Here is a 288,358-nt window from a genome sequence, read left to right on the forward strand (position 1 = left end):
ATATGTGGAACTGTTCGGGAAGGAATCCAGTCCAGGACCGCCTCATTTTTCCTCCCCAGAGGTTGGTGCCGCCCCCTCTGACTGAACTGTGACTTTTTCATGAACTTCTCTGTAATTTAAATAAAGTTGGGGGAGCAAGCTGAAATATGCTGGACATTATCTCAGCTTTGTTCACCACACCCACCCATCAGCACAACCAGTTTCCCTGAGTTACTGGACACGTGAAAGTAACCTGATCCCACCTGACGACAGGTGCACTGTGTGGTGGGGGAGGGGCGGCTGGGGAATGTGGTGGAGGTAGGAAGCTCGAACTAATGATCTGTGTGTGTGTCAGCTGTTGATTCAGCTGGTTTTCAGGTTTAATTTGGAGCCAGAGTCTCTGGAGTGGGAACATACTGCAGCATCGCCTCCAGGGGGCGCTGTGTGTGGGAGGTGTTATAGATACAACACCAAAAGTAAAACAATAAGGTTTACTTAGATCATTATCATTATTATTTCTTATTATATATATATATATATATATATATATATATATATATATATATATATATATATATATATGTACACACACACACATAAAACACACAGACCAACAGTGACCAAACCTTTTCTCATCTCATCGTTCTCTCAAGTTTTGGCTTTCAGGAGAAAAAATATTGTTATTGAAACAAACACACAACAGAAACTATTTCCATGTTTCCACTTTTTCCTCATTTCCAGTTATTCCTGCTACTATTTACCTGCTATCCTCACTAAACCAACTCCAGCTCAGCTGCTTTGTGGCGCCACCGTGCATCAGAAACGTCTTCTTGGCTTTATTCCAGCCATAGAGGAGCATTATTTTTCTTCTTTTCACACACACATAGAACTTTCTGCTCACTGGTTGATCTTTGGCTGTGAGGAAAAACACGTCCTGCTGCTGGAAAGCTGCTCATCACGTTTTATTTCTTTTTATCTAGTTTATAAAAACATTTTAATATTTAATCTGGAATAAGTGTTCTGGTGGTTTTAATCTGCAGCAGCCTGCTGGTGTTAAACAGGAAATACGTTTCTTTTTTCTTCCTTTTTCTTTTATGTTCAAAACTTAGTGAAGAGAAAACTAAACAAACTAAAAACACCAGAACAGCCTGAAGCTTGTAAACTTGAAATGAAGATTTGTTTTTAAACCTAAAATTCAGAAGCTTGATCTAAAATCTGTAAATTAAAGCTGGTGCTTGATATGAGTTCAGGTTCACAGATGTCCCTGAACGCAGCAGGGACGTGGTTTTGACTGGACCACTGGTCTCTGTCCCTGCCGGATCCATGAATAACCGGTTGATTAAAAGATGGGAAGTTTAATGACTGAAAATGGACATTGTTGTTTTTTTTATTTCACTTTTACTGAAATCCTTCTGTAAATATATTCTAATAAATCTTTTACAGTCTGGTGTTCATCCACATTTCTATCTTCTACAATAAAAACAAGAGCTTGGTGAGAACTGAAGCACGTGAAGAGGCTCCGCATGTCTGCAGGGTTACAGCTGATGATCACGGCTCTGATCAGACCGGCTTGCTGGATCAGGTGGACTCAGCTGGACTTGCTGCTTCGTGTTTGGACGTTTTTCTGTTTGTATGTTTTAGGAACAGCTGGAGCTTCTTCTGTAAACATCTGGTTCAGACTGAGTCACGTTGATAAATCTGGTCAAATTATTATCAGAAGAATTTTCATTTATTTAAAAAGAGAGGAGACTGATACCCGGACCAGTTCCAGAGAGGAGTCTGATACCCGGACCAGTTCCAGAGAGGAGTCTGATACCCGGACCAGTTCCAGAGAGGAGTCTGATACCTGGAGGTTGTACCTCTGTTCTACTTTTAGAACCTGGTTTTGGTCTGTTGGGAAAACTGGGAACTGCGGGATCTTTAGGATCTTTGGGATCTTTGGGATCTTTGGGATCTTTGGGATCTTGAGCTTCTTGGTCAGACTGTGAAATTTGTGCGCGCACGTCAAAGATCTCCTTAAAAATACTGGAAGCAGAACCTGGAACGATCTGCTGGATTTTTTTTTTTTTATCAGAGCCCTACGCGCACGGGAGTGTGGGCATGCGCGTGCGCCGCTCCCCCTTTCTTGTCGTGTGTCTTTAAATGGCGTGTGCTGGCGCCGAGTGGAGGGCGGACCCAGGTTACACGCGCGTGCGCGTAGTGTGTATGTATAAATACATTTGTGCGTGTGTGAGAGTGAGAGCGTGCGCGCGCCTCCTGCCCGCAGCCGCCGTAAGTCGCACCGAGCAAACAGCGGCTCTTTTTGTGCTGGACGCACCTGGAGGAGCGAGACCACCCGAACCCGGTACCGAGCCCGGTACCGCCTGGCGCTCACCGCCCCCCGCCGCCGCTCCTGCCGCTCCTGCCGCTCCGGAAACGCACCGCTTCCAACAGGATTTTACACAAACTGCGGCTCCGCTCAGAGTTGGAAGCTGATTTTAGCAGGTGGAACTTGTGGAGGTCTGAAGATCTGAGGTCAGTATCTGTAAGAAAAACCTTTGGACCTGAATGTTGATGGGGGGGGGGGGGGGGGGTCTTTCCGTGAGGGGGGGCAGAGAAGGCTCGAGTTTCCGCTCCTGACGGACAGGTATCACTGGACTTTGGGGGGAGTTTTTCTTCCTATTTTCCTTTTTTTTTCTCCCATTTTGAGGCTCAGAAACGTGAATGTTTCCATCCGGATGAGGCGCGAGCCTCCCCGAAGGCGCAGCAGCGGTTTTAGGATTCAGACCCAGCGTTTGTGCCATGTTGGCCTCAGACTGGCGCGTGTAGGATTACACCTCCACGCGCTCCGCAGGTTCACGATGAACGATGAGTTTCGTTTGTATTTCTTTATGTTGTAGGTTCGCGAACCTGCGACCAGCGTCTCAAACATTTAATAAAATAAAACATCAGATTTCTGATTAAATGTGAAGAGGATGAAGCCTGGAACGGGCGCGCGCTGCAGGATTTCCTTCACCTTGTTTTTTAGGATGCTAAATAATAGATGAGATGAGCGGCAGGTGTCCGGTTTACGCGCATTGTTCTCGGCCGCAGGCTCGCGCGTTAAAATGTCAAATAAATGCGCCGTGAAGCCGCGCGCGCGCCTCTCTGCCCTGCAAACGTGCCTGATGAACTCTTTAAATATAGATGCATATTTTCGTGTAACAGGAGCTCCGTTTGGTCCGTGACCTTGTGTGTGTGCGCGCGCGTGTGTGAGATGGACATCACCTCTACCCGGTGTAGCGCCACATTCCTCCATCATCATCATCATCATCATCACCCTCTTCTTCCTCCAGGTCTCAGCTCAGAAACAAAGATCATTTCCTCCACATCAGAGTTTCTGCTACTAAATTAATTTTGGTGGAAACGAGACGAAATTTTTTTTAATTTAGTTTCCAGATAAAAAACAAAAAAACAAAACAAACAAACAAAAAAAAACAAAAAAAAAAAAAACGAATTCGACCCGCAAACATTCCGCTGCGGCAGGACGACGTTTCTGTTTTCATGCTCCAGGTTTTTCTGCCTGCTTCTGGCTCTGGTCTCGGTTTGAGGCCTGTTTTTTTCTGCCAGCATTTTCCTCGTTTAGAGGAATTCTGTCGGTTTTCTCTGCGACATTTGCAGCCAGTTTGGCGCTTTTCATTTTGGACAATTTGCGGGCCTTTTTTTTTACAGGCGTTGCGCCACATGAAGCGGACCTGCCGCAAACCAAGAAAATAATAAAACCCGAGCCTCCATCTCCAGCCTGCCTGATCCCAGTTTCTCCTCCTGTAATCTGCGCAGCGCAGACGCCGCGTGTCGGACCTGAAGACTTAATGGGATTAAAGCTTTTCCGTCTGCATGCGGAGGGAATTCCTAATCAGGACTTTTTATTTCAAATCGGACTTGAGGATGGGCGTGACCCGTGCAGGAAATGCGTCTGTTTCCCTGCACGAGGCCCAAAAAAGATGCTGCACGAAACAAACGTTTAAGTTTTAAATGAAGAGAAAAATAAATCTTTTTAATTATAATTAATTTTTAAATATTAAACATACAGATGTTATTAAAATGAATCTAAACCACGGTTTAATTAGGAAAATGATATGAAATAAATAAAGATGGAGGCTGCAGAGTAACGTTGCTGGGTTCGGGTTGGGTGGGGGCAGGATGGAGGCTGTTTGGGGTAAATTATCTGCCCCCATTTTTTTTTCTTTCTTTTTTTCCCCGGTTGGCCGTCGATTACCCGCGCTGACAAATCAGGCGCGTGCAGCCAAGGGCTCTCAAGGTAACACCGGCTCCTCTGGGTGGGGACACGCGCAGCTTCTGCAGGATTTTGGAGAATTTTCTTTTTTCTTTTATTCCACGTTTTCCTCAGAGATGCAGGCGCGTGCTGCGGCAAATTTCACATTTCTCTCATTTCTCTGCAGCTTTTAAAATATTCACTAAAGCGGAAATTTAATAGAATTTAAGTGAAACACAAATTAAACCCAAAATGAAAAAAATGGAAAAATGAAGCGCGTGACGTTACATAAATACTGGTGGAAGGAGGTGGTTGGTAGTGTATTAAAATGTGTGTGTGTGTGAGAGAGAGAGAGATGGAGAGGTGTGTGGTTCGTGCATGTGCGCTTACAGTGGTGTGTGAAAGTGTCCAATCATCAGTGCGGTGCGAACAATTATCCCTTTTAACTGTCGGTGTGCGCGCACACGTAGAAACGCCCGTGTGATGGTGTGCATGCAGATGATGATGCGCGTGTGTGCGGTGTTTGTGGGTGCTCTCTAACTGATGATGTAATGCTGTGAAGGGTGCTGCAGCAGAACCAGCGAGCCCGGAGAAGGCGTGTCCTGCCCGCTCAGGAGCGCGAGAACACGGTGCCCACGCTGCACGCGCGCGCGCGCGCAACCTCTCACTTTCACGCTTCTTCCCGTTTTGGATTTCCAGGCCTATTATTATTATTATTATTATTATTATTATTATTATTATTATTATTTTATTATTATTATTATTATTATTATTTATTATTTTTATTATTATTATTATTGTTATTATTACGTCATATTTAATCTTAATTTTCCATGAAGTAAAATAAATTTTCCTGTTTTTAATTGTTAGAAATTAAACCTGAATTTGTTCAAATTTTACTTCAGATTGAAACAAATTTCCTTTTTTTTAAAATCAGTTCCACATTAAAACGTAGAGATTATTTTTAAAAACGTTTTAACTGATAAAACTGATAAAAAACGTAAAACCAGAACAGAATCCTGGTTTTTGGACCTTTTTATTCCTGCTTTTCTACAAGCTCCTGCAGGCCTGAGAAGCTCCACGTGTCTGGAGCCAGTTTTTATTTCTCTGTAAATTTCCTGAAAAACGTAAATTATTTAACTGATTTATTAAAACGTGCAAAAACATAAATATAAAAATGAGTCAGAACCAGAACCAGTTCTAAGCAGCTTCAAGTCAATATTTTTTATTCTTCGTCCCAGTCTGGATCCAGTCTCCAGGATCCAGGACTTTCCAAAGCTCTTCTTTGGATGTTTCTGCCTTTGGTTCGGGTCTCGGTCCAGATGACGCCACACTGCTTCAGTAATGTTGAGGTCCGGGTTCTGGGGAGGATCCAGTTCTTGTGTGATGTGACCTACCTCAGCCTTTACTGGCTTCCTGACAGCCACGTTTCCATGGAGACCATTTCTGATGAGGCTTCAGCCAACAGCAGATGGGTCAGCTGAAGGTCCAGATGCATATCTCAGGTCTTGGTTCAGGTCTTTGCTGATTTTACACGTGAAACTACAGAAACGGGAACAAATGATGCGACTTTGTGACAAAGATCCAGTTCAAACCGGTTCGTTGCTGAGTTTTCTGTTATGTGCCGGACTGGACTTCAGAAATCTGGAGAACTATTGATAAAAGGTTCAGGAGCTGAGGACCGAAAAGGCCATTTAGGGTCCAGATCTTGAACCGGTCCGTAAACACGTCTTTGGGTCTGTGAAGTCGCTCAGCTTCCAGAACTCCAGCCTGGATCTTCTCCTTCATCCGAACCTGAAATGGAGGCGGGACGCTGCGTCCTGCAGGGAGCGTCCAGCCGCGGAGGAGAAACGGCGAGCTGCGGAGGACATTTTATCGTTGCGTCTGGACGTTGCTGTGTGTGTGTGTGTGTGTGTGTGTGTGTGTGTGTGTGTGTGTGTGTGTGTGTGTGTGTGTGTGTGTGTGTGATCAGGGCACCTGCTGTAAAATTACCGGGAAGTGGCACCCATATAAACACAAGGGCTACTTTTCTTTGCATGTACACACACACACTCACACACACTCTCCGCGCTGGTCCGCGCGGCTGTTAATAGGACCCACAGAGCTGCTGGCTTTTGTCAGGCGGGGTGTGTGGATTCGTCCCTGTGGGGTTTGTCAAAGAAGCCTTTCACGAGAACAATGATCTATACCGTTTAGCCTTTTAACCCCTGATGCTGCCCGCACTGCTACACACACACACACACACACACACACACACACACACACACACACACACACACACACACACGCAAACACACGGTGTGGAAACCGTGTCTGCGGTGGTAAACAGTGTTTATGATCTTGTGTGTGAATGTTCAGATGTGTCTGATAATCTGAGATTTTAAAGGCCTCAGCTGGTTTTTCTCTGCTGGTTTTAAGAAAAACAGAATTTGTAAAAATAACATTTTAACACATTTTTAATAAATACACAAAGCTGTTAATTCCTATTTCAAGATGAGAGAAAACATTTCTTTTCTAATATTAAAGAAATCTTTATATTTTATGCGAAGATAAAAGACTTGATGAGCTGCTGTTTTCCATTTAAAGGGTTTGATAAGCAGCTGAGAAGATGTGACCCTGCAGCACAGAAAAGGCGCTGCTGAGACCAGATAACCACTCAGAATAAGGAAAAAATCTCAGGATCTCAACGTGGAGACAACCTCTCATTAAAACACACGGAGCATAAAAAGGTGCTGAAATGCTTCGTTCTGGATGAAAAGCGGCGTCACGCTTCCTTCTGGCCTTTTCAACAGGAAACTGAGAATAATTGACTCGAGCAGAAAGAAATTTACATCATATAAAAATACAGATCAAATGTTTAAAACTTAGACTTTTCAGTTTTAATTAAAAAAAAGCATTTTTCTTTATTTTTCAGAATTTAGACAGTTTTTAATGAAGAAGATGATCAAGATGATGCATAAAAACTAAGTGTTTTATTTCCTCCTGCTTTTGATACAGATGAATTCATTTAAGTTTTTTTTCTGGGGAAATAAACATTAAAATTTTTATTTTAAATATTAAAGACACATGATGCTCAGAAAATCCTCATCATGGTGAAAATGTGGATGTTTAATTTACTGACTATGACTAATTAATAATCATCATGAAAATGTTCAAAGACAAATAAAAAAATCATAGAAAATGCAAGTAATTTATTTCCATGTAAAACCTGACGTCAGCTGGGAGATCTGTCCAGTCTGGAAGCTCCAGGTTTGGATAGGGAATCTGATGTACAACATGCCTGGAAAAAGTAGTTCCAGGGTGATGTTCAACATGGTGTAAAAAGTAGTTCCAGGGTGGTGTTCAACATGGTGTAAAAAGTAGTTCCAGGGTGATGTTCAGCACGGTGTAAAAAGTAGTTCCAGGGTGATGTTCAGCATGGTGTGAAAAGTAGTTCCAGGGTGATGTTCAGCATGGTGTGAAAATTAGTTCCAGGGTGGTGTTCAGCACGGTGTAAAAAGTAGTTCCAGGGTGGTGTTCAGCATGGTGTAAAAAGTAGTTCCAGGGTGGTGTTCAGCATGGTGTAAAAAGTAGTTCCAGGGTGATGTTCAGCACGGTGTAAAAAGTAGTTCCAGGGTGATGTTCAGCATGGTGTGAAAAGTAGTTCCAGGGTGATGTTCAGCCTGGTGTGAAAAGTAGTTCCAGGGTGATGTTCAGCATGGTGTAAAAAGTAGTTCCAGGGTGGTGTTCAGCATGGTGTAAAAAGTAGTTCCAGGGTGGTGTTCAGCATGGTGTGAAAAGTAGTTCCAGGGTGATGTTCAGCATGGTGTAAAAAGTAGTTCCAGGGTGGTGTTCGGCATGGTGTAAAAAGTAGTTCCAGGGTGGTGTTCGGCATGGTGTAAAAAGTAGTTCCAGGGTGATGTTCGGCATGGTGTAAAAAGTAGTTCCAGGGTGATGTTCGGCATGGTGTAAAAAGTAGTTCCAGGGTGGTGTTCGGCATGGTGTAAAAAGTAGTTCCAGGGTGGTGTTCAGCATGGTGTAAAAAGTAGTTCCAGGGTGGTGTTCGGCATGGTGTAAAAAGTAGTTCCAGGGTGGTGTTCAGCATGGTGTAAAAAGTAGTTCCAGGGTGGTGTTCGGCATGGTGTAAAAAGTAGTTCCAGGGTGGTGTTCAGCATGGTGTAAAAAGTAGTTCCAGGGTGGTGTTCGGCATGGTGTAAAAAGTAGTTCCAGGGTGGTGTTCAGCATGGTGTAAAAAGTAGTTCCAGGGTGATGTTCGGCATGGTGTAAAAAGTAGTTCCAGGGTGATGTTCGGCACGGTGTAAAAAGTAGTTCCAGGGTGATGTTCAGCCTGGTATAAAAAGTAGTTCCAGGGTGATGTTCAGCCTGGTGTAAAAAGTAGTTCCAGGGTGATGTTCAGCATGGTGTTAAAAGTAGTTCCAGGGTGATGTTCAGCACTGTGGAAAAAGTAGTTCCAGGGTGATGTTCAGCATGGTGTAAAAAGTAGTTCCAGGGTGATGTTCAGCATGGTGTTAAAAGTAGTTCCAGGGTGATGTTCAGCACTGTGGAAAAAGTAGTTCCAGGGTGATGTTCGTCATGGTGTAAAAAGTAGTTCCAGGGTGATGTTCAGCATGGTGTAAAAAGTTGTTCCAGGGTGATGTTCAGCTCAGTGTAAAAATTAGTTCCAGGGTGATGTTCGGCACGGTGTAAAAAGTAGTTCCAGGGTGATGTTCAGCCTGGTATAAAAAGGAGTTCCAGGGTGATGTTCAGCACGGTGTAAAAAGTAGTTCCAGGGTGATGTTCAGCACGGTGTAAAAAGTAGTTCCAGGGTGATGTTCAGCACGGTGTAAACAGTAGTTCCAGGGTGATGTTCAGCACGGTATAAAAAGTAGTTCCAGGGTGATGTTCAGCCTGGTGTAAAAAGTAGTTCCAGGGTGGTGTTTAGCACGGTGTAAAAAGTAGTTCCAGGGTGGTGTTCAGGATGGTATAAAAAGTAGTTCCAGGGTGATGTTCAGCACGGTGTAAAAAGTAGTTCCAGGGTGATGTTCAGCCTGGTGTAAAAAGTAGTTCCAGGGTGATGTTCAGCACGGTGTAAAAAGTAGTTCCAGGGTGATGTTCAGCACGGTGTAAAAAGTAGTTCCAGGGTGATGTTCAGCATGGTATAAAAAGTTGTTCCAGGGTGATGTTCAGCTCAGTGTAAAAATTAGTTCCAGGGTGATGTTCGGCACGGTGTAAAAAGTAGTTCCAGGGTGATGTTCAGCCTGGTGTAAAAAGTAGTTCCAGGGTGATGTTCAGCCTGGTGTAAAAAGTAGTTCCAGGGTGATGTTCAGCACGGTGTAAAAAGTAGTTCCAGGGTGATGTTCAGCACGGTGTAAAAAGTAGTTCCAGGGTGATGTTCAGCACGGTATAAAAAGTAGTTCCAGGGTGATGTTCAGCCTGGTGTAAAAAGTAGTTCCAGGGTGGTGTTCAGCACGGTTTAAAAAGTAGTTCCAGGGTGGTGTTCAGGATGGTATAAAAAGTAGTTCCAGGGTGATGTTCAGCACGGTGTAAAAAGTAGTTCCAGGGTGATGTTCAGCCTGGTGTAAAAAGTAGTTCCAGGGTGATGTTCAGCACGGTGTAAAAAGTAGTTCCAGGGTGATGTTCAGCATGGTGTAAAAAGTAGTTCCAGGGTGATGTTCAGCATGGTGTAAAAAGTAGTTCCAGGGTGATGTTCAGCATGGTGTAAAAAGTAGTTCCAGGGTGATGTTCAGCATGGTGTAAAAAGTAGTTCCAGGGTGGTGTTCAGCACGGTGTAAAAAGTAGTTCCAGGGTGATGTTCAGCACGGTGTAAAAAGTAGTTCCAGGGTGATGTTCAGCATGGTGTAAAAAGTAGTTCCAGGGTGATGTTCAGCATGGTGTAAAAAGTAGTTCCAGGGTGATGTTCAGCATGGTGTAAAAAGTAGTTCCAGGGTGATGTTCAGCATGGTGTAAAAAGTAGTTCCAGGGTGATGTTCAGCATGGTGTAAAAAGTAGTTCCAGGGTGGTGTTCAGCACGGTGTAAAAAGTAGTTCCAGGGTGATGTTCAGCACGGTGTAAAAAGTAGTTCCAGGGTGATGTTCAGCATGGTGTAAAAAGTAGTTCCAGGGTGATGTTCAGCATGGTGTAAAAAGTAGTTCCAGGATGATGTTCAGCATGGTGTAAAAAGTAGTTCCAGGGTGGTGTTCAGGATGGTGTAAAAAGTAGTTCCAGGGCGATGTTCAGCATGGTGTAAAAAGTAGTTCCAGGGTGGTGTTCAGCATGGTGTAAAAAGTTTTTCCAGGGTGGTGTTCGGCATGATGTAAAAAGTAGTTCCAGGGTGATGTTCGGCATGGTGTAAAAAGTAGTTCCAGGGTGATGTTCGGCACGGTGTAAAAAGTAGTTCCAGGGTGGTGTTCAGCATGGTGTAAAAAGTAGTTCCAGGGTGATGTTCAGCACGGTGTAAAAAGTAGTTCCAGGGTGATGTTCAGCATGGTGTGAAAAGTAGTTCCAGGGTGATGTTCAGCCTGGTGTGAAAAGTAGTTCCAGGGTGATGTTCAGCATGGTGTAAAAAGTAGTTCCAGGGTGGTGTTCAGCATGGTGTGAAAAGTAGTTCCAGGGTGATGTTCAGCATGGTGTAAAAAGTAGTTCCAGGGTGATGTTCAGCATGGTGTAAAAAGTAGTTCCAGGGTGATGTTCAGCATGGTGTAAAAAGTAGTTCCAGGGTGGTGTTCAGCACGGTGTAAAAAGTAGTTCCAGGGTGATGTTCAGCACGGTGTAAAAAGTAGTTCCAGGGTGATGTTCAGCATGGTGTAAAAAGTAGTTCCAGGGTGATGTTCAGCATGGTGTAAAAAGTAGTTCCAGGGTGATGTTCAGCATGGTGTAAAAAGTAGTTCCAGGGTGATGTTCAGCATGGTGTAAAAAGTAGTTCCAGGGTGATGTTCAGCATGGTGTAAAAAGTAGTTCCAGGGTGGTGTTCAGCACGGTGTAAAAAGTAGTTCCAGGGTGATGTTCAGCACGGTGTAAAAAGTAGTTCCAGGGTGATGTTCAGCATGGTGTAAAAAGTAGTTCCAGGGTGATGTTCAGCATGGTGTAAAAAGTAGTTCCAGGATGATGTTCAGCATGGTGTAAAAAGTAGTTCCAGGGTGGTGTTCAGCATGGTGTAGCATCTCTTCTATTAACATGTCTGGAAACGTCTGGGAAGTGAGGAGAGCAGTTGCTGGAGTTCTAGGAGAGGGATGTTGTCCCATTCTGGTCTGATGCAGGATTTTAGCTGCTCTACAGTCCTGGACCTTGGTTGCTGGATTTCTGCTTCCAGGAAGCTCCAGATGTTGTGTATTGCTGAAAGGTCTAGACTGCAGGCAGGCCAGTCCAGCAGCCGGACTCTTCACAGACAGTGGTTTCTGATTCTCGTAATGATATTCTACACTGTAGATGGAGGATCTTCAAAGTCTGTGGAACATTTTTCTGAAACTGTTCCAACTTTTTCCAGACGAGTTGCTGTATCAGATTCACCATCAGCTCATATTTTCATCACATGGTGAAACGTCTCAGTTTCATCCTCTGATGTGTTGTTGATCTGCTACTGGGAATAAAATTTGACCTGATGGGATTCTGGTTTTATTTACAGTTTACACACAGTCCAAGCGTCATGTCAAACATATAAACACATTTCTTCTTTCCTAGCTGGTTTCCCAAACTGGAGATTTAAATGTGTTTATAGTTTGTGTCTTTGTGGCATCTGTAAACAGTCCAAGTAGTTTGTTTTAGGCTGCAAACTGAAATTGTGGCAGGTGAAAGTAATGGCTCTGGTGTCATTTACAACCCCACCAATCACCTTCTACCTCTTTGTTGATGGTGGATAAAGGCAACATCATGCATGTGCCACAAAAGCAAAACAGATAGAAATTAAAAGGAACATAAAATACATGAGTGCTGTAGTCTCTGTGCACATACATGCCAACGTTCCTAGGATCACTTTAAAATGACGTCCTGCTGCAGGATACCTGTCTGGCCAAGGTTCTGATCCACACAGAGACGTCAGAGTGAGCTGATAATAAGCTGCTCACCAGGTCAGAACCGGCTGGGTGGACGTTCCTCATCGTTTATTTATAGAGAAGTAATGACATGTGTGATCACCAGATCCTGTTTCTCTCGGCATAGACATTTCCTGCTCAGCAGAGAACGTGGAGCAACCTCTCAGAATGTAAACAAAACTCCACCGTCAGGCCTCAAATGGTCACCGAGCAGTGATAGCACCAGTCAAGCACGGTGGTGGCAGCATCATCCTGTGGCCATGAGTTTCCGGAAGTTTCTGAAAACATAGTGGGTTTAAATGTCAGGTGTTACTGAAGGAGCCTTTTTGTTCAACGAGAACTTCTGCACGAGCAGAACAATAACGTCATTTCTACGCCCAGAAATCCACAAGAAATGTAGAAAGTTTTCCACTTTGACACGTAAGTAGTTTAATCGTCTGTATATAAAAGAGGTTTTTTTTTCTTATCTTCATATAAATCTGAAATTTCTCTTTGGAATTATTTAGACTTTACACTTTTCCATTAAAAAAAGTAAGTAAAAACAAATAAACTTACATATTTAAATACTGAATATTTCTGATTGACAACAGAAATGAAATTAAATGAATTCCTACATTTCTTCATTTGTGCAGCTCAGGTGTTTGCAAAGACGCAAAAGAAAACCGATAAAAATTTATTTCAATCTAAAAATCTGTTGTCCTGATGATAAAAAAAAAAAAAAAAAAACATACAGGAGTAATATCTGGAAAACCTTACAGATCCGACCTGAAAACTTCCAACCTTCCAAAGGAAAGCTGGGTCAGTCCTATAGGATCATGTTTGGGAAGGGCGGCGCTTCCAAAGCTGCTTCAGCCAATTGCTGAAGGATCTGGACACTTCCTGTTATGACTGTCTGTCAGAGGGATGTTTACATTTTCATTCCTGTGTTTGCATCTTTATGGAAAGCTGAGATTTTATTTACATAAAACATCTTAAAGTGAACTAAAGATAGGAAATATTTCCATTCCTCTGAAGCCGAAAGTTCTGTCTTCATTAGCGATATTCCTTCAGTTTCAGAATAAATACGACTATTATTAGACACTGACTGGACAGTCCAGCTCCACCCGTAATCGATCGTTTTACAGCCCTGTTTCAAAAAAGTTGGGACGCTGTGTAAAATTTACATAAAAGCAGAATCTCATCAACATTTTTATCCCCAGTAGCAGATCAACAACAGTCAGAGGATGAAACTGAGACGTTTCACCACGTGATGAAAATATGAGCTGATAGTGAATCTGATGCAGCAACATGTCTGGAAAAAGTTGGACCAGTTTCAGAAAAATGTTCCTCAGACTTTGAAGATCCACCATCTACAGTGTAGAATATCATCAGAAGATTCAAAGAATCAGGAGGAATCTCTGTGTGCATGGGACAAGGCTGGTTCCTGGTGATCTTCAGCATTAAAAGCAGACATGATTCTCTACTGGAAACCACTGCATGGACTCAGGAAGACTTCCAGAAACCACTGTCTGTGAACACAGTTCACCCTGAAACCCACTAATGCAGGTTAAAGCTCCATCATGCAGAGAAGAAGCCAGATGTGAACAGGATCCAGAACCAGCTTCTTCCATCTTCTCTGGACCAAAGCTCATTTAAAATGTTCTGAGGCAAAGTGGAAACCTGGATGAAGATGTGAACTAGTTTGTGGAAAGCATGGATGGCGTGTCCTGCAGACTAAAGAGGAGAGGGAGCATCCAGCTTGTTATCAGTGGACAGGTGAAAAGCTGCATCTCTGATGGGATGGGGCTGCATTAGTGCCTATGGCGTGGGCAGCTTCCACATCTGTGAAGCTCCATCAATGCTGAAAAGTACATGGAGGTTTTAGAGCAACATCTGCTCCCATCCAGACAACGTCTCTTTCAGGGAAGGCCTTGCAGATTTCAGCAAGACGATGCTGAACCACATCCTGCATCCATCACAGCAGCATGGCTTCACAGGAGAAGAGTCCGGCTGCTGAACTGGCCTGCCTGCAGTCCAGACCTTTCACCAAACATCTCTGTCAGGGAAGGCCTTGCAGATTTCAAGAAGACAATGCTTTATGGATTGTATGTTTGGAACCATTAAACAAATAATTTTAGTTTCTCAAAATCATAAAATAGCAGCATTTTTTAAACTACTTTTAACAGATGATAGAGGTTTTGATTTGTTGGATATATTTAAATATATTTAAAGTCAGATTTGACTGCTCTGTGTTACATCAGCTCCTTGGTTGTTTGTCTCTGTTCCTTAATATTCAACCGGACTCAGCAGAAAGCTGTCTCTCTCTCTCTCTCTCTCTCTCTCTGGTCATCAGATAAAGGCAGTCCGCCTGGCTGACTGATAGTCACGCTCTGCCATGAGAATAATGAGGCTAATTTCTCCAGCAGATGACCGATAACTCCAACAACCTTTGTGGAGGAGGGAAAAATGCAGTTATTCCACTCCTGCACAGCACTCCTGTATATTAGCTCAGAGCAGGTGGAAATATGGTCGACCTCTTCTTCTAAAGACAAATATGCTCCATAAATCATGGCGTTATTACTCCTGATGCATTTTTTCTTATGTTTTAAGTGTTTTATCGCTTTTTATTTCAGTACAATAAATACATTTAGCCTGTCCTTAATGAAAATGAATAATCTGGCCTGAACATGCCTCAGTGGGAACACTTTTAATCATTGGTATAAGTAAAAATGTCATGTAGAATTACTCTGACATGAGTTAAAGAGCTCATTTACAGGTCCATGATGGTTAGTTGAAGAAATGGAGTTTTTCTCCTTCTGCAGCTCTCTGGCCGACATCATCTTCCTCAAACATTGATTGTGGCTTCCTGTGTCTTCTAGCTGCTTGGTTAAACTGGCCACTTGTGTGAGGAGTCGGTGAGCAAAGCTGGACAAGCTTAGTCCCTGTTTACATAACTTCTCCATGCAAAACCCAGAGTCCTTCCCTTTGCGTGTAGTCGAAAGTGGAATTGCATTTACTCAACGGTGGAATGATGTGTCCTCCTGTTGTCCTCGGTGAGGATTTTTGCTGTAAATGATGAAGTGATCTTTTTTTCCAAACTCAGAACTCGTGAGTTTCAGAGGACCCTGAGATTCCAGTTTAAAAGATGACTGCCTCCAGTACCACCTGTAGTACACTGCTGTCTAAATTTCTTTTTAATGTGTTTTGTACTCACTATGTTTCTGGTGAACTCGTGAACTTGTGTCGGGTCGTAGAGGCAGGAGCCTAAGGAGGGAAGCCCAGACTTTCCTTTCCCACTTCTTCCAGCTCATCTAGGGGGATGTTTAAGGTGTTCTGGCAGTGGGTAGAGTGGTCGTCCTGTAACCCAAGGGTTGCTGGTTCGATCCCTGTCTATCTCCCGCTCCATCCTTCCCTCACTTGTGAACAAGACCCGAGATACGTGAACTCCTCCACCTGGGGCAGAACCTCATTGCCCACCTGGAGAAAGCACTCCACCCTTTTCCAGCTGAGGACCATGGTCTCAATTTTGAGGTGCTGATTGTCATTCAGTCACACTCGGCTGTGAATCGCTCCAGAGAGACCTGAAGATCATGTCCCGATGAAGGCAACAGAACTACATCATCTGCAAAGAGCAGAGACCCAATCCTGAGGCCACCAAACCAGATCCCCTCAACACCTCGGCTGCATCTAGAAATTCTGTCCATAAAAGATTTGAATCAATGACAAAGGAAGTCTTGCAGGAGTCCACCCCTCCCTGGAACCTAGAATTTCCAATTTATACAGCATAATTCTAGATGCTCACAAATGAGCTATTTTGGGCGGCTATCATTGACTGGCATGTATTTATTCCAGCTGGTGCAGCGGGAATGCCGATTACCTGGTAACAGCATTGACCACTCTTGTCCCCTTGGAATTACCTGGGAGGCATCATAAAAACTATCTCCATGCAGACTGAAACACAATTAGGGCTGGAGACGATGCAGTGTGCACTCCAGGCCTGTAGAGGGCAATGAAACTTTCCAACCACACACCAAATGTGTGCACAACCTGCACAGACCTGAAGACAGGAAAAACGCTTGTGAAGAGGTGTGTTGGTTATCTAGCACATGGAATCTATTTGTTTTCACTGGATGTTGCACAAAATGCTGGTTTTACTTTAAGAGACCAAAATAACTTAAAGACTCAGCAGCACAAGGAGAAGATGGAGGTCTGACATTGTTGGACAAACAAGGTCCGAGTGCACAGACGCACGGTCACGTGACCGACGGCATCGTGTTAACAGTGACAAGATTCGCCTTGTGAATGTTTAGGTGAATGTTACTCTGGAGTTAGTTCTTAAATGTTTAAGGTTTTGTCTTCCCAAAACTCTGTTACCGTGGAAATGAGAGGCCAAAACTTCGTGATACTTTTGCGTTTTACTGTCTCAGCATCATTGTGTAAGCGGGGCCGTAGATCAGAGGTCTGTAACCTCCCGGGGTTGGTTGATTTAAACATTTTTTTTTTAATATAAAATATTTTTTTTGAACAAATGTTAATTTATTTATTTATTTTTAGATTTTGGTTTCGTGTGTACTGAGTATACCATATACAGCAATCTGCAAATTTCCCCAAGAAAGAAACAGATCTGTCTAATTTTAATCATTAACATGAATCCAACATAAATGGAGGCAGAAGATGCACATTCAGAGACCCTCTGAAACTGGGAACCAGTTTACTCACAGCAACAGACCAGTCTAGACCAGTCCCTTTAAACCCCCCTGCAAACACAAACAAGGACACACGTTTCTTTTTATAGAATAGACTTTATATCTGTATTTTTTCTTTTTCATGTGAAAGGAAATGATTTAATGTTCTTTAAAATGTAAATTTTTCCTCTTCTCTCATGGTTTCATGGTGTCATGATGTCATGGTCTCATGGTGTCATTGTCTCATGGTCTCATGTGTCATGGTGTCATTGTCTCATGGTATCATTGTCTCATGGTCTCATGTGTCATGGTCTCATGGTATCATTGTCTCATGGTCTCATGTGTCATGGTCTCATGGTATCATTGTCTCATGTGTCATAGTGTCATTGTCTCATGGTATCATTGTCTCATGGTCTCATGTGTCATGGTCTCATGGTGTCATTGTCTCATGGTCTCATTGTCTCATGTGTCATGGTATCATTGTCTCATGGTCTCATGTGTCATAGTCTCATGGTGTCATTGTCTCATGGTCTCATTGTCTCATGGTCTCATGTGTCATGGTCTCATGGTATCATTGTCACATGGTATCATTGTCTCATGTGTCATGGTATCATTGTCTCATGGTCTCATGTGTCATGGTCTCATGGTGTCATTGTCTCATGGTCTCATTGTCTCATGTTCTCATGGTGTCATGGTCTCATGTTCTCATGGTGTCATGGTCTCATGTTCTTATGGTGTCATGGTCTCATGGTGTCATGGTCTCATGGTCTCATGTTCTCATGGTGTCATGATCTCATGGTCTCATGGTGTCATGGTCTCATGGTCTCATGTTCTCATGGTGTCATGGTCTCATGGTGTCATGGTCTCATGGTCTCATGTTCTCATGGTGTCATGGTCTCATGGTCTCATGTTCTCATGGTGTCATGGTCTCATGTTCTTATGGTGTCATGGTCTCATGGTGTCATGGTCTCATGGTCTCATGTTCTCATGGTGTCATGGTCTCATGGTCTCATGGTGTCATGGTCTCATGGTGTCATGGTCTCATGGTCTCATGTTCTCATGGTGTCATGGTCTCATGGTCTCATGGTCTCATGTTCTCATGGTGTCATGGTCTCATGGTCTCATGGTGTCATGGTCTCATGGTCTCATGGTGTCATGGTAGACGCAGGAGAACATCCATGGATGAGTTGTACCAGTAAAATCTTTGCTTGTTTTTTACCTTCTGTCTTTTTTTTTCTTTTTTCTTGACAGTGATGAAACTGAGAGAAACCACTGGATCTGCTGTCAGCTCCAGTTCCCAGCCGACAAAATGAAGGAGGAAACCCCACTTGTCCCGATAAGCAGAGAAGTTCTTTGCACCAAAAGTCCAGACTTCATCTGTTTGGAAGAATAAATATTAAGAGGAATAAGACTCCTCCTTACATCACTGCCTTGCAGCATCTGGACAATTTATTATTTACCTGAAGACTGTTAACCACAACGACTGTTATCCCTCTAGAGCCCTTTCCCTTTAAAATCATATTTTTATAGGTAATATTTAATAGAATATATCTTGACACATATTGTGGATAAAACTGTGGATTCCTGAGATTTAACCTAAGATTTCCAACTGATTGAATTCCCATCCGACACTTTTTGGATTAGCCCTTATTTGCAGCGATGGATCTTCTAGCTTTTTCTATCTGGCTGCAAGTGTTCCTCAGCACATGTCTGGGACTGGAGTTTTTAGGCACACCAGGTCAGTGGGCACGCTACCTCCGCTGGGATGCCAGCACTCGCGGTGACCTCAGCTTCCAGTTTAAGACAGAGGCCTCAGAAGCGCTGCTGCTGTACTTTGATGATGGAGGCTACTGTGACTTTCTGCAGCTGTCGGTGGTGGAGGGCCGGCTGCAGCTGCGCTTCAGCATTGACTGTGCTGAGACCGGCGTTGTGTCCGACAGGCGGGTAGACGATGGCAGCTGGCACACGGCCACGCTGAGCAGGTATAACCTGCGCACTGTACTGGTCCTGGATGGCCAGGCTAAGGCGGATGAGGTGCAGCCTCAGCGTCAGTTCATGAAAATAGTCAGCGACCTGTTCCTGGGTGGAGTGCCTCAGGACATCCGCAACGGTGCGCTTACACTGCCAACGGTGCGAAACATGCAGCCCTTCAAGGGAAGAATTACAGACCTCAAATATGGCGTCTCACAGCCTCTGTTCCTGGGAAGCCTTAAGGTGCCCCTGGAGTCAGAGGGGTGGTGCACCGTGAACCCGTGTGAGAATGGTGGTACATGCACGGTGGTGGATGGAGAGCCGGTCTGCGACTGCTCCAAAACGGAATACAAGGGCCGCTTCTGCAGTGAAGGTAAGATGGCTGCTTCCATCGTTCGTTCTGGTAACCTCAGCAGAGCTCCAAGGAGACGCTGCTCTGCTTTGTTTTACCTGGTTTAACCTTTTAAAAGCATTTAAACCTGACGAGAGGAAACAGGGAAGACTAAAAATTAATGAGAGAAAAGTTTCTGGTTCTGCAGGTTTTAGATGTTTCCTGACTGAGATGTTTGTTCAGAAGTTAACAAGCTGTGGGGCTGATCTAACGAATCAGGGGAACATATAAAACCTGCAGGACTCCTGGACCAGGACTGGACATCCCTGGCGAGATGTTTCTGGTTTGAGTTTCTGGACAATAAAGATATGATTTAATATCCCAGATGCTCCCAGAGATAAAAGGAATTGCCAAAGAAGAGTTCTCTCCATTTGTCCTTTGTTAGATGTTGTTTTTCTCTTTTCCAGGATAGTTTACTGTTAGAACAACATAGTCCAGAGAGGAGGAGAAGATGCTCCCTAATTCCTCAACATCTCATATTCAGGGGCGGATCTAGAAAAGGACGGATGGGAGGGCCAGCCAGGGGAACAAACTGTTAAAATAGAGGCACAAGTAAACAACCTTTTAGAAAGTGTTCAGATTTTAGTAAACAATAAACTGATTATTAAACAACCAGCCATAAAAAGCTGTTTACAGAGGACGATCCGATGTTTGTGTTTAACCTTGACTGAACAAACACTTCCAGTAAACTGATCACCAGAAAAATAACCAGTTTCTTCATCATGATTGTCTGTTGAACTGCAGTCGTCATGTCTGCTGGTTTTCTGACTTTTACATCCTCCTCATCCAATGTAAACAGATAAATATTATCACCATGGATACAGCTGGTGAGATGATGCGGGACTAGCGCTGCATCATGATGCAGAACGTCAGCGTAGATGTGGGCCAGTGCTTCTCAAATGGGGATGCAGGAACCTCCAGGAAGAACATGAAAAAATAAAGCTTGTTCCATTTTTCTGACTTTAGTCTGTATGATGAGGTGAGTCAGTTCAGCTGGTCAGGATTACTACACACATGTGGAAACATACACGTATGTACGTTTAAAATAACGTTTAAAAGTTCCTCTGATCATCATGTAAAATAACATTATTCAGTTCCACATACCTGCAATTAAAAGTTTTGTGGTTTTGTGATCTGAAAGTTGTAATGAAGGAATAAATGTGTAAAATATGTAATAAAATAAAAACATCTATATAAAAAAATATAAAACATAAACAATATAAATACAAAATACATTTAATTTAAAATTTATTTTTAAAATAATTGAAATTGATACATTTTATTAATACATTCCAAATTAAAAACAAGATATACATGCTTATCAAAATATAAATGATAAAAAAATGTTATAAAATACATTTAAATAAAATAAAATGATGTAAGTGTGTAATGGAGGTAAAATTTAGTAGAAACTTATTTTTCTCCAGAATTTGAGGTTGTTCATAATCTTTCTAATATGATGGTTTATTTCATGTAAGCGTCAGGATAATGTACTGAAACATTATTCATAGGTTATTGTTCTGTTATTGTACTGGTCCGACCCACCGGAGACCAGCTTGTTCTGGATCTGGAACCTGGACTAAGATGTAAAACCACACCCCTGGTTTAGGTGGTGGACTGAAATATTTTCCTACTCACGTATCATGTCAGAGAGTTTGAGAACCACTGAGGTAGAGCATCCTGTGGAGGCACATTTCATGCTGCATTCACTGACACTTGGACGTCTGAGGTTTACCAAGGTTACGTCCTGCTCATATTCAGAAGCAGAAACATGAAATGAAAAAACAAACCTTTTACAGAAATCTTCCAGATAATTTGCTGCATTTTTAAAAAAATGATCATAAAAAAGAATAAAATCTCTAGTGTCAGATGCTTCATCAGTCTCCGATATATCTGGGAATCTCTGGGATATTGGAGCATATGCGGGAATCTCTGGGATATTGGAGCATATGTGGGAATCTCTGGGATATTGGAGCATATCTGGGAATCTCTGGGATATTGGAGCATATCTGGGAAGATGGCTGACAGCTTGTCAGTTCAGACCAGAAACAGCTTCTGAGTCTTGACCAGGTTGTTTCCAGTCCTCCTGATTTGCGTGAAGACCTCAAGTGAGCATAGACGTTTTGCTTTGCACATCATTTTAAAATTTCTCTCTTTTATTTGCCTTTTCCTCTTAAATTGCTCTAAATCTGATTAAAACTGAGTAGCTGGGCTGAAACATTTTATTGGTTTCTTATTCTACTCGCCACTTTCATACGTTCAGTTTAAACTTGTCGTGTTACCTTCCAGGAAGGTTAAAAATCATCTAAAACTTTGGTGGTTTTCACATAACTTTGCTCTTTTTTATTCTATGTCAGGTTGTTTCTGACCAGCTGGTATCTGCTGTATCTGATGTGTGTGGATGCTCGTGTGCCGGAGCTGTAAAATCAGAAAGCTAATCTAAGCACAGTTAACTACTGAGGCACGGGTTAACGGCATTGGTCCTGCAGGCAGTGATAAGGGCGCCTCTGGAGAGAATGGGGCCTCCTGAGCCCCTTTTCTTCAGCCAATCACATGATGGCAGGTGTTTTTTTTATATCACAGCCCTTTGTGCTGAGAATTTTCCTGTAGCTGTGGGTTTGAATTGCTCCACAGCTGGTGGACTAAAATTGATTTCTATTAAAAGAACCCCCCCACCTGCCACCACTGTTTCGTATCTGAGGGATTTCCATCGGGTTTATAGAGAAAGTTCCTGTCCTTTGATGGATCCTGACCTCAGAACATTTGTAATAATGGTAAAAATGGCCATAATGGAGAAACTCCAACTATCTTCTTAATTATTAACAATCAATACACTTTCTCTCGGCTTTCCAAACCAGCAGCTTCCAGCTGCTGAGGAGACGCAATAATCTGACCCTTTATAAAATAATCAATACCACTTAGATGAGAGAGTTTCTCTTTAATTAATCCAGATCAGAGGTAATTAGTTTGAATGTATTTGTTCTCTTGTTTTTCTCCATCGCTTACTTCTCTTATTTTACATCCCGTCTGGGCTGATGCCGAGTCCCAGCGTGCAGACAAAAAGCCCACAAATCTGGAATTTAAAGATTAGCTTCTTTTTTTTACCCATCTCGGGTGGGGGAGGTGTTGGGGCTTTTCCTTTCCGCTGGTTCTCGGCTGAGCCGCTTTGCCGCTCAGCTGATTGAATATGCAGCGTTTCACCGACATGATGAGCTCAGAGCGTAAAAACCTTCATGTGTTCTGGAATATTTCACCGCTGTGCCGGAAAAACAGCTGAAATATGTGTGAGAGCTCCGTCTTCACTGATTTACATTCGTTTATGATCCTTGACTGTATAACGGCTCTTATTTCTTCTTTCTTTGTGTGAACAAAACTTCTCTCAACCTGATGTGAGGATTATTTGGGATCAGCAACTTTGGACCTGGTCCACTGTCCTGCAGGTTTAAGATGTTGTTGCTAAACACCTGATTCAAATGTTTGATCTTAACGTGTGCACAAGCCTCTTAATGATGCATTCATTTGATTGATGTGTGTTGCAGCAGGGAAACATCTAAAACCTACGGGACAGTGGACCCAGCAGTCCAGAGTCGGGGGCGGGTCCCTGGTTTGGGAACCCTGCTTTACTGGCTTCGTTAGCTCCTCGCCTGATCTACAGACATGTGGAGCTAAAGGCAAAGCTCTTCATGTCTGTTTGTGACACAATCAGGAGTAGCTGGTGTTTATTTACCATAAAGTTTTTAGGAATATAAAAGATGAGGTCATGATGCGTGAAAACGCTGAAACATCAGAGACACTTGCAGCATCTCTTTAATCTCAGTTGAAGGAGTCCAGTCCCACCAGAACATTTTCCATCTGAGGCAGAACGATAAAAGAAGTTTGGAAATTGTCCTGGAATCCAGCCTGAGGGTCCTGAGGGTGGCACTAAACACAACGGTGGTCAATGAAATCCAGACACGTTTGTTTTCTCTGTGCTTTATCTTCTGAGGAGCATAAACAGATTTAAAGTCTTAAGTCTTGTAAAGTGGATAACGGCAGACATGGTTTTCCAGGACCAGCTGGATCCCTGTTTATTAGAAGGTTCCAGAATATCTGGACTGTTTGGTAACAGAAGGAGAAAAGTAGTTCGGTCAGAACACAGAGAGCTGCTTTCTAGAAGCTTTAGTAGAGTTAACAGACCCTGTGAGCTGCAGCCCCCCCAGACACAGGCTAAACTATTCTACACCCATCCAGTAGCTTTATTAAAGGTTCGGTCATTAGCAGGAAACATTTTAATTAATGATTTTATAACTGAACACAACCTTGATTTTATGTTTTTAACTGAAACCTGGTTAAACCAAATAACAGAGCAGCCGCTCTTATTAAATCAACCCTCCCAACTTTAGTTTTATCAGTGAGGTCAGACTGAACAGGAAAGGAGGAGGAATTTTATTTAATGAATCATTCCAGTGGAAGCAGTTTTCTCCTGGAAGTTTTCCTTCTTATGAATCTGTGGCTCTTCAGCTGAAGGCCTCTTCCACAGTCATGTTTCTAAATATTTTCCAGCCACCAGGACACTGCGCAGCATCTTCTGATGGTTTTATTGAGCTGCTGCTACAATCTGAGTAGTTATCGTTGGTGATTTTAACGTCCATGTAGACAACCCTCAGGACAGAGGGACTAAAGACCTGAGTCACAGTCTGGACAATGTTGGGCTGACTCAGCATATAACAGAGCCCACACACACTAAAGGACACACTCTAGACTTACTGGTGTGAAAGGGTGTGGACGTTTCCATGGTTATTGTGTGTGATGTGGGCCTGTCTGATCATTACTGTGTTTTCTTTGAGTGTACAGTTCCTGTTCACACTAATGTCTCAATGGAGGTGATCACAAAACATGTATAATTGAAAACAGGAGTGGGATGTTTAACCAGGTCTTCTCTTCAACACCTGCCCTGTCAGGGCTTCAGCCAATGAACTTGCTGCTAGTTTTAATGCTAACATGTGAAATTTTATGGATGCTGTTGCTCCTGTTAAGGTGAAGGTCGTCTCTGGAAGGAAAAAGTCTCCGTGGAGAAATTCCACACTGATGAAAAATGGAAAAAGTGAGTCGGAAAGCCGAGCGCAGATGGAGAAAAATACATCTACAGGTTCATTATGACATAAAGAGAAACTTCACTCTTATATTTTACAGCTGAGGAATGCAAGAAAGTCCTATTTCTCCTATATTATAGGCAGAAACTGTCAAATAGCTCGGGTTTTATTCGCTGCTGTTGACAGAATAACAAACCTTCCTGTGTCAGTAGGTAACTTTACATCTGAGCAGACAAGAATTACATGTGGAGTTCCCCAAGGTTCCATCCTGGGGCCTCTTCTGTTTAACATCTACATGCTCCCACTGGTACAGGTCATTAAGAACAACATTAGTTACCATAGCTATGCAGATGACACACAGGTATATATTACAATGTCACCAGGAGACCGAGGCCCCGTACAGGCTCTTGGTAAATGTATTCAGGAGATTAATGACTGGATGTGTCTGAACTTTCTTCAGTTAAACAAAAACAAAACTGAGGTGATGGTTTTTGGAGCCAAAGAGAAACGATTAAAGGTCACCACAGAGCTATTCTATTCTATTCTATTCTATTCTATTCTATTCTATTCTATTCTATTCTACAGTCATTTAGCAGACGCTAAAAGCAAAAGCGACTTACATTTGAGAGGAAGAACAACATAAGCAAGAATTGAAATGAGATGGACGCCATCATTAAGTGGTAGTCAGACTGCTGGAGTCCAGTTGGACCAGGTGCTGTCATGTGGGGCTAGAGGGAGTGCATATCTTTTTATTTTATTTTTTTATTTTTTTTCTGTAGTTTTTTTGCAGTTTTTGTAAGTCACTTTGTTTAAATGCCAACTTCACGATTTCATCAAACAATATCATCTTGGGCATAAGTGCTTCAGTCTTAGCTTAACTCTTCTACTCAACAGAATGAGTTAGAAAGATTTATCCAGCTCAGCCAAGTACTAAATAAGCTGTGTGCACTTACACACAAGATGATGTTGTGTGATGAAATCATGATCTTGTATTTAAACAAAATGACTTACAAAAAAAAAAAAAAGGAAAAAGAGAAAAAAAAATGCACTGCCTCTAGCGCTACATGACAGCACCTGGGTCTTACTCTCAAGTGTAAGTTGCTTTGGATAAAAGCGTCTGCTAAATGACTGTAGAATAGAATAGAATAGAATAGAATAGAATAGCTTCAGTCTATACACCTAAAAACCACCAACCAGACCAGAAATCTGGGTGTAGTGATGGACTCAGACCTAAACTTTGAGAAACACCTGGAGGGAACCACAAAATCAGCCTACTATCACCTTAAGAACACATCAAGGGTAAAAGATCTGATGTCTCAGCAGGACCTGGAAAAACTAGTCCAGCTTCCACCTTTAGTCGGCTTGATTATTGTAACAGTGTTTTTACAGGTTCTACCTAAAACATCAGTCAGACACCTGCAGCTGATCCAGAACTCTGCTGCTCCAGTCCTCACTAAGACCAAGAAAGTGGACCACATCAGTCCAGCTCTGAGGTCTTTACACTGGCTGCCGGTCCGTCAGAGGATAGACTTTAAAGTTCTGCTGCTGGTCTAGAAAGCTCTGAATGGTTTAGGACCAACATACATCAGAGACCTCTTGACCCACCTCTTGAACCTACCAGAACCCTCAGGTCATCTGGATCCAGGTTCTTATCAGTTCTAGAGTCAGAACCAGACATGGAGAAGCTGCATTCAGCTTCTATGCTCCACATGTCTGGAACAAACTCCCAGAAAGCCTCAGATCAGCTGAAACACTCAGTTTATTTAGATCCAGGTTAAAGACCCACCTGTTCTCTGCTGCATGGACTAGTTTTCATTTAGAGTCCAGATCTGGATCTGGTTCTTTAAGCTGGAATCTTTGAACTTGATCAGGTTTTAATGCTTTTTTGTCCAGTGTTCTTTCTTTCTCTTGTTAAATTATGCTTATTTTCTGTAACGCTCTGAATCACCCTGTCGTGCTACAGATAAACTCACCTTAACCATTTGAACAATAGAATTTGTTTAGAATTTATTAACAGTAAAACAGCTCACCATCCTCTTCATCAGGACCGTCTTCTAGTACTGGGTTGGACCTCCATTTCAACATGGTTCTTCCAAACATTTTTCTCTCAGCCAGATAAATAAAAGCTGTTTGGAGACGCAAATGTTACCAGACCTTTGGAAAAAAGACAACTTATCATTTTTGATAAATATCTACAATAGAACAACATATTTCTTTTCACTTTTAGGTTTTAAAATAAAAACATAAAACTTTTGCAAAAAGAGGATAAACAGACTTTCTTCTACGGGATGTAAATATGTAGAAAATTATGTGAAACAAAAAGCCCTTAGTTAAAAAAACCTGCATGTGTTATTATATCTGTATTTAAAACCACGAGGCAGTTCTTTAGTGTGTTTAGCTGCGTCTTAAGAGCCGTTGTGGAAGAGCCGGAGCGGCTTGGACGTCTCTGTACTGCTGACCCTTGTATGATGATCGACTGCTTTTCCAAAGCTTGATCTATAGCCTCCATGCTGGGACCCGTTCCCACTGCCGATTTATGTCTGGCTCGCCTGGCTGCCTCCTGCGAGGCAGTGATAGGTGATGGGAAGCAGAGAACCTAAGCAGCCCTGAAAGAATTTAGATTAGTTATTGTTAAGGGATAAATAATGCCTTTAATGAGGGTGCCGGTGCTGGATTGGTGGATTGTCTGCTTTAGGAATGCATCACAGAGAGTCTGGAAAGGCTGAGTCAACGGAACATGGTTTTAAACATGAATTCAATAGAATTTCTCCTAAATCAAACATGAAAATGTCCAGACACTATTAATAATGTGGATGAAAAGCCAGACATCTATTTATTGAAGGCAGTAGGCGATAACAGTTTGAATGAAATCCACCTGCAGTCATCCCGATCCAAGAATCCTGCCGGTGAAATGTAAACAGCCCAGTTTGTTTCTCTTATAACCATCAGCATGACCCGGTTAACCAGCCGATGCAGTGAAAGTAGCCTAGCCAGTGACTGCTGCAGCTACAGAAGACATCACGTTTGTGTTTTATCAGGTTTAATCCTCACGTCTCTGGTCAGATTCCTTAGTCACTATAAATCACAGCAAGGGCTGAATATTTAGTGGTTTTAGTTGGATAATCAGAATTATTAGTAAAATGATCATGTTAGGGTTCCCGAGGAAAATTTATGACTTAGTGAAATGTAAAGTCAGTGTGTTCAGTGTCAGGAAGATGGCTCCCTTTTTACCTGCTGCATCCTGTTACCATGGTAACGTATTATCATTGTCAAACTGTTTGGTGATTTTCGATTTAGATCCAGTGTTTTAATGGTCAGATTTAAACACAAAGCAATAAAATCTCTTTATAATTTGATCATGTAGACCAACCTGAACTAAAACTCAACAGTTTTGACCAGAGCTCAGCATCGAAGCAAAGTCTTTAGCGATTTATTTTTTCTCTTTAACCAGGAAATCAGACTTAAAATTGAATCTCTTTTCCAACAACGTGCTGGCTGAGATTGGCAGCAATTCAGATCAGCTGGAATAACAACAATACGCTAAAACTCAAATCAGACCAGCATGTAGACAAAAGGAACTAACAACGTGCATTAAAATAAGACAAGTTTAAGACAACAAGACCTCTGTCAATTTAACACCACAGTCAGATTAACTAGAATTGGTCTAAAGCAACGATTACAATCCAACTTTTCTGCTTCTAATAGATTTAAAACATGTTTGCATTATTTTTCTAGGACTTCAAGACAGATTATGCATAGATAATTTGGGAGCAGACCAAGGATAGATTTGTAAATCAGAATATTCCAGAGTTTGAGTCTATGGACCATTCTCAGTGACGCTTCCGCTGTTTGTTCCGCCGGCATGTTGGGAGGCTAAAAGCTAGCTGGGACCCGCTCCGCTATAGTGGCTATTAACTGTTCCTCATCAGGGATGGTGCTAGCGGACCAAACACTTTCCAAACCAGTTCAGCGCTGATGTGGTCAGACAGCGAATTTTCGATGTGCATTATCGTAGATGGTATTTAGAGCATGCAAACATCACAAATATACATGCACATGACATCACTATAATGGACTAAAGATATAAAAGTGGCAGCAACAAGTCTTTATTTCAGCATTGTAAGAAAGAAAAGATTTAATCTAAATTTAAACTTTTTTTTTTTTATTAACCATCCGTTGGATGTGAGGTTTAAAGAAGAGAGAGCATCATCCAGCGGGATTCAGATTCAGTGTCATGGCCCTGAATGATGAGAAAAGGAGGGAAGTTCAGAGCTTTGATCTTTAATTTGAGAAGGACATTATTTAGTGTGGATTTAAAACTTTTTTTTAAAGCAAACAAACTTTCTGGACAAGAGAATAAACATTTTATGATTCTTTACTGAGATCTTCTGAGAACTTAGCAGCTTCTCCTGTTAGCAGCTATTCATGTTAGCAGCTTCTCTTGTTAGCAACTATTCCTGTTAGCAGCTTCTCTTGTTAGCAACTATTCCTGTTAGCAGCTTCTCTTGTTAGCAGCTTCTCTTGTTAGCAACTATTCCTGTTAGCAGCTTCTCTTGTTAGCAACTATTCCTGTTAGCAGCTTCTCTTGTTAGCAGCTATTCCTGTTAGCAGCTTCTCTTGTTAGCAACTATTCCTGTTAGCAGCTTCTCTTGTTAGCAACTATTCCTGTTAGCAGCTTCTCTTGTTAGCAACTATTCCTGTTAGCAGCTTCTCTTGTTAGCAACTATTCCTGTTAGCAGCTTCTCTTGTTAGCAACTATTCCTGTTAGCAGCTTCTCCTGTTAGCAGCTTCTCTTGTTAGCAGCTATTCCTGTTAGCAGCTTCTCCTGTTAGCAGCTTCTCTTGTTAGCAGCTTCTCCTGTTAGCAGCTTCTCCTGTTAGCAGCTTCTCTTGTTAGCAGCTTCTCCTGTTAGCAGCTATTCCTGTTAGCAGCTTCTCTTGTTAGCAGCTTCTCTTGTTAGCAGCTTCTCTTGTTAGCAGCTATTCCTGTTAGCAGCTTCTCCTGTTTGCAGCTTCTCTTGTTAGCAGCTATTCCTGTTAGCAGCTTCTCCTGTTTGCAGCTTATCTTGCTAGCAGCTTCTCTTGTTAGCAGCTATTCCTGTTAGCAGCTTCTCCTGTTAGCAGCTTCTCTTGTTAGCAGCTTCTCTTGTTAACAGCTATTCCTGTTAGCAGCTTCTCCTGTTTGCAGCTTCTCTTGTTAGCAGCTATTCCTGTTAGCAGCTTCTCCTGTTTGCAGCTTATCTTGCTAGCAGCTTCTCTTGTTAGCAGCTATTCCTGTTAGCAGCTTCTCCTGTTAGCAGCTTCTCTTGTTAGCAGCTATTCCTGTTAGCAGCTTCTCTTGTTAGCAGCTATTCCTGTTAGCAGCTTCTCCTGTTTGCAGCTTCTCTTGTTAGCAGCTATTCCTGTTAGCAGCTTCTCTTGTTAGCAGCTTCTCCTGTTTGCAGCTTCTTTTGTTAGCAGCTTCTCTTGTTAGCAGCTATTCCTGTTAGCAGCTTCTCCTGTTTGCAGCTTCTCTTGTTAGCAGCTATTCCTGTTAGCAGCTTCTCCTGTTTGCAGCTTCTCTTGTTAGCAGCTATTCCTGTTAGCAGCTTCTCTTGTTAGCAGCTTCTCTTGTTAGCAGCTTCTCCTGTTAGCAGCTTCTCCTGTTAGCAGCTTCTCTTGTTAGCAGCTTCTCTTGTTAGCAGCTATTCCTGTTAGCAGCTTCTCTTGTTAGCAGCTTCTCTTGCTAGCAGCTTCTCCTGTTAGCAGCTTATCTTGTTAGCAGCGTTTCCTGTTAGCAGCAACTTTCGGAGCATGTTTGTTGAGGGGGTAGACTGAATCTACTTCACCTAGATAAAGTTGATAGAAATGCTGGATGTGGTTTTTGGAACATCGATACTGAACACAGTTAGTTAGCAGCAGTCTGTGGAACATCAGCACTGTGGGAGGAAGCAGCAGACCAAGACAAACCAAGCCACAGACAATCTGACGGTAAACTGAGATGACATAAACGGCTGGAGGGTTGTCTTTAGTAAGGACAACCATCTCCAACGCTGTCCACCCACCATCCAAGAACAAATTGCTTCAGTATTATCAGGCCAAATTAGCTGTGGGGGAGAAAATGAGTAACTTCAGTCATGCTAAAGACTTTTCCATCTGGGAATCCCACCAGTCCTTCCTCCTGAGTACATCTTTGACCAGATCCATTCATGAGCTGCTGTTTGTTTTTCAAACCTTCCCTCAGTCTTCTAACGAAACAGCATCAACAACCAAACGCACCGACTCTATTGTGGTGGGAACGTGGCTATTCTAAGACTTTCTACATTAATAGTTATCAATGGTTAAGATCTTAAAAACACAGCAGTTCACTTAGCAAAAAAACTTTACATAGATCGCTATTGTTTAGTCATTTTAATCATCGGTGAACATATCGGAGAAAATAGATTAAAAAACCCAACCTCTCCAGCTTTATTAAAGGTGGTGGAAAATAAGAGTTTTCGCGTGTGATTTTTCTGAACTCAGATTTGGATCAGGCAGACCAAGCACACTATTTTTTTTGTCTACCTGTTTATTTTCTTAATTTCTTTTAATAATTATCTTTATTTAAAACTACACATAGCCGCTGTAGCTTTTAACCCCAGTCAGCATCAGACATGATGTTTCTCAGCTGTGAGATTGTGAGGCTAAAATGATGCAAAATGAATGTATGAATAGAAATAGCAGCATAGTGCCGACCAGAAGAAGAAAGCAAAATTTATTACTAGTTTTAAGTTTCTGTGCACATCCATTTATCACTAGTAAAGAAACAAAAACAACACGGTTATAAACTAAAAAGACAATAAATATAAATCTAATGAGCTGCTGTACAGACTGACGATATGTATAAGAAGCTTGTTAAAGGGAGGAAATGATGGTGTTTCCAGCAGAAGGTCGGACGCTGGCCAGGGGTCGAGTTCCCAGCTCGTCCAGCCTGAGGGAAGAAGCTCCTCCTGAGTCTCTCTGAGTTCGCCTTCATGAGCCTCAGACGGCGGCCCGAGCGCCGCCTCTCCACCACACCGTTGTTAGGATGATGAGGGTCTCCATGATCCTGTTCCTCTGGCTGCTGGTCTCCTCATGAAGATGTCCTGGAGGGGGGAGGGTGGTACCAGGGTATGCTATGCTGACCTCAGCACCCTCTGCAGGGCCCTCCGGTCCCGACCAGTCCTGGTCCTGTACCACTGGGTGGTGTTACCAGAACTCTCTCCACCACTCCAGTGTAGAAGATCCTCATGATCCTCAGAGAGACTCTGAACTTCCTCAGGTGTCGCTGCCTCGCCTTATTTACCTGGCTGTCTATGTGCAGAGTCCAGGATAGATCCTTGGTGATGTTCACACCCAGGTACTGGAACCTGGACCCCCTCTCCACCAGAGTCCCATTAATCCTCAGAGGGATGTAGTTCCTCTCCTGGCTCCTCCCATAGTCAGTAATCATCTCCTTAGTTGTGTCTACATTTAGCAGAAGGGTGTTAGCATGGCACCACTCTGCCAGGTTCTCCACCTCCCGTCTCCGCCCGCTCATCATCGTTGTTGATGCAAGCAGCCGCCACAGTGTCGTCCATGGATCTGTTTGGCCGGTAAGCGAACTGAAGTGGGTCCAGAGACTCAGGGAGGGAGGCACAGATGTGGCTCTTTTAAAGCAGGCAGGGACCAGACCGGCTCAGAGGAAGGCTGAACACCGTGATGAAGACAGGAGCTAGCAGGTCAGCACAGGACCGTAGTGAGCTGTGTTTTGGTCAGGCAGAAAACGTTGCAGTTCCTCAGGCAACCCCTGAGATCATCCAACTTGTTTTCCTGGCACTGGACGTTAGCAAGTTGGATGCTGGGCAGAGGTGGGCGATGGGCTGGCATCTCAGTCTGATCCGAAAACCACCGAAAAACGACCTCGACGCTTTTTCTTTCTTTGTTTGGGCGAAAACTTGTTTGTAGCAAGTTTTCCAAAGTCCAATGGTGCTGCTGTCAGAAGTTATCCTGCCTGAGATAACTGGGATAACAAAAGTTAGGAAAACATTCAAATTAAAAGCAGTAGCCCCCCTGCACCCAACCCTCCACAGCCACACACATTAAAGATTTGAACCTACACACACACACACAACACACACACACACACACACACACGCACGCACGCACGCACGCACGCACACACACACACACACACACACATGCACACACATACATACACACACACACCTCCATCCTTGCACTAGGATGCACTGTGTCCACCCTGTAAATATTACTGTCTGCTGGGAATTCTCTCATTTTCTGTAAATATAGAGGTGTTCTTTTATCTCTTTTTATTTTTTACTTTATTTTCATTTATGTGTGCTTGTTATCTTTCTATTTCCTATTTCAGTGTTTCAAGCTGAGAGACTCCTCAAAATGTTCTTTTAGGTGCATAATGACATTAAAGATCTTGAATCTACTATTTACCTGCTATCCTCACTAAACCAACTCCAGCTCAGCTGCTTTGTGGCGCCACCGTGCATCAGAAACATCTTCTTGGCTTTATTCCAGCCATAGAGGAGCATTATTTTTCTTCTTTTCACACACACATAGAACTTTCTGCTCACTGGTTGATCTTTGGCTGCTCCTGATTGGACGTTACCGTCAATCTAAGCTCTCTGATTGGTGGAAAGTCTGACAGGAAGTGGCTTCATCATCATGTCCAGGTCTAAATAGAGGTCTCTTAGCAACATAGTAGTGATGGTGATGTTTTTATGGTGAAATGTGATAAATAATGCTGTTATCATGGATCATTGTGGATTTACCAGATAGAGTCTCTGAATAAAACTACATTTAGTGGCTGGATTTTAAACCTCCTGGACAGGATAGAAATGTCTGGAAAACTTCTGTAGAACCTAAATAGAGTAAGCTATCCATCACAGTTTATCCCACATAGTTACACACCACCATTCCTGAGACACTGATGATAATATAAGTGACGGCGCTTGGGGAGATCTGGTGGAGTTTTAAAAGTTAACATTAAAATTTAGCTTAGAGTCCAAAATGACAACAAGGTTTCTGGATTGAACTGTTGATTATTGACATTGCTGCCTGAAGCTGGACAATTATTTCAGATTTATTTTTATTTAGCTGAAGATACTTCTGGAACATCCACATATTGATTTCACAGAGACACAAATTGGAGCTTTGTCTGAAACCAGAGTCCGTCAGCAGAAGAAGTCCGTCGTCAGCATAATCATGATCAGGTTTTAGGTTTGTTTCCATGATCTGAGCTGGTGGGAGCATGTAGATACTGAACAACAGGGGTCCCAACATGGAGCCTTGGGGAACCCCACCCAGCAAGAGGAAATGAGGAAGTCAAATTAAATGAATAGGATGATCATGTGGTGTCAGCTTCTCTTTGATCCATCAGTTTTACTCCACCAACATAAAGACTGCTTCAGCAGGTCTCTCTGGCTGCTTGTCCAGATTCTCACATGGACATATAAACAGGAAATTAGCCGGGTGACTGATGAAAATAAGCAGTGATGACTTAGTCTATAAGTCTATTCTCTGAACTTACCTTTCATGTGATGCGCTAAATGTTTACTACTTGCTGAACACAATCAGTTGAGGCAGCCTAAAGGGGAGCAGAGTAGATTTTAAAATACCTCATTAATCACTGTGCTTTTTCACTTTATCCAGCACATACATCATGAATCATCCCTTTAAGTAATCCACTTTGAGCTCTAATCCCCGCTATCCTCACCTCACCTTTGGGGTATTGAATTAAATGAAAGTCATCCTCCTCTTGGATTTTATGTCCACTGATGAATAAATAAGTTCACCCGAAGTGTTGGTGAATTGATCGGAAGGAGATTCTGAGTGGGGGTGATGGGGAGGTCTCCGATATGACACCCTGGTCTAAACGTTTACTCGTCTCCTCCTGAAAAATGCAACCTGTGTGTGTTCCACTGCTTTGTTGTCTCACCTTTAATAAATATTTATGGCTTTGTTATCTTCATCTTGCTCTCAGCGTAAAGCCTGATGCTGGAAACGGACACAATACAGAGGAGGAAATTGTCAAAGGAAGTAGGTCAAGATAGAGAAAAACATGACAGAGCCCCAGAGAGGACGAGCGAAGCCAGCTGATCTGAGAGACGAAGGGGCTCAGCAGACAGAAAACTGAAAGATGAAAAGCTGCTTCATAAAGAAATCGTTCAGCTTCGTCCATCTTCAAACCTTAAAAACCTTTAAATCATTTTCTTGTGATCATTGTAAAGAGAGATTTGACCTGAAGAGACTGTTTTTACATCAGGAAGCTTCATTTCTCATGAAAGAAATGGGCCAAAAGCAAAATGTATTTATTTTTAGTGAAATGTCTTTCATAGAAGAAACTTTCCTTTTTTTCCTTCATTTTTTAAAATGTAAAATATGTAAATGACGGAAAATATTCAAGGAGAATATAATGAAGTGAGAAGTGAATGTATAAATTCTGATGATGGTGGAGTTTTAATGTTAATTTAACGCAGTTTAAAGTTAATGCAGGCGAACTTGTGCAGCATTTCACACGTTTGCAGCAGCACCGTCTCGTCTTCAAACTGAACTTGAAATTGTTGCTAATCGGCTCCATGAAGATGTTCTGGCCAGACTGAAAATGAAGTCCTCGTCAGCAGAAACCTCTGAGCCGACGCTGCAGACCCGTCTGCTACGCTCAGACTAGCTCCTGTTTCCAGATTATTCATCCATCCGGCTTTCCTTCCAATACATTCTCCTTGATCTAAAATAGTTTATAAATGACCGTAAAAAAAGCTTTTTATTTGGACTATGAAGCAGCTACAGACATTGTTGCTGATTTACTTTAGAAGTTTTTTTTCTTATAAATTTTTTAGGAAAACATTTAAACTAGATTTAGTGTACGAGATGCTCTCTTATTAAGAAGTGAGGTGTGGTTTACTACAGTTTGAACAGCAATCAACCAGATTAACACGGAGAAGCTTTCCGACTTTCTCTTTCATTCCCTGGAGTTATCCTGGTGGAGGACTCCAGAGCCTTAACGTCCAGTCCTTGGATGCCAGACAGCTTCCTTTATTCCCCACAGAGAAGAGGTATAATCTGAGATTTCAGAAGAAGTCACCATCCCCAGTTTGTTCCATGAAAACAGAAGTCATCTTGGCTTTTATGTTTTCATTTCATGTTATTGACCTGAAACTGACACCAGTCTTAATCTGCTCTAATCTCCTTCTGCCAGGAGTCTTTATCCTCTGTGTTCATCACCATGGAAACCACAAACAAAACAAGTGTTTCCTAAAGGAGCAGGATAATCCCGACACGCCTCCTCCCCTCGATGACCACCGGCTTGTTTCATGTTGGATCGCAGCCGACAGTCCTCAGTTTAAACTGAATTAATATCTAATGAATATCAGATTGACCTCCATCTGCTTGTGTTCACATTAACACACCCGATTAGTCCACGCTCAGAACATTTAATGCATCTCAAGTCAATTACTTTTAACTTAATTTTCCAGCTACTTCATCTATGATTAACTCCACGCAGACTCTTCAGGAATCCACCACGGCTTTGCTCTTCTGTTCACTGAGATGTTTGAGGCGTGTAGAAGTGAACATGTTTAAAAAAAAATCCCGTTAACAGCTGCTGGATGTGTCGATCATCCAGGCTCCACACATGCACCACAGTTTTACGGGTTTCTACAGAGTTAGAAAACAACTGTGATTTGGGTTTAAATACATTCTTTTTGTAATGCCACAGTGAGACTGTAGGCCACTTAGTGTGTAGTTCCTTATTTGACCAGCAGAGGTCACCTTTCCTGTGGACTCACCACCCGTGGGAGGGGCCGTAGGGGTCAGGTGTGGTGTGAGCTGGGTGGTTATTAAAAGTAGTTTTTCATATTTTTTTTAACAACAACTTTGGACCAAAGATTAAATGGAGAGAAACAAACCACAAGTAACTTGGGTGAAAGCATGAGATCCAAAAACCAGGAATGATAAACGTCAGCAGGTGTTGTCTTTACTTGCACCTCCACAGGTGTGAACATTTCCATCATTCAGACAAATGAAACTGCTGCTTTGCTGTTGCTGTGGAAACAGGGTAAAACTAATCACTGATGGAGGCAGCCATGTTGGATTTTTCACCACTGGACTGTTTAGATCAGGTCCGAATCTCAGGGGCCTCTCACCCAACAACTTGTTTTACACAATAAATCAGGTGTGTTGAAGCAGGGAAACATCTAAAACTTAGAGGCCTCTGACGCTCGAGGAGCGGAGTTTGAGATCCTTCCACTGTGTTGAATTACTGGGACGGTGGTAAAAATGTCTTTTATTAGGAAACGTTGCAGAAAAGCGGTCTAGATGGAACAAGGCTGGTTAAAACGACATCGCTCCTGGAAGCAGCTTCAGAAATTAAAAGCATTTGCAGACGTCGGGTTGCCACCCTCAGGTTAAAATCTTCCTTCACAGCGATGTTCACCAGGTAAAAACGAGGAATTCTGAGTTAAAGACCTTGAGCTTCTGCAGCCGTAACAACGTCAATAATATTTAATCTGACATGTTGTCAGATGGAAACTCATCTTTATCTTCAAGTTTCTTTTTTCTAATGAACAGCAACAGTCTAGTTCGGGAAGAACGAGGGAAAGTGTCTGAATATTTCTCATGTAAAAGGTTTACTGATGTTCCCTGTTGTAACTCTTCACTGCTAAATCCTTCTGCTTTGTGAAGGACATGCAAATGGCCGATGCCGTCTGCATGGACTCTGAAGTGTATCATCAGTTGCATGACAGTCAACATGCAAGTAATAAGTGTGTCTCTAATGCTGCTTTTGTCTGCTTGTTTTCTGTCTCCTTCCACTGCAGAGGTCAGCTACAATTTACCAGGTGAGTTGGAATGAAACATTCTCAAATATACATGTGATTCCACAAAGCTTCAGTTTTCCGGTGCCTGAGTCAGAACAGATAGAATCAGGGAAAATGCTGATGTCAGATTTATTAGATGAAGCCAAAGGAAAGAGGCAGCAGGTAGACCCTGATGGTAAAATGAGGAAAATCGTTTTCCTGTTTCCCGGATTAAACGCTGGCGTTCATACCTGACCCCAGAATCGTGCACATGCCCACTTATCTGAGATCAGGTTTCCCAGGTAACCAGGACTCCTGGTTACCTCCTCCCCTGCAACGCTCATCAGCTTCTACAGGAAGCACTCAGACCAGAGGCAGTTTCTAACCCCTCCTACGGGTCCTGGGTCTTCTTCCTAACCCGACGTCCATACCACCCTCAGGAGGAAGCTCGAGGAAGCCGCTTGTATCCACGATCTCAGCCGTTACTCAACCTCAGGAGCGGAGGGGGTTGGAACAGAGATGGAGCGCCATCTCCAAGACCGATGAAGCCCAGATCCGCCTGTCAGTCACTCATGAACCAGACCCTGGGATACTTAAACTCCTCCGCTTGAGGCAGGAAGTCATTCCAACCTGGAGGGAGCACCAGGAAAACCACGGATGTGGTGGAGCTGATTTTCACCCTGATCCTTTCACGCTCAGCTGTGAACTGATCCAGTACGAAGTGGAGGTCTGAAGAGTCCATCGTCCCCATAAAGCAGAGGGGACACTCCTGTCCCAGATGTTCCTCAAGATCCTGTCCATGAAGACCCCAACCAGGGTCTGGGATAATGGGAAGCCTGGTGGTTTTTCATTTCCAGACATTCTGGAAGAAAAACCTCCTAAAATGATTCATTAACTGCTCTGCGAGTGTTAGACTCCGTAAGGGCTGGTTCTGGTTGACAGGAGGAGGAGACGTCTGAAGATCAGCCTCCTGGACCAGTGATGCTCCTCCAGTCTGTGCCTCCTCTTCATGTTGAGGAAACATGGAACAAGTTCACTCTCGTTAGTTTTCTATCCAACTAATGATCTCATTTCAAATGTAAACGTTCATGTCATCATCCTCGCGAGAAGCAGAGCTCAGACAGAAACGCTCAGTGAAGACGTGACCCAGCAGGTGGTTTGAGACGGACCCGGGTTCAGTCCTGATGAGAGGTGGTTGTTAGAGGGAAGTGTTACCATCAGGAAGCAGCTAACATGAATGTCCTGGTCCTCTCCAGCTGAGCAGTAGTTCCAGGTAGAAGGTCAGTGTGAGTTCTCCTGAAGCTTCATGTGTGTCTTTGTTTGGTGAGGAAGCCTCCTGGTCCGACGCAGGAAGCTTTGGCTTGTGTGTGTGTTGGATGTCATGTTTCTCCTCTCAGGAGAAGCATGTTTCACCGCAATACCAGAGAGTATTGACACTGTGTTCTCCTTCCTTCTCCTCCTTTCTGACCTCCTGAAGGCTTCGCACATATGATGGCAGAACAAGGTATGCATCTCTCCTGCTGCTACGCTCGCTCTTCCAGCCGTGCTGCATGCCGTGGTGTGGACTGTGTGCATGGACGTGCACGTTTCTATGCAGTGTGATTCTTCAGCTTTCTGAAGACACAACGGGTCATTCTGCCACTTCTTCAAACAAGTTTCCACTTTTTGGTTTTTATTATGAACATATAAGAGACAGAAATCCTGAAGTTTAGATGGACGGTGGAAACATTTCTGACGTCAGCAGCTTTACAGGTGGAGCTTTACAGGTGGAGCGTCTCAGGTTTCAGTCTGCAGGTCAGTTTCATCCATCTTTACATTTCAGTAAAACCACAACAAAATCAATGAAATATTTAATTAAGTTTCCTGCTTTAGGGTTCAAATTAATATAGAATTAAATATATAAAATTAAAATATTAAAATGAATAAATGAACTGATATGTGTTCTCTGTCTCAGTAACTTTATTATTTTATTTTATTTGAGCTCTTTTTAAACCTGGAAACCACTGAAAGTTTAACTGGAGAAAAACTGGGAATGAAAACGTCCCATTTGCATGTTATCGAAAACAAAACAGAATACATGTAATTATTAAAGTTAAACCAGTTAGAATAAATCACTGATTTCAGAATGGAAGATTTTCAGTCCAAATAAATTAAAATACTTTTATCGACCTTTAATAAAAATAAAAGAACATTAAACATTTAAACATTAAAAACATATAAATACACTCAGGGAGTCACATTGTGATTATTAAAGCTGTTTATGGCATTTTTTTCGGTCCAACATTGTGATAAATTGATTCTGAATTTCCATGATCAGTGGTTCCCAACCTGGGGTCCGTGACCTCCAAGGGGTTCGCCCAAAGAACAGAAGGGGTCCACGAGGCTTTGACTGTTCAGAACCAGTGTGAATAGATTTAAGTCTCTCAAGAAACTTTCCCTCAAAGAAACTAGGTTGGGAACCTCTGACTTGGAGAGCAGGACAGTAAGACTCATTCAGTCTGCAAAATACAAATGTCTAAAAATAAATAAGTAATAATAATATTGATTTAATACAGATTATCTGATGATACAAATACGAACTGTTTCTCTGTACGTGCTCTGAAACGTGTTGAAATATGCAGATGAAGCTTTAATACGTTAAATATGAAGCGATTTAAAGAAAAACTGAAAGATAATTGTGAATATTTAGATTTTCTTTCTTGTGAGAAACACAAAGTTCCAAAATGTTAAAAGTGAGGAGTTTTTAAGGGTAAAAATGTTGTTTCCAGTCAGAGAAAGATGAGAAGAACACAACAAAGATGGTGCAGAATGGCCCGGTTTCATTTTATTTTATGAGTGGTGGATAAACATGTATGTAAGGTGAGCAGTAACTACAGAACCGGCTTCAGGTTAAACTGGAATCATCAAACATCCAGTTTAACTTCCAGCATTTTACTGAAGAAGAAAGAAATATTCCAGGACTTCTGTCGTTACTGCTGATCGGGTTTTATGTGCTTCCACGTGTTCACTTGCTCCATGACATGCTGTATACGGTGGATGCTGGAACTGAAACTCACTCTTCCTCCTCTTCTTCCTCCCTGTCTGGCCGTGGACTCTCCGCCTCCTCCTGCTCTTCTAGCTAAAAGCAAAGGTACAGCTTTTTCCCAATCTTTCCTTTTCCGCCGGTATGAAATGCGACGCTTGCTCTGTGAGTGTCTGAGTGTGGTGTTTAATGTGTTTCCTCTTCTGGATGCTTTTAGTCAGGGTGCTCGTGTTAAGCCAACAGCAAAAGAAAGAAAGCTTTGTGTGTTTTCTGTGTGTGTGTTCTGTGATGGGTTCAAAGACCTTCAGTGTACGCTGTAAAACAAACCGTCACTGGATCAGTTTTCACAGCAGGACTCATAATTTACTGTAGCAGGACGGAAACCTGACACTCACCCTCCTCTTCATCGGGACCACCTTCTAGTACCGGGTCGTCCTCTTCATCGGGTCCGCCTTCTAGTACCGGGTCGTCCTCTTCATCGGGTCCGCCTTCTAGTATCGGGTCGTCCTCTTCATCGGGTCCACCTTCTAGTACCGGGTCGTCCTCTTCATCGGGACCACCTTCTAGTACCGGGTCGTCCTCTTCATCGGGACCACCTTCTAGTACCGGGTCGTCCTCTTCATCGGGACCATCTTCTAGTACCGGGTCGTCCAGAAACCAGCATGAAACCACTCAGAATTGCAAGTCCTTGAATGTGACTCATTTTCCTGGATTAAAACTAATTTTTATCAACGGTCCAGCTCGTTACTGATGAGATCTGAGAAGGCTGATTGGTCCATGGCGTTCAGCTGTAATGGCTTCCCCCGTTCACTGAGGAGGAGGTTTGCGTTCCTGGAGATCCCCCCTCACCACCTGTCTAATCCCTCGGCGAGATGGCCGACATTATTAGGCCTCGCTCACACAGACTCCCGCTGCATTCTGGCTCAGTGGTGGCGCAGCAGGACGGACAGGATCGAACTCAACTGTCATGAGCTGAAGCCAAACGCTTCTTCCTCATTTTAGACATCTGATTCTCTTTTCTGTGCCTCTCTTATCTGTTGGTGCTTTCTCTGTTTTTCGTTCGGCCGTCTCCGCCTCCAGCAGCTCCTCCTGGAACCGCCAGCAGGTTGAAATCTGTTCTGATAAACATTTATTTGTTTTTTTCTGGAAAAACAGGTTTTAACCTTTATGCTGTTTTTAAACTGATATGAGCTCATTAGAGATTTAATCCTTAAAGTTCAGCTGAAACTGGATGAAAAGCTCTGCAGACCCAGGTGTCAATCCCAACGTCCCTCTGCAGGTCTGATTTCTGAAATCTTCCCTTAACGTGTGATCCTGACCGGATCCTGATGGGATGGGGTGGGAGGGGCTGAGGATAGTGGACAGTTGGATTTTCTGTGCTTGAGTGGCTGCTGGTAAGCAAGCCAGACTGAGGTTGGGGATAACCCAGCACCAGTGATGGAGGGAAGATGGGCTTCTTTTTCCCTTCTCCACCTTTAAGATCATCTTTCATGAGTTTTCCAGCCTGCAGCAACATGACGGTGCCTCAGTGACACACGATGACTGTGGTTATGTGTAAGTTTAATGGAGGTTTTCTCTCTAGGATGATATTAATATTCCATGTCTTGCTGCTTGTAAGAGGGAGGAGGGATGGAGGATGCCGTCTGTTGACTCTAATGCCAAAAGCCATGAGTCTGAAATCCATCTGACATATTTTCCACAGTCCCTTCACTTCACGAAAAATTACTGCCTGGTAAAATAAAAAAAAGTCAACCTGGATTTAACTAAGCTAACACGTTGGAGCCTCCCATTGGATAATTCCTGCAGGGTGATCATCTTTCAGCTGCATCAAGTTATTTAACCCAACTGATGCGATGAGCAGCTTCTCGTTTCCTAAACAACCATGAGGAAAGACACATCGGGGTCATGGAGAAGATGTTAGTCTGTTCCAGAAGGGTCAGATCATCAAGCAGAGAAAACATCTCAGGAGAAGCAGAAACTACTGGAACTGGGTTAAAACTGTCCAACCATCATTAAAACTGGAAGGATGGTGGGAACCATCGTCTTCCAGGAAGAAATGTGGTCAGAAACACATCCTGAATGATGGTGATTCAGCGTTTGGTGGAACCAGATGGAAGAAAAACAGCAGTAGAACTCAGGACCATGTTTAATAGTGAAAGTTAGAACTTTTCCACATGAACAATGTGAAGGAACTCAAGGGACTGAACAGCTGTGGAGCCAGAAGAAAACCACTAACCAGTGAGGCTAACTGGAGAAAAAGGCTTCAGGTTGCTAGGGAGCATAAAGACTGGACTCTGGAGCCATGGAAGAAGGTCATGTGGTCTGATGAGTCCAGATCTACCCTGGTCCAGAGGGATGGAGCATCAGGGTAAGTAGAGAGGAGGATGAAGGGATGCAGCATCATGCCTAGTGCTACTGTACAAGCCTGTGGGGGCAGTCTATGACCTGGGGTTGCTGTAGTTGGTTAGGTCTAGGTTCAGGTCTGGGGTCAGATCTAAGTTCAGGTCTAGGATCAGGTGTAGGTTCAGGTCTAGGTCCAGGTCTGGGTTCAGGTCTAGGGTCAAGTCTAGGCTCAGGTCTAGGTACAGCTCTAGGTTCAGCTGGTACCTGAATATCCTGCATGAGCAGGTTATTCCATCTTCCCTGATGGCTCAGTGCAGGATTATTGGGACTCAGACTGTGAAAGAGTGGTTCAGGGAACAGGAGACATCATGTTCACACATGGATCGGCCACCACAGAGTCCAGACCTGAACCCCAAGGAGCATCTCTGGGATGTGCTGGAGAAGGCTTTGCTCAGTGGTCGGACTCTCCATCATCAATACCAGAACTTGTAGGGAAATTAATGCAACTCTGGAGGAAATAAATCAGGTCACGTTGTGGAAGCTTCTAGAGACGATGCCACAGAGAAGCTGCTGGGATCAGAGACGAAGGAGGTCCAACCAGATAGTAGTGTGCGGGAACTTTTTATTGATTGTATGTACATGTTTGCGAGCTGATGTCATAACGTGAAACGTCAGGTCTGAGACGCTGCTTCTCTCATTCAGTTTGTTAATCTGCTGGGTGGGAAAATGCAGACTGATCATTCTAACGTCTTTAGTTAGCTTTAGATCATTGTGAAGTTTTTGGAATGAATCAAAACTCCAATAAAAATACACCATAACTCTGATTTTTAAAATTCAACCTCAGACCTGCCGTCCTCTCAGTATTCAGCCAGACCAGAAACCAGCTTTCAGCTCATCGGTGTGAATCCTGAGGCCTGTGCATGACGTGGTGATGTGGTCCAAGGCATGAGCGTGTCTGCTTATAGATGCCTGAGGATGGCTGAATGGATCAGCTGATATTCACATTTGCTGATAAACACCATCTGTACACAGCATTGCTGGACAGTATGAAAACAAATGCCTGTAGAAACTGGAACCCAGCCACACCTGGTCATGTGATTCAGACCACGGCCACGCTTGGCGAGCGTGTGCGGTTCCACGCTGTGCCGTGATTTTCTGGAAGACTCCGTTTGCCAATGAACAGCAGTGGCAACACCAACACACTCCCGACCCATCCCAGTATCCCCTCACCCACCCAGGCTTCTGCTTTTCAAGCTTCACACATAATTTCAGAAATTAGATTTTAAGTTCTGACCACTAATGATCTTTATGATGGCCGGCGAGCTGCAGAGAAATCAGCTGGTGTGGTCGCGCACGAGTCAAACATGGTTTGTGAACTGTGTAAACCAAGTCGTGTCTAACTTCAGACTCCTGCAGATATGTGTTCAGTAACACAAGGAAATATCTGGAAATTACAAATTTACACACAAAATGCACAAACATTAATATTTCACACACAAGTGTTTAACCTTCAGCCTCTCATGATAACGTTTGAGTTAAACATCCCGACTCATGGAAACGTCTACGGCCAGACGCTACAGGTGAACAGGCTGCAGGTGAACAGGCTGCACTTCATAACGAACACGTGTCACCATGAAACTCCTGGTTTAATCTGAGGTTTTGTCTTCAAATATACAAATTGGGTCTTATATTGCCAAAATGTACAAATTTGCTTGAATAATCTGAACACTGGACTAATCCAGGCTCAGAGTTCTTTCATTTGGTTCATGTTAGAGTCAATCGTTTTCAGGGGATTCAGGATATCTCTTTAACACGTCACAGATAAAAAGAAAGTACTTGCCATGTTTTGAGGGTGAAATAAAAATCTTTCAGTAAATGAAATGAAACCTGTAACAAACTGAGAGCACAGGCAGAGTTAGAGGGAAAACTCAGCATTTTTTCTTCTTTTTACAAACAGCAGATCCAACCGGATTCATAGAAACCAAGCAGAACATCTATAACACACGACAGCTGACAGATGTAAACTCAACGTGTGCAGGAGCAGCCACGCACACACATGTAGACGCACACCACAAGTACACTGTAAAATCTGACCAGTTGGTTTTACTTAACAAACTTGTTGCCTCAAAAAAGAGTTTTAGTTAATTTGGTGGTTGAGTAGAATTCAGTAAAAAGGTTTTAGATGGTCAAACTTTACGAACGTGATCGATTTAACTTTGCTGTGAGTTCATGAGATTGTGGAAGAAACTTGATAAATTTCACATGAATTAGAAGCAACGTTTGACAAAATGTTTTTATTTCAACACACGAGTCCATCTTAGTTAAAGTAACTGGCTTGTTGTGGGCGGGGTTTCTACTCTAAGGTCAGACCAGGTGCAGCAGCTACCTGGATTACTGCTTTCACACAGCGACGACCAGCAGCAGTCACACGACCCTGCATCAAGTAAAAATCCTTTATTTTAATCATCAATCATCTTTCTAATAGCTAAACTGTGTTTTTACTTCTAGAACATGTCTGTAAAGGAAACTATGGTGAAAGCTGAATTATCGCTCAGTAGAAACCTTTTTGTGTCATTCGATTTATTGATAAAAAAAAACAAAAGTACTTTCAAAAAGTATTGTCATTCAAATAGTACTAATCTGCTAGAGTAAAAGTAAAAGTGCAAAGTTTCTTTAATAGAGGTGAACAGCATTGTGGGAAACCCTGCTTCCCCACCGTCACCATTCCTCTTTACTTAATTACAATGACTCAGTATTTTGCCCTCCAAAGTCCATATAACCTATTTAAGATTAATATTACTAACAACTAGATTAAAATGAAGTGATATCCACTAGATATATTCTATTAAAACCAATGTTACATTTCACAGTAAAGGCCTCTGCCATTGCTGAGGTAGCATTTCTGTGCATGTCAGAGCAGAACCGATGAGTCAGATTATTTCATAACGTCGGGGGAGTCTGGACGGTCTGCCACGTCTCTTGGCTGTTCGAACAGATAAAAACTTTAACGGTGGTAAGACGGGAGTGTGAAGATCACAGAGCTTTACTTATGAAGATTACCACCGTCTGTGTGACACAGAGCGGGAAGTGGTTGATAATTCGCTGCTGATGCCAGTGTGTTCGCTAACGAAACACTGGCCAATCAGAGAGCGGAGGACGAATTACATGCTGTCATGGCCGAACAAACGCTGAACTTTAATCCCAACAACAAAAACAGGGTAGATTTAGGTCTGACACTAAATTCTATGCTTCCACATTCCACATTCTTCACAGACAATTCCAGAATATCAGACCAGCAGTTGGTTCATCATCAGCAAGTTCAGGAGACATACTGGTCCATGGAAACCAGTTTTAACACCATGACACAGTTTAATCCCATTAACTGCAAAGATCTGGGCAACATCTTATGTTAGCTGAACTTCTCCTCTTGCTGCTTGGACATCCTGTCCACAGGTTTCTTCAAAAAGGTCTCAAGACTCTGGAGCCAGATCTGGTCCAGATTGTTAACTTGTCTTTAACTTTGGGCATCTTCCCAGAACTTCTAAAAACAGCTGTAATCAAACCTCTGCTAAAAAGGGACAACCTAGACACAAATGAGGAACTACAGGCTGATCTCAAATCTTCTGTTTCTCAGTAAGATCATCTAAAAGCCATTTTTAATCAACTAAATGATTTTTTAACACAAAACAACTGCTACGATGTCTTCCAGTCAGGTTTTAGACAGCACCACAGCACCGAGATGCTCTGACCAAAGTCATTAATGATGACATATGTTTGAACACAGACGATGGAAAAATGTCAGTCTTAGTCTTACTGGACCTCAGTGCTGCATTTGATACAGTCGACCACAATATATTACTTAAACGACTGGAGAACTGGGTGGGCCTCTCTGGCACTGCACTGGTTTAAATCTTATTTAGAGAACAGGAAGTATTTTGTGTCAATAGGTAACTTTACATCTGAGCAGACAAGAATTACATGTGGAGTTCCCCAAGGTACCATCCTGGGGCCTCTTCTGATTAACATCTACATGCTCCCACTGGCACAGGTCATAAAGAACAACATTAGTTACCATAGCTACACAGATGACACACAGGTATATATTACAATGTCACCAGGACACCGAGGCCCCGTACAGGCTAAATGTATTGTATACTGTTGAGTCAGACACCCTAAACCCGGCTAAGATGGCGTCACCCAGCTCAGATGTGTCACTTGGTCTCAACACATCATGCAAAGTAAATGCTACAATTAACAGTACCAATGATACAGAACTTCTTAAAAAAGCTGCTGGTATTATTACTGACCTTGAGGAGGACAATCGGCGTCTCAAAGCTGAGCTGAAGAAAAAAGAAGTACTCCTCCACAAACTTATGGACGTGGCTTGTGGACAATCCAAGCGTCTTGCTTCACTCAGCGTTGCTCTTCAGGACACTGCTCCATGGGATCCATCCACCTGCCCACGGCCCTCTTTCTGTTCAACTCCCAGGCCAGGGTTGATATCAGACGAAGAGGTATTTGTCCGCAGACCAACGAGGATATCAGAAAATTTGTCCCGATCGCCGCCCCTGAGCCTGTCGAACAGATACGCGGCTCTGGCTATCGACTCCCCGGCGCCCCTTCGTACTAGCAGAGCGGCACAGGTCCCTCCAGACCTGGAGTCCTCTCTTGACTTCCCTGCGCTCCGGAGGAGTACCCAGGATTGTGCTGCTTTGCTGTGTGATGGTCCGGCTGATGCTGCTCCTGTTCTGGTGGAGCCCGAGACTCGTCCATCTTCTGGCCCAGTGTCCGAACACACCCGACACCACCGGATCCCTCAGCGTTCCACAGCCCGGCCTATGACTTCAGCCTCCCGCCGCCATAGACTCCTCAAAGAGGCTGTGCTCCGGCGCTCCGGGGGTGTTTTTCCTTCTTCCACACCACCTCTGGCAACGCAATGCGCGGGACTCGAGTCTGTTGTCCCACAGCCTGTCTCCGACATGAGAAACTACGATCCAGTTGAAATCTCTTCACAGCCCCAGGACATCCTACATTCATCCCCACCAAGGCCACTCTTTTCTCCTACTACGGTGATAGTTGGAGATTCAATCATAAAACACATCCGATTTTTCAATGCAGTTACGCACTGTTTTCCTGGTGCTTCAGTCTCCGATGTTTTAAGTAAACTCCCGGTCATCCTGCAGTCAGCTCCTGTCACAGTCCACAGGCTCATAATTCATGTGGGGACTAATGATACAGCACACGAGCATTCGGAAATCACTAAAAAACACTTCATTGAGCTTCTCACATTCCTCAACTCTGTAAGACTGAGTGTCTTCATTTCAGGCCTCATTCCCACGTTGTCCCGCGGCGCAGGCCGGTTTAGCAGAATACTTGGACTTAATACTTGGCTCCACTCAATCTTCAGTTCCCATAATGTTAGTTTTATTGACAATTTTAATTTATTTTGGAACCGTGCCTCACTGTTTTGTGGAGATGGCCTTCATCCGAACAGGTCGGGTTGCCGCATACTTGCGGCTAATATGCAACACGCGGTGCAAACTTGCACACGTGCATGACTGTTTACATTTACATCAAACACCCCCACTGTGAGCTCTGCCTCTTCTTCTCCGATGACTGCACATTCCACCACAGCTGAGGTCGCCTCCTGCTGGCCACTGCAGGTATTTCCCATTGGAACAGTTGTACGGGAGAGAATCCATGGTGCCATGGGGTCCAAATTAAAATCATTTGTTCCTTTTTGCCTTAGAAAAAACTTAATTCAGGTTAAAATTACTACTCCTTTTCTTACCCCACGCACAACTAATTTTTGTCTTCTCAATGTGAGGTCCCTAACAAACAAGTCCTTTCTCTGCCAAGAGTTCATCAAGTCAAATAATATTGATTTTTTATTTATTACTGAGTCATGGCTCACACCTGGCTGTACTATCCCCTTAACTGAAGCCTGTCCACCTGAGTACTCTAGCCTTAATCACCCAAGATTGTCTGGTCGTGGAGGTGGAATTGCGGTGATCTATAGATCTGATTACAAATGCTCCGCCCTCCCTAATGATATGTTTTCTTCATTTGAATCCCTGGTCTTTCTTCTCTGTGGCCCACAACCTACATTCTGTGCTGTTATCTATAGGCCACCTAAAGCCACCACTGAATTCATTGAAGAATTCTCAGATTTTCTTGTGTGCACTGTTGCCAAATATGATAGGGTGATAATTGCTGGTGATTTTAACATACATGTGTGTTGTCCCAGTTCTTCTAGTTTTACCACTGATTTTATTAGTCTTATAGATTCTTTTAACTTAGTCCAACATGTAAAAAATCCAACCCATAACAGAGGACATACTCTTGACCTTGTCCTCTCCCTCGGAGTTGACATTGATAATGTAAACCTCTTGGATTTCTGTGTTTCTGACCATAAGGGTGTCTCATTCAAAACTAACTTGCATTCCGCCATACAAAAGCTTACATCAAGCAGCCGTACTCGCAGTTTCAAACCCAACTCAACAAACAGTTTTAGCACCATGTTTCTGGCTGCATCGATTAGCAATGTGCAAACAAATGTGTCATCAGTAAATGAACTCCTGGACAATTTCAATAATACATGCCAGGAAATTCTAGATACTATTGCCCCATATAAAACAAAACCTATCAAAAGGAATTTCCTACCCTGGCTTAATCATCATATGAGGCAGTTAAAACAACAATGCAGAAAAGCAGAACGCAAATGGAAAAAAGATAAACTTGTGGTATCTTTAGAAAACCTTAGACACCATATGCTTGCCTACCAATTGGCAGTGGATGAAGCACGCAAATTGTATTTCTCAGAGTTAATCTCAAACAGCAACAACTCTAGAATATTGTTTAAAACAATAAACTTAGTTACTTGCTCTCCTACCCCTCCTATCGATGCTTCTGCTGCAAAATGTGAGCAGTTTCTCACTCATTTTGTTACTAAGATTGCCAACATTAGGAATAACATTCCACCTGCCCCTGGCAACTTTGATGTCCCGAACCAAACTGGGTCCTCACTGACACATTTTAAACAAATTTCTTTATCCAACTTAAAGGATCTTATTCAGCATGCAAATCCTACTACCTGCAAATTAGACATTCTGCCCACTAGATTTTTGATGGACATCTTCGACACCGTGGGTCCCCACATCCTCTCTATTATTAACAGTTCATTGTCGTCTGGTTGTGTCCCTCCTGGTCTAAAGAGTGCTGTAGTTCGACCCATTCTAAAAAAGCCCTCACTTAATCCTCTGGACCTGAACAATTTCAGACCTATATCAAATCTGCCTTTTTTAGCCAAACTTTTAGAAAAGACTGTTGCCATCCAGCTGACTGAGCACATGAATGATAACAACATGTTTGAAAAGTTTCAATCCGGCTTTCGCTCACACCACAGTACCGAAACTGCCCTTTTAAAAGTCACCAATGACCTGCTCTTAGCCGCTGATACTGGTCTATGTTCAATTTTAATTTTACTTGATTTAAGTTCAGCATTCGATACAGTTGACCACGCCACGTTGTTAAAGCGTCTCAGAAATTTTATTGGCATTACTGACTCTGCATTATCTTGGTTTTCCTCTTACCTTTCATCCCGGTCATTCTCTGTAGTACTTGGAGAGTTTTCATCTTCCTCGGCCCCCCTATCATACGGTGCTCCACAAGGTTCCATCCTTGGGCCTATTTTATTTTCCATTTACATGCTTCCCATAGGTCAAATCATTCAAAACCACAATATAAATTTCCATCTATATGCAGACGACACACAACTATACGTCCCGCTGGCTATGAACGACCCTGAATCATTCGCTCGCATTTTTAACTGTCTTTCCAACATAAAGGTCCGGATGTCCCAAAATCTTTTAGAACTCAATGAATCAAAAACAGAAATAATTCTATTCTGTCCATCTCAAGTCACTCAAAATCTCTCTTCTCTTGATAGTTTATCCAATCTGGTAAAACCATCTGCCCGTAACCTGGGGGTTATTTTAGATTCACAATTTGATTTTAGCCCTCAGATTACAAAGGTTGTCCAATCTTGTTTTTATCAGATTCGCAATATAGCCAAGATCAAACATTTTATTTCCCAGTCTGACCTGGAAAAGGTGATACACACACTAGTTTCCTCCCGGTTGGACTATTGTAATGCGCTATACTCAGGTTTAGGTCTGAAGTTGCTCAGTCGTCTCCAGCTGGTCCAAAACTCTGCAGCAAGACTTTTAACAGGCACTAAAAAACATGAACACATCACCCCTATCTTAGCTTCCCTACCCTGGTTACCGGTCAACTTTAGAATTGATTTTAAAATCTTATTAATTACTTTTAAAGCCCTCCATGGTGTAGCCCCCACCTATATTTGTGACATGCTCTCCCCCTATGTCCCGGGTCGGTGCCTGCGCTCCTCAGGTCAGAGCCTCCCGACTGTGCCCCCCTCCCGTCTCCTCACTAGAGGAGACCGGGCCTTCTCAGTCAGAGCTCCTAAACTGTGGAACTCTCTGCCTGAGGAGCTCAGGGTAGCCAACACTGTTAGCACTTTTAAAACTAAATTAAAAACTTACTTTTATAGAATGGCTTTCTTATTGTGAATTTGTTTTTATTAATTAATTTTATTGTCTCTTTTGAATTCATGTTTTATTGTTTTACCTTTGTGTATGTGTTCTTAAATGCTGTGAAGCACTTTGTAACTTTGTTTCGAAAAGTGCTATACAAATAAAGTTATTATTATTATTATTATTATTGAGGAGACTAATGACTGGATGTGTCTGAACTTTCTCCAGTTAAACAAAAACAAAACTGAGGTGATGGTTTTTGGAGCCAAAGAGAAACGATTAAAGGTCACCACAGAGCTTCAGTCTATACAACTAAAAACCACCAACCAGACCAGAAATCTGGGTGTAGTGATGGACTCAGACCTTAACTTTTAGAAACACCTGGAGGGAACCACAAAATCAGCCTACTATCAGCTTAAGAACACATCAAGGGTAAAAGATCTGATGTCTCAGCAGAACCTGGAAAAACTAGTCCAGCTTCCATCTTTAGTCGGCTTGATTATTGTAACAGTACTTTTACAGGTTCTACCTAAAACATCAGTCAGACACCTGCAGCTGATCCAGAACTCTGCTGCTCCAGTCCTCACTAAGACCAAGAAAGTGGACCACATCAGTCCAGCTCTGAGGTCTTTACACTGGCTGCCGGTCCGTCAGAGGATAGACTTTAAAGTTCTGCTGCTGGTCTAGAAAGCTCTGAATGGTTTAGGACCAACATACATCAGAGACCTCTTGACCCAGTATGAACCTACCAGAACCCTCAGGTCATCTGGATCCAGGTTCTTATCAGTTCCAGAGTCAGAACCAGACATGGAGAAGCTGCATTCAGCTTCTATGCTCCACATGTCTGGAACAAACTCCCAGAAAGCCTCAGATCAGCTGAAACACTCAGTTTATTTAGATCCAGGTTAAAGACCCACCTGTTCTCTGCTGCATGGACTAGTTTTTATTTACAGTCCAGATCTGGATCTGGTTCTTTAAACTGGATCATGTTTTAATGCAGTTTTTATCCAGTGTTCTTTCTTTCTCCAGTTTCTTTTGTTTTAATGTTAAATTACGCTTCTTTTATCCTGTAAAACTGAATCACCACGTTGCTGAACTGTGTGACAGATAAACTCACCTAAACTAGTTACTAAACTCTACCAAATATCTGACAAAATAGAAAATAAACAGCCTTTGCAAGAGTTTGAAACAACTTATTTACCAGTCAGTGTTTTACATTCCATGGTCAGTTATGAAAATCAGTTTTTCTATCAGATGAATCAGAGTTTACTTTGATACACTGAAGTCATACTGATATAAAAAAACAGCTGTGAGATCTCCAGATGAGGTACCCATATCACTAACCGTGGACCTCGTCTAACGTCAGTTCAGATATCCATGAAGCATGTCTGCTGATATGAGCTCGTTAGGACTCGCCACCTCGGCAATGGCGGCACTGCAAGATGGTGCAACACACACAACAGCTGCTGGGTTAATCTATCCTGAGAAAATGACATGCAGACGTTACACCAAAGCTTTTCCCATGTTTTGGGGTCTGTAGACTCCAGTCCCAGTTCATGGCAGTGTGAACCGTGTGCATGTGTGTGCATTTGCGCATGTGTTTGCAAATACCCAAAGTTACAGATAAATTATAACAAACGCACAATGATGTTGAGGCGATTTTCTCTATAAAGACCTCTGAACATCATCGTGTGCAGGTAAAATGTTAAAATGTTTTGTGTAGCCGTGTGTGTGATGCACAGCGAGCGCGTGGGAGTGTGAGTGTTTCCTGGGGAGCAGCGATGAACACACTCAATGGGTAATGAAATGTGACGACATTATGCAAGTAGTATGCTAATCAGCTAATCAGGTCTGATTGCACTATGGAGGTGTGTGCTCCTGCTAACCTTGAGGAGGCTGATAATCAGGAGATGATGAGCACTGGGAATTCTCTGCTCCAGACCACCAACACAACACACTCTCAAACACACACACGGACGTCGGCAGGACCGACGGCGCAGGTGTGTCTGTGTGGAATCTAAAACCCTGCAGTGGAGATACTTCATTTAATACAGATTTCACCCCTGATTGGCTTTGTCATTCATCTTGTGGTTTCACATTGAAAATCTGTGTGCTTTGAATCGGCCAATCAGGACGAGCTTGATTGTCGGTCGAGTCGATTTCAGTGAAAGTCGCAGCAGATTTTATTTCCATTTATTAAAAAAAACACGTCGTCCCTGCTATCGCAGTCCTTATATCAGCTTTGTTTGTCACTGTTACTCATTTATTCAACGTGATAGACTGTAGTAAATGTTTTTGTAGGACTCTGGAGGAAGCTGTTATGTTTCAGGTGAAAGAAGAATTGTACGTTTTCTCTCAGTTGATTGATCAGTTAATAAAAAGAAAAATATAGTAGTATTAGTATGTGGGATATAATAAACAGCAGGAGGACATTTAGTCCTGAAATCTGATGTCAGAGGCAGGAAAACGAGCAAGAAAAAAATCACATAACACACATACATACAGATATATGCATATATATATATATATATATATATATATATGTATATATATATATATATATACAGTATATATATATATATATATGACAGCACGTCGGTGGAAATATTTAGGATGAATGTGTGAATTTTTGTGTTTTTATGGAAGCCAGTTTGGGATTTTACTTGACATCACGGTTTCCCATGAGGCCTCGGGTCAGCGTGGGAGCAGAGTGTCTTCATTCATATGGACTTGGTTTAAGGTTTAAGAGTGAAGGTTAAGTGAGGTTCAGGTTGAGGTGAAGGTGTGTGTGTGTGTGTGTGTGTGCGTGTGTGTGTTGGGGTTCAGGATGAAACGCAGTGTTTGACACTAAGAGGCAGAAGGTGGTTGGATGTGAGCTGTTAGCAGCTTTTCTACCTGCAGACACCAGAACCAACGTTTCTAACTCCAGATTATCAGTAAGCTTTTAGTCTCAATCTTTTCAACGATGCTCATTAAAGCTCATAAAGACGCCCTCACCTTCTTTAAGATGCTGTAATCGGTGAGGTGGAGCCCAACCTGGTCAAGCTGTATGAAACACCTGGCAGGTGCTGCTAAACTTTTACTGTCAACAAAACATAAAACCATGTCTTACTTAGAAGACTCGGCCACCTCCCTGCAGCCCTTCTCCACCTTCTCCTGGCCAAACTCACCTTTTCTATTTAAAAGCTCCGTCCGGGAGGATGGTGACGATGAAGAACTTGTTTTAGATTCTGCAGTTTCGGGAAGAAGAACAACTTCCTGTTGCCATCCATCACCTCTAACCAGTCTGTCCAGTCTCCTCTGACCTCTGACATCAGCAGCTGGATATTTCGTCTTCAGACTGGAAACCCCAGAGATGCTTGTGTGGAAACGTTCTCGTGTTCTCAGTGTTCAGTACTTTGCTCAGTACTCGCTGTATTTTAAAGTGCTGTATAAACGAATTTGGCTTGAACGTCTGATGTTCTGGACGATGCCGCCAGGCGTCCAGCAGGTTGGGTGATGGATGTTCCACAGCTGCTTCTGCTGATGATTCCTAACTCGCTCGTACCGTTTCTGGCTGTGTTGCTTCTGTTTGTTGATGTTGGATGAGGCAGCAGCCGTCCAGCCAGTTTCACGGCTGGTGTACATGTTTGTTAGTATGGTTGAAGCCCAGAACCAGGGTGTGGTCACCAGTTTCTCACCAGAACCTTTGGCTCCGACCCATACCTGTTACTGACTGTACAGAACCACACACTCAGGCCTGTTTGTTATAAAGACAGCAGAACCAGTCAGACCCAGTGGGACAGAACCAGTCAGACCCAGTCGGACAGAACCAGTCAGACCCAGTCAGACAGAACCAGTCAGACCCAGTCAGACAGAACCAGTCTCTGCTCGCCAAAGCGCCCTGAAGCAAACACGCTCGGGCTGCAGAAAACTCCCCAGATGACATTTCGGAGAGGTTGTGGGGGAGAACTCGCTTCAGGGGAAGAAAAACATGGCGTCGATCTGGGAAACGATTAAATCCAGATTCCTAGCGACAACATTTCTCACCCCCCAGAGGGGATTGACACGGGTAGCGGCGCAGGAGGGAAGATGGAGGAGAGACAGATTATGAGGAGAGTGCGCTGGTTATCTTAATTAAATGGAAGTGCATTTTATCCTCCTCCTATTGATTTCTGCCAGGGGCTGTGTGTGTGTGTGTGTGTGCGCGCTCTGTAATTCAGGTTCGGCGGCTCTATTTTTTCCTTGCGGCTGATGTGACTATTGCAGTCAACAAACTGCAGCCTGTCATTAGACGCGGCCGCGGCGTGGAGCTGCACAGCCACGCACAAGCAAACATGAAATATGCTCTGCATGAACAGAAGGGAGAGTGGAGCTTGTTGGGAAAGGTGTGGTTGTGAGGTGGTGTGGTTCCCTCCATTTATTCTGACTGTGGAAAGTTAATGTTAACAGTTCGCTCTAGGCTGCGCTGCTTAAGTACATCTTTGGCAATTTTAGTGACCTGCTTTCTGGCACGGGTCTTTTCCCATTACTGGGAATGACATTTCATTTAGACCACATCATTCATCTTTTCACTCCACGTTCTGGCCATGTTTTATTTTCCTTCCTCTGTTTGGTTTCACGCTGCTTCTTTTCCCTCTGGATTTTTGAAGGTGGCCGTTAATGCAAACAATAAAACATAAACGGTCTACTTGATGCTCAGATTTTAGTAAACACGGTTTTAGAGAAATCAGCAGATATATTAAAATATGTCCATGGTAATAAATAAAAACTTGTTCTTTAATGGTAGAAGCGCGCAGAGCGCCGCCAAGCCAGGGTCTGTTTTTAAAACGATGATTGTGGGCTTTAGTTTTGAGTTGGGTACAATTACAGTTTCTGTCTCCCCAGAGCAAACAATCCTATAAAAGGTTCTAGGTCCAGGCTGTGATCCGGATCAGCCCCAAAATCTAATCATTGTTCCACAGCGGATCCTGGAAAAGCTGCTACGTTGCTCCACAGATCCTGCAGCTTCATGAGTGGGGCTCGAAAACTGAACATCACCCCTGACCCGGTCCAGGGCCACATGTCTCCATGTCCAGTTTAGGCGACAAACCAGTTGAAAAGAGCGCCTTGAGTTAAATTCCAGCCTTGCTCAGCCTGCAGGAGACCGAGGGAACAATAACAGCAGAGGTTCATTGTACATTTCACATCGGAAGAACCTTGGATATCATGTTGTAGTTTTGAGTTTTCCAACCTCTGAGCACCAATGTTGAGTAACTAATTGTATTGATATTTGGCTCTTTAATATGACAGGGCTGTAATTTTTCTAATTCTTTCTGCTCATGTGAGGGACAGCTCTGCTTATCTGACTGTGTGTCTATGTAAAGCTAATGTCTTTTTTAGAGGGAAATGGTGTTTTAATGTGCTTTTAATGGCTTTCAGTCAGCGAGGAGCACATTGCTCTAAATCCTGGTCAAGCAGGCCAATAAAGGAAATTAGCTTTGATGGCTTTTTTGGAGAACAGCACAAAGAAAAAGCCGACTCTGCAGCAGATGAAGTCACCTTCTCTCTGTTTTTTTTCTTTAATTTTTGTCTGGGCCGTAAAGGTGAGGTCTGTGTGGAAAACCTGGTTGTGTGAACATGTAGTCGGACAGTTAAATATGTTAATATCCCCATTTTCTTTGGGGCTTATTAAAGATGTGATTGTTTTAACAAATGTCTACATATCTTAACAATTCCCCAATCTCCATCTTCATCCTAAAAATGACGCCATGGTTAGTTGTTCGTTTTTAATGTGTCTGAAGGAAAAGTGACCTCTAGTGGTCAAGAGAAAAACTGCATGTGAAATGTCAAAATGATAAAAATAATGCACTATTGCTGTAACCAGGATCTTTTCCTACCTGCAACCAGGTAACTTACAATTTAAGTTGAATTATTTGTTATCTGGAACTTGTTGTTTCCTGGTCTTAAACTTCAGGTCCAAGACCAGGTTGAAATGATTCCTCCTTCTACCCAATAAGCTTCCACAACGTGACCTGATTTATTTCCTCCAGAGTTGCATTAATTTCCCTCCAAGTTCTGGTATTGATGGTGGAGAGTCCGACCACTGAGCAAAGCCTTCTCCAGCACATCCCAGAGATCCTCCTTGGGGTTCAGGTCTGGACTCTGTGGTGGCCGATCCATGTGTGAACATGATGTCTCCTGTTCCCTGAACCACTCTTTCACAGTCTGAGCTCCATGAATCCTGCACTGAGCCATCAGGGAAGATGGAATAACCTAGACCAGAACCTAGACCTGACCCTAGACGTGAACCCAGACCTGAACCTACACCTGAACCTAGAACTGAACCCAGACCTGAACCGAGACCTGAACCTAAACCTGAACCTAGACCTGACCCTAGACCTGTACCTAGAGCTTTACCTAGACCTGAACCCAGACCTGACCCTAGATCTGAGCCTACACCTGACCCTAGACCTGAACCTACACCTGAATCTAGACCTGACCCTAGACCTGATCCTAGATCTGACCCCAGACCTGAACCTAGACCTGACCCTAGACCTGACCCCAGACCTGAACCTAGACCTAACCAACTGCAGCAACCCCAGGTCATAGACTGCCCCCACAGGCTTGTACAGTAGCACTAGGCATGATGCTGCATCCCTTCATCCTCCTCTCTTCTTACCCTGATGCTCCATCACTCTGGACCAGGGTAGATCTGGACTCATCAGACCACATGACCTTCTTCCATGGCTCCAGAGTCTTTATGCTCCCTAGCAACCTGAAGCCTTTTCCTCTGGTTAGCCTCACTGGTTGGTGGTTTTCTTCTGGCTCCACAGCTGTTCAGTCCCTTGAGTTCCTTCACATTGTTCATGTGGAAATGTTCTAACTTTCACTATTAAACATGGTCCTGAGTTCTACTGCTGTTTTTCTTCCATCTGGCTCCACCAAACGTTGAACCACCGATCACCATCATTCAGGATGTGTTTCTGACCACATTTCTTCCTGGAAGACGATGGTTCCCACCATCCTTCCAGTTTTAATGATGGTTGGACAGTTTTAACCCAGTTCCAGTAGTTTCTGCTTCTCCTGAGATGTTTTCTCTGCTTGATGATCTGATCCTTCTGGAACAGACTAACATCTTCTCCACGACCCCGATGTGTCATTCCTCATGGTTGCTTCAGACATGAGAAGCTGCTCATCGCATCAGTTGGGGTTAAATAACTTGCAGGTGGATAAAAATGTACGAGTGTTTCAGTTTGGGACGTGTAATCTTCTCTGTGGCCTGTAGGGGGCCTCATTCATAGGACATTTGTTCTAAAGGTAAACTTGTCAGTGTTTGATGTGCAGTAGGCCATGATGAGTGTGTCTCAGAACCCTAAAGATTCATGAAAACAAGGGGGACTGGGCCTCGGAGAGCCTCTACAGGACACCTTTGATGTTAAGAAGCACCAGATTATTCCTCATAACTTTTTAAACAAAACTTTCTTGGCCTCCTTTCCAGCCACAGACCCGTTGGCATCTGCCAGATCTGCACTTTGTTTGCTGTCACAGCTTCTCCTGGAAAGACTGAGAAACAGATTCATTATTGTCCCGTTGCTGATCCTGGTTTTTTCTCTGCATCTATTCTGTATCTGCCGGGCTGGATGGCTAAGCAGAATTATGTAACAAGAGTTTAAGAGCTGGTTCAAACTGAAATTCTCTGTTTGTCTTCATTGCTTTATTCCCCAGGATGGAGCTCTATAAATATGTTATCCAGGTGATGCTGTTATATCAGTGCTGTGATGAAGGAATGAATTCACTGAATTGTCTCGGGGTTAGAGATCATTTCCGCTGAAGGGGGTGCAGAGAGAGGCTGTTTGAGTCATTGGCCCTGCACCAAGCTTCGGTTTGCATACATTTTCTTTTTCTTCTTCAGTTCTTTGTGCTTTCATCATCTTCTTCGGCTTCTGCATTGTTCCGCATAGCTGAGCTCCCAACGACTTCCTGTGATCGTACGACTGCTTTTACCCAACCAAAACCACAGCAGTCGTACAGCTATGACGAACTTCTGGAGGAGAGAACGGCTCTAGTGCATCCTCCTCTTTGATATGCAGTAACTCTGACTATCAAATCATTCGACCCCTGAGCGAAATGATCTCTTTATAGGTTGTAAGGTGCAGAAAAAGCCTGGAGAAGTCGTGTTTCAGGGCTGAAGGTGACCTCAGCTTGGCAAATTAAAGGGTTGGTGCTATCAGATCAGGAGGAAGGCTAAGAGGATATACACACCACATCAGGCAGAGGTGAATCCTATCGCCAGCTGATCTTGCTCCCAGATTACTCCATCTTATGTAATTCCCATCAGCATAATTGAGCCTACTAAACATTTCCTTCAGCTTTAAGAATTAATGCAAAGTCCCCCAGGGAAAGAAGAGGGGGAAGCGTTTGTGCTGTGTACTGTTAAAATATGATTGCTTTTATTTTGGGACACACCTCAGGGCTGTGCACTGGGCCCTCTAAGCTTCTGAGCATTTATTTGCCCAGATAAGAGAAGTCCATTATATCTCATGCAGAGTACTCATCGTCCTGAGCAGCGGGCTTTGATGCTACAAAAGCTGTGAAGATTTATTTTTCCAAAGGCGATTTCAGAGTTGGTTTAGATCAAAATATCTGCTTCTTCTATCTTGCAGGGATTTTAAGGCCTTTTGCTGGAAAGTGACGAGAATTTTCTGCTTAGATGCACAAAGATTAAATTATTTACTTACTAAATTATTTACTTAAACTTAAAGATTGTAGAGTGAAGTGTCCTTTCCCTTCCCTTCCCTTCCCTTCCTTTCCTTTCCTGTCCTTTCCTTCCCTTCCCTTCCCTGTCCTTTCCTTTCCTTTCCTTTCCAGTCCTTTCCTTTATTTCCTTTCCTTTCCTTTCCTTTTCTTTCCAGTCCTTTCCTTTCCTTTCCAGTCCTTTCCTTTCCTTTCCTTTCCTTTCCTTTCCTTTCCTTTCCTTTCCTTTCCTTTCCTTTCCTTTCCTTTCCTTTCCTTTCCAGTCCTTTCCTTTCATTTCCTTTCCTTTCCTTTCCTTTCCTTTCCTTTCCTTTTCTTTCCAGTCCTTTCCTTTCCTTTCCTTTCCTTTCCTGTCCTTTCCTTTCCAGTCCTTTCCTTTCCTTTCCTTTCCAGTCCTTTCCTTTCCTTTCCTTTCCTTTCCTTTTCTTTCCTTTCCTTTCCTTTCCTTTCCAGTCCTTTCCTTTCCTTTCCTTTCCTTTCCTTTTCTTTCCAGTCCTTTCCTTTCCTTTCCTCTCCTTTCCTTTCCTTTCCTTTCCTTTTCTTTCCAGTCCTTTCCTTTTCTTTCCTTTCCTTTCCTTTCCTTTCCTTTCCTGTCCTTTCCTTTCCAGTCCTTTCCTTTCCTTTCCTTTCCTTTCCTTTCCTTTCCTTTCCTTTCCTGTCCTTTCCTTTCCAGTCCTTTCCTTTCCTTTTCTTTCCTTTTCTTTCCTTTCCTTTCCTTTCCTTTCCTTTCCTTTTCTTTCCTTTCCTTTCCTTTCCTTTCCTTTCCAGTCCTTTCCTTTCCTTTCATTTCCTTTCCTTTCCTTTCCTTTTCTTTCCAGTCCTTTCCTTTCCTTTCCTGTCCTTTCCTTTCCAGTCCTTTCCTTTCATTTCCTTTCCTTTCCTTTCCTTTCCTTTCCTTTTCTTTCCAGTCCTTTCCTTTCCTTTCCTTTCCTTTCCTGTCCTTTCCTTTCCAGTCCTTTCCTTTCCTTTCCTTTCCTTTCCTTTCCTTTCCTTTCCTGTCCTTTCCTTTCCAGTCCTTTCCTTTCCTTTTCTTTCCTTTTCTTTCCTTTCCTTTCCTTTCCTTTCCTTTCCTTTCCTTTTCTTTCCTTTCCTTTCCTTTCCTTTCCTTTCCTTTCCTTTCCAGTCCTTTCCTTTCCTTTCATTTCCTTTCCTTTCCTTTCCTTTTCTTTCCAGTCCTTTCCTTTCCTTTCCTTTCCTTTCCTTTCCTTTCCTTTCCTTTCCTTTCCTTTCCTTTCCTGTCCTTTCCTTTCCAGTCCTTTCCTTTCCTTTCCTTTCCTCTCCTTTCCTGTCCTTTCCTTTCCAGTCCTTTCCTTTCCTTTCCTTTCGGGGTCTTTAGCTGCTAACTGATCCATTTCCTTCCTTCCCCCCCGTGTCCCTCTGGTAATAGATGCTGGGCTGCAGGTTCTGGCTTTAACAGCGTTTTAAGTGAAGAAGGTTGTCATTGCTGCAGCCAACCATGTTGATGAGAATGAAGATTTTAGTGTGTAAATGAAAAACGTCTGTCTTTGTAGAGCTGAAGGAGCTGCTGTTGTGATTGATTTAGTGCTGTGAGATTACATCCCTCCCCAGTCAGGTTACTGTATGTTAGTGAGGCAGTGTCATGAGATTATGGTGTTTACATGAATGCATCTAGTTCTTCATGTACCTGTGTACATGATGACAGAATTCCAGTTACGTGCTTTTTATGCTGCTGCTTGTCATTTTGCAAACATTGACATCACTCCTTCAATCTCTTAACTTTAAACTGATTTGACTGCAGCTGTTGGAAATGAGGCCACTAGTACATTAAAAAGCCAGCATCTCATGTTGGTGACGTTTATGTACTTTGTCAGTTGTTGTTAGAGGGATCACTGTCACTGAACATGTCCTCCTCCTGTCTGCTGCTGCACTGAGGGAAACCAGAATAACGTACCAGCATGGCCTGGTTAACCAGCACAGCCTGCCTGACCACAGTGGAGCATCCAGCCTGGTACCAGAAGATGGACCTGGTAATGTGGACCAGAACATATGTTTGAACAAAACAACGTGTCGCGGCACAACACTGACGGCATTTCAAACGCTGTCCATCTACTGCAAACATCTGATTTACTTCTTGATAAAATCTAAACAAGAAAACAAGTAAATTATCGAGTAAAACACATTTCCTGTTACTTCAAACACGTGTAGAAACAAGCCTTCGTTTCTGACATTTACCCTAAATTCTCATCTTCTTTTTAAGTTTTCTGTTTGTTCTTATATTTTCTTCTGTGCTTTTTTGGGGTAAATATGAGGTGATTTTATTTTTAACATATAAGCGTGTGTCTTTTGCACCAACTTGACCAAAATCTAAAGAAAATTGTGAAAACACGTTGAAGTTAATAAGCTGAGGTAATTATGTACTGAAGTGCTGCAGTTGTGAGCATTTGAGTCTTTCCACAGATTTACTGATAAGAAAGTAATTTCATAGTATATTAGTGTTTCACACAGATGGGCGCCCTCTGCTTTGTTGTAGCGTTGGCTGCTCGGTGTGTGCGTGGATGGTGGAAAGCTGTGCTGTGTCGGCCTCGGCTCTGCTGTGGGGGTTTGTCACGGTTGGTGAGGTAATACGGCGTGAATAGAAGAACTGGAACCAGCCAAGCCTGGGACCTTTTCCAGAACTGCACACAGTCCCTGTGTCTCTGCTGGAAGCTCACCAAGCTGAAGGCGTTCCCCTCCTGACTCTATCTGCAGTTTAATTGTAAATAAAGAAGCTAACCTCTGCTGCTTGTAGTAAAGCTCTGCCACCAGTTTACAGTGATGGATGACACAAGATGAGCTAAAACAGTTAGAAACAAAAGTATTGTTTAATTTTGGTCAAACTTTTTAAAACACACACCTCTAAATCCCCTTTTGATGTGCATCAGATTCGACCCGCCCTCCTCCTCCTCCGACTAAGTTGGATGGGTTTTGTCACTCAGCTGTTTTGTTCATAGTAAAGCTAACAAACAGGCCGAGACGCATCATGGCCTTAACAGTCCTGCAGCCCTTTCATGTAAATATGCACATTCCTTAAAATTTCTTTGCTCTTATGAAACTGAATTTTCTGATCCTAATGAGGTGGTGCTTTTACTTTATGTATAACATGATTTGGACATTAATTTATTTTGTTTTGTTTAAAGTTAGACTTGTGAGTGTTTTTTTTTTCTTTTTAAGAATTCATTTTCATCACATAATTTCTCCTACCTGATCCTGGGACTCCTCCCCATCCTGGGTCTCCTTTCCCGTCCTGGGACTCCTCCCCATCCTGGGTCTCCTTTCCCGTCCTGGGACTCCTCCCCGTCCTGGGACTCCTTTCCCGTCCTGGGACTCCTCCCCGTCCCGGGTCTCCTTTCCCGTCCTGGGACTCCTCCATGTCCTGGGACTCCTCCCCGTCCTGGGACTCCTTTCCCGTCCTGGGACTCCTTCCTGACCAGCGGCCTTTTCTGCCGACCTTTTTAAACAGCAGATAAAAACATGTGAGCCTGATGCTGCATTTTAATAAAATGTTTTGCTGCTTTTATTTGTTATTTATCTTGTATATTAATTGCATGATGTCTGATGTATTTTTGTATTTTTATGTTTTTATCTCGTGAAGCTTTTTTCTCTGAGAAGCTATATAAATAAAATTCACTCAGTCATTTACTTCTGTCCTGAGGCCAATGTTCATGAACTAGTTCCAAGTTCAGTTCATTCCATTTAAAATGAATAGTTCATGTTCATAGTTCAGCATTTCAGCTTTTATAACCCTTTAAGCACCGAAGTCACAAAAATTGCAACAAGCACCATGTCTCCAACCTGGAGGAAACATATACATACACAACACTGCCGGGGACTCATTCCCTTTCCTGGAATTCATTCCCTTTCCTGGAATTCATTCCCTTTCCTGGAATTCATTCCCTGACCTGGAATTCATTCCCTGACCTGGAACTCCTCCGTGTCTGTCCTCAGACACGTACATAGAGGAGATGGGAAGCAAAGAGCTCAGAGAATTCCCACACTCAGACACTCAAGTGGCTCACATTTTGTGGTTTTACGTCACCATCTGAGCCTCTGTTCACTGTCAAGTGTTTGTGTTGCTTTCGTGGGTGAACGGGGCTTCAGTGTGTTTGCACTGACACGTGTCATATTGAAAATTCAGACACGGCCTCAGGCTGGATGAGGCAGCTGCACTCGCACCAGCTCGCTCTTTGTTTGCAGTAAAAACACAGATTTACAGAGAAACAAAGCACCAATTTCAATGTGCATGAGGTCAGATAATGGTGATGCTTTACTGATGATGGTGATATCTTATTGATGCATTCACTAGTAAAGAAATACAGATTAGACTCAAAGAATGGTCCATTGTCGAACATTTGAAAAGTATAAAACATGTTGATGATTTCTGGATCTTTTTTTTTCTCATGCTCTGATTGGCTGACTCTAGAAGTGAGAGTCTGATGATGTCACTTCATCATATTTTATGTTTTTTCTGTCATTACTGCAACTGTTGATCAGGCAACTTTGGAGGAAATGTGAAGGTGCAGTTCCTCGAATGTCCACTTGGTGGCAGCTCCAAAATCAAGTCTGTCCAAACAGAAAAAACGATTCCCCTGAACTAAGTTACAGAAAAAGACAGAACATGTAACTTTTATTCCTAATTTTTACCTGCAGAAGATTTTCACACAAGCCGTTTTCATTGTGAAGTCACAGAAAATATTAAAGATGAACATTCACGTCCACACATTGTTTTTGCATTTGTTAGTTTTCTGTTGCGTTCTAAGAAAAGTCCACAAAAATGAGGCCAAATGTAGAATATTCTGTTTTCAGGTTAACAGACATGTCCATGAATGCAACAGCGCGTCTGCAGCGGGAGTACAGAATCTTCCATCTTTTGCTTAATGAAAGTTTCCGTAAAGTTTCGGTAAAATGTCCTGGTGATTTTCTGCCTGGACATTTTTCTTAGCATGTAATAAATTTACTCTCGCTAGTCACAGCAAGATGAAAGTAGGCTCTGACTGATTCCTTACGAGATATTTCTACCAAAACTAACTTGCATCTGCAGCTGTGAGATCAGATCAGGTGGGCTGGGTGAGTGTCAACCAATCAGAGTGAACGTTTGGAGGCCAACGTGCCAGACACGCTGTGTTGTTGGCCCTCGATCGCCATGGCACACAAAGCTGGGGTAATCTACTTCAAAAAACAACATTTAACACATTCGTTATGTGTGAGAAGTAAACAAACACCAACAAGACCTTTGGGGTTGCAACGTTCAGCTGGTCGAGTTTGCTTTCACTCTGCACTCAGTTGAACTAAACGTTTTAAATAACATTCTCCTGTCCTCACCAGAGGGGGCGCTGTACCAAGCGTTTCTGAAGGAGAAGAAGAAGAAAACGGTCTGCAGGGGAAGATTCGACATGGGGGCGTCATTTTTCCCACTCCTTTGTTTTTCCTTACAGGAGAAAATTTAGACAGTTTCAGGTTTTTGTTGCACAAATTCTCACATTAAATCTACAAACTTGTATATCTTACCTTCATATAAAATAAATAAAATCCAGAGCCACAGCAGAGAAATACAGCAGCACACACTTCTACAAGCGTATCGGAGTGAGATGGTTTTAACCCTTCGGGATTATTTAGCATCAGTGTCGTGCGTTATTCCGGGCAGAGTCACTTTGAATGACCCTTGGTGAGGACAGCTGAAAGCTGAACTCAAGGCATCAAAGCAGCTGTCTGAAAACCAACGGATGTCGTCACCATGGTGACAACTGAAGCGATGCTGGGTCTCTCGTTCCTGAGGCAGCCTCTTCCTCCACCTGCAAGTTAGCAGACTGAGAGCTAGCAGGCTGGTTTTCTGTGAATCATGATTGGTAAAACATTCAGCTGGAAGGTCTGTAGCGGTTAGATGGTGTAACATCTACTTTATGGTGTATTCATGTGTTTCTGATGTTGAATGAGAATCTTTTAAAACTGTCTGAAGATGCAGAGGTTGGAGGTGTGCTCTGAAGAGACATTTTCTGTCGTCGTCCACTTCGCTGTTCTCTCGTTATGCTGTCCTCGGTGAGTCCTCTGTGGCTCGTATCAGAGACGTCATCTCCAGCCTGCAGTCAGGGAGCAGCGACAGGGCCGACGCCCTGTAGACGTTATCTCCATGTCACCATGCTGCAGGGCCAACTTTACCTTTTCTGTGGTTCCAGTCAGTGCTTGTCTACAAACAGGGACATGGTGCAGGGTAGCTTGGGTTGCAAAGGTTGACTGATGCAGGTCGTTAGCTGCTAACGTGGGAGCTAAAAAGCTGCTAAACTTTGTTTATACTCTGACTGCATCACTTTGCCTTTCTAAAGATGCCATTATATGCACACGGCTAAGACTAAATAAATATGGATCTACACATGCGAGAACATCAGTGTACTGGAGAGATGGCTAGGTGTATTAGTCTGATTTCTCATAGTCAGATTACTGACATTATCTGAAAAATCTTTATCAGATTATGCTGTTTTCATGATCACTTGAATTATCTGATGATTTTTGGTGTGCATGTAAACAGGCTTAATGGCAGTAATTTGATTGTAAAAATATAATTAACACAGATTTCTCCCTAATACTCTGATTTCTTTGTGCATGTAGACCTGTACATCTGATTTAGTTAAAAATACAGGATGTTTTGAAAAAACTAACTTTGAGTCTTACATCTCTACGTGCGTAGTACTCCAATAACAGACTAGAAATAGACCAGAGTTTTCTGAAAATAGCATTTCAGAAGTGCACACAGATCTGATTATTGCAATAATCTGATTGTTCTTAGTTTTGGGATTTATTGTCATGGAAACTCCAAAACGTTGCTGTGAGAAAAAAGTGAAAATCCGTTTTTTGTTCTTGGGTCTGTTGACGTGTCGGCAGTTATTAGGTTAATTTAGAAAAGCCTCCATCATCCCGCAGGCACCTCCGTCTTCAGCCATGATAAATTCTGTCCGTCAGCTGCTGTGTTGACAGAAATAAATCCGTCCTCAGCTGCATGACTTCCTGCTCTGGTTCTGCTGAGGATTTGGGTGAAATGGACTGAGGAGTGAGGCGAACCTGGAGCTTAACAATCCTCATCTAAAGACACCTTTAAAGACACTCCTAAGTGACTTTTTCAGCTCAAAGCTTTACACTGAAGGAGGAAACCTGACCCCTGAACGCACCATTCCTCATGATGGCTGCCATCTTACATGGCGTATCCACTGGCAACCTCTGTCCTGACACCGTGTATACCCTCAGTCAGACAGCTCATTTTCTCTGATGTGTTGTGTTGAAGTAATGCTGAGGGTTTACCAGCTGAACGGGGTTTTCATGAACACCAACCTGACTAAATCAGATCACTGATAAGGTGTGTTTTCATGGATTTATTCGTGTGTGTGTGTGTGTGTGTGTGTGTGTGTGTGTGTGTGCAGAGGAGATTACTGTGGTGGCCCCTACTATCTTTATCGGCCAGATGCTCGCTGCGACACGCCACTCACATGACAACTAAGAGAGGGGGGGCTGTTATCTCATTGCCTCCAGATCCTGCACCCTCATTTCCCCACCCCCTCTCCAGCCCCCTCACATTTCATCCATTATTCTGCCTTTTTTCACTCTTAGCCATGGATCCATGATCCTTTTTTTATTGATCTGCTGTTTTCCCATCATTATGTAAGCAGTCAGAAGGCCTTTTCTTTTTTCTGAACAGTTATTTAAACAGTGGATGTGGGGAAGTTTCAGAGGTGGCTAAAGGCAGCAAACTGGGAAACATGTCAGATGGATCTCATGGTGAATTAGACTCAAAATAAAGGTTATTGTTTATAGCTTGGTGGGCACAAAGCAAGCATATTTTAAGAAAATTGGGGGTTTCTTTCATATCTGCATGAGATTTTTGTGCATACCAGCAGGTTGAGTGTTGGCGGACTAAACGTTAGCAGACTGAAAGTTAGCAGATTGAATGTTAAGCACGCCGAACAACAGCGTACGAAACGATAGCAAACCGAATGCTAGCAGGCTGTGTGCTAGCAGGCTGTGTGCTAACAGGCGTGATGCTAGCAGGTTGTATGCAAACAGGCTGAGTGCTAGCTGGCTAAGTGCTAGCAGGTTGTGTGCTAGCAGGCCGAGTGCCAGCAGGCTGGGTGGTAACAGGTTAAGTTCTAACAGGTTGAGTGCTAGCAGGCTGCATGCTAACAGGCTTGATGCTAGCAGGTTGAATGCTAGAAGGCTGAGTGCAAGCAGGCTGAGTGCTAGCAGGCTTAGTGCTAGCAGGCTGGGGGTAACGGGCTGAGTGCTAGCAGGCTGGGGGTAACGGGCTGAATGCTAGCAGGCTGCATGCTAACAGGCTTAATGCTAGCAGGTTGAATGCCAGAAGGCTGAGTGCTAGCAGGCTGAGTGCTAGCTGGCTGAGTGCCAGCAGGTTGAGTGCTAGCAGGCTGGGTGCTAACTGGCTGAGTGCTAGTAGACTAAGTGCTAGCAGGTTGCATGCTAACAGTTTGGGACCTAGCAGGCTGCATGCTAACAGGCTTGATGCTAGCAGGTTGAATGCTAGAAGGCTGAGTGCAAGCAGGCTGAGTGCTAGCAGGCTGAGTGCCAGCAGGCTTGGGTTGTGAATAGAGCGGACTGAATCTTCTCTCTTGTTGACATTTTCAATCCCAAATGCAGCCACACCTGAAATTCCATGAACCAGGACCTCAATGAAATGTTCCTTCTTTCCTCTTCATGCTAGGACAGACACAAAAGAGTGAAGTGAAAGCATTGTTTCAAGAGGAAAATGGGGAATAGTGGTGGAAAGAAGTTGCTGGTGGGTGAAAATGAGCCAATCAAGGTGGAGCATGTGTGCTGTTACACACCAGTAACTCCCACTATAGATTCACCCCAACCCCCAGCTGTTCAACACCCGTTCACATGCACATATGTGCACACACACTCGTAGTAAAGGATAATACACACAATAGGGTTCATTTGTCATCCATTTTGTTTTTTATACGCACCACCACCTATCTGCTATGAGTTTCACCCACACAATCTCAGACTCAGTCCGGGTGGTAAACACTGGATGGTCGGCACACTTTAGCTTAACGTTTATGAATCTTGGACATGTTACTATTAGGAATTTTGTACAGGAGAATCTTAACTAAATAACAAAAAACAGTAGCTCTGATGGTCTGGTGAACTGATGAATGATCTGTTAAACCTCTTCTTCTGCAGTCACATGAAGATTAGTCATGAAGTGTTGGAGGCTTACAGAGGACAGCAGGTGGATAAAAATTTTATAATCTGGAGTCGCTTCTTATCCAAATAGTCTGTCATATGAATTTGGCTGCCTGCTATATTTAATACAGGTCAGCATCTTTAGATGCTCATTCATGTGATTATAAGAAAAGTTGACATAATATATGGAAACGGAAGATTTGCAGACAACTGGAAGCAGCAATGTTAACATAGCAACATGGCTGGTTAGGGTCTAGAATAAAGCCAAGAAGACGTTTCTGATGCACGGTGGCGCCACAAAGCAGCTGAGCTGGAGTTGGTTTAGTGAGGATAGCAGGTAAATAGTAGCAGGAATAACTGGAAATGAGGAAAAAGTGGAAACATGGAAATAGTTTCTGTTGTTCTGGTCGGCTTTTATGCTGCTATATTTATTGATATGTTCATTTTGCATCATTTTAGCCTCACAATCTGACAGCTGAGAAACATCATGTCTGATGCTGACTGGTTTATACTGGGATTAAAAGCTGTTACAGACTGGTTTATACTGGGATTAAAAGCTGTTACAGACTGGTTTATACTGGGATTAAAAGCTGCTACACACTGGTTTATACTGGGATTAAAAGCTGTTACAGACTGGTTTATACTGGGATTAAAATCTGCTACAGACTGGTTTATACTGGGATTAAAAGCTGCTACAGACTGGTTTATACTGGGATTAAAATCTGCTACAGACTGGTTTATACTGGGATTAAAAGCTGCTACAGACTGGTTTATACTGGGATTAAAAGCTGTTACAGGCTGGTTTATAATGGGATTAAAAGATGCTACAGACTGGTTTATACTGGGATTAAAAGATGCTACAGACTGGTTTATACTGGGATTAAAAGCTGCTACAGACTGGTTTATACTGGGATTAAAAGCTGCTACAGACTGGTTTATACTGGGATTAAAAGATGCTACAGACTGGTTTATACTGGGATTAAAAGCTGTTACACACTGGTTTATACTGGGATTAAAAGCTGTTACAGACTGGTTTATATTGGGATTAAAAGATGCTACAGACTGGTTTATACTGGGATTAAAAGCTGCTACAGACTGGTTTATACTGGGATTAAAAGCTGCTACACACTGGTTTATACTGGGATTAAAAGCTGTTACAGACTGGTTTATACTGGGATTAAAAGCTGCTACAGACTGGTTTATACAGGGATTAAAAGCTGCTACAGACTGGTTTATACTGGGATTAAAAGCTGCTACAGACTGGTTTATACTGGGATTAAAAGCTGCTACAGACTGGTTTATACTGGGATTAAAAGATGCTACAGACTGGTTTATACTGGGATTAAAAGCTGTTACACACTGGTTTATACTGGGATTAAAAGCTGTTACAGACTGGTTTATATTGGGATTAAAAGATGCTACAGACTGGTTTATACTGGGATTAAAAGCTGCTACAGACTGGTTTATACTGGGATTAAAAGCTGCTACACACTGGTTTATACTGGGATTAAAAGCTGTTACAGACTGGTTTATACTGGGATTAAAAGCTGCTACAGACTGGTTTATACAGGGATTAAAAGCTGCTACAGACTGGTTTATACTGGGATTAAAAGCTGCTACAGGCTGGTTTTTACTGGGATTAAAAGCTGCTACAGGCTGGTTTATACTGGGATTAAAAGCTGCTACACACTGGTTTATACTGGGATTAAAAGCTGCTACAGACTGGTTTATACTGGGATTAAAAGCTGCTACAGGCTGGTTTTTACTGGGATTAAAAGCTGCTACAGGCTGGTTTATACTGGGATTAAAAGCTGCTACACACTGGTTTATACTGGGATTAAAAGCTGTTACAGACTGGTTTATACTGGGATTAAAAGCTGCTACAGGCTGGTTTTTACTGGGATTAAAAGCTGCTACAGGCTGGTTTATACTGGGATTCAAAGCTGCTACAGACTGGTTTATACTGGGATTAAAAGCCGCTAAAGACTGGTTTATACTGGGATTAAAAGCCGCTAAAGACTGGTTTATACTGGGATTAAAAGCTGCTACAGACTGGTTTATACTGGGATTAAAAGCTGCTAAAGACTGGTTTATAATGGGATTAAAAGCTGCTACAGACTGGTTTATACTGGGATTAAAAGCTGTTACAGACTGGTTTATACTGGGATTAAAAGCTGCTACAGACTGGTTTATACTGGGATTAAAAGATGATACAGACTGGTTTATACTGGGATTAAAAGCTACTACAGACTGGTTTATACTGGGATTAAAAGCTGTGACAGACTGGTTTCTACTGGGATTAAAAGCTGTGACAGACTGGTTTATACTGGGATTAAAAGCTGCTACAGACTGGTTTATACTGGGATTAAAAGCTGTGACAGACTGGTTTCTACTGGGATTAAAAGCTGTTACAGATTGGTTTATACTGGGATTAAAAGCTGCTACAGACTGGTTTATACTGGGATTAAAAGCTACTACAGACTGGTTTATACTGGGATTAAAAGCTGTGACAGACTGGTTTCTACTGGGATTAAAAGCTGCTACAGACTGGTTTATACTGGGATTAAAAGCTACTACAGACTGGTTTATACTGGGATTAAAAGCTGTGACAGACTGGTTTATACTGGGATTAAAAGCTACTACAGACTGGTTTCTACTGGGATTAAAAGCTGTGACAGACTGGTTTATACTGGGATTAAAAGCTGCTACAGACTGGTTTATACTGGGATTAAAAGCTACTACAGACTGGTTTATACTGGGATTAAAAGCTGTGACAGACTGGTTTCTACTGGGATTAAAAGCTGCTACAGACTGGTTTATGCTGGGATTTAAAGCTCCAGCTGCTATAGACTGGTTTAGGTATAAAAGAAAACAGGCAGACCAAAACCAGGAAGACATGGGTTAAAGTTGTTATGGTTAATTATTACGATCATAAAAAACTCTGATTGTTAAATAAATTCTTAGTTAACTTAATTCCAAACACAAGTTCATTCCAGTTTAACCTGGTAAAGCCTCGTTCTGTTTCTTCTTTTCTGTTTCTTATTCAAATATTTGGAGCATGTTCAGTGTTGATATTTGCTTGTGATTCTGCGCCTGGAGTGCGTGGCGAGGGTGGGGGAGGGTCGATGGCGATGTGTTTATTAGCGCTCCTTGGGGGCTTTTGTCTGGTCCTCATGAGAGACGGAGGTTAATGCCACTTAGCCTCAGGAAAGTCTTTCGAGGCCCGTTGTGTGTGTGTTATCGCTCCCCCGCTGATCCAAAATCACTTACTGCTTCTGTCAGTCCATCACGCACCGCCACCCCCCGTCATCTGAGTCCAGACACAAAGCCTGATGAAGACCCTGTTCTGTCCTGGTTCTAATCTCAAATAAAGAAAAAAATCAGCATTTTCTCTGTAAACCTGAAGATCACCACATTCCCACCAAGTTAAACGGGTCATCTTCACTCAATGAAACTTTAATAAAGATTGTAGAGACGGGACATGGAAACGTCTGGACAGAGCAGAAATTTGCGGGATATTTCAGTGCAGGTCAAGCCAGGTGGGAGGTGGACGTCAGAAAGCACAGTGTGGCCTTGCAGAGGGAGATTTTCACCTTTCACTGCCTGTTATTTCTTTTCTTGTCAATTGGAGCTGAATAAAAAGCTGCATCTGTGTAATAATATAACTCAGACGCGTCTCTGCAGGTTTTACACCATAAGCATGGCTGATAATTTACTTCCCTACGCATACTCCAGCTGCAGTATGACAGCAGCCAGTAGGGGGCAGTGCAGGGATCAGCTTGACCAGATGGAAGGTCACAGGGTCGACAGCAGTAAAAAAGATGGAAAGACACGAGGTGCTGGTTTAGGCTCCTTACAGACTATCTGATACGCTGCTGACGTGTTAAACCCGGAGTCCCTGATAAACGAGCCGTTTTTACCAAATAAACATCAACAATAAAACCTTTTCCACTCTTAAAAATAAAACAGAATAAACAAAACTGTTAACATTTTACTGCTTTTTATGTGCCATGAAATGAAGTGAAACCTGTGCTGAGTTATCTTTCATCTGACCAGCATCGTCATCATCGCTCGACTCAGCACAAATGATCCCATCAGTTTGCTGAGTCGTGGTGTTTCTTGTCATTTTAATGGTCTTTTCCAGAAAGAAACATGTCTCTAATTGTTTTTGTAAGTCCAACAACAGATGCTCCAGTACTGTAATGAGTGATTCTACGTTTGTGAAGAGACTTTTCTTCTGAGTTGTCACCAGACCTGCAGGAGTATCTGAGTTTGTACTGTTCACAGAAGTTCTACAATCCCTTTTCTGGCTCTTCAGTTTGCTACTGTCCAGCGAAGGCAGCAGGCCTTTCCTGCAAATGTCTTTCAGCGTGACGTTTTTTGTTGTTGGCTAATTTCTCGGCATAAATCGGCATAAGTCAGCGTCGTTTGCAGTGAGCAGAAATGAGTCGGTCTATGTGGAGTTAGTCTCCGAGTTACAGACAAATCCGCCGTAAAGCTGTGGATTTACAAACGTTCAAGTTTTAACACATCCAGGAGGTTTTCTGTTGTCATCTGTAGATATTTAACAGCCGTACTTTGACACATTGGAGCCACCGTAGTTCTCCACAGACAAGCCGGGCAGCAGAATGTGGCTGATTAAAGGAGAAAAGTTCACCAACGTAAAGCTGAGCGTTGATGTGATGATGAAATCTGATTATAGGAGAGCAGGTCTGAGAACGTTTCAACACGTCTGTAATTCTGTTTAATCTGAATAATCTTAATTATAACATATTGCTTTGCTGAAAGGCTGCTTCATCCATCAGGACGCTGAAGGCAGCCCGGCTGCCGCAGCCTGGTGCTGCCCTCCGTCAGCCCACCCTGGGCATGCTGCATTAGCCCTGCCACATCTGATTGTAGCAGACGTCCAGTCCTGCCTGGACGCGCTGCCTGGAAACACCACCTTACAACTGTCCTTCAGAAATGAGTTTAGCCCTGTGATTAACGCGGCCCTCGTGTCGTCTGTACCCCTCAAAACGCAATTACGTGTCTGCGTGAAAGGACAAACTGTCCATCAGCTGAGCATGATTACAAATCAGAGAGAGAGATGGTGACTGGCAGAGAGGAAGAGCTGCACCAGGACTTGCCAACAAATGAATTCACTGCATCGGAGAGGCCGAGAAACAGAAGGAAAACAACTCATTCTGCCTCCTACCCCGTCTGCACAGCTGTGTTCAGTCACAGATCAATAACTATAATAAGAAAAGAAATGGAAAGTTCTACATGTTTCTAAAACAAACAGATCACAAGTCAGTTCTTTCTTCTTCGCTGGTCCTAATAGTAAAGATTTGCTCATAATGAGGAAAAAATAAATAAATAAATTCTAAAGTAGGTGGGACTCGTCGTGAAGTTTGTAGAATATTTACAACCAGTTTGCTCTTTATTCCCATTTTTATTATTGTACTGTTGAAGTTTGTTGCTGCCAAAGGACAACAGATGTAAACTAGCAGTAATGCTAACTCATCACACGTTTACATTTAGTTTTTGTACTCATGTGCAATATGTACCTTATTAAATAAATAAACACAAGTCATCAACTCGCATTTTATTCCCTGTAGAAGATAAAAACACATCAGAGAAAAAGTTGGAACAGGAGCAAAAAGGCTGGAAAAGTACCTGGTACAAACCAGAAACACCTGGAGGAGCATTGGACAACTAACCAGGTTACCTGGCAACAGGTCAGTAACATGACTGGTATAAAAGGAGCATTTCAGAGAGGCAGAGTCTCTTAGATGGAAAGATGGACAGAGGTTCACCAATCTGAGACAAACTGGATCTAAAACTGTGGAAAAAACATGTTCCTCATGAAGAGTCAAAAGATTTAGAGAATCAGAAGGAATCTCTGTATGCCTTAGACAAGGCTGAATGTCAAAAGTGGATGGTGGTGATCTTCGGGTTATCTGTATCAGACCAGAATGGGACAAAATTCCTCTCCTAAAACTCCAGCAACTGGTCTCCTCATTTCCAAGATGTTTCCAGACATGTTAGAAGAAGAAGAGATGCTACACCATGCTGAACATCACCCTGGAACTACTTTTTACACCGTGCCGAACACCACCCTGGAACTACTTTTTACACCGTGCTGAACATCACCCTGGAACTACTTTTTACACCGTGCTGAACATCACCCTGGAACTACTTTTTACACCGTGCCGAACACCACCCTGGAACTACTTTTTACACCGTGCCGAACATCACCCTGGAACTACTTTTTACACCGTGCCGAACATCACCCTGGAACTACTTTTTACACCGTGCTGAACATCACCCTGGAACTACTTTTTACACCGTGCCGAACACCACCCTGGAACTACTTTTTACACCGTGCCAAACATCACCCTGGAACTACTTTTTACACCATGCTGAACATCACCCTGGAACTACTTTTTACACTGTGCCGAACACCACCCTGGAACTACTTTTTACACCGTGCCGAACACCACCCTGGAACTACTTTTTACACCGTGCTGAACATCACCCTGGAACTACTTTTTACACCGTGCTGAACATCACCCTGGAACTACTTTTTACACCGTGCCGAACACCACCCTGGAACTACTTTTTACACCGTGCCGAACATCACCCTGGAACTACTTTTTACACCGTGCCGAACATCACCCTGGAACTACTTTTTACACCGTGCTGAACATCACCCTGGAACTACTTTTTACACCGTGCCGAACACCACCCTGGAACTACTTTTTACACCGTGCCAAACATCACCCTGGAACTACTTTTTACACCATGCTGAACATCACCCTGGAACTACTTTTTACACTGTGCCGAACACCACCCTGGAACTACTTTTTACACCGTGCCAAACATCACCCTGGAACTACTTTTTACACCGTGCCGAACATCACCCTGGAACTACTTTTTACACCGTGCTGAACGTCACCCTGGAACTACTTTTTACACCCTACCGAACGTCACCCTGGAACTACTTTTTACACCCTACCGAACGTCACCCTGGAACTACTTTTTACACCCTACCGAACGTCACCCTGGAACTACTTTTTACACCGTGCTGAACATCACCCTGGAACTACTTTTTACACCATGCTGAACATCACCCTGGAACTACTTTTTACACCATGCCGAACGTCACCCTGGAACTACTTTTTACACCGTGCCGAACATCAGATTCACTATAGGCTCATATTTTCCATCACATGGTGAAATGTCTCCGTTTCATCCTCTGATGTGTTGTTTTTCTGCTACTGAGAGTAAAAGATGGCTGGATGATGAACACCACCTTTTTGGGAACCACGGTTGAATATTCAGTAATAATAATTGGATATTTCTCTTCTTCCTGTTTCCATTTTACAGATTAAAGTTAATGACAAGCATCATGTTAACTCCGGCTCAGGCTCATGTAGTATTTTAGGATAAAGACATGGCTGCTAGACGCCCTCTGTTCTGGTATCAGCTCTCAGTCGGCGGTGCTGCTGCTGTTCGGTGATCAGGATGATGATTTGACATATACGAGCAGGAAGGAAGGTCAAGATAACAGAAGTCCAAAATAAACCTTCCTGGGATGATTTACAGATGCACACAGGAATAAAGAGATCCAGTTGGCTTGTCCCAGAACAGAATGCAGCAACTCCATATTCCAGCCTGGACAGAACCAGATGGAACCGGATAGAACCAGACAGAACTGGACATAGCCACATGGAACCAGATAGAACTGGATAGAACCAGACAGAAACAGACGGAACTGGATGGAACCGGACAGAACTGGACTCCTGGATCGGGTTCAAACACTTTGTTTTGTTCATCAAGGAAAATACAAACAAGAAAATCTAATGATTTCTCATCCGACCACCTCACACCTCTTTTATTCTGAGACACCACACCCCTTTCTCTTGTAACCATGGTTACCGTCAGCTGAGAAATGGCAACGGTGGCCCTTCATTAGGTATCAACACAGGCTCTGACAGCCCAGATAATAGCCAATAAGGAGGAGTGTGTGTGAGTGTGTGTGTTTGGGGATGTGGCATTATGTCGGGCAGTAAATGAAAAGCCTGCAGCGATGAAGCCAACCTCCCCTTCATGCCTCACAGACTTCTGCTCGGTGTGTGTCTGCGATGGTGGGGGGATCATCCCTCGCTTGTGTTTATGTGGGAGAATATGCACATGTGACCGTCCACACATGTGCACATCAATGCATCATGCACACACGCCAAGTGTTATTGGAGGTCACGGTTGAGGCCAAAATATTCTCCCGATATTTCTCAGTTCTTTTTTCTGTCACGTGATGATGTAACATTAAAGCTGAAGTCTGACAGATTTGAATGTTTTATTCAACATTTAAAGAAAATCCAACTTTTTTATTTTTATTGGATAACCATCAGCATGATGACTGGAGGCCGCCATTTTTAAAAAGACTGCTGTGTTTATCTGCAGACGTGGAGAAGAAAATGGGTTAAATAGTAAAAGATTTTAAGAAGTTGCAGAGACTTAAAAGGAACAAAGGCGCAGCTGTGATGTAAAGACACATTACGCAACTTTCAGTCAAGCTCAGACCGACTTTTACTTGCTGGAGAGATCTGAGAGTTCAGGTAGGATGAAGATGATGCTGGATTAGCCATTGATGGGGGGCATCACTGAGAAAACCGGCTAAAATTCTGTAGTGTGTGTTTAATGGCCGTACAGACCACCACCATCTACTGCGCTGTCTCTTTCTGAACATCATCATGATCTCCTCCATTGCCACCATGTTTGTTATCGACTGAAACCGATATCAGAACTTGGAGGTGAACTCTGAACTCTGCACTGCCCTCTAGTGGATGTGTTGGCTAACAACCGTGACAACGTGAAGGACATTTGAGTGACATTTCACAATGTTTGACACAAACAGAGCGATTTACGTCTGTAAAGGGAACAGAAGAATCAGATAAGGAGTTCACACTACGGGATGACTTGTTCTGATGTCGAGAGCTTTGAATTTGTACCACTAACATGTTTACGTAACTTGTTAACATACCTTTTATAATCCTGATCACTCCTCATTAGGACTGAAAAAAATGACAGAAAAAATCAGCAACAACAAAAACAGTTGAAGGTGATCAATGAATCATTGTTAGCATGGTGCTAGTATGATGTTAACATGGTGCTAGCATGCTGTTAACATGATGCTAGCATGCTGTTAACATGGTGCTAGCATGCCATTAACATGGTGCTAGTATGATGTTAACATGGTGCTAGCATGCTGTTAACATGGTGCTAGCATGCCGTTAACATGGTGCTAGTATGATGTTAACATGGTGCTAGCATGCTGTTAACATGGTGCTAGAATGATGTTAACATGGTGCTAGCATGCTGTTAACATGGTGCTAGAATGATGTTAACATGGTGCTAGCATGCTGTTAACATGGTGCTAGTATGATGTTAACATGGTGCTAGCATGCTGTTAACATGGTGCTAGCATGCTGTTAACATGGTGCTAGCATGCCGTTAACATGGTGCTAACATGCCGTTAACATGATGCTAGCATGCTGTTAACATGGTGCTAGCATGCCGTTAACATGGTGCTAGTATGATGTTAACATGGTGCTAGCATGCTGTTAACATGGTGCTAGAATGATGTTAACATGGTGCTAGCATGCTGTTAACATGATGCTAGAATGACGTTAACATGGTGCTAGTATGATGTTAACATGGTGCTAGCATGCTGTTAACATGGTGCTAGAATGATGTTAATATTGTGCTAGCATGCTGTTAACATGGTGCTAGTATGATGTTAACATGGTGCTAGCATGCCGTTAACATGGTGCTAGTATGATGTTAACATGGTGCTAGCATGCTGTTAACATGGTGCTAGTATGATGTTAACATGGTGCTAGCATGCTGTTAACATGGTGCTAGCATGCTGTTAACATGGTGCTAGCATGCCGTTAACATGATGCTAGCATGCTGTTAACATGGTGCTAGCATGCCGTTAACATGGTGCTAATATGATATTAACATGGTGCTAGCATGCTGTTAACATGGTGCTAGAATGATGTTAATATGGTGCTAGCATGCTGTTAACATGGTGCTAGAATGATGTTAATATGGTGCTAGCATGCTGTTAACATGGTGCTAGTATGATGTTAACATGGTGCTAGAATGCCGTTAACATGGTGCTAGTATGATGTTAACATGGTGCTAGCATGCTGTTAACATGGTGCTAGAATGATGTTAATATGGTGCTAGCATGCTGTTAACATGGTGCTAGCATGCTGTTAACATGGTGCTAGCATGCTGTTAACATGGTGCTAGTATGATGTTAACATGGTGCTAGCATGCTGTTAACATGGTGCTAGTATGATGTTAACATGGTGCTAGCATGCTGTTAACATGGTGCTAGAATGATGTTAACATGGTGCTAGCATGCTGTTAACATGGTGCTAGCATGCTGTTAACATGGTGCTAGTATGATGTTAACATGGTGCTAGCATGCTGTTAACATGGTGCTAGTATGATGTTAACATGGTGCTAGCATGCTGTTAACATGGTGCTAGCATGCTGTTAACATGGTGCTAGCATGCTGTTAACATGGTGCTAGTATGATGTTAACATGGTGCTAGCATGCTGTTAACATGGTGCTAGCTAGTGGGGGACATTTCTCCTTACATTATAATTCAGTCAGTAACAGACACTTCTGACACTGGCTGAAGAGGAGCCTGATGATTGTGGAGAAATTCTTTTTGCTCTGACTAATTTGCTCAAAAGTTTCCACTTGTCGGCTTTTCAGGGTTTTTTAGGTTGGAGTTTTGTTGAAGCTAAAACTAATTTATATGGATGTTCTCTGACTTTATACATCCATGTATGAACACCGTGTAAATGACAGCAGCCCTTCCTCCTCCTCCTCCTCTTCAGAGCTGATGCCTCAGTGCTTCCATCCCCCCTCCAGCCGCTGTGTGTTTCAGTTTGGTGCAGACATCCCAACGCACCATTGGTCAAGCCACTGAACAAATGGAAATCCACCAGCAAGCTGAAATTACTGATGGTTATCTTCACCCCTTCCCCCGCTGCCATCTTCGCTCCTCTTCATCCCATTCTCCTCCTCTTCCTCCTCCACTCTGCCATCTACCGGCCCTCCATCACATCAGTCAATGCTGTATTCGGGTACAAGGGCTGCTCTTAAAAACCTCTTTATTTTCACATCCTACTCTGTGTTTGTCTGACTTACTGAAGTTGATGAGAGCAGGTAATAAAACGATGTTTGAGGATTCCACAGAATACAGCTGCAGCGTTTAGTCTGGAGCCACACTGAGTGCAGAAATGCAACGGTCTAATAACAAGTAACCCGAGACTGAATCTGATGGCTGACAGAACCACACATGACCAGCAGGGTCTGCTGACGAACCACCGTTCCTTTCAGTACTGGATTTATAAATTAACCCTAAAAAGGCCAGCAGGTATCCCTGAGGTCCATCTCTTCCACCACCCGGAGCGGTGGTGTGTAGCTCTGTGGGGTAAATATGATGGATAGGTACCTTTTAGCTGATCTATGGAGGTTTTCCAGCATTTCTATCCCGTCCAGGAGGTTTACAATCCAGCCACTAAATATAGTTTTATTCAGAGACTCTATCTGGTAAATCCACAGTGATCCATGATAACAGCATTATTTATCACATTTCACCATAAAAACATCACCATCACTACTATGTTGCTAAGAGACCTCCATTTAGACCTGGACATGATGATGAAGCCACTTCCTGTCAGACTTTACACCAATCAGAGAGCTTAGATTGATGGTAACATCCAATCAGGAGACAGATCCCAGACCTAGTATCAGCAGCCCCCAGCTAGCCACATCAGGATCCACATTCTGCGTCTGCACCCCAAAACAATGTGACCACAGTTACCGCAGCATTGTTAGAGAGGAACACAACCACGTAACTTATGCAATGAAGACATGAGACATACTACTGTTATCCATGAGAAGCTCAGTTGCAATGCAGCTTCCCACCACTTGGAGGCGGTAATAACTCCAATAAGGCAATTTAACTTTACAAACAAAAGAGGAAGTTGAAAGAACACTGGATAAAAACCACATTAAAACATGATCCAGCTTAAAGAACCAGATCCAGATCTGGACTGTAAATAAAAACTAGTCCATGCAGCAGAGAACAGGTGGGTCTTTAACCTGGATCTAAATAAACTGAGTGTTTCAGCTGATTTGAGGCTTTCTGGGAGTTTGTTCCAGACATGTGGAGCATAGAAGCTGAATGCAGCTTCTCCATGTCTGGTTCTGACTCTGGAACTGATAAGAACCTGGATCCAGATGACCTGAGGGTTCTGGTAGGTTCATACTGGGTCAAGAGGTCTCTGATGTATGTTGGTCCTAAACCATTCAGAGCTTTCTAGACCAGCAGCAGAACTTCAAAGTCTATCCTCTGACGGACAGGCAGCCAGTGTAAAGACCTCAGAGCTGGACTGATGTGGTCCACTTTCTTGGTCTCAGTAAGGACTGGAGCAGCAGAGTTCTGGATCAGCTGCAGGTGTCTGACTGATGTTTTAGGTAGAACCTGTAAAAACACTGTTACAATAATCAAGCCAACTAAAGATGGAAGCTGGACTAGTTTTTCCAGGTCCTGCTGAGACATCACATCTTTTACCCTTGATATGTTCTTAAGGTGACAGTAGGCTGATTTTGTGGTTCCCTTCATGTGGTTCTCAAAGTTAAGGTCTGAGTCCATCACTACACCTAGATTTCTGGTCTGGTTGGTGGTTTTTAGGTGTATAGACTGAAGCTCTGTGGTGACCTTTAATCGTTTCTCTTTGGCTCCAAAAACCATCACCTCAGTTTTGTTTTTGTTTAACTGGAGAAAGTTCAGACACATCCAGTCTTAATAAGCAGAAGACACTCTGCTAGCTGCTAGCATGTAGTGAAAGTTATGAAGTATTTAAAATGAAAAATGAAGACAAAAATAGTCCCAAACCCCCTAAAAGGCAAAAGCATGGCGTAAGAACAATCTGATTTATTAGGCAGGGTTTAGAAACAGAGCATACAGACACGTCTGTATGGAGCGTTAGCTAGCATTAGCTAACGCTGTCCATCACTGAAGCGCTGAAGCTGAACAACGTTAGCTAGCATTAACTAACGCTGTCCATCACTGAAGCGCTGAAGCTGAACAACGTTAGCTAGCATTAGCTAACGCTGTCCATCACTGAAGCGCTGAAGCTGAACAACGTTAGCTAGCATTAACTAACGCTGTCCATCACTGAAGCGCTGAAGCTGAACAACGTTAGCTAGCATTAGCTAACGCTGTCCATCACTGAAGCGCTGAAGCTGAACAACGTTAGCTAGCATTAACTAACGCTGTCCATCACTGAAGCGCTGAAGCTGAACAACGTTAGCTAGCATTAGCTAACGCTGTCCATCACTGAAGCGCTGAAGCTGAACAACGTTAGCTAGCATTAACTAACGCTGTCCATCACTGAAGCGCTGAAGCTGAACAACGTTAGCTAGCATTAGCTAACGCTGTCCATCACTGAAGCGCTGAAGCTGAACAACGTTAGCTAGCATTAACTAACGCTGTCCATCACTGAAGCGCTGAAGCTGAACAACGTTAGCTAGCATTAGCTAACGCTGTCCATCACTGAAGCGCTGAAGCTGAACAACGTTAGCTAGCATTAGCTAACGCTGTCCATCACTGAAGCGCTGAAGCTGAACAACGTTAGCTAGCATTAGCTAACGCTGTCCATCACTGAAGAGCTGAAGCTGAACAACGTTAGCTAGCATTAGCTAACGCTGTCCATCACTGAAGCGCTGAAGCTGAACATGCTAAAGCAGCATCTAGAAAGCAAACATCCAGCATTCGACGGAAACACGCTGGAATTTTTAACCATCAGAAAATGAGCTGCAGATGCAGAAAACATCTGTCATGTTTGGCAACTCTTAAAAATGATAAAAGTTTATTTAATTAATACATTCTTAATGAATTATTTTGCATTTAAATGTGTAAATAATTACACTGTATATGTATTCAGTTTATTTCACTTGAACATTTTATTTTGAATGTATTTTAGCACAGCTTCATTTTATTGACCAAATTTCCATCTTTTCCATCAGTTTTATTCCAAGTCCTTTTTCCAAGTGTTGTAGAAAAATAGTGATTAATAGGTGTGATTATAATATAATATATAGAGCATAAGAACTAAAATTTCTTCCACACGAGACCTTTTCTCTAATATTATCTAATATTTAGTAAATTTTGTGTCTCTAAGCCTGACTTGAGCTTTTAAAGGTGGTCTTGTATTAGCCTGATTTTATTCTATGTTGTGCGTCTTGTATGTGCAGGTTTACCAATATGTGATAAATGTCTCTGTGATGGTCTCATTGGATCATGTCATATTTTTTTAGATATTTATTTATCATATATTATGGGGTTTTGCTGTAACTGGATTTGGCTTAGTTATTGAATAGAAATTAAACCAAGAGTGGGATCAATGAAACCAATACTGTGACCTGGAACGGGCCCTGGGGTCGGCCCCAGCTAAAAAAGGTCAAGAACCCCTGGTCGGAAGAAGGGTTGAGTTGGTTGCTAATAAAGGATCCATTCCACATAAATGACCAAAACCATGACCAGCAGCCTAATGTGAGGTAGATTCCTGTTAGCTGCCAGTCTTAGAACTTAAAGGCTAAATGTTTCGAAAAGGAAACACAAATGCATAAAACAGATGCATAAAACTGTCACATGTGGAACATTTAACATGTTACTGAAATGTTCTGCAGCACGAGATGGAATATCATGGAAAATCAGCCCAACCTGTCTGCGCTGTGGGAAGAATATTCCTCAGTCCTGCTACAGTCCTGCTCAGCAGCAGATGAAGACCTGCAGAAATGTGTCTTAATCAAGGATTTAATGCTGACTGCGTGGAAAGAATCTGTTGTCACGGCTGATAAATAACATCTTTTAGGTTTTTGTGTTTTTTGGTTTAAACCTACAACGTGAGTCTGTGTGAGTGTGTCTGAAATCCCGGGTTAATCTTCCAGCTCTCCTGCTTTGCTGCTTACTTTCTGTCCTCTTCTTTGGTGTCGGTATGAGATCATCACGCGCTCACTGAGGCGCAGAATTATTTCTGCAGTTATTCGCACCTGTATTGATGTTTTTGTGACTTCGGGCGTCTGAATCTGAGATCAAAACAATTCTACGAGGCAGAAGTCGAAGCCGGCTTTAGCTTTTATTCCAGCCTATTTATATGCAAATACGGTATAAAAACATATATAGAGCTGAAAACGTGAGGCCATGAAAATGAAACTGGCCTCATTTTATAAAAGAAAGTTTCATCCCAAAATGTGTTTTTTCTCTCTTCATGAGTCCTTCATGGTCCTCCTCCAGTGTAGTTCAGTTTTATTCTTTTAATTTTAATTTAATTATATTTAATTAGTTTAATTCCAGGAATAATTTAAATGAACTCAGTTCATCAGCAGGTTTTTTAAAGAAAAGAAAACAATTTCTTACAGGTGACGTTATTTCTCTGCCTCATTTATCAGTCGAGCTTTAATAAAAAAAACAAAACATATTTGACCCTTTTTTCAGCAATAATTTGGTTAAAATTCAAATTCAACCAAGTCTTTTTATTTTAATAAATGTTAAAAACGAGAATATCTACAAGCTGGTGAATTACAGTTGGAATTAAGTTTTTAAAAACTGTTTAAATTTGCTACAAACCCCGTTGGTCTTTTTTAAATCAAATTATTAATTTTAATTACTATCATTAATGTATTTGTTTTTATTAAATATTTATTTGTATTTTATATCATCCAAGCCCTTTTTCTCCTTATTTTAATGTATTTATTTGGTTTTTACATAATAGTGAATAAGTGTAGGTGTTAGGGCGACTGTTTTCAGTAGCATGTAGAAAAAGAAAATAGCCTCAAGAAAATACAAAAACCCCCCAAAACAAACATAAATAAATAAACATTCTTTTTAATTTTTGTTTTATTTAACAAAATATCATTTAATACATTTTATGAAAATAAAAATAGAAACTAAAATGTACATTTTAATAATTTTTTATGTTTTATTTTAATGATTGTAATAATCAGTGTCTGCTTTTTAACCACAGATTGAGTGAAACAGGTTTTAGTTTCTGTCTGCAGCTCAAACTTTCTGTCAGGAGTCTCTTTTTCACTTTGAAGTTAACCTAAAGTCAGCTTATCTGCCGGCTCTGCAGCGATCAGAGCCTTTTTCTCTCACACTGAAGAGAAAGATGCATTTCAGATCTGCATGGAAAGAAATGAGCTAAGTTTCTTTAAGAGAAGAAGCCTCAGATTGGACCGAGGAGGACGATGGTGACACAGCTCTGCTTCCGCCATCTTCACCGTTTCACGTCAGACTCTAGTTTTTACCTGCTAACAGATGCAGCTGTTCAATATCATAGAAACTCTTCTTATGTTTCTAGATTTCATCCAGAAATCCCCTAAAACCCAAATCTGAACAAACAAATCTCTGAAGGGAAATTAGCCTTTAAGATGGGTTATTATAATCCATCCATCCATGGAAGTATCAGGTCCAGGAGGGAGATCCAGACCTCCTTCTCAGCATCATTCTCCAGCTCCTCCTGGGGATTGTGAGGCGTTCCCAGACCAGAGAGGATCTATAATCCTGCCAGCAGGTCCTGGGACAGGTCAGGAGTTTCCTTCAAACAAGAACTACTAAAAATATCTCCAAGAAGAGGTGACAAGGAAGCATCCTATCACATGCCTGAACCACCTCTGCTCCCTGAGCAGCGGCTCCTCTCCCATGTCCCAGGAGCTCCTGATCCTCCAACCACTTTCTGAAGGAAGCTCATGGACCGTAGATAGGGCGTAAATGGTCCGTTGATGGCCCATTGATGGACCGTAGATGGGCCGTAGATGGGCCGTAGATGGACCGTAGATGGGCCGTAGATGGACCGTAGATGGACCGTTGATGGGCCGTATGGGCCGTAGATGGACCGTAGATGGGCCGTAGATGGACCGTAGATGGGCCGTAGATGGGCCGTAGATGGACCGTAGATGGGCCGTAGATGGACCGTAGATGGGCCGTAGATGGACCGTTAATGGGCCGTAGATGGACCGTATGGGCTGTAGATGGACCATAGATGGACCGTTGATGGGCTGTAGATGGACCGTTAATGGGCCGTAGATGGACCGTATGGGTTGTAGATGGACCATAGATGGACCGTTGATGGGCCGTAGATGGACCGTTAATGGGTCGTAGGTGGACTGTAGATGGGCCGTAGATGGGCCGTAGATGGGCTGTAGATGAACCGTTGATGGGCCGTATGGGCTGTAGATGGACCATAGATGGACCGTTGATGGGCTGTAGATGAACCGTTGATGGGCCGTAGATGGGCTGTAGAAGGGCTGTAGATGGACCATAGATGGACCGTTAATGGGCCGTTAATGGACCGTAGATGGACCGTAGATGGGCTGTAGATAGACCGCTGATGGACTGTAGATGGACCTTCTGGTGCATAACCTCCACTTGATTGTCCTCCTTCAACCATAATTTCAGCAGTTTAGATCACAAACCTGAAAAATAATCATTTTAAAAGAGATTAATTCAGGTCAGATCATTTGAGGAGACAATATTTCCACCGGTTTGGATCTACTTTAAGCCATAAACTTAATCTGTGGATTAATAACACAACGCTCTTTGATTTGCTTTATGTTTGATGTGTGGGTGAACAGCTCCACAGTTTGTAGGGAAATCAGATTAGCTGGAGCATTTCTCCAGAGCGGAGCGGTTATCTAAGGAGCTGTGGAGGCTGTAATGAAGCAGCCATTTTCAGTCGCACTGGTTTTGTCCACTCCTCATGTTCTAGTTTAGCCCGAGTCCTCTTCTTTGAAGTTGTAGTTGAACAGCTGCATTTGACATGCCGCTGGTGTGCCGTGTCTCACTCCATTTTAATTTACAGTCTTACCCCGAGAGGAAGGAAGGATCCAGCACTCATATTCAGCACAAGCAGAGATAATTCTTCTCTCATTCTGCAGCTTCTTTCCTCCACAAATCCCCATTCTCCGTCTTTTTATGACGCTTTCCTCAACTTGTCCTTGCTGTCAGGTGGACCAGATTCTCATCCACTCAGGAGTTTCTCCACCTCAGCTGTTTCCAGATCATGCTATACAATCATAAAACTCAAAGTTTTTCATTTTGTCTTCTTATCTCAGTGATAAGTGTTTTTTTTCTTTTATTCAGACAATTACAGCAGGATGCTGTACATGTCAGGTATGTTACAACATCCTACTATTATTGCCTGAATAGATTATGTTTCTGTGGAAAGACGTGTCTGTCTATTCAGAGTTTATGAGGAAACCGTGTTAGAAGGCACCGTGTGGAGCTGATGAAGCGATGCAGAGTGGATCACAGAGCAAGCGGCAACATATTAATGACAAACTTTCTCAGCTATCAGCATCTTTGAATCTGGAGGGAATATTTGCTTCCTGAGGTTGATGATGGTCAGTGAAAGTGATGCTCCTGTTAGAAATCACGGTGCATAATAATAAAAATACCTGAAGAGGCAACGGCCCTGAGGCTTTACTTAACTGAGGTCAGGGAGGCAGAAGTCCAGATTTATGAGGGTTTCTGGACATGGTTGAGGCAGCAGGGGTAGAAAACAGCTCTGAAACATCTGAGGGAGCAGCAGAAGTCCAGATAGAGCTAGAAATTTCCATGATGCTGCAGGTGCTTTGTCACAACTGTGAACATAATCCACCATCAACCAAATTTTCCTCCTTATTTGTAAAGATTCTGACAGTTTTACACGTTACATCTGTTATGGTTGTTTCTGTTGAATAGATACTACTACTAGATCTACAGCTATTCTTCTTCTTTTTATATAATTATTACTGTATAGTCCCATTATAAGCATGAATTAGTATTTATGGAGATGCTGGTGTAATATTATTATTACTATTACTGTTTCATTATAATAAAATTGCATGTCCGGAGGTGATCATTAATAATAGATGTGACTATAGTATTTATAATGACTGGAAACTGATAAATAACTTATTGGATCGTACATAACTGAGGGACATTGTGATTTATGGATTTTCTTGCAGATTTCTTTGATGTATCAGGTGTGCGGCGGCCATTTTGTGCCAGTTATTTCCCACTGTGGTGATGTTTACATCGGGCTCAATGTGTGCGACGCTTCTGTGACTAATTTGCATTCATGTGAGCTGGAGGTGAATCTGGGATACGAAACAGCTGATCTGTGCTGACCAAACAACCATCCCTGCACCGCTTCCTCTAAACTAAACGCCTCCATCCACCACCTCTCATCTGTCTCCATCTCTTTTTATTTACTCGCGCTCCTGCCCCACTTTGGAGAGCTTCTCCAGGAAACCAGCAGCACGGGCCATTTATTTAGCTAACGATCTTTGCTTCCCTTTTCTTGGCCTTTACGTCTCTGTTCATGTTTTGCTCAGCCTTCCTCAGCTTCGCCGCCTCCCACCTTCCACATCCTTTGAAGAAAACTGAGAAAAACCTGAAGGAGTTACAATATGGCCGCCTCGTTTTGATTTCACATTAAAAACCACAGAAATGATGTAACCTTAACTATTTTTCTGCCTAAACAAATCTGGTCAATAACAAAGTTAGTAGTTCATTTAGAGCTTTTTATTAACCAGCTGGTTAAACCCTTTTCCTCTGCTGCTTGTTTTAGGCTCGAGCCCACACAGCAGGCCACAGAGAACCGCCCGCCGTCCTACAGGCCGTAAAATCAGTCGCTTTTTGCCATCTGCTTCAGAGAGTCCCTGTGAGGCATTACAGTGGATTAATGTCTGATTTCCTCTCAGGTCCTGACATCAGGGCTGGACCAGCTCAAGCGGTCCTTCCAGGACCAGAATGTGGATCTGATGTGTTTCCATCATTTAGCCTGTTTACATGCACAAAAAAAATCAGATTCTAGTGGCCATGTAAACGGCAAAATCAGATTATACTTCATCAGATATAACTGCCATGATCGGATTATGAGAAATCAGATTAGTATTTTTCCGTCCCATTACCCCCGATGTCTCCCGTGCATGTGGATCCATTTATCTGATTTATTTAGTCTTTTTACATCTGCACATGTGCACAAGACACGACGCTGCCGTCCCTAAATTAATGACAGATTCTGATTGTTCTCCTAACAACTTACTTTCTGGACACCAGATGATAAAAAATCAGTAGAAGGCTGCATGTAGCTGCTGCTCCACACTGAACCTACAGAGTTCTGATCTTCGGATCTGGACGAGCAGCAGTGATTGTTACCGTGGATCACCACCAGGAATGTGGTAATATTCCTGATATTGAGCAGAATGTTACAGAATAAGCCTGGAACCATCGGGACCCACCACATGAGCAACAACTAAGAGAAAGACGGTGAAAACAGCCCAGATCAGTTGCTTGGCTCCGAGTGTTCGGGGCATCCTCCAACCAGAGGAGATATTTACTGTGGTCGCAGTGTTTTCTTCTGCCACCTCTCCCTCTGACATTTTTATGGATGACCCCTCGCACAACTCCTCCACACTCATCCATCACACAAAGGCCCCAAATAGACCAGCTTATGGATGCCGTTAAAACCATTACGGGGTGATAACAATCTCCTCTCCTCTTCCTCATCTCAGCCATAAAGACGTTATATTCATTCTCACTTCATTACTATTCCATACTTCAGCTAAATGGCCGCGGCTACCTCTCTAGTCGACTGTAATCTGGCTTTGAATTTCTCTTTCAACGGATCACCACATCCATAAATCAGATATTTTCAGCATGTATATGTGGATCTGTAGGTTTATAGAGCTTCTTCATACAGTATACTGTTGTTTTTCTTTCAGAGAAGCATTAGCGTTGTTATTGTCGCCCTGCAGGAACACTTGCTGCTGGATGTAGTGGCGTGGTTCCTCTTGCACACTGATGAAGCTGCATTCTTCCTCACAGTGGGCTGTAGATGGAGAGGGAAGCAGGGATGCTCCCCACCTCGGGGGAACCATGTTGGAGACCAGATGCTGTTTGAATGCTCAAAAGATGGAAGATAAGAAGCAGAAAATCCAAACTTTAAGAGTTACTTGATGTTGTTTCTGTAACCAGGTTTCGGGAGGATGTTGTCCGGTCAGTCTGGGAGCTGGGTCATTCCAGGGTCCATTTTCATTGTTTTAATTTTACCTGTAAAGCACTTTGCTTTGTCTTTTTCAAGACATTACATAACTTTTCAGGACGCCGCGTGACACTACAGCTGAGTTTCTCTTAATGCACCGCATAACGCGCTAGCAACACGCTAGCAAGCGGATATCAACACACTGGGCATTCTAAATGTTGCTGTGGCTGATTCAGCAAACACAACAAGACTTTATCGGACGAAGAGAGGAAAAGAACGAGAGAAAGAGACAAAACAAGAGAGAAGACAAGAGTCAAGATAAGACTGACTTTTACTGGCTGGAGAGACCTCAGAGACCAGGTGGGATGAAGATGATGCTGGGTTAGCCGTCGTTAGGGGAGACCTCAGAGACCAGGTGGGATGAAGATGATGCTGGGTTAGCCGTCGTTAGGGGAGACCTCAGAGTTGAAAACGAAAGCTACGCCAACGATGCTGAACATTGCTGATGTGTTTTCATTAAGATACTTTGGTCTTGTGGTTTCTAGGGAGACCTGGGCTCTGTCCTGACTGGCAGACTCTCTAAGTGCTGTACAGAGCAGGCAAGCCTGGTTATTTATTTCAAGACAGTTCACATATAGACAAACAAACAGGTTTACATTAATGTTGCTGAAATATGAGCTCTAGTGGTCATGTGAATTATTGCAGGTAAACTCTGACGTTAGCATCGTGATGGGGTGTGTTCTAGCCACCACACTCCCACCATATAACACGAATGCAGATTCTATGAGGTGCTGCAGGATCTTCCTCCAGTTAAAGAACCTTTCAGTGCTTTGGAGTCCTCAGATGTTTAATAGGAGCTACCAGCATCATCAGTCTGGATCCTGACTTTTCCTGCAGACCTCCCGTCATTGTTCTCCACTCTGTCTCAGTTTTCTGCTTCAGGACATGAAGGCACCCAGTTGTAGTAAAAACAGAGGAGCTGATGAGACTGGTTGTTCTGGGTTCTATGTTGCATCTTTAATGTTCTGGTCATTTACTCAGAATCACCGCTGACTAAGTTTAATTTATTACATCATTCTTTATTCATATGAAAGCAGTAGGGAATGCTTTCACATGCATGCAGACTCAGTCACTCAGAACCCCCTAAACTTAACTCGAGATGTGACCCGGTCAGAGGAGAGCCTGCAGCTAAATGGAAGTTTTACATTTGAAGTCTTTTTCTGTCTTTTGGTCCTTAAATCCAACTTGTCACATACGGACAGCTGGTCACAATAAGTCCGACGTTCAAATCTCAGAACATCCCAACTGGAGCATCATCAAATCAGCTGGAAAAACACAGAGAAAAAAAAGGATTGGGAATATGTGGAAGCAGTGTCTAAGAGACCCAGTAAGATCGACTCCAAACACCTCATCCCGGTACATTTCAAACCAAACATCACCCTCAGAGAGAGGCTACTTCACCTAGACAGGCCCAAACAAAAGCTGGGTGGCCTTGTGTTGCAGAGACCAACAACCACTTCATAACACAAGAGTGGAGGTCTACAGGTCCAGATTCGGAGCTCCACTGGCATCTCAGATGAAAAGGACACTTTTGAAGACACATGTCTGAGGGAGGAAGGATGGAAGCAGGAATCTATGAACAGAGGAGGTGGTCTCAGGTACCAGGTAAACAAGGTATTCTGCTAGAGCAAAGGAGGTGAAACTCCAGACGCATGTTTGGGAGTCCAGTGTCTATCCTCATCCTCCAGGCCTGACCTTGGCTGATATATCTTCCTGTTAGCATTTACTGGTCTGCATCCCTGACCAGTGCAGGACTGAAGCATCAGTCTGTGATGAGTTGATTCTGTCCTCTGCTTAACCACAGTTCTGCATCTTTTCTCTAAAGTCTGCCTGTGATATAAAGAGTCCATGTTGGTGGAAGGTTCAGATGGTTGTGGCTGATGTGGTCATTTTAGGGGGTTAAATAAAGGATGTGAGCTCATCTCTAATTGCAGATAAAGATGAAGGAGCTGAGTGTGGTCTGTGTGGGACAGGAAAGCGGTGGCCATTTTAGTTTTACCCCAGACAACAGAGCAAAGTGCTGTCACGCAGACCCTGCAGGGGTTTACTGACCAGCAGATCTGCAGCAGACTCCAGTGTTTTTGCTTAAGAGACGGCGAGTTAATTGAAGATGATGTCACAGATAACAACTCCTGACTGGAGCATTTTTCTGCGTTATCCCTCGGCTCCCCATGCTCTCTCTTCACCTCCTTTTCCGTACCAAGGTCATACATACAGTCCATCTCTGCAGCTTTGCTTCTTTCTGTCTGATCACAATTACCGCCGCGGTGTCGCAGTGTGGCTCTGACAGCCAATTTCACTGGAAGATTAGGCCTTTGATGTTATGTGATATCTCTCCAGTTCTCGCTGCACATGCAGAAGATCTCAGAAGGCTTTATCTTTATATTAGACACATTTTAGTATAATCATCGCTTGATTTCCTCCAGGTTTTGGTCTCCTAAACACGTCCTCCGTTTAATAATCATGAAGGAACATTTGTTTTCTTTTAATGTGGCCTGCATGTCTCACCGCTGTGTGTAGAGGAGGAAATGAACAGAGAAGAACTCCTTTCAGGAATGACAAATGATCAGTTGTTTTTATTTACAACCCCAATCCCCAAAAAGCTGGAGTTCTTCATCTCATGTATTACTGCCAGTAGAAGATAAACAACACATCAGATGGTGAAGCTCAGACATTTTACCATGTGATTTTACTTTTGACTTTTAAATGTGTGAATGGTCTGGCTCCTCCCTTTCTGTCTGAGCTACTGCACCATCACGTCCTCGTAGAGCGCTGAGGTCTAAAAGTGTAAAAAGTAGTTCCAGGGTGATGTTCAGCATGGTGTAAAAAGTAGTTCCAGGGTGATGTTCAGCATGGTGTAAAAAGTAGTTCCAGGGTGATGTTCAGCACGGTGTAAAAAGTAGTTCCAGGGTGATGTTCAGCATGGTGTAAAAAGTAGTTCCAGGGTGATGTTCAGCATGGTGGAAAAAGTAGTTCCAGGGTGGTGTTCAGCATGGTGTAAAAAGTAGTTCCAGGGTGATGTTCAGCACGGTGTAAAAAGTAGTTCCAGGGTGGTGTTCAGCATGGTGTAAAAAGTAGTTCCGGGGTGATGTTCAGCACGGTGTAAAAAGTAGTTCCGGGGTGATGTTCAGCACGATGTAAAAAGTAGTTCCAGGGTGATGTTCAGCATGGTGTAAAAAGTAGTTCCAGGGTGATGTTCAGCATGGTGTAAAAAGTAGTTCCAGGGTGACGTTCGGTAGGGTGTAAAAAGTAGTTCCAGGGTGACGTTCGGTAGGGTGTAAAAAGTAGTTCCAGGGTGACGTTCAGCACGGTGTAAAAAGTAGTTCCGGGGTGATGTTCAGCACGGTGTAAAAAGTAGTTCCGGGGTGATGTTCAGCACGGTGTAAAAAGTAGTTCCAGGGTGATGTTCAGCATGGTGTAAAAAGTAGTTCCAGGGTGATGTTCAGCATGGTGTAAAAAGTAGTTCCAGGGTGATGTTCAGCACGGTGTAAAAAGTAGTTCCAGGGTGGTGTTCAGCATGGTGTAAAAAGTAGTTCCGGGGTGATGTTCAGCACGGTGTAAAAAGTAGTTCCGGGGTGATGTTCAGCACGGTGTAAAAAGTAGTTCCGGGGTGATGTTCAGCACGGTGTAAAAAGTAGTTCCGTTGTGATGTTCAGCATGGTGTAAAAAGTAGTTCCAGGGTGATGTTCAGCATGGTGTAAAAAGTAGTTCCAGGGTGATGTTCAGCACGGTGTAAAAAGTAGTTCCAGGGTGATGTTCAGCATGGTGTAAAAAGTAGTTCCAGGGTGATGTTCAGCATGGTGTAAAAAGTAGTTCCAGGGTGATGTTCAGCATGGTGTAAAAAGTAGTTCCGGGGTGATGTTCAGCACGGTGTAAAAAGTAGTTCCGGGGTGATGTTCAGCACGGTGTAAAAAGTAGTTCCGGGGTGATGTTCAGCACGGTGTAAAAAGTAGTTCCAGGGTGATGTTCGGCACGGTGTAAAAAGTAGTTCCAGGGTGATGTTCAGCATGGTGTAAAAAGTAGTTCCAGGGTGATGTGCAGCACGGTGTAAAAAGTAGTTCCAGGGTGGTGTTCAGCACGGTGTAGCATCTCTTCTTCTAACATGTCTGGAAACATCTGGGAAGTGAGGAGACCAGTTGCTGGAGTTTTAGGAGAGGAATGTTGTCCCATTCTGGTCTGATGCAGGATTCTAGCTGCTCTACAGTCCTGGACCTTGGTTGCTGGATTCCTGCTTCCATGATGCTCCAGATGTTGTGTACTGGTGAAAGGTCTGGACTGCAGGCAGGCCAGTTCAGCAGCCGGACTCTTCTCCTGTGAAGCCATGCTGCTGTGATGGATGCAGGATGTGGTTCAGCATCGTCTTGCTGAAATCTGCAAGGCCTTCCCTGAAAGAGATGTTGTCTGGATGGGAGCAGATGTTGCTCTATAACCTCCATGTACTTTTCAGCATTGATGGAGCTTCACAGATGTGGAAGCTGCCCACGCCATAGGTACTAATGCAGCCCCATCCCATCAGAGATGCAGCTTTTCACCTGTCCACTGATAACAAGCTGGATGCTCCCTCTCCTCTTTAGTCTGCAGGACACGCCGTCCATGCTTTCCACAAACTAGTTCACATCTTCATCCAGGTTTCCACTTTGCCTCAGACCATTTTAAATGAGCTTTGGTCCAGAGAAGATGGAAGAAGCTGGTTCTGGATCCTGTTCACATCTGGCTTCTTCTCTGCATGATGGAGCTTTAACCTGCATTTGTGGGTTTCAGGGTGAACTGTGTACACAGACAGTGGTTTCTGGAAGACTTCCTGAGTCCATGCAGTGGTTTCCAGTAGAGAATCATGTCTGCTTTTAATGCTGAAGATCACCAGCATCCAGCCCTGTCCCATGCACACAGAGATTCCTCCTTATTCTTTGAATCTTCTGATGATATTCTACATTGTAGATGGAGGATCTTCAAAGTCTGAGGAACATTTTTCTGAAATTGTTCCACAGTTTTAGATCCAGTTTGTCTCAGATTGGTGAAGCTCTGTCCATCTTTCCATCTGGGAGACTCTGCCTCTCTGAAACGCATCTGACATGTTGTTTATCTTCTACTGGGAATAAAATATGGCTTCATGAGATTCTGCTTTTATTTACAGTTTAAACAGAGACTCAACTTTTATGGAATTGAGGTTATGAATCCTTGTTTTGGAAAGACAGCACCCTGTTTGAATTATGAGCAAAAACTGATTTTTAACTTTAAAATGAGTTACAGAAACAAAGCTGTGTCACTCTGAACTTTCCCTGCTTATGCTTTTATTAGAAGCACTACCCTGTAAAACGTGTTAACACTGGTGTAACTGGTGGTTTCCCAGTTGGAGACATGTTCCATGAAACGTCTCACTGGCAGTGAATGTATGAGCACAATAAAAACTCAAATAAAATGTTTTACTTTCAACATCAGACAACAGTTTGAACTAAATGTGGAATTTAGATCCAAGCTTTTGGTTTTATAATAAAGTTCAGACTGACAATAATAGATCCGTTTCTCACCTCCTCCTTTTCCTTCCCTCCACAGCCAGAGAAGAGAACGTGGCCACCTTCCGCGGATCCGAGTACTTCTGCTACGATCTCTCCCAGAACCCCATCCAGAGCAGCAGCGACGAGATCACGCTCTCCTTCAAGACGTGGCAGCGTAACGGCCTCATCCTGCACACCGGAAAGTCAGCTGACTACGTCAACCTGGCGCTGAAGGACGGAGCCGTCTCCCTCGTCATCAACCTGGGCTCCGGAGCTTTCGAAGCCATCGTGGAGCCCGTCAACGGCAAGTTCAACGACAACTCCTGGCACGACGTGAAAGTGACCCGCAACCTCCGGCAGGTAAGTCAGAGAGGTGTCACGTGACTGATGTCAGGTGGGCCTCTACCTGCTGCTGACAGGACGGTCCTGTTCATTAACAGGTCAGAGCTGAACCTGATATTTTGCTCTTGTTGCTTTTACTGGTCTAAAAGTATGGAAGACCGAAACGGCCAAAATTAGAAATAAATACAGAAATAGACAAATGGCTCAATAAATAACTTGATGTTCAAATGACTCATAAAAAATGTAAAACTTTCCATTAAGCTCCATTAAATCTATAAACTGTGCCAGACTGATATATTTTATATATCATCTGTTTAATTTAACACAGCCTGTTTGGAGCATCATCTCTTCAGTGTTGTCCAGTTTTTTTACCCCATCATCACCCGTCCATCTATCACTTAAACTTGATTTATACAGTACAATTAGGGGATTAAAAATGACTCCTTTCTTACAGAAAACAATAAGCAAAGCTCCAGCAAGCAAACATTAAAACGTAAAATGACAAAGGAAATGTGGTAAACAACAAACAAATAAACAATGCTGCTGTCCACATTCACGAGAGACACCTGCATCGTAGGACTGTCACCATTAACGTGTTAATGCAGAGATTAATCTGTGGAATCGTTGCGTTTTTACCTCTCAAAGGTTTATTGAAAACGTCTGAATTGGACATAATTTCTGCGAGAGAAGCGGATTTTGGACGCGCCTTGTCACAGCGGTGAACCGCATCCAAAGAAAAACACGTTTTTATGAAGATTCTGAAAGTTCTTACATTTACAGCAGGGATGATCCGCGCTCTCAGACTGATCCCTGAGGGATCCCCAACTCCGGTCCTCAAGACCCCCTGGAGGAGAGATCCATCTAATGTGAATCAGGTGTGTTGCAGCAGGGAAACATGTAAAACCTGCAGGATGGTGGGCTTTCAGGGCCGGGACTGGGGATCACAGATTTAGAGCACGGCTGCAGGATGACCCATCTGATGTATCACGCCGTTAACCACCTGGTCGTCCAGCCAACGCTCTGGTCCTACCTCCTTACCAGTGACCTCTGATGGGATTTATTAGTACTCATACTGGTACTCAGTATTGGCAAGTACTACTTGTACTAAAAATGGTGCGTCCCTGCTTTCAGGAACAACAGGAACCATATGGAAAGATTAACTGTGACTTGAAAGTGGACTGTTGTTGTAGAACCAGCTGAATGTCTCTGGGGAGCCGAGCTCCAGCCGGACGGCTCCCCTCCAGCCGTGCTCGTCCTGCAGGGCCATGCGTTTCTGTTTCAGGCATTTACTTTGTCCCCGTTGATGCGTTGCTATTCTCCGACAGAAATGCTGAGTCATGCTGTTAGAAAAAAGGCTCGCTGAAAGATTTTGACTTTTATTTTTCTGATTTTGAGTAAATGTTTCTTTTTGTAGGAAACCAAATCATTTTCAGCTTTGTCTCCATCAATCGCAGCGTTTCATGATTTATTTCTCTCCCTCCCTCCTTGTCTGTGTACAGATGTTTCTTTCCACATGTTGTTGTTTTATGTTTGAACAAACCTACTGTTCAGTCATGTAGATTCACGTCTAACCCACCCCATCCCACCTTTCTTTAAAGCAAACAGGCATCGGACCTGACTTGGTAAACAAACTCCACTGTATGGTAGATATCATTCTTATTATTCCTCAGTTTGCCGTTAACTCCTCCTCCTCCTGCTTTCTGACTTCTCCCTGACGAGACTTTCCAGCTTTCAGTTTGCTTCACTTTTCCAGCCACTCTGTCCTTCATCATCCACTCATGTTTAATTTTACTGGTGTGATATGAACACACAGAATAGCCTCCACCTCCACCACCTCCTCCCCAACGTGCACACACGTGGCCCAGCACACTTCCTGCTTCAGTCTTAAAGCAGCTGGATAAGTTTGCGTTGTAGCAGGACTGAGTTCATCGTATTTTAACTGAACCCTGTCCACGGACTGTTTAGTCTGTTGCTCAGTCTCTGTTTTTAGAGTCTGTCAGATTTATTGTTAAATCAGCTTCATGTTAGTTGTATCCTGCTTAATATTTATTGTTTGTAATATTGTGGAAAATCCCAGAAGTCCCACAACAAACGCAAAAATGTTTGTGTGCAAGATCTAACACGGATCTAATCAGACCCTCACCCTCATTCCTGCCTCTCTTTATATGAACCAGCCCACATTGACCATCAAAAACCCTAAAACAGTACAAGTTTATTGGTGTTGCCACGGTTACAGAGAGTCATCATAAACATCTAGAATGTACTTAACACGTTTTTTTCCCCTACATGGCTGCCCCTGTGGAATCCGAACTTCCATCTCCTGCATGGCAGACGGATGCTCTCAGGGCTGAATTACACTGGGGCTTTCGGGGGAGCCTTATTTTCACATGTGCGCCGCGACTTCACACGTCACATGCGCACGCATTTATATTAGTGCACGTAGCGCGGTCAAAAATGTGGTTACTATTAAAAAGAACCACTGTATGCAGCTTGTTTAAACAGAAACAGCGTTGGAGAGCTCTTCAACCACAAAAAGAAGCACATCAGGTGGTTGTGTGGACGCTCACAGCACACAACAAACAACGCTGCTGTCCACGGCGCTGAAGGAAACACAACGGATCATCCGCGTCATTTGGAAGATTTTTAGGGCTCCCCCTAAAGTATCAGCTGAATCTCTTCAGGGGAGCTCCTCTGCCTTTCAGGGGAGCCAAGCTCCCCTTAGCTCCCCTGTACGTTCCGACTCTGGCGTGTCTTCCCTTCTGACACTGTGATGACAGCATCTCCACCTGCCGTCCACGCCGTGTCCACCAGTTAAACATTTTTACATTTCCAACGTGCTCCATCAGGATCTCTGTCTCAAACCCGGAAAATTCCACTTCTTCCCTCTTTTTCCCTCCTGAGCCACCATGGAAATGATGTGATAAATATGTATTACAGGCGTCCAGCTGACCATTTATAGCCACCTTGTGGGCGGGGCAATGTGTTCCCTCACCTGCGCCGCTTTAGAGTTGATTCTGGTTTATAAATAGAAACAGGTGGAGGATGTGCGTGTGCGCGCTTTAAATCTTAAAGTTTTTGTGCGCCGTATTTCCTTTCCCCCTGTGGACGCCGCCTGTAGTTTGCTTTGCTACGTACAGTTTTGTGCATGAGGCACCTGGAGCGAGAAACACTGGTTTAGGGATTAGAGCATCTTTTTTAATGGAAGTTATGTGATCTTTAACCCTGACCACATCATTTTTGAGATGATTAAACAGATGTTGAGGCAACTTTCTTCTGTTGTGTCCATGTTTTTTTGGTTTCCTGTCCTGCAGTGTGGGTTTGTTATTCTGTTTTCTGCATGTTTGCATCTGTTGTGTTTTCTGTTGCCTCCTGCATGCTCTGTTATGTTCATTAGTTTATTTTCTTCCACTATTAAAAAAACACCCAGTTTGTTTATTACTTTACATCCTTCATTCCTTTGATTTTACAACGCAGTTCTAAACATGTTGGGACGGTGTGTAAGCTGTAAATAAAACCAGAATCTGCTCATATTTTATTCCCAGTAGAAGATTAACAACACGTCAGAAGATGAAACTGAGTTGTTTCACCATGTGATGAAAATATGAGCTGATAGTGAATCTGATGCAGCGACACGTCTGGAAAAAGTTGGAACAATTTCAGAAAAATGTTCCTCAGACTTTGAAGATTTACAGTGTAAAAACATCATCAGAAGATTCAGAGAATCAGGAGGAATCTCTGTGTGCATGGGACAAGGCTGCATGCTGGTGATCTTCTGTATTAAAAGCAGACATGATTCTCTACTTAAAACCACTGCATGGACTCAGGAAGACTTCCAGAAACCACTGTCTGTGAACACAGTTCACCCTGAAACCCACAAATGCAGGTTAAAGCTCCATCATGCAGAGAAGAATCTGACATGTTGTTTATCTTCTACAGGGAATAAAAGATGTTGATGAGATTCTGCTTTTATTTATGCTTTACTCAGATTTTGGGAATATGGGTTGTAGATCCACTGACGGTGGGTCTTATGTTACATTTTCTTAGTGTGATTGATGACAGACTAAAACCTCATCAGATGTTTTGAACTTCCCAAGCCTCCACTAAGCTCTGATCAGCACTTTCATCCAGCGTCCACCTGTGGAATCTAAAAATCTTCCCTTTTCTCGGTCTTCATCAGGTTACAATATCAGTGGATGGGATCCTGACCACCACCGGCTACACCCAGGAGGACTACACCATGCTGGGCTCAGACGACTTCTTCTACGTGGGCGGAAGCCCCAGCACAGCCGACCTGCCCGGATCTCCAGTCAGCAACAACTTCATGGGCTGTCTGAAAGAGGTGAGGAAGAGGAGCCAGAGGAAACTGGCTTTATTAAAGAACGCGGCAGCGAGGTAGACGAAGGACATCCTTCCAACATTTTCACCATCGTGTGGACCAGTCTGACACGAAGCTGCTGCGACCAGCAACTTTTCCTGTCGCAGAGCAGCAGTGAAGCATGCGCACAGGTCATAAATAAAGCCTGGCTGTGTGTGTGTGTGTGTGTGTGTGTGTGTGTGTGTGTGGTAAGAAATAAGCAGCTCTGATGGCAGCATCAAGCTTTTAGTTTGAGATTTTAATTCTGAAGCAAACAGAATGAAGACAAGCTGCAGGTGGTTTTCTTAGAACAGAGACCCGTCTCACCTGTCTGGTAGCCTGTACCTGTCTCACCTGTCTGGTAGCCTGTACCCGTCTCACCTGTCTGTCTGGTAGCCAGTACCCGTCTCACCTGTCTGGTAGCCTGTACCTGTCTCACCTGTCTGGTATCACCTGTCTGGTAGCCAGTACCCGTCTCACCTGTCTGGTAGCCAGTACCTGTCTCACCTGTCTGGTAGCCTGTACCTGTCTCACCTGTCTGGTAGCCAGTACCCGTCTCACCTATCTGGTAGCCAGTACCCGTCTCACCTGTCTGGTAGCCTGTACCTGTCTCACCTGTCTGGTAGCCAGTACCCGTCTCACCTGTCTGGTAGCCTGTACCCGTCTCACCTGTCTGGTAGCCTGTACCCGTCTCACCTGTCTGGTATCACCTGTCTGGTAGCCTGTACCTGCCAGTACCCGTCTCACCTGTCTGGCAGCCTGTACCTGTCTCACCTGTCCGGTAGTCTCAGAAGGTTCCTGAACCGAGGAGAGCACAAGGACAGTTTCGACTGGTGTTAACGGTGCCGTGTGGAGGATGAAGGTTTGGGAATCGAACTCGGTTCCAACAGTTCATCGTTCAGTTTACCCTCAGACCCAAGAAACCCTCACAGACTGGGTGTGATCTCAGTCCTGGTCCTCCAGTCCACGGCCCTGCAGGTTTTAGATGTTTCCTACTCCAGCACACCTGATCCAGATTGATGGACCCCTTTCATTTCAGGCTCTGTGTTGGAGTCTGGACCCACAGAAAGCCTGCAGGACCAGCCGAGACATCCTGGGCTTAGACTGGTTACGTAAAAATAATTCAAATAAATAAAGAATAAAGTCTTTTATCAAACCTCCTTTTAATGAACAAAAATCAGGTCAACTTTCATCTGAAGATTTCAGTCAGTTGGTTTCGTGTGGAAAACGAGTGGAAGTGCTTTACGTAAAACATTAAAGCCTCATGCGGCCTGCAGGAGCACCAGGAAGGACAAAATGTAAAATATGAAATCATGTAAATAATTATTAAAATGACTGAAAGCAAGCAGCAGTCTAGACAATAAAAGGTAATCTTTTAACACACACACAATTTTTTTTTAGCTTTTTAAAGCAACTAAAAGACTCTTCAGTGTTTATATGATAAAAATCTATTTATTTCACGCAGAATTTATTGTAAATGAATTTCAACATGTATCATAAACTTTAAAGATTTATTTGTTCCAGAAGGAATTCAAGATAAATACATTTTAAAATGAGAAATTATATATAATTATATATATATATATTTATTTGTTTCAAATAGAATCAAATGTGAGTAAATTAATACGTTTATTATACATTTTAAAATTTGTTTGTAAACTAAATGAATTTATTCCACATGGAATTAAATTTAATATATTTAAATGTAGATTATAATTAAAATGTTTTTAAACTATTTATTAATTCCAGGTGGAATCAAATGTAAATTTTTTTTATTCAAACAAAGTGTATTTTATTTTGTAAGAAATAAAATGTAAGTACGTTTATTAGAAATTAATACATAAAAAAAATAAATTAAATGTAAAAGAATTTATTTATATTTATCGTTTATCCCAGAAGGAAATTGAAATGTTTTAGCAGTTAATACACACACACACGCACACATATTTATATACATATATTTATATATACATACATATATGTATGTTTATGAATTTAATTTAATGAATTTAATAAAATTTTATAAATTTAATCTTTTAGAAACAAAGTTATTTTATTCCAGCTGGAACTAAACGTAAATAAAATATATTTAAACATTAATTATAACTAATAATGTATTTATTGGGGCTGGAAATAACTAATTTATGTCATTAAATGCATTGAAATTTTTAGCGCATGCGCAGCATCCGTCATTATGACAGCGACAGATGGAGGTGTCTACAGGTGGTTTGGGGGCGTCACACCTGTAGGGGATGAAGATGTTTGCAGAAACGCAGCCATTCCGGTCGTCTCTGTGTCTGCCCAGCACAGCCTCCTCCTCCTCCTCCTTGTGATTCATGACGGCTGTCGGTGATCAGCTGATCGACTTTTCTCTCTTGTTGTGTTTGTTTATGGATCAGCTGAGACGGAGGAAACCAGCGGTTCTTGGTTCACACGTCACATATTTACCCCAGTACTGTTTTTGGACACGCTAGCAACAGCAAGCTACATTTATCGGTCTCATGTCTGTTAGATCCACGTTACCGTCACGTGGAGCTGAAGAATGAAACATGCTGATGACAGTTAGATGTTATTAGATAGAACTTCTCAGTATTAATGAGGGTTGCTGTAGAAACAGCTGTAAAATCTACCAGCCATCAAGCAGCCATGAAGATGATCAGGTTCAGTTAAACAGCTGGAGGAAGCAGGAGACGTCTTCTCCAGATCGTTGCTGCTGTGCAGATGTTGGAGACTCAGGTCTGATCATGTAGGGACCTGAACGTGGAGAGATGACCAGGGTCTGAGATAAAACCAGAGCAGGACCTTCTCTAACACAGAAGCTGACAGGTGGTAGACAGGGTTTATATTTTAGCTGTGCAGGGGCGGGTCTAGAAAAGTTCTGATGGGGGGCCAGGTAGGCACCCTGACCAGGAAAAGGGTCACCGATGAGATATTTTTATAAGGTCTTGATTTCATGTAATATTGAACTAATTATTACAACTAAAGTGATCAACTGATGTAAGAAAGCAAAGAAAAACCAAAGTATTGGCTCTTTCTGTTGATAAAATACAGTAAAAAAATTTTTAAGGATAGTCATGATTAAGCATTAATCCTGATTAATAATTAATCATGATTAATCAGTAATCAGGATTAATAGTGATTAATTGTGCTTAATTAATTTGTAAGCTGGGATTAATCTGATAAAAATTGTAATCACTTGACAGCTTTAATATTATTTTTTTCCAGACAGAATCAAATGTAATAAATTTTTGTTTTTCATTGATGTTTAAATGAGTTAAAATAGTAAAATATTTATTAAATATGGAATTAAATGAAAATAAATGTAAAATATTAAATTTAAATTTAAACTATGGAAAATGGTTTATTCTGGATGGAATTAAATATAAATAGATTAAAAATAGTTTAATATATTAATATTTGTTTTATGTCCAGGTTAATGAGCATACCAGTTCAATTTAATAAGCTGATACAAACATTTGGATGTAAAAATTTTCTGTTAATAGAAAAACTTTTGAAGTTTGAATGATTTGAAGACTTTTTATATGCATTTTGAATGTGAGGAATGAAGATCAGAGGTGATCCTGAAATGATTCCCAGTCGACGTTTGTTGTGGTGAGAGTAATTGAAGCGACTGACCCCGCCCACCTGCCCTCTGATTGGCTCGCTGAGCGACTCGACGACTGAGTTCCAGTCGGCTGTCACAAGCCATCATTCAGCAGATGGATGTGCTCATTACTCTGCTTTTTACATTTAAATCTGGTATGAAACAGAATTTTTATTTTCCTACCACAACATTTAGAGATGAGGTGTGTGTTTTCTTTGTGTTTTCTTTCTTCTTCTGATCCAGTTTGAGGATAATTTACTGTAAAAGTTTGCAGAACAGAAACCTGGACGACAAAAACTCTTTATTAACTGCTCCCTCAGCAGCTTGTAAACAGAACTTTTATAGCATGTTGTGTCCTCACATATCGAGGATGTAAGAGTTACCTCACTGATGCAACACACACACACACACACACACACACACACACACACACACACACACACACACACACACACACACACACACACACACAAATAAATACATTGTTCCCTCAAGCTGATGATGTCATATCATAGCATTTAACTGGAGCCAGTCAAGTGCACGGTGACCACAGGGGCTCGGCTTTCAGTACAACACACACACACCCACACACACACTCCATCATATGGCTGCAGGGAGATGAAGGAAGTGGCGCAGCAGCCATTTAATCCCCCTCTGGCCTACTTCCTGCTCTGTGCCATGCTGGGCCTGTTTCTCTGCACCACCCACTCCTGTCAAGTGTATGCACGGACTTACACATCCACCTCACTAGAGACGTGCACACTCAAGCGTCCACGTTAGGTTTCCGTCCTTGTTTTGCAAGAGGCGGTCAGAAGTAAACAGTGATGTCATACACAGATGAGAGAGTAAGACATTTTCATGCGCCCCGGCTCATTAACATGGACCTGGAGACGTGTATTTCCCGCCGGTCTCCAGGAGGCCAACACACACACACACACGGTTATGAAGGAGAAGGTTGACCAGGACAACCTGTTTGTTTCCAGATCTGTGAAAACCGAGCTCTAACATGTCCAGTGGAGGTGGCACTACGCAGCCACGTCATGATGCCATTACATTACGATTCAGAGGCTGCCATCATGAAACCTTTACCCATGCATCTTCATGACCACGTTTGTCACAACTAACGAAGAAGAAAACTGGTTCCTCTCCTGGTTAATGCAGGATTTTCTGAGCTGTATTCATGAGCCTGTGGAGAAGCTGAAGTTCTTCAGATTTAATGCAGAGGGTTGGAGTTCAGGCTCAGCCATGTTGTCATGTGTACCCACAGACGGTCTGGGTGCTGCTCTTTTACATGTTGGCCTGGAAATATCCAGTTAGTAGCCGACTACTGAAGAACGAAGGCGTCGCAAGCAGAAATCTGTTTTCTGGTTTGGCAGAAATGGTCATAACCTTCAGACTTCTCATTGGCCAACTTGTCTTTAGAGGCGGAGCCTGATCATCACCTTTAGGATTTGGTTCCTGACACCTTGTTCGTTCTTCTTCTCGTCGACCTTTATGCTGCTACATCTATTCATACATTCATTTTACATCATTTTACCTCCCAATCTGCTACAGACTGGTTTATACTGGGATTAAAAGATGTTACAGACTGGTTTATACTGGGATTAAAAGCTGCTACAGACTGGTTTATACTGGGATTAAAAGCTGCTACAGACTGGTTTATACTGGGATTAAAAGCTTCTACAGACTGGTTTATACTGGGATTAAATGCTGCTACAGACTGGTTTATACTGGGATTAAAAGCTGTTACAGACTGGTTTATACTGGGATTAAAAGCTGCTACAGACTGGTTTATACTGGGATTAAAAGCTTCTACAGACTGGTTCATACTGGAATTAAATGCTGCTACAGACTGGTTTATTCTGGGATTAAAAGCTGCTACAGACTGGTTTATACTGGGATTAAAAGCTTCTACAGACTGCTTTATACTGGGATTAAAAGATGATACAGACTGGTTTATACTGGGATTAAGAGATGATACAGACTGGTTTATACTGGGATTAAAAGCTGCTACAGACTGGTTTATACTGGGATTAAATGCTGCTACAGACTGGTTTATACTGGGATTAAAAGATGCTACAGACTGGTTTATACTGGGATTAAAAGATGATACAGACTGGTTTATACTGGGATTAAAAGATGATACAGACTGGTTTATGCTGGGATTAAGAGATGTTACAGACTGGTTTATACTGGGATTAAAAGCTGCTACAGACTGGTTTATACTGGGATTAAAAGCTGCTACAGACTGGTTTATACTGGGATTAAAAGCTTCTACAGACTGGTTTATACTGGGATTAAATGCTGCTACAGACTGGTTTATACTGGGATTAAAAGCTGTTAAAGACTGGTTTATACTGGGATTAAAAGCTGCTACAGACTGGTTTATACTGGGATTAAAAGCTTCTACAGACTGGTTTATACTGGGATTAAATGCTGCTACAGACTGGTTTATACTGGGATTAAAAGCTGTTACAGACTGGTTTATACTGGGATTAAAAGCTGCTACAGACTGGTTTATACTGGGATTAAAAGCTGCTACAGACTGGTTTATACTGGGATTAAAAGCTTCTACAGACTGGTTTATACTGGGATTAAATGCTGCTACAGACTGGTTTATACTGGGATTAAAAGCTGTTAAAGACTGGTTTATACTGGGATTAAAAGCTGCTACAGACTGGTTTATACTGGGATTAAAAGCTTCTACAGACTGGTTTATACTGGGATTAAAAGATGATACAGACTGGTTTATACTGGGATTAAAAGATGATACAGACTGGTTTATTCTGGGATTAAAAGATGATACAGACTGGTTTATGCTGGGATTAAGAGATGATACAGACTGGTTTATACTGGGATTAAAAGCTGCTACAGACTGGTTTATACTGGGATTAAACGCTGCTACAGACTGGTTTATACTGGGATTAAATGCTGCTACAGACTGGTTTATACTGGGATTAAAAGATGATACAGACTGGTTTATACTGGGATTAAATGATGATACAGACTGGTTTATTCTGGGATTAAAAGATGATACAGACTGGTTTATACTGGGATTAAACGCTGCTACAGACTGGTTTATTCTGGGATTAAAAGCTGCTACAGACTGGTTTATACTGGGATTAAGAGCTGCTACAGACTGGTTTATACTGGGATTAAAAGCTGCTACAGACTGGTTTATACTGGGATTAAAAGCTGCTACAGACTGGTTTATACTGGGATTAAACGCTGCTACAGACTGGTTTATTCTGGGATTAAAAGCTGCTACAGACTGGTTCATACTGGGATTAAAAGATGATACAGACTGGTTTATACTGGGATTAAAAGCTGCTACAGACTGGTTTATACTGTAATTAAAAGCTGTTACAGACTGGTTTATACTGGGATTAAAAGCTGCTACAGACTGGTTTATTCTGGGATTAAAAGCTGCTACAGACTGGTTTTTACTGGGATTAAAAGCTGCTACAGACTGGTTTATACTGGGATTAAAAGTTGCTACACACTGGTTTATACTGGGATTAAAAGCTACTACAGACTGGTTTATACTGGGATTAAAAGCTGTTACACACTGGTTTATACTGGGATTAAACACTGCTACAGACTGGTTTATACTGGGATTAAAAGCTTCTACAGACTGGTTTATACTGGGATTAAATGCTGCTACAGACTGGTTTATACTGGGATTAAAAGCTGTTACAGACTGGTTTATACTGGGATTAAAAGCTGCTACAGACTGGTTTATACTGGGATTAAAAGCTGCTACAGACTGGTTTATACTGGGATTAAAAGCTTCTACAGACTGGTTTATACTGGGATTAAATGCTGCTACAGACTGGTTTACACTGGGATTAAAAGCTGTTAAAGACTGGTTTATACTGGGATTAAAAGCTGCTACAGACTGGTTTATACTGGGATTAAAAGCTTCTACAGACTGGTTTATACTGGGATTAAAAGATGATACAGACTGGTTTATACTGGGATTAAAAGATGATACAGACTGGTTTATTCTGGGATTAAAAGATGATACAGACTGGTTTATGCTGGGATTAAGAGATGATACAGACTGGTTTATACTGGGATTAAAAGCTGCTACAGACTGGTTTATACTGGGATTAAACGCTGCTACAGACTGGTTTATACTGGGATTAAATGCTGCTACAGACTGGTTTATACTGGGATTAAAAGATGATACAGACTGGTTTATACTGGGATTAAATGATGATACAGACTGGTTTATTCTGGGATTAAGAGATGATACAGACTGGTTTATACTGGGATTAAACGCTGCTACAGACTGGTTTATTCTGGGATTAAAAGCTGCTACAGACTGGTTTATACTGGGATTAAGAGCTGCTACAGACTGGTTTATACTGGGATTAAAAGCTGCTACAGACTGGTTTATACTGGGATTAAACGCTGCTACAGACTGGTTTATTCTGGGATTAAAAGCTGCTACAGACTGGTTCATACTGGGATTAAAAGATGATACAGACTGGTTTATACTGGGATTAAAAGCTGCTACAGACTGGTTTATACTGTAATTAAAAGCTGTTACAGACTGGTTTATACTGGGATTAAAAGCTGCTACAGACTGGTTTATTCTGGGATTAAAAGCTGCTACAGACTGGTTTTTACTGGGATTAAAAGCTGCTACAGACTGGTTTATACTGGGATTAAAAGCTACTACAGACTGGTTTATACTGGGATTAAAAGCTGTTACAGACTGGTTTATACTGGGATTAAACACTGCTACAGACTGGTTTATACTGGGATTAAAAGCTGTTACAGACTGGTTTATGCTGGGATTAAACGCTGCTACAGACTGGTTTATACTGGGATTAAACGCTGCTACAGACTGGTTTATACTGGGATCAAAAGATGATACAGACTGGTTTATATTGGGATTAAAAGCTACTACAGACTGGATTAAAAGCTACTACAGACTGGTTTATACTGGGATTAAAAGATGATACAGACTGGTTTATATTGGGATTAAAAGCTGCTACAGACTGGTTTATACTGGGATTAAAAGCTACTACAGACTGGTTTATACTGGGATTAAATGCTGTTACAGACTGGTTTATACTGGGATTAAAAGCTGTTACAGACTGGTTTATACTGGGATTAAAAGCTGCTACAGACTGGTTTATACTGGGATTAAAAGCTACTACAGACTGGTTTATACTGGGATTAAAAGCTGTTACAGACTGGTTTATACTGGGATTAAAAGCTGCTACACACTGGTTTATACTGGGATTAAAAGCTGCTACAGATTGGTTTATACTGGGATTAAAAGCTACTACAGACTGGTTTATACTGGGATTAAAAGATGATACAGACTGGTTTATACTGGGATTAAAAGATGATACAGACTGGTTTATACTGGGATTAAGAGATGATACAGACTGGTTTATACTGGGATTAAAAGCTGCTACAGACTGGTTTATACTGGGATTAAATGCTGCTACAGACTGGTTTATACTGGGATTAAAAGATGATACAGACTGGTTTATACTGGGATTAAAAGATGATACAGACTGGTTTATTCTGGGATTAAAAGATGATACAGACTGGTTTATGCTGGGATTAAGAGATGATACAGACTGGTTTATACTGGGATTAAAAGCTGTTACAGACTGGTTTATACTGGAATTAAAAGCTGCCACAGAGTGGTTTAGATTAATTTGAACCAGGAATACTGGCCTGCAGGCTTCAGAGTTAAATTATGGGATGGTGGTTTGGTGGCCATCCTCGTCACACCTTGGCTGATGTTTACTTCCAGAAATCTGAGTCTCTTTCTCACCACTGATAAGCCGCAGGTCGGCACTATTTTCCTCTTTATGCATCATGTATTTTGCACACACATGTGTTCATGCAGACAGACTGTGCCCTCCTCCCAGTCCCACCCACCCACCCACACATCTGCAGCACCCACCAGCTCCCCCCCAGTCTGCTGCCGAGCACCTTCCCGTCCTCCACTCCCCACCATTAGGCCTAATTTGCCTGCTGCCAATGCTCTTGTCCTCGCCATCCAGTGAGCAGCATTATGGATAAATGTTTTGTTACCATGGCACCAGGCACCGGTTGCCCTTGGTAGCTCCTTCGGCTGGCTGGCCCGTGATTATTCTGCCTTTCATAACCAGCAATTACAAAGGAAGCCTACTCTGAAAAACCTACAAAATACATAATGGCCTACAATAACACATAATTGCTGTAATTGTCGTTGTCATTACACCTCCATCCAGCGCTCACACCGAGGCTCCTGACTGCGCCACCGACTGCAGCCAAAAAGAAACACAAAGGCTGTTTTACTCCATCTGCAGCATCTCCTCGTTGTTCCCTCACCACGTTTAAATTCGCTGTCGGGGAGATGCTTCGATCCAGCAGCGTGCTGGGGCACCATGGAGGAGCATCAGGGACGAGTCTGGAAACCACCAGGACTAAATTCATGCAGCAGATTCTGGTCATTTTGTCTTAATTTATCATGTATGAATTTATTTTACATGGATAAACCCGGCTTGCTGTGTGTTTTAGTGAGGAGGCCTCAGCAGCCCTTTGCAGCGGATCAATAACTGTATTGACTGAACTGAACCTTGGGAACGAGGTACAGTAATTACCTTACACCTTCAGGGGCTACTTGTGTTGCTTTTTGTTCCCTGATCAGCGTTGTGTAGCGCTCCGGGCGTCACTGAAAGCAGCAGAACTGCTCCCTGAAGATTCATCCACGTTCAGACTTCTGGATGAATCAACTTCCTCCTGAAAGGAAAAGAAACAAGTTCATCTCTGTTTTCTGGCTTCAGCAAAATGTTTTAATGCTGCAGATAAACGAGAAAACACCTTTAAGTTCACTTTAAGTTGGGTAGAAACTGAAGACCAGCCGTGAAATCCCTCTTCACTCGTTATATAAAGCAGGTCCGATAAACACTCAGAACCAAGACCGTTAAGAACCTTGAGGACCAGTAAAAGAGTCTCAAGCTTTATTCTGACAGGAAGGTTTTATAACTGCTGTTAAATCTGCAGCTGGTTCTGGAGGAACTGCAGGAGTTTTCTCAGTGCGGAGGTAAAACCCAGAACCAGAACCAGAACCTGCCTCACTGTCGGAGCAGTTCTGTGGTTCATGTAAGAGAAATTTAGCTCAACTTAGATTAAATCAGAGCACCGGCTTACAGCCTGTGTCAATTAAATCTCAGTAATCTACACCCTCGTCCTCTTCATCAGGACCACCTTCTAGTACCGGGTCGTCCTCTTCATCAGGTCCACCTTCTAGTACCGGGTCGTCCTCTTCATCAGGTCCACCTTCTAGTACCGGGTCGTCCTCTTCATCAGGTCCTCCTTCTAGTACCGGGGCGTCCTCTTCATCAGGACCACCTTCTAGTACCGGGTCGTCCTCTTCATCAGGTCCACCTTCTAGTACCGGGTCGTCCTCTTCATCAGGTCCACCTTCTAGTACCGGGTCGTCCTCTTCATCAGGTCCACCTTCTAGTACCGGGTTCGTCCTCTTCATCAGGACCACCTTCTAGTACCGGGTCGTCCTCTTCATCAGGTCCACCTTCTAGTACCGGGTCGTCCTCTTCATCAGGTCCACCTTCTAGTACCGGGTCGTCCTCTTCATCAGGTCCACCTTCTAGTACCGGGTCGTCCTCTTCATCAGGACCACCTTCTAGTACCGGGTCGTCCTCTTCATCAGGTCCACCTTCTAGTACCGGGTCGTCCTCTTCATCAGCACTACCTTCTAGTACCAGGTCGTCCTCTTCATCAGGACCACCTTCTAGTACCGGGTCGTCCTCTTCATCAGGTCCACCTTCTAGTACCAGGTCGTCCTCTTCATCAGGACCACCTTCTAGTACCAGGTCGTCCTCTTCATCAGGTCCACCTTCTAGTACCGGGTCGGACCTTTTTAATCCTGGTGTGATAGATGAAGCAGGTGGTGGAAACCTTCCTCAGAGGTTTTCTCCATATTAACATGACAGCATCACACAGTTGCTGCAGGTTTGTCGGCTGCATCCATGATGAGAATCTCCCGTTCCACCACATCCCAAAGCTGCTCTACTGGACTGAGATCTGGTGGCTGTGGAGGCCGTTGGAGTCCAGTGAACTCATCGTCATGTTCTAGAAAGCAGGTGGAGATGATCTGAGCTTTGTGACATGGTGCATTATCCTGCTGGAAGTAGCATCAGAAGATGCTCCACTGTGGTCATAAAGGGATGGACATGGTCAGCAACAATACTCAGGTAGGCTGTGCTGGTTAAACCAGGACACGTTGGTACTAAGGGGCCCAAAGTGGACCAAGAAAATCTCCCCCCACCATTACACCAGCAGCAGCCTGAAGCGTTGATCCAAGGCAGGATGGATCCATGTTTTCATGATGTTTCCAGCAGATTCTGAGCCGAGCATCTGAATGTGGATGAAATGGAGACTCATCAGACCAGCAACGTTTCTCCATCTTCTATTGTCCAGTGTTGGTGAGTGTGTGTGAATTGTAGCCTCAGTTTCCTGTTCTTAGCTGGCAGGAGGCACCCGGTGTGTCTTCTGCTGCATCCTGGTCCAGACAACTGCTGCTCTGGATGTTTTCTCTTCTTCAGACCATCTCTGGAAACCCTGGAGATGGTTGTGGGTGGAAATCCCAGTAAATACTCAGACAAACAACCATGCCACGTTCAAAGTCTCGTAAATCCTCTTTCTTCCTCATTCTGATGCTCAGCTTGATCTTCAGCAGGTCGTCTTCACCACGTCTACATGCTGCCGTGTGATTGGCTGGTTAGATATTTCTGTTAAGTGGAAGCTGAACAGGCGATAAGTAGACTGAGTGTATAAAAGCACCATCATTTGTTCAGCTGGTGTCTTTTGCTCTGTAAAGGAAATCCTGCCACCTTGTGGACAAGAGCGAGCACTGCAGAGCTCTGAGCGTCGCGTGTCAGAACCATGTGACCACTAATACTACGAGAGGAGCATCAACACTGAGGTGCTGAGTGTGTCGACATGAGGATTACATGGATTCCTTCACACACACCTGATTGAAATGATACACAGATGATGCAGATTTTATGTAGTGAAACAGAATTTTCTGAGGTGATGGAGGCTCCCAGCAGGCCGACGTGCAGCTCGTCCCTGAGGAGGAACGTGTGTGGAGGGTTTTCTGACTGAGTGATAACACCAGAATCTCTGCTGGCTGGGAGTCTTCGTTTATTTCAAGCCTCCGTCATATTGTGTTACAGTGCTCGTTCACACACACCGATAATGCTGTGTGTGTGTGTGTGTGTGTGTGTGTGTGTGTGTATGTGTGTGTGTGTGTGTGAAATGATGCGTCGTAGGAGCCTGGTGAAGGAGATAATGCAGTGATGGATTTCTTTCATCCGACCATTGTCAAACATTTTGGCTTTCACTCAACCATCTGTCCTACCACTATGGGTGTGTGTGTGTGTGTCTGTGTGTGTGTGTGTGTGTGTGTTTGTGTGTGTGTGTGTGCATGCACGTGTGTGTGTTGATGTTTGGTTTCCTGCTTCATTCTCATGTTAACCTGCATCTGCATCGCACTGATAAACCAAACCTGCACACGTTCAGAGGCCGTTCTGCTCTTATTGTTCAGAGGTGGCAGCAGCCTGAAAGTGACTTATCAACCTGTCAGCTACACCCCCACCCCAACACACACACACACACACCCACCCACACACACACACACACGCACACACCACCACTCCCCTGCGACTCCACTCCAAACACCTTTCTGTTTAAAAATAGTTTTACTGTCCTTTATCAGCAGGTGTGTGTACAATAAACGTATGGACAGGTGTGTGTGTGTGTGTGTGTGTGTGTGTGTGTGTGTGTGTGTGTGGGTGGGTGTGTGTGTGTGTGTGTCTCAGCATTTCGTTGTTTTGGTTTGGTGAAACTACAGCAGTTTAAGGAAAAGAGACAAAGCTAATATATCAAAGTTAATCATTTTTGTCATTTTATTGGTTTTCTTTTCTTTTTTTTTCTTTTCTTTTCTTAATAAAATGAGGGAACTAATGTTGATGATAAAAATGTTTAATAAGCTAAAAATATATAAAAATATATTGGACTTTTTATTTACCAGAACCTCACAATACGAACTGAGCTGAACTAGAAGGCGGTCCTGATGAAGAGGACGACCCGGTACTAGAAGATGGTCCTGATGAAGAGGACGACCCGGTACTAGAAGATGGTCCTGATGAAGAGGACGACCCGGTACTAGAAGATGGTCCTGATGAAGAGGACGACCCTGTACTAGAAGCTGGTCCTGATGAAGAGGACGACCCTGTACTAGAAGCTGGTCCTGATGAAGAGGACGACCCGGTACTAGAAGCTGGTCCTGATGAAGAGGACGACCCGGTACTAGAAGCTGGTCCCGATGAAGAGGACGAGGGTGTAGATTGCTGTGATTTAACTGACACAGGCTGTAAGCCGGTGCTCTGATTTAATCTAAGTTGAGCTAAATTTCTCTGACATGAACCACAGAACTGCTCCGACAGTGGGCTGATGAAGATGATCATGATGACGTCGGCTGCTGCTGGTTTTGGGGCCATTGGGCTGCATCACATCTGTGGATGCGGCCTTTTCCAGCTCAGAGGATGTGGTTTATTAGCTGATGGAGGAGGCTGATGCATCAGCTCTGCATGGCCACTTTTTCCCAGACTCGTTGTGTCTAATCTCAGGTGATATTTTAGCCGCGAAGAAACAGCTGGAGAAATTCAATATTTGGGTTGATGGAGCGAGAGGAGAATAGGAAGAGTTCAGGCTGGAGGAGACGGGCCGTTTGTGTCCTGAGCGCCTCGGGATGAGCTGATTAACTGTCAGCTCTCTGGTGGATTATGGATAATCTGAGTCCGGCCGTCTTGCTGCAGAGCCAGGACCAGGTCCACGGCAGACCTTCATATCAACACAGAAACAAATGGAGGAGAGGTTGTGTTTGTTTTTCTGCCCAGAGAATTGGAGAAAAAAGGCCTTCAATTTTCCACTCGAGTAGATTTCAATTTCCACACACATCCCCCTGCAAGCCTCCGTCCTCCCATCGTTACTACAGCGTTCAGGCTGCTGTGGTGAAAGATGGCTCCCTCCATCATCTGCTTCCCATCGATGGACGGACGCTGGCTCAGATAAGAAGCTGTGTCTTTCTCAGAGTGAAGATGGAGGCTGATACTCTGCTCCACCCTCAGGGTTTCAGCAGATCTTCCCCTGACAGACGGTGATGATGAAGAACTCCGGTTATTATTTCCTAGTTTTGGTTAAATTATAGATTATTCACAGTCAGGAAGAACAAAAACTAATTTTGTATTAATCATTGAAAATGGTGGAATATAGTTTTTAAGTATCAGCATTTTTTTATTCCAGTATTTGATATTTAAATGTGCAAAGAAAACAAATATTTATTGTGCATTTATTTAAAGCAGGAGGATTATTTTCTGTCCTGTGTGAAAGATTTTTCTACTATATTCATTTAGAACTAATAATCTTTCTAATCACAGGAAATAAATATACATCATTACAAACATGAATCATTTTAAATCATTTTCAGTAACTTCCTCGCTGTGCTGAACATGGATCATTAAAAAAATTAAAAACAAAGGAAAGAAAAGAAAAAGACAAATGGAACAAATGGTAAAAGAAAAAAAAAAAAAAGTAAATGAACACCAAACATGAAAAGTTCAAAATCAAAATTAATTACACAAAAAGATCTAAATTTCTATTTTTTATTTAAAATATTACTAAATTAGATATTAAAGTATATTTAAAAGACCAAACCCAAAAATAAATAAATAAATAATAATATTAATAATAATAATATGATTAAAACTGATTAAATAAACATGTCAATCTCACTAAATTAATTGATTTATTATTAAATATATTATCATACATTTAACATAATATCCTAAAATGTACACGTTGGAAATATATTAATTAAAATAGTAAATACAACGAAATGCAGACACATTTAAATAAATTAATAATTAATAATTAATTTATCTGAATAAGAAAAGAAACATTAATATTTTTCCTATTCTGTTGACTAAATAACCTCATTAAAAAGATCTACTTTGCAAAATGAATATTTAACTAAGACAAATAAAGCAAATTTAAAATTATTTTCACCATCATCATTGTCTCACATGGATGGTTTTTATTGATCTTTATCTATTGATCGCCCCGGTGGCCGATGCAGCATACAAGCCCCGCCCCCTCTGACGGATGCTGCAGAAAGCAGCTGGGAAAATGCAACTGATGGTGGAATCTTCTGGAATCTTAAAAAAAGCCAGCTGGTAGGAAGTAGAAACATTCGGCTCCAGGTTCTGCTCTGCGCTCGTCGAAACCAGAATCCAGAGGACTGAGCTTTGTGTGGGGTAAAGTTCAGGAGCCTTCCAGGGATGTGCGCTGCATGAAGAAGCAAGAAAAGCGTTTAAACTCCTGAGCTCCATTTTCAGAGGCGGGTAATGAGCGGCGTCTTCCACAGCTGCATCAAAGGCTTCAGAAATAAAACCTGCATTACAGAAGTCTACACCAGAAGACATAAAAGCTTTTTAATTCAGCCTTTGACTGCAGTGTTTTAAATTACCCATCAGTTTAAGTCTAAAGATTGGATTTCTGAGGATCAAACGGGAGATTTGCGTTAACTTGGGGGGTCAGTAAAGACAGGTCACATGCTGGTAAATATGAAGGAATGTCTCCTGGAGCAGCTGCATCATCGTTTAAATGAGATGAGCCGTTGCTCTTCATTAAGTCGCGAAGCCTGCTGAGATACTAAAACAGCTGAAGGTCCACAGGAAACAAAACCAGGACCACTTGGCTTTCACGGCTTCATACTGCGATGTCTCCAAGAGCAGAAAAAACTGCCAAACATACCAATGAGTTCAGCGTTTGTATGTTCTCATCATCATGTCAGAGACAAGGGAGGCACGGACCTCAGGTGTCTAAGTGAAATCACGGATAGAAGACCTCATCATGTCCACGTTCGCAGACACACCTCATTTTAAGCAGTGAGTAGACGAGCACTTCCACCATCCAGCCCTTTATTCATAAAAAACAACTCCCAAATCTCCAGGACGTCAATGTTCCCAAAGGAAAAAAGAAGTTTAGGGAAATGTTCCTTCATTCAGAGCCTGAAATCCTGGATTAAACTTCTAGTTATTATTTGTTTTCAAACACACGACAACGCCCCACCACGTGGAACACCAAACTTGTTGCTTCCCGGCATGCTGGGATTATTCTGGGAATTGTTGTGTTATGACTGGAGATTCTTACACACATTCTTAACTAGATGCATTTCTAATCTGCAACTATTTCATTTAAATGTGTTAAGTTACATGTTGTCCATGTTTTATGTGTTTTAGTCCATCTTTCTGCCTATAAGATGGAAATTACTGGTATTTAAATGAAAATGTACACTAATATGTTTGATCACTAGTCCTAATTACATTTATAAATACATAGTAGATGTGTTCTCCGACCTTCCGCCAGGGCTGTCGGGAGTCTTACATCTGAGCATGCACACGCATACAGATTACTGCACGTGGTGCAAATAAAAATATGGTTACTGCAAAAAAAACAAAAAAAAACCAAGAAAAAAACCCCTCACTATTTCATGCAGCTTAATTAGACACATGGACATCCATGGAGGACCTCTACACCCAGTGGTGTAGGAGCATTCAAGCCTGTCCCACCAGCTCAGGGACAGCTTCATACAGCAGGCCATCAGACTTCTAATGCTGTCAGCAGCAACGCCGCCTTTAAATAATAACATAACATAGTAGTAGTAGTAGTATTTCTTTATTGCGCACTCGTGGTCCATAGTAAAAATATAATATCATCTTATTGCCTATTATATATTTTACTGTATAACTTATTTGTAGTATTCTTGCTTTTTGTGTTTGACTATTTCCATGTGGTTTATATTCTTTTAGCTTTGTTAGGAGAACCTGGGATCTAAGAATTTCACTGCCAATGGTTATTGATGTAATTGTTGTGCAATAACAATAAAAATTAATTAATTCATTCATAAAGGTTCTTTAAGAACCCGAGAAGGAAGCGGATCAGGTCGTAGTTTGGAGGCAGCCGTGCTGCTGTCCATGGTGCTGAAGCACAGAACGCATCAGTGTTTGGAAGATTTAATTAACAAAGTAAATAAATGACAAAGTAATGCTATTCTGTTCAAGAAACACCATGGACCTTATTGAAAACTGAAATATAACTGAAAAGTGAACTATTTTTAGGGCTCCCCCTCAGCTGAATGTCTTTAGGGGAGCTCCTTTACCTTTCAGGGGAGCCAAGCTCCCCATAGCTCCCCTTAAATTCAGCCCTGCCATCCGCTGCACAACTTGACCACATTCCAGCTCGTCCAGTAACGAGACATTTCAGGACAACATTCAGACAGAAGCAGACAGAGGAGGAGCTGAAGAGAGAATCAGAGTCTGACTTCCGTTTCAGACGCCTGGTTTGGTCTGAGGCAGAGAGGAAGATTTGTAGGATGATCATACAGGAACTGTCTTTCTTTATTTCACTGGGCTTCATTCTTCTTCAGTGTTTGTCTCAGACTAAGAAAATCTGCTGCTCTGATAGAAATCCGGTGGTTTTGTTGGAAATGTTCAGATGTCTGCAGGTAATGTTTCTGACGGCGTCTTTCAGCTCACTGAGCCTGAATGTCTGGATTTAGTTCAGTGTTTGGAGTGAGGACCTGGGCCTGATGTGTCCGTGAACTATGATGGAGCAGATATGAGAACCAGATTTCCAGATGTAACATAAGTCTTGGTGAAACAGATCATTTGTGATGATGATAATTTATATTAATCTTTTAAAAACCATTTATTTATTTAATAAACTTAAATTAGAAGTTATTTAAGGGCCACCAGACAGATTTTTTTCTGCATCTGTGTCTCCTTATTATTTATTTATTATTGTTTTTGTAACACTGGACAGCATCGGCTAACAATGGACAGTGTTGGCTATTACTGGACAGCATTCGCTAACAATGGACCTTGTTGGCTAACAATGGACAGCGTTGGCTAACAGTGGACAGCTTTGGCTAATACTGGACAGTGTTAGCTAACAATGAGCAGCGTTGGATAATACTAATACTGGACAGCGTTGGAAAACAGCGGACAGTGTTAACTAACAGTGGACAGCGTTAGCTAACACTGTACAATGTTGGCTAATACTGGACAGCGTTGGCAAACAGTGGACAGTGTTAGCTAACACTGGATAGCGTTAGCTAACACTGGACAATGTTGGCTAATACTGGACAGCGTTGGCTAACAATGGACAGCATTGGCAAAAAGTGGACAGCTTTGGCTAATACTGGAAAGTGTTAGCTAACAATGGACAGCGTTGGCAAACAATGGACAGCTTTGGCTAATACTGGACAGTGTTAGCTAACAATGGACAGCATTGGCTGATACAGGACAGCGTTGGCAAACAGTGGACAGCGTTGGCAAACAGTGGACACTGTTGGCTAACACTGGACAGCGTTAGCTAACACTGGATAACGTTGGCTAATACTGGACAGCGTTGGCAAACAGTGGACATTGTTGGCTAACACTAGACAGCGTTAGCTAACACTGGACAACGTTGGCTAATACTGGACAGTGTTGGCAAACAGTGGACAGTGTTAACTAACACTGGATAGCGTTGGCTAACACTGGATAGCATTAGCTAAGATCTGTAAATTTTAATATTTCATAAGAAAGGTGGATTTTCCTCCTTGAGTTGCCACCTTACCGTGATAGAGGAGTTTGTGTTTCCTGAAGAGCCTAGGAGCTATGTTGTCGGGGGCTTTATGCCCCTGGTGGGGTCACCCATGGCAACAGGTCTCTAGGGGAGGGACCAGACAATGTGCGGCTCAACAGATCATTATGAGTATCTTCTCAAAGCTGTCTGGCAATCAGTCTCCATGGCCTCTCCAAACTCCTCCACAGCAGAATGAGGGAGTCCCTGAGGTTGAGCCTGACCGGGCCCCATGGGCAAAGGCCTGACCACGAGGTGCACCAGAGGGGGCCTCTGTGACCCATGTCGGGGCAAGGGAAACCTGCCTCTATTGTTTTTCATATCATGGGGCCCACCATCCGGCGGCTCAGCAGGGGGAAGCAGTGTTCCGTCAAAACATTGTACAGTGGGGATGGGGGGTCTGGTCTTGGGCTCTCCTATCTCTGGGGCTGAGGTCACTGAGGTGGTTAAAAAGCTCCTTAGTGGTTCAAAAGCTCCTTGGTGGCAGGGCCCCAGGAATGGATGAGGTCTACCTGGAGTTCCTTAAGGCTCTAGATTCTGTAAGGCTGTCTTGGCTGACACGCCTCTGCAGCATTGCGTGGACATCGGGGACAGTTCCCCTGGACTGGCAGACTGGGGCGGTGGTCCCCCAGTTCAAAAAGGGGGACCGGAGGGTGTGCTTCAATTACAGGAGGGTCACACTCCTCAGCCTCCCTGGTAAGGTCTATTCAGGGGTGCTGGAGAGGAGGGTCAGTTGGATAGTCAAACCTCGGATTGAGGAGGAGCAGTGTGGTTTTCGTCCTGGTCATGGAACAATGGACCAGCTTTATCTTCAGGGTCTTGGAGGGGGCACAGGAGTTTGATCAACCAATCTACATGTGGACATGGAGAAGGTGTTCAACCCTGTCTCCCCGGGGACTTCTGTGGGGGGTGCTCCGGGAGTTCAGGGACCGGACAGCTTGTACCCCCTTGTATGAGCTGTCCGATGGACATCGACAGGCGGATCGGTGTGGCGTCTGCAGTGATGTGGACTCTGCATCGGTCTGTCGTGGTGAAGAAGGAGCTGAGCCAAAAGACAAAGCTCTCAATTTACCGGTCGATCTACGTTCCTACCCTCACCTTTGGTCACCAGCTGTGGGTAGTGACCGAAACAACAAGCACATCGCAAATAAAAGCAGCCAAAATAAATTTTCTCTGCAGGGTGGCGGGGCTCTCACTTAAAGATAGGGTGATAAGCTTGATGATCCAGGAGAGGCTCAGAGTAGATTCACTGCTCCTCCACACACAGAGGAACCAGATGAGGTGGCTCGGGCATCTGGTTAGGATGCCTCCTTGGTGAGGTATTCCAGGCACGTCCTGGAGGGACCCCAGGGAAGACCCAGGACGTGCCTGGGAATGCCTCGGGATCCCCCCGGAGGAGGTGGCGAATGTGGCCGGGGAGAGGGAAATCTGGGTTTCACTGTTTAGGCAGCTACCCCCGCAACCCGACTCCAGATAAGCGGCAGACGATGGATGGAGGGATGGATGGATGAATGGATGGATGGATGGATGGATGGATGGAGAAAAGATTATTTGTATAAACTTTGTAACCAGTGTTATGGAAAGTTCTTATTGCTCTTTTTTGCAGTGTAGATAATGATGTATTATCCAGACTTTGCACAATTAATAACAAAAATAAAAAGCTCCATTAAATCTTTATTTCTTTGTGACCAGTAACCAAACCATCCCTGTCTCCTTCCAGGTGGTATATAAAAACAACGACATCCGGCTTGAGTTGTCCAGAATGGCTCGGATCCTGGACTCAAAGATGAAGATCCAGGGTGAGGTGTCCTACAAGTGTGAGAATGTGGCCACCCTGGACCCCATTTCTTTTGAGACCCCTGAGGCCTACATCAGCCTCCCCAAGTGGAACACCAAACGGATGGGATCAATCTCCTTTGATTTCCGCACCATCGAACCCAACGGCCTCATCCTCTTCACGCACGGCAAACTGCAGGAGCGTAAAGATGCCGCCCGCAGCCAGAAGAACACCAAGGTTGGTTCAGAACTTCAAAATTTCTGATTTGTTGTCTGGGATCATTCCGATGGAGGTCTGTAGGGCAGATTCTGCAGACCTCTTATGGAATACTGAGAACACTAACCTAACCTCTGCTTCTCCTACTCAGGTGGATTTCTTTGCAGTGGAGCTGTTGGATGGAAACTTGTACTTGCTGTTGGACATGGGCTCAGGAACCATCAAGGTGAAGGCCACCCAGAATAAAGTTAACGATGGAAACTGGTATCATGTGGACATCCAGAGGGACGGACGCTCAGGTCAGTCAACGTTACCTCAGTAAATGTTAGAAAATAATTTAATTTCTCTTCAGCTTTATTCATACAGGACCAATAAACAAAAAGGTCATCTGAAGACACTTTACCAGACTTTGACCAGTTCACTCCAGTTCACTGTAGTCCAATTAAAACAAATCTGTTATACGAACAACATTAGTCCAGTTTATATAACTGTGTTCATATAAATCAGTTAATAAAATAATTAGCTAGCTAAGGAAACCAGAACTAGGGAGAAAACCTCCACCTGAAGCAGGATGAGGAAGGAAAACCTCCATCAGAAGCAGAAACAAGAGGGAAAACCTCCACCAGGTCCAAAACTGGGAAGGATTGCCATCTTCCTGGACTGGTTGAGGGTGTAGAGGACAGGAAATAAGGGTCAACCAGCAGCAGAACTCTAATCCATGGTTTCCTGATAAGAAAGAAGAAGAGAAACACAAATGTATGAACAACAACGTCAGATGTTTCTACATGGAGAGTAAAGAGAGCAGAGAGGAGCCCAGTGCATCATGGGACGTCCTCCAGCAGAGAGGAGCCCAGTGCATCATGGGACGTCCTCCAGCAGAGAGGAGCCCGGTGCATCATGGGATGTCGCCCAGCAGAGAAGAGCCCAGTGCATCATGGGACGTCCTCCAGCAGAGAGGAGCCCAGTGCATCATGGGATGTCCTGCAGCAACCTCCGCCTATAGCAGCAGGAGTAAAGGATGGATTAGGGTCACCAAGCCAGACCTGCTAGAAGATTTATCAGGAAGGAAAGTTTGAAGCATTTTGCAGCTTTATGGAGCCTCTGAACACGATCTACTTTCTAAAACTGGTTTTCCAGTTCAGATTCTCACATGTTGACATGTGGACGAGTCTTAGAGCCAACCCCCCAGTTTGTAGAAAAAAATGAATCAGCTGATTGAGTGGCCACATGTCTGCCATTTTTCTTTAAGTTTAATCTCCACTGGCAGTTTGTTCCACTTGTTTGCAGCATAACAGCTAAATGCTGCTTCTCCATGTTTAGTCTGGACTCTGGTCTGGACTCTGGTTTGGTCTCTGGTTTGGACTAGTTGACCAGAGTCTTTGGATCTAAGGGCTCTACTAGGTTTATATTCTCTGAACATATCACAGATGTATTCTGGGCCTAAACCATTCTGGGATGTTAACCATCAGAAGGGTTTTAAAATCTATTCTGTAACTGACTGGAAACCAGTATAAACTGGAAACCAGTATGAACTGGAAACCAGTGTAAAGATTTTAAACTGGTGTGATGTGTTCAGATCTTTTAGTCCTGGTTAAAACTCTAGCAGCAGCGTTCTGGATGAGCTGCAGATGTTTAATGCTCTTTTTAGGAAGTCCTGTTAAAAGACCATTACAGTAATCCAGTCTACTGGAGATGAATGCATGGATGAGTTTCTCTTGATCTTTCTGGGAGACTAAACTTTTAATTCTGTTGATGTTTCTGAGCTGGTAAAAAGCTTCTTAGTGAAGCTTTGATGTGGCTGCTGAAAGTCAGGTCTGAGTCTATCAACACTCCCAGGTTAAGAACTTGGTTGGTGATTTTAAAAGCCCGAGTCTCCAGGTGTTTACCAATGCTGACCCTCTTCTCTTTGCTACCAAATAGAATAATCTCAGTTTTATCTTCATTTAATTGTAGAAAATTCTCCTTCATCCAGATGTTTATTTGCTCCAGACACTGACACAGTACGTCTATTGGACTGCAGTCATCTGGTGGCAGAGACACATAAAGTTGGGTATCATCAGCATAACTTTGATAACTAATGTTATAGTTCTGTAATATTTTACCCAAAGGGAGCATATACAAGTTGAACAGAAGAGGTCCAAGGACTGACCCCTGGGGGACTCCACAAGTCATGGCCACTCGCTCGGATTCATAGCTGCCGATCGTAACAAAATAACTCCGACCTTCTAAATAGGACCTGAACCTAGGCACTCATTTCTCATCTGTCCATCTCAGGAACCATCTCTGTGAACAGCAGAAGGACCCCGTTCACGGCCAGCGGTGAAAGTGAGATCCTGGACCTGGAGGGGGACATGTACCTCGGTGGGCTTCCAGCCGACCGCGCCAACCTCATCCTGCCCACCGAGCTGTGGACAGCGATGCTCAACTATGGCTATGTGGGCTGCGTCCGGGACCTTTTCATCGACGGTCGGAGCAAGGACATCCGTCAGATTGCCGAGGCGCAGAATGGTGCTGGCATCAAACCCTCGTGCAACAAGCAGCCAGGCAAGCAGTGTGAGAGCTACCCGTGCAAGAACCGAGGCGTCTGCAAAGAGGGCTGGAACCGCTTCATCTGCGACTGCACTGGCACCGGATACTGGTCACGTACCTGTGAGAGAGGTAAATGTGTGTTTGCATGTGCGCCTAGATTAAGGTTGTGATACCACCTCCAAGGCTGAGATGAATGGGGAAAACTGTCACGGTGACAAAGGAGCTGCTGACTGCAGGCTGTGCAGACTGATTATGGTTCTCAGACAGTTTCAGGAGAGAAATCTCTTCCTTTGTTCAGCAGCCTGAACAAAGGCTCCATGTTGAATATTGTGTGTCTGTTTGAGTTTAAATGGAGTCCAGCTGATCAGGATCACATGACATGTACAATGTCACCGTTTTTATGCTGCGTTCACACAAAATACGTCTTGAAAGTCACATCGCCTCAAACATTAGCTGCTTTGTACTCATTCATTCTTTCTTTCATTCATTCATTCTCTGTACCACTTTGTCCATTATGGTTGCAGGTAAGCTGCAGCCTATCCCAGCATTTTAACAGGTGAGGGGGTACACCTGGACAGGTCACCAGTGCATCGCAGGGCCAACACAGTAGCAGACAAACAACCACTCAACTTCACGCTCAGTCCTACGGAGAATTTAGTCACCAATTAACCTAACGTGCATGTGTTTGGATGGTGGGAGGAAGCCGGAGAACCCAGAGAGAACCCACGCTTACATGAACAGAGTATATGGAGAACATACAAACTCCACACAGAAAGGCCACCACCCCCCAGGTTCGAACCTCCCCCCAGCCGAGGATCGAACCATTGACCTTCTTGCTGTGAGGCTACTGGGCTAACCACCACACCACCGTGCAGCCAAAATGAGTGCAAAGCCGTGCGTTAAATATTTTTAAGTAAGGATATCTGAAAACTTTAAATACGTGTTAGATTTATTAAGCCTGAGGAAATCTGCTGTGATGTTTTTGGAGAGTCTTGTTCCCACCAGCAGGTCAGCAGACAGCATACTCACACATCATTATAACCAATAAAACTCTAGTTTTATCCCAGTTTAATTCCAGTATGAACCAGTCTGTAGCAGCTTTTAATCCCAGTATAAACCAGTCTGTAGCAGCTTTTAATCCCAGTATAAACCAGTCTGTAGCAGCTTTTAATCCCAGTATAAACCAATCTGTAACAGCTTTTAATCCCAGTATAAACCAGTGTGTAGCAGCTTTTAATCCCAGTATAAACCAGTCTGTAACAGTTTTTAATCCCAGTATAAACGAGTCTGTAACAGCTTTTAATCCCAGTATAAACCAGTCTGTAGCAGCTTTTAATCCCAGTATAAACCAGTGTGTAGCAGCTTTTAATCCCAGTATAAACCAGTGTGTAGCAGCTTTTAATCCCAGTATAAACCAGTGTGTAACAGCTTTTAATCCCAGTATAAACCAGTGTGTAGCAGCTTTTAATCCCAGTATAAACCAGTCTGTAGCAGCTAATAATCCCAGTATAAACCAGTCTGTAGCAGCTTTTAATCCCAGTATAAACCAGTGTGTAACAGCTTTTAATCCCAGTATAAACCAGTCTGTAGCAGCTTTTAATCCCAGTATAAACCAGTCTGTAGCAGCTAATAATCCCAGTATAAACCAGTCTGTAGCAGCTTTTAATCCCAGTATAAACCAGTCTGTAGCAGCTTTTAATCCCAGTATAAACCAGTCTGTAGCATCTTTTAATCCCAGTATAAACCAGTCTGCAGCAGCTAATAATCCCAGTATAAACCAGTCTGTAGCAGCTTTTAATCCCAGTATAAACCAGTCTGTAGCATCTTTTAATCCCAGTATAAACCAGTCTGTAGCAGCTTTTAATCCCAGTATAAACCAGTCTGTAGCAGCTAATAATCCCAGTATAAACCAGTCTGTAGCAGCTTTTAATCCCAGTATAAACCAGTCTGTAGCAGCTAATAATCCCAGTATAAACCAGTCTGTAGCAGCTTTTAATCCCAGTATAAACCAGTCTGTAGCAGCTTTTAATCCCAGTATAAACCAGTGTGTAGCAGCTTTTAATCCCAGTATAAACCAATCTGTAGCAGCTTTTAATCCCAGTATAAACCAGTGTGTAGCAGCTTTTAATCCCAGTATAAACCAGTCTGTAGCAGCTTTTAAGCCCAGTATAAACCAGCCTGTAGCAGCTTTTAATCCCAGTATAAACCAGCCTGTAGCAGCTTTTAATCCCAGTATAAACCAGTCTGTAGCAGTTTTTAATCCCAGTATAAACCAGTCTGTAGCAGTTTTTAATCCCAGTATAAACCAGTGTGTAGCAGCTTTTAATCCCAGTATAAACCAGTCTGCAGAAGCTTTTAATCCCAGTATAAACCAGTCTGTAGCAGCTTTTAATCCCAGTATAAACCAGTGTGTAGCAGCTTTTAATCCCAGTATAAACCAGTGTGTAGCAGCTTTTAATCCCAGTATAAACCAGTCTGCTCACTGGTTGATCTTTGGCTGCTCCTGATTGGACGTTACTGTCAATCTAAGCTCTCTGATTGGTGGAAAGTCTGACAGGAAGTGGCTTCATCATCATGTCCAGGTCTAAATAGAGGTCTCTTAGCAACATAGTAGTGATGGTGATGTTTTTATGGTGAAATGTGATAAATAATGCTGTTATCATGGATCATTGTGGATTTACCAGATAGAGTCTCTGAATAAAACTACATTTAGTGGCTGGATTGTAAACCTCCTGGACGGGATAGAAACCTGGAAAACTTCTGTAGATCAGCTAACGGATAGCTATCCATCACAGTTTCAATTTAGTTGTCTAATTTATTTCATCCACCAATATTTTAACCCACATGCTCCAGTTTATTCAGGTGAAATATCTAGTCAGTGGGTTCCAGATTGGCAGCAGTTTTCTCCCATGATTCATCTCTCTCCTTAGCTGCAGCAGCATTTTCTTATTTTTAACAGTTTTTCTTATTTCCTGTAAAGGTAAAATTTGCATTCTTTCTGTCAGCAGTTACCATGGTGGCTGCAGGTACCTCCAGTGATGATGGATTTACATTGTGGTTCTTAACTCTGAGCATCTTCACTGGGAGCTGATGAAACCAGCTGGAAGCAGCTGATCTGGAACCAGAAACTTTTGTTTTCTGGAGCGGATCCATGAGGTGTTTGTGTCATGCAGATCTCCGAACGAACTGTTCTGATCAGCAGCCAACGTTTCTGCTCGAGTGCTAAAGTCAGCAGTGAAAATTTGAACCCAGATTATTCGTGCGACTGAGTGCATGTAAACATCTGTTTCTCATCATTAGTTTCAGTTGACTGTTTTTATAAAGATTCCAACAACAACTTTCCTTTTCCAGCTAGAAATAAATACACCTTTATTCTGAACACATTTGAAATGATGAACTTTAAAGATGCACTGCAGAACTTTAGCAGGTTTCCTCCTACCGACGGCTAACCCAACATCATCTCCATCCTACCTGCTCTCTTGCTCTGTCTTTCTCTCTTTTTATTTTCTCCCTTCCTCTGATAATGTCTTGAGTTTCTTTGCTGAATCAGCTACGGTGTGCGTTCAGAACAGCCAGTGTGTTTATATCTGTTTGCTAGCGTGTTGCTAGCTGGATGAAGAAGTAGTGAAGTTGTTTCTCAGCCTCGAGATGCTGCTGAACAGCTGCAGAAATGTAGATAGGCAAGGCAAATTTATTTGTATAGCACATTTCATGTACAAGACAATTCAAAGTGCTTTACATAAAACATAAAAACATTACAGCAAGGTGCAGGGAAAGAAAAAAAATACAAGAGCATTAGAAAACAAAGATTAAAAAAGATAAAATTGATTACATAAAAACAGCAAGAAAAAGCTCAGATAAAGAAATAAAGTTAAGATTCCAGCTTAAAGAATCAGATCCAGATCTGGGTGCTCATTTATAAAACTCTGCGTAGGATTCCTACTAAAAGTGGACGTCCGCCAAGAATCCAGAGTTTGCGTAAGCAACAAAATATTCTGATTTATAAAACCGTGCGTGCGCACAGGTGCAAGCAATTTTCCCTTTATAAATCACACTCTGCCTGAAAGCTTGCGCAAGTGAATTCTGCTGCTAGCCCGCCCCCTACACGCCCACATTCTACTATAAATGGTCAATGCAAAGCACCTCATGGACATTTCTGCATATAAATGAACCAGCTGATCTCTGCTATTTAAACCTAAATCATGGCAACCGAAAAGACGAGGAAGCGTAATTTTACGGAGACGGAGGTGGAGGTACTTGTTGGTGAGGTGGAGGCTCGCAAAAACATATTATTTGGCGGCCTCGGTAGTGGCATCAGCAACAAACGGAAAACAGAAGAGTGGCAACACGTTGTTGCAGCTGTCAATAGTGTGGGGGTGACGGAGAGGTCCGTGCCAGACATTAAAAAAAAGTGGTCGGATCTCAAGGTGGAGGCAAAGAGGAGGATGGCACGCCACCGCCAGGGAATGTGTGCCACAGGCGGGGGTCCTGCCACACCAAACCCCACGCCGCTGGAGCTGAAAATAGCCTCCATTCTTGGGCCCGCAAGCATCTACGGCATAGTGCCAGAGAATGAGGGGGACACAGACCAGGCGGACGCCACAGCAGAGACCGGTAAATTATTGTTTATTTAATTTAACAGCCATGTAAAAAGCAGCGAATAACATTTTTTATTTATCTCCAGTCACTCTACAGACGGAGGCAGTGGGTGAGGAGATCCCCGGTACATCCACAGAGGAGATGGTCAGACCCACCACGAGTGCGCCCCGGGCGCACGGCACAGCTGGAGGTGGCCGCGTGCTGACAGATGCGGTCCTCCAAACACAAAGGGACACCATCGACGCTGTGAAGGAAATTCGTGATGAATTACATCAAATCCGTCATGTAATTAGCGGAATGTGTGCTGTACTGTCTGAAATTTCCACGTCATTAAAAGAACTTGTTAAAAAATGAGATTTGCCTACTGTATTCCTTTCACAAACGCTGCATGACTTGCTGACGTAGCCTGGCTCCCCGTTGGTGGTCTTCATGCCGGGGAGGGGGCTGTGCGTCAGGATCCTCATGGTGAATGGGAGGGAGGCCAGGTGGGAGGGGAACACCATTCCTCAGTGCCACGTTGTGCAGGACACCACACGACATGATGATCCTGCACACCTTATTGGGCTGGTAGAGAAGTCTCCCCCCCCGACGCATCAAGACACCGCCACCGGTTTTTAAGGAGGCCGATGGCTCGCTCCACAACAGAGCGCGCACGAACGTGGACGGAATTGAAGCGCGCCTCCTCTGCGCTTTGCGGGTTCGCAAAAGGCGTGAGGAGCCAGCGTCTCAGGGGATAGCCACTGTCACCTGCAGGTTATGGAGATTAATTCAGAACAGAGACTTTGTTGAGATTTCCACAGTGTATGTTGATACTTACCGAGAAGCCACCCATCCCGCGAAGCACCTGCCTGCAGTCTATTCCCTACACTGCTGTGTGCCAGGATGAATGAATCATGGGTTGACCCAGGCCACCGTGCCACTAAATTTGTCAGAAGCAAGTTTGAGTCGGAAATGACTTGCACGTTAACTGAATGCACATTTTTTCGGTTAACGTAGACAAACTCATTCTGACTTGGAGCCCTTATAGCAACGTGAGTGCAGTCAATCGCGCCGATTACATTTGGGAAACCGGTTGATGCTGCAAATTGCCTTTTAATGTTGGCCTGTTCCCCTACAGTGTATGGAAACTTTATGTATCGACTGCTCATTTTTATAATGCCATCCAAAACGGCAGGCATTACATTACTCAGCGATGGCTGAGATATTCCAGACCTAAAATGGAATGTAACAACTTATTGAAACCCACTGAGTGTTGGGCTGGAACATGTCAGCTTAGATTAAATTAAAATTACCTGTCGGCTAATTCCCGCTGGAAAGAGCCGGTTGCCAGAATCCCGAGAGTTGTCAGCACCTGCATATGCGCGGGTATGGCATGGTTCCGGCGGGTTGATCGCTCCAACACTGGGCCCAACTCAGCACATAGATTTAAGAGCACTGCTCTAGGAAATCTAAATCGGCATATCAGCCAGTCATCATCGTTGGCCAGGAAATCTTGATGGTCTCTAAAAACTCTCTCCATCCTGATCCTGCCGTTTGCGTAATCTTCAAGGAGTGCCAGCGCATCCATTGTGAAGTTCTGCATTACGCACGGTCGTAATTCACCTATTTATGTTTACTCAGTAATTACACTCATTACTACACACCTTGTCACAATTAGGCTTCTGTGAACAAATGAGTGCATTTGCTTTACGATCAAAACAAGTAAGACCATACTGCACTGACAACATTAAATTCCTATGGGGGTGCCTATAAGTCGGCTACAGGTATGATTTCAGGAACGCATCTATATTTCAGGCTTCTGTGTTTATGATTCTATGGCACTAGTGTCGGATATGATGGCATGATGGCATGCATGAATGAAGGTGAAGTTCATCACCTCACCAGCAGCACCGCCAGTTTCCCGTCTCCAAAATGTTCGTAAGCAAGTTTCAGAGTTTACGTACCGGTACGCACATTTTCCCGCCACGTTAGTTTTTATAAATCAGAAACTTTCCGTAGAAAGTCACTTACGCCGCTTTTTGTGCGTAAGCAAGCTTTATAAATGAGCACCCTGGACTCTAAATAAAAACTAGTCCATGCAGCAGAGAACAGGTGGATCTTTAACCTGGATCTAAATAAACTGAGTGTTTCAGCTGATCTGAGGCTTTCTGGGAGTTTGTTCCAGACATGTGGAGCATAGAAGCTGAATGCAGCTTCTCCATGTCTGGTTCTGACTCTGGAACTGATAAGAACCTGGATCCAGATGACCTGAGGGTTCTGGTAGGTTCATACTGGGTCAAGAGGTCTCTGATGTATGTTGGTCCTAAACCATTCAGAGCTTTCTAGACCAGCAGCAGAACTTTAAAGTCTATCCTCTGACGGACCGGCAGCCAGTGTAAAGACCTCAGAGCTGGACTGATGTGGGCCACTTTCTTGGTCTTAGTGAGGACTGGAGCAGCAGAGTTCTGGATCAGCTGCAGGTGTCTGACTGATGTTTTAGGTAGAACCTGTTAAAACAGTGTTACAATAATCAAGCCGACTAAAGATGGAAGCTGGACTAGTTTTTCCAGGTCCTGCTGAGACATCACATCTTTTACCCTTGATATGTTCTTAAGCTGATAGTAGGCTGATTTTGTGGTTCCCTCCAAGTGTTTCTAAAAGTTAAGGTCTGAGTCCATCACTACACCCAGATTTCTGGCCTGGTTGGTGGTTTTTAGGTGTATAGACTGAGGGTTTAATCGTTTCTCTTTGGCTCCAAAGACCATCACCTCAGTTTAGTTTTTGTTTAACCGTAGAAAGTTAAGACACATCCAGTCATTAATCTCCTCAATGCATTTACCAAGAGCCTGTACAGGGCCTCGATCTCCTGGTGACATTGTAATATATACCTGTGTGTCATCTGCGTAGCTATGGTAACTAATGTTGTTCTTTATGACCTGTGCCAGTGGGAGCATCTCAGTGCTGTGGTGCTGTCTACAACCTGACTGGAAGACATCGAAGCAGTTGTTTTGTGTTAAAAAATCCTTTAGTTGATGAAAAACTACTTTTTCAATGATCTTGCTTATAAAAGGAAGATTTGAGATCGGCCTGTAGTTGCTCATTTGTGTCTAGATTGTCCCTTTTTAGCAGAGGCTTGATTATAGCTGTTTTTAGAAGCTCTGGGAAGACGCCCGAAATTAAAGATAAGTTAACAATCTGTAACAGATCTGGCTTCAGAGTCTTGAGACCTTTTTGAAAAGGCCTGTGGGCAGGATGTCCAGGCAGCAAGAGGAGTTCAACCAGGGGTGTTTTCAGGACCTGGGAACATTGGGGGCTGAGCCCACACCCTCGTTAAGAAATCTCAGTTAACCAAAGCAGTAAAAACGGCTTTTTATTTAAGCTTTCTTGAGCATTGTGTCACCTTGTTTAAAGCCAAATACTGTAATATGTGCTTCGATATGTATTTATTTTCAATCTTAAACGTGACCATGTAAACAACATCTCTAAAATCAGTATTAAACTTTTACTTTTCCAGACATCTGCTGTTTATCTCCACAACCTGCTCTTTAGTGCACATCTTCTGCAACAAAAGGATGAACGTGAACTGTTTTCAGTCACTTATAATTTTCAAAATAAAGATCATGCTGTCGTATTTATTGTACCTCTATCGTCTCATTCCTTCTTTCCCTACAGGCTTCACTTGTTTTCCTTCCATCATTTCCCTTCTTTCACTTGCTGTTTTCTATCTTTACCATTACTACTTTCTCAGTGGTAAACTCTGATTTTTCCTTCCCAGTCTCAAACACGCCTGTCCTGGAGCAACACACACACACAAGAACCACCAACCTCATTAATACATAAAGTAAACACACACACAAAGGTGAGACCATGAAAGACTGGTTTTGTATTTCAAATATAAACATATAGTAAGGAACATAAAATGTAAAACTCTTTAAAACTCTTTAACTACTGACCAGCCAGTGACCTGGAGGTAAACAAAAACATCAGTAAATAAATTTATAACAAAGCTGTGCTTTATTTATCTATATTTAAACTAAAGCAGCATCTAGAAACTAAACATCCAACACTGATCGGAAAGCCGTTTCCATTTACTACAACACAAACACATGCATGCGCGCGCACACACACACACACACACAGCAGCAGGTAAACCAGTGAACCACGCAGACTTCACTGGATTTAATGTAAATGTGTAGAACAGAAAAGGGCAGGGCTAACGGTTTAGTACAGCTAGCTTAACCTTCGAAGTACCAAGTACTGTCAAGAATGATCCGCCTGATTTCATTTTAAGACAGACAGGGTTTAAATTATTTGTGGTGGCTTCCCTCTGGACATACATCCCCGGACCCCTCTTACTTCCCACTCTCTCTGTCTCACACACACACACACACACACACACACACACACACACACACACACGCACACACACACACACACACACACACACACGTAGGGAGTTGGGAGGTGTGGAGCCATGCGGGGTGGAACGGAGGAGACCATTCAGTGGTCTCCTTGGATGCACCCGTGGCGACTCACCTCTCAGTTTTAATTGCACCGAGACAGCAAAACACAAGAAACACAACACACAAACAAACACCTGGGGGGCATGGCATGCGGTGCATGGCGGGCGGGGCCACTTAGGTGGCCCGGCTCCCGGCTCATTGCGGTCACTGCCCCTCAATTTTAAATGCACACAACACACACTACATAAACAGTCAGGAGCGGGGAGGGAGAGGGTATTGGGGACCTCTCACACCCCTGTTCCCCCTGTGTGTGGCCGAGGGCGGGCGGGGGGAGGTGGTTGCCCCGGGGCCGGGTCCCGGGGTGGCTGCTCTGGTGGGCTGCTGGCTCTGTGGGTGTTGGGTCAAGGGGGGGTGCTTGGGGCTCGCTGTCCTCTGGTCCGCCTTGGGTGTCCCCCATGGGGCATGGTGGGTGGGTTGTGCGTGGCGTGACTGGGTGGCAGTGAGTGATTGTGGGTGCAGTGTGGGGTTATATAGGGTGCAGGTGGGGAGTGGGGGGAGGGGGCCGATAGCACCCTGTTTCCCAGGGTGTGCGGCTGGAACATCGGGGTGTGTGCTGGCCTACTCCGGGTGGCTGTCTGGGGGGGCCTGGTCCTTCTAGGCATGTTGCGGGCACTCTACCTTTGGGGGGTGGGGCGGCTGCCTCTGGGCTCCTGGGGCCCTGGGCCCTTCGCTTGGGCTGCCCTGGGTGGTCGGTCCCTGGCGGGGCCGGCGGCTGCTGATCTTGGCCCACTGGGACCTGTGCCCCGGGACCGTGGGGGACTCTTGCTGGGGCTCTCCTCTGCCGCCCTTCGGGTGGGGCTGGAGTCGTCTTTGTGGTGGGGTGGCTTGGGTTGGTGCTCCGGGTCTGCTGCTGAGGGCCCGGCCCAGGCCCTGGTCTGCCTCTGGCCTCCGTGGAGGCGTGGTCGCATTTGCATGATCTCACTCACCACTCTTCATCCCTGATCACTCCTCTTCCTCATGCTCTGCATGCTGACAGTCACTGAGTTGTCCAGTGGGTTTTTATACTAGGCGATAATTTTTTTTTTATTTTTCCTGTGAGTTAGTATCTGGTTGCTGTTATGTCTTTTTGATTTGATTTGATTATTTAAAAACTCTTAATGACTAGTTTTTTCTGTGTGTGTGTTTCTGCTTTTGTAAAAGTTGTAGGAAATTTTCTGGTGTGTTCATGTACAGGTGTAACAGTTTGTTGTCTGGTGATGGTGTGGATTGAAGGTCGTTTCCTTCTGTCTGTGATCTTTTTGTCTCCTTTCTTCTTTCCCTTTTGCTCTTTTTGCTATTTTCCATCTTTTTCTGTCCCCTCCGGTCAGGTCCAGCAAGATTACATAGATTCTGTGAGTCAAAGTAAATAAATAAATAAATGAATCAGATTATCAAGAGGAGCCTTACCCATAGGCCTCCCCTTGGCAGAGCAAATTTGTTCAGCATGATACAGCAACCACATTATCATTTTGCTGCTATGATGCTGGACAGGACAAGTTAAAAAATATATAAATAAATAAATAAATTATTTGTGGTTTACCTGTTTCGGGTGTTGGCCAGAGTCTTGCTGCCCATCGGCAGCGACCACAACTGAAGAGTTTCTCTCTTCTCAAAATAAAAACCGTCTGATGTCCATTTTTGACCGCTAATAATGACGCTCGAAATAACACCAGAGTTCAGATTAGGGATAAAACGCTGGGCTGTTAGCCAACATGGAGGATTCCCGCTTCCATAAAATTCCTCTGTGATTGGTCATATTGTACCTGTGTTGCATTCACATAAGCCAGGAAAATACAAAACTACCATCTTCTTTAATGTCATAAGGCGGCCGAGAGAATATAAATAAAATATAAATTATTCCTTCTGGGATGAAAAAACATTCGGGGCTTGATGTGAAATGTTCGGGGCTTGAGCCGGGCCAGGCCACGCCCCTGAGCTCAACTCACATTTGATATCGCCTAGATCTTTGCTGCTAATGGGATTAAACTGTGTCATGGTGTTTAAACTGGTTTTCATTGGACACAGTATATTTCCTGAACCTAATAGACATAACTGTGGCATCAAACCAGTCCGAAACACAGTTTTAAGTTCAGAAAGTTACGTACTGTATCTTTAAAACTTTAGTTTAATAGATTTTTAATGACATCTCACCTCATCTCTCATTGCGGACATCCTCCTCTGCCTCCTTCTTCCCACCATCCAACCGCATTCCTGCTTCTCCTTCCTCACGTCCCTTCCTTTAATCTCTCTCTCCTTATGACATGTATCAGATAAACTCAGATCTCATGGATGATTTCTGGAACTCCTCAACCAAACTCCTCTCCTGCCCCCCATCTTGGACTTTTTCCACCCTTTTGAAGCTGTAATTTTTCTTTTCTGACACTTTTAAGCATCATGTAAACAGAGATTCATGATTGAAAGTATTTTTTATGTGAATGAAACACCAGCCTGGAAGTTATGAGATGGTTCTTTCTGAGCTTCAGGGTTGGGATAACAGTTAAGATTCTTTATAAGAACCCTCTTACAGGTGCAGGAGGAAAGTGACTGATACAGCATACAGTCACATGAGCAATGAACATCCTCTTCATCATCTTACCACCGTCTGACTTTACTGCTGAGCTCACTGTAGACCTTTGAGAGATGTAAAGACTTTCTAATCCATCCACTGCTGACATCCATGTTTTATTTTCATATGTAAGTCTCCCTGTATCCTCCACATGGCCCTGCTTCTCGAAGGAATGCCTCCTCAAAGCTAAAATCTAAGAGAAAATGTTCACAGTTTCTCAGGACTCCTTGTTAACAGCTTATATTAAGCTTCTTGAGAAAACCAAAAGGTTTACTTTTAAAAGATGAAGTTGCAGCAGAACATGCTGGATTCTCTGCACTGTACCAGAAACTTTGCTTCACTCATGGCTTCTCCAGCTTTCTATTCTGCAGATTAAAGTGATGGTTCTGGAGTTGGATATGACAGATGATGTCAGAAGAAGCCACCCTCCTCTTCCTCAGATGGAAAGCTGGTCTGAAGCTATCAAAGTAACCATGACAGGGGAAGTTGGAAATTTGGATCCTTCTCTTGTCTCTGTTGTTCGTTCTTGATGATCATTTTGACAAGTGGGATGAGATTTTTGCAATAACTCTTTTTTTAGTTAGATTTTTTAAAATCCTTTTAGACTCATATCCTTTTACAATACTTTTAAATTTTTTAAATGCACCTTCTGGCGACCTTCATGGCCAAAAATGTCCCTGCACAAAAAAGAATCTGCTACAAAATGATCATATATCAAAATTTTTCACTTGAAAATTTTTCATTCACGATAAATCACTTAAACAACTTCAGACCTGCTCAAATCTGTCACTGTTATGGAGCTGTGGGACCACCAGGGGGCCCAATTTTTTATTTTGTGTTATTAATTTCTAATTTCTAAATCAACATTTAAAATCAGAAATTATTTTACACACAAACAAATAACTCTTGGGGCTCCCTGGTGGTCGAACAGCGCCACAATATAACTGATGAAAATACCAGAATGTCCTGCATCTGCCACTGATGTGAAACCAGCTGAATTCAGTGGAATCCTAAAAAATGTCAAATATCATGATTTGTCTTCCAAATGAAATGCTGACATTAAAGAAGGAGCAGGAAGTCAGTGGGACATTTCTGACCATGGAGGTCACCAAAGGGTGGTGAGTTTACAGAGGGAACGGGTTAATTCCTGGTGAAGGAAACATGAGTGGATTCACTTGGTAAAAGTTACATTCATTAAAATCGTAATATATAAGTAGAAAATTCAGCTGCCACACAGTTGCTGAGATGCAGGGGTGGGTCTGATGTGGGAAACCTATGAAAAGAAAGATCTTCATTTCCTGAAGTGGTTCTCTCAGTCTCAGGATGTCCTAGAAGAGACACTTAGGACAGTCTCTACAATATTAGCTCAAGTTAAAATGAGCTCAGCTGACGTGAGATTGGTTTCAGCAATCTATGTGTGAAACCAGAAAGCAGTTACAGCTTTTATCCCCCCATGATCTTTAAATTAACATCTGGTCAGCTAACAGAGAAGGACCTGAACCAGCCGAAGGAAAGAGGTTTCCATACCTTTAACCAGGTGATCTCTGAAATTCTGACATCATCTGACGCGACTCCTGATACCAACCAAAGCTTCTCATTAAATCCTTGGACCATCTCTCTTTTTGTAACTTCATGAGGAACGCTGAAGGAACCTCAGTTTCAGCATGTGAAAATGCAACAGACCCAAACCCACAACACACTATATTGCCAACCATATTGTGGGGTCGGTGGGCCCCGTAAAATGACTATGTTTGGTTGCGAACAGGTGATAGGCTGGCTGTCTGGCTTTCCTGAGCAGCTACCTGGCTGTGCCATCACCTGTCCGCGACTGGCTGGTTCTGTCATCACCCGTCTTGGGAAGCTCAGTCGTCTGATGTCCACCCGGAGCTCCACGATTCAAACAGACTGACGATCATTCAGGGCAGCTGTGATTGTTCAGAGCAGCCATTTAAAGTCTTTGGACTTGGGGTTGTGTGTTTTGCTGAACTCTGTACCAGGTTGACTCGTTTTGTGAAGGCTTTGAATGAGTCTTATGGGCTCGACACACGGGAGGCGACCAACAACAGCAACGGCAGCACTGCCGTGCATCGCGCTCTAAGATCGCTTTTCTCTAATAAAATTTGATTGGTTATGATATTGGTGGGGATTTGACATTTTCAAAACAATCCCTGACGTGACAAAGTATGACAGAGTCATAATATTTTCTGAATATTTTGCAGGAATTAACAGAAATCTTGCTGTTTAATATAAAAGAAAGACAACTCCTTGTTCATCCAAGTTTACAAAATAGGAAAGAGCATCGTGAATATCATCATTTGATGGACCTCAAGGCTGATCCAGATAAATCCAGAGCCTACGTTTTGACTAATTCACTCTGGCGCCACGCGGCTGCCTTTTATTAAGCTAAAACGATCCATTCTTCCATGTTAAAGTGTTTGCAGACTGCGCTGTCCAGCCTGCTCTCATTGGTCCGGCCATGAAGCCCCTCGCTGGTTGGCTGTAGTTCCAGGCGACAGCGACAAAAATTGAACATTTTCCTATTTTCTTGTGTCGTGTCGCAAGCATCGTGTGCACGTCTACATGAACAAGCGCAACATTTCACATGCACGAATGTCTTTTGTCGCTTGGCTGGAGGAGGACGGCGATTTTCGCCTCAATACGCAGGTTCCATAGGAAATGATGGAGGAGGAGCAACGTTGCCTCCCGTGTGTCCAGCCCATTAGGTGGACTGATTGGAGTCTTTTTGAGGCGTTGGCTTTGTCTGTAAGTTGTAAAGCGCTTTTGTTGGGATTGTTTGGATTTGAGTTTTTTGTCTTCTGTTTTCAGATTATGTTCTAATACGTTTAGTCCATTCTTTTTGTTTTTTATTAAACCTTTTACCTTAACAATTTCATTTCCTGTCTTTAATGTTGCCACCCCCATTAGAGCTGGGGTGTAACGCCGCACATCACCAGAAGCAATGCAGAGCATGGGATGCAGTGGTGTAGGGAATGCCGCCGCTGGACTCTGGATAAGTAGAGACCTGTTCTTTGGACGGACAAATGACGCTTCACCATCTGGCGGTCTGATGGAGGAGTCTGAATCTGGTGGTTGCCAGGACAACGGTACTGGTCTGAGTGCATTGAGCCAGGTGTAAAGTTTGGTGGAGGGGGGGTTATGGTTTGGGGTTGTTTTCCAGGAACTGGGCTTGGCTCCTTTGTTCCAGTGAAAGGAACTCTGAATGCTTTAGCATACCAAGAGATTCTGGACAATTCCATGCTCCCAGCTTTGTGGGAACAGTTTGGGAATGGCCTTTCCGGTTCCAACATGACTGTGTACCAGTGCACAAAGCAGGTCCATGAAGACCCGGATGAGGAGTTTGGTGTGGATGAACTTGATCGGCCTGACCTCAACCCGATAGAACACCTTTAGGATGAATTAGAGGCTGAGAGCCAGGCCTTCTGGTCCAACATCAGTGTCTGACCTCACACATGTGCTTCTGGGGGAACGGTCAGAAATTCCTATAAACACTCCTGATCCTGTGGAACGCCTTCCCAGAAGAGTTGCAGCTGTTGTAGCTGCAAAGGGTGGGCCATCGTAATATTGATTAGGAATGGGGTGCCTATAAAATTCATACGAGAGTGAAGGCAGGTGAGCCGGTACTTCAGGTGATATGGTGTACTTCCACCATAATGATGCTTTAAAGATGCAGCATGGCTGTTTTACCTCTGGACCACCTTTCATCAGGTTTTTCTCTCCTTCAGCCAGCCACTGAATAACTCATAACGCCTCATTTTTACTTCTGAATAGAGAAGTTTAGGGCATCAGTGGGTCAGTCTAATACAAGCTGTACATTTCACTTGGTAAAATATATTTTATTAAAATATTTCAGGATGATTATCAGAAGACATTATTTGCATCATCTATTTAGATGTTTGAAATCCAGCTTTTTATGCTTTTTATATGGGGATTAGTATTAACATTCCACCTTGGATGGTAGACTATCCACTGTTTTTATTAGAGAACTTTTCAGAAGATGATTTAGAAGCAGCTCTGAGACTTTGAGGTGAGGCTAAAAATAATTGGGTCAGACTGTGTTTGGATTCTTTTATCACTGGACACTCAAGCTGGAGGGAGAGTTACAGTTTTAAAAGATAAATCAGTGGATTTCGGTGAGGACTAGTGGAATCTAAGAGAAGTGAAGCTTCATAGCAGCCTTTCTGTCTCGCAGTGTGGATGTCGCTCGGCATCATGTGACCTGCCGCTTGCCGTACGCTCTGACTTCAACCAATTTGTTTGGTGAAATAAAGCTCCGATGACTGCAGACGTTCAGTAATGGAGCTGAGGATAAACTGCAGTTCATGATGATGTGAAGCGCTTCTGCTCACTCTAATTACCTCCATTTCCAGGACATAGACAGGCCCACTCCAAGATAATCAGGCGCACTTTAAGGTCAAGAAGCAGGAGGGTTAAGACACGTAAATATTAATAGCTCCTGCTTCTCTCTGCACCGAGTCCAGTTCTTTTTCTGTCAGAATGAAGACGTTAGTCTGACCATAAGGGTGGAAACGTACACAGGTTAATAATCATGTAGGTGTTGGTCCACAGAAAGGATAAAACCAGATGTCAGAACCGGCCCGAGCCTGTGTGAGGCCCTCAGCAGAGATATGTCTCGTTTGATATCACACAGTTAACCACTCAGTCGTCCCATCTGGCATTCGGCCCACCTTCCTCTCAAGGCTTTTCCTGTTTTAAAACAATGCTGGTGTCCAGCGTGGTGCAGCGGCTTCATGAGCAAAGAAGTAAATAATTCAATCAGCCGCTCATCAACTTTATCCACTGGCTGCCACGCAAATTCAGCAAAAGCTCCAGAAATCCAGAAACATGTAAACACAAACTGACCAATCACAAGGGAGTACTTCCGTGTAATCGGCTGCCAGCTGGGATGCACGTCAGGTGTGGAAGAGTTGCACGTCGCGCCTCCGCGGACCTACGCGGCGCCTACGGCGGTGATGGCGTAAACGACCTTACGCAGACGACCTGAGCATAAATCCGGCTGTTCGCCACGTTTCATTACACTTCAGTTTTTGCACAAAAGTCAAAAACCACAACACTCATTGAGTTTTTTTTTAAATGATCAGCCTCCATGTTTATAACAAAAAAAACACCTGTGTGATGGTTTGTTGATCTTTACAAAATCTTTAAAAACGGAAATTAAATCAGAATAAAAAACAACAGACTAGAATTAATTTCATGCTCTCATCTAATGTGTTGGCAGATTGACGCTACAGTAAAGAATTCTGCTTTAAAAATGGTTCATTGCTTTATAAACGGGGGACACACCCCTGAAGGTGGAATTATTGATGGAGATTTAATCAGGTGAGTCAGAAAGGCACCTGTAATCTGGAGGTGAATGCCCCATGGCTGCTGAGGCTATGAACGCTCTATGTCAGAACACAGCTGGCTTCTTTTCTTATTTAGATGTTTTGGAGGGACTTTGTCTCCTATTCATGAGGTTGTTGTAGCATGATTAAGAACAAGGTTTGTAGAACTTAACTGCATGTTACAGCTGTTATGATGTAGAGAATAAGCCAGAAGACGTGGGATGTTTTAGGATTCGGATGTGTGGACCTGTGCAGTTTGGTCTTGAACAGTGTTTGAGCAGCAGCAGCAGGCCAGCGCTGAGATGGAGGCAGGAACCAATTTGCATTTACAGTATATAGATCCCTGTGTTAAAATGAGACGAAAGTGTACAGTAGCCAGTTCTAAATATCTAAATATGAGATAAGTGGGGCTTTAATCAGGAGAGAAGCTTTCATTAGCAGACAATAAAACTTGTTTCAACCCTTAAACCTGCACCAGGTCTACCCGAGGTCCTCCTCCTCCTCCACCACCAGGAGCGGTGGTGTGTAGCTCTGTGGGGTAAATGTGATGGATAGATACCCTTTAGCTGATCTACGGAGGTTTTCTAGACATTTCTATCCCGTCCAGGAGGTTTACAATCCAGCCACTAAATGTAGTTTTATTCAGACTCTGTCTGGTGTAGTGACCTAGCACCATTTAACATTAATAATGTTTAAATAAAATATTAATTTTAATAATCAATATAAAATATTCATTGTTAATCTTAATATCCTTAAAACACCAAGTTTTTAGTTTCTGTTGTGTGTTTGTTTCAATAACAATATTTTTTCTCCTGAAAGCCAAGACTTGAGAGAACGATGAGATGAGAAAAGGTTTGGTCACTGTTGGTCTGTGTGTTATTTCTACAAAGTTCTGTTAGTAATAAATTCTGCTTTCTTCTTCTGGTCGACCTTTATGCTGCTACATCTATTCATACATTCATTTTACATCATTTACCTCCCAGTCTGACAGCTGTTACACACTGGTTTATACTGGGATTAAAAGCTGCTACAGACTGGTTTATACTGGGATTAAAAGCTGCTACACACTGGTTTATACTGGGATTAAAAGCTGCTACAGACTGGTTTATACTGGGATTATTAGCTGCTACAGATTGGTTTATACTAGGATTAAAAGCTGCTACAGACTGGTTTATACTGGGATTAAAAGCTGCTACAGACTGGTTTATACTGGGATTATTAGCTGCTACAGACTGGTTTATACTGGAATTAAAAGCTGCTACAGACTGGTTTATACTGGGATTATTAGCTGCTACAGACTGGTTTATACTGGGATTATTAGCTGCTACAGACTGGTTTATACTGGGATTAAAAGCTGCTACAGACTGGTTTATACTGGGATTAAAAGCTGCTACACACTGGTTTATACTGGGATTAAAAGCTGCTACAGACTGGTTTATACTGGGATTAAAAGCTGTTACACACTGGTTTATACTGGGATTAAAAACTGTTACACACTGGTTTATAATGGCATTAAAAGCTGTTACAGACTGGTTTATACTGGGATTAAAAACTGTTACACACTGGTTTATAATGGCATTAAAAGCTGTTACAGACTGGTTTATACTGGGATTAAAAGCTGCTACAGACTGGTTTATACTGGGATTAAAAGCTGCTACAGACTGGTTTATACTGGGATTAAAAACTGCTACAGACTGGTTTATACTGGGATTAAAAGCTGCTACAGACTGGTTTATACTGGGATTAAAAACTGCTACAGACTGGTTTATACTGGGATTAAAAGCTGTTACACACTGGTTTATACTGGGATTATTAGCTGCTACAGACTGGTTTATACTGGGATTAAAAGCTGCTACAGACTGGTTTATACTGTGATTAAAAGCTGTTACACACTGGTTTATACTGGGATTAAAAGCTGCTACAGACTGGTTTATACTGGGATTAAAAGCTTCTACAGACTGGTTTATACTGGGATTATTAGCTGCTACAGACTGGTTTATACTGGGATTAAAAGCTGTTACAGACTGGTTTATACTGGGATTATTAGCTGCTACAGACTGGTTTATACTGGGATTATTAGCTGCTACAGATTGGTTTATACTGGGATTAAAAGCTGCTACACACTGGTTTATACTGGGATTAAAAGCTGTTCCAGACTGGTTTATACTGGGATTATTAGCTGCTACAGACTGGTTTATACTGGGATTAAAAGCTTCTACAGACTGTTTTATACTGGGATTATTAGCTGCTACAGACTGGTTTATACTGGGATTAAAAGATGCTACAGACTGGTTTATACTGGGATTAAAAGCTGCTACAGACTGGTTTATACTGGGATTAAAAGCTTCTACAGACTGTTTTACACTGGGATTATTAGCTGCTACAGACTGGTTTATACTGGGATTAAAAGATGCTACAGACTGGTTTATACTGGGATTAAAAGCTGCTACACACTGGTTTATACTGGAATTAAAAGCTGTTACAGATTGGTTTATACTGGGATTAAAAGCTGCTACACACTGGTTTATACTGGGATTAAAAGCTGTTACAGACTGGTTTATACTGGGATTAAAAGCTTCTGCAGACTGGTTTACACTGGGATTAAAAGCTGCTACAGACTGGTTTATACTGGGATTAAAAGCTGCTACAGACTGTTTTATACTGGGATTAAAAGCTTCTACAGACTGGTTTATACTGGGATTAAAAGCTGCTACAGACTGGTTTATACTGGGATTAAAAGCTGTTACAGACTGGTTTATACTGGGATTATTAGCTGCTACAGACTGGTTTATACTGGGATTAAAACCTGTTACAGACTGGTTTATACTGGGATTAAAAGCTGCTACAGACTGGTTTCTACTGGGATTAAAAGCTGCTACAGACTGGTTTATATTGGGATTATTAGCTGCTACAGATTGGTTTATACTGGGATTAAAAGCTGCTACACACTGGTTTATATTGGGATTAAAAGCTGTTACAGACTGGTTTATACTGGGATTAAAAGCTTCTGCAGACTGGTTTATACTGGGATTAAAAGCTGCTACAGACTGGTTTATACTGGGATTATTAGCTGCTACAGATTGGTTTATACTAGGATTAAAAGCTGCTACAGACTGGTTTATACTGGGATTAAAAGCTGCTACAGACTGGTTTATACTGGGATTATTAGCTGCTACAGACTGGTTTATACTGGAATTAAAAGCTGCTACAGACTGGTTTATACTGGGATTATTAGCTGCTACAGACTGGTTTATACTGGGATTATTAGCTGCTACAGACTGGTTTATACTGGGATTAAAAGCTGCTACAGACTGGTTTATACTGGGATTAAAAGCTGCTACAGACTGGTTTATACTGGGATTATTAGCTGCTACAGATTGGTTTATACTGGGATTAAAAGCTGCTACACACTGGTTTATACTGGGATTAAAAGCTGTTACAGACTGGTTTATACTGGGATTATTAGCTGCTACAGACTGGTTTATACTGGGATTATTAGCTGCTACAGATTGGTTTATACTGGGATTAAAAGCTGCTACACACTGGTTTATACTGGGATTAAAAGCTGTTCCAGACTGGTTTATACTGGGATTATTAGCTGCTACAGACTGGTTTATACTGGGATTATTAGCTGCTACAGATTGGTTTATACTGGGATTAAAAGCTGCTACAGACTGGTTTATACTGGGATTAAAAGCTGCTACAGACTGGTTTATACTGGGATTAAAAGCTGCTACAGACTGGTTTATACTGGGATTAAAAGATGCTACAGACTGGTTTATACTGGGATTAAAAGATGCTACAGACTGGTTTATACTGGGATTAAAAGCTGCTACAGACTGGTTTATACTGGGATTAAAAGCTGCTACAGACTGTTTTATACTGGGATTAAAAGCTTCTACAGACTGGTTTATACTGGGATTAAAAGCTTCTGCAGAGTGGTTTATACTGGGATTAAAAGATGCTACAGACTGGTTTATACTGGGATTAAAAGCTGCTACACACTGGTTTATACTGGGATTAAAAGCTTCTACAGACTAGTTTATACTGGGATTAAAAGCTGTTACAGACTGGTTTATACTGGGATTAAAAGATGCCACAGACTGGTTTATACTGGGATTAAAAGCTGTTACAGACTGGTTCATACTGGGATTAAAAGCTTCTACAGACTGTTTTATACTGGGATTATTAGCTGCTACAGACTGGTTTATACTGGGATTAAAAGATGCTACAGACTGGTTTATACTGGGATTAAAAGCTGCTACAGACTGGTTTATACTGGGATTAAAAGCTTCTACAGACCGTTTTACACTGGGATTATTAGCTGCTACAGACTGGTTTATACTGGGATTAAAAGATGCTACAGACTGGTTTATACTGGGATTAAAAGCTGCTACACACTGGTTTATACTGGGATTAAAAGCTGTTACAGACTGGTTTATACTGGGATTAAAAACTGCTACAGATTGGTTTATACTGGGATTAAAAGCTGTTGCACACTGGTTTATACTGGGATTATTAGCTGCTACAGACTGGTTTATACTGGGATTAAAAGCTGCTACAGACTGGTTTATACTGTGATTAAAAGCTGTTACACACTGGTTTATACTGGGATTAAAAGCTGCTACAGACTGGTTTATACTGTGATTAAAAGCTGTTACACACTGGTTTATACTGGGATTAAAAGCTGCTACAGACTCGTTTATACTGGGATTAAAAGCTTCTGCAGACTGGTTTATACTGGGATTATTAGCTGCTACAGCCTGGTTTATACTGGGATTAAAAGCTGCTACACACTGGTTTATAATGGCATTAAAAGCTGTTACAGACTGGTTTATACTGGGATTAAAAGCTGCTACAGACTGGTTTATACTGGGATTATTAGCTGCTACAGATTGGTTTATACTGGGATTAAAAGCTGCTACAGACTGGTTTATACTGGGATTAAAAGCTGCTACAGACTGGTTTATACTGGGATTAAAAGCTGCTACACACTGGTTTATACTGGGATTAAAAGCTTCTGCAGACTGGTTTATACTGGGATTAAAAGCTGTTACAGACTGGTTTATACTGGGATTAAAAGCTTCTGCACACTGGTTTATACTGGGATTAAAAGATGCTACAGACTGGTTTATACTGGGATTAAAAGCTGCTACAGACTGGTTTATACTGGGATTAAAAGCTGCTACAGACTGGTTAATACTGGGATTATTAGCTGCTACAGATTGGTTTATACTGGGATTAAAAGCTGCTACAGACTGGTTTATACTGGGATTAAAAGCTGCTACAGACTGGTTTATACTGGGATTAAAAACTTCTGCAGACTGGTTTATACTGGGATTAAAAGATGCTACAGACTGGTTTATACTGGGATTAAAAGCTGCTACAGTCTGGTTTATACTGGGATTAAAAGCTGCTACAGACTGGTTTATACTGGGATTATTAGCTGCTACAGACTGGTTTATACTGGGATTAAAAGCTGCTACAGACTGGTTTATACTGGGATTAAAAGCTGCTACAGACTGGTTTATACTGGGATTATTAGCTGCTACAGATTGGTTTATACTGGGATTAAAAGCTGCTACACACTGGTTTATACTGGGATTAAAAGCTGTTACAGACTGGTTTATACTGGGATTATTAGCTGCTACAGACTGGTTTATACTGGGATTAAAAGCTGCTACACACTGGTTTATACTGGGATTAAAAGCTGTTCCAGACTGGTTTATACTGGGATTAAAAGCTGCTACAGATTGGTTTATACTGGGATTAAAAGCTGCTACACACTGGTTTATACTGGGATTAAAAGCTGTTCCAGACTGGTTTATACTGGGATTATTAGCTGCTACAGACTGGTTTATACTGGGATTAAAAGCTTCTACAGACTGTTTTATACTGGGATTATTAGCTGCTACAGACTGGTTTATACTGGGATTAAAAGATGCTACAGACTGGTTTATACTGGGATTAAAAGCTGCTACAGACTGGTTTATACTGGGATTAAAAGCTTCTACAGACTGTTTTACACTGGGATTATTAGCTGCTACAGACTGGTTTATACTGGGATTAAAAGATGCTACAGACTGGTTTATACTGGGATTAAAAGCTGCTACACACTGGTTTATACTGGGATTAAAAGCTGTTACAGACTGGTTTATACTGGGATTAAAAACTGCTACAGATTGGTTTATACTGGGATTAAAAGCTGTTACACACTGGTTTATACTGGGATTATTAGCTGCTACAGACTGGTTTATACTGGGATTAAAAGCTTCTGCAGACTGGTTTATACTGGGATTAAAAGCTGCTACAGACTGGTTTATACTGGGATTATTAGCTGCTACAGATTGGTTTATACTAGGATTAAAAGCTGCTACAGACTGGTTTATACTGGGATTAAAAGCTGCTACAGACTGGTTTATACTGGGTTTATTAGCTGCTACAGACTGGTTTATACTGGAATTAAAAGCTGCTACAGACTGGTTTATACTGGGATTATTAGCTGCTACAGACTGGTTTATACTGGGATTATTAGCTGCTACAGACTGGTTTATACTGGGATTAAAAGCTGCTACAGACTGGTTTATACTGGGATTATTAGCTACTACAGATTGGTTTATACTGGGATTAAAAGCTGCTACACACTGGTTTATACTGGGATTAAAAGCTGTTACAGACTGGTTTATACTGGGATTATTAGCTGCTACAGACTGGTTTATACTGGGATTATTAGCTGCTACAGATTGGTTTATACTGGGATTATTAGCTGCTACAGATTGGTTTATACTGCGATTAAAAGCTGCTACACACTGGTTTATACTGGGATTATTAGCTGCTACAGATTGGTTTATACTGCGATTAAAAGCTGCTACACACTGGTTTATACTGGGATTAAAAGCTGTTACAGACTGGTTTATACTGGGATTATTAGCTGCTACAGACTGGTTTATACTGGGATTATTAGCTGCTACAGATTGGTTTATACTGGGATTAAAAGCTGCTACAGACTGGTTTATACTGGGATTAAAAGCTGCTACAGACTGGTTTATACTGGGATTAAAAGCTGCTACAGACTGGTTTATACTGGGATTAAAAGCTGCTACAGACTGGTTTATACTGGGATTAAAAGATGCTACAGACTGGTTTATACTGGGATTAAAAGCTGCTACAGACTGTTTTATACTGGGATTAAAAGCTTCTACAGACTGGTTTATACTGGGATTAAAAGCTTCTGCAGAGTGGTTTATACTGGGATTAAAAGATGCTACAGACTGGTTTATACTGGGATTAAAAGCTGCTACAGACTGGTTTATACTGGGATTAAAAGCTTCTACAGACTGTTTTATACTGGGATTATTAGCTGCTACAGACTGGTTTATACTGGGATTAAAAGATGCTACAGACTGTTTTATACTGGGATTAAAAGCTTCTACAGACTGGTTTATACTGGGATTAAAAGCTTCTGCAGAGTGGTTTATACTGGGATTAAAAGATGCTACAGACTGGTTTATACTGGGATTAAAAGCTGCTACAGACTGGTTTATACTGGGATTAAAAGCTTCTACAGACTGTTTCATACTGGGATTATTAGCTGCTACAGACTGGTTTATACTGGGATTAAAAGATGCTACAGACTGGTTTATACTGGGATTAAAAGCTGCTACAGACTGGTTTATACTGGGATTAAAAGCTGCTACAGACTGGTTTATACTGGGATTAAAAGATGCTACAGACTGGTTTATACTGGGATTAAAAGCTGCTACAGACTGGTTTATACTGGGATTAAAAGCTGCTACAGACTGGTTTATACTGGGATTAAAAGCTTCTGCAGACTGGTTTATACTGGGATTAAAAGCTGCTACAGACTGGTTTATACTGGGATTAAAAGCTTCTACAGACTGGTTTATACTGGGATTATTAGCTGCTACAGACTGGTTTATACTGGGATTAAAAGATGCTACAGACTGGTTTATACTGGGATTAAAAGCTGCTACAGACTGGTTTATACTGGGATTAAAAGCTGCTACAGACTGGCTTATACTGGGATTAAAAGCTGCCACAGACTGGTTTATACTGGGATTAAAAGCTTTTGCAGACTGGTTTATACTGGGATTAAAAGCTGCCACAGACTGGTTTATAATGGGATTAAAAGCTGCTACAGACTGGTTTATACTGGGATTAAAAGCTGTTACAGACTGGTTTATACTGGGATTAAAAGCTGCTACAGACTGGTTTATACTGGGATTAAAAGCTGCTACAGACTGGTTTATACTGGGATTAAAAGCTGCTACAGACTGGTTTATACTGGGATTAAAAGCTGCTACAGACTGGTTTATACTGGGATTAAAAGCTGCTACAGACTGGTTTATACTGGGATTAAAAGCTGCTACAGACTGGTTTATACTGGGATTAAAAGCTTCAGCTTTTACTGGTTCAGATTAAATAAATAAATAAATAAATAATTAAATAAATAAATAAATACCAGCTGTTCTACTAAGTAACAAATTTGAGACTTTTTCTTTTTACTGTACAGAGGACATCAAGCCTTCTTGATGCTGCTCTTTGGTTCGGTTCTGACCCGGAAACATCCACCAGCCACGTCGTTTGGGAAGCACTGACACCGTCTCTCCTGCAGCTCGTTCCACTCCGACCCTGCTGCATCCACGTGTCAGTGTTCAAGTCTGACAGCTCAGATCAAACTAATGAGAGCTGAAATAGCTTTTATTACTGTACCTGTGTAATGTGACACCTTGTTCATGATGAATCAGCCCCCCACCCCTACCCCTCCTCTGACCAAACACAGCCATTGTTTTCATGTGTACTCCCATACGTTTAGCATGTGCACAAAAAGTATATTTATTAAATCAGAACAAAATATGATACAGTGTAAGTATCTGGATAGTATACTCTACTCTAAAATGTGCTTTTCTGCACAACTTGCATATTAAATATAGAAGCTGTTGCTTTAACTGTTTATCCAGTATTATTTTATAGCATCCCCACGAAAACATTGTTATACTCTAAAATCTTCTAAATGTGACCAAAACCACACAAACACACATCTGTGCAAACATTTAAAAAAAGCATTGTTATCATCTTATAAAGAGACTTTCCAAAGGTTTGATAGACCTGTACAGAAAAACGTGAATATCCCTGTGTGTGTGTGTGTGTGTGTGTGTATGTGTGTGTGTGTGTGTGTGTGTGTGTGTGTGCGTGTGTGTGTGTGTGTGTGGACTGCGGCCTCTAGTGGTCATGAAGGTAACTGCATGTGGTGGAGAAAAATGGCAGCTGTGTTGTAAGAGTTTGTGTTGTAATTTTAGTTGATCTTCTAATGCTGAAAAAAAAACGTTCCGGCCCAAAGCCAGCCAGAACAAGACCAAGTTTCACTGTGACCGGTTGTTTTTATGTGTAACCATGGCAACCTGCTTTAGGAAAGCATGCAGAGATTTTAAGCAATGCTTTCGTAACTTGGGGATTGGACACCCGTAATGGGTCATAAAAAAAACAGTCCAGGGTCTCTTCTTGTTAAAAATGTCCGTCTTTGGAGGTGGATGTAAGCATGTTACCATGGCAATGGCTTCACCAGCTTCCTGTTCAGAAGCTGGTCCTCACATAAAAAAGTCTTATATACCTGGATGTACTCTGAGCTCCCAACACTCTTTTGTCCGTCCCCAAAGTCCATGAAAGTCCAGCCGGTGAGAGCGGCTTTTCGTTTCACGGCCGGGTCTGTCCCTGGACATGAGACAGAGATGATCTGTTGATGGTTTGAAAGCATTGCTACAGACCCACCTGGTTACCGTCCACTTAGTCTTGACTGGTGTTGTTTAGTTGTATTATATTATTACTTAACTGTAATCTGATTTCTTTAACTTTTTTTGTTCATTGAGTTTGACTTTTTTTATTTTTGTTGCATGACACAAAAGTCATCATGATAAATATGATGAATAGTGTCCCTGGAGATGATGGGTGCTTGTAAAACAAACTTTAGTTGTGTTTCAGCCCAACCAGGAGGACAGCGTTTTAGTCCAGTACTGTTACTGACATCTCAGCCCATCAGGCCAGCTGTTCTTCCTCCTGATGGGGACTTAACTGATGTCTAGGACATTTATCAGGAGATGTATGAATGTTTTGGTTGTACCTTTTTATTTTTACTGCCCTGAAACTTGAAGTTGTCCATTGATGATTCAGGGCAGAAATCCTCATTTATGGTTAATTTAGCTAAAGACATAAAAACATGTTAGAGAGGTTATAAAGAAGATGAGGTTCCAGATGAAAAGGCTTGTTACTGTTGTTGGTGGTGAACTGTATTTTAGGTTTAGAAACGTTCCTAAAATGAGCCAGTGGATGTAAGCAAAACAAGAATTTCCCTGCTGTTAATAAGAAATTACTTCAAACTCCATCAGTTGGACCAAAATTCATCCAAAGTCAGTTGTTGAGGAAGCAGCGCCGAGATCTTAATGTGGCTGCGGTTGTGACCACTGTTACCACGGAGTGGTCACGACCACTGCCAGAAGAGCTGCTCACCGGCTGCCACCCCCGAGGAAAGAAGCTCCTCCTGAGTCTCTCTGAGTTCGCCTTCATGACCCTCAGACGGCGGTCAAAGCGCCGCCTCTCCACCACACCGTTGTTAGGATGATGAGGGTCTCCATGATCCTGTTCCTCTGGCTGCTGGTCTCCTCATGAAGATGTCCTGGAGGGGGGAGGGTGGTACCATGGTACGCTCTGCTGACCTCAGCACCCTCTGCAGGGCCCCTCCTGACCAGACCAGTCCTGGTCCCGTACCACTGGGTGGTGTTACCAGAACTCTCTCCACCACTCCAGTGTAGAAGATCCTCATGATCCTCAGAGAGACTCTGAACTTCCTCAGGTGTCGCTGCTTCGCCTTCTTTACCTGGCTGTCTTTGGGCAGAGTCCAGGATAGATCCTCGGTGATGTGCAGAGTCCAGGTACTGGAACCTGCACCCCCTCTCCACCAGAGTCCCATTAATCCTCAGAGGGTGTAGTTCCTCTGCTGGCTCCTCCCATAGTCAGTAATCATCTCCTTAGTTGTGTCTACATTTAGCAGAAGGGTGTTAGCATGACACCACTCTGCCAGGTTCTCCACCTCCCCTGTCTCCGCCCACTCATCATCGTTGTTGATGCAACCAGCTGCCACAGTGTCGTCCATGAGCTTCACTCTGGAGCTGGAGTTGTCCGTGGCTACAGGGAGAAGAGCAGAGGGTTGCAACCTTTACTAACCCTTCTGAAAGCGGAAGCAGGCGGCATGCAGCTGTTCACACAGTGGCTGCGACCATTCTTAACAGCGTTCATGACCACAACCACTTCAAGATCTCTGCTTCACTTCCTCGAGCGCCGCTGGCCTTCAGATTATGGATGTTTCCTGCTGCTGGACGTGAATCAGATTAATGTGGCAGCTTGCTTGGACAGAACTTAACAAGCTGTTCAGGAGAAGCTTGTAATTTGAATCAGGTGTGTGAGCAGGAAACATCTAAAACCTGCAGGATGGGGGTCCTATAGGACTGGAGCTAGACATCCCTGACTTAGACCCACACTTTCCCCCTAGGAACACATCACCCCTTTGGTTTATTAATGAATGTATTAACACTTCCTGTTCCCAGACTGGATGTGGACAGATGAACTCTGACTCCATCTAATCCAGTAAAGTGTCTTTAATTTTCTATAGCTGATTTATTTCTTATGTCTTCAGACATTTAGTTTTGTCATAAGCCTGCCTGACATGTTTCCATGGTCATCTTCCGTCTTCATCAGATGTTTCACAGGATGGTGTGAGACGTGTACAATCAGCTGATATTCATTCACCTGTCTCCATCTAGTGGTCATTTTATTGAACTACACTTCCCACATCATGTAGCTGAACTGTGCAAAAGGACATTTAGAGGACACATAGTGCCTCAACATGTTATTAGATCATTTATCACTGGAAGTTATTGTGACAGGAAAATAATTACAACTGACTGATGTCAAGAGAAAGAAAGAAAGAAAACAAAAGCTTTTCAGCTCTGGACCACATGAAGGGACAAAGACTGGGCAGCCGTTTGGAGCTGCCATGTTAGAAATGTGGGAATCTGGAGTGGTATCTAAAAATAATCTTTTTAGCAGCTTAATCCTTTATTTATTTATTTAAAGACAGTTTAACATATGATGCAGGAGTGGACTCGCTGCTTCTCCCTGTGGCGGCTCACTCCTCAGTTTTAAATACACATCGTCACAGCACTCCTATATATATATATATATATATATATATATATATATATATATATATATATACATATATGATAATGACTTGGAGTTTTAAGTGTTAAAATTAAAAGCAGCAAAAACATGAAACCTGTTCCAGATTTGAGTAGACGGTATCTGAACTTCTCTGCCTTCCTCACCCAGAGGCCTCCATCCTCTCCTACGACGGCAGCATGTACATGAAGGTGGTGATGCCGACCATCATGCACACCGAGGCGGAGGACGTCTCTCTGCGTTTTCGCTCCCAGCGAGCTTACGGCCTCCTCATGGCCACCACCTCCCGAGACTCGGCCGACACGCTCCGGCTGGAGTTGGACGGCAGTCGCATCAAACTCACAGTCAACTTAGGTATCGTATGCCACCTCCTCCCCATCCGCCTCCACACCTCCACCTCCACCCTGAGATGGTTCACTGCTGAGCGGTAACGTCTCCGAACCTCCTGTCTTTTTGTCTCTCCATCTGTCCCTCATCCTCTGATCTCTGAGGTTTCCACCAGCTCTAGTTTGAGCTCTCTGCATGGGCACAAATGTGGCACATTAATGTTAACTTTGATTGTTTGGCTCAAAACTGGAAACAGAAAAGCTCATCCCCTGCAAAATGAGTAGAATGTAGACTCTAAACTGGTCTGTTGGTGTTGAAGCAGTGACTCCCACAGAGAATATCTGTCTCTCTGACCTCAGTTTTGTGTTGATTCCCATCCTCCTTCAGTGTTTTTCATTTGCTGATGGCGTTATCTTTAATGGAACTGTGTGCTTTCTCAGCATCTTGTTTATTTATTTGTCTGTCAGCTTCATTTCCCATCATGCTTTGTCAAAAGATGGTATTCACCCCTTCAAAGGCCTTAAGCCTGCGGCCCGTAAGGTGAACAGCCCGAGAACAGAGCCCAGCAAAACCTGCAGCTGGCTGCGACCCCACATGCCTCCAAACTTTTAACCTGTAAAACACAAAGCTTCTTTATGCAGAACGTTCAGTACATGTGATAGCGAACAGGTTTTAGCTGCTGTACAGATGTTTAGATCCTCCACTTATGGAACGTAAGAAACACGTCAATCGAAGTGAAAATATTTCCCTCTAATTGGTGTTTGTGCTTCTTAGTCCGAGTTCCCCTGAGGGATTTTCTGAGTGCTGAAGCGTGAATCTTTTGGAGATTTAGCTCAGACGTAGCGTGCCGGGTGGGGATCCGGTGCCTCTGCACGGTGCTGGTGCTGACTGGATCGCGGCTGTTTGCTCCCACTTTTCTGTTGCGGTTGACGACACATGAAACCACCAGCCACATGGTGACCGGCCCACACGGCTGCGCTGGCCTCCAGTCTGAGCTTAAAACCAAATCTAACTGGAAATAATTGGACCTTTTAAGAGATTTGTGGCTCTGAAATAGAAACTGCATCCACCTTTAAAAACTTTGACTTTTCTCACGTGAAAACTTGAATCTAAAGTCAGATGGTCAGCGTTGGGTTGGAAAAGCCATGTTGCTGGTACCACAAGTGGCCATTTTACTAATAATGCATCTCCTAAACAGTAAAGTTTAAACTCTAAAGAGAATAATTCCAGTCCTGTTTTTATACTCTGTGATGTAAAGTTAATTTTCTCTGAAATATTTGGCCTAAAGATAATTAAGAAAGGAATGAAATGGCCGCTGTCCTGCATGTGTACGTCCCCGGAAGGGTGGACTTTTTGTTTTTGGATGTCTGCAGCAGTAACCTTGAAGGATGCAATTTCATCTGTCATTTATTCTTCCCCATCTAGACTGTATCAGGATAAACTGTAACTCCAGTAAGTTAACACTCAAGTTTCATTTTGCTCTCTATGTTGATGGTTTGTTGTTGATGTTTTTCTTTTTACTTTTTTTTTTTTTTATGAAGATTTTTTCTCTAAATGTTGGTCCTACACCGACTTCAGCTTCCTCTTAACACGGAAATTTGGAGAAGTTTGATCTGAAAAAATAGAGCCAAGTGGAGATAAATGTGATGGTGACCTCTGACCTCCGGTTTCTGCTCATGCGCTTGTTTACTCTTTTGATTTTTTTCTTGATAAATTATCATTCTGACACATTTAATATGGAATATGATATTAATGTGCATTAAAATGTTTTTATTTAACTTTTTTACAATGTTTTAGGTAAAAGTAACAGTAATTTTAACTTTTACTTGGAAAGCTACTAACATTTATGATTTATAATATCAGGACACATCAAGTCCAGAAGGACAGTTGGAGTAAAACATATTCATTCTACAACCCAAAGACAAAAAAGGGAAAAAATGGGACAGTAAAATGTAAATGAAAACAGAAGCAGAGACGTTTCACCATGTGATGAAATTATGAGCTGACAGTGAATCTGATGGAAAAAGTTGAAACAGGAGCAACAAAAGGCTGGAAAAGTACCTGGTACAAACCAGAAACACCTGGAGGAGCATTGGACAACTAACCAGGTTACCTGGCAACAGGTCAGTAACATGACTGGGTATAAAAGGAGCATTTCAGAGAGGCAGAGTCTCTCAGACAGAAAGATGGACAGAGCTTCACCAATCTGAGACAAACTGGATCCAAAACTGTGGAACAATTTCAGAAAAATGTTCCTCAGACTTTGAAGATCCTCCATCTACAGTGTAGAATATCATCAGAAGATTCAGAGAATCAGAAGGAATCTCTGTGTGCTGGGACAAGGCTGGATGCTGGTGATCTTCTGCATTAAAAGCAGACATGATTCTCTACTGGAAACCACTGCATGGACTCAGGAAGACTTCCAGAAACCACTGTCAGTGAACACAGTTCACCCTGAAACCCACAAATGCAGGTTAAAGCTCCATCATGCAGAGAAGAAGCCAGATGTGAACAGGACCAGCACCATCTTCTCTGGACCAAAGGATATGGACGGCGTGTCCTGCAGACTAAAGAGGAGACGGAGCATCCAGCTTGTTATCAGTGGACAGGTGAAAAGCTGCATCTCTGATGGGATGGGGTGCCTATGGCGTGGGCAACTTCCACATCCACTAAGAAAGAAAATGTTAAAAATGATTGGGGTCATACAGAAAATACATTTTTAACACAGATCAGTGGACAAATATTAAAATACATTGACTCTGCTGACCACATGTCTCTGCATCAGATTCACAACCAGCTCTTATTTTCCATCGAATGGTAGAAATGTTCCAACATTTGAGAGTTTTTCTATGTTTTACTTTAAATAAAATAGTTTATGTAATATGACTCATCCCATCCTGTTATTTACGAGGCTGTAGCTGGAGAAAACTGTGGTTTTAGGACCTGAGAAACTGAATCAAATCAAATTTTATTTATAAAGCACTTTTCATACATCAAGCAGCACAAAAAACATTTTTTAAAAAATAAAGAGAAAAATGAATAAATAATAATAAAAAAAAAAATCAACCTTCAAACATTAATAACTAAAAGTACACAGTATAAAAATACACATAGGAGTTCATATCAGGGCCCGTAATGGTGAAACGAGGCCCATCAGGTGGGCTGTTCCCCTGAAACGGGGCCTTACCGTACAAGAATCCTGAACACACCCTGAATTAGAGCAAAAGATCTTTCACTTAAGTTTGTTTGAAGTCCTCGGCATCTGGGATGCTCCTAACTTCCCCAACGTGGCTGAATCCCACCAGCTGGACCCTGAAAGCAGCTCTGGTTCAGCTTCATTAGCAGACCATCAAATGAAAAGACAACTCTAAAGAAATGAAAGTTACAAATTTATTATACAATTTCATATGTATGAATATGGATGGATGGGCGACCTGACCAGGGTGCACCTGCCTCTCGCCTTTTATCTGCTGGAATAGGCTCCACTCCTACGCAACCTTGAATTGGAATAAGCGGTATAGGAAATGGGTGGATGAATATGGACAATAATCACTTTAGTTGTTTTAAAATGAAGTGAGTGATGGACCCATCAGTACACGGAGTGTTCAAACAGAAACTAGCTGGGTTTTGTACATAAACACAAACGTTTCCAGACGCCAGATGTTTAAAGCTGAATTCTGGAGAAAAGCTGATAAAATGATGCAACAACTTGATTTAAAATGTGACTTTAAATGTGGGGGCTGCATCTTTTCTATAGAATGACTCTCAGCTGATGTGAGAATAATGAGTTTTAACTGAGTGTATGAATTAATCAGTCTGGTTTTAGGACAAACCTCAGTACTGACACAATCACAGATCTAACATGGACTCACAGAAGCTTCCAGTCCTGGCTCTATCCGATCTAGAGTAAATCCTCACATTTTATTAAACAAAAAAGTCTGCTTGGCGTCTCTGGTACTATTAACTTGTTTTACTCCAATCTCATGGTTAAACAGTTTTTTATAAGTATGGATACAAGTTCCACTGGAGTCCATGAAATCGAATGTGGGGTTCCCCAAGGATCAGTTTTAGGACCAATGCTTTTTAATCTGCATTTTTCCACTTGGATGTCATCAGGAGAAACAGTGTTGGTTTTTACATCTATGCTGACGATCCACAACTTTACATCATTGTGTCTTCTGGTGATCTGGAGCCAGTTAATGCCCTTTTAAAACTGTATTTTAGATATAAAGCCAAGCCAAAGTCAGCTTTATTGTCAATTGTGCAGCATACAGGACATGCACATAAGTGAAATTATGGTTCTCTCAGACCTTGGTGCATGAAATACAAGAATGTAAGCCAATAAACAAAACAAACAAAACAAATGCTACCACTGAGTAAATAAAACAAGATAATAAACAGGTAAGGCAAAATACAGTCAGTGCAATATATGTTTATGGTTATAGTGGAAAATAAAGAATATGAGTTTGCTTATGTTCTGGTTAAAGTGATGAAAGTGGCTGTGTGCTTGTTCGTGAGGGTGTAAAAAGTCCAAGTGTTGACGGGGGGTGTCAAGGCTCATTTCCACCGGGTGCTTGTGCACCACATCACTGCTGCACCACGGCCTCCGCTGCTAACCGTGGCTGCTTTAGTCAACGGTTTGGTCCACACCGGGTGCGCCACACTACGTGATAAAAGCCTCCCAGAAGTGCCTTGTCACGCCGCTAAATGGAGCACACACCCAGAATGTGTCTAACTCTGCAGTTCAGATAGGGGTAGACAGGAAATCAGTCGCGGGAGCAGTGTAAAAGTTTCCGGTAATTTTTAAAATAAAAGCCCCTATGCAGATTTGCTCTGCTGAACCATGACAACATTACGTCAATAACCAGTCAGGGTGTCTCAGTGTTTTTTCTTTCATCATGGATGACAAAATGTTTATTGTGGAAATTCTCCTGTGATTTTGTGATCTCGTGAATCCAGCTAGGTGGACTGCACTAGCGGGCGCTCCACACCTGACACGCTCCCAGTGAGGATTGACGCGTCACGGAGGTCGGAACGAAACCATAGTGCAGCTGTAACGCAGTGAACACACATCCGGTGGACATGATGTATCAGAGTCCAGGTGTGTGTATGTGCAGAGCAGGAAGAGACCTCAGCATCCTGACAACCTGGTGGCCCAAGCTGTCCCTCAGTCTGCTGGTCCTGGTCCTGGTCCTGGTCCTGGTCCGCAGGCTCCACAGTTTCCTTTCTGATGGCAGCAGGCTGAAGAAGCTGTGTGGCAGGTGGGCGGGGCCTCTCTCCATGCAGATGGCTTTACGGGTGAGGAGAGGTGGAGATGTTCGCAGGGATACCGACGATCTTCTCAGCTGCTCTCACGATGCGTTGGAGGGTCTTCCTGCAGGACGTGGAGCAGGCGCCGTACCACACAGTGATGCTGCTGGTCAGGACGCTCTCCATGGTTCCTCTGTAGAAGGTGCACATGATAGGGGCGGGGCTCTAGCTTTCCTCAGGTTGCAGAAGAAGTAGAGGCGCTGGTTGGCTTTCTGGGCCAGTGATGTGGTGGTGATGGTGCTGGTCACTCTCTCCACCGTAGCACCATTGATGGTCAGAGGTGCATGCTGGGGGGACGTCCTCCTGAAGTCCACAACCATCTCCTTCGTCTTCTCCACGTTTAGAGAGATTGTTGTGTTCCCATCACAAGGCCTGGTGGTCCACCTCGCTCCTGTAGTCTGAATCATCCTCGTTGCTGATGAGACCCACCAGTCGTGTCATCTGCAGTCTTGATGAGCAGGTTGGAGCTGTGTGACGGTGTGGGGCTCAGGAGGCTCAGCACACATCCTTGAGGGACCCTGTGTTCAGTGTGGTGATGCTGGATGTGTTCCTGCCAACCTCAACTGCCTGTGGTCACCCAGTCAGGAAGTCCACCAGCCAGTTGCACAGTGAGGTGTTAATTCCCAGCTGGTCCAGTTTCAGAATGAGCTGTTGGGGGACGATTGTGTTGAATGCTGAACTGAAGTCTATGAACAGGATTATGACATAAGAGTCTTCTGTGTCCAGATGTGTGAGGGCTGTGTGGAGGACAGTGGAAATGTGATCGTCGGTCGAGCGGGTGGACCGATATGCAAACTGGAAGCGGTTGGGAGGACAGACTTTGTGTGTCTGTTCGAAGCACTTCATAAGAACGGGAGTGAGAGCTACTGGACGGTAGTCATGGAAACAGGAGGGCAACAACTTCTTAGGGACAGGGGTGATGGTGGAGGTTTTAAGGCACGTGGGGACGACAGCCTGGCTCAGCCAGATGTTGAAGATGAACGTGAAGACATCCGTGAGCTCCCCAGCAGTCCCTCAGCACACGACCAGGTATGTTATCAGGACCAGAAGCTTTGCAAGCATTGATCCTGCGACAATGTCAGCACCTGTTCTCCAGGAGTGGGTGGAGACTTCTGTGCATGTAGCTCATTTAGCAGAGAGGTGGTGCTGTCAGGTCTGTACGGGGGCTTGTAATCCACGATGGTCCCTCCCCACAGGCTCTGTGTGTCTCTGCTGTCTGTGAAGTGATGAGCTTTCCTCCTGGAGTCCTGCTTCTTGACTTCTCTGATGCTGACTGACCGGTTGGTCCTCGCTGTCCTCAGGCCCTCTCATCTCCTGCTCTGGAGATAGCGTTCCCAGCCTTCAGCAGCCTCTGGACCTCCTCGGTCAGCCTTGGCTTCTGAGTGGCCAGGACAGTGATGGTCTTGAGTACTGTAACATCATCAGTGTACCTGGTGATGTAGGCAGTGACGACATCTGTGTTCTCCTGCAGGTCTGTGTTGTTGTTGCAGGGGGCGCCCTGTTTAAACACACTCCAGTCTGTGGTGTTAAACCAGTCCTGAAGTACCTCCAGGGACCCTTCCGACCACAGATGTACCTCTTTGAGAACTGGGTTGGTGACTTTAACAGTGGTCTGTATGCTGGTGTTAGCATGACAGTGATGTGGTCAAAGGCACCGAGGTGTGGGAGGGCCTCATAAGCTCCTCTCTGGGTGGTGTAAACCTGGTCTATGTGTTGTTTCCATGTGTTGTCTGTGTGTTTGTGTAGTTTTAGAAACACACTTTTTGAGTCTGCGTGGTTGAAATCCCCAGCCAAGATGAGTAAAGCATCAGGGTGGGTTGTCTGCTGCTCCCTGATGTGTTGATGCAGTTCATTCAGTGCTTTACTCTTGTTTCTACTGGCTCTAGGAGGAAAGTCAACAGCAACGAGCAGTATAGCTGTAAACTTCCTCGGAGGGTAGAATGTTTGGCATTTAGTGACCGTAAACTCCACTGAAAGTGAGCCGTGTTTGCAGACCACAGCAGCGTCGCAGCACCAGGCATCGTTGATGTAAACACAGAGTCCTCTGCTGCTGTCTTCCTTCCTCAGCGAGGACTCTGTCTGCCCGATAGCAGGGTAGCCGCTCCATCGAGGACCACGCCTCGATCCGTGTTATTGAACCAAGTTTCCGTGAACAAATAAACACAGTCGACGTCGATCAGAAACTCACGACTTTATGTGTGCTGAAAGATGGGTAGATGCAACGGAGATGTACATAAATACGGCGACTCACATGATGAAAAACACCGCCTCATTCGGAGAGACAGAGCTGCAGGGCATGCACGCGCCGCCGTGGTTGTAAGCCGTGGATGGCGGAGAATTTCCTACAGCTTCACCAGGACAACACCGAAGTTTTAATCATCGGCCCTGAAGACAACAGAAAGATCATTTCATCCGAAACTGAAAACTTTAAATATTCTCAGTGTGTGAGAAATGAGGTGATTACATGAAAAGGTTTTCATCTTGTAGGAAACTGAGATCCAGATTCCAGCTGGTTGATAATTCCGGGTCTTATTGATTAAAGCGAGTCAGGTTAGTGACGGTGAGTCAGCGATTCCTCTGCTGCAGGCGTACCTGCAGACTTTATGGTTGCTTTTATTTTATCATAAGCCCTGTGATATTTTCACATCTTGTGTTATAATAAATGTAAGCTCTGGTTTCTTCACACTCCTACTGAACAGGGACACTTCGTTGTACTTGTGGTTTCGTTTTTTGTTTGTCTGATGTGCAGATAAACTGTCTGATATAATAATAATAGAAAATAATAATAACAGAAAATAACATCCTAACCAAGTTTGTTACGATAAGCCTTTAAACTGAACCAAATATTAAAATATTTAAAAGACGGAAAAATCATGGTACACATTTGGTCCTTTAAAGGCGCTTCGATGGTTAATGTGATGTATTTATGCTGGAAAAATGAAGCAGCAACTTGAGTTAATTTCCTTTCTGGACATTTTCCACCTTTTTTATGTCTTGGTCTCCACACAGTAAAGGATTCTGGGTACTGGCTTCAGCATAAATGGACAAACATGTAAAACCCCAACAATGCCCGAAGAGATGAAACTAAATGTTGGACACATGCTGATTGGCTTAAAGTTGGCTTAAGCTGGAAGGGAAAACAATTTATTTTAGAAAACGTAGTGCACCAAAACAAGCAAACAATCCGGATTTAGGTAAAAAACGTATTCTGATGTTTTGTCAGGGAAGCAGAAGGATTGAAAGCTTCATTTCCACACCCTTTCATCTTTCTCCTAAACCAAACTGGGACAGAAGGAAAACTAAACTAAAACATGGCATCTTCAGGTCTCAACCTCACTTTGGGGATTTAGTCCTTAGACTTTCCTCCAAGGTCAGCCTTCATGGGACGACTTTATAAGTAAACACTCCTCAAGTCAAATGTAGTCCCAAAGTGCCCTAAAATGGGGCGCCGTTTAGCTCAGCAGGTAGGGAGGCTACGGGTCCTCGACACAGCCGGGAGCCACAGGTCCAGGTTTGACTCCCAGGCTGCAGCCCTTGCTCCCAGTTCTGTCCAGCTACTGCTTAATAAAGTTAACGAGAGCCACAAAATATTAAAACAGAAAGATGTGCTTTGAGTTAGACACAGAAAGATGAACTGATATGAGCCAGAAACCCACCATCAGGACCAGAACCATGGAAAAAAACCCTCCATCAGGACCAGAACCAGGAAGGAAAAACTCCATCAGGACCACAACCATGGAGGAAAAACTCCATCAGGACCACAACCATGGAGAAAAACCTCTGCAGGACCAGAACCAGAAGAATGCCCATCTTCCCGGACAGTTACTGTTCAGTTTCTCTGCTCTGCAGTTAAATTTTGGAGAACTTAGTTTTAGAACTGCAGAGGTGGTTTTGCACCGTTACTGATCAGTGATCAATAACGCTGAAGCAGCATCTGATCTGGTCCGCCTGCTGGATGCTCAGGACCAGCAGGGAAAGTGAAGCTTAACCCTTCACGGCTAGCTTGTGGAGAACAAACATCATGTCAGATGAGGAGGCTGAGATGGTTTACAGGTGTAGAACATCTGGAATCATCTGGAAGGAGAGGTCAAAGGTCATCACAGCTTCTGCTGTCGGATTGCATTAATAAAGATTTATGACCTCAGTCAGAAAACTTTCCAGTTGAAGTCTTTGAGATCAAACATTAAGCCGCAAACCCCAAAATCTATTTACAATTATGTAAAAGCAAAATAAATACAGGAAAACATAAATAACAAAAATAAAATAATTTAAAATATTTTAAAATAAAACAGTAAAACAAACACAGTAAATAAAATTTAAAAATAAAATTAATTAGATAAAAAAAGAATTTAATCAAAAATAATTAAGGGCTTATAAAACAACATTGACCATTAATCACATAAACAACCAAAACACCAACTCTGAGGCAACGTCACAGGAAATACAGCAAGAATAATTTAAAATAAATAATGAGGAGTCTCTGTATGTACCAGGCCTTTAATAAATGATTTACTACCATCTGCAGCAGTTAGCATATTAAAGTTGGAAAATGTATTTTTTCTTCCATGTTGGGCGAAGATGACGCCATCTGGAGGTCATATGATGGAACTGCAGCAACAACACGATCGGGTTGATCAATTAAACCGATCAGATGTATTTTCTCCTTTACCTAGAAATAAAAATGGAAAAATTATCTGTTCTTTATTAAATATAAACATTTTAACATTTTAATAAATGGAAATTCAGGTTGGATAATCAGTGAAAAAGGTTAAACTTGTTTCTCTGGATTAAAGTCTGCAGGAAAAGATTTCTGAGGCAGTGAGGAGTGAAAGCAACCTTCCCTCCTCCTCTTCAGCAGCTTAATGATCTGCTTCATGATGTATTTTGTATTTTCACTGTGTAATTTACTGACTTGACCAAACCTTTGTTTCCCAAATGAATCAAATCTTTTCTCAAAGTGACTGACGGCTGTTTTCTGAGCAGCTGGTAGAATTGGTGTCAATGAGCAGCTGGAGGGAAAACAAAGGTTTGGTTTGAGGCTCAGCATGTCCTTAACTTTGTGACTGACCATTGTTCTCAGGCAAGGGACCGGAGACCCTGTATGCCGGGCAAAAGCTCAATGATAATGAATGGCATACAGTGCGTGTGGTGCGTCGCGGCAAAACCTACAAGCTAACGGTTGACGATGATGTAGCAGAAGGTACTTACCTGCATCAACTGGACATGTTGTCAGTGTGTAAATGCACCATGCTGGGGTTTGTTGCTTTAATGAAGGCAGTAGTGACTATTTATCTAATACTGTTAATGTAATTTTCTCCTTAAATCAGCCCTTTTGTGTTAGTGTCAGACAGTGTTCTCTTTTCTTTTCGTTTTTTTGTCTTTCTTTTCAACCCATCCCCTCCACCCTCCCCGTCTCCAGGCCAGATGGTGGGAGATCACACTCGGCTGGAGTTCCACAACATTGAAACCGGCACCATGACCGAGCGCAAGTTTGTTTCCACCATCCCGTCCAGCTTCATCGGCCATCTACAGAGCCTCAGGTACTCTTCTCCTAAACTTTACCCTCATACGTTCACGTCAACTTCACACATCCAGAGTCATCACCCACAACCTGCAGCCGACTCCTGCAGGTGGTTATTTTATCTTCAGATCCATCACTTCTGACTGAGAGCGATGTGCCTCTTTAACCCTTAAACCTGCACCAGGTCTCGCCGAGGTCCACCTCCTCCACCACCAGGAGCGGTGGTGTGTAGTTCTGTGGGGTAAATGTGATGGATATTTTACCCTTTAGCTGATCTACAGAAGTTTTCCAGCATTTCTATCCGTCCAGGAGGTTTACAATCCAGCCACTAAATGTAGTTTTATTCAGAGACTCTATCTGGTAAATCCACAATGATCCATGATAACAGCATTATTTATCACATTTCACCATAAAAACATCACCATCACTACTATGTTGCTAAGAGACCTCTATTTAGACCTGGACATGATGACTTTCCACCAATCAGAGAGCTTAGATTGATGGTAACGTCCAATCAGGAGCAGCCAAAGATCAACCAGTGAGCAGAAAGTTCTATGTGTGTGTGAAAAGAAGAAAAATAATGCTCCTCTATGGCTGGAATAAAGCCAAGAAGACGTTTCTGATGCACGGTGGCGCCACAAAGCAGCTGAGCTGGAGTTGGTTTAGTGAGGATAGCAGGTAAATAGTAGCAGGAATAACTGGAAATGAGGAAAAAGTGGAAACATGGAAATAGTTTCTGTTGTTCTTGTCGGCCTTTATGCTGCTATATTTATTAATATTGACAGACTGGTTTATGAAATAGGAGTTTAAGGGTTAGAAGAACTGTTTCATCCTCCTCTTCTCATGCACTCCTCAGATTTAACGGCATGCTCTACATCGACTTGTGCAAGAACGGCGACATCGATTTTTGTGAGCTCAACGCTCGATTTGGTGTTCGTTCCATCATCGCCGACCCCGTCACCTTCAAGTCTAAGAGCAGCTATCTGAGCCTGGCCACCCTGCAGGCCTACACATCCATGCACCTCTTCTTCCAGTTCAAGACCACCTCCCCAGACGGCTTTATCCTCTTCAACTCTGGAGACGGCAACGACTTCATCGCTGTAGAACTTGTTAAAGGGTGAGTTTTATTAGAAAAAGGACACCTGATGGCTTTTTACTAGGGGAGCGACTCAATTAAAAACAATTATCTAAATAATTAGGGGCTTTGTAATTAATTAATATTGATAATTGCATTTTAATCCCATAACAATATTTGCCCCAAAAAGCAAAATATTTTCATTTAAATGGACTTTAGTGGACGAGTGAATCAAATAACAAACACAGACATTAATATTATAAACTCAGCTCTAGTAAAGTCTGGAAACACGCATTTCATTTCATTTCAACTCAAAACAGTAGAAAAAAAAAAAAAAGAAAACATCCCTGGCCCAGAATGAACAGAGCTAAAGTTAAAGACTCCTTTAACCAGCTGCAGCTGTTCTCTGGTTAAGAGTCTACAACATGTTACAGAACTTTAAATTTCTACATGTTCTCCTCCACACGCTTCATTAACAGGCATTAATATGTGACAGTAAGCCAGGGTGGGATCAGCCAGCAGCAGCTTCCAGTCTGGTCCTGGAGCAGAGGGAACGTCTCCGGATCTGTAGCTGGAAGCTGGGGCAGAAGCTGGAAGCAAATGGGTGGGGAAGGGGCCTGTGGGCAGGGGAGAAACTTTCACGTCAGTTTCCAAAAGTCTCCAGTAACCAGAAAAAGTCTCTAGATTTGTCGCTAGGCGCTTCTTTAAAATAGGGTCCCTAGTAGGTTCTGTAAACTGAAAATAGCGCCAACGTGGCTAAGTTGTTAGCCGAGCTCTGACGTGGGCTCCACTGGCAAACGTTACTGGATCTCAGATCTCAGTCTGCATCAGACTCAGGTTCATCCTTTGAACCTTTGTCTTCATGTGTTCTCCAAGGTTCTGCTGTGGGCCTGCTGCTGTTCATCTTATACCTGCTTCCTCTGAGTCTTTTGATAATGTTGCTATGCAGATGATATTTAGTTATATGTTTCTTTTAGACCTAGTAAGTTTTTAAAATGATCTATTTTGTTAAGTTGCATAAAGTCATAAATGACTGGATGGCCAACAACTTTCTTAAAGACTGATAAGACTGAGGTCCTCATCTCTACTCCATCTGCTTTGACCGGTCCCTTTCAGGTCCTCAGATTCTAACCGCTATTCATCCAGAGGAACCCCTACTTCTTAAAAGTGAGCAGCAAACCCATACGTCTCTCAGTCTATGGGTGTCTATTCTCTGCCAGCAGCAGTCTCTATTTAAATAGGGAACTACTTACCTTCTCAAGGAGAGGAGGCATCTGGCCGTCTTGTGCATCAGGAGGCTCTAAATCCCGTTTACTAATATAAAGGGTGAGTCAGAGAAGTGCCAATCCAAATCGTCCTCAGAAAAGATCTTCTATTAAAAGATTCAGCTTAATACAAATAAAAACAGTTCAGTTCTGATCCTCTGTTACAGAGACTAGGAACCTTGCAGACAGAAGTCAGAGCAAGTGAGTTTACTCTAAGCCCAACTCCTTCTTATAGACTCTCAAACCCGCCCGGCTTCGCCTGCTTTCCTGTTCATGTCTCTTTGTTGCAGGCAGTGTCTCCAAAAACATCTGCACCAGTTGGCTTATAGCTTAAGCTGTGCTTTTAAACGCAAGCATGTAACTTAAACAGTAGAGACGCCATGTTCTCCTCCACTTCTGGGCAGTCAACACACGAGTAAAACTCAGACAGGCCTAGGCCTCACACACAAGGTAAAAGCCAAGTGCAACACTCATGACTCTGGATTTATTTATCCTCTGCAGTCAAACCTAATCTTGGTGTCTTTGTGCGTCGGCCCTGGAGCAGAAGCGTCCCTCTCTCCTTGCCCTCATTTCAGATCCCTTCTGTAAGCTGTAACTTAGAACAACATGATCTCAGCATGCCGTTTTCAGCTCTTTTCAGCTTGTTCAAATCAACACTGAGTCTTATCTGAATGTAAATAACAGGAAATATGTGCCAATAACTGCAGGATTTCACCTGCAATGGCTGCAGTTTCTTTGAGAACAGAGTGAGGTGATGGTGTTGAGCTGATTTCTGTCATTCAGAGACAGAAAACGATCTCAAATTCAGTCCCGGTCCATCTTCTCCTGCAGGTACATCCACTACGTTTTTGATCTTGGAAACGGACCCAACCTCATAAAGGGTAAAAGTGAACGGGCGCTGAATGACAATCAGTGGCACAACGTGGCCATCACCCGGGACAACAGCAACACCCACACACTGAAGGTGGACGCAACCACCACCAGCCAGAGTATCAACGGGGCAAAGAATCTGGATCTGAAAGGTACGCTCGGGATCTGACACCCGTCTCGTGGCCTTCCATCAGAAATTAATATATCAGAGAAATTTTAGAGGAAAACTAAAAGCTTTGATGTTGTCAGGAAGAGCGTTCAAGGTTTGCTCTCTTCTAAAGTCTCCAACAGTTCCTTCATCTTCATGCTGCACATCCGGTTTGTTTGGTTGTCTTTAGCCTCCCTGCTGTATAAATGCACCACATTTACCCTAAAAGGTTTTTCTGAGCCATACTTACTGTTATCCTGGTCAGATGGATGGGAGACCACTTCCAGCTCAGGAGGTGAGCGCTCCAGCTCCTTCTTCACATTGTTAGATGGCTGTAACCTCCTCCAGGTTCAGGAGGAGTTTTTTGGGGTTTGTTTTAAGATTCTGATAAATAATCAGAGGTTAGCTTTGCATGTTTTATTTTAATAACTTAAAACTGACCACATATGTTAGAGACAGATAGAAAGTTCATAAAATCTTCCTCTTGCTGCTAGTTTCTGTTCCAGTTGTCTGCAGAGATCTCTTTTGTGTCTGTCAGGTGATCTGTTCATCGCAGGACTGGGTCCAGGCATGTACGGGAGTCTGCCCAAACTGGTGGCGTCCAGAGAAGGCTTCCAGGGTTGTTTGGCGTCGGTGGACCTCAACGGTCGCCTGCCGGATCTCCTCAATGATGCCTTGTTTCGCAGCGGGCAGATTGAGCGTGGATGTGAAGGTACTCCGTCCCTCAGATCTCAGCCTGATTTAGACTACTCCAACTCCAACTCCAACTCCAGCTCCAGCTCCAGCAGTCCTTTCTTCCTGCTCAATGCAAACAGTAGCTCCTTGACCCTTCATCCATACGGAGGTCGGTCCATCCTGTTAACTGTCCTTGTTGCCTCATTAGTCCACTGCTAGAGTCAAACCAGACATCCAAAGCTTCCTCAACTGCACCACCATGTTATCGGCCATATTGGCCATCGCCTGACGGTGCCGTCAAAGTCACTATTAGAGTAGGTTTGCCAGTTCAGCAACACAAACACCCTACAGGTGCTCCATTTTTTTATTTCTCACAGCTTTTGTACAGTTTGTTTTCCTGAATTCTGTGAATGTTAAAAGTTTTACATGAATAAGTAAAAGTACTGTAGAGCCTCTAACTATCGCTTGTATGACATCCTGCTCTGACTAACAGGAAGTGGTGGTCAACCAGCTGATTGTAGACCAGAGTGGGTTGAACATTTTCTTGATCTGTGGGAAAGTTCCTCTTGTTTTGATGTGTTTCTGATTGTTCCATCAATCAGATCCTGAACCTGATGGAGATTCCTTCTGGGTTCCCAATGAAGTCATTAAAAGGAGAGATTCCAACCTTTGGTTGGGATCAGAAGTAGCTGAGTCAGATCATGTCAGGGTTGCAGAGATCACCTGGTTAAAGGTTTGGAAATCTCTTTCCATATCTGGTTAGGGCCCCTCACTGTTAGATGACCCGATGTTGGAGATAAATTAACAATCATGGGGAGATAAAAGTTGCTTTCTGGTTTTATTTTAACCTTAATAAAGCTAATGTTTTATCTTTATTTACCAGGATGTTCTAGCAATCTTTGATGGAGACAACTGAGAGATGACCACTTTAGTTGTAATAAGCAGTCAGTTCCTTCAGGAAGCCTAGATCTTTCTTTTCCAAGGTCACACATCATTTACCAAAATGAATCCAGAGAGAGCATGTTTCCTTCACCAGGAATGAACCCTTGTTTCCTCCGTAAACTTACCACCCTTTGGAAACCTTTGTGGCCAAAAATGTCCCATTGACTTCTATTAAAACTACAGATTTTAATCTCACAGTCATTCCAGTTTAAAAAAAAAAAAGCATTTCATATGGAAGACAAGTCATGATATTTGACATTTTTACTGGATTTTACTAGTTCAGTTGCTGGACATTGTTTTTTTTTCAGTTGTATTATGGAGTCCCAAGAGTTATTTGTTTGTGTGTGAAATAATTTCTGATAATTAAAATATTGATTAGATGTTGATTTTGAAATTATTTCACAAATAAACACACAAAAACATCATGGTCCCATGATTGGGTAAAAATCTTCAAATGATGAGATGTTAGATCATAAGTTATTCAAGTTATTTATGAAGAAAAAGCACAAGAATTATCTATGGAAATAACATTTTTTGCCACAAAGCTCCTTAGATGGAGTATCTGACACAACAAAAAATATAAACCTGATTAAATAATTTTTGCTGCTAATCTTTGACATGTCAAAGACTAATCACCACCACAGACACCCCCCCCCTATATCTGTTACACAGAAAATATGGTCCTAGTTCTTTAGCAGATATCAGGAACTGATCCAAAGATGAAATCTTTCCTGGATAATGTAGACGATCTATGACGACACATAGGTCAGCTTTCTAATGAATCTAGAGCTGAACTCACATCTAAACTGGAAATTTGATTTTTTATTCAACCTTCACTTTACCAGCCAAAACAATAAGAACAAATACTTATTTCTAATCTTGGCCGGCAAGTAAGAAAAACAACAAACAACAAAACAAGGAAACACTATGATGCTATAACTATTATAAACTACTCAGAAGTCTCACATCCTCCTGAACACCTTTCCTCTTGGTTTGGTTGGCCTCCACTTTGTTCCCCAGAGGAATGTGAAAGTCACATGACTGAAACCAAGCAAATTCTGTGATTCTCTCACATTTAAAGCAAAATTCTGCACGTCCATGATTTTCTTTAATTGACCTTCAGTAATCCTCACCCTTCCAGTTAAAGATGCAATGTCTGGTGACTTCATCTGACTTCTGATTAAAGCATTAAACGGATTAAACCTGGCAGATTTTCCAGTTTTAGTTTGTAAGGTAGAGGAAGACTTCGCAGCGTGAGTCTGTCAGCGACGACTGAGTTGCAGCCGCGAATGAAGACCGGCAGTAAAATCATTTAGTCAAAGCTGAAAGTCTTCTTCACTTCATCTTCCTCTCTTCTTACCCTGATGCTCCATCCCTCTGGACCAGGGTAGATCTGGACTCATCAGACCACATGACCTTCTTCCATGGCTCCAGAGTCCAGTCTTTATGCTCCCTAGCAACCTGAAGCCTTTTTCTCCAGTTAGCCTCACTGGTTAGTGGTTTTCTTCTGGCTCCACAGCTGTTCAGTCCCTTGAGTTCCTTCACATTGTTCATGTGGAAATGTTCTAACTTTCACTATTAAACATGGTCCTGAGTTCTACTGCTGTTTTTCTTCCATCTGGCTCCACCAAACGTTGAAGTGATCAACAACCACCATCATTCAGGATGACCACATTTCTTCCTGGAAGACGATGGTTCCCACCATCCTTCCAGTTTTAATGATGGTTGGACAGTTTTAACCCAGTTCCAGTAGTTTCTGCTTCTCCTGAGATGTTTTCTCTGCTTGATGATCTGACCCTTCTGGACCAGACTAACATCTCCACAACCATGGATGTGTCTTTCCTCATGGTTGTTTAGTCTGTTGGTACCAGACGTCCCACGGTGGGACATGATAAATATGTATTTCACTCAGTCTCCCGTCCAGGTACCTCCACATGAGCATTGGAAAGCTCAGGGCTTGAGATGTGAAGGATGTATTCCATTCCAGGCTACAATCAAAACTGTACATTCAGTAAACCCCTATTACTGACCAGTTGCTATTGAAGCAGTACAGTAACAGAAACTAAATGAGAAGCTGCTCACTGCATCAGTTAGGGGTAAATAACTGAAAACATCATCATCCATGCAGGAATTATCCAATGGGAGACTTGGTTAAAACCAGGTTTGGGCAGGCTGTATGAATGAAGGCAGCATTGCACCGCTCCCGAGCCAGAATAAGTCCTCTTTCATGCTGACAACACATGAGAAAATCACGGGACAAAAATACGCCAACAGCAGCTTCGGCTGCTGGAAAACAGCTGGTTTAGAAACAGAAGTCTGGCAGCAGCAACCTGGACGATCGGGGTTTCTGGGTCAGTGGAAGGTCAGTTAAAGAAATGACGAATCTGTAAATTTAGAGGTGCAGTTTTATCTCTGGATTCCCGCTTGCTCAGAGCAAAAGTTGCCAAAGGTTTTCAGTGTTTGTGTCCATCTCTAAGCTGCTGCAGCATCAGGATGCCGGAAACATTTTGGACCGACAAGCAGATGTGGACAAAATGTTTCCATGTTTTTGTGCTTTTTTTGTGGTTGTTTCATCCTCTGAAGGTTTGGGGTCATCTGGTTTGCATGTTTTTCTTCTGCCTGCCATCAGTTGGACATTGAATGAACTGTATGTTGTTTTTTAACATGAGTTCCATGTTAGAGCCGTGGATGTCAGCTGGCTTTTCATTCCAACCAATCAGAGTTGATCTGTACATGTCCTGTTCTGAACGCTGTGCTGTATGATCTGTGGGAAGTCATGATCAATTTATTTTTCCTAATAAAATCTCATCAATCATGATCTGTTGTCCATTTCATTCTAATGTTTTATTTTATGTGTTTGGGTGATTTTTTATGCTTTTACTGCGTTATATTAACTGGGAATGCATCATAATCAGCTCTTCAGTCATTCGGGATGTTAATCGTGTTAACTCCTGTTTCATTAAATCTTCATCACATGACAGCGACTTGTTTCTGTGGCTGGTCGCCGTCTGTCTCAGCCCCGGTTACTCTAAGCCGATAAGCTGAAAATGCAAAAAAAAAACACAAAAAAACAAAGTCCTCAGCAGAAAACATGAAGCCAACGTTTTTATTTCTACTCATCAGCTTCACGTCTTCTCAGTTTCATCAGTACAGAGTCCTGGTTTACAGTCCAGAACCAATCCAGTAACCGTCCCCTCCTCTACCTCAGGTATGCTGCTGTGACATAACAGTGTGTCATTCTTCATGGGTGTCCCTGGAAAATCCATCTCCAGACCACCAGAACCCTGATCCACCAGAACCCTGATCCGACCCCGTAACACCAGAACCCTGATCCGACCCCATACCATCACAGGACCCTGATCCAACCCCGTATCATCACAGAACCCTGATCCACCAGAACCCTGATCCGACCCCGTAACACCAGAACCCTGATCCGACCCCATACCATCACAGGACCCTGATCCAACCCCGTATCATCACAGAACCCTGATCCACCAGAACCCTGATCCAACCCCATAACACCAGAACCCTGATCCAACCCCATAACACCAGAACCCTGATCCAGCCCCATAACACCAGAACCCTGATCCACCAGAACCCTGATCCGACCCCGTAACACCAGAACCCTGATCCACCAGAACCCTGATCCCACCCCGTACCATCACAGAACCCTGATCCACTAAGACCCTGATCCGACCCCGTAACACCAGAAACCTGATCCCACCCCGTACCATCACAGAACCCTGATCCAACCCCATACCATCACAGAACCCTGATCCACCAGAACCCTGATCCAACCCCGTATCATCACAGAACCCTGATCCACTAGGACCCTGATCCGACCCCGTAACACCAGAAACCTGATCCCACCCCGTACCATCACAGAACCCTGATCCAACCCCATACCATCACAGAACCCTGATCCACCAGAACCCTGATCCAACCCCGTATCATCACAGAACCCTGATCCACTAGGACCCTGATCCGACCCCGTAACACCAGAAACCTGATCCGACCCCATACCGTCACAGAACCCTGATCCGACCCTGTAACACCAGAACCCTGATCCGACCCCGTAACACCAGAACCCTGATCCACCAGAACCCTGATCGCACCCCGTACCATCACAGAACCCTGATCCACCAGAACCCTGATCCAACCCTGTACCATCAGAACCCTTATCCAGCTCCATACCATCAGAACCAGGCTTTTGGACTTGTTCCTAGCAACCGTCTGGATGCTTCTTTTGCACTTTGCTCCATTTCTTCCAACAAAAATATTGTGGCTGTAGAGGAGAAATGTGGAAATCTTTTAGTCTTTTTATGATGAAGTTGTTAAACTGTGTAGCAGCATTTCTACTTTAGGAATTCACTCTACAAAAGAACTATTATGGGATGTGTTGCAGCCTGGCTGCGTTTTAATACGGCAAATGAATCTGATGAGATAGAATGTGACATATTTTGGCTTCATAATGTCTGTAATTACATAAAAGTCTAAATTAATGTAGGGATAACTGATTGTCTTCAATCATTTGCATTTTCTAATCTGTTACAAGCTTGTCTGATAAGAGTTTTACACTCGCTGGTCATGAGGAAGCTGGCTGTTCAGGTTGCAGTAATACATCGTAACTCCACTAGATGGCGACACCGCAGCGCTTTCAACATGTCACTGCTCCATTAAATCCTGAACCACATCTCTCTCAGTTTAAATCTGCAAACCCCTTTCATTTTTGGCTCCATTTCATCATTCAACTCATCAGTTCATGAACCAGAACTCACCGCATCCTTTTACAGGTAAGTCTCCACCTGACGACGACTGTTGGCTGCTGAGGGATGAAAAATGTCACATCTGAGTATTAATAAGAAATCGCATGATGACGGACTGATGTGATTTTTCAGACATTTAATAAAATGTTTCTGCATTTCTTCATTTCAACTTCATCTTCATCAGCTCCACCTGATTCTACCTCAGACAATATTTATTCGATCATATTAAAATGCAGTAAAACAAAACACACAGTTTAAACCAGATTGGTCTGGTTGCTGAAAATCCAAATTTAAACCGATTTTACATCAAATACATTTGAAGTTTAAAAGTAATTATTTTGATTATGAATTTGTAGGAAATCACAATATGTTGTTAAAGGCAGCCTGTTTGTCTCGGTCCATTCAGTTGTGTCTTCCTTCCTTCACGTGTAGACGGACCTGCCATCTAGAACTGGTTTTAACCAGATTCAACATTTAGGCCACATTTAGCTCAGGAATATGAAGTTCAAAGGTAAAACATAGAAAATGATATTTCTTGTTATTTAACAGGTGGATTCTTTTGTTTTTTAGGAAAGCAGAACCATTTTCAAAACTTTGAACAAATAAAATCCTTTTAGGGGAGAAAATGGCACAAATATGCTGTAATTTCTGAAACGATCATCCTCACTAAAATCTAACGAGCTGGCTTTATTAAATACAACAAGAAGTTTTCATTAAGTGGAACGATGTGAGTTTGTAGAAGTTAAATGAAGCTGAGTTTGCCAACCTACCCGACGGTTTCTAGTCCAGCTTCTTTAATCTGTTCAATCCCAAAAGTTTCCCCATAAAATAAATACAAGCATTTCATTCCCAAACACAGAAAATGTCTGAATAATTTTCATTTCATGTTCCTTGTGTTGGTGAAAATGTTGGGAGACCAGTTCCTAGACATGTGAACCACACCATGATGAGGCTGGTTACAGGTGTTCAGAACGACTGATCATAGCAGAACTAATGACAACAGCACCACTACTGGATCATGACCAGGCCTAACTGGGTCTAACTAGGTCCATTTGGGTTTTAATCTTCATCCTTATCCTCCAGGTAGGTTGTCTCTGCTTTACAAAAGGCCTGTTTGGACTCTGACTCGCTTTCTGTTGCACTTTCTGCAGCAGTGACGCAGCTGGCCTCCCTTTTAGAAGATAAAAAGAAACAAACATAGTTTTCATTTTAGCTCAGCAGAAGACCTTTTAAAAATGTGACTGACATGTTTCATCTGTTATTTAAGTATTTTACTAACTTCCTCTTATATAAGTTTGAGGCAAACATCTTTCAGAGGTGCACACAGGAAGTCCAGACACCTGGTCATCATTTGTACAAGTCACATGAAGCCATGATTAGAGGAGCCAGTCAATTACTTATTTAAAACATGCATCAGCTGCTCAGAACCAAAACACAGAGCTTCTAGAAGTGAAAGAAAACTGGTAAGAAAAGTTGTTAGAGGGATTAAACAGGTTAAACTTAGTGACAAAGTCAAAGTAGTTGTTACTTTGCAGCAGGAACTGATGTCCCTGAACGCAGCAGAAAGTTGGTGCAGACGTGGGATGAACTGAGGTCCCTGAACGCAGCAGGAAGTCGACGTGGACATGGGATGAACTGAGGTCCCTGAACGCAGCAGGAAGTTGGAGTGGACGTGGTTTTAAGTGAAATAATGTCGGACCACCAACCTCCCTGGATAACAGGGATGAGCAGGAACTGGAGAGCAGTCACATGACACCACCAACATTAATTATAAATCCTTCATCATCATCGTCATTCTCACAGCTAATCTGGACTTTCTGTCTAGAACACGTCGTCTAGACACTGAAACTCTTTATTATTATTATTACTGATATGAGGTCTATATGGAGACCAGGACATGATGATGCTTGTTTTTATTATAAAGCTGTTTTTTTCGTCATGAAAGAGAAACAAAACTAAAGAGAAGAATTTAGTTGGATGAAAAATGGACTAGAGTTTATTTCTCTTTTTATTTTGCATCTTTCTGAAATCATAGAAGCTTTTTTGTCATTTGAGTTATTGATCAGCCAAATAATTAGAATAAAATCTTACTTATAATTAAACTCCTGAAGTAAAAGTCATACATGAACTTCTCCTTGTTTGTTGTTCATAGAGGTGAACGGCATTGTGGGAAATCCTCCCATCATCACCAGTTTTTGTAAACTCATCTTGTTTCCACTGATTCAGCTTCATTTCATTCATTTATCCAACATTCACGACTTTCATGTTAATATTAAGCAGATGAAAATGCTGTTACAGCCAGTCTTTGTGTTCTCTGCATGCTGAGGAAACTCTGCATGTCTCATATTAAACCTGCTGCTTGTCTCTGTGTCTCCTGGTCGTGGGGATCGTCGGACCCCCTCAGGTCCCAGCACCACCTGCCAGGAGGACTCCTGCGCCAACATGGGCATCTGCATCCAGCAGTGGGAGAACTACACCTGCGACTGCTCCATGACCTCCTACACCGGCACACAGTGCAACGACCGTGAGTGCAGTTCAGATAAAATAATCCCTGCAAACATCATCTGATCCCTGCAGCGGATCAGAGACGGCAGATACGTTTTTTCTGCTGAAACGGTGTCAGAAGGTCTCAGTGACGTTGATGGTTACTGACATTTGCCTGTGAAAAGTTCATTTTTCTGCATCCTGTCTGTAACACTCGGCCTCTAAAACTTCCTGTAGTTCAGGACAATAAAATTTAGCTCCTCTTAAAATATGAAGCCTATAAATGATCCTACTGGGATGGATCTGATTCCATAAACATCTCACATTACCAGATACTTCGGGCTGAGTGTCCCTCTGTAACCCTGGTAACCACTCAGTCTGCTTTCCTCCTGCAAACACTGGGAGGAAGAATCTTATTTGTTCTTTGTCTACAAACTCGAATGGCTTTTATCGTGTTGGGAATCTTCTCATCTACACCATGATTTCTGTTCTAGAACAACTAGATCTACATTTTGCTGATCACAGGTCCTTCCATTCTCCATGAGAGGTTCTGAATGATCCACAAGCCTGAGTTCATCAGTCCTGCTGCTTCTGTACTGTTGACCAAGCAGCATCAATCAGGTCCACCTTCTAGTACCGGGTCGTCTTCTTCATCAGGTCCACCTTCTAGTACCAGGTCCTCCTCTTCATCAGGACCACCTTCTAGTACCAGGTCCTCCTCTTCATCAGGACCACCTTCTAGTACCGGGTCGTCGTCTTCATCAGGTCCACCTTCTAGTACCAGGTCCTCCTCTTCATCAGGACCACCTTCTAGTACCAGGTCCTCCTCTTCATCAGGACCACCTTCTAGTACCGGGTCGTCGTCTTCATCAGGTCCACCTTCTAGTACCAGGTCCTCCTCTTCATCAGGACCACTTTCTAGTACCGAGTCGTTTTCTTCATCAGGTCCACCTTCTAGTACCATGTCGTCCTCTTCATCAGGACCACCTTCTAGTACCGAGTCGTCTTCTTCATCGGGACCACCTTCTAGTACCATGTCGTCCTCTTCATCAGGACCACCTTCTAGTACCGAGTCGTTTTCTTCATCAGGTCCACCTTCTAGTACCGGGTCGTCCTCTTCATCAGGACCACCTTCTAGTACCGAGTCGTTTTCTTCATCAGGTCCACCTTCTAGTACCATGTCGTCCTCTTCATCAGGACCACCTTCTAGTACCGAGTCGTTTTCTTCATCAGGTCCACCTTCTAGTACCGCGTTGTCCTCTTCATCAGGACCACCTTCTAGTACCGGGTCATCTTCTTCATCAGGTCCACCTTCTAGTACCGGGTCATCCTCTTCATCAGGACCACCTTCTAGTACCGAGTCGTCTTCTTCATCGGGTCCACCTTCTAGTCCCGGGTTGTCCTCTTCATCAGGACCGCCTTCTAGTACCAGGTCGTCCTCTTCATCAGGACCACCTTCTAGTACCGGGTTGTCGTCTTCATCAGGTTACCTTCTAGTACCAGGTCGTCCTCTTCATCAGGACCACCTTCTAGTACCAAGTTGTCCTCTTTATCAGGACCACCTTCTAGTACCGGGTTGTCCTCATCATCAGGACCACCTTCTAGTACCAGGTCGTCCTCTTCATCAGGACCACCTTCTAGTACCGGGTTGTCCTCTTCATCAGGACCACCTTCTGGTACCAGGTCATCCTCTTCATCAGGACCGCCTTCTAGTACCGGGTCGTCGTCTTCATCAGGTCCACCTTCTAGTACCGGGTCGTCGTCTTCATCAGGTCCACCTTCTAGTACCGGGTTGTCCTCTTCATCAGGACCACCTTCTGGTACCAGGTCATCCTCTTCATCAGGACCGCCTTCTAGTACCGGGTCGTCCTCTTCATCAGGTCCACCTTCTAGTACCGGGTCGTCCTCTTCATCAGGTCCACCTTCTAGTACCGGGTCGTCCTCTTCATCAGGACCACCTTCTAGTACCGGGTTGGACCTTTTTAATCCTGGTGTGATAGATGAAGCAGGTGGTGGAAACCTTCCTTAGAGGTTTTCTCCATATTGACATGACAGCATCACACAGTTGCTGCAGGTTTGTCGGCTGCATCCATGATGAGAATCTCCCGTTCCACCACATCCCAAAGCTGCTCTACTGGACTGAGATCTGGTGGCTGTGGAGGCCGTTGGAGTCCAGTGAACTCATCGTCATGTCCTAGAAAGCAGGTGGAGATGATCTGAGCTTTGTGACATGGTGCATTATCCTGCTGGAAGTAGCATCAGAAGATGCTCCCCTGTGGTCATAAAGGGATGGACATGGTCAGCAACAATACTCAGCCTGAAGGGGAAGGAGATCCGTTGATCCAAGGCAGGATGGATCCATGTTTTCATGATGTTTCCAGCAGATTCTGAGCCAAGCATCTGAATGTGGAGCTGAAATGGAGACTCATCAGACCAGCAACGTTTCTCCATCTTCTATTGTCCAGTGTTGGTGAGTGTGTGTGAATTGTAGCCTCAGTTTCCTGTTCTTAGCTGGCAGGAGGCACCCGGTGTGTCTTCTGCTGCATCCTGGTCCAGACAACTGCTGCTCTGGATGTTTTCTCTTCTTCAGACCATCTCTGGAAACCCTGGAGATGGTCTTCATGTCTACATGACTACATGCTGCTGTGTAGTTTTATCTTCTGTAATTTTCTCCCCGTCTGTGTTTGGTTGTTTAAAGGCTTCATTTGTTTTTTCAGTGTTCTATTCTCCTCTCTATTCTACTTCTCTGGTTTTCTTTTTGATGTTCCTTACTCTCTCAACTAAAATGATTTCTCAATGTTTAGTAAAATGTTTCTGAGCAGGATTAAATATATAGTTTTTACCACCAGAGGACGGACCATCCCCGTTACCATGCTGCTAGGCTGCAGAGTGGCTGCTGTACCTCCACCAGCCTCCGTCTCTACTTTCTGCTTTTCAGTGGTGTGTGTGGTTTCAGTGTGATGACATGTGGAAATGGGATGTACGTTTTTAGTGCAGATGTGTTCAAAGCTGAAATCGTTTCTGGTTCAAAGTGTCTGCAGACACAGTTACAATGAAACATGAGTGAAGTCAGGACCTTCAGATCTTCCTTTCAAGCAGGCTGCTGTCTCTGTGTTGACACCGGGTTGCATCATCGCAGGCCACCAAAACAGACTTTACAGTTTAATAAACGTCAGGTTGGTCAGTTTCCCTCCAAATCTACTGAGTGGAAGAAATGGCAGCATTGTAATATCAGCCTTCAGGTGATGAACGTCCTGCCAGCGCTGATGGAGCCAGAGCTTTACTGAGACCTGAAAACGTCTCAGTCAATCAGAAAACTTTTAACTGGTTTTATTTTATTATCTGCATCTCATCACACTAGGAAATAAGTCTGTTACATGACCTGTGGCTAATGCTGCGTTCAGTCATTTTAATTAAGTTTATTTCAACCTGCAGCAACTTTAATGGGCTCTTCCTTTGCTCATGCCCCAACTCTTTTTTGTATAATCCGATATTCGTCACACACCTCTGCCTCAATAAAGAATAATGGCATGGACGTTGGGTTTGGATCTTCATACTTACAGCTACTGTCAGGTTGATTAGCTTAAATAAATCCAACGATCCCACAAGCAGGCTGCAACAGCATGTTTCTAACAGGGATCCACCATGAAAGCATGAAAAACACTGACTGAATTAAACAAACTTTCGCCCACCAGCTGCCATAAAGAGAGACACTCAGAGAATATGAGACACCGTCTCTGATCAGTTTGGACTTAGTTTGAGTTCGCTGTAGACGCGCTTGGCGAGGTGTATTTTTCCCTTCAGGCCTGACTGATGCAGGGTATTACATGTGGATTGTTCTTGGAGTCCTGGAGTCCACATCCATCATGAGTCTGTCAGATGGTTTACAGTGAGGAGACCAGCGGAAGATGGAGTGGCGCAGTAAGGCCATAAACTGCATCTCATGACTGAGCAGTGGCTGAAAAATGGCCATGAAAAGAGGCCAGGAAGTATGAGAAGGCTGCGGGGCCAGACGGGAATAATTTACAACTCTGTTTTGGGCTTTCTGAACAGAATGAGATGTGAGGGATCAGTGATGTGTTGTCAGAGGGGAAGAAGAATTTCCCAATGAAGTTATGACTCAGTCAATTGAAAGTCAGTTCAGCATCAAACGCTTGGCTTTCCCTCTGTAAAGCAAAGCTTCCAGGTCCCAGTGTGACTGGCAATGCAGAGATGGATCATTTTAAGGTCCCACCCATAATTTAATTAATAAGTTTGCTGTTTTTATCGTTGATTGTTGGCCGTGCTAACTGGTCTTTCAGAGTACCTAAAATGTGATGTCTTAATATTCAGTGTTAAACTTATTTTAAGAGCATCCGCTTCGCCATCCAGCAGGACGAGTTGCATAAATTTTAAGCAGCTAGGACTCCAATTGATGTCATAACACATAAATACCAGAATACCAACATTACAACCAAACAGTCGTTCCCATCATATCTAATGCTGCCGTCTGCCAGATTCACATACAGGGGTGGCCACAGTCCTTTTGGGTCCCCAAGCAGATTTAATACGGGGGTCCGGGTTCCCCCTAACATCACATCCGCAGGTACATTCAGAGTAAACAATGTTTTTGTTTTAACAAACATGGGGAAAAGTCATCTTTCACTAGAAAAACAGTTAAAACTGCAGCCAGCTTGTTGCCCCAGGAGGCCACGTCAGGACGTCTCGGCGATGATACCGTCCTTTAATATCATCACAGTAATCGTACACGCCCATGACAACCATTCAAGTTGTTTACTAGTAAAAAAGAAAGACGTCCTTCGTGATTGCTGGAATGTAGGCGGGAGATCACACGTCCCTCAAACATGAGACTCAACCTCTGGACAAATGTTGACTTCTTAGTTGTCCACTTCCTGTTTACTTCCTGTTTCAACAGAGGGGTATTGCACGAAACCAGAATAAAGAAATCCAGGATAATTAAGCAAGCCCAGCTTGACCTAGCTTGCGCGGCCTATCCTGGCTTAATTGGTTGCATGTTTGCTGAGCCAGGATGAGAAGGTGCGGCTAGGTTAAGCCAGGTGAAGATAGTTGGGATAAGTGCGTGTGCACGGCATACTGAAGCAGACCTCGCGATCGCTCACAGAATCACCGATGGGGAAATGGATAAAAGTCGCGCGTCCTACGTCACGGCTGCTGAACAACAGCTCCTGACGGAGTTCTCTGACGAAGTTAAGGATATTATAAGGAAAAAAGGCAATACCAATGCCATAAGTAAAGAACGCGAGAGAGCCTGGCAGACAATAGCCGACCGGCTCAATGCGTAAGTGGTCAAAAACTGTACAATTAATAAACAGTGCTCCACTGGAACTGTCATAATTAGGCTACAATTAAAGGAGTTACTTTTCAAATCCACTAACTGTTGTATACTTTAAGAGTGACAAGCAGGTGCATGTTACTCAGGAAATGTAGAGTATGATTAGGTGCAAACAATCATCCACAATGTGTCATTTAATCTATTTTCCTCATGTAACTTTTTATCTATTTTATCTTTCTGTCCTTCATAAAGGACAAACCTGTCTGGCCATAAAAGGACCTGGCAGCAAGAAAAAATTAAATATAAGAGCATTTTGCAGGCTGGTAAGTGTCTCCAAAGTAGATAACCGTGAACAAATGAGGTGAATAGATGAGGTGTCTGCTGACATGTTCAATGTCTGTATGATTGTAGCGGTTAAAAAAAAGGCCTATAAACTGGCACAGGGGGCGGCCCACCAAGCCAGGATGTGACTCCAGCAGAGGAACTGGCCTCCATTTAAATAAAGGGAGGCCAGTGATGGAGGGGATGCAGGGAGGGACAATAACTGACTCTGTCCCAGCCACAGAAACTGTCCGCTTCATACAAGGTACACAAAGTACTGCAATTCTACTGCACATGGAACACAATCAAATATAATATAGTGTCTGACTTTGGATAACCTTGCAGTGTCTGGGAACACAATTACACTTTTGGAGCCACCAGAAGATGATCCGGTTAGTACAGTGTCTCGAATCACAGGCTTGGTATGTTCTGTGAAATCTTAATCCGAGTCCTCTCGCTGCATGCACACGGCAGGAGGAAGGCACATCTGCAGCTGCAGAATGCACGTCTGCAGATGAGGAGACTGTGTCAGTGGAGTCCAGAAGGCTTGATGTCAGTTTTATGGGATTGGCCTGCTTATTTATTCCATGAAGGATATGAAGTCAGTGATGTGGTGCTAATAGAAAATGTGTAGCAGGACCCGGATGCTGCACAGTCTCCTAAGCGGCCTGGTAACATTGTGAGTATTGGCTAAAGTAAATCTACGTTATGCACAAATCCTGCTGTGCTAACTGACATTTCCTTTACAGACCTCACAAACTGTCAGAACGCTTTATTCAGGGCACCTGGAGAGAGAGAGAGAGCTGGCAGATGTTAAAAGCTGACTCAAAAAGAGCAAGCTCCAAGGAATGGAGCTGGATCTTGAGATTAAACGCCGGACACTCAGAAAACTGCTGGAAATCCAGTAACCGAAAATCTGTATCTCTCAATGACATAGTCATCTCCAAAGGCCAGGGGATGTGAGCTGTCTCTGAAGACTCGTTCACGTCTGAATGCTCTTCTGAGGATGCGGGCTTCCTCGTCCAGCACATCCTCTGAAAAAGGGCAAGCCATTATGAAGAGGGAACAGGTGGAGGGGAGCTGGACCTGAATATTCTACATTGCCCTCGTCACGGATTTCTTTGAATACACCTTTGTAACCTCATCCGCTGTGTTTTGTAATCTCAATTAATGCAATAAAACACATATTTATAAAACCTCTGACAGCAATTTAACGAGCAGTCTTCATTAGCATAGCAATATAACACTTGGCCTGAGTAATAATACTACAACTCGAATCCATATAAAAAGGCTGCTGCGATTACGAACAGATTTGGATTAAATGTACAGTGACTGTATTTGTAATATTTTAATACTGGATGATTAAAATGACGCGCCATACTTAGGAAGACCATGGACATGCTGTAAAACACATTAATTCCTCACAGAATTGACGTTGGACATGCAGGTAGTCGCTAGGATTAATCTTAGCCTGAGCAGTTAGCCTGGTCTGGAGCAGGCTAGCTGCAGCGGATAAATCACCACAGTAACTTGGCCGGGATTAGTTTGAGCTGCTTTCATGCAACCGACTTAGGGCTAAATTCTGCCAGGATAACCAACATATCCCGGCTTAATCGCTTATCTTTGTTTCGTGCAATACCCCTCAGGTTTTGTTCCAGCCACCTAGTTGGGGTAGAAAACGGATCCCATGACAGTTTAAACATCACTTTTCATCGGGGTTAGTGTTTGCTATGTTTGACAAGGATGTAGCAGGAATTTTCCATGTAAAATAAACTTTTAAAAATATTTCTGGACAAACGGAAGAGTTCTTGTAGTAATCTTACAAGGCCAAATAAAGCAGAATAGCAAGAAGCTACGAATGGATGGATGGATGGATGGATGGATGGATGGATGGATGGATGGACGGATGGATTATTATTATTATTATTATACACTTACACATACTCAGACACACACCTACATGCATACCAAATTTTTCTACAATACTCAGAGAAATAATAATGGTGATGCTATATGGAGTTATATTATCTTTATAATATGAAGAATATAAAATATAAATAAATAAAAAAGAAGGGAATAAGTAAAAAAGAAACAAAATAAAACAGAAACACAAACACTCATTAAAAAAAAAGAAAAAAAAAAGATTGCCTAAATAAAAAATACCCTGAAAATGAAATACCTCAGTTAAAGTTACATCTGTTCCTCTTGCCATTTTAATACAAAATAAAAACCTAAATTTACTCTGATGTGACACCCAACAAGTAATGAACCTGATAAAGGTACCAAAGAACACATCACCAATATAAAACACACATTTTTTAAACACGTCAAAGAAAAGAAAATAAACAAAGAATTCAAGACCAGAAATCTGTAAGAGTAAGAACTGAAGGGTCCATTCAAAAGGAACCATGTCTAATCGTGTATTTTATTATCATTTAGAGGGACTCTGTTGTGTTAGTGAAATATTAGGATTACATGAGAAACTGTCATGACACTAACTTTGCAGAGACGGTCAGGAAAATTAAAAATGGATGGTATCGCTCCTTCCTTTAAACCAGTGGATGTCCAGTCCTGTTAAAGTCCTCTGGGTTAAAATGAGGCTGCAGACGGCTGAACGGTCCTTCGGTACAAAGTCTCTCCTCCTGAGTGCTGCTACTGTTGTGGAGTACTTCCTGACTCTGGATGCCATGGTGGGGTTCATTTTGTGGAAGCAGGTGTTGTGGAGAAATAGTCTGTGGTGGCATTTTGTAGTTTACTTTTTACATTCTGTAGTTTTGTGAAGCCATCATCTGGTTGATAACTTCTCCTCTCTCGGTGCTGTACGGTGGTTTCCCCTTTAGTGTCCTCATAGCCGTTTCTGTGATATGATGACTTCGTCATATGAAGATCTTCTTCTCTGGATCATACTATTTAGTAGTAAATTACTTTAGGCTTATGCTGTGACAAAAATACTTTCAGGTAAAAGAAGAGCATCAGCTTTATGTAAAAATGATGATGGTTTATTAGAAAAAGTGACATCATAAACAGATATGCATCTCTGTGAGGTCTCTGAAGCCAATCGTAGAAAAACCCCTGACTAGATGTGTAAGTCTCTCTTTTATAGTTTACAAACAAAGAACATTCCTCAGTCCTGAATCGGCCAATCATAGATCAGATACAAGTTTACATATAGGATGTTCGTGTGTTTATATCCTGTGCTGGGAACGTTTCTAAGTGCAGAGTACAGTCCTTTAAGACAGACCCTTATAAGGAAACAATCTACTGTAAGTGTGCCTGACACAATGCTGTTTAGATGCTCCTAGAGGTCTATCAGCCTGTCCATGCTTGGATCCTAAAGCAAAGAGCCGTCTGCTTACAGCTGCTATGAAGTATAGTTCTAATCTATGTATTTTAAGTAACTCTAATTATGAAATGTTGAGAATAAGATACTTCACTGCCCATGCTGCCTCCTCCATTTATCTTCTGGAAACCTACAAAACATCCACCTGAACGTCGCTCAGTTCTCAGTTCTTCTGTAGCTGCAGGTCAGCAGTTAAAGTTCACGTTAGCGCCATGAAACTGATTTAATAGATAATGTTGAAATGACCTACTTAGCACAACTATACGAAGTGGCTGATTCCCGCTTAAACCATCTTCCTGTAATCATCGTCTTACTAACAAAACATTTTTTATTTTCTTGTCCTGACATCAGCCGGTTTCATTTCTGTTAGCTTAAGAAATAAGTCAAAAAGTTCATAACAGTTAAATAATATAAAACCACTTCTTACTTGTGAAATATTTTCCCTTGTTTCTTGGTTTTGGTGTTTTTTTCATAGGAACATCCGTATGCAGCACAAAATCTGGCATTTTGGTTTCACACACAGTCTGACACACTCTGACCAGGTCTGAAACCCGGCCCAAGATGGCGGCCTTGTTAACATGCCTGAAAAGCCTGAATGCAGCATCTACGTATATATCTATGCTAAGAGAGAAGTCGGTGATGATGGAGAACTTTCTCAGCTTTGATGCCTCCATCTGTTGGACAGTTAGAGCTTTCCTGCAGTCAAAGCTAATGTGTGGAAATCACGGGGGGGATGGATCCGTAGACTGCTCACAGTTCAACTCCATTCCAGTTCAGAGGGATTCATGATGGAATCAGCATCTTTATTCATTGCAAGAAGAGTGAAATGAAATGCAGCGTCATGCAAATTAACAAGTCAGCAGAACTAGTTCAAAGTTCAATTCACACGAATTAAACTGAACCAGTTTGTGTTTAGACGACGATTTATAGTCACTGTTCTTAGAGACACCTGGAGCATCGCTGGATGTGGAACGCTGTTTAAAACCATTTTATGCTTATTAAATGGTCTTTTTTCCTTTGTTGTCTAAAAATTTGTATTTAATTTTATTTTAGTATTAAATTCTAGCATTGTGACAATATTCTCCTCTTTATATGCTTCTATGAAGTACTGGAGCTAGTGAATAGATTCATCTATATCTATATTTATCTATTTATTTAAAAAAAGAAAAGAAAGGGAAAGAGTCTCTTGTGCGTAGACGACTTTCTGTGATCATTTTTGTCCACCGTTAAATCGTATTAGCCAGCACATCTGGAACCCAGCAGCTAGAATCTCCCTTCAGATTATCCCTCCACTAGTTGGAATAATCTGGTCCATGTGAGAGGAGAGACAAAGCAGCCGATGGGAAGGTGCATCCTCTTACAGAGGTCTTCCAGTTAATCGCTGGGCAGGGAAGAGGTGGACCAGCTGGTCACGAGTGAGCAGACTGGCAGGCAATCGGAGCCATCGGCAGGGTGACAGAGTCCATTTTCCCCTTCACTGACCTTTATATCTGCCCTGATGTGTGCTGGACCAGTCATCGATCTGCCGTCCCAACACTCCAACCATCATGAAGCTGCCCCACCCTCCCTGTGGATGAAACAAACGGCTGCAGAAGATAAAGCCTAACGCCATTAAAACCTTCTCAGCCTGCAGATAGTCGAGACGCTGATGTGGCCCGGTTTATCTCAGCGTGGGGAATTAGCTGTGTTAATGCACCATTGATAAGTTGAGGATAATGTGTTTGTTGACCTTCACATTGCTGGTCTTCCTCAGCTGCTGTTTGTGTAATCTTTGCCCCCCCAGACTGTTCCAACTCGCATAAATCTGGAGCAAGAGGTGATATAAAAAGCAAGAGAGCAAGAAATAAAGATGGCGGGGGTGGAGCTGGCGTTCTTCAGTAGGGAGGAAAAACAGCCATGCATCACCGCGGACAGGTCATTGGAACTGTGCAATGCTGCGTCTGAGTGTTCTGGAGATTAGGGAGGCTAATAATTTCTGCGGGCCATGCTTTATGTTAATGTGACAAGCCTCGCTGTTTATTTCTGCTGAGGCACCATCTTTGTGGCTCTTAATTTTTCTTTAATGGACTTTTGTGTTTGTTTCATCAGCTACGTCAGATTTTAGCCGCCCTGGATGAACCTGTTTTTGAAGCAGAGGACGTCCTCTGCTTGTTTCTGATGGATAAAACCAAGGACGCATTAACGTCATGGAGAACAAAAGATGGGATTCCATGATCTGACATAGGTATGGCTTTTTGTTCAGGTCACACAGCCAATGCTGCCTTTGCTGGGAACCAGAGACGAGCTTCAGCCAGTAGGGTGGTGTCATGGACTTGAATCAACAGGTCTGGGAACAGTTTTTAGTTGAGACCGTGTTTGAAAGAAGACCCTGTTTTTATTAGTGCTTTAGCTTTGCTCTGCTGTGGAAACAGAGGATAAAGATCTGGTTTGTCCACCGGAGTCCTCTCGACATTCGACCGACATGGGAAGAAGCGGATTGTCCCAAAACATCCGAGTATGGGATTCATGTCCAAGACAAGTGTCTTTATTTTAACCTTCTCCACTCTAATACTTCATTTAAATTAAAAATACTCATTGATGCCTAGTTCGGCCGACAGGCTGTTGTTCCTGGTCTGCTGTGGGCTGAGCCTCAGAATTGTGGACTCATCTGGGTCTAGCTATCATCTGGGTGGGCGCATGATGGTCCCTGAGGTGGACTTCCTTAGTTCCATGCTCCATTGTGGCTGCTATTTGTGCAGGTTTTGAGACCTGTCTGGTTCTAATCTTTGGAGGTTGCACTTGCACGAATCCACCCTTCAAGAAAAGGACTTTTTTCCCTTCATTTTGCTCTCAGACTGGGCTGTCCTGCAGTCTGCCTGCCAGCAATGTCATAACTTGCTAATATTATAATCACATCTATTTTTAATGAACAAACTGCACAGAAACTACAAAAAATCTTTTATTTCTGATAAATGAGTCTTAATTGTGTATTATTATATTATCAGCTGCAGTTAATATGTTTTTAAAGTCACTTTGGATAAAAGCGTCTGCTAAATGACTGTAGAATAGAATGGAGAATAAAGGATTTTTGTAATGCTAGGCCAATAAACAACCAATAGCATGGCAGCTTATTAGATTATTGGCTTTATTAAATTCCACATGGTCAAAATTATTACATAATTGGTTGCCATGAGATTTAACCGTGTTTTCTTGTACTTGCTAGTGGTGGTGTTCATTTTGCCCTACAGTACATAGACTGTATATAAAAGATGGGCGAAGCCTCTATGACGCCACCCGTAGGTTTCTGAAGAGCTGAACTGAAGCTCATTGGGAGTTCCCATCATCACCATCTTGGTAGCGTCACACATGTCGTCATTCCCGGAAAATCAAAAAATAGGCAAAGAGGTGTTAGAGAAGGTCCTGCCAACAACAGGACTTTGGGGTAAATATGTGACGGTGTGAACATGAACCGCTAGTTTCCTCCTTCTCAGCTGATCCATAAACACACGCAGCAAGAGAGAAAAGCCGATCAGCTGATCACCGACAGCCACCATGATTCACGGAGCAACATGAGAGAAGAGGGAGGAAGCAGCTGCTGCACAATCAGAGAGACCAGAGATTCTCTAGAGCCGCAATGTTGGTGAAAAACGCAGGTAGTTTATAAAAAAAAATAAAAATACATAAGAATATGCAGCCATCCATTTTCTGCCGCTTATCCGGAGTCGAGTTGTGGGGGCAGCTGCCTAAGCAGGGAAACCCAGACCTCCCTCTCCCCGGCCACATTTACCAGGTTATCCGGAGGGATCCCGAGGAGTTCCCAGGCCAGCCGAGAGATGTAGTCCGTCCAGTGTGTCCTGGGTCGTCCTCGGGGCCTCTTTCCGGTGGGACGTGCCCGGAACACCTCACCGGGGAGGCGTCCAGGAGGCATCCTAACCAGATGCCCGAGCCACCTCATCTAGCTCCTCTCGATGTGGAGGAGCAGCGACTCTACTCTGAGCCCCTCCCAGATCACCGAGCTTCTCACCCTATCTCTAAGGGAGAGCCCGGCCACCCTGCGGAGAAAATTCATTTCGGCCACTTGTATTCGTGATCTCGTTCTTTCGGTCACTACCCACAGCTCATGACCATAGGTGAGGGTAGGAACGTAGATCGACTGGTAAATTGAGAGCTTTGCCTTTTGGCTCAGCTCCTTCTTCACCACGACAGACCGATGCAGAGTCTGCATCCCTGCAGACGCCGCACCGATCCCCCTGTCGATCTGCCGCTCCATCCTTCCCTCACTCGTGAACAAGACCCTGAGATACGTCAACTCCCCCACTTGGGACAGGACCCTATTGCAGACCTGGAGAGAGCACTCCACCCTTTTCCGGCTGAGGACCATGGTTTCGGACGTGGAGGAGCTGATTCTCATCCCAACCGCTTCACACTCGGCTGCAAATCACTCCAGTGAGAGCTGAAGATCACGGCCCGATGAAGCCAACAGAACCACATCATCTGCAAAGAGCAGAGACCCAATCCTGAGGTCACCGAACCTGATCCCCTCAACACCTGCACCTAGAAATTCTGTCCATCAAAGTTCTAAACAGAATCGGTGACAAAGGGCAGCCTTGGCGGAGTCCAACCCGCACTGGAAACGATTCTGATTTACTGCCGGCAATGTGGACCAAGCTCTGACACCGGTCATACAGGGACTGGACAGCTCTTACAAGCAAGTCCGGCACTCCATACTCCCGGAGTACCGAAGAATATATATATATATATATATATATATATATATATATGAATCAACAAAAGACATGGTAGAGTGAGAGAGTGGTTAGCACCACAGCCTCACAGCAAGAAGGTCGCTGGTTCGAGCCTTGACCAGGGGGAGATTTGTGTGGAGTTTGCATGTCTTCTCTGTGCATGCATGGGTGTATGCATAGAGGTACTCCAGCTTCCTGCCACCGTCCAAAGACATGCAAGTTAGGTTGACTGGTCACTATATTCTCCCAAGGAGTGAATGTGCTGATTGCTGGGTAGTCTCCAGCCTACCAGCAACTCTGAACTGGAATTGAATTGTGAGTATTTAAAGCACAATAAATATTGTTCTGGTACATTTAGAAACATTAAAAATATTAATGATTAATATCTGATTAATGATGATGAAATATTTTGAATGACTGACAGGTAAAGCACAGAATGACACTGAATCACACAGTCGTGTTAAACTTCCTTCAGCCGCTCGTTGACTTGGCCAAACATCCAATGATGCAACATGTTGAAATCATGTTGAACAAGTTGTTCTTTTTAGTTAATTTGCATTCTAATATATATATATATATATATATATATATATATATATATATATATATATATATATAATCTACATTTATCACAGGAATAAACATTTGGATTATTGCTGAAGATAGTGGAGAAAAACTAAGTTTAAATCACAGTCAGAGTTCAGCATGGTATGTGGTCCATTTCAGAACGGAGCGCAGGATGGTCCGTACTTTTATGTCATGAATATGCCGTTCAGCCTTTTCATTTTATCCCCTTAGGGGAAAAAAAAGAGTCAAAGGCTTCCTTGCTGCAGCCATCAAAGCTGACTTTCTGAATTCCCATCTCCCAAAAATCAGACGGAGTTCATGTTTCACATAGGATGAAGATATCACCCGTTCCCTACCGGTTATTTCAAAGTCTTAAATAATACCACAATCACACTGCATACTGTGTACTGCACAAATATTAGCTGCACATGCATTACAGACATCCAGCTGTTATAAAAGAAAGGGTGTTGCTGCTGTAACTTAATAAAGCAAACATAAATAAAAGATTAATAAATATGTTGCTTTGGAACTTCTAATAGTCTAGAGTCTTTTATTTCATTTCAGTAAAAATAATTTATATGAATTTCACCGTCTGGATGACACATCTTGTTTTATACTAACCAAAATTATACAAACTTTTTAGTACTATAATAGATGTACAAACAGCAGTTAAATGAAAGACTTTATAGACTCTAGCAGCTTTAAAGTCGCTCCATTATGCTCATTTAAGGCTAATTTACTTTAGTATATGAGTCTGCAAGAGCAAGAATTAGTCCAGCATTATACATTTAACCCCTTTATTTATTTTATATCGATCGATAGACCCTCAGATCATCCTCTGCCAGAAACATGCAGAATGAAACTCTTCCGCCTAAGCCCCGCCTCCCCCGATACAGGCTTCCTCTGATTGGTCATTGGAAGCATGTTCACCAACTGCTTTTGTCATAGAAACACCATCAGAACTTGTAAAAAAAAATCTAAGTGAGATATAAAACAACTCAGTAAACGATGTCAACACAAAACGTACAACTGTGCATGTTCGAGGCCGAATCAGACCCCGAAAACGAGAGAGAACTCAGCAGAAACTTGGCAACCCGCAGTGACTCAGCAGAAACTTGGCAACCCGCAGTGACTCAGCAGAAACTTGGCAACCCGCAGCGACTCACCAGAAACTTGGCAACCCGCAGTGACTCAGCAGAAACTTCGCAACCCGCAGCGACTCAGCAGAAACTTGGCAACCCGCAGCGACTCAGCAACCAAAGGCAACTCAGCAACCGACATTGACTATAGTTAGCTGTATTTTTTGTATTTCTATTTTTTAGCCTGCTCGTTATGTTTGTTATGTTTCTACAGCACATTTCATGTACAGGACCAGTCAAAGAGCTTTACATAAAACATTACCAGCATTAAGATGGGGCAAAGAAAGCAGTCAGAGGTAGTAACAGGCAGGCAAACAGCAAAAATCATAAAAAATGATAAATTACATTAAAATTACATTAAATGATTAAAAGCAAGAGAAATTAAAGAGTCAGTGTGCAGATTTCATGCATAGCTGCATGAAAAGAGAAATATTTAACCTGGATTTAAAAATGTCTACGTTTGGTGAAAGTTTAATCTCCACTGCAGCATAACAGCTGCTTCTCCATCTTTAGTCTGGACTCTGGTCTGGATTCCTGTCTGTACTCTGGTCTGGACTCTGGTCTGGATTCTGGTCTGGATTCTGGTCTGTACTCTGGTCTGGATTCCTGTCTGTACTCTGGTCTGTACTCTGGTCTGGATTCCTGTCTGTACTCTGGTCTGGACTCTTGTCTTGATTCTGGTCTGTACTCTGGTCTGTCCTCTGGTCTGGATTCCTGTCTGTACTCTGGTCTGGACTCTGGTCTGGACTCTGGTCTGGATTCTGGTCTGTACTCTGGTCTGGACTCTGGTCTGAACTCTGGTCTGGTCTCTGGTCTGAACTCTGGTCTGTACTTTGGTCTGGACTCTGGTCTGGATTCCTGTCTGACCTCTGGTCTGGACTCTGGTCTGAAATCTGGTCTGTACTTTGGTCTGGACTCTGGTCTGGATTCCTGTCTGGACTCTGGTCTGGACGCTGGTCTGGATTCTGGTCTGGACTCTGGTCTGTACTCTGGTCTGGATTCCTGTCTGTACTCTGGTCTGGACTCTGGTCTGGACTCTGGTCTGGATTCTGGTCTGTACTCTGGTCTGGACTCTGGTCTGAACTCTGGGCTGGTGTCTGGTCTGAACTCTGGTCTGTACTTTGGTCTGACCTCTGGTCTGGACTCTGGTCTGACCTCTGGTCTGGACTAGATGACCAGAGTCTTTGGATCTAAGAGCTCTGCTAGGTTTATATTCTGAACGAATCTGGATGGATTCTGGACCTGAAATGATATTTCTGTGGTTGCTAATGAATTTCTTAATGGAAATAAAAGTTAGTCAGCATTTACTACCACTCAACATCCAAAACCTTTCCAGCCAGAGAGATGGGCTCATAATTTATGAGGAAATAACATATTCAAAATGCACTTGGTGGAGGCAGAAGGACGTTTCAGTGAGTGTGTTAAACTGTGGAATGAGCTGGAGGACAAACACACACCATGTCCATATATACACCTATTTAAATAATCATATCAGAACATGATCATCCGACAGTATAAAAATGACGAGGAGTGATTTTCATTGTTATTATTATTATCATTAATAATAATAATAATAATAATAATAACAGTAATAAATAATAATATAAATAACAAGACTAGTAGAATTGGTATTATTATTATTAATATTATTATTTATTATTACATGTATTATCATTATGGTTCTTGAATACTGAATATTGTTTCTATTATTGACGATGACATTATTATTTTAATTGTTATTAATAATGTTGATCCAAAGATCTTCTAATATTATTAAAGTATTTAAGGTAAAACATATGAGGCAGTGAATGGTGGCGACTTCTTCTCACTCCCTTTGGACAAAGACTTATTTTACTTTGACTTTTTTGTATATTCCTTTTGTTTTCCTCCTTTTTAATATGTCTTTTGTTCAAATAAAAACTTTCAGATCATTTAAAGTCGATGCAGTGCTTGCGTTTTAAATGTGGGGTGTAATGAACAGTCATGCAGTGCTTCGTTGCTGGATGAGACGTTGCTGAAGGTTTCCAGCTTCTGATCTTACTGAGGAACGGTCCTTTTTCCTGTGACATTTAAAGTAAGTGTTCAGAAACGAGTGCATTGCTTCCTTAGACTCTGGTGGCTCCGTATGTGGATGAAATGGCAGCTCATCATCTGCTTCTCTTTACCCTCCGTGTGCTCCTTCTTTATTATTCCATCTGTCTTTTCATTTAGATTCGGCCTGAAAGTGAACAAACAGCCTTTTGTCCTCTGCTCTGCAGCTCATCCTTTTAGCCATCTTTTCTTTTCCCACTTCCCTCCACATTCCCTCTCTTTCACCTTTCTCTTACCTCTATCTCAGCACCTCCTAATCACCCACGGCCGTCCAATCCCTCCTCCGCTCCACTCGACCCTCCCTCCCTCTCATGCTTGGGATCCAGATCATTGCTGCCGTCTTGATTAAAAGGCGAGTGCGTCCAGACCGAGCTGACATCAAAGGAAGGGTCTGCATCACACAACATCACATTTAAAGGGAATTTCCTTGTTGCTGACATTCTGCGATTTAAAGGATGTTTTGAAATGAAACTGAAAGAAAAAGGAGGAGTCTGTGGTCAGTAAGTGGTCCGGTGGATGTACAACGTCTCATTCAGGTTTTAGGATCAGAACATGCACTGATGTCCACCTCTGTGGCTTTGAAGGATGTCTTTAGAGCTTGAGGAGTGAGGAGAGTGCTTCACATGAGGAGCAGCAGTTGATGGGTGAATACCTGCAGGAGCAACAGCCACAGGTCCCGTAGAGGAGGATGCTGCAGGCGCTCATCCATCCTGGCTCTATGTGGGTCATTAACTGTGTTTGCTTGAGGATGAGACGTTTATTCATGTGGCTGAAGTTCAGCCAGCTGCATCACTGACTGATACGTATGTGAGGTGTTTGGGATTATCAGGAATGGATGGACTGGTGGTTTGGTTTTTACAGTTTTCCCAGTCATGAGACTTTTCCTCTGTCGGATTGTGTAAATTTTCCCATCATGTGCCCCACTGGTGCTTTAACTTTTCGGGCTCTGATGAAGAGGTGGTCGCTCCACATCCCTGGACTGACTGTCTTCTATCAGAGCGCCTGGGTAGGGTGGCTGATTCTGGGATTCATGACTGTATCTGCAAAGCAGAGCTCATCCCCACCAGGACGGACGGTGAACTCTGAGACTGCCAACAGGTCTCGGGTGGGAACAGCCTCATACGCCTACTCTGAAAAGCTAACCCAGCTTGTGCCGAGACGCCACCCTTCTCCATCTGTCTCCATATACAGGTCTCCAGCTACACTGAAGGGTGGTCATGGTGAGTGGCAAAATCTTCAAGCAGATTTCAGATTAAATAATAACAATAAGAAGAAATACAAGCAGTTGAAGACTATTTTATTCAGGATACTTTGATGATTTATTGCACCCACGTTGTGATTTTCATCTGTGAAAAGTGCTTTATAAATAAACTTTACTTACTTAATTCAGACTAAATAAAATCTGTCAAAACATTACAGAATTTTTGTAAATAAAGGAAGAGCAGTCTGGAAAGTCGATGGATGGATTCCACACTTCCCCTGACTGCATGCCAAAGTGTCCTTGGGCAAAACACTGAACCCCACGTTGCCTCCCGGTGTGTCTCTGTGTAGGAATGAGTGTGCTAGTAGTGCTATATAAGTACCGTCCATTTACCATGTAATAATCAGAGCTAACATGTCTACATCCACGTCTGAAATGTGATATATGAAAAATTCTACATTGTCCAGTCCATTACCAGCTTTCTTTGGGAGTACGTAGATAGTGACGTCACTTCCTGTTCTTTTAAAAACATCCGGTCTTTGCTGAACATGGCTGCACCCGCGGTCTTAGCGTTAGCTGCTAATGTGGAGCTAATAAGCTGCTAAACAGACTACATGTGAATGATTTACTTGGTTTATATCCCAACTTCCTGTTGCTGCACGCCACCCTGTTTTCCTTTAGTGTTCCATTCACGCTGATGCAGCGTCACTTCTGACTTTTTAATGGAAAATGTTGGAAAAAACGTAAGGGAGCAAGATTTTTGCTTATGTAAACTAACTAAATAAATCAGATATTCAGGTCTACATGCAAACACATCTGAGTATTGGGGAGAAATCTCTGTGTGTTAATCTGATTTCTCAGATTAAGCATGCTACATGATCACGTGGTTATCTGGTAAATCCAGAAATCCGTTTTTCGATGTGCATGTAAACAGGCTCAATGATTAACTAGAATTCTGGCCTCAGGTTTCTGGTTTTGTTGAAGTTGCTCATTGTAGTTGGCTTTGGATTTGTTGTTTGTGAAGTTCAGTCAAGGTCTAAACACATTTTAAGGGCCATATTCCCAAAAATGACCACTGACCAGGAAGAAGAAAACCTGGCACAACTTTGGCGTTCAAACATAGTGCGGTTTTTGCTGGAATCTGCTCCGTGTGAGCAGCAGGAGAGGCAGCCAGACCTCCACCCTGCTGATCTACGTCGCTCCGTTTGCTTTCACACTGAAACTGAACCAAGACCCTCAGTTTTCAAGTGGATCGGAGTTCGCTTCTTTGGTCCACATCAGAGTATAAATTAGATCCCCCCTAACATAAATCAACATCTTCATCCTGTCTCTTCTCTGAGATCTCCCCTAACGATGGCCTATCCAACATCGTCTTCATCCCGTCAAATGGACAGCCTGCTAGATGTCCACCATTCTCCTCTTTTGTTTCTGTTCATCTTCGTTATAATTGAAGTAAGGCTTCACATCGCTTTGATGGCATGCTAAAATGACCAGAACCAGAGTGAGGATTAGAGTTCACACCACCCAGAATCCACCGTACTACTGGTGGAAGCTGACCAGGGTTTGTTAAAATCAAACTGAACAAAACCAGTGTAAAGGTACCCTGAGAAAAGAGGAGGAACCAGGTCCTGGACACTAGTGATGTCTGATACATCAAGTGTTGGTATCAGTCAAGCAGCAACCTCCGCCTGTAAAATATGAAGCCTACACGGAAGTACAAAAAACTGCAGTTCCCCCCTCGTCCACTAGGGGCTCCAAAACAGAGCAAATCCCCATAGACTCCCATGTTAAAAAGACCAACTTCACAGCAGAAATAAACATGTTTAAAGCCTGGAACAAAAATACATTTTAGGATTAAAAGGTCAAGTTTACCTTCATGATAACTGTGAGGGGGGTGAATTTTTTTCTAACTCATCCATTTAGATGTTATTTAATCTTGAAATTCAGCATAATTAGGGGTGTGTCCTTTTGATTGACATGTATCCAATATCTGAGGAAAGAAGGGAGAGTGCAGCACAACCGCGGTTTTTAGCCGGCTAACAGCACGCTTTAGCTTTAGCCCACCTACCTCCATTAGCTGGTTAGCTACCATTGTTCTGGGTTAGCTCGGTTAGCTCTTAGCTACAGGCCGCTCGGAGTTTGTAGTAGTAGTTCATCCACCCCCACCTTCACAGTCCCCCTCTCAGCTCCAACTCTTTGCCCATTTTTGGATTTTCCGAGACTAACGACAAGATGGTGACGGTGGGAACGCCCAACGAGCTTTACTTTTGCTCTTCAGAAACCTACAGGTGATGTCACGGAAGCTCCGCCCATCTTTTATATACAGTCTATGGTATCAGTCCAATACCAGGTACACACGGGGCCGGTATCGCCAATATCAATACCATATTTTTAAAACCTAGGGTGGGATCCATCATCACAGCGCTAAATCTGAATGAATTCACTTTTTTTTGTCCTTATTCATTTGGATTATTAATAAGTTAAAACCAGGTTAGAATTTGGCTTATAAGTAATAAAATTTATAAATAGAAACAACTAAACAGTAACAAAACTAATTTTAAGTTTTACACAGTAAACACAAGAGTAACAATTTCAGTCGGATATATTCAGTTTGTTTAAATTCCAGTAAATATTCATTTAAACGGCACATTAAAATGGGAGACATGTATTAGGTCAAGGTCTGTGTATAATTTATACTCTTTGAATTGGATAAGATAAGAACTGATCAGTTGCTGTGAAGTTAAGTCAAAGCCAGCTTTATCATTAGCTCTGCAGCGTACAGGACAAACTAAGACCGCAGTGCATGAAATACAAGAACGAAGCCAACGAACAGAACGAGTACCATCACTGAGCACAGAAAACCCGATAAACAGACGAGGCAGATTGCAGTCGGTGTTTATATGTTTCTGGTTGTAGAGCAACAGCAGACTGAGTTAGCTTCTGGTCTGGTTAAACTGGTTAAACTGGTTAAACTGGTTAAAATGGCTGTTCTTGTTCCTGAGGGGGTAAAGTTCAGGTGTTGATGGGGGCGTCAGAGTCCAGGGTGTGTGGAAGCAGAGCAGGGAGAGAGTTCAGCATCCTGACAGCCTGGTAGACCAAGCTGTCCCTCAGTCTGCTGGTCCTGGTCTGGTCTTGGTCCTGGTCCTGGGCCTGGTCCTAGCAGCAGGCTGAAGAAGCTGTGTGATGGGTGGGCTGGGCCTCCCTTCCTTTGTGTTGGAGTGTCTTACTGCAGGACGTGGAGCTGGATTAATCAAATTATTTAATGACCAAATTAACTAGAATGAGAGTTTCACCAGTCTTCTTTACCCAAATATCAGCCTCCATGCTGGAAGGCCTCGGGGTCAGTGGTCTGGGTTTGATCGGGCATATCGATTAATATTAATACCAGCGTTTCTGTTAATATGATAATTGGATCGATATGCCCACAACTGCTGGGCACAGTGTAATCTGCTCACCTGTCTCCAAACCGAGAGGAAGCTGACATGAGACACTTATCTGGATCAGTGAAGGTCTACAGTGTCGAATGCATTAGACTGATCAGTACTGACAACAATCCAAAGCTCAAGTGAAATCAAATAAAACCTTTAGAGACCGTACTGTGTGGCTTTCTCAAACCAGGATGAAAGTTTGTGTCTAAAAACTCTTTCAGTTGGTCCAGACCGTTTTATTTAGTTAACCTTCGTCAGGCAGAGGAAGAAAAAAACTGATTCCCAGACTTACTGGAAATGATTGTATTTGATTTAAGGTTTAAATGTTTGGCTGCAGGCAATTTCCAAAAAGCAGTTCAGCTTGTCAGGACTTTCTTCCAGACCCGTCACCAGGACCCCCTCCCTCTTCTGAGGGTTAAAAACTGCATCAAATCTCTGCAATGGTTAAAATCTGAAGGCTGACGCTTCACCGTCCCTTCCAGCTTCCGTGCATCTGCAAATGCTGCCACCAGCATCCTGCCTCATCACTGCCGCTCCGCTGATCATTCAACCCACAACATGAGCTCTGCTCCTCAACATAAAACAATGCAGTCACATCACACAATGCTGCATTGTGCTCCTCATCATCAGATTTCCACGTTTGTATAAAAGCATGGAGCAGAGGAGGTGTTTTTGGGACATGCAGCTAAATCTGGCACGCTCATACAGTTAGCATATTGTATTAGGAACGAACTGTTTTCAGCAGGCACAAGTGGGAACATGATGTTTTTTTATCATGACTCTAATTTGCACAGCATAAAGCAGCCTGGGTGAAGCAGCAAGAGGGGGGTCTGGCAACAAAGTGCTTTTGTGACTGACATTCTCAGCCTCGGCCAAGAATCATCTCATCACTCCTGGACCGCTCATTAGCTAACCTGTGTTTGGGTCTGCTTTCCCATTGGTTGCCTTGGTTTGCAGTGAAATCGTGGGAGTTAACAGTGAAGTGAGTTAGCTAAATCAAACCAGGTGCACTGATGACAGGAAACAGAAAGCAAAACAGAATATGCAAAGAAACACAACAGGTAAACAGAAGTTAACATAAGAGGACGACAAAACCTTAAATCAATGCCCACAGATCCCGACAGCATGCATGAGCCTCACAGAGGAATCCTAAAGGTCTGCGTGCATGGCTGTGGCTCGCATTAATCAGGACGGGAAAGAGCAACTTGAGCTGGACTCGGCTACATTCCTGCACCTTCACCTGCATCAGCAGCTCCAGCTTTATTTAAAAACTAAACCGCACAAGGAAATAACATTTTTACACCATTAATCATGTGTAAATATCCAGACCAGAAGAAAGCTTGAAAGCAGTTTCCTGCTTTATTCAAATAGAAGCTTTAAAAGGTTTTTAAGTTTTATTTTAGGGGTCAGCTTGATCGGTTTGCATGGTTTAAGAGAATGTCCTCCTTCACACAGGTAAAGACCACACAGAGCTGCAGTGCTGTGGAAATTCATGCTTCTCATGAACTAGTTCAAAGTTCAAGAAAAAAAAATGCTGCAAACTGTAGAAATATTACGAATAGATATGTTCTTACACTGAATGCATGCTCCGACTCACAAATTAGAAGCTGAAGTTCTGACTTGTTTTTAGGCAGTTGGCCATAATTCACACAGAAGTGTTAAATTTCATTTTTATTCCCGTAAATAATCCTGAGCAGACGAGGCGTCTGATGGCCGCTCTGCGTCGGTGCTGAACGCTGCTGGCATAGACACATACGTAGACGCTGCTTCCAGTGCTGCTCGCCACTAGAGGCTGGAGGCTGTTTGGGACAGCTGGTGCTGTAATAAGTCAACAGTGGTTAACTGGAACCTCTACTAAAGATCCAACAACCCAAACATATTGTATGATGACCTTTATTTTTATTATATTTATCTAGATTATTAATTAGAACCAAAACGACTTGAACTGACTGAAATCAAATCCAAAGTTTTGTTAGTGCTTTAGATTGGTAGTAAAACAAACTTTAAATTGTTCCATACAATTCCTAAAAGGGTGAAGTTTTCAATCAACCAATTTTCCTCGAAATCGGCTAAAAATTCGATGAATTAACAGTCATTAATATTGTGTAATTCCACCTCCCTCAGCTGGTGCCTGTTCACTGGGACTGTCACCAGCACTGTACCAAGATGGCCGCTCTGTCGGAATGTCTCTCGACGCGGTTGCGGTGTCTGCGTATATATGTCCAGGGCCATTATTAAGATTCATTAAATGTTAAGCCTGAGTGTGCAGTGCATTGTGGGTAACGGTGAAGTAGGTGTGCATGTAAAAATGTAGGCAGACCTCCAAAAACCTGAACAAGTTCACATTCACAGAAAAACTAACATTTTTATTCATATATTTATTTTTAACTTGTTTATTTTTTAAACTTGTTTATTTACTTTTTTCTACCTTGTGCTGTCCAGCATGGTGGCGGCAGTATCATGGTCTGGCTGAGAGGAGCTTTATGGTATAAGGCTGCTCTGGACAGTTAAGTATTCTTCTTTAGTTTAAATTTGTATTTCATTGAATTTACATATTAATGATGGACCTGACGGAGGGACGAAGGACAGGAGAGTAAAAAGTGGAACGAGGAAAAGGATCCGAGTCATTAACTAGTGCTTCTGCATCGTGATGAAGACTCACTTCTACTTTATTGGTATGAACATTAACCTCTCTGGTTGTTGTTGATTGGAGGACAGTCCACTGGTTCAGCATCCTCTCTCTGAAGACCTCAGTTCTAGTTCTCAGGTCCTCACCTGAAAGTCCACTCCGGTCTGATGGAGCCAGTCAGGGTTTGAGTCCCTGCCTGGAGCCCGGACCTGTGTTAACCCTTCCGCTGCCTTTCTGACCCATCTTTAAAAAAGTAAAAACCATGTCCAGTCATTTTTAGAAGCAGCTGCAGATGGATGTGAAAAAGATTCATAACTGTAGAAACAGTCACATGTAAGAGAAGCTGATTTTCATGGACTGTGAGGAACAAAATGTTCCAGATTAACTCGTAATAAAGGTCATATAGTCATGAAATTCTGCTCCTCCTCCTCAGCTGGAACCACCTACATTTTTGGTAAAGGAGGAGGTCTCATCACGTTCAACTGGCCAGCCAATGAGAGGCCGAGCACCAGGACGGACAGACTGACCGTCGGCTTCAGCACCTCCCTTAAAGATGGCATCCTGGTCCGAGTTGACAGTGCACCTGGGCTGGGAGACTACCTGATGCTGCACATAGTGAGTTCTGTCATCCATCCCGTTCTGGGTGCCAACCTGACTGGGTCACAGTAACAAGAAGCTGAGCACGCCTGGGCAAAACTTTCATTAAAAATATAAAGATGGCCTCATTGCTCAACACTTGCTTTTTAACTAAAAGTGAGTTTTCAGCCCCTACAGGCAGTTTTTTCTGAAGTTAACTCATGGTATCCACTTCTGCTGTCAGGATGGTCCTGCATGGGTCCAGGTGAAACTAGTTCCATCACCTGAACCGGTAAACCCCTGAGGCCCCACATCAGAGCTCTACATGCTTCACACTGTTTGTGTCAACATGACATGACGAAAACAAAAGCATCAAAGCAAAAATTGTAACTTCTATAAAAAACTTTGGACTGTTTTTTCACGTATGCATGAAACTGCCTAAATCCTGCACCCATAGAACCATAAACTGGCTTTCACAGCACTGGTTTCAGATTTTCACCCTGAAAGTTTTGCACCACCTGCATTCACTGCTCTTCTGAGATCAGGTATGAGTCGGTATGTCGAGCTGAGGTGAAGTGGTCTGTTGAAAGTTGTGACGTGTGTTTAAATGCTTGTATTTTTGCCCCTGAAGGTCTGAAGATTTTGATCAGGAGTGTTTAAATAATAGGGTAACTGCTTTCTTCTTACCTGAAAGTTCAGCTATCGAGAATGTCTCATCTCGACGGCTTTTTGTCCTTTCAGCAACAAGGGAAAATAGGGGTGACCTTCAACATTGGCACCGTGGACATCAGTGTGCAGGAGAGCAGCACTCCAGTGAATGATGGGAAGTATCATGTTGTCCGTTTCACCAGGAATGGTGGCAATGCTACACTGCAGGTGGATAACTGGTCCATCAATGAACACTTCCCTACAGGTAAGATGCCTGCATGTCAGCCAGGTGGGAAAGGATATGATGTAATGATACAGGTGAGAAGGTCACTGGACAGCATCTGATTCACATGACTGAATGTTTCCCTTTAAACACCCTGCACTAACCGAGGCTTGTGCATGTCCTTTGACTGATGACATAACGATAATTACATTCTCCTTTTATTTTTTAAGCTCTGAGGTGACTGAACACAGTTCTTAAAATCATTTCTGAGCTCTGTGGACCTCTGGTGGTCTCCAGTTAAAACTACAACATAAATTCTGTTGCCTTCTTGACTTTGATCATCTAACAGATTCAGATTCTACTTGGGAAAAAAATCTGACTAACATGAAAATAATTGTCCCTAATTTAGTTTAAAATATTCAGCCTTCTTGTCCAGAGCTACAGGAAGACTTACGTCTACTTCTAGTGGTTGATTTATGGTCATTTAGTAAATATGATAAAAGCTGCAGGAGTGCAGAGAAACATCTGCTGCAAACTGATGAGGCAAATCTTCCTCATCCTTAACAGAGGAAGCATTTAGACACTGCTTGGCAGAGAATGTTTGATTCATTTGTGCAGCCTCTCCTGGCCCTCACACTCCCCTTTGTTTCGCCGAGGCACGTCAGCTGCAGGCTTTTCTTCCCACTTCAACCTGCATGGAAAGACAATGGAGACAGCACTAGCAGTCCTGAGAACAAAGCACACATCCTCCTTCAAAGTTTTACAAACATGTTGTTATTTATTAGAAATAAAAAAAATGAAGGCAAAGTGCAGAATCAGCGTGGAAAACTGCATCCACTCCTTCTGCTTCTATTAGAGGGTCAGTAGCAGCTGATCAATATGCTGATTAACTGATCGTCAGTGTGAGCATCTCTATCAAACATAAGACAGCTGCCAGTCTTCTCAGGAGTGGATGTCCCAGTAAGTCCAGTCCCAGGTCAGACCATCAGATCTCCGTCTCAGACTCTCCAGGTCTCAGTTAGCATGTTTGATGTTCAGGTTCATGACAGTCCAGTTAGAAAAGACTGAACCAGTACGGCTTCCTGGGAAGGTTGCAGGAGAAAAACAACATGGCAGCACGGCTTCGGCTGGCAAAGCTGCATCTGAACAAACCACCAGACTTCTGGAACCAGGTCCTCTGGACAGTCCAGACCACAGTGGACATGTTTGGTCCTTAAACGCCTCATAGCAGCTGTCAGCACGGTGGTGGAGGGATGATGGTCTGGATTCCTGCAGTCATTGATGGACCATAAACTCCTCTGGATACCAAAGTCTTCTACAGTCAGATGTGAGTCCATCTGTCCAACAGCTGAAGCTGAAACTGTCTCATGCAGCAGGACAAAGATCCCAAACACAGCAGCAGGTCTACACCAGAACCAGGGCTGACCTGGTCCAGTCAGAGTCCAGACCTCAACCTGACTGCAGGAACCAGACAGGCTGGAGGGAGACCAGGTCTCAGCATGGTCCAGTCAGAGTCCAGACCTCATCCTGACTGCAGGAAACCAGACAGGCTGGAGGGGGACCAGGTCTCGGTGTGGTCCAGTCAGAGTCCAGACCTCATCCTGACTGAGATGCTGTGGTGGGACTGTCAGATGCTTCAGACCTCTATGAGCTGAAGCAATGATGGAAGCAAGTGAACCAGCACCATCCTGGGAGAGACTGATGACATGATCCAGGAAACCAGAACTGGACCTTCCTGCTGCTGGAGAAGCTTCTAGAAGCTGCTGGATCCTGGAGAGGAACCAGTTTCTGTTCAGTAAATATAGACACAGTCTGATCTGTCGTGTTATTGGTTTGAGGAAGGAGTTTTAAGACCTGATACAGAGTTGATGCCTTAATACATGCAACCTTAAACTGAAAGAAGATCTCTTTTTTTTGTGAAAACTTTGGAGGACCTGACCCTTCTTGTTGGTCCAGCCTGGTCCAGTTTCTGTGCGGAGTTTTTAAGAAAGAAAAAGTACTCTGTGACGTGATAACGAGGGGTTTATGTTTCGTACAGATAAAGGAAATAATATGAATTTAATCTTCAGCTAGAATGTCAGTAAACTGTAGGACTATGTCCTGCAGACCTCAGGTAACTGGAACTCAGCAGAGAAGAAATCTAGTACCACGAGCAACATACTTTTCATAGCAGTACTACTTTACGAGGATATTTATTTCCCTGGCAGCTTCTCTCAACAGAGATATATCAAACACAAAAGATGAATCCAAGATTTTCTCTGAGCTGCATGGAGTCCACCTCTTGTTTCCGTTCCCACCGAAGTGTTTGGCTTCGGTGCTCCAGTTATTCATGGGTGATCTGTACGCTGGAGTCTTAGTTACGCCATGTTAGCAGTAAATTACTCTGCTTACTCTTCAATCCAGCGTGACCCTCAGCATTTCAGGGCATTTTCAAGTATTCAGCTGTCTGGCAACGTTTCCAGGTACTTGGCCTACATGGAGGGGCATGATCGACGTGCAAGCCTTTCTCTCAGCTGCAGTAGTAGAGCATCAAGAGGTTCAGTGGTTGGTACGTGGTTGGTCCCCGCAGCTGAACAGTATCTATAACCCACTTGGAATCTATATTTCTGATCCCACCAAGGGGTCCGGTTTAGTACAGGTCTGCCTGGTTCTGACAACCCTGAGGTTTGTTGTATTTCCACAGCCAGCTGTACCCTTACCTGGTAGGAGGGGTGTAAGCTGGATAGCTATCTGCTATGTAACAGCTGGACGTCTTGGTGGTGAAGCATCCTCCTTAAGTTATAACGGAAAAGAAGGCGACCCAGAACCAAGTGACGAGAATGCAGGACATCCAGCTACAGCGTTGTTCGGAAGCTGTTCCTGCTTTGTTCTTAGTGCTGAGTCCCACCTGAAGTCATGATTCTTTCCACCAATAAGAGGACTGAAGTGTGTCAAGCTCCACCCATTAGGGTTGGATTAGTAAGACTGGGACCCCAGTGGAAGGAGCCTAAAAAATGGGATGATTTGAGTTGGATTTTAACCAGTAAAACCCACATAAAGAGTACAGTCCTGTGCTCAGCTGGACCCGGTGGTGGATTTGACTGGTTGATTGCTTCCAGGCTGCAGCCAGTCGTGTTTTCTGACTTTTCTGCATAAAAACAGCCCTGAATTTGGTCCACAGTTGGATCGAACTTTTATGTTTTAGTGTTTTTGGTTTAGTTCTTGCTTTTTGTTTCACCCCCTCATGTATGTTCTCTTCACTTCCTGCATACGATGCACCTGGTTTTACATTTCCAACCTCTGCTTCTAAGTTGGTTAATCCTCCTCCAGCATATTCATAACCTTGGTTTCTTTTAAGCTCTGCCAGATCCTTGTCTTTTCTCTTCCTCATGTCTTAAGCCTGGTACACACAACAATTTTTGGGCTGTCTTTGAATCGATTTAGCTTCTTCCCGACCTTGGACGGCAGACACCCGCTCATGGTGAGATTTCCCTGTCCAATCATCATTTGGTCTGAGGTGTGTTACGAGCCCATTTGTTCCGATAATCCACTCTGAAATGGGTCGTAGCCAACAATCGGAATTATTGAACATGTTCAATATTTCAGAGCAGTTTTCTGAGGAATGTTGACAACTCGCGCATTATGACTGTGTGGATGGTGACGTGATACGGAATGTAGCCAATCAGAGAGCAAGCTGGCTGGGGAACAAGGAGTAAATAAAGTCCATGTTCACGCCGTCTACAGTATGTTATTTTTTTCAGTTCTTCCTTTTTCTGTTAATAGTCTGAAGACCACCATCATTCCCTCGTCCTATATATCCTTCAATGCTGTGGGTTGTGTTTTCTGGTTGTTGCTATGTTTCTTCTTCTACGATTTTTTTGTGGTTGTTGCTATGTTTCTTCTTCTACATTTTTTGTTGGTTGTTGCTATGTTTCTTCTTCTACATTTTTTGCCGATTGTTGCTATGTTTCTTCTATGTTTTTTTGCCGGTTGTTGCAATGTTTCTTCTTCTACATTTTTTGCTGGTTGTTGCTATGTTTCTTCTATGTTTTTTTGCTGGTTGTTGCTATGTTTCTTCTATGTTTTTTTGCTGGTTGTTGCTATGTTTCTTCTATGTTTTTTTGCCGGTTGTTGCTATGTTTCTTCTTCTACATTTTTTGCTGGTTGTTGCGATGTTTCTTCTATGTTTTTTTGCTGGTTGTTGCTATGTTTCTTCTATGTTTTTTTGCCGGTTGTTGCTATGTTTCTTCTATGTTTTTTTGCTGGTTGTTGCTATGTTTCTTCTATGTTTTTTTGCCGGTTGTTGCTATGTTTCTTCTATGTTTTTTTGCTGGTTGTTGCTATGTTTCTTCTATGTGTGGCATGACGAGGGTAGGGCCTTAATAAGTAGCTTCGTTGATAAGAATGTGTGACAACGCCACCCAGGGGAATTTCACCCCCGGGAACCTTCTAGCTTTTAAAGATAGTAGCTAGGTTTATATCACGGGCAGAGTCCATTCCAGTTCACAACCATCTTTATTTAAACAATCAAGATAAAATAAGCTGTCGGCGGGTATCTAACAATAACATTAAAGAAACAGGTGGTGGGAGAGGGCAACCATTCCCAACATTAACCAACTAAGGAAAGAACAAGACAAACTCAAACCAAACCACCAGTGTAGACACATCAATCAACGCCACCGTGCTCAAACGACCGCCACCAAGGAGGGGAATGCTGCTCTGAGCCCACCGCACCTGTACACAAAACACAGAATTAAAAGTATGCCACCGACAGTTAAACTAAAATCTATTAAAAATAGACCATCACGCAAAGCAACAAATAAAACTTAAGCTTCAGCGCCACAAGTCCAGAATAATCCGTCCAATGTAGTCAGTTCAGGCACGCCAGAACAGCAGGGCTGCCGATGATCACTTCCGCCGAGTCGCCACCTGTATCCGTGCCGGTAACGCGCCGTGTTATCCGGAGTAGAGGAGGAGGGGCAGCCAATGATGCAATCCCTGCGGCTATACTCCTGCTCACACAAACGCACAGGAGTGATTAAAACAATCTTCACTGGTGCAAAGCTTATGACAGGGCAGACTCACCACATCCAGGTACCAGCCGCAGCGCGATCGCTCCGGTCCACAACCGTGCTTGCCCACAGCTGCGAGTGTGGGAGGCCCAGTTAGCAAGTTAGCCTATACTTCTGCTAAGATGGATATTAGTTGCAGGCTTACCCTTTCGGAATGTCCTCCTGCACCCAGCCACGCCAACCTGCCACTGCAGCCACCAGACAAAGAGGAAGCGAATTCCTAAGCTTCCTATCACCTGTGCTTTTATACTCCTCCAGCACCGCCGATTTAATAAGTGGTGGTGCTGGCAGCACAGTGCCATGTAGTGGCGAGGAGGTATTAACCCTCCTGTCACATATGTTTTTTTGCCGGTTGTTGCTATGTTTCTTCTTCTACATTTTTTGCCGCTTGTTGCTATGTTTCTTCTATGTTTTTTTGCCGGTTGTTGCTATGTTTCTTCTATGTTTTCTTGCCGGTTGTTGCAATGTTTCTTCTTCTACATTTTTTGCCGCTTGTTGCTATGTTTCTTCTATGTTTTTTTGCCGGTTGTTGCAATGTTTCTTCTTCTACATTTTTTGCCGCTTGTTGCTATGTTTCTTCTATGTTTTTTTGCCGGTTGTTGCTATGTTTCTTCTATGTTTTTTTGCCGGTTGTTGCAATGTTTCTTCTTCTACATTTTTTGCCGCTTGTTGCTATGTTTCTTCTATGTTTTTTTGCTGGTTGTTGCTATGTTTCTTCTATGTTTTTTTGCCGGTTGTTGCTATGTTTCTTCTATGTTTTCTTGCCGGTTGTTGCAATGTTTCTTCTTCTACATTTTTTGCCGCTTGTTGCTATGTTTCTTCTATGTTTTTTTGCCGGTTGTTGCAATGTTTCTTCTTCTACATTTTTTGCCGCTTGTTGCTATGTTTCTTCTATGTTTTTTTGCCGGTTGTTGCTATGTTTCTTCTATGTTTTTTTGCTGGTTGTTGCTATGTTTCTTCTATGTTTTTTTGCCGGTTGTTGCTATGTTTCTTCTATGTTTTCTTGCCGGTTGTTGCAATGTTTCTTCTTCTACATTTTTTGCCGCTTGTTGCTATGTTTCTTCTATGTTTTTTTGCCGGTTGTTGCTATGTTTCTTCTTCTACATTTTTTGCCGATTGTTGCTATGTTCCTTCTTCTACATTTTTTGCTGGTTGTTGCAATGTTTCTTCTTCTACGTTTTTTGCTGCTTGTTGCTATGTTTCTTTTTCTACGTTTTTTGCCGATTGTTGCTATGTTTCTTCTTCTTCGTTTTTTCCTGGTTGTTGCTATGGTTCTTCTACGTTTTGATGTTTGTCCAGCTAGGAGGACTAGATTGTAGATGAGTTGCTGGACAGCATCGTTGTGTGTGTTGTTCTGTGATTACATTTTCGGATCACACCACACACAGTACGATCAAAACTGATCTTTTATCTTCACGTGTGAGGTCTCAACCAGATAAAAAAGCTCATACGATTAAAAAAAAACATTGTGTGAACCAGGCCTAAGATCTTCACCAGTAGTTTTGGTTCTTGTTCCTTCCTGCCATTATGGTGCTTTTGTTTTATTAAATGACATTTATTCTGAAGCCTGTATGCTTCCTTCCTCTAAATGTACATGCCTAATGCTCCACAAAGTCTGAAAAATCTAACCTTTAAAGTTCAGTTTTGGGGAGATTCCCCTTCATATAACAACTCCATGTGTTTTTTGTTTATTTGGGCAGATATGAACGATGTTTATGTGCAAAGAACCTGCAACCTCTAGTAAAAGCAGCGCATGGTCATGGTGAAAATGTCATCCATGACAGTGATGGTTGCTGTAGCATAAGACAACCAGATCATGATGGTTTTGTGTTGTGTATACAAGTAACCATGGCAACCTTTAAAATGACTTCAGTGGCAGAGATGGCCGCATTGTAAAAAGAATGGATTTAATCTCAGCCAATGAGACATTTGTCTGAACCCAACCAGGAAGTGTTTTAGTAAGATGTTGCTTCACTGCTCCATCCACCCAGCTCTGCTTCCTTCTTATGATGAAACAATGAACTTGACAAAGACAACAAGGACTATTTCAGCTGGAGGACTAGTTTTCTCCAACCTAAGGGTTTATCCATGCGAGACGTCTTAACTGGATCAGTTTGTTTCTTGCTGGGAACGTCCAGTACACTGAGTGGGTCAAACTTTATGAAGAGTGGAGGATGCTGCACCACATCTGTTTTTAGGGTTTGTGTCCATAATTTTAGCTCTATGTATATGTGTGAATCTTATTATTGAGGAAGTTTAATCTTTTCTTATCATCTGTTTTTGTGATTCTGGGTCTTTACTCTTCTATGGTTGAAGCTAAATTGTTTTATAGCAGCTGTCTGGTAATCCAGACAGCCTCAGTAAAGGGTGTTATCTATGTGCTCCAACCAGCTGAAGGCAGAAGAAGCTTTCATAGAGGTCCTTACTTGTGCTTTTTGAGGCCTTATGTCTCCATGATGTTTCCACACAAAGTGACATTAAGATTCCTCGTGTTTGTGTTGAGTCCATGTAGGTCAGGTATTTGAATGCAGATGCTGTCCAGTGAACTTTGCTGTGTATTTTTTTCTTGTTTATTCATTTCTTGGTGATGTTTCTAAGAGTCTCATAATCCACACAAACTACAGTTATTGCTGCTTCTAAAGCTTTTTCTTCTGAGGTCAGGAATATGCTTGCTTTTAATTATGCATACGTGTCTTTATCATGGCTGCCTCAAGTACATCATGTCCTCAGAAATGAACATTACATGTTTTCAAGCTGCAATATGAGAGTAACCAGTAGGGGCAGCAGAGAGACCCGTTGGACCAGATGTGAGATCAAACGGTTGAGAGCGGTAACAACAATGGAACGTTTTGAAGTCACGCTTTTAATGAAATCTGAAATGGTCCTCATCTTTACGACGTAACAACACCAAAAACATCAACAATGTTGTTTTCATCAGTTCCTCACATGAAGAAATGGGTGACAAGGCGTGCGGTTTAACACTAGAAGTCCCAGGAATTTTGATGTCTCCCTAAAGTCCCAGAGAAGGGTCGAAAGACCTTTAGTCCAAACTGACGACTCTGCTGGCAAAAATTAGCATCTCTTCATTTGTAAATGCAGCCATTACCTGAGGAATGCACCCATTGCATCCAGCCCCTCCTTGTTACCTTGAAACGTCTGGTAAATTCTGTGGCAGTGGGGGATGGTGGGCTGAGGGGGATAAATAGTAGCTAGCTTCACCTCCAACAAATAGAAGGAAGCAAAATGCAGAGGCGGCTTACAACTCAGCAGGCATTGGACCTGATCCTCAGCGATACAAACCCTTGTGACTCAGATGGAGAAGAGATACAAATTCAGCTGGATTCGGACTCTGACTCTGAGCAGTCTTCAGGTAAGATTTGAAACTATTATTGAACTTTTTGGTATGACAAATTTCTTTCTTTCTGCTTTGTCCTGTACTGTGAGTTGCAACACTGGAATTTCTCCATTTTGGTACAAATAAAGGATTTTTTTAATCTTATTTCCAAAACATCCTATTTTCGTCCTCTGAAATTGTGAAATTGTTTACCTTGCAGATGATGAGACTGCTCCACTGCCAGAAAAGAGGGCTCGGTTGGGAAGTGAGAGGACAGAGATGGCTAAAGATGGCACAGTGTGGCATGAAGAACAGCTGGGGACATGTCTCAATTTCACCCCAATAGAACCATACGGCACAGATGGAGAGCCAACTGCTAAGGCCAGAAGAAGTATCCGGACTCGTCTTCAAAGCTTCTTCTGTTTTATGACACTTGATATGCTTCGTAGCATTCAAGAATGGACCATTCAGCATGCACGGCAAAAGGAGCAGGCAGATTGGTTCATGAACCTCCCAGAACTAATGGCATTTATTGCAATTATTATCTTGCGGGGGGTGAAGAAAGTTCCATCACTACGTGACAATTGGTCAGCAGAGCTGGGAAACCCACGAATCACTGCTACTATGACCCGAAACCGCTTCCAAAACATCATGCAACACCTACGCTTTGATAACATGTTCACACGCAGTGAGCGAGTGGAGACAAATAAGTTTGCTGCAATTTCTAATCTGTGGGAATCTTTTGTCAATAACTGCATCAGATCTTATAACCCTGGTCGACACATCACTATTGATGAACAGCTTTTCCCGACAAAGACTCGCTGCAGTTTTCTGCAGTACATTGCAACAAAACCGGACAAATTTGGCATTAAGTTTTGGCTGGCTTGTGACTTGAAATCAAAGTACATTTGCAATATCCTGCCATATCTTGGCAAGGACCCCAGTCGTCCCAGTGGAGAGAGACTCTCTGAGAGTGTAGTGATGAGGCTGATGGAGCCGTTCATGGATAAGGGCAGAACTGTAACAACAGACAATTTTTTTACATCGCTGTCCCTTGCGCAACGACTGCTTAGCCGGAAAACCACCATCCTTGGCACAGTCAACAAGATTCGCCGGGAAATTCCTCAGTCAACTAGACAGAAGGACCACACTAAATTCACCACTCGAGTGTTTTCCACCACTGGTGCAACACTCACAGTATATGCGCCGAAACGGAAAAAGACTGTCTATCTTCTCAGCAGCATGCACAATGTGGTTGAGACTGAGAATACCACCAAAAGGAAGCCAAACACTGTCACACAATACAACACCACAAAGTGTGGTGTGTGTGTGATGGACCAGATGGTGCGGGAGTACAGCGTGCGTGCAGGAACGCGGAGATGGCCAGTCGCCGTGTTCTACAACATGATCGACATGGCGGCACTGAACGCTCATGTTCTTCATAAGGAATGCACCGGAGTGCAGGAGAGAAGAGTGGACTTCCTGGTTGAGCTCGCGAAAGAGTTGGCCAACTCTCATGTGAGTCAGAAGAAGGCACATAAGGAGCAACTGCTTCAGCAGCAACCTCCCACACCTAGCCCTGGGAAAAGGGCAAAATGTCAGGTCAACCATCGATGCAAGAACAATTGCGCAACTGTAAGATGTGTTGACTGCTACAAATACACATGTGGCAAATGCAGGATGGAGATACCATGGAAGTGCCAAGCATGTTTGGACTTAGCACAGACGGACTGCTGAAAGAGCAGAAAAGCCATTCACACAAGGGCATGCCACTGTAGCCTTGTGTAAATATTTGTGAAATTGTTTCATTACTTGCATTATTTTAACTGTTTTGTTGTTTTTTTTATGACAAAAATAAAAAGCATTGGAAAAAATTCACAGTTGTTCTTTTATATCTTTGTCATGTTGACATTTATGCCCTCTTGACTTAGACACTAATGCTTCTGGGCATTTTACTCACAGACCCTGCCTGTACCACCACAATCAAAAAATGTTCATTTTAAATATTCAAAATTGTTCATTGCTTGGGCTTTTTGGACATAAGGTACATGAACATTGGGTTAGAAAGTTTGAAAAATTTGTATTTTTTCATTTGTATGAAAAGAGGAGAGCTGGACCTTTTAAAGTGATTTTTTAAAAAAATATGAATTCATCATTTTGTCATATCATTCTAAATTGTTTGCTTTTTTATTGAAGGCCCACAATGATTATCTTTTTTTTTTTCTTCTAAAAGCACACAAATGTGTCGAGGAGGTATATATCATATATCATATCAAATATATTTTTAATTATTTGAAATATACTAGAATGCAGGAAAACCTTTCTGAATCTGTTTGAGGTCTACTCCAATCTCATACTCAGGGGACCAAGCAGTGTCTCAAGCCAAGCTTTGGGCAAAAGTTGACAGTCCAGTTTCAAGAGTCTACAGTGTCTCCCCTAAGTATGCGCCCTCCTGGGGTGTGCCAGTAATTGACTCGTCTACAAACAAAAGAAGCTGTTCGCAGCTTAAGACAGGATTTTAGCTAAAATCCTACTGGTCAATCGACCCATCTCTGGGTTGTAAAGGTAGAAAGGTCAATTGACCCCTCTCTGGGACTTCTAGTGTTAAGGCCTTACGTTCCATCTGGACGGTGGCTGAGAAGTGCTAAACACATTCACATTTAAAAAATGTTTGAACATTTGAATACAAAATTAGATTTTAAATTTGCGAGTGTTTTTCTTTTAAAATGTAAATATGTTTTCCACTTCTCAGCCACCGTACACCTGATATGCTGCTGCTGTTGTGATCTCAACATTAACCAAACAATAACTCTTATGTCTTCATATTTATAGTTTTTGCTTCCTACAAACTCAGCCTCTCGCTGGTCTGAATCTGCAGTCGCCCCCTGGTGGAATTCTCTGGTAACTACCATAGTAAACAAGCAAGGATGTGAACAGTTGTGCTCATGATAGAGTGAATGTGAGGTTAAAATGCAAGTACATTCCCGGCCTCATTTAGTCTTGTTTATGTTCTTTTCTGTCTTTTTTCTGCTTGTGCTTCTCAACTAAACATAAAATTCCCTCATGCTGACTCAGGGAAGCGAATGTTTACTGTAGCTTCTGCAACCACTAATACAGAGTGTGCATTTGATGTCACGTAAATTATAGTCACCATGTTTACTGTTCAGAGGGGAAATCCCATAAATCATTTAATGTTGTTTTTTGTTTGGAAAATTGGAAACAGGAAAACTATCCAACAAAATCAAATGAATCATTGAAGTGATTCTCCACAATGAACTTCTTAACTTCTCACTTAACTTCTTACACAGTATGTGGGAGCTGGGACTCAAACCACCACACTTCTGATTAGAACAGTGTTTCTCAGTCCTGGTCCTCCAGAAACACTGCCCTGCATGTTTTATTTGTTTCCTACTCCAGCACATCTGATTCAGATTAATGTACCTCCTCTCAAACCTTTAAATGAGCCATACATCTCAGCCGAGCACGTTAAAGTCTGGAAACATCTAAAACATGCAGGACAGGGGAACCTGGGGACCAGGACTGAGAAACACTGGACTGGAGGACATTCTGCTCATCCACCTGAACCACAGCCATGTACTATATCTTTCCCAAGGGACGAGACTTTTCCTCTTCCAAGAATTGATCCATGCATCGTTGGACCGTGCAGGAAATAACAAGCTATGATAATTATGACAGAAGAATCTACGACATTTAGTGGTTTTAAAAGTAACTGCATGTGGAAATGCTTCTATTCAGTGAATGGGGGCGTAGCAGCACGAAGCATCATAACATTTACTCCTAACCGTTACCAAGTTTATTAAATGTTTAAATATGAAAAGAAAAAACTGTTTCATCCGACATCCTAAAGACCTTGAGGAAGAAAACACTGGTTGTTAAAAAATCTGGATAAAAGCTATCCGGATTCGGAAATCCCATTTTTCACGACAGCAGATCACGTTATACGGCTTACTTTTACCCCGGTTGTTCAAAGCAAAATAGGACTGGATCACCCTGATCCAAAATCCCATTTTTCAGGATCACGAAATCCGGATTTCCAGCATGTAGAATGGAATGGATCAATGGAACGGAATTTGGATTTCCATTTTGAACAACCCATTTTCAAGATTTGATCCTATCCGATAACCAAAATCTGATTGGATTACGCTGGAACAACCGGCCCTGGATGTTTGCCTCGGTTTTTATTCTTGGTGCAGTGCTTCACTTCACCTGTAGAGGCACTAGATAAGAGACATTCGAAACTGTTGCCTTTGTAAGAACAAGTTGCTTCTAAGTTGGGGCTGCAAGACATTAGGAAAAAATGCAGAATGTGAAGTTATTATTGGATATTGCGATGGCGATAAGACGTTGAGGTAGACTACAGACATATTTCTATATGGTCCGTTGCTAATCTCCGATGCATCAACAAGGCTGCGCCCAATTCTGTGCATGCGGATTAGCATGCGGACATATTGGTGCTCTGCAAACCCAGATTTAGTTTGAATATGAACTTTTTAGTAGAATAATTATAATTTTCTGTTTTGTATAAACAGTTTCTTGTTACTAAACAAGATAAGTTGTTTTTAATAGTTTCCAATATTGTGCAATATGATGATAATGATGAGCATAGATAACTGAACATGTTTCTGTCAGAGGGGGCGGGACTAAAACTCAATGTCTCTGGACCACAAAGGCTCAAAGGAAATATCTAGCAGAAATTGAACCTTTTGTGATTGAAGTGCTATAAACTAGAGTTGTGTGCTTTACTTTCTGTGTTATGCTAGACGATGTGGGAGAATCCTGCTGTTTTAATGTTAAAGTTGGTATGAAGCATCAAAAGTAGAATAATGGTGTTTACTGTTTATCTTAACGCCTAATGGTGTGCGGTACTGCTGGATTGGGTATTGATATGATACCAAAAAAATGGCTTGTACGGTTACTTTTTAATGGAGCTGTCAAAATTAATCTGAATTAATTTTTTAATGCATGAACAGTACAGTTGTTATTCATGCCACAAAAATCTGAGTTTGGCATCATCTCTGCCAGAGAAGCTGATTTTGGGCATGTAGGTCCCTCGTTACAGTGGTGAACCGGATCCACCAAAAACCACTTTATCCTCCTCATTAATGAAAATTCTGACAGTTTTTCAGCTTTAAGCTGGATTTCTGCTCGCATGGCGTCTGCGTACAGTCGGTTATGGCGTCTCTGCCGTTAGGGTGCATGTTGCAATGCAGCGGGCTTACGCAAACTCCTGCGATTGGTCAGTTTGTTATTTCGTGTTTCTGGATTTCACTGAATATGTGAAGTAATGACATTTTTAAAACAGCACACAATATATTTTTTTCTTCGTTTGGTTCCATGAGCTCGTGAAGACACTGCACCATGTCGACCGCCATTGTTCTAAAACAGGAAAACCTGAAGCAACCATGCAGAGAACTCCACCCTGTTAAGTTTTCCAGCTGATACCAGACGTATCGACAGCTTTACCCATTCAGTTTCAGCATGTGTAAAACTGAATGTGGTCTAGGGGAACTGGTTTCCATGCAAATTTCTAGTAAACGCAACTAATCCAGGATTACAGTGCAGGCTGGTCATCACAAACTTTTTATTTTATCCAGATTTTGTGAAATTCTGCAGAGCTAGGAATTTCTCTGTGGAAACAATACGCTGTATTCTGCCAGTTTATTAATGAAGAAACAATATATTTTTTCTTTTGGTCTAAATCTGCACTAACAACTCGACACTATCGAAAGTAAAAATAACGAGCTCCTCCATGGTGAGAAGGTTTTAATCACAAGAAATGTGACATCAGTGCATACTCTATACAGAGTGGTGAAGAACATGGGGAGAATCCACAGAAAAGTGGCTCAAACTGTTTATCATGCAACCAAAGATAAATCTGATTTATCCTAAATAATTATAATTCAGATATAAAAATATTTCTAACCTGTGAATGTTGAAACGTTCTGTTTTTGCAGATGATATTGCTCTGATGATGAATAAATGTCTTTATAAATGTCTTCTTAAACTTTAAAGGAAACAGCGACATTGAACGCTATCAAATGGCCAATAAGAAAATTCCTTTCAAATATACCAGACCTGTAGAAGAATGGCTGCAGGAGAAAGGTAAAGTCAAACAAATATCTTTTCTCTCTGCTTTCTGTTCCACCGTCTCTCTTTCAGGCTTTAAGGAAAACTATAAATTAAGAAACTGGAACCAGCTTGAAACCAGTCGTGCCTCCTACTGGACTATTTATTTCTCTTTATAGTAAAGAACCAAATAATTAAGCTGAATAAGTAATTTAAAAAGATAAATGTAATTAAATGAACCAATAAGCTGCAAAGTAAATTGAAGAGTTGTGTTAAAGTTTTACTGATGAGAGAAAAGCAAGATTTCTTGGTTTCATCTGCCATTTTTTACAAAGATGCAAGACAACAGCTCTCTTTTCAACCATGTCTAACCAGCTCCGTTCACAGCAGCTGGTTTTAGGGGAGCAGGAAGACATTTCCAGCCTGTGGTTCTGAGACTGGCTGTGCAGCTTTGTATTGCCATGCAAACAAACACCTTTTTTGGGAGAGCTCACACTAGCACACACCAAAATGATAGGAACATACTTGTCCATCAGCCTTGCACCTCATTTCTACTTAAAGTCTTTAAGTTTGTCTGCATGTCAACTGGAAGTCCAGTCATTCCAGCGGGAATCCCCATTATCTACCATGTGTGTTACAGCCTCTGTCTCTGCTTTTCTATTTGACTTTGAAAATCGGGAACCTTTCCTGTGGGTTAAACCACACGGTATGCCAGTGAGCTGAACAAATAAAGTAGCAAACAAGCTAACTACTGTGTTGCATCTTAAACAGATTCAAGGGCTAGCTTACGGTCATATTTAGCTTTATTTAGATTTATGTGATGTAAGCTGTGTAAAGCCTCACTTTGAGTTTTTTAGTGCAATTATATTGTGATAATTTCATACATGTTCCTATAAAATTACAATAATAAGCCTTTATCACTGCTACAGTGTTGTTTTTATCCACCCAGGAGGAAGGTAATTTTCCTGTTTAATGTTCAGGGATGTAGTCTATATGTAACTGTGGACCAAATGAGCCACAGCTGCCATCGATCCCTCGTTTAGCTACAAACTTCCTACGAATCGTACACTGAAAAAGTTATTCCTTGTTGTAATTCCTCCGTAACTCATCAGCGCGATACATCCGGGCTGTTTGGGATTTTCTTATTTTGGAAACAAATGGTAAAAACTTTGTATTATAAACTGCAGAGAGAGAAACAACAGTTGGGACTTCCCAGGTTGCAGCGAAGGCAGCGTTGGGAGGATGTGGGCGGAGATAAAGACGATGGATGTTTCTACTCTGAGCAGGATCATAATCTTTTAAACGCTGAAGGAAACTTTAATTATGAAACAGGTCAAAGGTCACAGGTTTGCCGTAAGATTATTGTGGATCAAATTAGACCCTTCTGAATCATTTACACTCCAAGAAAGACAGTTAAAAAAAAATATATAACAATCTAAATATTTTATTTTTTTTAAAAAGATTTATATTATTATTGTTTATAAAGTTTTTAATGTTTCTGCTGTCATTTATTAAAAAATAATGTAAACAATTAATATTGTTTTTGCTCTTATTCATTATACTGCTGTTTTCTTTTAGGATAAATAAAGTATTTTTCATTTGCTCACAAATATCATCAGTGAAATATGTAAACATGCAAACTGTGCTGTGATTGGCCAGTTTCAGTGTCCAGAGAGGCCCCGCCCTTGGACAACGTCACACTGGACAGGAAGTTAGGCCAGAATGAGTCAAAGACTAGCTTTTTTTTTTCCTAAAGAATTATAAACTTCATGAAACCATCAGTGACACATAGCTCGTCTTTTTCTCGCCCTTTTGACATAAGAATTATCTCAGAATTGAGTTTAACCCCTTTTTTTTAAACCCATTTTCTGGATATTGTTTATATTTGAAAAAAAAAAACGTAAAATGATTAAGGAATAAAAATGCATAACCGTTTATGTCTGGAAAAGTAAAATATGGTGTGTACCATTCATGCATGGAAGAGTTAACTTCATGTGATGTTTCATGTTGTAGGGATCTCGTGTAGAGCTGTACTCGGATACTTCTGCATGCATCAAAAGGTGAAATTCCCCGTCAAGAGTTCTGACTCTGGGTTTCTTCTCCAGGGCGGCAGTTAACCATTTTCAACACCCAGGCCACGGTGGCGGTGGGCGGCAGCGACCGAGGCCGACCCTTCCAGGGTCAGCTGTCTGGGCTTTATTACAACGGGCTGAAGGTGCTGACCATGGCGGCCGAAGCCAACCCCAACATCAAGATTAACGGCAGCGTGAGGCTGGTTGGGGATGTGCCCAGTGTGGCTGGTTCAGCCAGGACCACGGCCATGCCAGCAGAGATGTCCACCACCTTCATTGAGACGACTACCATGATGTCCACCACAACCACACGGAAACACAGATCCTCCTCAACCGTGCAGGTAGGATGAGCCCTGACCAATCACAGAGCAGCAGCCACGTTTCCACGCAGAACAGTCTGGACCAGGTCTCACCCCTGGGGTACCGAGACACACCATGACAAAAAAAAAAAAAAAGAGCTGCAATCAGTGTAAATATGTAAAATGAACTAAATAAAATAAAAAAGTAAATCAAAATATAAAAAAGAAATTTTATGTTTAGAATAAAATATATTTACTACATATTATGTTTAAAAGTATTTTTAAAAGTATATCAAATTGATCAATTTTATAAATAATTTCTGAATAAAAAATTTGATAAACTTTTAGAAAGTTGTAAATCTGTATTAAATTTCATATTTTTTCTATATAAGATACACTAAAATATTTAAAAATGTGTAAATGAGATAAAATATGACTAAAATGGTTCATTTTTCTCCTGAAATTTCATTTTTTTATTCTTTTATTATGTTTTCTAAAAGGATCATTTGTTAAATGTAAATATCTGAATATACTTGTTCTTCTTGGGATAAAGGGATATTCTGGTCTTTTACTGGTCCGACCCACTGGGGAAGAGATTGTTCTGAATGTGGAACCTGGATTAAAATGGAGAATGAAGCCCTGGTTCAGGGGAGCTGAAATATCGTTCTAGGTGTACAATGTTGGAAAAGGTTTGAGAAGCTCTGGTCTGTCGGCATCTCTTCCTGAACATCATCGACCTGATCTGAGTCATGGGTCTGATCCATTTCCTCTTTAATAACGTTCACTTTTTTTTCTTTCTTTACAACAAAATATCAGCCCCAAGCAATTTAAAATGGACCCTCGAGTGCACGGCCAACCAGAGAAGATAAACCCAGCGCTGAAACATGCGTGTGGCAGTTAAAAGACGTGCAGCTGAATTTTGTACAAGCTGCAGTTGAGAAATAAAAAAGTGACTCATCTCAAAATGAAGTGCGCTGTACACAGCGATCCAGCCGGGTGGTTGCTAACAAACTGGATCCAACAACTGACCCAGTCTCTTATCTGTGTGTCTTTGCATGTGGATTCTGCCTCTGAAGCACGGAGCAGATGAGATTGTGTCCTCGGCAGAGTGTTCGAGTGATGACGAGGACCTGGAGGAGTGTGATACGAACCATGCAGGTGGGCTAGGTTAGTTTGCATTTGCTTGCTTTCTCTGTGCTTTCACTCATCTGCACCAGAGGATGGAGGTATCCTCAAAGCATCACAACCCCATGATCAGACCAAGTGTAACTTCATTAAACAGCAAGGGCAGATGCAGCGAAGACGTCCCAGAAAACCTCAAATACCAACGAAAACTGGTTGATGTTCACCAGTCGCACAGGAAGTTAGCATGCTAGCTAGCTAACAGGGAGATTAGAGAGGCACTGATATGATGAGCTACACTTGTACATGGGGTCTTTCAAAGTGGTTAACATGGTTACCAGTGAGCATACAAACGTTGGCAGCTGAGCGGAATAAAGAGGGCTCATCTACGGCAACAATAACGGGCCAAATTTGTATGATGGTGAACCATGTTCTCTGCACTGATGCTGCTCAGTGTACCGCATCACTCCATCACTCCTGCCGCTCACGGCTCTGAATTTCATTCCCATCATTTTCTGTTGTTGTTTTTAGCTCAAACTAATGTTGTCTTTAGATTCCATGAATGTGTTTTTGTTGCCATCCGTGTTTTGTTCCCACGTCAGGAGGCTTGCTCTGACCACGAGATAGAGAACAGATATCATTGAATTTCTGTGTACAGGTTCTTTTCTGTTTTTGGATCATACCTTTGCTTTTAGTTGTACTTGTTATTCTGTCTTTATTTTGTATCCAAAGAGTCAAATTAAAAACTGTTTAATGACTTTAGATGATCAGTTTGAAAAGATTTGGGAATCTCCAGATTTTAGAAAGTGGAATTGTGGATGGGATCAGCATGTGGTCGTGTTTTCATGACCGTGCTCTGGTACAAAATGTGTGTATAAGTGATTATTTCTGAAGGATTTGGGACATTTTCTCATTTAGTTTCAGCATTTTGAACGTGAAGCTCATCTGAATGTTGATATTAGCCAGAAAACGGCAGATCTGACCTGATGACCTGCAGCTCTAGTTCATATTCAGGGGACGATTTCCCCGCAGATCCGTCCTCTTAGAGGTTATTCCCAAACTTTTTCAAACGCCATGTGAACCACTGTGGTGTAACTGGGTTCCAAACGGTGCCGTGTAGCCTGAGATAAATGGGGATTTGTGAAGAAAGACGAAGACAGGGCCCCAGTCATCCAATCATGTGTTTACACAGAAATTCACACCATTCTAACCCTAACATCACTTTGACCTCGACAGCTGCATGCTTTGATTATTTATTCATGTATTATTTTTATTTGCTCTTTTCAGAAGTCAATGCTGTTTCCTGTCGTTTTGTCCTTTTTCGTTCCGTCTACTCGCCATCAGGCCTCATCATGTGTGGCATGACGTTTTGGTGGGTGATACATGTTGGATCTTTTTTGGGGTATCATGTGGCTTTATTTCCTTTTTTAGAGCAAATGTAAAGTTAGGAAAGAGAAAACATTTCAGGCCATCTACTGTTTATCTGCTCATCCTGAACGGAGAGAAGACCCGTCAGTCGTCTTCCAGCTAACGGCATCAAAAGGCATTTCAACACGTTTCGTAGATGGCATGAAAAGATTTTTTCTTTTTCCAACATAACATTTCTTTTAAGCAAAGATTGCTTTGCCAACTCATTCTGTTGTAGCTGATTTGATCATTTCTTTGCATGTGTGTTTGCTTCTTCTCGCCATCTTGCAGCCTGGTTGTTTTGTCTGCGTCTGTGTTTAAGATGGAAGCTATTTTTGAGGTCGCAGCGTCATCAAACTGCCAGTTTTACCTCACGCTGCCTTTATTTCATCACTACGGCTGTCTGGTCTGTCTGGAGAAGTCATCCAGTGATTCTGTTCTCTGTTGTAAATCGTTCTTTCCTGTCATTTTATTTCCTAAAATGGCACTTAAAATGGATTCTGGGATTATTCAGACTGCATGACTGGAAGGATTTAATAAACTGAAGACTGATTTTCCCCTAATGTCAAGTTAAACTTCTGTAAACTGCCAGGTTTAATCACAAACTGCACACAGCTGTCAAGTATTGATGACGTAAAGCTGGGATCAAATTACACGTTTTCATTAGGATTTGTTAGAGTAACGATGCAGAGGAAAAATTAGCAATGTCTCCTCGATAAACCTCATGAAGCCTTTGTTTTAGTCTTAATCAGGATATTTTATCTCAAGCTTAAACTTCACACACTGTTCCTCCCATCACCACTAGAGGTCGCACATTCTGATGTCATTTTAAAGACGCACTACGTAACTTTCTGACCTCAACGCGCCACGTTTCGGACTCGTTTCATGGCACAGTGATGTTTATTATGTGTATTTCTGCAGGCATCACTTCCCAGCAGCGTCCCGAGGCTGAGAAACTGCTTCACATCGTTTCCGTTCGGGATGCTGCACCGCTGAGAAAACCTTCTAAAGTCCCGTAGTGCTTCTTTAAACCTACTTTTAGTTCATGAACACAAACGGCCAAGAGGTCCGAAGGTGGTGATGCCAACTCCGGACATACGGAAATGAGCACATTTACATGCAGCTGTTTTAGCATGCAGACCATCAACCTAAACATTAGGTCCTGTAATTATTACAAGAAATATTAGTTTATATAATTAACAAGAAGACCAACAGGAATCCAGCTGTTTAAAAGGAACACACTTGTGTTGGGTTGCAACAAAAGCAGCAAGGATTTTGATTGGCTAACAATGGCTTCAGAGGCGGGGCTAGCCCACCACCTTTTTGTTTTTGTGAGTTTTGGGGGATTGTAGGAGGAAAGACTCCCGTCTTCATGTGGACGTCAGCTAATGCCAACTTATCCAGAAAGGAAATGCAGAACTCAACCAGGTCTGGTGGCATAATGCGAAATAATCACAAATCTGAATTTAGATCCGTACTGATCAATAAAAAGTTCTTTTCTCGTGCTGAAGTCACGCGACACATTACTGTCTCTTAAATGTGGAAAAAATTCAGAACATTACCATGTAAAAGAGATGAAGAGCGAAAATAACTGAATGTGATGAGAAAATAGAGAATAGAAATCCATCTTATGCCATTTTATGAAATTCCTCTGAATAATCTGGACCTACATGGACATCATGTAGAGATTACGCTGAGTCATGGGTCAGAAGATGCTGCAGGGTTGAAGCTGGTTTCCTTCATACTGTCCAGTCAGTAAAAGTTTCGATAAGCTGACAGAAGGAGCCACAGGACAACATTACAACCGCACAGTGGGCGGGACAAGCTGGGCCTAAACCTGGGTCTGGACTGGGTCTAAATCTGAGTCTGAGCCTGGGTCTGAATCTGGGTCCGAGCCTGGGTCTGAACCTGGGTCTGAACCTGAGTCTGGACCTGGGTCTGAGCCTGGGTCTGGACTAGGTCTAAATCTGAGTCTGAGCCTGGATCTAAATCTGGGCCTAAACCTGGGTCTGAAACTGTGTCTGAACTGGGTCGGACTGGGTCTGAACCTGGGTCTGGACTGGGATCTGGACTGGGTCTGAACTGGGTCGGACTGGGTCTGAACCTGGGTCTGAACCTGGGTCTGGACTGGGTCTGAACTGGGTCGGACTGGATCTGAACTGGGTTGGACTGGGTCTAAATCTGAGTCTGGACTGGGTCTGGACTGGGTCCAGGTCCTAGTTTTTGCCATGCTCTGCACACATGATGCAACATTCATTGTTGGCAGCTTTTTGCATCTTTCACTGGAGACATCTTCATCTGCCCTCCTCTTCCTCATCTCGGTCCAGGTGTGGGGCTGCCGTGGAGGATCTAAGAATCCTGTCTGGGACCAGTTAAGTTTTCAGAAGTTTTTTCAGTAAATTTAGCCTTTTCAACAGCTGATGCTACTCAGCGGAGAAGAAAACAACAAACGTTCTGATGCGACGGAGAAGAAACACCTGCTGAGGGTGGCCATTTCTCCTGCGCTCACATCGGGCCTGACGTTGAGTAAAGTTGGACTTCTACGTATCCAGAAATTTACCATGTTCTCACAGATTCATTTAGAAAAAGTGAAGTGGGACAGTTTGTCCTGAAAGTCCTGACAGGGAGTTGCTATGCTAGCTCTCCTTAGGTGGCTTTAACATCCCAGATATGCCCATGAAGAGCGCTTTTCATTCTTTTTCTCTTGTGGATGTTCTCCACAGTAGTTGTTTTTCCCTGTTAGAACAACTACTTCTTCTACTGAATTCCATCCAGCAGCTGTGCAGCCTCTACCGCCCCCCTTTGGTGATTACACCACCAGTTTATCCACTTCAGACCAGCTCATAGAAACCAGCCGGGTTTCTGCTTCATCAGGATTTCTGATCCTCTGATTTATCGATCCGTGTCAGTGGGTATTGGTCATGTTTATTCTCTGTGATATCAGAAGGTGAATAACATGTTTATCACATCAGAATTGAAGTTTCTCCACCTGTATGGAAGATGAAAAGAACCACGATGAAATACATAAATACAGCACTTAGTCATTTAATAAAAATGTTGTTAATCTTTTTAAATTAGAAAAAAAAAATCTAATTTATCAGTAACTGATTAAATGTGTAATTAATTAATATTGGAAATGCTTACATGTAAAATAAACTCATAATTTATTTAAAAATTACAGTAGTTGATAAAAATAGGAAATCCATTATTTAATTGTTCATTAAATTCACGGTTGTGTTTAAAGTGATTTAAACTGATGTAAAAACCTTTATTCTGTGTTTAATTATTCCATGGTTCCTCAGCTGCATCACAGGGACCATGGGATAATTATTTAAATGGTTTATAAAATTCTATGTTTTATGTAAAATGAAATAAAATAATCTGTAATTTTTTATTTATCTCTCTTTTTATATTTTATCTAACCTCTGTTTTTCCAGGCAGATGCCTGAGATAAAATGATCCTTTTTAAGAGCACGTCATGGCCAACATGGCCATTCATTTCCAAAATTTAACAAATGAAAAACACATTTAGGGAATTATTTAAAGCTAAATTAATGTATTTCGCTGTGGCACTTTTTACCCTCCATACTTGTATTTTTGACTTTTTCCTCCTGGAAACCTTTCTTTTTTAAAATTTGGCAAGTTTTCCAAACAGATGCTGAAAAGACAGAAATAAGCTAAAAGCATAAAAGCTGCGATGACGCAGCCTCGTGGTTGCGTCGCGTCCTGCACGGATGCAGAATGTGGTGGAAATCAGCTTCACACCTGCCTTCTGACTAACATTTCACGATTAGAACGACATTATAAACATGTGTTTTCTGTTTTTAATTTCCTTCCCTGTTATCAGTTAAAGTGAAGCTGTGTCCCAGTCACATACCACATTCTGAGTTTCATCCTTGTTAATCTGGAGAACGATCTGAGACGTTTCTGCTGAGTCATGGTGCAGCAGAAGTAGAAGCCGTTGCATCATGGTGATGTTCCTTGCCAGAACACCCTGTTACATTAACTTGTTTGTTTTATGGGACTGGAACACACTGTCCTCCTAACATCTCTCAGTCCTTCCTGCGCCAAGTTTGCTGTGTTTGTTTCTTTTCTACTTTCCCTAAATGCAACTTACTTTAAGCATGCATCAACATCCTGCAGTACAACTAAACGGAAACCAAATGAAAGCAGTAATAACCCATTCTCAGCCAGTCCCGTCTCTCTCTGATACACCCAGACTGCACGGCCGGTTCATGTTTAAAGACTAACATTACAGCGGGGAACACATGAGAGAGGAGCCCGCCCTCCAGCCGAGTGCCTCTCTCAGCCGTGTCTGTTTTCTATTGTGTGCATCTGGTTGTAGTGTGTGCAAAATTTAAATGGCTTTGTTCCTTCATCTTAACATTTTTCATTTGATAGTTTAAACTGGTCATATTTTTTTAATCCAGCTGACTGCTGGCACTTTGGTTCTGATTATGTTTTTTGGCACATGTTTTATTTTTTCCTCTCTCTCTCTTTTATGCGTGAATCAGATAATATCTAAATCACACTGTGAAATATTTTTCATATAATTTAACTTCTTTTTAGGGCTTGGAACTCCTTCAGAGACTAGTTTGTGTGTTTCATCTTCAACACTGAGCTCTCCTGGAAAAGACTGATGTGAAAAGAAAACATTTTAAAACAGGCATTTTTGTGAAAACAAGCAAAAGCCCACAAATGAGTTCTTGAAGCAGTTCCAGATCCGCCTCTCACATAACAATTTAGGACTTTTTAAAACCTCTTTTGACAAAACCAATTTTTCCAAAGAATATTCTGACTGTAAAATGAATTGCATGGCGAAGAAGTTGCAGTTTAGGGTTTGTAAGACATGTCAGTGTTAGAGTTCTTCTGTTCTTTTCTGTAGATGGGCATGTATATTGCTCATTGTTTGTATATCCCCATCCCTTCCTTACAGCCACAAGCTCTAATGCCGCCCGACCGCTTCGTACTGCCTTTACATGGACATGGCAACTGACTTACACTGTCACCCTCATCATCCTCATTTCCTCTGTAGTATGTTCATAGGTCCCACCCCTTCTTCACCTCCTCCCTTGTCTTTAGAAATACTGAAATATAAAGTCATCCATCCATTCTACACTAAAGAACAAATTAAGACTGTAACATGAATAGATTTTAGGAACCACGGACGTCTCTTGGAATGAAAAGATGCAGAAACACTTTTTTTTGTAAAGAGACAAAAAATTTACAAGGAAAAAAAACGAAACCTAAAAAACAACAGAATTCTGGTGTTTCTTTTCTGTTATGTGGTGTGGATGTATGTGCTGTTGCCTCCCTGTACCGTCATGTTTAAGATAGAACCCAATCTACAGCGGATAAAATGATCTTTAACGGTACCAAGTGGCTTTCCAACATTCTTACACAACCTTTCCTTTTGTAAATTCTTTTCCTCTCGCCTAAATCATGCGGGCAATTTGTTGATGTAAGTTGACAACACACTGCATGCATGTTTCTTCTCTTTGACCTGCTTGGTAAAGATGCAGTTTGTTTCTGTGGCGCTTTGTCTCCATCTTGCTACATGATACCTTTAACTTCAACAAAGTTGACCTTCCAAACATTTCAGTACACGGAAACTATAAAAGACTTTAATCCAGGATTAGATCAGATATCCATTCTTCAGGATGAGGGACAGATTTAAGAGATCTGAGGCGCCGGTGGAGTTAAAGAAAGCAGCTACGCATCCGAGCCGCCATCAAAGGCAAAGCTAAAACCTCTGGCTCAGTGGTGGGAGATGAGAAGATAAATACGCCTTTAACTGAGGTGGTGTCTAAACAGGAGCCACAAACATGATACGATAAACGCAGAAGATACTCTGTCAGGACCACCTTCTAGTGCTGGATCAGACCCCCTTTTTAATTCCTTCTGTCACACTGGAGTTGTTGTTGGAGTCCAGTGAACTCATCGTCATGTTCTAGAAAGCAGGTGGAGATGATCTGAGCTTTGTGACATGGTGCATTATCCTGCTGGAAGTAGCATCAGAAGATGCTCCACTGTGGTCATAAAGGGATGGACATGGTCAGCAACAATACTCAGGTAGGCTGTGCTGGTTAAACCAGGCCACGTTGGTACTAAGGGGCCCAAAGTGGGACAAGAAAATCTCCCCCCACCATTACACCAGCAGCAGCCTGAAGCATTGATCCAAGGCAGGATGGATCCATGTTTTCATGATGTTTCCAGCAGATTCTGAGCCGAGCATCTGAATGTGGAGCTGAAATGGAGACTCATCAGACCAGCAACGTTTCTCCATCTTCTATTGTCCAGTGTTGGTGAGTGTGTGTGAATTGTAGCCTCAGTTTCCTGTTCTTAGCTGGCAGGAGGCACCCGGTGTGTCTTCTGCTGCTTCCTGGTCCAGACAACTGCTGCTCTGGATGTTTTCTCTTCTTCAGACCATCTCTGGAAACCCTGGAGATGGTTGTGGGTGAAAATCCCAGTAAATACTCAGACCAGCAACCATGCCACGTTCAAAGTCTCTTAAATCCTCTTTCTTCCTCATTCTGATGCTCAGCTTGAACTCCAGCAGGTCGTCTTCACCACGTCTACATGCTGCCGTGTGATTGGCCGGTTAGATAACAGCGTTAACAGGAAGTGGAACAGGGGGATCAGATACCATGAGTGTATGACTCAGTTAAAAGTGACTTCTTTGTAAAAGAGCAAAATCACAAATGCTGCTTGAAGTATTTTAGTCTGCCCTCTGCTGCTGGACGGGACTGACAAATGATGAGCTGAATTGTTCCAAACATGCACTTATTCCAGCTGGTTTGGGGTTGCGTTCAGTTTAATGGTCTGTGATAAGCTGCAGTGACCCACATGAGAGCAGGAGGAGCTGGAAGTAAAAGGTCTGACCCTAAGTTTCATCACAGCGGTAGGAAGTGATGAGACTTTCCTGAAGTATATGAAAAAACTTTGGACATAATGAGAAGTTCGACCTCGGTCCAATGAGAAGTCTCCCTGACATTTCCCACCACCACCAGTTCTCACCGGTCAGGTCTGCAGTGAGGATCCAGCCTCCACCAGCGCCTCAGTAGCTTCACTCATTTAATACCTAAAGGTGTAAGAAATGCATAAGTGTATGAACTAACAGTAGAAGATGGTTTATGGCAGCTTGCAGACTGCATCTTTCATCAAACTTTGTTCCTGTAACAACTGAATGAGTCCTGAACCTGTTTGAAATGAGGGGATAAAAGCTCTTTGTTTGGCTTGTGAGTGCAGACGTTGGTGTTTGTGGTCGATAGTGTGTCGGTGGACATTGTGTGTTGAGTGGTTGGAATGTGCATGAATGATGCTGGTGAATCCTCATCATGTTAATGTGTCAGTGCTAACGTGAGACTACACAACCAAAACGAGTTGCTCGATGGACCGAGATGCAATCGGTTTGTGTTTATAGATGGAAAGAGCTGGTCTGATTTAACCCATGAAGGTGAGCATTAAAGCAGCTTTACTCTGGCATGGAGTATTTTAGTAAAGTAACTTTCCTGCTGACAGGCCGGCTCTCATGACTGAATCCGTGTGAGTTTGCAGAACGTACAGAAACATTTTACAGCCCAGTGACTGAGCTCCAGTTAATGAAAGACGCTCATCAAAATGTCTACACTAATTCAATAACAGCAACATGACCAGTGTTCTGCGTCATGTGAAAAAGCCTCGTCTCTGTCTAATTAGTCTTCTAGCATGTGGGATGCCTTTGTCATAGACTACATGACCCGATCAATGGGCTCCATTCATGAAATGTGCACATATTTGTTCCTGGCTTGTTTGCATCAATGTGCACTAATTACAGATTAATAAAGTTCATGAGTACGAGCACCTGCTCAACAAATACAACAGAAGTTTGGGGATTAATACATTTTACACACAACTTGTAGATGGATGGATTTATTTGTATAGTACATTTCATGTACAAGGCAATTCAACGTGCTTTACACAAAACATTGAAAGCATCTCAGCTGGGAGCAATAACGCGTGCATTAAAAAAACTAAACAATAAAAGAAACAAAAGAAATGAAAACAGAAAGAAAAAGCTACGATAACAGATAAAATGCAAGAAATAAAAGCATGGACTGTTTCTAAAATAGTTTGGGTTCTATTTTATTCTGAAGTGAGTGAAATTACTGGACTGTGCATCTACTTTCAGACCAAATGTCAGATATGATTAATTCTTTATTTGCAGTGAATTTAATAAAATGATTCAGCTCTGCACCTGACAATGATTTACTATAACAATTATTCACTGAAGAGGCTGGAAGGTGATCAGGGAGCCACTGAGCGATTCCTGCCGGTAAAAATCTGCCGCCTGCAAACGAACTGTTGTAACTGTTGTTGTGCAGGAAATAACAATAAGTGAATATTTGCATCAGCTCTGGTTATGGCCAAAATTTCAACACTTCCAAACTTTTTAAATACAAATATAGAAGTTTTTACCGTATGCACAAGGAACAAAAAGGCATTTAATAATTTTAACCTATATTTACCTTTTCTTTTATAAAACAGAGGTGAACCCCCCCCCCCCCCCCCCCCAACCTAGTCTGCCCTGATTGGTCAGCTCATGTGGCCTGATGAGGCAACGCCCACCATTCTGCTTCTGTTTTTCTTTGAATTGAGAGTTCTGGGGGAGGGGATCAAAATTTGACAAAACTTCTAATTAGACTTGATTTCATGTCCCAGATTACAGCAACATCTTACACTGTGCAGGACTGTAAGGTTCAAGGTTTCTTTGATACTCGTGACTAGATTTGTTTTGCAGAAACAATGGCAGCATTTGGCTGAAAATACAAAATATAACGTAATATACCAAACATACCAAACAAAACATAAAGATTCACTAAACCTGACAAGACAGGCACCTGATCGAGTGACTAAAACAAAAAGTGCTTTAAATCAATAAAACAGCAATAAATAAGATCAAGATAAATACAAATAAATAAAAAAAAAAGCTAAATTTAATAACCAAAGAAAGTCTTAGGAAAATAAAACCTTCTCTGGGATAAAAACCAGGATAAAAACATAGAATTTAAGAGGTTCAATGATGAATAGAACTAAAAAAAAAAATTAGATGAATAAATACACTAAAGAAAAATAAAATGCAAATATCACAACTTCTTATTCAGCTCAGTGACTAACAGCAACAAAAGAGTTTTTATGAGGCCTTGTCCTGCACCTTGGGACTGAAAACCTCCATCCGCTGGGGAGAAGTGGAAATTGGCCCGTAGAGGGTGGGAGTCATTATTAAGAAGTGGTAAAACAATCCTCTGTACTGTACAAGGAGGCTGGACAAGACTGTAAAGCCCGTTTCCACCAACAGATCCGGATTGATGCGGTACGGGTCGGTACTGTATGGGTTGGTATGCACAGGCAAGGATGGCGGAATATCCGATCCAGCCTTCCCACGTTTTTTGGGACCCTTCTGTTGGGGTGCACTCCAGTCCACTAGATTGGTAGAAAGAATCATCTTTTTCAGTGGGACTTGACACTATTAACGAAGCAGGAACAGCTCTGTGTTTTTTAATATACGCTGAATTATTTGTTGTTTAAAGCCACATGATAAGAAGATAACCTGCTGGATGTTAACCATTCTCTTGCTTTGGTTCTGTGAGGCATCAGGCTATTATGTAGCTGATGCAACAGAGACCAGGGTTTACCGTCCCCTACCAACCCAGACCAGTTGGTGGAAATGGGGCTTTAGGTACCATCAAGAGCGCCTATGACATGAACAGGTCCAGATAAGTCATATACAACTTTTAAACATCAAATCTGATTTGATCTGAACCTTAACCTGCTAATATTATGGCGATTCTGTGGTCTAACTCGGATAGCGTCATCAGTAAAGCACAGGAAACTGATGCCAGACAACCTTGTCCTAAACCAAACTGATTCCTTTTAATGCCTAAACTTAATCAAAGCATATGTTGCTTGGTCTGTTTGGCTGCCTGCTCACCTCTTAGCCTTTTATCATTTATGATAATTTGAACAGAATTACGCTGAATGTCTCTGATCTCACTGACATGTTAACAATGGTTTACTTGGACGTTGCCTGCTGTGTTGTCTGTCCAGGTGGGATGAAATTCCTAAACCTGCAGTGTTGTCCTCTAACATAACTTCCTGTCTTCCTTCACCCCCAGGAGCTGAGTTAGTCATCAGGGTACTTGAGGATCCATTAGCGCACCCCTCTGTAGCTCCTCGTGCACCCTTCATTCCCACTCCCTCAACCCACCACCCACTCCTCACCATTATTGAAACCACCAAAGAGTCCCTGTCCAAGGCCACTGAGGCGGGGGTACCTTGCTTGTTGGACCGAGGCAGCGATGATTGTGATGATGATGGCTTGGTGATATCGGGGTATGGCTCTGGGAAAGCGTTCAAGTCTTACCTGCTCCCACTCCTGATGAAGATTTTTACTCAACCGTCTCCTTGGTAACAAATAAGACCTCGCCTACATCACGCTTTCAAGGTGACTACAAAGCAAACGCGCCCAGGACTTTTAGACCAAACAAACCCTCCGTCTGCAGATGCAGTAGGACTACCACCATACCAGTAACCGCCGACCAGAGCCGCACCACTACCACCTCTGCCTCCACCGCAGCCCTCCACAATTCTCCAGCCATACAGCCGGCTAGCAAAACCAGTAACCACGAGCTAAAACCCCAGCCCGGCCTAGTGTTGCTTCCATTGCCCACATCCTTTGAGGTAGACAGCACCAAGCTGAGGGGCCCATTAATAACCTCCCCAATGTTCCGTAATATACCCACAGCACTCCCCACAGAGCCAGGCGTCAGGCGAGTCCCAGGGCCCTCGGAAGTGGTCCGTGAATCTAGCAGCACCACCGGGATGGTCATCGGAATAGTGGCGGCCGCAGCCTTGTGCATCCTCATCCTCTTGTACGCCATGTATAAGTACAGGAACAGGGATGAAGGCTCCTACCATGTGGACGAGAGCCGGAATTACATTACCAACTCAGCTGTGCAGAGCAATGGCGCTGTCATGAAGGACAAACAGCAGAGTCTGAAAGGCAGCAACAAGAGACAGAAAAACAAGGACAAGGAGTATTACGTGTGACTGAGACTTTCGCCAACATGAGAAAGCGAAGAGAGAAGGCACAAAGAACTTTTATTATCAGTTTGCTCGTCAGGAGCTATGACAAATGATGGTATAACATGGAACTTGAATAATCCTATACTGTGCTGAGTAGTTGAACTGATATGTACTGTATCATAAAGCACACTTACTATTAAGCAGAAGCTTAATGACAAGGTTAAATAGCAACTTTAGAGACCTTACACGTCTATCTGGTCAGAGACATTGTTGGTATAGAAATATTTCACAGCATCATTCTCCGAAGTGACTTTTAGAGCTATGTGATCCTTGGCATTAAACAATTTTTTGTGAAATTGTCAGTTACAAAAGGCTCATAATCTTATACATTTCCAGCATGTAAGCAACATGTAGTGCTTAACAAGAGGGGGTAAGGCACACAATCAATGTATAAGTACAAAGGACTCTTGTATCAAAATATTCCAAATTTTTATGGTTTATAAGTACTCTAAGTGTGGTGTCTTACTTATTTTTGCTTAAAGCAAGAGAAAAAAAATATCAAAAAGAAGAGCAAGAAAAGAAAACTCTTTCTGTGTATAAAATGAATCCAAGTGAGTAAATTGCCAAGGTCAGACCTCATACCGTCTGTTTGCTCTGGCATCTAAATCACCACAATTATTCTCATTGTCTGATGGACACAGTGACCGTCTTTGTGGAAAGAATTTGCTGGTGAGAAGCGCCTGATTGTAAAATGCATGCCATCCTAATTCCACAGTAAGGTACAGTACAGTTAAAGTCCAGTATAGAGTGTTGAACTTGGACCACGTCCTCTTTAATGCAAAAACAGTTCGTCATCAAATCGGACTTCCCCTCTTCTGCAGCCCTCCAAAGTATCACAGAAAAGGTCTAATTCCCGGTGCACAGCCAGTGGTGGTTTTATCTTTTTGCAGAACTGTGTGTTGGTTCGGTTCCTATCATTCTCTTTTTCTATGGAGGTGTGAGGAAGAAGACAAATGCAGTACAACACTGTTAACAAATGTGTATACAGAAATAAATCAAATGTGTGAATTCTATCTGCTGTCACAGTCGACTGTGTCAAAAAAATGAGAAATTTGTTTACATATTTTATTACATGCTATCTGTTGTACTTTGTAGGTAGTAAATTGTACATATACCATGACAGTTGTAATTTTTAGTACCTCTATTGTACAGACTGAAGATATGATTTATCAACAGATTTCATGACAAAATCTATTAACTGTTAATTTACATGAAGAAAGACTTTAACCAGAATGTGGAGTCATACTGATATTCATAAAGAATAAAAATGTATTGTTAGCCTAGAAATCTACAGAGATGTTTCTAAAGTTGCATGAATATTTAACTACTTGCAGTTGTCCAACAAATACAAGGTGCCCTTCCTGTTCCACCATCGCCTGGGGTACGCTGATTTTTCCTTTTCTTTCTACTTTTTTATAGAGACAGAGAGTATAGAGCCAGAATTAAGATGAAAACAGCTACAAAGGATGGGGTTTCACTGTTTAAAGGGACCGATCACCTCGAGTCATCGGCATTACCTCCTTTATCATTACTTAACATACTTCTTTTAAACTTTACTGCTCCTTTATGTTTCCATTATGGTCACTGATGATGTGGAGACGTTTTCTTAAAAGTCACATTTTTCTGTTCAAATTGTTACTTTTCATAACTTTTTTCATTGGTTTGATAACAAATAAAACATTGTTTTTTTCTCTGGAATTATTCTGTAGTTATTGGTTAACACCAGCGACGTGCTTTCCTGGGATAGTTACGGCGTGTCTGTCACACTGCCGGTGTCTAAGCCCGCAAAATACTCACATAGCGGAAAATGTTTGCCCCAAATGTGGCCTCAACTTAAAGCATTGACCAAAAGTGAGTGTAGCTGCCAGTCTCAGTCACATGACCACCACACCTGGCCCACAGAAGACTTGCCATAATCCATGTCCAGACCGATGACTGACATCTGGACCACACCTGGCCCACACAACACTCGCTAGTGCCGTAACTGAGTCATAAGTACCAAAAGTTGCCCTGATTCAGTCCAAACATGTCTGCTATCTGGGTAGCGCATCGCAGGGAGAACTTCCCCCTGCCACCTGGACCTCCAGAGGGGGGTGTACGCAGAGAAGGAAGACCACATAGATGAGAAAGTCTGAAGCTGGAAATCAAACCATAGACCTTCATACTGGCAGATGTCCATTCTTCCTTCAGACCTACAGCAGCCCTGATAACATTTTATTAAAACACATCTTTGTAACTTTTGGTTTAGGGCAGGGGTGTCAAACTCTGGTCCTCGAGGGCCGGTATCCTGCAGGTTTTTAGCGTTTCCCTGATCTAACACACCTGACTGAAATTAATGGGTTATTGTGAAGAAGCTGACAAGAAGCTGTTGGATCCATTTGATGTCATTCAGGTGTGTTAGATCAGGGAAACAATGAAAACCTGCAGGATACCCGCCCTCGAGGACCGGAGTTTGACACTGGTTTAAGGACACCACCACTTGGAAAATCCTTCTGATTAGGACTAATCTGCTTTCTTTGTACACTGTGGTGACTGAGGCTATCTGAAGCCTTTACATGGATCCCTAGCTCATTATTCCCTGCATGAAAAAATTATCCACAAGGTTGTGCAGAGAAGACAGTCAGAAAATGTGAGCTATGTTTTCCTGATGCTTGTACTTAAATACCAAGCTTCCAAGGTGGTTTAGGTGCATAACCATAACCACGCTGTCAAGCTACTCAGCTTCTAAATGTCTAGAAATTGTTTAGTTGCTGAAGGTGATCAATAAATCATTGTTAGCTTGGTGTTAGTATGGAGTTAGTATGATGTTAGCATGATGTTAGCATGTCCCCAGAAGAATAACCTGATTATTGTGGCGCCATTCTTCATTGTCTGTTTACGAGGTTTTTATGGCAGTGACTTAGTGATCAAACCTAACCTGCTCTGTTTATGTCTGGTTAATCAGACTCAGTAAGTTTGAAACTTTCAACTTTGAGAATTTAACTAAATAAAAATCTAAACGTTGGTGATTGGCCATCCCCTGTCAGCTCCGCCCCTGTCACATTTGAAATTGGCTTAGAGCAGGGATCCCCAACCCCGGTCCTCAAGGCCCACTGTCTGCAGACATTCAGTGTTTCTCTGCTTCAACACACCTGATTACATCAGATTATTGGCTCATTAGCAGATTTGTGCAGAGCTTATCAGACAGCCATTTAATTTGAATCAGGTGTGTTGCAGCAGGGAGACATCTAAGACCTGCAGGATAGCGGGCCATGAGGACCAGGTTTTGGAACCACTGACTTTGATGATAACTGTCATTGTCCTACCACTTGATTAAATTGCCATAATTAGGGTTAATTAAAGTAAATTATACAAACACACCCTGAACATGCTGAACCTGCTTTATAAAATGATTACTTCTTTACTCCAAATTTCTTCTTAGAGACACACATCTGAGAAATGGAGCATAAATATTACTGACGCAAAAACAAGTAAGAGATCTTAAATCCACATCCAAGAAGTGAAAAGATGAAGAAGAGAATTCAGGGACAGATGAAAACAAAGAGTAAACTTTCTTCCCAGATGGATAAAAATCCCAGATAAAGTTGGTTGTTTTGCCCTGAACAGGAAATGTAGCCCACACACGGATACAGTTTGTTTTCAACCACTTCAGATGGCTGCTATCTCCAATTTGACCACTAGGTGTCAGCAATCATTCCTGTGTTGCCTAGTCCCAGTCATCCACGTGATAACTCTGAGCCATAACACCCTCACCTCAGCTACCTCTGAATCTTCAAAGTGAACCACCTGAGGCAGAAAAGATCTAAACTCAGTAACTTACACAGAATTTCAGCAGGAAATACCTCTAAACTGTAAAAAAATAAAATAAAATAAAATAAAAATCCCATATTTAATGACAGAAGTTTGGTTCATGCAACATCCAGAATACAAACCAACACACTGAACATAAAATCCATCAGAACTGGACTGTGTCTGGATCAAACCTCATCACACGAGGCAAGGAATGTAGTTCATGTAGCAGCATCAAACTGGCTGACCGGCAAGCTTTGTTGATGCATGAGAGGTCATTATTATTATTATTATTATTAATTTTTTAATTACTATTATCATTATTATTATTATTATTAATAATAACAATGCATATTTGTATTATCCAGTAAGAACATTGCTGCCTCACAGAAGGAGGTTCCTCATTCGAACAGTGGCCTTTCTGTGTGGAGTTTGCATGTTCTCCCCGTGTATGGCACGGCAAATTTATTTGTATAACAGATTTTATGTACAAGACAATTCAAAGTTACATAAAACTTTAAAAGCATCACAGCGGGAAGCAATAACAAGTGCATTAAAAATAAACATTAAAAGAAATTAAATTAAAACAGGGAAAAAATAGATTAAAAGACCTAAAATAAAAACAGGAATAAAATTCCAGTGTGGGGAATTAACAGCTGTTCTAGTAAAAGGCAGCAAATAGAAAAGGTTTAACTCTGATGTCAAACTGCTGAGTCAGCAGACCTGCAGGTTTCTGGGAGTTTGTTCCACATGTGAGGAGCATAAAAGCTGAATGCTGCCTCTCCACCTTTAGTTCTGACTCTGGCAACAGAAAGTAGACCTGACCCTGATGACCTAAGGGATGTGGTTGGTCCATAACCAACCAGAAGATCCTGGATGGATTCTGGTCCTAAACCATTAGGTCTTTGTAAAGTATGAGCACGAAGCCAGTGTAAAGATCTGAGGACTGGAGGTCTAGGATCTACTTTCCTGGTCTTAGCGAGACTGGAGTTCTAGGATCTGCTTTCCTGGCCTTAGTGAGGACTGGAGTTCTAGGATCTATTTTCTTGGTCTTAGTGAGGACTGGAGTTCTAGGATCTACTTTCCTGGTCTTAGTGAGGACTGGAGTTCTAGGGTCTACTTTCCTGGTCTTAGTGAGAACTGGAGGTCTAGGATCTACTTTCTTGGTCTAAGTGAGGACTGGAGTTCTAGTATCTACTTTCCTGGTCTTAGTGAGGACTGGAGGTCTAGGGTCTACTTTCTTGGTCTTAGTGAGGACTGGAGTTCTAGTATCTACTTTCCTGGTCTTCGTGAGGACTGGAGGTCTAGGGTCTACTTTCCTGGTCTTAGTGAGGACTGGAGGTCTAGGATCTACTTTCTTGGTCTTAGTGAGGACTGGAGTTCTAGGGTCTACTTTCCTGGTCTTAGTGAGGACTGGAGTTCTAGGATCTACTTTCCTGGTCTTAGTGAGGACTGGAGTTCTAGGATCTACTTTCCTGGTCTTAGTGAGGACTGGAGTTCTAGGATCTACATTCCTGGTCTTAGCGAGGACTGGAGCAGCAGCGTTCTGGACTAACTGCAGGTGTCTGATGGACTTTTTAGGGAGACCTGTGAGGACAGCATTACAGCAGTCCAGTCTACTAAAGATAAATGTGGACCAGTTTTTCTAAATCCTGCTGAGTCATCAGTCATTTAATCCTCCAGATGTTCTTTAAGTGATAACAGGCCGACTTCACAGCTGTCTTATTATAACTGCTAAAATCCAGGTCTGAGTCCAGGACTACTCCCAGGGTTCTGGCTTGGCTGGTAGTTTTGAACTTTGCTGTTTGAAGCTCCGAACTGACTTTTAATCTTTCTTCTTTGGCTCCAAAAACTATTATTTCACTTTAGTCTTCATGTAACTGAAAGAAGTTCTGGCCCATCCGATCTTTAATCTGATCCATGCAGGTGATCAGAGTCTGGATCGGACTGTAGTCTCCTGGTGAGATGGTTATGTAGATGTGTGTGTCATCAGCATAACTGTGGTAACATGTTTAGTTGTTTCCATAATGTGAGTGAGTGGCAGCATGTAGATGTTGAACAGCAGTGGCTCCAGGATGGAGCCTTGGGGAACTCCACAGGTTACCACTAGACTCAAACCATTTAACTGCAGAGCCAGAAAGTCCGACCCAGTTTTCCAGCCGGTCTAGTGAGATGTTCTGGACGACCGTGTCAAATGCAGCACTGACATCCAGCAGTACCAGGACTGAAATGTTCCCGTTATCTGTGCTCAGGCAGATGTCATTAAAGACCTGAACTAGAGCATCTCAGTGCTGTGGGGTGGCCGGAAACCTGACTGGTCGACATCAGAACAGGTATTTAGTGTCAGGAAGTTGTGTAGCTGCCGGAAGACAGTTTTTTCTAGAACCTGACTAAGAAAGGGGAGGTTTGATATCGGCCTGTAGCTGCTCATGAGGGACGAGTCCAGGTTTTTCTTTTTCAGTAGTGGCTTGATGACGGCTGTTTTTAGGGTCTGAAGGAAGACGCCTGAAAGCAGAGACGTGTTTACAACCTGGAAGATATCTAAAGCTATGCATCCTGAAACATTCTTAAAAACCAGGACATCAAGACAGCAAGTGGTGGTTTTCAGATGGACAAGGATCTCATCCAGGTCTTTAGGACTGACTGGAGAAAAGTGTGTCCTGGTGTTCATGTCTCTGAGTGAACACAGGGACATATGTCCTCCCCTGGCATGGAAGCACTGACTGACTGCCTGGTTTTCTGAATGTAGTCAGTAAAGAAACAAGCAAACTCATTCCAGGCCCGGTTGGATAGAAGTTCTGGGTTACTGACCAGGAGGATCAGTTAGCCTGTTAACAGTAAACAAGGCTCGAGCTTTACTGCTGTTCTTAACAATGATGTCAGAAAGAAAGATGGTCTGAATTTCTCAGCTCCAGATTAGAAATCCTCAGTCTCTCTTTATAGATCTCATAGTGAACCTGCAGCTTTGTTTTCCACCATCTGCATTCAGCTTTTCCACATTCTGGTTTTCCAGCTCTTACCAGTGTGGCATTTTTCCATGGAGCTCTCTTTTTGGCAGCGATCACTTCCACCTTGGTGGGAGCAATGCGTGGGTTCTCTCCAGGTACTCCAGCTACCTCCCCCCATCCAAAGACATACATGTCTGATTAACTGGTCTCTCTAAATTTAGGGTGAGTGGTTGTTTGTCTCTTTTTGTTGACCCTGCAGACTGGTAACCTGTCCAGGTGTAGTAGCTGCTGGGGATGGATGGATAGATGGATGGATGTATTTAACCAGGAAACTAGACTCTTAATGTATAATGTTTCTCTACTGGTTCCATCATCAATAGCCAAGTGTGATCAATTTTGAGCTGTTGTGTTCAAGCGGTGACGCCTGCGCTTTCATTGTGTTGGACTTTTGCCACCTGTGCTCACCATCATGCAACTCAGGTGCATCACCATGAAAATGTGGCAGGTTGTGTCTAAACACGTGAAAAGTGCTGATGGTTTTGCAAAAAGGGACCGATTCAGTCTTTGGGTCCAGACGACTGGGTTTAGTGTTTTAACAACGGAGAAAAACTGTAACCTGTCTCAGCCCCATCATCACTTCTTTTTGAGTTGTATGGCAGGTGCAGCAGATGGGGATTAGTGGCATGAGCTACACCTGGGCCCGGTGTGTTCCGTAGTATTTAAGACTCCTCCTGCCTGCAGCAGGGTGATCGCCAGGCTTGGGCTGGGACCTCTCCTGGGTCTTGGCTGGTTCTGCATGTTTTCTGTCCATCCACGCAGCACTGGCGCTACTGAAATTGACTTTTGCACATTTTTTGTCCATGTTTTGGTAAATGAATAATATTTTTGTAAGGAAGCAGCTTGTAAGCCAGGCTGTAACAATCCCCTCAGGGAAATTCCATTTCCCAGCAGCTCACGTTAAGAGGAGCAACAATAGTTAAAAAGATAAATAAATGGATAACATGTAAAAGCCATCAGAGGTAAAACCATAAATAGCAGTGCAGCCAACAAGTTGGATAAAATAGAACAAAAGGGATGAAAAAGACTGATCCCACGCACTAAGACTGAAGGCTGGGTGGACCAGCGGGCTTCTAAACCTGTTTGTTATCAAGTCACGGAGGCCATCTTTAGCTCCTGGATGAATTAGACTCAGTGGAAAAAGAGCTGTAGTTGTGTAAAATAACGTTCTGGCAGAACCAGAAAACTTTGTCCTCTCGTTGTTCATTTACTGTATGTGTGTCTGAAAGATGAGAGCGAGCACAGGCTCCAGACTGCCGAGGACGTCTGAAACCCACCACCCAAACACAATAAACCCAAATCCACATGAAAAGGAACCATCCTTTTATTTCTGTGGGTGATCCAGGTCAGTGGCCACAGACAGACCTTTGAAATCCACTGGAAGACCATGAATCACTGCGTGTGACATGCTTCAGTTGCATCAGACAGTTTGTTCCTCAACACTGATGCTTCACAAACCTCCTGACTTCCTCTCAGCAAATCATTTACTGGTAGGCTGGAGCTGCTGGAACCCATGAAGACTTTTAAATTATGTTTCTTCTTTTTTCACAAATGCAGTGTTAATGACATGAAAACAGATTAAAGTTTTCTGTAAAAGGAACAAAAGGAAGAAAATGATCTTTGGCTCAGCTGCACCCACCGATCACTTCATCAGCTCCACCTGTTCACCTACGTAATAAACATAAATATCAGACCACACCGGGTGCCTCCTGCCAGCTAAGAACAGGAAGCTGAGGCTACAATTCACACACACTCACCAACACTGGACAATAGAAGATGGAGAAACATTGCTGGTCTGATGAGTCTCCTTTTCAGCTCCACATTGAGATTCTAGGCTCAGAATCTGCTGGAAACATCATGAAAACATGGATCCATCCTGCCTTGGATCAACGCTTCAGGCTGCTGCTGGTGTGATGGTGGGGGGGAGGCGTCTTCAACCTGTGGCTCCGGAGCAGCCAGTGGTTCTCTGGACCTTCAACAATGGCTCTTCATACATGGCTAAAAATGAACTAATGTTTTTAAATATAGATATAATGAGAAATGCAGGTTTTTAGTAATTTTTCAGTTTTTCATTGGAATGAAAGGTACCAGTAATATTTTTATTATCTATTTTTATGATGTGTTTCTTTATTTAAAACCTACAAATAGGAATAAAAATTAGTTTTTTTTTCAAAAAGGACAACAAATATCCTCTAGTAGATATTTATCAAAAATTCTAAGTTGTCTTTTCAAAAGGTCTCGTAACGTTTGCGTCTCTAAACGAGTTTTATTTAGCTGGCTGAGGGAAAAATGGCTCTTTGGATTGGAAAGGCTGCAGACCCCTGGTGTGGGAGATCTTTTCTTGGTCCACTTTGGGCCCCTTAGTACCAACGTGGTCTGGTTTAACCAGCACAGCCTACCTGAGTATTGTTGCTGACCATGTCCATCCCTTTATGACCACAGTGGAGCATCTTCTGATGCTACTTCCAGCAGGATAATGCACCATGTCACAAAGCTCAGATCATCTCCACCTGCTTTCTAGAACATGACGATGAGTTCACTGGACTCCAACGGCCTCCACAGCCACCAGATGTCAGTCTAGTAGAGCAGCTTTGGGATGTGGTGGAATAAAAGTTCATTAATGTCCAACAAAAGTCTGAAAGATGAAAAATCTAAATTTCTTCCAAAGGAAACAAAGGTTTTTCCCACTATGTTCTCAGCTCACTGCTGTAATTTACACACTGACAGTATTTCAACATGTCAGAAACTCAACTTTTCTGGCTTCATGATGTTCAATGTTTTCAGGGGGTCATGTATGACGCAGATGCACCTTTTTCTGAATGAACTGCAAGTTATCAATACAACTCCTCATCCACACATTTATACAACAGCTGAGGTGTAAACAGAAAAAAATAGGTATTTTTTTTCCAAGAAAATCCCCACAAACAGCAGATGGCAAAAGTCTCACAAGTTATTTGAAAAAGATTTAGTTTGAGTGAAGTCGGCTTAAAATCTCGTACCGTTTGAACGCAGGAAATCTGTCGTGTGCAAGATGAGAACATGAACTGAAGCAGAGTGACAGCAGAGCTCACGTTGAAGGTTTCGTGGCTTCGTAGGTGAAAACGTGACTCAGAGAGCAGATCTCTGGGAATGTTGGTGAAGAATCAGAATGATGATGTTTAATGAGTTAGGAGGAAGATGAGGAACTTTACTAAATAAACCTAAAGAAATTAGCATTTGGTGGATAATTTCTCCCATTTAATGACACCAGTTAAGGCCCACTTATGCTGGACACAGACGGACGGCTTCGTCCGTCTCCTTCGTCGGTTATGCCCATAATTGGGTTTTCATGGAGCTTAGCTTAGAAGATGGAGCAATACCACTGGAAACCACGGGGGCAGTGCTGAGCAGAATAGCTGACATGCAACCAGCACAGAAACAAACCAGAGAAGAAGAAGAGGATCAGGGAGAAAAACACCAACATCCCTGCAGTATCATTTGAAAAGCACAATCCCAACACCGACTGGTACCATGACAGATGCACAACCTTTTCTCAGCGATTCCTTTCTATCAGCAGCAAATCCAGCATCATCTTCACACACCTGAACTCTGAGATCTCTCCAGGCGGTAAAAGTCATCTGATGTTGACTCTTCTTCTGTCTCTCTCTGTCTCTGTGTTTTCCTCTTCATCTGATAAAGTCTTCTTGTGTTTCTTTGTTGAATCACCCACGGTGCGTGGTCAGAACAGCAGGTGTCTTCATATCTGCTAGCTAGTGGAAAACTCAGCGGTTAAGTCACGCGGCGTCCTGGAGGAAGACGTGGTGAAGTGGTCTCTCAGTGTCGGGACGCTGCTGGACAGGGACGCTTCAGAAATGTCACTGTGCCATCAGACGAGGTCAGAACGCAACGTTTTACGGTCAGAAAGTTATGTAATGCATTTTTAAAGGGGAGAAATAATCCACCAAACACTACTTTCTTTACTTTTTGTGTTTATTTTTTGATCACACATTAGTCAGTTTACTGTTTAGACTTTGTCTATTTGATCCGTTTCATTTCATCATAATTAAGCAAGTGATTTTTCCTAAAATCTACCAGAAATCTGAAGGAAGCAGGAATGTTTGTGAGTGAAGGTTTCAGAAGACCGAGCCATCACATGCAGCTGCAAACCCAACTCGGAAACACTGTGGGAACATTCTGTAAGTCCCCTGGTGGGAGCTTTAGCTTGGTTGTGCTTTCAGAAAACAGCTTTCAGATCTTTTGTCTGCTCATGGTGGAAATTTGAAGCTTGTGAGCAATGAGCTGTTTTTATAAAATCCAAATTGTGGTTTGGATTTTCCTCTGAAATATGACTCATATGAGCTGATGACATCTCTGATCTGGTTTCATTGATTGAACTTGGAGCCAGTTTGACCTTGAGATGGAAAATCTGACAGGGTTAGGGTTAGGGCCATCTAGAGCCAGAAACTGGAAAAGCCCCCATTCACTGGACCACTAATTTGTGGTAGCCATGAGAAACTTGGAAAGGTCCATGTTGGCTTTTTGGCTGCCATAGTAACATGATTGAGAGAAGAGGAGGCTGACTGGAGGCAATTCTGAAATTAAAATACACTGCCTGCCAAACAAAAGTCTCCACCCGGATTCAACTAAGCTAACACGTTGGAGCCTCCCATTGGATAATTCCTGCAGGGTGATCATCTTTCAGCTGCATCAAGTTATTTAACCCAACTGATGCGATGAGCAGCTTCTCGTTTCCTAAACAACCATGAGGAAAGACACATCGGGGTCGTGGAGAAGATGTTAGTCTGTTCCAGAAGGGTCAGATCATCAAGCAGAGAAAACATCTCAGGAGAAGCAGAAACTACTGGAACTGGGTTAAAACTGTCCAACCATCATTAAAACTGGAAGGATGGTGGGAACCATCGTCTTCCAGGAAGAAATGTGGTCACCCTGAATGATGGTGGTTGTTGATCACTTCAACGTTTGGTGGAACCAGATGGAAGAAAAACAGCAGTAGAACTCAGGACCATGTTTAATAGTGAAAGTTAGAACTTTTCCACATGAACAATGTGAAGGAACTCAAGGGACTGAACAGCCAGAAGAAAACCACTAACCAGTGAGGCTAACCAGAGGAAAAGGCTTCAGGTTGCTAGGGAGCATAAAGACTGGACTCTGGAGCCATGGAAGAAGGTCATGTGGTCTGATGAGTCCAGATCTACCCTGGTCCAGAGGGATGGAGCATCTGGGTAAGAAGAGAGGAGGATGAAGGGATGCAGCATCATGCCTAGTGCTGCTGTACAGGTCTAGGGTCAGGTCTAGGATATATATATATATATATATATATATATATATATATATATATACTGTACATGTAATGGAGCTTTTATGAGTTTATTTACATAGGATCGTGGGTGTGCATGGACACGCCAATCAGGTTACATGTGTGTGTGTGTGTGTGTGTGTGTGTGTGTGTGTGTGTGTGTGTGTGTGTGTGTGTGTGTGTGGAGTGTTGGTTTAAAAGTGGGTCATTTCAAACTGTTTCGACATTCCAACACAATGAAACACGGTCCAACACAAATGACTTAAACCTGATCAAATGATAAACAGTTCCTGTTATGAATCTATTGAAATCCTGTTGCTGCATGTCCTACTTTCTTTAGTGGGCTCATTAAAACATGCACACATGCATGCAAACACAGATTTCTGTTGTTTGGAGTCTTTGTGTTGAACTTGTGGAGCTAATTTGTCTCTTTCTTTTCAGCGTTGTTCTCTGTCACACTTCCAGCATTACTGAGTGTCTGGCTGGACTCAGTGTGCTTTTCAAGTGTAAGAGGACAGCTGCTTCTGTGGAAAAGCTGGCTTCCACTGCCCAGAATTAGCCACAAAAGCTTCTTTTTCTAACCACAATCCAGGCACAACAGTACTGTCCTGGATCTGTTGTCACAGATATCAAATGATGGGTGATGTTCTGGGGAGAGAATGGAAAAATTAGGTCAAAGCTGTGTGTGAATTGTCCCTTTTTTGTGAGAGGAGTGGGTGGGTGCGTTTCCGGATGTATCTTTCATGCTCTTCATCCTCCTCCTGCTTCTCTCTTCTTCTTGGACTAACTGGTGAGAGAACAAACGTTTGGCTCAGCAGGAATGGAGGGTCAGCCAGAGGATTTTTTCACAAACCTACTGAAGGCCTCCTTCTTCATCTATGACCAGCAGTTTAGAAGCACTTAGTTCCTCATTTCTGTTTAACATGTTATTTATTTCATGATCTGTTTGAAAACATATATCTACACCCACCATCCTCTTCATCAGGACCACCTTCTAGTACCGAGTCATCCTCTTCATCGGGTCCACCTTCTAGTACCGAGTCGTCCTCTTCATCGGGTCCACCTTCTAGTACCGAGTCGTCCTCTTCATCGGGTCCACCTTCTAGTACCGGGTCGTCCTCTTCAGCAGGTCCTTCTAGTACTGTGTCCTCCTCTTCATCGGGTCCACCTTCTAGTACCGGGTCGGACCTTTTTAATCCTGGTGTGATAGATGAAGCAGGTGGTGGAAACCTTCCTCAGAGGTTTTCTCCATATTAACATGACAGCATCACACAGTTGCTGCAGGTTTGTCGGCTGCATCCATGATGAGAATCTCCCGTTCCACCACATCCCAAAGCTGCTCTACTGGACTGAGATCTGGTGGCTGTGGAGGCCGTTGGAGTCCAGTGAACTCATCGTCATGTTCTAGAAAGCAGGTGGAGATGATCTGAGCTTTGTGACATGGTGCATTATCCTGCTGGAAGTAGCATCAGAAGATGCTCCACTGTGGTCATAAAGGGATGGACATGGTCAGCAACAATACTCAGCCTGAAGGGGAAGGAGATCCGTTGATCCAAGGCAGGATGGATCCATGTTTTCATGATGTTTCCAGCAGATTCTGAGCCTAGCATGTCCAGGCTGGACGTGTTGTGTGTTCAGAGATGCTATCCTGCAGACCTTGGTTGGAACCAGTGCTGATTTGACTTCCTGTTGGCTTTCGATCACCTCCAACCAGTCTACCCATCAACAGCTGGATATGTTTCTTCTCCAGACCATTCTCTGGAAACCCTGAAGATGGTTGTGTGAGAATCCCAGTAAATACTCAGACCAACAACCATGCTACATTCTAAGTTACTTAAATCCCCTTTCTTTGCCCAAGGATAGTCTTTGAGATCTACAATCCTGCAGCTTTTAGATGCATCCCTTCTCCAACATACTTGAATCAAATGAACTGTTTTCAGCCTGTGCAGAGCTGAATGACACTCATGACGGAATTCAACTATTTGATTAAGTGCGTTGGAGAAGGGATGAATGTAAAAGTTGCAGGATCGCGAGGACTGGACTTGGGCTCCCCTGGTATAGACATATTTCAGATAATTGAACTGGCTTCATGTCACAGATCAAATCTGATCTGATTTGTCTTCTGTTGCAGCATCTACAGATTTGCTCCGATCTTCCTCCGTTCTTGTTAAACCCAAATGATTTACAAATGTTTCATTTTAATGGTTTTTTGCAAACTTGGTCATCATTGTTTGTTGGACATGTACAGGAACAAACCCATTCCAGGGGTCCCCTGATGATGAGAGAAATCTCACTATTAATCTGTGGAGGATCTAAAAATATAAAACTTAAACTGTCTTTTAAATGTTAAACTTGGATGAGTTTGTAGTACAACTTATTTGATTTGATGCTTCAGGTACGACGTAAGCCTAATTACATATTTAATGTACAGAAGACATGAAGGTAAGATGTTCCTGGACTGAGGAAGTTCAGAGGAGAAACCTGACAGGACCAGACCAGAAGGAGTAGAGATTTCTTATTTATCAGAAGGTCACAGCTTCCATGTGTTGATGTTTATTAGTAAAAGACGAGGAGACAACTTGCAAACGGTTTCATTCACCTTTATTTTGAGCTGGTTTTATTTTTTCCCTTTCACATATAAAAATACAGTTTATCCTAAACATAGAAGGAGAAACACGGCAGACAAGGTGGAATCAGATGAAAACAGATGCAATGAATCTGCGTCATGATGAGCAGGTGATGTTCACTATCCAACCAGAGACTGAGCCGGCGACTCTTTCGTCAAAGGTTTTCATTTGTACACCTTGATCACTGTGAGCAGAGCAATCCATCTGTCCTGAGTAATCCTGCTCTGAACCCGTCTCAGCATCACGGTAACTGATGTTCAGCTGTTCACTCCGACGTGTCCAGTTCCATGAAGAAAGAAAAAGTCAGTATAGAAGCTGAAAAGGTGAAGTTAGTATTTATTTCCCAAACTGAACTTGTGCAGCAGCAAGCAGGACCAAGGAGGAAACCCTGTTCCTGAAGGCAGCACTGTGATTAGAATTGCAATCACTCTGGCTGACTTTCTGCCTAAAACTTCCTGAAACGGAGTTTCCTCCTAAACAAACCCTGTAAATCTAATTAGTAGTCTACGACTGTCATTGCTGACACATCTACTATCATTAACTGTGTGTAGCTGTGGTGTGTGTGTAGATTTAATGTGGCTTGCATAGTGAAAAATAAAATGACCTCAGATCCATCCGTCCATTTACTGATGTTTGTCTGGGACAGTTACCAAGGGCAACGGTCTGAGCAGAGATCTCCAGAGTTCCCTCATCCAACCCACCTCCTCCAGCCCCTCCAGCTAAGAAAGATAATCTTTCCAGCAGGTTCTGAGTTTCTCTAATATAAAGATAAATGTCTTTTCTTATGCAGAGGATAACTCCAATCTGAGCACCTCAGAGTTTATCACCGGATCACTCGAGCCCAGTAACTCCCTCAGAGGAATTAGTTATTGCCCAAATCTGCAAAACAGTTTTCCAATATGATGTCCCCCAACTCTTTAAGAAAACCCAGACATACTTAAACTCCTCCACTTGACCTCAGACCTGGAGGTGCGGAATCTCATCTACATCATTTGCATAAAGCAAAGATGCAGTCCTAACCCGACCCGTCTGGAAAGCCACTGCCACTTCGGTTCTGTCCACAACGGTTTTAAAATGAAGAGGAGCCCCGATGAGTGCCACACCCGCTGGAAACTAGTCTGACTGAGCAATGCAAACAAAGCTTACTTTCCACATCCAGCCTTTCACTCCTGGGACAGCCTGAGGTGGAACGAGGCCAGTTTTATCTGCTGTGTGGATTCACAACGTAAGTGAAACCTGTTGAACCAGGTGTTTTCCTAAAAAAGCAGTAAATGTGTTTCTTCATGGAAATGAGTTGGATGTGCAGACAGATCATCGCTCCACTAAGGTGGAGATCACTAGACTTCTTGGGCCGATTTAGGTTTTAGATGTTTCCTTGCTGCAACACATTCGACTGAAATCACTTGGTCATAAAGAGGCGTGTGCAGAACATGACAACAAGCTGTTGGAAAACCTGCAGGACTCTGGTCCAAGAGGTCCAGAGTTGGTGATCCCTGCAGGGAAACATCTAAAACCTGCAGGACTCTGGTCCAAGAGGTCTGGAGCTGATGATTTTTTTTTTTTTTTTTTTTTTTTTGCATAGCTGTTGACTTTATAATTTAATGCGTGACCTTCATCTGACTTCATTACGAAGTTTATGGTCCTGATAAAAAAAAATTAACGTCACATGCAGCATGTTGTGTTTACGGACGTAAATATGGTTGTTGTGCAATCAGAGCTGAGAAAATGATCATATAATATAGTTTATATTTGATCTGATGCTGTTCAGACTATCATAAAACGATCAGACTGGTTTCAGATATGGAGAGAAAAGTTGAGCTACTTTTGCCTACAGCGTGGCGCCATCACAATACTGAAGCAACCGAGGCTTTACCTCCGTTTCCCCCAGCAGGTCTGGGTTAGTACCGGTTGGGTTGGTTTTGATAAACCCTGATCTCTGTTGTCTTGGCGTATAAGCCAGACAGTGCGAAGTGCGTCTTGAACTTTAACGTAGAAGAAGCCGACCCATAAACAAAGGAGCAGAATGATGATCCAGCAGGTTTTCTTCTTTCTTTGTGTTTTGTGGCTTTAAACAACAATAAATCCACCGTATATTTAAACATGAAGCTGTGCCTGTTTTGTTCTAATTGCTGAGTCATGCAGGAAGTGATGATTGCAGCGTGCCAGGCTTCACCCTTTAGGGTTGGACCAGTAAGATTGGGACCCCAGCGGAATATTCCCAAAAGAGTAGGATGGTTTGAGTTGGATATTCTCGTATCCTTCCCATGTTTTGCCTCTGGAAAGACTAAGAAATGCTTCCTGACCCGTCTCGTACCGACACAACAGAAATGATAAATATGTTTCATCACTGTTCTTATGTAAAATACCAACACTGGTTTCATTAGTCAGCATTCATATTGTACAAATATAGGTATGTTCATGCTGACAATAAAACCGGCCTGGATCCGTTTTGTATCAGACTGGGAAAAAACAGCTCAGATTAACTTGGCAGAAATTATAAAAAATATTTCAAGGCCATGAGTGGAAGACACTGTCCACAGAGTCGCTTTGGAGAAAGCATCTGCTGAATGGCTGTAAATTAACAATCATCAGAGAGGAGAACCGATGCAAGTTTGCAGCCTCAGTAACTCAGGTTAAATGGCTGCATGTTGGACTCCCCTCCCTCCAGTAATGTGAAGTCAATAAGTTAAATTTTGTTGGCTGCAAGAACAAAAGTTTCAGAATTCAAACAATTTTCACAGCGATGTGATTCCTGCAAGCAAAGATCACCACATTAAACAGATGCCCCAGACCTGGAAAAACCAGCGGAGAAGCTCCTTTATTTACTGGCTTGTAGCTGTTAAATGTGTTTATATGAATATTTCATTTTCAGTACAATAGTTTAAGCTGATGTGTTGAATTTCTACTGCGGCTTGGAGGACTTCCAGATTCAGATACGGACAGTAAATCATCCCACAGTGAAGTCCAAACATGAATGACACTATCTGTAGTGACTCAGGTCATTTTTAGCTAATCATCAAGCTAATCGTGCACATCTGATAAAGTCACAATGTGCTACTCTGGAGGAGCCATTTGGAGGGAATTTATTGTGTAATTCTAACAGTGGAAACAAAGTTTGACACAGCTGCAAATCTTGTGAGTCAGAGGGAGGCAGGGCTTCCCTTAATGAGAAAGACAAAGCTTCTTAGGAAACTCACATGACATATGGTGAGTTTGACAGGAGGAATGTTGGAAAATATGTTAGTGTTTTCTTAGCAAGCCGGGAAATGATGTTATTGGCCTGATGAGACTAAAACTGAGCTTTTTGTTTGTCAGACTAAAGGCCATCCCAGCTGCAAGCCAAACAATGCAAATCAGAGAACACAACTGTCGCCATGACGATCTCCGTGTGAGCCGGGAGTGAAATTAAATCTGGAGAAATCCTCAAAGGAGAATCCGAAACAAGATACCTGCTGCTAGTGTTTCTGAATCAGAGATGGACTGGATGGATTTTACTTTCACAGACGTCTTCACGTTCACTCAAAAGCCACATTTAATCTACTTTGATTCAGTTTTATAAACACGAGCTGGAGAATGAAGCTCTATGTTCGGGATGAATGATGGAAGAAGCTGTTGGTGTAGTGCATAAAACTTACAGACCGTAAAAATATTGAAATCTTATTCAAACAATTAAAAAATGATTCATTTAAAAATAAAAATGAATTGAGAAATTGCCTTTTTCTTTTGTAAATCAAGTGAAAAATGATTATAGCAGCAAAAGTTGGTGTGAATACAGACTGCCAGCTGGGTGTGTTCCCGTCTCCATCTGCACATCCACACCAGGATTCATATAAGGTGTCTGAACAAAGGCACATGTCCTCCTCTTTCCTTGTCTTTCTTTACTCCTACCGCCTCCCGTAACTCTGTTCCAGCCACTGGCGCACATCCTTCAGGTTGTAAAAGAACGGTCCCTTCCCGCCCAGGTAGGCGATCTTTCTTTGGTGCACGATGCACACCCGTTCGTTGGCCACACCGTAAGCAACATTAGCGTTGTTGTCCATGCAGTCAGCCACCAACTGGCACTGCGGCGGCAGGGAAAAGTGCTCGATGAGTTGGCGTGCCGCTCCCATCCTCTCCTCCAGGTTCTGGTGTTTCCGGAAGCTGAAAGAGCAAGGGCCCATTTTTGGGGCCACCCAGCCGTCGGATGGGTGGGCCTCATCGATGTAGACTAACAGGAAATCGGCCACATCGCTGAAGTCCTCCACTAGCTGCCGGAAAGCTGGCAAGTGGCTGATGAAGGGGGGTCAGGTGGCTGAGCCAAAGTTGACCACCAGAGGGCGATCTGACGACTCAAAATCCAGAAGGCGACACTCGTCCAGAGTCTGGGTCCTGGTGCCTCGAGGGCCATTAGTCATGTTACTGATCCCGCTGCTCCACCGAGGCCCATCAGGAACCTTCACCACCTTTGAGTTTGGTGCTTCACAGCCAAATTTCACCTGCAGAAGTAAAAATAGAAAAACATTTACTTCACCTATAACATCCGGTTACAGAGGGTTGAATATTGGGATTAAAGAAACGGGATCAGACTGGTTTGAGTCATATTTCTCTGGTAGATCCTTCTTCTGATACCAGAGTGAGTTGTGGATTTCTGCAGGTTTCTGGACCTGGGTAATGTATATTTCCATTGGGTCATATTATGTGACTTTCCACTACTATGCAGATGACACTCAGTTATGCTTCCAGGTACTACACCTGACTTAGTGGTTACCAGGACCTATCCATTTTGTGGCATGGCACATTTAGCATTTTGTACATAAAAGAATCTACACCACCCAACAAAATGACCCCTTACAGCCTAATACAGTATATTTAAAGAAAACTCTTCCCTCACCCCCGTCCCATCTCCCCTGGGTGGGCTGACTGGCTGTTCATCTCAAGCTCGGATCCTCTACCAGAGGATCCATCCATCCATCCATCCATCCATCCAACATTCATGTGGATTTATACCCGTTTCCCATGTCCCAGGATTTATGGTGACAGTAATGGGATGGAATCTGGCTAGACAACAGGTAAACTGGTTGACCTTTTTTTATTTCCTTCTCCTGATTTATTGTCTTTTTCCACACCTGAGGTTCACAAATTAAAAATATTTAAAAGGTTTTAAAGGCTGAGTGTTCATGTCTGAAGTGGATGTTTGTGGGTGCACATGGTTATCAGTCCTATTGTTAAAAAAAGGTCAGTAAATCAGTTATTTACTGAAAAATCAATCGATCAAATCTGAGTCTATTTACGCACTGATTACATCAGAGTAAATAAATGTGATTTTCTGAATCAGATCAGTTACTGATCAGAAGCTCAGGAGCAGACATCAGATTGTTGAATGAAACTCTGGTGCAAAAGGTTAATTTGACAGTTAAACATTAGCCAATGTAATAATTTACCAGGAACTTTCCAGCTTTATAAAGTGTCCAATGGCTCACATCACAAATGATTAAACGATATAAATCTAAACAATATGGCTCCAGCCTGAAACCGATGGTAGGACAGGGTCTAACAGCAGAGTGGCTAATTATTAACCTTCAGTGATGTTGAACCCAACGTTGTATCAGTCTTATACAGCCGAATATCAGAAGGAGAACCCACTCTGGACGGCCGAGTTGGAACGAAATCTCATGTTAGTTTGCTAAACTACAACTGAGTCACAGATGTGGAGAGAATTTTCTATGAAGAATCAAGTTAAAAGAAACAGTTAAAAATCCAGCCACCATGTTGGAGACCACACTCGTCTTAAATACAAGCATTCTGGGAAACTCCGCTCAGCTGGCTGGGAGATAACCATGTATGTGCTCTCACCTCATGTTAGATGTGGGATTTCTGGAGCATGAAAACGCCCGAAAACTAAAGACTTTTCACCAGGCAGCAAAGAAAGCTATTACTAAGAAGTGGTTGAAGGAAGCACTGAGCTGAGAATCGAGATGGAGAGACGGATGAGATGGAAAGAAAAAAGTTTTACGGTTTTTACGAAAAAGAAGAAAAGAAACAGTTAAGCTCATTTTAATTCCCGATAAAGTCAGTCCCACTTTTTTTCATAATTTAGCTTTTTCAGCTTTATTTCTCCATGACTACTGCTGTCTAATTAAAAAATGTGTGACAGGAAGGAAAACAGAAGAAATAATATTTATTTTTATCTGTCTCCCTCCCAAAAGAAACACAACCTTGACCTGTGTGATTTATATGCTCATAATAAAATAAAAGAAAAACATATTTTTATGAAAGAAAAAAATGTATTTAATTTGTTTTTAACTGAGAAATATGATTTATGGATTTTTGATGCCACTCTGATGCCGGAGATTTGCTCATATAAAACGTAAATCTGGCTGTCTGTGAGACATATAAGCATAAAAGCTGGAGAACTTGACTGGTTTCTGTCCTGTGTGTCCAGTCGGAGCTGTTCTGTGAATGTGGGCCAGTACTCTTCCTCTGTGTCTCCACCAAGCCATGGTGTCCCCAGGGATCGATACTAGTGCCTGTTCTGTTTGCTTTGTATACGCTCCCCTGGGGTTCTGTTTTTAAAAAGCATAAAGTCTGTTTTCACTGTTTTGCAGACGACATTCAGATTTATCTGCCTGAAACTGCGAGTGACGTCCAGTTCGCAGTAAACTGCTGCAGGACTGTTCAACCCATGTACAGGCGTGGATGAGTGCTAACTTTCTGAACCTGAACAAGAATAAAACGGAGATGCTGGTGTTCGGACGGCGTAATCTCCTGGACATGGCAGTGTGATTGGTCCTTCGTCCTCCTACTGCCGTCCGCTTGTGAAAAACTGGGGGTGATGGCTGAGCCTTCATTTAGCCCCGTTATCAAGGCTAGCTTCTTTCAGCTGAGGACTCATGACAAAATCAATTCTGATTTTACTCGGGCTGATGTTGAAAGAGCATTTGTAGCTTTGCGTCTGGATTATTGGAATGCTTTGTGTGTTGGGTTGGACCAGGTCTCCGTCAGCTCCTGGAAAAAATGCTGCAGCCGCCTACTGACTAAAACAAAGAGGCATGAACATCTCCCTTTTTGTGCTCCCTGCATCGGCTCCTTGTCTGTTTTGGTGTCAAATTTAAGGTTTTATTGACTGTTTTTAAGTGTTTGCAGACTATGGGCCCTTCTTATTTGAATGCGTTGTTGCAGCCCTGCACTCCGCCCAGAGCCTTGAGGTCAGCTGACCAGCTCCTGCTGGCGTCCCTAAAGCCAGGCTAAAAGCCCACGGTGATGGAGCATCTCCGTGGCAACGCCCAAACCATGGAACAGCCTCCCTGTCTGTCAGCTCCGCTCATCTGTAGGCCACCTTAAGTCTAGACTGAAACCCACCTCTTGTCTTGGCCTTCACATGCTAGAAAAACTGGAGTTTAGTTTCACTTGATGTTATGATTTTACTTCATTATGTTTATTTATCTGAATTTTTAATTGTGTTTTATGTAGATTTATTGATTACTGATGGTATTGTGAAGCACTTTGGTCAAATGAAGTCGCTTTAATATGGTATATAAAGAAATCTGAATTTCAAAATAAAATAAAAGGTCTGAAAGACCAAATGTATGAACAACTTGTGTATTTCATCATCAGCTCATCAGATCAGGAATGAATCTGAGTAAAAAGGAGTTGATGGAGGGGATGATCAGACATTAAAAACACATGATTCTGCATGACTGGACTCTTCTGTAGACAGTAAACATATCAACATTTAATCAGACTGATTGATCATAATGAAATAAAATGTTTGAATGATTCATGCAGGATTTCCCCAGAAGCTCTTTTCTCTCGTATCTCGGACTGGAAGCACATCGGTCCGGTGGAGAATTCCTTCGACAGCTCGCCAACTTCACTAAATGTGGATGTTGAGTTTCCAGTTTGAGGAGAACTGGAATCAGAATCTTGGATAGAAAACATCTCCCTCCCAAGACACGAAGGTAATGAAGCTGAATTTGTCCTTAAGCTGGGATTGGGAACATAAAGGCTCCTTTATGGGAATTATCCAGGAATAAGTCTGGAAAATGAAGTGCAGGATCTTCACTCACCTTCTGTGAGTTTGAACAACTGATTTATTTTAATATTTTACTATTATTCTGTAAACCTAATAATAACACAACAATACCACCAGCTGTTTATTTAAAATGAATCCAGGAAAAATGAGGATGAGGAGAAGAGCTGTCCGGCTTGTGGGTCAGAACCTCTTTCAGGGTTTGGAGCAACATTAGCGGCTGTCCACGCGCACACGTGATAAACCAGCCTGGTTCTGGAGCAGAACCTGACCTGCACGAAGTCCGGACCTGAAACCCGCTGAACACATCTGGAGCTGCAGCAGCTCAAGTCAGTCATGAGGAGAACCAACTTCTGAACAGTCAGATGAGCAGTTAACTGTCTAAATCCCACATCTAACAGGATTTCTGTTTAACACATTTTATTTTCAAGTTTTACCGTAAGGAATTTTAAGTTTGGGAAAAGTTTAATAACTCATCCTTATGATTCAGTGTGTGTGTGTGTGTGTGTGTGTGTGTGTGTGTGTGTGTGTGTGTGTTAATTTGGGTGCAGGTGGGACAGTGGTGGAGATTTTGGGTCTAGTTATTGCGCTGCACCACTGTGGCCCATCCCAGTTCTCCCAGTCCTACATCTAGCCAATAACAAGTTCTGCTGAGAGCAAAGCGTCCCACTACAACCAGTCCGGAGCGGTTGTGGAGCTTTACCTGCTTGTGTGCGTCCAGGACGAAGCTGTTCCAGACGGAGCGCAGCCCCGCGGAGGTCAGCATGCGGCGCCACTCTCCGCAGCCGGCGGAGCGCGAGCAGCTGAGCAGCGTCACGACCCGCTTCACCAGAACCACGGAGTCGTACAGAGCCAGGAAGAGACAGTTGGAGAAGAAGCCTGGCAGGATCTGTAGTGTGACCAGCAAGTCTTCGCTCGCGCTTCCCATTTTCACTTTCTGCGTTAACGTGACGATTCAGTGGAGAGCCTTGGGCTCGCGCAGAGCTGCTTCACGGCTTCCCGTCATAGTCCTGGTTCAGCCCCAGGCTGAGGAGATCGCAGCCGCCGTTTAGCTCTGGACCAAAATGAGCAGGTCTCTGCTTGAAGGACTGATCTGGAGCTAATGTGAAGCTTCTCAGCTTTTCTTTGCAACCAGATTCTGACGTCAGATGTAGTGCGCACCCCCGTCTCCTCCTTTCTCTCCTCCCTCAGCTGGCTGCACACTGACTGGATGAACACATCAACCATTCCCCCTCTTTTTCTACACTTTCTGCACATCGGGGGGTTATTTCTCTTTTACATCAAAAGTTGTAAAATATAAGTAAAACCAGAACAATGATTTCCTAATCTCATCAACATATTTTACACCCAATGGAAGATAAACAACACGTCAGAGGAGGAAACGGAGACGTTTCACCATGTGATGAAAATATGAGCGGATAGTGAATCTGATGCAAAACGTCCGTAAAAAGTTGGAACAGGAGCAAAAAGGCTGGAAAAGTACCTGGTACAAACCAGAAACACCTGGAGGAACATTGGACAACTAACCAGGTTACCTGGCAACAGGTCAGTAACATGACTGGTATAAAAGGACCATTTCAGAGAGGCAGAGTCTCTCAGATGGAGAGATGGACAGAGCTTCACCAATCTGAGACAAACTGGATCTACTGTGGAACAATTTAAAAAAAATGTTCCTCCTCCAACTAAAATCCAACTGAAATAAACTTGTCTTGTAGAACATTTTATGAGTCCCTCTGCCAGTCAGAATATCCAGATAACACACAGTTACAGTCTGACTTTCTAGAACCGTTCGACACACCAAGATAAGACTGAAGACAAACATATAACGGTCACGGAGCAGTGGAAAGACCCAGGGCTGGACGGGATCCTGAAACTGAAATGTTTCAAGAAGCACACCAGTCTGGAATCTTGCCCTCATCCTTCCGGTCTGCACTAATTACTTTTGTTCCAAAACCTGGAAAACCACCTACAGAAAGGGGCTGCTATCGCCTCGTCTTTAATATGCTCTGCGTGGAGGTTAGAAAGTAGGTCCCATCCCTAATTACTGACGATCAGAATGGTTTTGTTCAAGGGTGTCGAGCATTTCATAATATACATATACAGGGTACTGAATAGACTATATGAGAGTCGAGAGGCTAAAGGTAACGCAATCCTGCCGTTGGATGTGGAAAAGTCCTTCGACAGGACTGAATGGAACTACCTGATGGAGGTCTTGGTAAGATTTGACATTGGGCACTCGGCAGGGCCGTCCACTGTCTCCTCTCTTATTTCTGTTGGCTATTGAACCTCCGGCTTTGGCCATTCGGCAACATCCAAACAGCAGCTGTAAAAATAGAAAGATCAGAGCACTTCATCTCGCTCTTCGCTGACGACGTCATTAGTTTTCTGCCTCATCTGACATCATCTGTCCCAACATTTGTTAGTGTAATTTGATCTTTTGGGGAATTCTGTGGATTTAAGGTTAACCATTCCAAATCCATTATACTTTTTTTTTTAATAAAAATGAGAGGCAAAACCCAGTGATACACACCCCCTTCTCAGGAAGGTTTTCTATATTTCGGATTCAAAATTGTCCCAGAAAAGGAAAATATTGTCTCCCTTAACTATGACCCCGTAGTATAATCTGTAACCGAATCTTTGACTAGATGGATGGTAGTGCCCGTCTCCACGGTGGGTCGCATTAGTATCTTAAAATGTAAATTCTGCCCAAATATCTTTATTTGTTTCAAATATTTATCTTTATTTGTTTCTGCTCCCACATTCACAAACTTTCTTCTCCAAACTCAGTAAACTTTTTGTAGAATTCAGATGGAACAGCAGGCATCCAAGAATATTTATTGTTCCTTCCCTGTGATAGAGAAGGGGTCCAAGGACCTAATCTGAATTGGTATTACTGGGCAGCACAGCTATGTTTTACTTTTCCACCTCTGACCCTCCAGCATGGGTAGCTTTTGAAAGCACTTCAACATCAGGTCTACCCATCCAGGCATATATGTGCTCTGCTTGTGTCACACCTGCACCGGTCCCTGTCATCTTCTGCCCTGCCAAGCTCCCCAGTAATCACTCTGCTGATCATCCACACCTGGTCCTGTTCATCTCACCCTGCCACTTACACTCCAGTCCTGCACTGCAGCAACCAGTCAGTTGGAGGTCTAACCAGCCACACCTGTTTCCCATTTACTCACCCAGCCACATATATCCCAGCACCACGTTCAGTCCGTCGGACCTTCGTGTTTATACCAGTATGGACCTGTCCTCTCTCCCTTCCCGGTGCTGTGGTTCCAGGATTCCCGGTCTACTCCATCATGCAGTAAGACATTTCCTCCTGGTTTCCCAAGCTTAAATAAAGAGTGTTGACCTGTCTCCCAGGGTCCTTGTATTACAGCTTCAGTAGCTGACCTGTATGCAGATGGGAACCTAATGACTTTTGACCAGTTAATTAGTAAATCTGCCATCCCTAGAAACCCCTTTTTTAAATACCTGCAGAAGCTTCATATGACCACAGGCCTGCTTCTGGGGGGAGCCGTCCCTGTCGGCCATAGAAAGAACCTCTTGAGACGAGGCTCTGTATACCCTATCATATATACCCTGATCGTTTTGTACCAGGCACAAGCCAGTTCCTCTGGCTGAGGCTTGGAGAGCCATCGCCTTTAGGAGGAAAGGTGTGGAAGGCCCTCCATCTGCAATGTGGCCGGCCTTGCACTGGAGAAACTAACTTATATGGTCAGAGGGAAACTAAATACATTCAAGGAAGTAGGAAATACCTTTGTACAATTCCTGCAAAGCATTCAGACAGAAATGAATGAGTGAAAGCATCAACATCTACCCAATCCAATAATCCTACCGAATAATAAATACAGCTGTTTTTTATTTTGCTCTTTATTAAGGCTGGTGTGTGGATGTGTATTTTTGCATTTTCCTTCTTGTATCAGAGTTTAACCATGAATGTGGGATGTTGAGGGTGGGGGAGGGGTCAGTTTATGTGTGTATGTATGATTCTTTACCATTACAACCATGCCACGTTCAACATCTCCTAAATCCTCTTTCTTCCTCATTCTGATGCTCAGCTTGAAGTCGTCTTCACCATGACTACATGCAGCCGTGTGATTGGCTGGTTGGATGTCTGTGGTAACAGGTGGAGCTGATGAAATGGACGCTTTCTTGCTACAGAACAGGTGATGTTTCTCATTGTTTTGTGAATAACAGGAAGTATCCTAGTCAGTCTGGAGGAAGTGACCTTGATGTTTTGGAAGTCCAGGATTGAATCTCTTCGGTAAATGATGACCATGTCCAGATCCCCTCTTCGCTGGTTAATGCTTCCTGCTGCTCTGCAGAAATTTCCGTGGTTTGAGGAGCATGTAAAGATTTTAAGGTGTAAGATTTGCCATTTTCTGTTCTTTATGGAGGTTTCGTGAAAGTGTTTGTTCTGGGGCTGCGTCCTGGTTTTCCTCGTGCAGTGTGGTCGTGCACATTTTTGGTGGAATCTGTGTCACAGTGATGTCTCCGTGTGGTGTTAGATGGGTCTAGCATCCTTCATTCAGCTCCAGCTCTGGCAGTTAGATGATGGACGAAAGCAAATATTTAACCACGCAGCTTCCGTTCCGATGCAATCATCCGACCTCTCCTTATAAAAATAACTGAAAGACGAATCAGATTCTTTTACTGAATCATTATGTTGTAATAAAAAGTTTCCTCCTGACAGTAACGCCTTCTCCTTGTCATTCATAAAACATCTGGTTTTATGGTTATTTAGAATATAATATGGACTTTCAACAATAACGTGAAACAGAATTTATTTTCAGCTGTAAGTTGTTGACATATTTGGTTAATAACATTTAGTAAAAGGGAAAGGCAGAATGTTAAAATATTTAGCATTTTCAATGGTTTGAGTGCCCGATTAATAATATAATATTTACTACGTTACTTATGAACCACCTCTTCATCAGAAACTCTCCTGAACTGCTTAGTACAACGGCCTCCACAGCCCCCAGATCTCAGTCCAGTAGAGCAGCTTTGGGATGTGGTGGAACGGGAGATTCTCATCATGGATGCAGCCGACAAACCTGCAGCAACTGTGTGATGCTGTCATGTTAATATGGAGAAAACCTCTGAGGAAGGTTTCCACCACCTGCTTCATCTATCACACCAGGATTAAAAAGGTCCGACCCGGTACTAGAAGGTGGTCCTGATGAAGAGGACGACCCGGTACTAGAAGGTGGACCCGATGAAGAGGACGACCCGGTACTAGAAGGAGGACCTGATGAAGAGGACGACCCGGTACTAGAAGGAGGACCTGATGAAGAGGACGACCCGGTACTAGAAGGAGGACCTGATGAAGAGGACGACCCGGTACTAGAAGGCGGACCTGATGAAGAGGACGACCCGGTACTAGAAGGCAGACCTGATGAAGAGGACGACCCGGTACTAGAAGGCGGACCCGATGAAGAGGACGGCCCGGTACTAGAAGGAGGACCTGATGAAGAGGACGACCCGGTACTAAAAGGCGGTCCTGATGAAGAGGAAGACCCGGTACTAGAAGGTGGACCCGATGAAGAGGACGACCCGGTACTAGAAGGAGGACCTGATGAAGAGGACGACCCGGTACTAGAAGGTGGTCCTGATGAAGAGGACGACCCGGTACTAGAAGGCGGTCCTGATGAAGAGGACGAGCTGGTAGTAACTAGACTCCTTGGAGCAGCTCTGCATTAAACAACATCGTATGGACTAGATTTTTTTTTTTTTTTTTTTTTTTTTCTCTTTTCCTTTTTTATTCTATTTTTTTATGCATTTATTTGTTTAAAACGTTCAGCTTGTCCGGCTGCCGCTGGTGTTCTATAAACTGACAACAGTCACATGATGATTTTTATTTTAAAACATTAATTATTCAGAATTAAATCATTTGGAATTAATTTCTCCTTTTACATGGAAAACATTTAATTCCGTTCTAGATGTCGGAGTTGGGATAGTTTCTGATTGGACAGGAGTAAAAAGTTTGTTTACTTACTACAGGAAGTAAACAAACTCCACTTCCTGCTTCTTTTCTTTTTGTCTCCAACACAGAGGACCAGTTAATAAGAACCATTTTCGCTCTGATGGTGATTCTAGTTGTGAAGCTGGACGCCAGCATCCTGCTTTGCTGGATCTGGTATTTTTGATTCTGATTCGTCGGACCATTTCCCTCTATTTCAGATTTCTGTGATAAAAAGAACAGAAAATACAAAGAAAATGCTGCTTAAAAGAAGTATGAGTCAGCAAAATGTTAGTGAGTTCATGGACATGCTTGCCTGCACCTCATGGTGTGATCTATATCAACTGGCTTACTGACAGCTCATGGTAGTCACAATGACTGCTTCCCACTTGTCTGTACAAGGAAAAAATACAACAAAACAAAAGCAGAGCATGGTACTCAGCTGAACTGGTAAAGCTATTGAAGAACAAAACAACTTTTATTTTGAAAACATACTTTTGCAAAAGATTTTCAGTAAGGAATTCATCAAGTGCTCTAACAATATAAAATCTGCATGGAAGTAATAAATCAGATTCTTTAAAGATCTCAGACCTACCGCCTGTTTTTATTAATGTCTTAACAGCCTGTTTGATGAAAATTTTAATGATTTTACCTTGTTCTGAACACTTAAACCTGTGAACTGGTTGTTGATTTTAGTCGGTGTAAGAACAACAAACCTGTCATTTATGATTCTGAGGTACAAATAGTTGATGTAAGTTTCTGGGTGTCACTCTCCAAAGATCTAAGCTGGCAGTGAAACGGTGCTAAAAAGGCTCGCCAGCGTCTCTTTTTAAGGAAATTTAAAAGAATTCACTCAAAACAAAACTATTCTTTTTAAACTTTTATCAGTGTAGTATTAAGTCTTCTTACCAGCTCCATCACTGTGTGGTTTAGTAATCTCACAGTAAAAAACTTTAAACATAGTTGTTCGCTCTGCTCAAAGGACGATAGGTTGTGACCTACCAGTCCTGGAGAACATTTACAAATGCAGACTCTTAACAAGAGCTTTAAAGATCATCGGTGATCCCTCTGACCACCCTGCTACGAAGATGTTTGACCTCCTGCCCTCAGGGAAATGATGTCGTGCTATCAAATGCACCACATCTCGTCATTCTAAGGTTTTTCCACAAGCTGCCATGACTTTGAACAATGTACTCTGAAATGCTTTTATTGTTTTATTACTTTTACTGCTATTGTACAGTGTTTTATAATGTTTTTTTTTTTTTTTTTTGTTTTGTTTTTTTTGATTTAGTGTTTTTATTCTTATGCGTTTTAGGATGTCTGTGTTGTGTTCTCAGGCTTGTAGTTGTTTTTATCTGTTAAATGTGATAATGCACTTTGAGTTCCTTGCAACTGTTTTTTCTAATGTGGTTTCCTTCTGCAAATGGGAAATAAACTAAACTTGAACTTGAAACTTGATTACTTTGTAGGTATTGGTAAAACAATGGCTGATGAAATACTAGCTTGTGATGGAAATCCTCTGGACTTAAAGGTTTGTTTCCTATGCTTTTAAGCACCTTGACAGCCAGGTAAAAAGCAGAGTCATTGACCAGTTACAAACATCCACAGGTGGCCATGACAATATTTCGCTGCCTCTTGTCAAACTGGTGAAACAATCCATCTTGAAACCATATTTTTTAGTCTCTACAAACAGGGGTCGTGCCTGAAGACTTGAAAGTTGCCAAAGTTATCCTCCTATTCAAAGCCGACGATCCGTCTTTACCAGCTACAGACACGCATGTATTACCATGTTTTTAAAACATATTAGAAAACATTGTTTATAAAAGTTGTTTTAATTCAGATTATAATGCGATTCTTAAGTCACTGATATGATGATCATGGCTTTACGCCACCTGGCTGACGGTTACATCTGCTCTCCAAAATAATGAATTTACTTGGATCTTCTTAGACTTTTCAAAAGTATCTGACGGTAAATCAGAAAATCCTGTAAGCTGAATTAAATAAACATGGTTTCAGTAATGTTACCTTCAAATTATGTTTCCAGTAGAACTCAGTTTGTTTCTGTTAGGGGTGCTTTTCCAGCAGCTAAACTGCACAGTGGGGTCCCACAGGGGTTCATTCCAGGACCACTGCTGTTCCTTATTTATATAAATGACTTAATGTTACAAATGTGCTTTCATCATTATGTTTGCAGATGACACAACCCTAGTTCTGTCACACTTTAATACACTGAGAGTGCAAATGTCGGCCTAGTTAACTATGATGCACGGTTCAAATTCAATACATTATTTTTAAATATTAAAACTATTTTTATTTTTAGTGGCAAAAAGGCATACAATAAAGATTGATCTCAAACACAAATTCAATTAACTGAGATACCCCCAGTAGCATCTACAAAATGCTTGAGAGTTCTTACTGATGAGTGAGTATGAAAGAGCATGTTGAACAATCTATCGGTATGATACGAAGGGTTAGCCGTCTTGATACTCCAAAGTGTCTTCTCACTTTGTATTCCAACCTCGTCCATCCTGGGGAGACAGCAGACCGCTTCCTGTCCTTCCACACTGCTGCAGACTCCCGAAGGTGAGTAGACATATTTCACACACAGAACTTTCTGCTCACTGGTTGATCTTTGGCTGCTCCTGATTGGACGTTACCGTCAATCTAAGCTCTCTGATTGGTGGAAAGTCTGACAGGAAGCGGCTTCATCATCATGTCCAGGTCTAAATAGAGGTCTCTTAGCAACATAGTAGTGATGGTGATGTTTTTATGGTGAAATGTGATAAATAATGCTGTTATCATGGATCATTGTGGATTTACCAGATAGAGTCTCTGTCATGATTCGGATGTTTGGACTAAAAAATACTCAGGTTCCCAGGGATAGGTATATGATCTTTATTGTACAGAGATGAATAATGAGATTGTGCAATCCGGCTTTTCTCCGCTCAGGGGTCTGTGAACACACAAGGTGGAAGTGAGGAGGCAGGCAGCTGATGAGAACTCTGAGAGGGATTGAGAGTTCACGTACCAGCAGTGGGAATCCAACGGGGCGCAGGGTGTTGAATCCAGGGGTTGGAGAAGGGCCGCCGGGGGGAGGACTGCGGAAGGAAAGCTGCTGAACAGAGGAGAGGTTAGTGGAGGGATACAGGTTGCTGGCAGAAGCACCTGAATGAGAGGACCGCAGAGGCAGGGTGTGAATGGTCCGGTTGGGGGCAGATATATCAGTCCGTGATCCGAAATCCAATCCTGTTAGACAAGCCAGGGGTCAGAAAGCCAAGTAATCCAAAATAACTAATTACTGAGCTCAATATAAAAATAACATCAGTAGACTGATGGCTTTTACTTACACCCCAGCTTACCCAGGACATCTTCATCGTCATCATCATCAGCAGCAACAACCTGGTCACTGGTCGGATGAATCAGTCCAGGTTTCCATTCCACTTTGTGTAAAAACTGGCTATGGAATGCCAACATGACCTATCAGAAGTTTTAAAATACACGCTGAAAACAGTTCGCGCTGCAGCTGAAACAGGAAAAAAAGTTGAACAAAAGCCTCCAGCTGTGGACGGCAGAGTCAAGGACTGCCTGCGTGAAAGCTGGCGCTATAAAGAAAAGAGAAAATGTGCAGGAGTGTTGCAGTTAAAAGGCGGAATGAAAACAAAATCTTTTCCTCATAAGTAGAGCTGCAGAGTGCAGTGGTGTGTTCAGGTATATTGTTCCGGAGAGAGTAGGAATGAGTTCCTGCTGCGCTCTTTATGACCAGCAAGCTGCGCTGTACCTGTGGCGAGTCATGGACTCACCTCCTCTTCTTCTTTTGCTCTAGATTCTGACCAGTCATGACTGAGTTTGTTGATCCTGCTGGCATCTTTGGCACCGATGCCAGCAGAGCAGACGGCATCGTAGCCTATAAAGTTGTTTTAGCTTAAAAGAAACAAACAAAGGTTGAAAAGAAGCGGCACCTGTAAATGTACTGGATGAGGCCCAGACCTGCAATGAACAGCCCATAATAGTAAAATTTTACTGGTACTTCTCTTCAATCATCATGCATAAAGTCCTGCTTGATATGTTAGGGAATAAATTCATTCCTACATTAGGAATAAATATCAGGGGCTCTAACATTTTAATTTCTGTCTGTGATTAATAAATGATTCTGATTAATTCTTCATATCAACACATAAATCAATGTTAACCAGGGATCATCAACTCTGGACCTCTTGGGCCAGTGTCCTGCAGGTTTTAGATGTTTCCTGTCACGTTTATGGTCTTTATGTTCATGTTTTTGGGTTTCTGGTCATGTTCAGTTAGTTTTCCCTTGTGTGCTGTGGTTTTCTGTTTCTGCCTCGTTAGTTCACCTGGTCTGATTAGTCATCCACTTCAACTGTGTCCTGTTACTCCCTCTGTGTATAAGTACTGATTTTCTGTTATTCCTTGTTGGATCCTCACCATTCACTTATGCCTGTTCCCTCTGGTTTAAGTATTCTGTTTTTGTCCTGTTTTGGATCCTGGAAATAAACCTTGTACCTGCACCGATTCTGCCTCCTGCCTGACTGCCTGCAATTGGGTCCTCACCTCCTCCGCTGCCCGCTATTCGTGACAGTAGGATCCGACCAGACATGGACCCATCAGGCATTTCCGACCGGACCTGGACCCAGCAGACAGCTGGGATTGGCCACATGTGGACTCTGACGGCCACCCTTTTGTCACGTCATCTGAGTTGGTGAGTTGGCTGAATTGGCATGCTACTCTGACAGATGACGCTCCCAAGGGTTCACCGTTCTGGAGTTCTGCATGAACCGCGATGGGAGCTAGAAGGAGGCAAGGCAGGACGCCAGCTCCGAGGTCCTGCCCAGTTCTTCGGCGTCTCACGGCGGTGTCCAGGTCTTCTTCCCCTGTGTCGGCACCATTATTGTCCACAGTTCTGGCTCCTCAGGTCGAGACGCTCCTCACCCTGCTCGAGTCCCTGTTCCCGAGGGGGTCTCAGGCCGAGACGCCCCTTACCCGCTACTGGTGCCCGACCCAGAGACCCAGCCTGCCTGTCCGCCGCCAGAGACCCAGCCTGCCCGTCCGCCGCCAGAGACCCAGCCTGCCCGTCCGCCGCCAGAGACCCAGCCTGCCCGTCCGCCGCCAGAGACCCAGCCTGCCCGTCCGCCGCCAGAGACCCAGCCTGCCCGTCCTCCAGAGCTCTGGTCCAAGTCTGCTCAGCCTCCAGTGATCCAGCCTGCCTGTCCTCCAGAGCACCTGCCCAAGCCTGCCCGTCCGCCTGAGATTCTGCGGTCTGCTTACCCTCCGGGTCGTCCGCCAGAGGTTCTGCCCCAGTCCGTCCGGCCCCCCGGCTGGCCTCCTGACCTGATCCTGCCGTCTGTTCTGCCTCCAGGTGGTCCCCCCTGAACTTTGTTGTGGGGCCTGTCTTGTTTTGGTACTCCTAGTTTTCTGTTATTCCTTGTCGGATCCTCACCATTTATCTCCATTCACGTTTGCCTGTTCCCTCTGGTTTAAGTGTCTGTGTTGGAGCCAGACAATAAACCGTTTTCACCCGCATCGATTCTGCCTCCTGCCTGACTGCCTGCATTTGGGTCCTCACCTCCTCCGACGCCCGCCATTCATGACAGTTTCCCTGCAGGGATTACCAACTCCTTCTATTGATCTCTGGGTTTGGATTTAGGTTTTGCAGTCTCGTCATGTTTAATTTGGTTTCCTTGTGTCATTTTTGTAGTTCTTTCCCTTGTGTATTCTGTTTTGCTTGTCGGTGAAGAGAGAAGTGTAGAGATTTGACGCATCTGTAAGCTCTGATCCTAAATGTGATGAAACAAGGGATATAACAGAGATGGCAACAACTGTATAAATAACTCCCCCAGAACCGTTTCACGTCTTACATCCTGCAGAATGGCTAAGGTGGATCAGACGACTTGAGAGGGTTCAGACTACAACAGCTCTGGATGGAAAATCTGAAGAATATCAGTTAAACTTTCTCCTGTATACCATGCGAGACACTACTGATGTTTGATCACTATCAAACTTGACAATATTATCCTCTGTAGTCTGAATCTGATGCTACACATCAGAAGATCTAATAAATGAAAGAAGGAAGTAATAAACTTTAATTTATCATGAAGTTTCTGAGCTGAACAGACTTCAGATTCATGCTCTCTTCCATGGATAACATCTGTGACTAGGACATATTTCTGACTGTAAACTCTCAGAATGAAGAAACCAGAAATTTACCTTCATATTTATTATTTATGTACAGGTTTACATTTACATGAAAATAAAACTTGTACATCTTAACTGGGATTTATCTCACGCTTCACACTTCGTAGTGGATTAAACTGGCAGGAACAGATGAGGAAGAACCTATTTTAAGAAGTTTAGGAGTGCATGGTATTTATATGACAGTTGAGTCAACGATGAGAACATACCATCCTTACTAACTGTGGGTTATTTGAATGGAGGACTTGTGGCGTGCTCCCATGGCGTGCTGCAAAGGATGTGTCTTAATTCACTTACATCAATTCCTGCAGACCCATGAAAGATCTGAGAAAGATTACAGCCAAACATTTCTGAATCGCACCGCTATGGAAGGAAACTGAATTAAATTATGAGAATTTAAATTTAATAATACCAGTTGCTTCTGGAACGAAGGTCAGAAAACAACTTTAGAGGGAGGAGGAGGTTTTAGGTCAGTCTAATGTAATAAAAACCAGATCTGATGTCATTTATTCTGTCAGTTCTCAGTGTTTTCATGCAAGTTTGTCTGTTGATAATAATTCATGATTATATTAAACTTTAATTTAACGTTTCTGCACATGCAATCTTTCAGAGGGACATTTCAGTCAGTCTTTATATATAAAGCACTTTTTCATACAAAACAAACAAAGACCTTTGCATTAAAACATAAAAAAAGTCTTAATCCATAAAGTCCCCCAGAACCACACAAACATGCACGACACGCACATACATGTACATAAAGTACCATCCTAACCCTCACACTGGGAATTTATATGAAAGATGTTAAACTGAAAAAAAAAAAAAAAAAAATAGGTAAAAAATGAAATAAGATGAAAAAACTTGTGTAAAATTATTTTAAAAATATAAAATTGGACACTAGAAAATGGATTAAAAAAAAAACTAAAATAATTAATAAACCAGATTTAACATGTTGGAATGAAATAAATGTAAGTAAGATACCGATGATGAATAAAAATATATTCTATTTAAAGCTTTACCAAAACATTTTAAAGCTTTCTTCAAGAAATATCAGCAGCCCCAGCTCCCCTCAGGTTGTCTGGATTCTTCCAGCCAGTGCAGACATATGAACTGTCATTCTGGTCACCAGCAGACGAGCAGCTGAGTATTTAGAAGCTGTAAAAGCTTATAGTCTTTTTAGAAAGACCAGCAAGAAGAGCATCACAGTATGGACCAGTGCCTCCGCATTGGCCTGAGACAGGAGCTGGATCACTCTGAGGTTCTTTACTGCATGGATTAAAAGTGACTTTACTTTTTAAAACAGTTTCTCTTTGTGAGCTTCAGCACCGATGACTAAAACTTCTGTCTTTTCCTGGTTGAGCTTTTCTGCCAGTTTCTAAAATACAGTTAAAAGGTCTAAAGGGTGAGCATCACCAGGACACATGGTCATATAAAGCTGTGTATCATCAGCATAGCTACGGAGGTTTGTCTCCTGATGACATCTCCCCATGTACAGCAGTGGTGGGAAACCCTGGTCCTGCAAATTTTCCATGTTTCCCTGCTCTGCATCTGTTCCAACAGCCTTTCAAGTCCTGCACAGTGATTTGTTCATTTGAATCAGGTGTGCTGGAGCAGGGAAACATGGAAAACTTGTAGAACAAGGGCCAAGGTTCCCCACTATTGATTAGAGGTGCAAAAGACATGGATGTCAGTTGAAGCTCTGGGTTACACCTGTATCTCCTGGAATTAGATTCACCAGTGTTTATAAAAATTCCTCTGTCTGTGCAGAAAGACCGGAACCAGTTTAAAACTGAACCAAAGTCCAGCTCGGTCCTGGAGTCTGTTTGCTGAGTTTATGAAGTTACAAGATCTTTCCAACAATGTCACCATGAAAACAAACAGTTACAATATTTGGCTTGTTTGTGGCTGAATTCTCAGAATGTAATCACTCAATGACTCGATCCATTAAGGGGGGTAAAACTAGCTGATTTTTACCAGAGGGAGGGGCAACATGCAGGATCTGTTGACAGAGCATGGTTATGCAATGTTAAACGAAGTTATCCTTGAACAACAGGATGTGTTGTGTGAACTCTGTTGTAATGGAAGTACTACTACCAGATTACTTTAAACTAAAATTCACAGTAATCAATGGGCTGGATTCAGTGCTATTAAATTTTAACTACCATTCAATTGGATTTGATGCTGTTTTTAAAATGTGTTTATTACTGAAAGTATGTTATATTTGAAGCATAAATCAGTGAATAAGCTTAATTTTTGTTGTTTTGGCTGGGTTGAAGCAGGCAGAGTGTAATAGACTATACTCAAAAGAGAAGCGATCAATAAATGTGACACAGTGCTCTGAACTCCATTACGAGCCCCATCACTCCAACCCCCACCTGGGCAAATATGTAACAATGAGTAAGTCTGTGCAGGCAGCATAACCTTATATAATGTTAGGAAAGTGCGGGGTCGGATTGAAGAGTTCATTCACATGATGTCTGCTGCATGTTTGGCTATTTTTTGACCTTGTTGGTCACTGGACAGGAAAAGATTTCACAGCACTCGTTTCAGCAGGGATGGGCTGAAGGCTTGGAAACCAGCAGCTGGCTTCTGTGCAGGGTAAAGCTTCATGCTTCGGGCAGCATGGCTCAGTGGGTAGAGTGGTCATCCTGCAGTCCAAGGGTTGCCGGTTCGATCCTGGCCTGGAGAGCTCATGTCAAGGTGTCCCTGAGCAAAACACTGAACCCCAAATTGCTCCTGGTGGGTCGTGGTTGAGCATGGTAGCTTCCACCATCAGTGTGTGAATGTGTGTGTGAATGGGTGAATGTTACGTACTTATAAAGCGCTTTGGATAAAAGCGCTTTATAAGTACAGACCATTTACCATTTGCTTCAAAGTGCACGTTGGACAGAAAAATGGCATCAAACACTTATCAGCTCTATAAAACCATCGATCTTACCTGTAACTTTTAACTTTACATGACTTTTAGAAGTAAAGGCGTTAACTACATATGGAAGCTACGTCCATCTCCAGTCTGATCAGGCACAGCTTTTCCTTTTCTTTTATTTATATATTCTGCAACTGAAATCAATAATTTACCGTTTACAGAATATCAGTAATTAATTTTATCACGTGCAGACTTCAGTCCGTCCGTCCGTCGACCCTGTCCAGCATGGTGGCGGCAGGATGATGGTCTGGCTTCCATGTTGTGCTGAACTCATTTACTCTGCCCTGAGGAGCTTCTGGATCTGGGCCTCCCCTTGAATCTTAAATGTTATTCTTTATTTTGAAATATGTTTTGGCTTCTAACTGCTGAACCAGAGAAACACAAGGAAAAAGGTGGAAAGAGGAGGAATACGAAGAGAAAATGTAGAAAAAGGGAGAACAAAAGAAAAGGTAGAAAACAAACCAGAACAGCTGCAATCAAAGTTAAACAGAGAAACTAAACAGCTGCTGCACCTGGAAAAAAGCAGGAACATCCTAAAGGCTTCTAGAGACCAACAGACCATCGATAGTACTAGTTGGCTTTACTAGCTTAAACTTGTTGCTTTAGAATGATTATGTGACTGAGCAGAATTAACCAAAATGAGTTTAGTTTAGTTTGTAGAACTTTCACAACCCTGATAAATCTGAGTCTGTTCGTAGTTCATGATGTGGTAGAAGAACTTGATAAATTAGGAGAGAAACTTCATAAAATCTTTTTATTTTCATCTACATGATGATTTCTAATCCAGCATCCTTAAAGTAAAAGATGATGTGTAAATCCTTTGCAGCAGGAAGTTGGGGTGGACGTGGGATGAACTGAGGTCCCTGAACGCAGCAGGAAGTTGGCATGGACGTGGGATGAACTGAGGTCCCTGAACGCAGCAGGAAGTTGGCGTGGACGCGGGATGAACTGAGGTCCCTGAACGCAGCAGGAAGTTGGCGTGGATGTGGGATGAACTGAGGTCCCTGAACGCAGCAGGAAGTTGGCATGGACGTGGGATGAACTGAGGTCCCTGAACGCAGCAGGAAGTTGGCGTGGACGCGGGATGAACTGAGGTCCCTGAACGCAGCAGGAAGTTGGCGTGGACGCGGGATGAACTGAGGTCCCTGAACGCAGCAGGAAGTTGGCGTGGACGCGGGATGAACTGAATTCCCTGAACGCAGCAGGAAGTTGGCGTGGACGTGGGATGAACTGAATTCCCTGAACGCAGCAGGAAGTTGGCGTGGACGTGGGATGAACTGCAGTCCCTGAACGCAGCAGGAAGTTGGCGTGGACGCGGGATGAACTGAGGTCCCTGAACGCAGCAGGAAGTTGGCGTGGACGCGGGATGAACTGAGGTCCCTGAACGCAGCAGGAAGTTGGCGTGGACGCGGGATGAACTGAGGTCCCTGAACGCAGCAGGAAGTTGGCGTGGACGCGGGATGAACTGAGGTCCCTGAACGCAGCAGGAAGTTGGCGTGGACGCGGGATGAACTGAGGTCCCTGAACGCAGCAGGAAGTTGGCGTGGACGTGGGATGAACTGAGGTCCCTGAACGCAGCAGGAAGTTGGCGTGGACGCGGGATGAACTGAGGTCCCTGAACGCAGCAGGAAGTTGGCGTGGACGCGGGATGAACTGAGGTCCCTGAACGCAGCAGGAAGTTGGCGTGGACGCGGGATGAACTGAGGTCCCTGAACGCAGCAGGAAGTTGGCGTGGACGTGGGATGAACTGAGGTCCCTGAACGCAGCAGGAAGTTGGCGTGGACGTGGGATGAACTGAGGTCCCTGAACGCAGCAGGAAGTTGGTGTGGACGTGGTTTTAAGTGAAATAATGTCAGACCACCGACCTCCCTGGATAACAGGGATAACGACACCACCAACATTAATTATAAATCCTTCATCATCATCATCATTCTCACAGCTAATCTGGACTTTATGTCTAGAACACGTCGTCTAGACACTGAAACTCTGCTGGAAGCAGGATTATTACTGATATGAGGTCTATATGGAGACAGAACATTTTTCCTTCTCCAGCAGGAGATCCAGAGCTGGAGATCATCACGGAGACACGACATGATGCTTTATTTATTATTTCTAAATAACTGATAATAACTGTTATTCATCATAACAAAGAGGAACAAAAAAATAAAATAAAACTAAACAAGAGACACTTTGAGACATCTTAGTTTGTGTGATGGAAAATGGATATTAGAGCTTATTTCCTTTTTTTTTTTTTTTTTTTTTTTACCTCTTGCTGAAATCATAGAACTTTTTGTGTCACTGGAATTATTGATCAACCAAACAATTAAAAAATTATCCTTTAGCAAAGTACTTGTTAACTAAAGTTTCATACAGTGAATTATTTTTAACTTGTTGTTAATAGAAGTGAACGGCATTGTGGGAAACTCCCACATGATCACCAGTTTCACTAGACTACACTGATTCAATGTAGGTACTTAATTATTCAGTATTTTGCTGTCCAACTTGAAATTAAGTCATTTCCACTAAATATTTTCTATTTAAACCAGTCTCATATTTTATAGTGTACGTGCTGTGACTCTGGTCCAGGTCAGAACCGAACAGCTGGTTCTGCAGGAGCTGCAGGGACACCAGAAAAAGCATCAATCCATTCTGGAAGTAATGGAAGAATGTAAACGTGTGATTGCAGAGAGAGAGAAACCCTGAATGATTTCTGCAGCCATGACATGCTGTTAACGTTAGTTCAGAGGAGAAAAAGTGGCCCAGAGCAAACAACAAACAGCTGATTTAAAGATGGAACCAAGCAGGCAGAACAAGGTGAGAACTCATGTTGGACTTTAGAATCTCCGCATTTTATTTGGAGGTTGTTTGTTTTGAGCAACAGACCTGTTTTGAGCTGTGTGAAGAGAAAATCTAAATAATACAGAACTTTTATTTTTTATGCCTTCCGTTCCAGAAAACTGTGGAATTCAGTGTTGTCCAAGAGAATAAAGAGTACCCCGCGCCCCTTGGCAGACTGTGGCAGTATTGACCCGTCTGGAACTGCAGACAGACAGCAAACATTAAACCAACCGAGACAACGGTGAGCTACAAAGCAGGCAGGAACTCAACAGGACAGTTTAATCTGCGTGAATCTGATTTATTTGATGTAACGTCTGGTCGACATGTCCTTCACCGGTTATCTGCTGAGTGGCCTTCTGCCATCGGCCGCTAAAACAACAAGCTGATGGTGAACAACATGTGAAGTAAACGTAAAGCTGAAAGGTCCAGAATCAGACTCTTAGCAGGTGGAGTCCAGCGGCTGATACCAGTTTTCAAATAAAAGGAGGTTTTTTCATGTAACCTGTGTGAACGATCACATGAGATGTTTGCCTCAAACTTGTACAAGAGGAAGTTAGTAAATATAGATCTAAATGAAATAATTGCACACATTTTTTAAAAGGTCTCCTACTGATATAATTAGAATGATATGATTGGCTGTATGCAGTAGCAGCATCCTGCATGCTGCTGCTAGCATAATGCTGAGTCACAGTTATGCTAGGTGTCAAAGGTCTTGGCTGTTTATTCTGTTTAATTTGTTTTGTTTTTTTTCCTACAAAGAAAAAACCCATCAGAGGTTTGGGATTTTCTAAACTTAAAAGAACCCAAAAGTGATGTGTGTCCTACAGTTACTGAGGCTGAACAGGCCATTTACCTGCTGGACGGCTGGATGGTGAAGCAGAGATGACCCGTCCGGAGGATGAAGATGAAGAAGATTTTATGCTAAGTGCAGAGTCTTACCGACCCCCACCCGTCATAACCCGGCCTAGTTATAGCGTAAACATGTTTGTGTGTAAACAGGTTTTCACTACCAGAACCAACATGAAATAAATAAATAAACCTTGTGTTTAATGTGCTGGGGGAGTCTCAGGATGGAAACGCATGTTTTTATTTTGTATGTACGCACTTCCATCGTATTACTGAGCTCTGTGGTCGACCCGCCGGTTCCTCTGAGATGATTCGAACTCAGAGGTGATGGAGATTTTCACTTTCTGCTCCAAATCCCTGGAAAAGTTCAGTTTTCATCATCAGTTTTAATTCTCACCTCTTCTTCTTCGCTTTCAGCAGGAGTGGAATCAGAACTTCTGTTCATTCTTTTTTAATTGTTTTTCTCTCCTTTTTTTTATTGTCTCTTTATTGTTTTTGTATTTTATTGCTTTTGTGACCTTGTTGTCGGCTGTAAATGTTCAGTGACACTTTGGCCCCCTGCTGCAGAGATAAACTTGAGCTTAACTATTATCCTGATTACTGAAATGACATGAAATGACATGAAATGAAATGAAATGAAATGACACTTTACTGATAACTGAGGAGAAATTATGGCAGAAAAAGCAAACAATGCAGCTGTTGGGTATTTTGGGGTCATTTGGAGATTTAGAGAGAAAACAGTGTAAGGTTGAAATGAAAGAGGACAGAGAGGGGGGCGTCATGCAGACCCCCCGGCCGGGACTCGACCCTGGACAGTGTTTCCGCCTCTGGAGGAGACCATCCAGTCAGCTGACCCCCCGCATTTTCCAGGAAGACACATTTTTATTTGATTAGATTTTTTGACCTTCACACTCCAGTTACGTTTAATTCTAGTTATGCTCATCCATGGATTTTTATTCTGATAAATTTTTGGTTATTTCTGATACGGTACAATGTTAATGTCAAAACCAGTCATCATGTAAATCAGACATTCATGTGATATTCAGATCATAATTGTTGAAATGTACCCTGCAAAATAAAACAAAATAAAATATTTTTTCCATCCATTTCAGAAATAAAACACTCAATTAAAAAGCAAAACTCATATAAGACATTAAAAATACAGTAATTGTATTTATTTATCAAACTCAGTGAATTAAGTATTTCAGTAATAAATAAATTAGTTTTCTCAACATTTCTTCATGTGGACTCGTTGTGGTCTCTCTTAGATTATATTAGCATTATTTATTAGAGGAATATTTCAGCTCCATGTTGGTGAACAATGGAATCAGTTTTGAATGAAAATACATATTGTAATGTTAAATTAACTCCTCAAAATAATTTTTATAGCCTTAAATCATGTGACCTTTTTGTTTTTCTTCATCTTTATTTGATCACCAGTTTATGTTATTAGACTTGTCAAATTTAAAGCATTTCGTTTCTATAATTAGATTCCACTGACAGGAGTTAATTCTGACTTCATGGCTCCATCAAGTGGAACAAAGAAATATTACAGTTTTTTTGTTTTTTGTTTTTTTTAACTTGTCCTGTCCAGCATGGTGGCGGCAGAATGATGGTCAGACTGCTGTGCTGTGGCCAACACATTTGCTTTGCCAAGGAGAGCTTTATGGGTATAAGGCTTCTCTTGATAACCTGAGTATTTATTTATTTATTTACTTATTTATTTTTAATTATGGAATTTATGTAATCTTGCTGGACCTGACTGGAGGGACAGAAAAAGTAGAATAATGAAGAGAAATAAAAAGGAAAGTAGAAAAAAGGAAGAGGAGACAAAGATCCAGCAGATAGAAGCAACGAGCTTCAATCCAACCTAACAGCAGACAAGCAGCTGCTACACCTGTACAGAAACACAACAGAGGATTTCCTACAGCTGTTACAGGTAAACTAAGCAGACAATCATCAGGAGTTCCTAAAAATAACCAAGACGACAACAACAACATGTATCACAACAACAACCAAAGAACCAGAAACACACACACCTGAACCAAAACATCTCTTAGTGTGTAAACACACTGGACACCTCAGTGCTGAGTCAGCATGCAGAGGATGAGGAAGAGGAGGGATGTTGGCAGATCCGACCTGCACAACGGTTACGCGTTGAGTAAAAAAAACTTGTGTAAAGCACAGTAACTACCTTTCACACCAAATCTTATACAAAAAAAACACACACGGGAGACAAAAAACTGCTTCTTAGTCACTCAGCTCACAAATCAATAAAAACAACAACAGAAAACATGAATGACTTGATCTCATGTTATCATACCTAAATGAGATTAGGAAAGTCAGAACAAAAACTACTTTACTCAAATCCAAACATGAACTTGGCAAATTTGTTCAACTTGAATCTGGTTGAAGGTTTAGTCAACAAATCTGCCACCATTTGATCAGATGGACAATCCTCCAAGCGTACTTCCCATCATTCACAGCTGGTCTGATGAAGTGATGCTTTCCATCAACATGTTCACGTCTCTGTCTACTGACAGGATTTCTGGCTAAGGCACCTTTGGTAGTGTATATAGATATTTGTCCATGCCCTCTAGAAGTAATGTAAGGTACAAACACTCTTGGATGGTTGCAGCCAGAGCTGCATACTCTGCCTCACTAGTAGACAGAGCTACAGTAGGACAGAGCTTCTGTAGGACAGAGCTACAGTAGGACAGAGCTTCTGTAGGACAGAGCTACAGTAGGACAGAGCTTCTGTAGGACAGAGCTTCTGTAGGACAAAGCTACAGTAGGACAGAGCTTCTGTAGGACAGAGCTTCTGTAGGACAAAGCTACAGTAGGACAGAGCTTCTGTAGGACAGAGCTTCTGTAGGACAGAGCTACAGTAGGCTGCTTCTTTGTTTTCCATGAGAAGAGTGCCTTCTTTGGTTAAGCTTACACAATAACCAGTCGTACGTCTTCTGTCTACATCAGCAGCCCGACCTGCATCACTGTCTGCTTGGATGTCCAGGCTCTCGCTTTTTCTGTAGCACAATTGTTACTTGTACCTCTAAGATATCTCAATACATGTCTGTACCCCATTGCTGTTCTGTAGGTTTAGCAGAACACAGTTTTCTCACAACAAAACTCAAATCATGTCTGGTACAGCTGGTTTAGTAGATGAGGCTTCCCACCGCCTCCCTGTACCTTGTGACATCATCCAGTGCCACATCGTCTGTGTAATTCAGCTTCTGCTCACATGGTGTAGACCTAGGTTTACAGTCATACATGTTAGGTTTACAGTCATACATGTTAGGTTTACAGTCATGCATGTTAGGTTTACAGTCATGCATGTTAGGTTTACAGTCATGCATGTTAGGTTTACAGTCATGCATGTTAGGTTTACAGTCATGCATGTTAGGTTTACAGTCATACATGTTAGGTTTACAGTCATACATGTTAGGTTTACAGTCATACATGTTAGGTTTACAGTCATGCATTTTGAACCTTTGCAGGATTTTTCCAACATATCTTGTCTGTGACATGGTTACACAGTCATCACTCTGGATAAACTCAATACCAAGAACATGTTTCAGTTTTCCTACGTCCTTCATTTTAAACCTTGCAGTTAGCTTGTTCTTCACAACATTCAAAGCATGTTCATCACTTGCTGCAACGATTACATCATCAACCCAGATGACCATAAACACTTTGTCATGCTCCGTAACTTTGTTTTAAACTCCACAAATGACATGGTCTCATCAAGTTGTGTGACATGGATGGCAAATGGTTGGAAGGATTGAGGCAGCCCTTTCAGAACCACAGCTACCAGCAGGTCATCGCTTCAGGTTTCACCAGCATTTCTCAGCGCTGTGATGGCAGCCTCAGCTTGATAACGTATTCGCTCACACTTTCATTACCTGACATTTTAAGTGAAGTCAGTTCAGTATAAAGGCTGATGATACGAGGCTTTCCTTTACCTTGATAATAATCTCTCATTGGAGGAGGCTTACCGCATTTCCCCCGAAGAGCACACAATGAATAATATAAGGAAAACTAAATTGCAGCTTAAAGAAATTATAGATAAAAAAAACACAGTTTTTAGTGCAAAGACTTCGCTTGGAGAACTTTGAACATAGTAACAAATCTGGAAAGTTTTTAGCAAATCAACTAAAAACAAACAAGGAGAAAACAACAATCTCCTCTGTTAAAGATCAAGACGGAAACATCAGCCATGACCCAGACAAGATAAATGACACGTTTAGAAGCTTCTATAAAACATTATATGAATCACAGATTAATCCAACAGATGAACATATTGAACAATTTTTAAACAACATTAATCTACCAAAACTAAAAAATGAAAATAAAATAAATTTAGATGCACCTTTTACTGTAGATGAACTCCACGAAGCTCTCCAACATATGCCCAACAATAAAGCCCCGGGTCCAGATGGTTACTCAGCAGAATTTTACAAGGAATTCTGGACAACGCTAGCTCCTACATTTTATAATATGTTGTTAGAAATACAGGAAAAACAAAAAACACCGCAAAATATGAACTTAGCTAATATAACACTATTGCTAAAACCAGGCAAAGACCCCACACTTCCATCCAGTTACCGTCCCATATCTTTAATAAATGTAGACCTGAAAATAATTAGTAAAGCTCTTGCCAGAAGGATAGAAAAAATAACCCCTCTTATAATACATCCGGACCAGACAGGTTTTATAAAAGGTCGACATTCATCTACTAACACGCGTAGACTAATTAACCTCATAGATTACTCTACTTTACATAATCTAGAATCCACAATCATTTCTCTAGATGCAGAAAAAGCCTTCGACAGGGTAAACTGGAAGTTTCTATTTGCAACACTAGACAAATTTGGGTTTGGACCTGCTTTCATAGAGTGGATTAAAATATTATATAATAACCCAAATGCATGTGTGAAAACCAACGATCAAACTTCTCCAAGCTTCCGCTTACAGAGAGGCACCAGACAGGGCTGTCCACTCTCCCCCTCACTTTTTGCCATTTTCATAGAGCCGTTAGCAGCTGCTATTAGACAAAATATAGAAATTAAAGGAATCCAGGGCAAAAACATAGAACATAAAATAAGTCTTTATGCAGATGATATATTACTTTTCCTTCAGAACTCTCAAACATCACTCTCTGAGACAATCACAGTTATTAATAAGTTCTCATCAATATCTGATTATTCTATTAACTGGTCTAAGACTACAGCCATGTCCATCAACTGTGACCTACAAAACATCCCTAATATCAAAATACAGACAGGAAACATTAGATATTTAGGTATAAATATTTCCCCCAGATTATCAGATTTAACAAAATTAAACTATGTTCAGCTACTAAAAACAATAGAAGATGATCTCTTACGGTGGAGGCGCTTACCCATCTCACTAATGGGGAGAGTTGCCACCATTAAGATGATGATTCTACCTAAAGTTAATTATTTATTTTCAATGATACCCACTAAACCCTCCACCAGTTGGTTTAAATCTCTGGACTCTTTCATATCCAAGTTTCTTTGGAAAAACAAGCCGTCACGTATCAGTCTTAAAACCTTACAGCAGACTAAAGATAGAGGAGGACTGGATCTACCAAACTTTAATCACTACTTTATAGCTAACAGGCTGCAGTACATCTCAAAGTGGCTCAAACCCAGTTATCTGGATGAGCCGTGGTTAGATGTGGAGCAGGCTTTGTGTGAGGACTTAGTCATCTCTGACCTGCCGTTCATCAGCTCAACCATTAAACCATATAAGTGCTTTAAAAGCCTTAACATCCGTTTTTCCTTAATGGCTTGGTGGGAATTCTGTAAGATAACCAGATCTTCCCTCTTTCCATGTAGACTTACACCCATCTGGAACAACCCTGACATCCTGCAGAACAAAAAGATGATAAACTTCACTCAATGGAAGACTAAAGGAATACAACAGTTAGGACAGATAATAGAAAATGGAAACTTTGTATCTTTCAACACAATTGTCTCACAGTATGGAATCAACAGCAATAAATTCTTAGAGTACCACCAACTAAAATCAATTATATGTAAGAAGTATACCCCTGTACAGTTAGACTTGCAGCTTCCTGTCAGAATAGCAGAATTCTTGAATCTTAATACTCCAAAATTATTATCAAAAATATATAGATTACTTGCAAAACTAGAAGACAGGATATCTCTCCCAACTTCAAAATGGGAAGATGATTTATCTAATAACTTTGATCAGAAAAGATGGTCACAAATATGTTTAAACACGTTTAAAATGACTCAGAATTCAAATATACAACTAATACAATTCAAAATTCTCCATAGAACTCATTATACAGGACACAGGATGTTCAGGATGGGCCTTTCACCATCAGATATCTGCCCACACTGCTCTGAGAACACTTCTGATAGCTACATCCATGCGCTGTGGTCCTGCACACCTGTCCAAAGGTTCTGGATTAAGGTGTGTGAAGATCTCTCAAAATGGTTTAAAACCAGTTTTTCTGCAAACCCCACACTTTGCCTACTGGGCGACCTGGGTGACACTAACATAGGAATACACTCCATAAACTTGGTCCTCGCAGTCTTATGCATCGCAAAGAAAACTATCCTTGTGAACTGGAAAGATAAGAATAATTTGTCTATCCAGCAGTTTAGAAATCTCCTGTTAGATCACATCAGCATTGAGACAATGTCTGCCTCCTCCAGGAACCAATCAGATGACTTTCATTCCCTCTGGTCCCCTGTGACTGGCTACATCACCTAATGTAGGTGGAGGATTGCGGCTTCGCTGGGATGGGGGTGGATATGGGTGGGGGGTCCCTGGTGGCTTCGGGTCTCCGGTTGTCTCCTGGGTGGGGATCTCGGCTGCTCCGCTGCTGGGTCGGCTGGGGGTTCCGGTCTGGGCGGGCGGCATTGGGTGGGCCCCGGGGTGGGACTGCCTCGTGGCGGTGGGGGGTGGCTGCCGGGGTGCCTGGGTCGGTGTCCGTCGGCCCCTGGCCGGGTGGCCGGTCGGGCCCGGGGTGGGCCGGGTGGGGGCCCCGGGCTCTGGGGTGTCGGGTCTCCCCCCTCTCCTGGGGGTGGGGGGTCTGCCGCTGCTGGGGGGGGCTGGGCCCGTCTGGATGTGCCGTGCCGGGGGTTGGTCCGTGCCCTGGTGCTTGGTCGCAGCCCCGGAACCTGGGTGGGGGTGTGTTTGTATATAGGTGGGTGTGTGTGTGTGTGTGTGTGTGTGTCTGTAGGTATGCGGGTGTGTGGGTGGGTGTAGAGGGATGTGTGTGCTGTATGTGTGTGTGGGTGTGTATGAAGGTCTAGGTGTGTGCGTGTATGTGTGTGTGAGTGGTGTGCGGGTGTGTGTGTGGAGGTCTATGTGGGATGTGTGTGTGGGTGTGTGTGAAGGTGTGTATATATGAGTGTGTGCACGTGGAGGTCGAGGTGTGTGTGGAGGAGTGAAGGAGTGGGTGGAGGCGTGAGTATGTATGGAGGTGCTTGTGTGTATATGCAGGTATGTATGTGAGTGCGTGTGTAGTGGTGTATGTGTATGGAGGGGTATGAGAGTGTGTGTGTATGTGGGCACCGGTGTGTGTGTCTATAGGTATGTGCGTGAAGTGTGTGTGTGGAGGTATGTGCACGTATTGAGGTGTTGGTGTATAGAGGTGTGTGAGAGGGTGTGTGAGTGGCTGGGGTAAAAAAAAAAAAAAAAAAAAAAAAAAAGTGTGTGCGTTTGCAGGGGGTTAGGACGTGTCCTCTGGGGGGCGCCCTGGCCGGGTGTTGGGGGCGTGGGCCTGGGGTTCCCTTCCTTTGCCTCGCCCCCCTCCCACTCAGAAAGAGGAAAGTGGCCCCTTGGGCTGGTGGCTGGCCCCTGGGGGGGTTCGTGGCGTGCCTGGGTTGGGGTGCCTGCTCCGGGCCTGTGACGCCCTTCGGGGCCGGCGGGAGACGGGGGCGCCCTAAGCCACTGGCGGGTCGTCTTCCAGGGGGGAGGCTTACTCCCCTCTGGACCTACATCTCCTGACCCCTCCCCTCCCCCACTCTTCACTACATACACAGGTAGGGCTGTGGGAGGTGTGCTTGTTGCGCTGGGCGGGGCAGGGGGGTCATCATAGTGGCCCTGTTGCTTCGCCGAGCGGCAGCATGCCTCCCAGCTTTTAATTCCACTTAGTCACTGAGCACAAATAACATTTGCAACATACAAACACGTTTTGGGGGGTGGAACATGCGAGGTCAGGTGGGTGGGACTGCTCAGGTGGCCCCACCCCCTCCTCAATGCAGTTACTGCCCCCCAATTTTAACCCTCTTTTTTTAATTGCAAACAGCACATAATATATTCCATCACTAGTGGGGGAGGGAGGGGGGATGGGGTCTTCAAGCGCCCCTGTCTCCATGGATGGCCCGGGGGCGGGGCGGGCCGGGTGGCCTGTCGCGTTGGCGTGTGGGTGTGGGAGGATGAATGGTGGAGGGATGATGTATGTGTGGGAGGATGGGGTATGTGTGGGAGAATGTATGGTGCAGGGATGGGGGAGTGTGTGGGAGGATGGATGGTGGAAGGATGGTGTGTGTGCGGGAGGATGGATGGTGTATGGGAGGGAGGATGGTGTGTGTGTGGGGGAGTGGTGTATGTTTGGGAGAGTGGGTGATGGAGGGGTGGTGTGTGTGTGTGGGAGGATGGGTAGTGGAAGGAAGGTGTGTGTGTGTGTGTGTGTATGGGAGGTGTGAAGGTGGATGAATGGTGTGTGAGAGGGAGGATGGTGTATGTGTGGGAGGATGAGTGGTGGAGGGATGATGTGTGTGTGGGAGGATGGGATAGGTGTGGGAGAGTGTATGGTGGAAGGATGGTGAGTGTGTGGGAGGAAGGATGGTGTGTGTGTGGAAGGATGGATGGTGGAAGGATGGTGTGTGTGTGTGGGAGGACAGAGTATGTGAGGGTTGAATGGTGTATGCGTGGGAGGATAAATGGAGGAGTGGAAGGAGAGTGTGTGTGTTTGTGTGTGTGTGTGTTGGTCTGGGGGGGGGGGCAGGACTGGTTCTCGGGGTGTGCGGCTGGGCGCTGGGGTGTGGGGCTGGCCTCTGGTGGTGGCCGTCTGGGCGGGCCGGGTCCCCCCGGGTGGCGTGCTGGCCCTCGGCCTGTGGGGGGGGGGTGTCCCTGCGCTCCTGGGCCCGGGCCCTCTGCCCCGTCTGTCCCGGGCGGCCGGTGCCCGGGGGGGTCGGGGACTGCTGGCCTCGGCCCGCCGGGGCCGGTGCCCTGGGTCCGCGGGGCGGCTCCTGCTGGGGTCTCCTGCTGCTGCCTTCCTGGGCGGGCGAGTGGTCGTCTCTGTGGACCGGTCGGGGTCTGTTGCCTGCGGAGGGGCTGGTGGCCTGGGTCTCGGGACCGCTGGCCTGACTCTGGCCTCTGTTCAAGTGAGGTGGCATCTGCATGATCACTCTGCATGGTCACTCCTTCCTGAACGTCTCCACACAGTCTTTGCGTCGCCGTGTGGCCGAGTTCTCCAACACATCCACACAGGTTTCTCTGCGCGTGTTCTTGAATACAGCAGTTTCACTTATATCTATTATCATATTTTGTTTCTTTTTTTAATTATTTCTGTTCTTATTATTATTATTACTCTTACTCTTATTATTATTATTGTTACTATTATCAACTAGTTGTGTAATGACCTACTGGCTAGGATGATCTTAGCTATATATGTTGTAAGTAGTATGGATTACATGGTCTTCTGTATGATGTTTCAAGTCCCCACCCGCACTCCCCACACCCTTTCTGTCCCTCTCTCTCCCCTCTCTCTTCTCTCTACTTTCTTTTCTCTCTCTCTCTCTCTGTCCCCTCCGGTCGAGTCCAGCATTAAGAGTCTGATTTAATAAAGTTTTTCATGTCATCAAGAGGGACTTTATACATGTAGTATAAATCCCTGCTTGATAGAGTAAAATTGTCCAGCACCAGACAGCAGCCAGACAATCATTCTGTTTGCAACGATGCTGGACAAGACAGGTTAAAAAAAAAAAAAAAAAAAAGATAATAATCTCTCAAAATCCGCAATGCTTTCCGTCCGTCATCAGCTGCTTCACGCATTACCAGTGAAAGGCTTTTGTCATCCAAAAACTGGATAAGCTCTGCACATGCCTCTTCATTCTTTGCTGTCTCCTCGTCATCGGCGGCAGCTGGAGGGTTTAGAATAGTGTCCTTCAACCCTTGCAATCGTAGGTGGCCCAAGAATTTAGTCTCCTAAAGTTCATAATTATCTCCATCAAAACAAAAGTCGGGACCAACGGCTTGTATCAGCAACACGTCTGTTCATTTGTGCTTCGAAGTTCATCACCGCAGTGGAAAACACAATCTTTGACTTCTCCTGGGCCCAGAACCTGTTGGCAGATCTGACCTGCACAACGGTTACGCGTTGAGTCAAAAAAACTTGTGTAAAGCTCAGTAACTACCTTTCACAACAAACCTTGTACGAAAGAAACACACACGGGAGACAAAAAATTGCTTCTTAGCTGCTCAGCTCACAAATCAATAAAAACAACAACAGAAAACATGAATGGTTGCAAATTTACAAGACACAAATATTTGAGTGCATCTGTCAACACAAAACAGTAAGTGAATGCATCTGTCAACAAGGGATCAAAGATGAGTGTGATCCTGCAGATGTGACCACGCCTCCACGGAGGCTAGAGGCAGACTAGGCAGAGACCCGGACCATCAGCAGCAATCCTGGAGCACCAGCCCAAGCCCCCCCAACATGAAGACCATCCCGGACCCACCCAGAGGACGACAGAGGAAGGCCCTCACCTAAACCCTCCCCCCTTCCCCCCTAAACCCACTCAAACTTTGTGTGTTTGAGGCTAAAATAGTCAAACAGTGTTTTATGGTTTTCAGTAGCCGTTTTAGCAAGATTGGTCTTTACAGCTGGTTTAATGTTGGAAATGACCACCTTCCATCTGCGAAGCCCTGCATACCATCTCCACAGCCTGAGATGTCCACAATTCAGGCTGTGGAGATCCTCGTTCAGCAGAAAGGAAGCTAAAAATAGACCTTTTCATGAGGATAAGAATTTTCTCTGAGAGTAAAGAATAGAGAGATGACATCATTTGATTGCAACATGAGGTTTAAATTTCTCTGCCACAGTTAATGCACAATTCCATTAAAATGATCTTCATCTTGGTTTATTAAATTTCTAAATAGGACACCTTGTATTTTGATTCTTGATTGTTAACAATCTTTTAAAAATGCAAATAAAAATGGTGTTGAAGTGTACGTACCTAAAGGGCTTAATGCTCTAAAATGGACTATTTTAGAGGGAATTCTGTGGCTCTCCACATAGAAGTTAAACTGGAACATTCAACACAGATTAGAAAGAAATTAGTTTGATATTTCCTGAAAATGTTTTGGAGAAATGTCTACAGATTGACCACGTGTTTCTTTGATAGTAGCAGAGATTAGTTACTGGATAAATTATGGGAATTGCCAAAAAGGTTTTATGGTAAATTTAGTGGTCTTTAATTACTAAGAAATGTAAAGACCTGTGAAATAAAGTATTAACAATTAAAAATTATATAATTTATCTACGTGTTTCCTCTTGTTTTATTCAAGGTATCTGTGTACACGTACATGTATAAATGTACCTATTAAAGTAAAAAAAAAAGATTTTTTTTTTCCTGTTTGATGTGCCAGTCAACCAATCACTGCTGCTCAAACGTGACCATTTAAGGTCAACGCAAGCCTTCTAAAAGTAAGTGACCAATCACAACGCGCATTGAGCAGAGGCTTGTCGATTCACTTTATTGTTGCTTTCACTGTAATTCCGACAAAAGAAAATACTCTTGGAGTCACGTCAGTTTGCATTTCATGGATTATGTTGTTGCTTTTTCATCTGTATAGCAGTCACGTTATTAAAAGTTAAAGTTTTTATTTAACTGACTAGTAAACCCAAAAACTTGTAATCATTCTTATTTGATTAATGATCGTCGTGTATGTATTTATTTAGGAGGAGCTCAAGTTTCCGTTTAACATCGAATGCATCATTCTAAAGAGTGCAGTTCGTCGCGCTGGTGCCCAACAGCCAATCCGAGCGCCGGAGGCCCGGGTTGTGTCTGTGGGCGTGCTTCTCTCTACCCCAATCGCTCGTGCGGTTCTGTCAAGTTTGGTTTCAGAGCAGGAGAGGAACTGGTGTCTCTTCTAAAGGTATGACTGAGGCGGAGAAAATGTTAACGGCCTGCTGTAGCAAACTTCTGACCCGCTGTCGACTGTTGCTCCGCGAGACCGTGGCTCTGGAGGTTGCTCATGCTAATTAGCTAGCAGATTGTAAAACTCAGCCTGACTAGTAGCTGACAGCTAAACAGCTAAAGGCTAGCATGCTAATGTTCAGCAGATGAATGAGATGTGTGCGTTTCTATGCCCCATTTCAATAAGTCGTCCTCTCGGATGGGCGTGAGACCGTCCAGGTCGTAAGCTAGCAGCTGGACGAGGCTAAAATGAGACGAGGGTCAGTATGTGGCTGCATGTTGGCAGGACGCAGCTGAAAGCAGCAGTTAGCACGCTGCTAACAGTGGTCTTAGCTTAGGGACAGAAAAGTGAGTTACAAACTTCTTTTGCGTCGCTCTCTGAATATGCTTTGATTTAATTTGAACTGGTTTATTCTGAACCAGGACTGGAGCCATTCTGCTTTACATGAGTAAATCTTATTAAACATTACTGACGCTTAGCGTAGGTATGATACTTCTACAGGTTGCAGTAAAAGGAGATTTGCAAACCAGCTTCATGTCTTAATCACCTCGAAATAACTGAATTTTCTGCTCATTCTTGAAACATTAACAAGGGGACACGGGATTTTAATGATATCAGGACATGTTGATGACAGCAGCAGAGGAACGACCATGCATAAGATTGCTCAACCATTTCTGATGAAGTCCTCTGTTACTGTTAACGTGTTTGTGTACAGAATCAGGAGAAAGTTGGGTTATTAGGTACCTCAGTTCTTCTAGACCTCCGCCCAGCAGCCAGGCAATTAGGTTTAGATAGCTAATAAATATTTATTAACGAAAAGACCTCTGACAGCCCTCTGCCTTCAACCTGCTGTCAGATTAAAAGTGTAATGAAGTGTAATACCACTGGTGGCCACTATCTCAATTTATAAACGTCTCAAAGCATAACCTTCAGTCATTTAATGTTCACATTTCTATCATTGCCCAGATTAAAACATAATTAAATAAATAAACTTCTATAATATTGCAACTCCCCTTTGGGATTAATGGCTTTTTTTCTGTGTACATGTTTTCTGTGTCAGTTTGTCACGTTTTTGTTGGTTAGAGGCTACCGCGCTGTAAAGCAGACATTAACCGTGTTCTCTCCCTCAGCCCAGTCGTCCATCAGCACCATGGGAAAGAAGAG

General features: G+C 42.9%; 4 protein-coding genes and 4 long non-coding RNA genes across 17 annotated transcripts in view; 2 read left to right on the top strand and 6 right to left on the bottom strand.

Moving 5' to 3' along the window:
* The first annotated feature begins 2,201 nt into the window (after positions 1 to 2,201).
* On the top strand, positions 2,202 to 235,172 carry nrxn3a (neurexin 3a). 9 transcript variants are annotated; one of them, XR_006008733.1, is made up of 25 exons: positions 2,203 to 2,493; positions 18,135 to 19,227; positions 37,144 to 37,164; positions 38,600 to 38,626; positions 40,241 to 40,252; positions 95,662 to 95,963; positions 100,123 to 100,284; positions 121,353 to 121,646; positions 121,777 to 121,924; positions 123,900 to 124,283; positions 153,566 to 153,769; positions 155,168 to 155,194; positions 164,133 to 164,252; positions 164,472 to 164,592; positions 165,430 to 165,690; positions 167,745 to 167,935; positions 168,470 to 168,643; positions 176,692 to 176,838; positions 201,965 to 202,146; positions 202,849 to 203,020; positions 217,397 to 217,486; positions 219,556 to 219,863; positions 220,898 to 220,988; positions 227,287 to 227,811; positions 232,505 to 232,593. XR_006008733.1 is itself a non-coding variant. In XM_041972295.1 (24 exons), the coding sequence occupies exons 2-24, from the start codon at positions 18,543 to 18,545 to the stop codon at positions 222,383 to 222,385; spliced, it is 4,278 nt and encodes a 1,425-aa protein (XP_041828229.1). In that variant the 5' UTR covers positions 2,202 to 2,493; positions 18,135 to 18,542; the 3' UTR covers positions 222,386 to 223,823. The 9 variants fall into 9 exon arrangements, 7 of the variants coding, with proteins under 7 accessions (XP_041828229.1, XP_041828230.1, XP_041828225.1 ...); XR_006008734.1 differs by having other exon boundaries at positions 2,204 to 2,493; positions 220,898 to 220,979; XM_041972295.1 differs by lacking the exons at positions 227,287 to 227,811; positions 232,505 to 232,593 and adding an exon at positions 222,231 to 223,823 and having other exon boundaries at positions 2,202 to 2,493.
* On the bottom strand, positions 44,280 to 58,101 carry LOC121631438. The gene is made up of 3 exons (XR_006008740.1): positions 57,888 to 58,101; positions 54,776 to 54,781; positions 44,280 to 44,290 (listed from the first exon to the last, which is right to left on the bottom strand). It is a non-coding gene; the product is annotated as an uncharacterized LOC121631438 (long non-coding RNA).
* On the bottom strand, positions 128,052 to 130,489 carry LOC121631420 (putative nuclease HARBI1). Its single transcript, XM_041972326.1, has 4 exons — positions 130,046 to 130,489; positions 129,571 to 129,965; positions 129,393 to 129,500; positions 128,052 to 128,474 (listed from the first exon to the last, which is right to left on the bottom strand). Exons 1-4 carry the CDS (start codon positions 130,333 to 130,335, stop codon positions 128,350 to 128,352), a joined length of 918 nt encoding a protein of 305 aa, XP_041828260.1. The 5' UTR covers positions 130,336 to 130,489; the 3' UTR covers positions 128,052 to 128,349.
* LOC121631443 lies at positions 175,982 to 176,619 on the bottom strand. Its single transcript, XR_006008744.1, has 2 exons — positions 176,438 to 176,619; positions 175,982 to 176,048 (listed from the first exon to the last, which is right to left on the bottom strand). It is a non-coding gene; the product is annotated as an uncharacterized LOC121631443 (long non-coding RNA).
* Positions 207,791 to 208,276, bottom strand: LOC121631434. Its single transcript, XR_006008737.1, has 3 exons — positions 208,175 to 208,276; positions 208,043 to 208,101; positions 207,791 to 207,969 (listed from the first exon to the last, which is right to left on the bottom strand). It is a non-coding gene; the product is annotated as an uncharacterized LOC121631434 (long non-coding RNA).
* Positions 223,927 to 224,534, bottom strand: LOC121631435. The gene is made up of 3 exons (XR_006008738.1): positions 224,521 to 224,534; positions 224,434 to 224,466; positions 223,927 to 224,329 (listed from the first exon to the last, which is right to left on the bottom strand). It is a non-coding gene; the product is annotated as an uncharacterized LOC121631435 (long non-coding RNA).
* A 12,976-nt stretch (positions 235,173 to 248,148) lies between the features above and the next one.
* dio2 (iodothyronine deiodinase 2) lies at positions 248,149 to 257,581 on the bottom strand. Its single transcript, XM_041972329.1, has 2 exons — positions 256,903 to 257,581; positions 248,149 to 252,666 (listed from the first exon to the last, which is right to left on the bottom strand). Exons 1-2 carry the CDS (start codon positions 257,125 to 257,127, stop codon positions 252,076 to 252,078), a joined length of 816 nt encoding a protein of 271 aa, XP_041828263.1. The 5' UTR covers positions 257,128 to 257,581; the 3' UTR covers positions 248,149 to 252,075.
* Positions 257,582 to 287,047: 29,466 nt separating this feature from the next.
* Positions 287,048 to 288,358, top strand: part of setd3 (SET domain containing 3, actin histidine methyltransferase) — a 37,374-nt gene continuing 36,063 nt past the window's right edge. The window contains exons 1-2 of one of the 2 annotated variants that reach the window (XM_041972306.1): positions 287,048 to 287,152; positions 288,325 to 288,358. The exon at positions 288,325 to 288,358 is cut by the window's right edge and continues 89 nt beyond it. In XM_041972306.1, coding sequence (XP_041828240.1) covers positions 288,345 to 288,358 — 14 coding nt within the window. In that variant the 5' untranslated portion in view covers positions 287,048 to 287,152; positions 288,325 to 288,344. Of the gene's footprint in view, positions 287,153 to 287,281; positions 287,542 to 288,324 lie in introns of those variants that run through there. The other variant, XM_041972307.1, reaches the window with a different exon arrangement.

The sequence above is a fragment of the Melanotaenia boesemani genome, chromosome 20 (assembly GCF_017639745.1).
Source record: "Melanotaenia boesemani isolate fMelBoe1 chromosome 20, fMelBoe1.pri, whole genome shotgun sequence".
Taxonomy (NCBI): Eukaryota; Metazoa; Chordata; class Actinopteri; order Atheriniformes; family Melanotaeniidae; genus Melanotaenia; species Melanotaenia boesemani.

Bases quoted from the DNA above. Each gene is read 5' to 3' on its own strand.
- nrxn3a (XM_041972291.1), top strand. From the start codon at position 18,543: ATGGATCTTCTAGCTTTTTCTATCTGGCTGCAAGTGTTCCTCAGCACA. The intron at 37,165-38,599 runs GTGAGTTGGAAT...GACCTCCTGAAG, and splicing joins GGTCAGCTACAATTTACCAG to GCTTCGCACATATGATGGCA. The intron at 220,989-233,133 runs GTTAGTTTGCAT...ATATACCCACAG, and splicing joins GAACCATGCAGGTGGGCTAG to CACTCCCCACAGAGCCAGGC.
- LOC121631420 (XM_041972326.1), bottom strand. From the start codon at position 130,335: ATGCAGAACTTCACAATGGATGCGCTGGCACTCCTTGAAGATTACGCA. The intron at 129,966-130,045 runs GTAATTTTAATT...ATTCCATTTTAG, and splicing joins CAGCGGGAATTAGCCGACAG to GTCTGGAATATCTCAGCCAT. The intron at 129,501-129,570 runs GTAAGTATCAAC...CATAACCTGCAG, and splicing joins GCGGGATGGGTGGCTTCTCG to GTGACAGTGGCTATCCCCTG.